This window comes from Pristiophorus japonicus, chromosome 5 (genome assembly GCF_044704955.1).
Source record: "Pristiophorus japonicus isolate sPriJap1 chromosome 5, sPriJap1.hap1, whole genome shotgun sequence".
Lineage (NCBI taxonomy): Eukaryota > Metazoa > Chordata > Chondrichthyes > Pristiophoridae > Pristiophorus > Pristiophorus japonicus.
The window spans coordinates 205373161-205661518 of record NC_091981.1 but is presented as its reverse complement, the minus strand read 5'-3'; the positions used below and the strand labels follow the sequence as shown (position 1 = coordinate 205661518).

Here is a 288358-nt window from a genome sequence, read left to right as displayed (position 1 = left end):
TAAAAACTGATGCAAAATATTTATCTTTTACCTCCATCATAACTTCATTTTCCACTTAGACTTCCTCCATCTTTCCAGAGTGGTGCTACTTTTTTTTAAAACTATTTCTTATATGCTTATTTATAATATTCCCTTTTAGCCCTCCTAATCTTCCTCTAATCTCATGACACTTTCTATATTCCTTATGATAAATGTAAACCAATGCACATTGGAACAGGGAATGTGAAACATGTACATGATGAAGGGACCTTCATGAACAAAAATGTAAAAGAAATAGAATTTGAGTGCGATTTTAGATTATTCACTGAAAGTGTGTAATTAATGTGACGAGGCAACAATGAGCTTAATAAAGTTCTTGTATGCATTTTATCAAAAATATTTATCACGTGAAGCAAATTATCTTTTATAAATCGTATTTGATGAGCCTTATTTGGAATATTACATACAAATCTGAGCACCCTACCTGCAATAGGGTGCATTAGAATGGGTTCCTACAGGAGTGACTGAAAAATAACGTAGCCATATATCAGTGATACCTAGGAGGTTGATCCCACAGGAGTGGAAAACTACAAAATTGTCTACTTTGGTTACACATCTCTAATGCTAAATCAAAATTAACACTAAGGGGGGAATTTTTCAGGGGGTCAGCGGGCATGATCGGTGGCGGGTTGGGTGGGAATTTTTTTTTCCCTCAGTGGGTTGAGACCCTACTGTATACCCGCCACCATGCGCCTTTCCCAAAAGTTGGGTCCGTCAACGCTGAGCAAACTCGTCATGCAGCGGCGGGGGAGACATTTAAGCCAATTATTGGCTTGTTTAGAAGCCCTAACAGCGATATTTTATTCACCTTTTGACTTTAACAGTTTTCCCATGGATTTCATGCTGCTCTTGGACCCGGTCTGTTCATCTGAGGCGAAGGTTGAGTGGCCATTGAAGCAGATGATTGGTAACAGCATTAAAACTTATATAAAACCTCACAATTTACACCTGCACACTTTCCAAACACATACACTCTTTGGTTTCTCCCTTGGAAGACAGATCGTGCTTTATGCAGACTGCAAGTCTTTGTAGCAAACTCTCCAACCAGGCTCATCTCATTGCAGCAACCTCTCATCTTTGACAGAGTGCTTCTGTCATCTCACCTTCAGTTGGTATCTGTTCCATCGGGATGGGAACCATTTACACTCGGTCACCTTGGCCTTCAGAATCGGACCACGATGAACCACAACATCAGCATTACCAGGCACACCAGCAGCACCAACAATACCACCGGTCACAAAAGTAATAGCCCATGGGATCCAGGGCAAAGTGGCAAGTTGGATCCAAAATTGGCTCAGAGGCAGTAAGCAAGAGGTAATGGTTGATGGGTGTTTTTGTGACTGGAAGGCTGTACCCAGTGGGGTTCCGCAGGGCTCAGTGCTGGGTCTTTTGCTTTTTGTGGTATATATCAATGACTTGGATTTGAATGTTCGGGGTACTGATTAAGAAGTTTTCAGATGACACTAAAATAGGCTGTGTGGTTGATAATGAAGAAGAAAGCTGCGGATTGCAGGAAGATGTCAATGTACTGGTCAGGTGGGTGGAACAGTGGCAAATGGAATTCAATCTGGATAAGTGTGAGGTAATGCATTAAGGGAGGTCTAACAAGGCAAGGGAATACACATTAAATGGTACGATACTGAAAAGTGTAGAGGAACAAAGGGACCTTGGAGTGCAGGTCCACAAAGCCCTAAAGGTAGCAGGCCAGGTAGATAAGGTGGTTAAGTAGGCATATGGAATACTTGCCCTTATTAGTCGAGGTATGGGATACAAGAGCAAGGAGGTTATGCTTGAACTGCATAAAACACTGGTTAGATCGCAGCTGGAGTACTATGTATAGTTCTGGTCACATTATAGGAATGATGTGATTGCACTGGAAAGGGTGCAGAGGAGATTTACAAGAATGTTATTTGGACTGAAGAATTTTGGCTATGAGGAAAGATTGGAGATGCTGGATCTGTTTTCTTTGGAACAGAGGAGGCTGAGGGGAGACCTGATTGAGGTTTATACAATTATGAGAGGCCTGGATAGTGTTGAGTATGTAGGCACCTTTAGTAATGACTCCACGAGGCAGGGTATGATACTTAAACTGTGCAGACCAGTAGTCCTTTATTTGCAGCTGCTGAGTGCCGACAACAAGCTGTGAGTTCCCTTTTATACTGGGTTACCTGCCTTGTGCAGGCAATCGCTAGGTCTCCAGCAGCAGCACCCTCTGGTGTACAGGCAAGGTGTGTACACTGTACGGGTACATTTAGTGTTGCATAACAGTGTTACAGACATCACACAGTAAACAGGCATGCATACACAACAACACTTCCCCCCTAAGCATTTTTCATATCCATAGTCATGCCAAGGGGAGGTGATCAGTGGTGGGCTATGGGAGGTTGTGGTGAGGGTTGTGTGGTTGCCAGGTGTGACCCCTGTGCTTGAGGCTGGCCTCATATGTTTCCCCTCCCTCACACACAGACCATGTGGGTGTTACTGTTGTGGGATCCCTTGGGGGGGGGGGGTAGCCACGGCAGCAGTGGGTGGTGTGTTTACACTGTGATGTGGGTAGTTGTGGGCAGGGCCACAAGACTGGGTGGGCTTCTTGTCCACCAATTGGGATGAGGGTCAGGTCATCCCAGGGAAGCTGGAAGGTATTGGCCTCATGCTCCTGGTGTTGGCCCTGGTGGCCAGGGGTTGTAAAGCTGATCAGGTGCAGGTTGCCATTGGTAGTGGCTGGGCTGCCCATTGACCACTGTCCTGTAGTGGGTCTGCTCCCACTGGCTGTGTGTGTCCTGCAAGGGGCATCACATTTGTTCCAAAGATCCAGGCTACATGCTCAGGTAGCCTGCTGGACTTGGGGGTCTCCCACAGGGGGATTCCATTGGCATCAGCATGGTCCCTGTAGAACCCAATGTCCTTTGTCGGTATACATGACACCTTGGCTCTGATCACACATAGTCGAGCCTGCATTATACATTCTAGCATTTGCATCACTTTTGGGTGTCCTGGTTTCAACAGACATGGTTACATTAGGCATTTCACATTCTTTATCATTATTGTTAAGCATAATAAACTTGTTCTTAACCTTACTGACACCTGCATTCATCTCATTAGTCACATTAGTTAAACCAACATCACAATTCATGGTTACATTGCATACATTTTCATACTTGCACCCTTTAATTGCATCTTTAGCTTTAAAGTCCATGTACTCAAATAGTTGAAACTTCCCCTTTAAATTTTTTTTGTTACCCATCTCCTTTAAGGGAGCTTTCAAATCCGATTGGCCGCTCGGTGTCATGTGATGCTCCTCCATGTTCACTTGTGGAGACCATTTTGATTACAGGTTCTGCTGCTTGTGGTGCTGCAGCTATTTTCTGGTCTTGCTGCAGGTAGGCTGTGGTGCTCTTTTCTTCCACAGGTTCGATCCTGGATGTTGGGAATCGATTTCTTTTGTTGATGTTCACCTCTTGGAGTGCTGCCCCGGCCTGGAAGGTGGAGTTTGGATCCTTGGTCTCGGAGATTTTGTGCTGGACAGTGGAACCTCTGGATGCTGCAATGGATCCATGTTCGAGGTCAATTGCCGGAGCCCGGAGGCCTGGGAGCAGCTTCACTTGGACAGGATGCCATTGTGGTCGATTGGCAGGATTCATCCAAAGTTCTTCAAAAGGTCGCTTGGCTCATCACAGACTGGCTCGCCCCTGTGTCCCTCTCCATAGAAACTGGGTATTGGTGAGGCCACACCTGGAGTACTGCGTGCAGTTTTGGTCACCTTACTTAAGGAAGGATATACTAGCTTTGGAGGGGGTACAGAGATGATTCACTAGGCTGATTCCAGAGATGAGGGGGTTACCTTATGATGATAGATTGAGTAGACTGGGTCTTTACTCGTTGGAGTTCAAAAGGATGAGAGGTGATCTTCTAGAAACATTTAAAATAATGAAAGGGATAGACAAGATAGAGGCAGAGCGATTGTTTCCACTGGTCGGGGAGACTAGAACTAGGGGGCACAGCCTCAAAATACGGGGGAGCCAATTTAAAACTGAGTTGAGAAGGAATTTCTTCTCCCAGAGGGTTGTGAATCTGTGGAATTCTCTGCCCAAGGAAGCAGCTGAGGCTAGCTCATTAAATGTATTCAAATCACAGATAGATAGATTTTTAACCAATAATGGAATTAAGGGTTATGGGGAGCGGGCAGGTAAGTGGAGCTGAGTCCACAGCCAGATCAGCCATGATCTTGTTGAATGGCGGAGCAGGCTCGAGGGGCTAGGTGGCCTACTCCTGTTCCTAATTCTTATGTTCTTATGACCCCGTTGACATCTACTTTCATCATCCACGGAGAACCTTCGGTGGAGCAGGTATGAGTTCCATACTCTTCTTCCAGGGGTTGAGCAACTTCACCTTCATCTGTGTCGGAGCCCCAGTGATCAGCCAACTCATCAGAGATGCAGTGAGTAAAGCTTTCCCTGCACATCCTTTGAAGGTGCCTTTTCTCTTTGCATGCATAGTCTTTGTAGCGGCACTGGTGGGCCCTGTGGTTTCCGCCACAGCACCAGCATGGGGCTAGCCGGTTTGCCCCATGTGGCGGACTCAGGGTTGCGGTACTCGGGGCAGCATGTCCACCCTTAGAAGTATCAATGTGGTGCACTGCTCTCGTCGGTTTAGAGTCCCTTAGTGCTTCATTTAGGTGGTCACCAAAGTCTCACGGTGCAGCCAGTCTCCTTAAGTGTTCCAATCTTTCTACAAAAGCATCCCAATCTTCCCCATCGGTAAATTGCTGAAAGTTGCTGAGATTCGACATGCTGAGCGTGTGGTTCGTGACCTCATATTCCTGTCGCCAGCTGTTGAGTATGTAGGCACCTTTAGTAATGACTCCCCGAGGCAGGTTATGATACTTAAACTATGCAGACCTGTAGTCCTTTATTTGCAGCTCCTGAGTGCCGACAACAAGCTGTGAGTTCCCTTTTACACTGGGTTATCTGCCGTGTGCAGGCAACCCCTAGGTCTCCAGCAGCAGCACCCTCTGGTGTACAGGCAAGGTGTGTATAGTATAAGGGTACATTCAGTGTTGCATAACAGTGTTACAGACATCACACAGTAAACAGGCATGCATACACAACAGATAGAATGGATAGGAAGGACCTGTTTCCCTTGGCAGAGGGGGGCCAAGGGGGCATAGATTTAAAGTAATTGGGAGGAGGTTTAGAGGGGATTTGAGGGGAAATGGCTTCACCCAGAGGTTAGTGGGGATCTGGAACTCGCTGCCTGAAAGAGTGGTAGAGGCAGAAACCCTCACCACATTTTAAAAATACTTGGATGTGCATTTAAAATGCCATAACTTACAGGGCTACGGACCAAGAGCTGGAAAGTGGGATTAGGCTGGATAGTTCTTGGTGGGCCGGCATGGACACAATGGGCTGAAATGGCCTACTTCTGTGTTGTAAATTTCCATAATTCTATGAACACTGACCTTTTCCACAATCAGCTGATGTTTCACAGGACACAGGGCATCAGCACCCGACCACATTGCTGCCCGGTACGCCAGGGTTGGCCTCACCATGGCCTGAATTACTTCACTTGACACATTGCGCACCCTGGCTGCCACATGTTGCTTCAGGTTGGCACCACCCCACACCAACACCACAAATCATCCCTACAATGCCCAAGCCATTCCTTTCACACTCATCACCATTACGGGGGGTACCGCTATGTCTCACCATTCACTGCAACTCACTAAGCCACTTCCAAAGGTGCACACAGATCTGTCCAAGAACACACAGCGTTGAAAATAAAGGTTTGAATGTTTGACAACACAAACAGAAACTTTACTTGAACATTGCAAAAACACCCAAGTGCCTAGCCTTGTGTGTTGTTCGTTGGTATGATTGGACTAGTATGAAGGCGAGTGTAAGGGGTGGCTAGTGAGATGAGGAAGTGATAATGTAGATAGAGAGGAATGGTTGGAGGTGCAAGGTAAGTTGGTGATAGTAAGGATGTGCAGGAGTAGGATAGGGTAGGCAGACTGATGGGGATGTGATGAGTGGCACTGTAGAATGAGGTTGAGCGTGGCTTTGCAGTAACGTTTCATGACCTACTGAGATCATTGAAAGGTTTGTGCCACTGCAGTCTGGTCCTCCTGATGACACCCCTGCTTGTGTTCATCAGTACAGTGTGCAACCAGGCTGCGTTGATATCCTGGGGAGGTCTCTTCTGCCCAATGGAAGGGAAGAGAACCTCCCTGTGTGCTGTGACTCCCTCCATAAACAGAAGTTGCAGGCATATAGCGGTTGGGTATGAATTGTATCAAATGTGGGGGGGAAATTAAAATCCCCAGCTTTGATCACGTTCATAGGGCTACACAAGATAATTCTTCTCATCCTAGTGATTTCAGAGTACAATTAAGTCGATTTCAAAAGAAAACTGGGAGAATGAACACTGCATATCAGTCCTAAAGAGGATGGATCCACAAACAGTTAAAAAATAAAAACTGCCCACACAACTATCTTTCAGGACACCCAAGGATTACGTTAAGGCTGGGAGCTTGGAGAGAGTTGACTTACAGGACTGTTCCCTCAACAATTCGAATGCTAGTAATATTGGAGTATGATCAAAAAAAATCAGGATCTTCTCAATGAGTTGGAGAGTGGAGTAGTAAAAGAAATAAAGTTTTGAGAGCTTTAAACTTTGAAAAGATCACAGGAGCAACATTCAATTTTGGCTCGGAGTTGCTCCATTTTTTTTGGAGTAACTTGATTTTTCTGGCATATCTTAAAAATCCTCATTTTGCACATTCAATTTGTGCCAGTGTAAGTGAGTTAGTTACGATTTTTTTTAGTTTAGTTTAGTTTTTCTCAAAAGTGGGCGTTACCAGCCACCTAAGCCAGTTTTGGCCATGTAGGCCACTTTGGCCAGCTAATAGTTACTCCAAATCTACTTAGGCCAGCGTGTGTGGCCACTTCAGAAAACCCTTGCAGAGAGTTAAGATATCAGCGCAGGTAGGTACATCGGAGGCCATTCAGGATAGGGGCGGGAAGGGAAGCGGAGAGGACTTGCATCTAAAGCACCAAGACTTACAAAGCTCTAAACAAAGCACAAAAAGTAATAAGCATTCAAGAACGAATAAAAAATAGAACTAAGTCCTATCTTCATCTGATAACTCGGCTTGGGAAGGCAGCGGGCTAGTGCAGGAGGCCACTCGGCTTGGGATAGGTGAGGGACGACAACGTACAGGGATATCAATCGGCCAGGGATAGGGGTGGAAGCAATTGAACTACCGACATCGGAGCGGACACAGACTGCAGAAAGCAAACTCACCAGACATGCAGCAAAAAGGGCAAAACACAAGCAGCTACTTCAACAGCGGGCCAGCTGATGTGGGAGGCCACTCGGCCTGGGATAGGTGCGGGACGACCTGGAGACCACTCGGCCAGGGATAGGGGCGGGAACTGCCGACATCGGAGCACACACATGCTGCAGGAAGCAAACCACAAGCAGCTACGATTCCTTTTAAAAATGGCTGATTGTAAAATTTCGGCGCTACTGCGCATGTGTGGACATCGCGACCCGACTCCAATGCACATGTGCAGATGTCCCAGCACTGTTTTCAGCGCAGGACAATGGCTCCGCCCCTGACTCCACTGGCCACGCTGCATGACGACCGAGGTGTGGCCGGACAGCGGCCAAAGTGGGGAGCGATTTTTTCGGGCACTTATGAATGGAGTGAAGCGGCGCATCTCCGGTAAGTGCACCGAAAAAAAGGATGGCCCAAAATTGAACCCATTGGCCCCATCGTGCCTGTGCTGGCTCTTCGAAAGAGCTATCCAGTTAATCTCATTTCCCTGCCCTTCAGTATCATCTGAAAACTTTGAAATTATGCCCTGTGTATCCAAGTCCAGGTCATTAATATAGTTATGTCAGAGATTGAGAAAAAAAAATTTGGCAAACCTTTGCTATGATGCCACTCCGTAGCCAAAACCTGCAACTACAAATAAAGAGTTTCTATTGCTGAATTGCACAGAATCAACAAGGGTGTTGTGGCAGGGAAAATATGACTAAGGGCTAAATGTTCTAAATGGGAAAACTGTATCATGGTACCAATTGCAGGCATCACAGGCAATTACAAATGTAACGTGCAATTAACATTGAAAAGTCCTTAGGAAGTGTTTACAGGTGACATAACATGATTTTAATACCATCGAGTGGATCTCTCGTAGGCCTGGCCATGGAAAGGCAGAACAAAGCAAATTTCTTTCAGCAGCATTAGTGATGCTGATGCTTTCAGGAGACGCAGGGGATCTGCAGCTCCTGATGCTTATGAAACTCCATCTACTGGCCAGAGTGAGCCAGATATCAGCAGGTATAGCTGCTTTGGGAGATTGAGCCTGGAGGAGAGCAGAGTGTGAACTTTGATACATACTTTACATAAACAAGAAATAAATCTAAGATGAAAAGCTTTGTCAAATGAAAGCTGGGACTAGGCCACAAGAGGTGGCAAGGGGCAGAACTATTTGTCAAGGGTTAATAAGGGAACATGGGTGGGCAGCCAACAGGCCAGGGCCCATAGCCAAACAATAAACAATAACGTTTCATGGGAAATGTATCAATCCAAAAGAGTTGGCGAAGATAAAAGGGCTAGAACTGTGTATGAAAGGATGCCAAGGGTGGCCGGCAGGCCGAAGCCCCAAAGTTACAGCAAACAATGCATTTTAGGAGGGAAATGTGGCCTATTGGTGGGAAAACAAAAGCTGAATACATTTATAAAGTTAAATTGAAAATTAAAACTAAAGAACTTGCCCGCAGGGGAGGGAGGTACTATCAAAGTGAAAAGAAACAAGAAAGAAATAACTTGCATTTATATAGCACCTTGTATGTCTTAAGGATGTTGCAAAGTGTTTCACAGCCAATGAAGCACTTTTGACGTGTAGTCACTGTTGTAATCTAGTGAAACGTGGCAGCCAATTTGCACAAAGCAAGCAGGTAAATGACCAGATAATCTGTTTTAGTGATGTTGCTTGATTGATCAATATTGCTCAGGACATGGAGAACTCACATGCTCTTCTTCAAATGGTGTCATGGAATATTTTACAGCCTTTGTTTGAACATTTCATCTGAAAGGCAACCTCTCTCAGTACTGCACTGATGTATCAGCCTATGTTATTGTTCAAGTTTCTGGAGTGTGGCTTGAACCTGCAACCTTCTGACTCAGAGGAAAAGTGCTACCACTGAGCCGAGACTGACACTGTAAATGTTTAGTGAGTTGCTGCAGTAATCCTTTGGACAGTACATATTGGAGCCAGGATGCCCCACTGAAGGTGGGGGTAGTTATCGATTCCAATGTCAGGTGTGCCAATCAAATATCTTCGATGACTCCAAGCTTCTTGAGCATTGTTGTACTCCATCCATCAAGGCGATGGTGAATGATCTATCACACTCCTGACTTGAATCTTGCAGATAATAGAGAGGCTTTGAGGGGTCTAGAGGGGGGCACTTATTTCAGAGTACCCTGCTCTGCTCTTGTAATTTGCTGCTGTTATGGCTGGTCCAGTTAAGCGTCAAGTTGATTGTGGGAGATTCAGCAATGGTGGTGCCATTGGACGGTCAGGGGAAATAGCTAGGCTTTCTCTTGCCAGAGATCGTCATTTCTTAGTATTTATGTGGCATGAATGTTACCTGTCACTTATCAGCCCAAGCCTGGATGTAATCCATCTCCTCCTGTAGGCTGATGTGGGCCGTTACATTATCCGAGGAGTTGCAAATGGAACTCAACAATGTGAAATTGTCTACAAGCAGCCCCACACCTGACCTTAAAATGAAGCTGCTGAAGACGGTTGGCACTTCTGAAGAACGACTGCAGCAGTGTCCTGGGACTGTGATGATTGGCCTCCATCAACCACAACCAATGATCCCTTTAAGCTGCGTGTCTGCACAGGGATCTGAAGCTCCTGCGCAGCTGGCTCACCAATTTTTAAATAGAATAAATGCGCATGTGTGGTATTTTGAATGGGCTGCGCAGCCGCTTAAAGGGGCCGTACCACACCAACCTCAGTTTTGCACGGGCTCCTTGGTGCTGCTCTTAGTTGAATCATGCCTTAATATTCACAGCAGCTACTCTTATTTCCCCTCTGACATTTAGGTCTTGGATCCATGTTTGGATCAAGGCTGTGATGAGTTCTGGGGCCCAGAGCTTTCACAGAACCCCGAACTGAGCATCAATGAACAGGTTATTGATTAGTAAATGTCACTCTGTGGCACGACTGATGACTCTCTTTAATGATGATTGGGAAAGATCTGATTGGTTGGTAATTGGCCAGATTAGATTTATCTTGTTTAGTTCTGGATGGAACGTATCTGGCCAAACTCCCAGTAGTTTGACACTGCAGTAGATAGAAAGGGTGAGAAATTTGGCTCAGTAATGCTTGTCTTTTGGGCGCTATGAGTGCCATTAGGGATCCAAAATGGCGTCCAAGGTGTGCGTGCAATCTTATGATGCAACGTGCGCCAGATGCCATCTTGGTAAAGGCGAGCATGTGCGCATTTAACGTCCGCACAGCAGGTAGATCATGACATCAATCTGCATGGAACGTTGGTTTGTTGCCGGCTGAATGCTCCAGCTGATGCCCTCTCAAGCTTGCACAGCTGAACACGCATTTAGCAGCAGGAAGGACCCCCCACTAGCACTATTTAAAGGGATCATCAACTACTTACAGGTTAGTTGCTGGTTGACTTCTTCTGGCTGTTGCTACGAATCTACACATTTTTGGTGCATTCCACAGTTGTTTCAAGTTTAAGAAGTCTACAGGTGGTGATGTGTCAGGTGCTGAAGTAATTTTTCCTGACTCCCACACAAACCAGTTGCTCCAAAACATGAGCGCACTAGTGGGCCTTTCTCTTGGAATCGAACATGACTGGAAGAATGAGCAGAGGCCACGCAGAGCAGGACAAGCTGCTAGAAGAGGTAGGAAGAGGACGGGGCGAGAAGGGCACTCAGTAGGAAGCCATATTCATCCAGGGTGTTCAGGCAGCAATTCTCCTACCTGAACCATAGCAACGGTTGTTTGAGATGCTACCCCAGTGACTGCAGCATGGCTGGTGGAAGGCTACTGACTTTCAGTGAAGGAAACTGCAGGTGGCCTTAGAGGATGACTGAGCAGCTCTGGGCCTAGAAGGCCTGGCTTTAAGACTGCACCATCTCGGCATGGATGGCAGCAGTCTCGGCTGGTTAGCTGACAAGCAACAGCAAGGGCACTGGCGGAGTATCCACAGCCATGATGACAGCAGTCTGAGCTTGTATGGCAGAAAGCTGACCTTACATGACTTCAGTCTGAGATTCCACTCCCACACTCAGACTTTTGGTGGCAGTTGCTTGTGCTGCAATGGAAGCTGCGACATCGGTCATCAGTTACTGCATTCATGGTTGGGCTCACAAGTGTGTTGATGGAGTTGGCCACCAGTTCCATACTGGAAAATTTGGGCTCCAAGCTCTGCGCAAAGCCATGTGTCAAGTTGTGCCAGACTCCTCCATGCTCCTTGATATTGATCACAGGTTTTCTGGCAGGTCTGCCAGTACACCAAGCATTTTGTTGTGTATGCCCATCAGCCGCCTTCTGTAGCCTGGGCCATCGAAGTCCTTATCTGAGTCTTCTGCAGCAGAACCTGTGTGCGACTTCGCCCTCCAGTGAGCTGGCACCTGTGCTATCCTTGACCCCTGTCCTGGCTGCAGTGCATGTGTGCCCAGTGTCTCATCACTTGCAAATCCTGCCTCCGTGCTATCCTCCAAGATACATGCAATGTCAGTATCTGAACTGGTGGCTGCGAGGTTGAAAATAAGCGATGGTGTGTCTTCATTGTCACTCTCTTGGTCGTCTTCCACTGCCTGGCCAGGTTGCACTTCTTGGGTATCTGAAATGAAAAAAGCACAAAGATAAGGTTGTGGTGAGGGGAGGGGGGAAAGTAAGAGGTGAATGCTTACACCATCTGCAACTTGTAAAAGAGATTATGGGATGAGGAGGAAGTGGGATTTGAGAAGGAGGATTAGGTATGAGGATACCAGCATCAATGGATTCAGCTCTACTGCTGGCCACGGCCTCAGCAATGGCCCTTCTAATAATGGCCAGCACAGTCTTCCCAATGGGGGTTAGAGGATGCAGGCGCACCCCTCTCCCTCTGGTTAATTTCTGCTGCCTCCGGTTGTGAGTCTTCTCCTTCAAGAGAGAGGTAAGTATGTCATGTCATGCAATATGTGATGTGGCTGTCATGGTTCAATAGCTGGCAGTGTGTGCAAGCTGTGAGTGTGAGGCTTGCAACAGCGTTAAGTGTGTAAGGGCAAGGTGAAGTATACACATGTTAGGTATGATTCCTGATTGATAGAGATTGTTGGTAGGTGAGTGATAGGATGTGGTGATTTGAGCAGTGGCTGAGGCCCATGGTGCAGTTGGTAGGATATGACATTTGAAGATGAATTCACTGACCTTGACTACTCATGTTAGATCATTAAACTTCTTGCAGCACTGCATCAGTTCCTTGGGGTTGCACTCCGGGCATTGACCGCCGTGGCTATCTGCTCCCACTGCCTTTTCATCGTGTGTCTGGAGGGTTTCCTGGCCCCCTGCGGATACAGGACGTCTCCTTATTTCCACCTCCTCCCCCAAAAGCTCAAGTGCAACATCGGAAAACCTGGGTGCCCACTCTCTCCCATGTTCCATTCTTCTCTCTTTACCAGGTCAGATTCAGTACATAAAGGTTTCCCCGCACCTGCTCCAGCCACAATGCACCTGCCCTTTAAGAGGTGCAGGCTAGCTTTAAGCAGTGCAGGCTAGCTTTAAGTAGTGCGAGCAAGAAATTATTTTGGGCCCCTTGCTGATGCACATAGCGAATCAACAGCACAGTTAGCACTGGCTGTACGCAGAAATCATACGAACGAGCAAGCAGAACGAACATGACGTGCTGCCTGCATTACATCAAACGGGCATGGGATAATTGCACATTGTATTACCTGTGCCCATTTTCAGGGGCTATCCAATTTAGCCCACACATTTTCTTTTGGGCTAGACTTTCCACTAGGTGGCTAAGGCCCCCAAAAATGGGCCTTGTTCCAGCAATGTGGGACGTCTCGGCCTTGCTGCTCACCGGGACAAGGCCCATTTTTTTTTTTGTGATTTTCCACTCGGCCTTACCCCGGCGATGTCAAATGGGCAATGTGATTTTTCGGCGATCTCACGATCGCCCACTGAAAACAGAAGTAAAAAAAAGCTTCCCTAGCAACGCTATTCTGCGCATGTGTGGGATTTTTTTTTTTGGTTGACTTTCTTTGCCACATTTTGAGAGGTTAGGGGTCATCATACATGCTCAGAAGGCACAGGGAGGGTCAGAGAGAGAGAGAGAGAGAGAGAGAGAGTGTGTGTGTGGAGACAGAGTGAGTGAAGGAAGGCAGAGAGGCAGAGGAGATTTGTTGGACTTGTTTGACTATCTTGAGATCAAAACTAGTTATTTTTACTTCTAAAAAATTGGTATTTTTTTTTACTTATTATTGAGGAACTGGCCGGAAAGTAAAAAAGTGATTTGTAAACTTATTAAATTATATATCAAAATGGAGGGCAAAACCGAAAGAAAAAGGGCAAAATCCTTCAGCGAGGAGGCCAACGAGGCACTTGTAAATATTGTCCATGGCAGGTGGGACGACTTGACACGGGGTGGGCATGGGAAACCTCCGCCCCATGCCTAACGAAAAATCTGGCAGGAGATTGCCGATGTCAGCAGCCAGAGTAATTTGCACGTTATATTTAAAATGTTATATATGTAATATTTTAATGATGCATGCAAATTTTCATTGGAAGCTTGAATTTTATTTCTTTATTGTATTAATTAATTAAATTATGAATTAATTTATGCATCCTAACAGTAAGTTGAATTTTATATTTATGAAATATTGTTCATATGCAATGCAGTGTAATTTTTTAATCAAACATTGCATCTCCGGCATTGAACTTAAGTCTGTCATTCTTAAATGTTTATTACCAAGTCCATTAGCTTATGCCATGCCATGTTCTCTTCTTATTTGCAGAAGGTATCTATCAACCGCTTGGAGCAGAGGAGAACGGGAGACGGCTCTGCTCAGCTCCAGCCTCTGTCAGAAATTGAGGAGCTTGCGGTCGCACTGGTGGGACATGACAGCCGTTTGGTCACGATCTATGGTGTGGCCGAACCCAGCTTTGAGTCTCGTGAGTAATGGCAACTGTGTAATGTGTCAAACATTATTAAAGACATTTTAAAAATCTCTTAGTTACACATGTAATGTCCTGTAATTATAATGCAAGGTGCAATATACTTTTGATGTACTCTTGATGTACGAATGATGTCATGGCAGCCCTGGTGAACCCTTGTGCATATGGGGTATTGAAAACTATTGTTATGTTATGGGTTATTAATAACTATTGATATGTAATGTTTCCTATTAATGATCACCGATAATGTCCTAATAAGTTGCTTAGAAATGTCATTCGTCTGTTTAAGGTCAACCTGAGAAGGTCGTCTTACTGCAACCATCCACTCCTCTTGCACCATCAGCAGCAACCACCTCAGAGGAGAAAGAGGATGAACAAATTAGTGTGGAGGAAGAGGAAGAGCAGGAGGAGGAGGAATCAAACATTTTTTTTGGGGGGGGGGGGAAGGGGAAGAACCTGCGGTCATCTCTATTGAGATGGATGAGGCACTGGGACCAAGCGGTGTGCAGGTGGCGATACCAAGATGCGACATTTTGCACACGCCGACCCCACGGAGGTCAGGTCAGCAAGGTGAGCAATCGCCTACCTCGGACGGGCAGACAGAGTGCTTGATATCACTGTGCAGGGAGACGGTCGCAACCTTATCCAGGGGTTCGAGGATTTCTCCACAAACTGGAGCCAGTTCTCCATGAACTGGAGCCTGTTCGCAACAACCTGGAGCCAGTTCAACACAAACTTCTCCAACTGGTCTTCCGTGCAAACGGAGATAGCACGGGAGATGTTGGAGTCAATCCGCAAATAGACCGCTGCAACCAATGCCCTTCAGCACGGATTGCTGGGTGGACACGTCACTGCACCCCAAGGTGTCGTGTCGGCTCGGAGCGAGACCCCTAGCACTCAAGTGAGTACCGGAGGACACAGTTCCTCCTGACTCGGAAGTGGAGCCTCAGGCTTCTGCATTCACTCCGTCACCTCCACCACGGCAGGAAGTCTTGCCGTCCCACGCTGCACACTGTGTTCGTGTCGGTCTCCGTAGACCAAAACGGGTGGGTGGGGTAAGAACACTGGGTGGGAAAGGACCTGGAGGGAAACGTAGCCGCAGGTAGGGAAGGGGGTGTGTTTTCAATTACATTGTTAAATTGTTAATGTTTTGTTCATGGTTGTTTGGAGTTTGGGGGGAGGGGGCAGGGGAGGGTGTTGTTAACTAATTTTTAAAAATTAATTTGTTGTGTTAATAAAAAATTTATTGAATTCAACAATTGTTGTACCTTCTCTTTTAGTTACATTAGTTACATTAAGGATAACATTTTCATATAACATATTTACAGTTGTTCATCATTATTTGTTCAGTCTTTTATTATAGCTGTACTTTACTGAAGTTAAGCTTTAATGCAGATGCCAGGCCGGTGCAGGCAAGACAAAAATTAAACCCCACACAAATGAAACTTTTGATTAACCCTAACTGTAAATGAAAATGTGAATATCTACAATGAAAGTTCATGCAAAGTGTTCATAAATGAACTGCTGACACAACAGCTTAGCGGCCATGTAACTGCCACTGGGTACTGGTCTTTGGGAGGGGGGTGGTGGTACCTGTGCTAGATTGCCAGGCTGATTGCGCTCCCCTAGGTCCTCGCCTGCCTCCTCTTCCACCTCTTCTTCCTCGCCGGCTGGTTCTTCCATCTCACCTCCTTCTGGAGGTGGACCTGCAGCCCGATCTGGCATTACTTGTCCTCTCCTTATAGCTAGGTTATGCAGCATGCAACACACCACAATAAACTCAGCGACCTGGTCAGGGTGGTACTGTAGGCTGCCACCAGAATGATCCAGGCATCTGAAACGCTGCTTTAGGACTCAAATTGTCTTTTCAACAATGTTGCGTGTCGCTATGTGACTTTCATGATAATGTTTCTCTGATTCAGTGATGGGATTACGCAGAGGGGTCATCAGCCAACTGGCAAGGCCATATCCTTTATCCCCCAACATCCAACCGTGACCTTCTGGCTGATTGACACACAGGTCAGGTTTAGCACTCTCACGTAGGATGTGAGCATCATGGATGCTGCCAGGAAATGTAGCATTTACTGTCATGCTTATTTGTTTGTGGTCAACAACAAACTGCACATTTAGGGAGTGGAACCCCTTTCTGTTACGAAACACCTCTGCGTTCTTAAAAGGGGCTTTCAGGGCAATGTGCATGCAGTCTATTGCTCCCTGTATCTTGGGGAAGTGTGATATTCTGTAGAAACCCAAAGCTCTCTCGGTCTGTGTCTCCCTGGTCATTGGGAAGCTTATGAAGTCCATCCTGTGAGCGTAAAGGGCTTCAGTCACCTGTCGAATGCAGCAGTGTGCGGCGCGCTGAGAGATATGGCGGAAGCCTGAAAAGATTCCGATGCGTAGAAGGCTAGGCCAGCAGTAACCTTCACCTCAACGGACAGTGTGGTTTTGATGGTGCTGGAAGGCTGCAGATCACCCTTGACGAGTTGGCATATCTCATCGATGACCTCCTTCCGGAATAGCAGCCTCCTAAGACAAGCGTTTTCAGACAATTTCAGGTAAGATTGCTTTTCCAAGTACCTTCATTGGCTGTACAGTCGTCTCCTCTGTCTACGGATTACTCTGCTACCTCTTCGATTGATCCTTTCAGTAACCAGTGTGAGAGCAGTTACAAGTAATGGCAGGGAAAGCATAGGCCCCATCACTATCAATAATTACTTTCACTAAATTAAACTAATCTCTCTGCTCTCTAATCATTCTACTCTCTCTACACTGTATACCAGTCAGTCTAATAGGCCCCAACAATATCAGTAATTATTTTCACTATCTATAAAAGCATTTTTCACCAAAAAATGCCTATACAATACCTAATATCAATATATATACCCTAATATAATATTCTGAGTTGATCTATCTATAAATAACTCTCTGAATAAAACGCTCAACTATTTAGCTCCTTTTTTTCTGTTGCCTCCACCCTTCCTCCGATCTTCAAAATGGCGTCCGTAGTGCCCATTTCCTTCTGTTAAACCCAGGAAAAGCAACTATTTCTCCGTGATCTTTTCGGCCTTGCATCAGCCCAGCGAAGTGCAGGTTACGTGCCGAAACTTGGGATGGGCCTTGTGTGGGCGATCAGTTCGCCGATCATTTCGGCGAAGTGAGCCGAAACTTGGGCGCCTGTTTTTCCAGCAATGTTTTGGGCCTAGTTTTCACTTTTTCCTCAAAATGGGCGATAGAGGTCTGTTTTGCACAATAGATGGGCCTTAGATGGGCAATGTGAAGTGGAAAGTTGAGCCCTACCTTGTGGGCTTAAGGTGGAGAACATATTCAGTATCCAGAATATGGAAATACAACAATTCTTTCCTGCGTACCTATATGAAAATATAGTAATAGCAACCCCTCACTCCCTAGTCCCCTGCGGGGCACAACGGACGTGATCAAGGCCATCTATGGGCCAAACACCCAAGGCCCCACCCCACTGCTGGCCAAGAATGGGGAAACACTCATCAAGGACACTGAGGCTTGGAAGGAGCACTTCGACGATCTCCTCAATCGAGACTCTGCCTTTGACTCGAGTGTTGTTGACTCCATCCTGCAGCATGCTACCCGCCACCATCTCAGTGAGACCCCAACACTTCACGAGGTAGAAAAAGCCATAAGACAGCTTAAAAACAACAAGGCTACGGGTGCGGACGGAATCCCTGCTGAGGCATTGAAGTATGGCGGAGAGGCACTGCTGGCGTGAATGCACAACCTCATCTCTCTCATCTGGAGGGAGGAGAGCATGCCGGGGGATCTCAGAGATGCAGTAATCGTGGCCATCTTTAAAAAAGGGGATAAGTCTGACTGCGGCAACTACAGAGGAATCTCCCTGCTATCAGCCACTGGGAAAGTCGTCGCTAGAGTCCTCCTCAACCGACTTCTTCCCATGGCCGAGGAGCTCCTCTCGGAGTCACAGTGCGGATTTCGTCCCCTGCGGGGCAGAACGGACATGAATTTTGCAGCGCGACAGCTACAGGAAAAATGCAGGAAACAGCACCAGTCCTTACACATGGCCTTCTTCGACCTTACAAAGACCTTTGACACTGTCAACCACGAAGGTTTATGGAGCGTCCTCCTCCATTTCGGATGCCTCCAAAAGTTTGCCACCATCCTCCGCCTGCTCCACAACAACATGCAGGCCATGATCTTTACCAACGGATCCATCACAGACCCAATCCACGTCCGGACCGGGGTTAAACAGGGTTGCGTCATCGCCCCAACCCTCTTCTCAATCTTTCTCGCCGCCATGCTCCACCTCGCAGTTAACAAGCTCCCCGCTGGAGTGGAACTAAACTACAGAACTAGTGGGAACCTGTTCAACCTGCACCATCTCCAGGCCAGATCCAAGACCACCCCAACCTCTGTCGTTGAGCTACAGTACGCGGACGATGCCTGCGTCTGCGCACATACAGAGGCTGCACTCCAGGACATAGTCGACGTATTTACTGAGGCGTACGAAAGCATAGGCCTTACGCTAAACATCCGTAAGGCAAAGGTCCTCCACCAGCCTGTCCTCACTGCACAGCACTGCCCCCCAGTCATCAAGATCCACGGCGCGGACCTGGACACCGTGGACCACTTCCCACATCTCGGGAGCCTCTTATCAACAAGAGCAGGCATCGATGAAGAGATCCAACAACGCCTCCAGAAGACCAGGCCCTCAAAACTGCCACCAACATAGAACATAAGAATTAGGAACAGGAGTAGGCCATCTAGCCCCTCGAGCCTGCTCCGCCATTCAAAAAGATCATGGCTGATCTGGCTGTGGACTCAGCTCCACTTACCCGCCCGCTCCCCATAACCCTTAATTCCCTTATTGGTTAAAAATCTATCTATCTGTGATTTGAATACATTCAATGAGCTAGCCTCAACTGCTTCCTTGGGCAGAGAATTCCACAGATTCACAACCCTCTGGGAGAAGAAATTCCTTCTCAACTCGGTTTTAAATTCGCTCCCGCGTATTTTGAGGCAGTGCCCCCTAGTTTTAGTCTCCCCGACCAGTGGAAACAACCTCTCTGCCTCTATCTTGTCTATCCCTTTCATTATTGTAAATGTTTCTAGAAGATCACCCCTCATCCTTCTGAACTCCAACGAGTAAAGACCCAGACTACTCAATCTATCATCATAAGGTAACCCCCTCATCTCCGGAATCAGCCTAGTGAATCGTCTCTGTACCCCCTCCAAAGCCAGTATATCCTTCCTTAAGTAAGGTGACCAAAACTGCACACAGTACTCCAGGTGCGGCCTCACCAATACCCTGTACAGTTGCAGCAGGACCTCCCTACTTTTGTACTCCATCCCTCTCGCAATGAAGGCCAACATTCCATTCACCTTCCTGATTACCTGCTGCACCTGAAAACTAACTTTTTGGGATTCATGCACAAGGACCCCCAGGTCCCTCTGCACCGCAGCATGTTGTAATTTCTCCCCATTCAAATAATATTCCCTTTTACTGTTTTTTTTTTCCCCAAGGTGGATGACCTCACATTTTCCGACATTGTATTCCATCTGCCAAACCTTAGCCCATTCGCTTAACCTATCTAAATCTCTTTGCAGCCTCTCTGTGCCCTCTACACAACCCGCTTTCCCACTAATCTTTGTGTCATCTGCAAATTTTGTTTCACTACACTCTGTCCCCTCTTCCAGGTCATCCATGTATATTGTAAACAGTTGTGGTCCCAGCACCGATCCCTGTGGCACACCACTAACCACCAATTTCCAACCCAAAAAGGACCCATTTATCCCGACTCTCTGCTTTATGTTAGCCAGCCAATTCTCGATCCATGCTAATACATTTCCTCTGACTCCGCGTACCTTTATCTTCTGCAGTAACCTTTTGTGTGGCAACTTATCGAATGCCTTTTGGAAATCTAAATACACCACATCCATCGGTACACTTCTATCCACCATGCTCATTATATCCTCAAAGAATTCCAGTAAATTAATTAAACATGATTTCCCCTTCATGAATCCATGGCTTATGGTCTATAGGGCTATAGTAATACCTGCTCTCCTGTATGGCTCAGAGGCATGGACCACGTACAGTAGACACCTCAAGTTGCTGGAGAAGTATCACCAACGATGTCTCCGCAAGATCCTACAAATCCCCTGGGAGGACAGGTGCACCAACATCAGCGTCCTCATTCAGGCTAACATCCCCAGCATTGAAGCACTGACCACTCTCGATCAGCTCCGCTGGGCAGACCACATAGTCCACATGCCAGACACGATAGTCCCAAAGCAAGTGCTCTACTCGGAGCTCCTTCACGGCAAATGAGCCAAAGGTGGGCAGTGGAAATGCTACAAAGACACCCTCAAAGCCTCCCTGATAAAGTGCAACATCCCCACTGACATCTGGGAGTCCCTGGCCCAAGACCGCCCTAAGTGGAGGAAGTGCATCCGAGAGGGCGCTGAGCACCTCGAGTCTCAACGCCGAGAGCATGCAGAAATCAAGCGCAGACAGCAGAAAGAGTGTGCGGCAAACCAGCACTTCCCTCAACGACGATCTGTCCCACCTGTGACAGAGTCTGTGGCTCTCATATTGGACTGTTCAGCCACCAAAGAACTCACTTCAGGAGTGGAAGCAAGTCTTCCTCAATTCCAAGGGACTGCCTATGATGAATAACAGCTACGTTATATTTATTGTGACTTTTAAAAATCTTCCTATTTCATGCTTCATTTTGTAGGTTGATCAGGCTATCTGCTCCTATACCTCTACCAATGCTTTTCTGGAACTGCTAGCCTAAAAATGAAAATGAGGTGTCTTGTCCAATAATTTTTTTTTTCGTTGACGGCTTCAACTGATATCAGCAATTCATTAGTATAAATTTTGTGATGGACCATGTCACAAGCACAGATTGGATAACCTCAGTTGCACTGCTTGTTATTTTTCATTCATTGATTTCAAAATCCACCCTATTGCATGAGGCACTGTGGCATTTGGCTACTCTGTTGTGGACTGCAACTGCATCATTATATTAGCATGCAATATCACCAGATTACCTTATAAATGACTTGAAAAAAATTACTCTTGGATGTTGAACACTGATTGATGTCCTCTGGATCTTCTTCTAAAGGCTGCTTTACTTAAAAGTCAAGGAAACACCTGATTAACTTTACTGCTGAATGTACTCCTGCAATCCCACCGGAAAATACTGGTATGGAGTCTTCTGGCATTGGAGAGATCCAGTTCAGCTCCTATCCTATTCCAAAATGCTCATTTGCATTACACTGAATGAAACTCCTCTCGGGCACAGATTGCCCTTTGCTCATAGAGGGGTGAGCAGGAAGGAGATCCAAATGGCACACCTCAGAGTCTAAAGAAGCCTATGTATAATATGGGATTTAAAAGAAACATAGCACTTGCATTTATATAGCGCTTTCAGAGTCTCAGGACATCCCAAAGCACTTCACAGCTGTCATGTTATCCTGTAGTGAAACGTGACAGCCAATTTGTAAATAGCAAGATCCCACAGACATCAATGAGATAAATGACCAGGTAATCTGTTTTTATTGATATTGGTTGAGGGATAAATGTTGCCGAAGACACCGGGAGAATTCATTTAGTACTGCACTGAAGTAGTAGGCTAGATTATGTGTTCAAGTCTCTGAAGCGTGGTTTGAACCCACGACTCTGACACCGAGACGAGAGTTCCAACACTCAGCCAAGGTTAGCTATGTATTATGGAGCATTGCTTAATTTATCCTCGAGATAAAACTTTTCTTCGGTAGGTTAAATGGATTGGGCAGGATTCATAATAAGACACGAGGGGAATTTTAACCCCAAAAAACGGGTGGGTTGGGAAGTTAAAAAACTGAATCCCGACCCCAACCCGCCTTCAACACTTCCAGTTTTGATGGAGGCGGGACGACGGGGATGGGGTGAACAGTCAACTTGCTCCCAAGAAGCGGGTTGCCCATTTAAATATTATAATGTGGCTGCTTGCCACATATTTAACCATCATTTCAACTTTAACGCTGGCTGGTTGGGTTTCCCAGGCCTCAGCGAAACTATCAGCTAAAGGAAGACGTGGAATGCTGGATATTGGAGGCAAGTGTCTTTACACTTACCTGCTGGATTCAGCATTCCTGCCTCACCCAACCACTGCTATTTGGCCCACCCCCCCGAGTCCTCTGATTTCCCCCCGCCTCCCCCCCGGTGAGGCCACCGATCTCCCGCAAGAGGCCTTCGATCGCTTTCCAGGACTCCCCCCTCCCCACACACACACACACACACACCTCCAGCCCTGATGCTCCTCTGGCTTCAGAGTCCCAAAAGGTTATACTTACAAATGAGAGGAACTGTAATTTCCATACTGTGATTACCATTAATATGCTGAGTCATCAACTTCTTTCCAATTAAATAATTACTAAGTCCTATTTACTTACATCATCTTTAGAATGATTGAATGCTGACTTGCATTCATATGAAACATAAAAGTTCTATTCCACCTTGGGATAAAATTATAATACTAAACTATGGAATTGTTCTTTTAAAGGACAATAAAAATAAAAGGACAGTACAATAAAATTGTCGGTTTCAAGGTTGAATCTGCAAGATCATACTTCATCACAGTGGCAGATAAATTCTGCACACAAGTGACTATGCATTTAGAAGACTTGAATTCAATTCAATCACTGGTTACCACATTTTTCCAATATGACAGCAAAAAGGAAATATTCAGTATAATAGTGTCAATATTGCTGTCAGCCTCTGTATATCAGACGCAATTCAATGTATTAAAAACAATGTCTCTATTCACTCTTCCAGCCATCACTCAATTAAATTAAATATTCAGAAAATAATCAATTGTTAAGATCCTGAATCAATCTTGAGTATGTGCACAAGGTTATATTTTTAAGAAGGATGACAAAATTCGGACATATTGGAATAATCTGCAGTCAAGTTACTTGAAAGAACCATAACATAGAAACATAGAAAATAGGTGCAGGAGTAGGCCATTCGGCCCTTCGAGCCTACACCGCCATTCAATGAGTTCATGGCTGAACATGCAACTTCAGTACCCCATTCCTGCTTTCTCGCCATACCCCTTGATTCCCCCTAGTAGTAACGACTACATCTAACTCCTTTTTTAATATATTTAGTGAATTGGCCTCAACAACTTTCTGTGGTAGAGAATTCCACAGGTTCACCATTCTCTGGGTGAAGAAGTTTCTCCTCATCTCGGTCCTAAATGGCTTACCCCTTATCCTTAGACTGTGACCCCTGGTTCTGGACTTCCCCAACATTGGGAACATTCTTCCTGCATCTAACCTGTCTAAATCCGTCGGAATTTTAAACGTTTCTATGAGATCCCCTCTCATTCTTCTAAACTCCAGTGAATACAAGCCCAGTTGATCCAGTCTTTCTTGATATGTCAATCCCGCCATCCCGGGAATCAGTCTGGTGAACCTTCGCTGCACTCCCTCAAAGCAAAAATGTCCTTCCTCAAGTTAGGAGACCATAACTGTACACAATACTCCAGGTGTGGCCTCACCAAGGCCCTGTACAACTGTAGTAACACCTCCCTGCCCCTGTACTCAAATCCCCTCGCTATGAAGGTCAACATGCCATTTGCTTTCTTAACCACCTGCTGTACCTGCATGCCAATCTTTAATGACTGATGTACCATGACACCCAGGTCTCGTTGCACCTCCCCTTTTCCTAATCTGTCACCATTCAGATAATAGTCTGTCTCTCTGTTTTTACCACCAAAGTGGATAACCTCACATTTATCCACATTATACTTCATCTGCCATGCATTTGCCTACTCACCTAACCTATCCAAGTCACTCTGCAGCCTCATAGCATCCTCCTCGCAGCTCACAATGCCACCCAACTTAGTGTCATCCGCAAATTTGGAGATACTACATTTCATCCCCTCGTCTAAATCATTAATGTACAATGTAAACAGCTGGGGCCCCAGCACAGAACCTTGCGGTACCCCACTAGTCACTGCCTGCCATTCTGAAAAGTACCCATTTACTCCGACTCTTTGCTTCCTGTCTGCCAACCAGTTCTCAATCCACGTCAGCACACTACCCCCAATCCCATGTGCTTTAACTTTGCACATTAATCTCTGTGTGGGACCTTGTCGAAAGCCTTCTGAAAATCCAAATACACCACATCAACTGGTTCTCCCTTGTCCACTCTACTGGAAACATCCTCAAAAACTTCCAGAAGATTTGTCAAGCATGATTTCCCTTTCACAAATCCATGCTGACTTGGACCTATCATGTCACCTCTTTCCAAATGCGCTGCGATGACATCCTTAATAATTGATTCCATCATTTTACCCACTACCGATGTCAGGCTGACCGGTCTATAATTCCCTGTTATCTCTCTCCCTCCTTTTTTAAAAAGTGGGGTTACATTTGCTACCCTCCACTCCATAGGAACCGATCCAGAGTCTATGGAATGTTGGAAAATGACTGTCAATGCATCCGCTATTTCCAAGGCCACCTCCTTAAGTACTCTGGGATGCAAACCATAAGGCCCTGGGGATTTATCGGCCTTCAACCCCTTCAATTTCCCCAACACAATTTCCCGACTAATAAGAATTTCCCTCAGTTCCTCCTTCTTACTAGACCCTCTGACCCCTTTTATATCCGGAAGGTTGTTTGTGTCCTCCTTAGTGAATACCGAACCAAAGTACTTGTTCAATTGGTCCGCCATTTCTTTGGTCCCCATTATGACTTCCCCTGATTCTGACTGCAGGGGACCTACATTTGTCTTTACTAACCTTTTTCTCTTTACATATCTGTAGAAGCTTTTGCAGTCCGTCTTAATGTTCCCTGCAAGCTTCCTCTCGTACTCTTATTTTCCCTGCCCTAATCAAACCCTTTGTCCTCCTCTGCTGAGTTCTAAATTTCTCCCAGTCTCCGGGTTCGCTGCCATTTCTGGCCAATTTGTATGCCACTTCCTTGGCTTTAATACTATCCCTGATTTCCCTTGATAGCCACGGTTGAGCCACCTTCCCTTTTTTATTTTTACGCCAGACAGGGATGTAGAATTGTTGTAGTTCATCCATGCGGTCTCTAAATGTCTGCCATTGCCCATCCACTGTCAACCCCTTAAGTATCATTCGCCAATCTATCCTAGCCAATTCACGCCTCATACCTTCAAAGTTACCCTTCTTTAAGTTCTGGACCATGGTCTCTTTCATTCTCCATCCTAATGTAGAATTCCACCATATTATGGTCACTCTTCCCCAAGGAGCCTCGCATAACGAGATTGCTATTAATCCTCTCTCATTACACAACACCCAGTCTAAGATGGCCTCCCCCCTAGTTGGTTCCTCGACATATTGGTCTAGAAAACCATCCCTTATGCACTCCAGGAAATCCTCCTCCACCGTATTGCTTCCAGTTTGGTTAGCCCAATCTATATGCATATTAAAGTCACCCATGATAACTGCTGCACCTTCATTGCATGCACCCCTAATTTCCAGTTTGATACCCTCCCCAACATCACTACTACTGTTTGGAGATCTGTACACAACTCCCACTAACGTTTTTTGACCTTTGGTGTTCTGCAGCTCTACCCATATAGATTCCACATCATCCAAGCTAATGTCCTTCCTAACTATTGCATTAATCTCCTCTTTAAACAGCAATGCTACTCCACCTCCTTTTCCTTTTATTCTATCCTTCCTGAATGTTGAATACCCTTGGATGTTGAGTTCCCAGCCTGATTATCCTGAAGCCACGTCTCTGTAATCCCAATCACATCATATCTGTTAACATCTATTTGCACAGTTAATTCATCCACTTTATTACGGATACTCCTTGCATTAAGACACAAAGCCTTCAGGCTTGTTTTTTTAACACCCTTTGTCCTTTTATAATTATGATGTAGTGTGGCCCTTTTTGTTTCTTGCCTTTGTTTACTCAACCTTCCACTATTGCTTTTTACCTTTCTACCATCTGTTTCTGACTCCAAATCACTTTGCCCTGTCTCGCTGGATAGGTTCCCATCCCCCTGCCATATTAGTTTAAACACTCCCAAACTGCATTAGCAAATGTTACCCCTAGGACATCAGTTCCAGTCCTGCCCAAGTGCAGACGATCCCTTTTGTACAGGTCCCACTTCCCCCATAACTGGTTCCAATGTCCCAGGAATTTGAATCCCTCCCTCTTGCACCACTGCTCAAGCCACGTATTTATTCTAACTATCCTGCTCCCTCTACTCTGATTAGCACGTGGCACTTGTAGCAATCCAGAGATTACTACCTTTGAGGTCCTACTTTTTAATTTAACTCCTAGCTCCCTAAATTCAGCTTGTAGGACCTCTTCCCGCATTTAATATGAACTTGGCTCTTTTTCTAATATAAATTCTGGCACTCCAAATATGCTTCTAATTCTCATCCATTGTTTAACTTTATGTGGTCCATTACATCCCTTCCTTTTCGGTCATTCTCTCTCCAGCTTTCGAAATAGGCTTTCCATAGATATTACAAGCTCACTGACTGCCACAACTATTTGGATTGTGTTCCTTCCCATCCAACTTCCAGTAAGTACTTAATCCCTTTCTCGAATTTTCTCCTTCTCTGTCATATATGTCCTAATAAATCTACTTTCCACACCAGAGTTCCTAAAGGCCCTCCTTTTTCCTCAGCTGAGTTTTCCCTCAGCAATGCTTAACAGGCCATTTAATTGAGTCCACCACATTTCCCATGTGCAGCAGAAAATAACTGCCAGGGACATCTGTGAAGCTTTTTTCATCTTTTAATGGTAGTGCTGGAGGTTCAAAATATGAATGTTACTTATTTTTCCACTGATCATCGAAGTGCATCGCTCCTGCTCACCCTGGTATATGTTCCTTATTCCTGGCCTGAGTCTGGAGCCAGTTCTTCATGCCCTCCTCTCTCTGCAGCCTCAATGCAAACCTGTATGTACTGCAGTGGGCGCATGATGCATGATGGCTCCCATTGACTCTCTGCTCAACTTCAGTATGTTGGCTGCTAGCCTTTCCTTGTTCAATATTGGTACATGTTGTCTACTGGCTTCTCCCCACCAACAAAAAAGACTTGCATTTATATAGCGCTTTTGATGACCTCAGGATCCCAAAGCGCTTTGCAGCTAATGAAGTACTTTTGAAGTGTAGCCACTATTGTAATGTAGGAAACATGGCATTCAATTTGCAAACAGCAAGCTCCCACAAACAGCAATGTAATAATGACCAGATAATCAGATTTTTTTTGTTATGTTGTTTGAGGGATAAATATTGGCCAGGGCAACTGGGATAGCTCCCCTGCTCTTCTTCGAAATAGTACCATGGGAACTTTTACGTCCACCTGAGAGAGCAGACTCGGCTTAATGACGCATCTGAAAGATGGCACCACTGACAGTGCGGCACTGCACTGCAGTGTCAGCCTAGATTTTTGTGCTCAAGTTTCTGGAGCGGGACTTGAATCCACAACCTTCTGACTCAGAGGTGAGAGTGCTGCCAACTGAACTGCTGACTGACACCATGGGGCTGAAATTCAACACCACTGGAAAGCTGTACTCTCCCCCACTTTTTGGGGTCATTACTGCCAAAGATTTTTCGGGAATGACTCGACCCATATTTAGTTCCAAAATTGAAAAAATGGGTTCCTGTGCTAAGGAACTCTTCCAAAGTGAATTTTTCAGCGGTGTGACTGTCTGAATTGGAGCATAATTACCATGGAGAAATTCAGCATGCAGGTAAGGGTTTCCAACAAGCCAGCTGCTCCCTGACCTTTTTAAAGGCCTGGATTTGCAGCAAGGCCCTGAGGGTGGAAGGATAGCTGGTGTAAGAGGTGCAAGGTTCACTGATCTGGAGCTGTAGACACTGATGGTGTGGAGGAGAGAAGGATAATAATGTTTCCTGACGTAGGGGGACCTGGCAGACAGGCAGTATAAAATGCATGGAGGGAAATTGCAGATGCGGTGTCAGGCACCTCCATATATGAGAGGACATCCTTGCAGTGCAGGAAGAGGTTCAGTGACATCATCCAGCTTATTAAAGTGAGTACCTCTTCCACCAACTGCTGACCTTGCATCTGCCAGACTCTCCTTCAACATGCTCTTATTTCCCATACTCACTGTTTAGTCACTCAAGCTGCATCTCATTGTTCATGTGTGTGTGTATATATATATATATATATATATATATAAATATAAATTTTTACAAATATATATATTATATATATATATTTGTATGTGTTCTTGCAATGGAGGCTCCCTTTCGTCTCACACTTAAAGCTGCATGTCACATACAAACACTTGTGCACTCATTTCTCATGCGTCACCACAGTGGTACTCACCAACCATGCTTTCTTTTGCAGGCCAAACTGGCTCACCGTAGAGTCGAGCAAATGATGACCGGGGCTGGAGAAGCAGAGACACAAGTGCTCACACCTGTAGAGCAGAGGGCTCAAGCATTGGTCGGCGGCCATGCTGCATTCCCTATGGCTGACGGTAGTGCAGGCGCCAATGTGGATAAGTGAAGGCCCTTCGTGAATGACTCTCTCCTTCAGTGTGCCAGCGCCTACTGTTCCTTACCTTCATGGAAGTCAGCTAGTTGCATCCTCCATGCCTTCATCCCCCACCTCCCCCTCCGGATCACAACATTCCTGACCCAGACCCCCCCCCCCCGACTCCGCCAGTGCCTCCACGCATGGTTCCACCTGAGCCAAGCCAGACTGCCCCCTCCCAGGAGGTTGCTGGTCAGTCTGCACCCGACCCTTCCAGGCCCAGAGGTGTTCCAGGGCATCCTAAAAGGATAGCTGTATCTCGCTGACAACAACCACAGCAGCCTTCGTGGACTGCAGGGTCAAAATTCACGGGAACCCACCCCCCCACCGCCAGGGTGTTTGGGCTCATTGGAAAGAAAATTTAATTTGTGACTATCTACCGCAAAGTTTGAAATCCTAAAGTGCTTATGGAAGAAACTACGAACTTTAATCGAATTTTGGACTTTTACAAGACAAATTCAAGTCTCATGGGCGGGCATAAGGAACTAAAGAAGTCAACTTATTGGAACTGTCTGGGTGTTGGGACTAAGGTAAATTGTCTGGAGGAATGGATACTCGAAAACCCTGTATGCAAAAACCAAGCACAAAAGGACATTGTGATTACCAAGCTAATATTTCCATCGACAAACAGATTTAGAAGGGCAACCCACCCAAGACATATTAACTTTTATCGAGCCCACCAAAATATTGCAAAGAAATGTCAAGCCTGTCAAATTTAAACAAAGAATTCTGGACTGATTTGGCATGAAGATTAGGACAATTCAAACCATATTACTGCCCCCCCCACCCCCCTGTTTTAACAGAGGGTATGCCGTACTACGCCTAGTACCATACTATGCTCATGTCATCAAGAAGAGAGAGAAACCAACGCAACAGTTGTAAATTAACTTCTCCGGCCTCGAAGTCCTGAAGGAAGAACATCACCATCGCGGCAGCAACCGATCACAGCCAACGTGGTACCAACGAAAAACCACCACGATCGACCAAACTCTAAACAAAACTCCAACAGAAAGAAACCGAAGAATCGAAAGTTTCCACTCTACAATCTAAGTCCTGACTACAAACAGGTGAAAACATTACCTGAAAAGACTTTGAACCTATTTCTAACTAAGAAAACCGGGTACGTACCCCATAGATCCAAACCGCGCCTTATCGCATCAGCGGACTCAACCCAACTGAAAATTGCGCAGTAAGAAGTCTTCTCTGACGTTCAGGGTACAGCAAGCAGAACCTACAGAATTCAACGAACCTCGAATCACGAACTACCGCTAACTGACCAGAAAGGATTGGTAAGCATAGTCCCTGCCTGCCCTGAAGTCTAACCTAGTTAGGATTAGGTATTGGGAGGTGGGAGGTGTAATTGTTACTGTAACCCCCTTTGAATGTGTAATGTATTGTTCTTTATATTGTATTTTCTTGTCTGTAATAAAATCAAAGTTCTTTTGCATCAAACCAGTTGTCCTTTGCACTTCATCACACCCCTTCCCCAAATAAACCCAGAGTCTAGAACCCAAGGGAGTGGGAGCAATTCGAACCGCTCAAGTAGGTCAGAGGTGAACCTGACCCCCGGGACCACCCCTTACAGACCCATGATGCAGCCACAGAGATGACACTTAGGTGTAGTGTTAGGGTAGCCATGCATAACAGTTGTTATAGTGAGATGCAAAAAAAAAAGATCCTGTGGCATAAAAATTCAAGGTGATGGTGACCTTGGTCTCCACGGTATGAGCGGTCCTGAGACTTGTTTGAGGCTGCAGATCTTCTCACCGGACAATACAGAGCCCCCATGAGCACTTTGTTCCGAAATTTTAGTCTTCACAGGCATTGCTAATCACTGAGCTGGAGGAAGGAGAACTGAGGTCTGTAAACCCTTTGAGGGTAGGGCCTCTTTTCTCCACCTCTGCGTTGGCCACCTCCCCTGGCAGCTGATGCTGGCCATCTCTCCCTGGTCCTCCTCATTCTCGGGTGCCGCTGGAGACTTTTGCTGCCAAGGCTCCTCTCCCAGTATTGGGGTGGGTCAGCATCCCTCATCCTCCACCTGATGCCATCTCCCTACGGGCCGCCCTCTCTAGCTGCAGGTCTGCGCACATCTGCACGCCCTTCTCTCTGTTGTGCATCCATGGCTACAGCCTCCCTTGCCCGCTGCGCCTCTAGACGGTGCTGACAGCGACGCCTTCTCCTACGTGCCACCCTGCGTCTGACCGGGAATACCAAGTGTTCCCCTGCCAACACTGATCCCATCCTCAGGGTGCACCCTGCCAAGCAGGTCTCTGGAGCCCAGAATGAGGCCGACAAACTCCACTAAAGAGTCAGACCTGAAGTCCTCCAAAGTCGCTCAAAACCTCGAATAGCAGGTTCAATGGAAGCAAAAAAATAAAAACCTATATTTGCGAAAAAATGACGGGAATAGTCAAGCGGTGTCTGATTTGTGGACCGACGCAAAAACCTCGCGGGGGCACTGCCGGAAATAAACCTTCTTTTTTATACCTGAATATGGCTGGCGTGCTGCTTTTCAGCGGCCCGCACGCTGCTGATGTCACCGCGGCCCAAATGCCTTTACCGTGGCTTCACCCCAACAATACCAACGGAAGTGCGCACCATTGGAACACCTCCACCGAGCTGAATATGGCTCGGGGGGGAATAATACTCAAATGCAGTGATTGATCAATCTTTCCGATCGGCCGCCCAAACTCCATGGTAATGGTCCCTTCAGGGACACTGAATTTCGGCCCCCATGTTTGTGTATTATTAAGGATGTCATAGCAGCGCATTTGGAAAATGGTGACATGATAGGTCCAAGTCAGCATGGATTTGTAAAAGGGAGATCATGCTTGACAAATCTTCTGGAATTTTTTGAGGATGTTTCCAATAAAGTGGACAAAGGAGTACCAGTTGATGTGGTATATTTGGACTTTCAGAAGGCTTTCGACAAGGTCCCACACAGGAGATTAATGTGCAAAGTTAAAGCACATGGGATTGGGGGTAGTGTGCTGACGTGGATTGAGAACTGGTTGTCAGACAGGAAGCAAAGAGTAGGAGTAAATGGGTACTTTTCGGAATGGCAGGCAGTGACTAGTGGGGTACCGCAGGGTTCTGTGCTGGGGCCCCAGCTGTTTACATTATACATTAATGATTTAGACGAAGGGATTAAATGTAGTATCTCCAAATTTGCGGATGACACTAAGTTGGGTGGCAGTGTGAGCTGCGAGGAGGATGCTATGAGGCTACAGAGTGACTTGGATAGGTTAGGTGAGTGGGCAAATGCGTGGCAGATGAAGTATAATGTGGATAAATGTGAGGTTATCCATTTTGGTGGTAAAAACAGAGAGACAGACTATTATCTGAATGGTGACAGATTAGGAAAAGGGAAGGTGCAACGAGACCTGGGTGTCATGGTACATCAGTCATTGAAGGTTGGCATGCAGGTACAGCAGGCGGTTAAGAAAGCAAATGGCATGTTGGCCTTCATAGCGAGGGGATTTGAGTACAGGGGCAGGGAGGTGCTGCTACAGTTGTACAGGGCCTTGGTGAGGCCACACCTGGAGTATTGTGTACAGTTTTGGTCTCCTAACTTGAGGAAGGACATACTTGCTGTTGAGGGAGTGCAGCGAAGATTCACCAGACTGATTCCCGGGATGGTGGGACTGACCTATCCAGAAAGACTGAATCAACTGGGCTTGTATTCACTGGAGTTCAGAAGAGTGAGAGGGGACCTCATAGAAACGTTTAAAATTCTGACGGGTTTGGACAGGTTGGATGCAGGAAGAATGTTCCCAATGTTGGGGAAGTCCAGAACCAGGGGTCACAGTCTAAGGATAAGGGGTAAGCCATTTAGGACCGAGATAAGGAGAAACTTCTTCACCCAGAGAGTGGTGAACCTGTGGAATTCTCTACCACAGGAAGTAGTTGAGGCCAATTCACTAAATATATTCAAAAGGGAGTTAGATGAAGTCCTTACTACTCGGGGGATCAAGGGGTATGGCGTGAAAGCAGGAAGTGGGTACTGAAGTTTCATGTTCAGCCATGAACTCGTTGAATGGCGGTGCAGGCTAGAAGGGCTGAATGGCCTGCTCCTGCACCTATTTTCTATGTTTCTATGTTTCTATGTATGCTGGTCAGTAATAAAGCTGAAGTTGCAGCATAGAGTACTTTAAAAATACAGCAAAATGTTTAACCTGCAAAGAGTAACGTACCAAAATTGTCCCCTTTTTTAAGGCCCGTTACCACTTCTAAGGCCTTACCAACCGGTGGCAGGTGGAGAGTGCGACCCATCCGCAATTGACACCGGTCCGGGGGCAACGGAAACAGGTTCCTGCCATGCCCTGACTTTACGCCCCACCAGACGCTCCGATCTTGTTGTACACGCACCGACCTCTTACCGCACAGCGGCGACCCCTTTTCTGCCCCGCGGGGGAAATTACCCCGCAGGAGCGCGACCACCGCCGGTTGGTGCTCCCGCCAGCTTCGCGGGGCGGGAAGCTGCCAGTGGCTGGGCGATGCGGCCGCCCTTAAAGAGGAGGGCAAACTGCCGCGGCCGCCATTTTGTTTTAATTGTCAGTCAACTGTGCAGTCGACCCAACAATGGCGGCCGTCTTGGGTGTCGGGCCACTGGCCCGGCTGAACCCCTCCCTAGTGGCCTACTTAGTGCCAAAGAGGCCTCACTAGGCCGCGCAGCATCCCTCCCCTTTAAGTGAAGGGGAGGGACATTGCTACGTGTTAGTGCCGCTGCGCTGATGTGCCCAGCACAGCGGTGATGGACACCGCCCCGCTCCCGGTGCAAACCCGCCCCTACACCGCCTCAAAGCGCTGGGAGGCAGTGACAAAGTTAAAGTGCTGAATTTTCCGCTTCTTCCCTCTGACTCCACCATCCAGATATCAGATCTTGAACATCTGCCTCATTGCCTCTTGCTGCAATCACCCCTCTCTTCCTCCCCGTCTGCTTCTTTCTTCTTCTATCTCACTTTCTTCTCTCCCTCTTCCCTCCTCCTGATCTCTCTCTATTCCTACCCTCCACTTTCATAGAAACACAGAAACATAGAAAATAGGTGCAGGAGTAGGCCATTCGGCCCTTCCCGCCTGCACCGCCATTCAATGAGTTCATGGCTGAACATGCAACTTCAGTACCCCATTCCTGCTTTCTCGCCATACCCCTTGATCTCCCTAGTAGTAAGGACTACATCTAACTCCTTTTTGAATATATTTAGTGAATTGGCCTCAACAACTTTCTGTGGTAGAGAATTCCACAGGTTCACCACTCTCTGGGTGAAGAAGTTTCTCCTCATCTCGGTCCTAAATGGCTTACCCCTTATCCTTAGACTGTGACCCCTGGTTCTGGACTTCCCCAACATTGGGAACATTCTTCCTGCATCTAACCTGTCTAAACCTGTCAGAATTTTAAACGTTTCTATGAGATCCCCTCTCATTCTTCTGAACTCCAGTGAATACAGCTCAGTTGGTTCAGTCTTTCTTGATATGGCAGTCCCGCCATCCCGGGAATCAGTCTGGTGAACCTTCGCTGCACTCCCTCAATAGCAAGAATGTCCTTCCTCAAGTTAGGAGACCAAAATTGTACACAATACTCCAGGTGTGGCCTCACCAAGGCCCTGTACAACTGTAGTAACACCTCCCTGCCCCTGTACTCAAATCCCCTCGCTATGAAGGCCAACGTGCCATTTGTTTTCTTAACCGCCTGCTGTACCTGCATGCCAACCTTCAATGACTGATGTACCATGACACCCAGGTCTCTTTGCACCTCCCCTTTTCCTAATCCGTCACCATCCAGATATAGTCTGTCTCTCTGTTTTTAACCACCAAAGTGGATAACCTCACATTTATCCACATTATACTTCATCTGCCATGCATTTGCCTACTCACCTAACCTATCCAAGTCACTCTGCAGCCTCATAGCATCCTCCTCGCAGCTCACACTGCCACCCAACTTAGTGTCATCTGCAAATTTGGAGATGCTACATTTCATCCCCTCGTCTAAATCATTAATGTACAATGTAAACAGCTGGGGCCCCAGCACAGAACCTTGCGGTACCCCACTAGTCACTGCCTGCCATTCTGAAAAGTACCCATTTACTCCTACTCTTTGCTTCCTATCTGCCAACCAGTTCTCAATCCACGTCAGCACACTACCCCCAATCCCATGTGCTTTAACTTTGCACATTAATCTCTTGTCGAAAGCCTCTGAAAGTCCAAATACACCACATCAACTGGTTCTCCCTTGTCCACTCTACTGGAAACATCCTCAAAAACTTCCAGAAGATTTGTCAAGCATGATTTCCCTTTCACAAATCCATGCTGACTTGGACCTATCATGTCACCTCTTTCCAAATGCACTGCTATGACATCCTTAATAATTGATTCCATCATTTTACCCACTTCCGATGTCAGGCTGACTGGTCTATAATTCCGTTTTCTCTCTCTCCCTCTTTTTTTTTTAAAAAGTGGGGTTACATTGGCTAACCTCCCAACTCCATAGGAACTGATCCAGCTCCTACTCTCCAACTCTCCCATCCTGTTAAATTAGGTCTGGGGAGAGCTAGCAAGGTGTAAAATTAGAGAGGAGATGCAAGGTGCTTAAGGTTTAAGAGGGAAAAATAGCATTAGAAAAAAAGCATAGTTCAGAAATAAGAGGGATGAGATGGGAAAAACAAGGCAATCTAAGACGGGTTTAAAGTGCATGTGCATAAGTGCCCGGAGCATGGTAAATAAGGTTGGTGAGCTGCAGGCACAAGGGATTATGATATGTTATAACACTCCTGTGAAGTGTCTTAGGGCGTTTTACTACGTTAAAGGGGCTATATAAATATAAGTTGAGCTGTTCAGAGAAGGTTCACTAGGTTGATCCCAGAGATGAGGGGGTTGACGTATGACAAGGTGGATGCAGAGAGGATATTTCCACTCATAGGGGAAACTAAAACCTTAGAATAAGGGGCTGCCCATTTAAAACTGAGATGAGGAGAAATTTCTTTTCTCAGAGGGTTGTAAATCTATGGAATTCTCTGCCCCAGAGAGCTGTGGAGGCTGGGTCATTGAATATATTTAAGGCAGAGATAGACAGATTTTTGAGCGATAAGGGAGTAAAGGGTTATGGGGAGCGGGCAGGGAAGTGGAGCTGAGTCCATGATCAGATCAGCCATGATCTTATTGAATGGCGGAGCAGGCTTGAGGGGCCGAGGGGCCAAATGGCCTACTCCTGTTCCTATTTCTTATGTTCTTATGTTCTTAAGTTGTTGTGACAATAATGGAGATCTGGCTCAAACAAGGGGAGGCATGGGAACTTAATATACTTGGCTACCATACATTCAGGAAACATAGGGAAGGAAAAAAGGGAAGGAAAAAAAGGTAGGAGGGTGGCAGTATTGATCAAAAATACTGTTACAGCACTAGAAAGGGATGATGTGCTTGAGGGTTCAAAGACAAAATCTATTTGGTTAAAATTAAGGAACAATAGAGGAGCGATTATGCTGCTGGGTGTATACTTTATGCCATTAAATAATGGGAGAGAGATAGAGGAGCGCATTTGCAGGCAAATTGCAGAAAAGTGCAAGAACTTAAGTGTAGCAATAATAGGGGACTTCAATTATCCTAAATTAGTCTGGCAAAATAACAGTGTAAAGGGCCATGAGGGGAAATAATTCCTGGTGTGTACGAAAACTTTCTTGATCAGTATGTTTCCAACCCAAAAAGAGGGAGGAAGCAGTGCTGGATCTGGTTCTGGGAAATGAAGTGGAGCATGTTTCAATGGGAGAGTATTTAGGAAACAGTGATCACAATCACATTACATTTATAGTTATGGAAAAGGACAAGGAAAAATCAAATGTGAAAATATTCAACCACATAACTGAGCAAAACAAAATGCGTCCCACCTGCTGAGCAAAGGTTGAGAACCAAGCCAATGAGTATATAGCTAAAAACAACCCCCCAATAAATGACCATCAGCCCAAATGCATTTCCAAGGCATCGGACTACAAACACAAAGCAGAAATTCCAGGATAGTACAACAAACCTTTCCCTCTCCACCACTGATCGGAAATTAGGGACAGGATTCACCCCAACCTTCCCCCATGTCAGCAATTCCTGGTTAGGACATGAAACCAACATTCATCCCCTCCAGTGAGCAATAAATTTAAGATTGCGAAAGGAAACACATTCAACTCCCTCCCCCCGACTCCCCCCCACCCCCTGCACATAAATATAGCGATTGCACCCCAACCCCTATTTAGAATTTCAAGCGCAAATTACCTCCAGTGCAAATTGAGCTTCCGTGATATTTTGCTCAATTTTTAAAAACATCGCATTGGAAGCCAGCCCCACCCATCAAACTGCTCATGCTCCGAGATCGAATTAACTACCGTGGCGAGTTTCTGTTAATTGCACCAGTTTGCAAGCCGTCGAAGCGGATTTTTTTTTCGGCGCAAGGACACTAATTGGCGCTTTTGAAAAGTATTTAAATATTTTTTTATTTTAATTTTAAATTAAATTAAATTTTAATTTTAAACTGACTACTGTACACCAATGTAACTCATAGTTTTTTAAAAGTCATTTTCAGTTATTTAAAATCGGGCTACTCACAGCTGATGGACTGGAAACTCTGATTAAAAATGCTTATTATTTGTGATAAACCCATTTTCAGCTGTATTAATAAAACTGCACCAGGTTACCACTCTTAAATATATCAAGGAATTAAAAAAATGATGTTCTAAAACGCAGCCTAATCGCGCTGGTTCATGGAAGATTTTGCAAATAGGTTTGAGTGGAAACTTAAGCAAGAAAAAAATTCTGAAAAGGAGCGCAATTTTGAGCACAATTTACGCCTGAATCGTCGATTGTGCCCATCGGAAACCCTTGGCCATGATTTAATGCCTAGAAATTTAAGAGTCCCAAGAGCATAATTATACTTTCTGCCCTACTTTAGTTTGAATAATTCTTATTCTAGAGTAGAACCTATATTTCTTTCTAAAACTCTGATATCGATCGTAAAGAACTAATAAGGAACAGAAAAACAAGGAAAAAAAGTCTTGCATTTATACTGCGCCTTTCATAACCTCAGGATGTCCCAAAGCACTTTACAGCCACTGAAATGCTTTGAAATATAGTCGCTGATGAAATATAGGAAACGCGGCAGCCAATTTTGCGCACAGCACAATCCCACAAACAACAATGTGATAATGACCAGATGATCTGTTTTAGTCATGTTGGTTGAGGGATAAACATTGCCAGGGCACTGGTGAGAAATTCCCTGCTCTTTTGTGAATAGTGCCATGGGATCTTTTTCATCCACCTAAGAGGGCACCTCATCCAAAGGACACCTCATCCAAAGGACATCACCTCAACAGTGCAGCACTCCTTCAGTACTGCACTGGAATGTCAGCCTCAGCTGTGCTCAGGTCTTTGGAGTGGGGCTTGAACCCATAACCTTCTGACTCCGAGGTGATTGTGCTACCAACTGAGCCATGGCTGACATAGGGGGATTTAGTGGGAAGAACTAGAAAAATATTATTCTTTTTAAAGATACCTTAAAAAAGGCATAACAAAACAAAGACTAAAAATAATGAAGTTAAAACTAGCCTAAAGGCCAAACAGAAATATTTTTAAATATAAAAGGATACAAAACGGCAGTAAAAAAATTAAAATAGCTTAAAATCTTGTTCATTTTTGTTTGGCATCTCAATTTGAACAGGCTAATCTCATCCAAATATTATTGGTGTTGTTTCTAGAAAAGGATGCAGCGACAAAGTTTTCATCCAGTTCATGTTTGATGAGTCCTGGAATCGACCTGTTCATAGCGATTCGTAATGAAAAAGATAGGACCAATGATCCTTTCAGACCATGCTCCATCTGACATTTCCAATCACAGGAGCTGATGGTTGAATTCACCTATTATTAGCAGATTCTCTCACCCAGTCTAATGAAAGAAATTGTGTCACCATGTGACAGAAAATGACATTTCAGTTATGTTTAGTTCCTACGAAAATAACTCTCACAATGTACATTACCTTTCTTGCTTTATATAAGAAAATAAGAACGCTTTTATGTATGCCACTGAGATTAACAGTTTGGAGATCACCCATTCTGGAAAATGTAACCATATGTTCAGTGATAGTTTAAGGAGTTAAACTGGTGAACTAGCCCGTAATCTTTAATATCATAAAGAAAATATCTGCTACTTGCAGGTGGCTTTCTTTTGTCCTTCATTACAGTCACATTTCAGATTTGAATGCTAGATATTTTAGGAACATAGAAAATAGGTGCAGGAGTAGGCCATTCAGCCCTTCTAGCCTGCACCGCCATTCAATGAGTTCATGGCTGAACATGCAACTTCAGTACCCCATTCCTGCTTTCTCGCCATACCCCTTGATCCCCCTAGTAGTAAGGACTACATCTAACTCCTTTTTGAATATATTTAGTGAATTGGCCTCAACAACTTTCTGTGGTAGAGAATTCCACAGGTTCACCACTCTCTGGGTGAAGAAGTTTCTCCTCATCTCGGTCCTAAATGGCTTACCCTTTATCCTTAGACTGTGACCCCTGGTTCTGGACTTCCCCAACATTGGGAACATTCTTCCTGCATCCAATCTGTCTGAACCCATCAGAATTTTAAACGTTTCGACGAGGTCCCCTCTCATTCTTCTGAACTCCAGTGAATACAAGCCCAGTTGATCCAGTCTTTCTTGATCGGTCAGTCCCGCCATCCCGGGAATCAGTCTGGTGAACCTTCGCTACACTCCCTCAATAGCAAGAATGTCCTTCCTCAGGTTAGGAGACAAAAACTGTACACAATACTCCAGGTGTGGCCTCACCAAGGTCCCGTACAACTGTAGCAACACCTCCCTGCTCCTGTACTCAAATCCCCTCACTATGAAGGCCAACATGCCATTTGCTTTCTTAACCGCCTGCTGTACCTGTATGCCAACCTTCAATGACTGATGTACCATGACACCCAGGTCTCGTTGCACCTTCCCTTTTCCTAATCTGTCACCATTCAGATAATAGTCTGTCTCTCTGTTTTTACCACCAAAGTGGATAACCTCACATTTATCCACATTATACTTCATCTGCCATGCATTTGCCCACTCACCTAACCTATCCAAGTCGCTCTGCAGCCTCATAGCATCCTCCTCACAGCTCACATTGCCACCCAACTTAGTGTCATCCGCAAATTTGGAGATACTACATTTAATCCCCTCGTCCAAATCATTAATGTACAATGTAAATAGCTGGGGCCCCAGCACAGAACCTTGCGGTACCCCACTAGTCACCGCCTGCCATTCTGAAAAGTACCCATTTACTCCTACTCTTTGCTTCCTGTCTGACAACCAGTTCTCAATCCTTGTCAGCACACTACCCCCAATCCCATGTGCTTTAACTTTGCACATTAATCTCTTGTGTGGGACCTTGTCGAAAGCCTTCGGAAAGTCCAAATATACCACATCAACTGGTTCTCCCTTGTCCACTCTACTGGAAACATCCTCAAAAAATTCCAGAAGATTTGTCAAGCATGATTTCCCTTTCACAAATCCATGCTGACTTGGACCTATCATGTCACCTCTTTCCAAATGCGCTGCTATGACATCCTTAATAATTGATTCCATCATTTTACCCACTACCGATGTCAGGCTGACCGGTCTATAATTCCGTTTTCTCTCTCCCTCCTTTTTTTAAAATGTGGGGTTACATTGGCTACCCTCCACTCGATAGGAACTGATCCAGAGTCAATGGAATGTTGGAAAATGACTGTCAATGCATCCGCTATTTCCAAGGCCACCTCCTTAAGTACTCTGGGATGCAGACCTTCAGGCCCTAGGGATTTATCGGCCTTCAATCCCATCAATTTCCCCAACACAATTTCCCGACTAATAAGGATTTCCCTCAGTTCCTCCTTCTTACTAGACCCTCTGACCCCTTTTATATCCGAAAGGTTGTTAGTGTCCTCCTTAGTGAATACTGAACCAAAGTACTTGTTCAATTGGTCCGCCATTTCTTTGTTCCCCGTTATGACTTCCTCTGATTCTGACTGCAGTGGACCTACATTTGTCTTTACTAACCTTTTTCTCTTTACATATCTATAGAAACTTTTGCAATCCGTCTTAATGTTCCCTGCAAGCTTCTTCTCGTACTCCATTTTCCCTGCCCTAATCAAACCCTTTGTCCTCCTCTGCTGAGTTCTAAATTTCTCCCAGTCTCCGGGTTCGCTGCTATTTCTGGCCAATTTGTATGCCACTTCCTTGGCTTTAATACTATCCCTGATTTCCCTAGATAGCCACGGTTGAGCCACCTTCCCTTTTTTATTTTTACGCCAGACAGGAATGTACAATTGTTGTAGTTCATCCATGCGGTCTCTAAATGTTTGCCATTGCCCATCCACAGTCAACCCCTTAAGTATCATTCACCAATCTATCCTAGCCAATTCACGCCTCATACCTTCAAAGTTGCCCTTCTTTAAGTTCTGGACCATGGTCTCTGAATTAACTGTTTCATTCTCCATCCTAATGCAGAATTCCACCATATTATGGTCACTCTTCCCCAAGGGACCTCGCACAACGAGATTGCTAATTAATCCTCTCTCATTACACAACACCCAGTCTAAGATGGCCTCCCCCCTAGTTGGTTCCTCGACATATTGGTCTAGAAAACCATCCCTTATGCACTCCAGGAAATCCTCCTTCACCGTATTGCTTCCAGTTTGGTTAGCCCAATCTATGTGCATATTAAAGTCACCCATTATAACTGCTGCACCTTCATGGCATGCACCCCTAATTTCCGGTTTGATGCCCTCCCCAACATCACTATTACTGTTTGGAGGTCTGTACACAACTCCCACTAATGTTTTTTGCCCTTTGGTGTTCTGCAGCTCTACCCATATAGATTCCACATCATCCAAGCTAATTTTCTTGAGTATATCTTCACCAGCCATAAGTGAATTTCACATTCCCGATGATTCAGAGTACACCTTTTCTGTCCAATATCTCGGTAAATAATAGATCTGTGGATTGTGACAGAAAACTCCTAGGGCCCGAAATTCAGACATACCGCCCGCTTACCGCCCAAAAATACAAGTTTGGTCAAAAAACAGGTACATACCGCTTGGCGGAAGATTCATCATTGACATACCGCTGAGCACACCGTCCGCCATGTAGAACCGCCCGCATATCGCCCAAAAATTGCAAGTTTCATGATATACCGCCAACATACCACCGGAGCTGCATACCGTCCTGGAGAAGCTGGTTTTATTCCATCTTAAGTGGGCGGGAATGGGTAGTAGTGCTCGGTGCCGCCATTTTGAAATTGGGAATAGTCAGCAAAAGCAGCACCTCAGTATTTCTTTACAGTGGGAAAGGTATTTTTATTGGTACCGAGTACATTATTAAGATAGAAAGCATTTGAGTTCATTTTTATTGTTGAAAAATCATGAGAGTTTATCTCAGGAACTTTGAGGAGATTCTGGAGATTTACAAAGAATGGGGCCTGTACTATTGCAGCCTGTATTGCTGACTACCTGTCTAATGCAGGATCCTGATGGGAGAAGGTTTATTGAGCGGAGTTATCAGGGTAATGGAGGAAGTCACAGACTGATAAGGAGGAGGAGGCCTTACCCCAAAGGATTTTCAGGGAGAGGCGCTCATATTTGGACCTGAGCAATCGACAGTGCGTTCGAAGGTTGCGCTTCCAAAAAGAGGTGATCAATCAGATTTGCCAGCTCATTAAGGCAGATCTGCAGCCCAGTACCACCAACATTACTGCACTCTCTGTTGAGATGAAGGTGACTACAGCACTTTCCTTTTGTGCACGTGGCTCTTTTCAGGCATCAGCTGGGGACATGCTGCATTTCTCCGCACGCTACTCATCACTGCATTCGTCAGGTAACCGAAGCACTGTATGCACGCAGGATGGAATTTATAAACTTCCCATTGATCAGGGAGGCACAGAGTGAGAGAGCTTTGGGATTTGCATGCATTGCCAGCTTCCCCAAGGTGCAGGATGCTGTTGACTGTACCCATATTGCCCTGCGAGCACCATTACAGGAGGCAGAGGTGTACCGAAACCGTAAGGGATTCCACTCCCTCAACATGCAGCTTGTCTGCAACCATACACAGTGCATAATGGCAGTGAATGCCTACTTCACAGAGAGCATCCATGACGTGCACATCTTGCGTGAGAGCACTGTGTCTGACCTGTTGAAGTCTGAGTCACAAAGTAAATGTTGAATGCTGCAGGACAAAGGGTACGGCATCGCCACCTGGCTCTTGACCCCCCTGCGGAACCCCATAAACACATGCTAAAGCTTCTTTCTCTACCATGCCGTAGGCTCTTTCCACCTTGGACAGGCTCCGAGACGTGTATGCAACTGGTTGTAGTTTGCCTGACTCATTGGCTTGTTGGAGTACGCAGCCGACCCCAGAGGACGCCGCATCACAGGTCAAAACTAGACGCTTGCATGGGTCATACAGTACCAGTAGCTTGTGGGAACACAACAGAATTTTAGCCTTCTCAAAGGCTCTGTCTTGAAGTTCACCCCACACCCAGTCATCTCCTTTCCTGAGCTGCTTGTGCAAAGGCTCTAATACCGTGCTCAATTTGGGTAAGAAGTTACCGAAGTAGTTGAGAAGACCCAGGAACGAACGGAGCTCTGTCACTCTGGGGCTTGTGCGCATTTTTGATGGCCTTTGTTTTTGGTTTTGGTTTTGTTTTTGTTAGGCCTGATTCCGTCTGCGGCAATCTTTCATCCAAGGAATTCGACCTCTGGTGCCATGAAAACGCACTTTGAACGTTTCAGCCTGAGTCCCACTTTGTCCAGACGAGGCAGAAGCTCTTCCAGATTGTGCAGGTGCTTGGCGGTGTCACGACCTGTGACTAGGCTCTCCATGTTTCTCTGAAATATGGCTGCCACTGAACGAATGCCAAAAAGGCACGTGTTGTAAATAAACAATCCTTTGTACAAGTTGATGCACGCAAGTTTCTTTGATGATTCAACCAGTTCCTGTGTCATGTAGGCCGACATTAGATCCAATTTGGTGAATGATTTTCCCCCGGCTAGCGTTGCAAACAGGTCATCTGCTTTCGGTAGCGGGTACTGATCTTGTTTCGAAACTCGGTTGATCGTGGCCTTGTAGTCTCCACAAATCCTGACCGTGCCGTCGCTCTTTAACACCGGAACAATGGAGCTGGCCCATTCATTAAATTCGATCAGTGAGGTGACCCCTTTGTGTTGTAGCCTGTCTAATTCGAGCTCGACCTTTTCTTTCATCATGTGTGGGACCTCTCTGGCTTTGTGATGGATGGGCCGTCCGTCTGGGCGAATCTGCACCTTGGCTCCCTTGAAGCTGCCAATTCCCGGTTCAAACAGTGAGGGAAATTTGCTCAGCACTTGAGCATACAAATCATTATCTGTTGATGACAAAGCTTTGATATCATACCATTTCCATTTTATTTTCTCCTGCCGAATAACGATGGACCGTTGCCCGGGATAATCCACAATGGTAGATCATGAACCGCTCCCTCGCACGACACTCTTACTGCTACACTACCGATCACTGGCATAAGCTCTTTGGTGTAGGTATGCAATTGTGCATATATCGAACTCAGCTTGGGTCTCTTTGCCTTGGGTCTTCAACAGCTTTTCGAAAGTCCTCTGGCTCATTATCGATTGACTCGCAATCGTGTCTAATTCCATGGATAACCGGCACGCCGTTTAATTTTACCTCCATCATTATCGGTTGGCTCTTTGTTAGGAACGCACGTACGCTATACACTTCCTCCTCAGAGCTCTCCAATGCCTCGGGCTGCATCGCCAGATCCATGCTGGATTGACCATCATCCACGTGGTGTGTCGCAGCTCGCTTGCCCTGCTGTGGACACGTCCGCTGAAGATGCCCCGTCTTCGCACAAATGGCATTGATGGGTTCGGTGATTGCCCCCGCAACATCAACACGTTGAGCTCGGATTTGCGCCTGATGCCGGACTTTGAGCGGCTCCTGTTCTTGCAGACGCAGTCAAGTGAGCCCTGCCATGTACAGCTCTGCCAGCCATTGATAAAATTTTGTACACAGTACTTGCCATGGAGTTCCTGTTTTGTCGCGATATCTGCTTTGTGCTTTTCTGCATGGACGTGGAAGCCTGGGCGATGGTGATGACCTTGCTGAGGTCCGGCGTCTCTGCAGCCAGCAGCTTACTTAAGATCGTCTTGTGGTTAACCCCGATCACGAAAAAGTCACACAGCATGTCTTCCAATGCAGGCTCAAATTTGCAAGGCTCTGCAAGATGTCTCAGGTCGGCAACAAATGCCGCTACGTCCTGGCCTTCTGGACGAATGTGCGTATAGAAGCGATATCTGGATATGAGGATTCCTTCTGTGGGTTTAAGGTGTTCCTGAACTAGAGCACACAGTTCTTTGTAATCCTTTTCTATAGGAAGAGTGGGTGAGAGCAGATTCTTGATGAGTGCATAGATCGTGGGGCCACAGATGGTGAGAAGAACTGCCCTGCACTTCTCTGCTTCCTCATCTTTGTTTAGGTCGTTTGCCACGAAGTACTGGTCAAGACGATCTGTGAAATCTCCTCAATCCCCTCCCTCATGGAATTCTCGAGAGATTCAAACAGTACTTAATCATGCTGCGCTCGCCATACTTTTGCGTGGGTTCGTATTCTCGTCGCCAATTGTTGTGTATGAAATGATACAATGAACTCCGTACTGTGAGGCAGTGACCAGGTGTAACCTGGTCAGTCTTTAATGGCTTCCAGAAGTGAAGATACAAAAGGAGAAGTTCAGGTTATATACCAGGCCCAGCATGAGTGTACCTATGACCTCCGACGGTGGTGCCCCCTGTTGGTGGGCAGACCTTATGTACATAAATTACACTCACCCCTCCTGCTTGCCTCTGGCAAGAGAGACACTGAAATGTATGTGTTTCTTATATACAGAGCCTCAGTGACCTCCCTTACACAGCAGTGCCTCACAAACTATGAGATGTTGCTTATATCTCCAGCAGCAGCATGCAAGGACCCAGAGGCATAAAAATTAAAAGCCATGGTCACCTTCATAGTTACAGACAATCCTATCCTTGTGCTGCTTTGAGGCTGCAGTTATGGCTGAACAGTTAGTCATAACCTCTTTTGTGAACTGAAGACGTCTCATGCACTGGCCTTCATTGAAGTTGTGGTAAGGGAATTACTCCCTGAATATCCTCTGCAGCTATGGCCTCCTGCTGAGTCCCTCCTCCCTCTTCTAGCAGCTTGTCCTGCTGTGTGTGGCCTCTCTTCATTCTCCCAGCCATATTAATTTCCCAGAGGAAACCCTACCAGGTCTTGCATGTCTAGAAACAACTTCTTTCAGCACAATATTTTAATTATGAACATACAAACAATGACAGACAGGTAAGGACCCTCTGGTCCATCTAGCCTGTCCCACACAATTGCGATACCTTAAGTATCACATAATATACACTTCCCACACAAAACCATGTCATCTCATGGGAGAGGTGAAAAATTAGATAAAAACCTAAGCCAATTGGGGGAAAATAATCTGGATAATTCCTCTCTGATCCATCTAGGTGACTGAAACTAGTCCAGATTACTCTAGCCGTGAATTCCCTGAATTTGTGTAAGAGGCGATCTCTACCCTAACCAGAATCAGGTCCAGCTCTTGCTTGAAGGAATTGTGAATCAGCATCCACCACACGAGACAGCGGCCTGTTCCAGAGGTCCACTATTCTCTGGGAAAAGAACCACTTTGTGACATCTAACCTAGATCTGGCCTTATAAAACTTAAAATTGTGACTGTTGGTCCTCCCTAACCTATTTAATTGGAACAAACTGTCAACTGGAACACGATCTATTCTCTTCAATATCTTATATACCTCAATCAGATCACCCATAAGTTTACACTTCTCGAAAGAGTAGAATCCCAACTCTTTTAGCATATCTTGATATTGAAATGTTGTTGGGAGCTTATCTTGGCTAGGTTCAAGGGATCCAAAAGAAAAAGATCAATTTTTTCTTTCAGTTTTTTTAGATTGCCTGTCAGTTATTTAACGGGGGCACTGTCAGATTAGTTTCACCTCGGCTGTAGCTGCATCGCTTTGAAACTGACACAGCTATTGATATTGATCTGCCCCTGTTGATTTCTGCTTTCTTCCATGGATGTTCAGGAGTTTCGTTTTTTTTCCTGAGAAACTTGCTTCAAAATTTTATTTCCAACTGTCCCTTTATAGAATCTTCACAGGGGCCTTACTATATTGACAGTTGGAACAACATTGATTGGAACTTCCCACTTAGTCTCGCATTTAATCATACCTTTGTAACTTAATCCCGTGTCCATCCGCGTGCGCATTTTGGCTGCCGCTCCAGTCCTGAGTCCAACACTTCTATCTCTCCCTTTATTCCTTTTCTTTTTTACCCTCCTCCGGCCTTCATTATTCTTTTCTTTCTACTCCTTCAAGTACTCTATCCTCACTAACCCTATCTTACTCTCTCCCCAACCTAAGCGTCTGCAGTGGGCTAATCTCGTCAACCTCCTCCCGGTCTGTTCCTGCTTTGCCCTTTGGGCTCTGCCAGTAAATTAGGTGTCATCGCCCCTCTCTGCATTTCCCTTCAAAATGTATGCTCACTTGTAAATAAGGGCCTTGCTTTATTGTGAGCAAATTGACATCATGGCATTGATGGAGACATGGTTGAAGCTTCCCCATCTGGCTATACTTTCCACCATTTGCCATACCCAAATTGCTGCAGTGGTGATGTAGCCCTTACCGCCAAATCACACCTTGGTCTGTCTCCCGATTCCACCAGAAACTTCTCGTCCTTCGAACATCTCACCTTGTTCCATCCTTCACATCTCTTTTTAAATCCTTATTCTGTAGCGCACAGCCAAATACCACACCAATTTTATCACAGCTATCTTCTCTGCTTTCCCCCCTCTGCACCAAGCGACTTCTCATCTTCGGTTATTTCAACCTCCACCTCAATTCTTCTTGCTCCCTCTCCTCGTAGTTCACTACCCTCTTTTCTTCCCTTAATCTCCTCCATCATGTAAACTCCTCCACCCATACTCACGGCCACCCCCCGATCTCATCATTTCATGTGGCCTCGCTATCCCCACCATAAGGCAATCTCCGACCATTTCCTTATATCACTCTCTACCTATATTTCACTTTCCCCTCCCAACCCATTTTTTTGTCCGTTCATAGAAAAACAACTCTCCCTCAAGCCGCTTACCACTGCACTTTCTAATTCTCAACTATCCAACCTTTGACCTTCAATTCATGACATTTCTGCAGCTACTGACTTACTAAACTCTCTCCATCACCCTGATGCTCTTGTCACTACTAAAGTCATTACATTCTCTCACTCTCGTCGCTCCCCCGCTATACCCTTCATCTCCACTCCCTTAAGTCTAAGGGACGCAGACTTGAACGACAACTGTCATCCAACTGTCAACAATCATCTATCACCAAATATGGCTAAATCACATAAAGCACTGCATCCTGCTCTCCATCACTAAAGCTGTCCACTATTCTATCATCCAGGCCAACAAAAATAACACCAGGCTTCTCTTCACCACTAACCATCTTCTCAAAACACTATCCTCTGCCTCCTCCTCCCTCATCTCCAACAGTAAATGTGAGGAGCTCATGGACTTGTTTGTTAAAAAAATTTACAACATTCGGGCATTACTTCCTCCCCATTTTCCACCTACCTGAACCCTAAATTTGCATATTTCTCTAGTTTGTCTCTTATCTCCGCTCTTGCCTTTTCAAAGCTCATCTTGTCAATGAGACCAACCTCCTGTGCTCTCGACCCTACTCCTACTAAATTGCTGACCACCTAACTTCCCTTTCTGGCTCCCATGTTAGCAGATATTGTTCACTGTTTTCCTCTTCAGGTATTGTCCCCCTTTCCTTCAAATTTGCCATCACAATCCCTCTCCTCAAAAAAAAAACCCTTGACCCTTTCCGTCCTTGCAAACTATTACCCCATCTCCAACCTCCCCTTTCTCTCAAGTACTTGAAGGCCTCCTAAATCCGTGCCTACCTTTCCCAGAACTCCTTGTTTGAATCCCTCCAATTAGGCATCCACCCCCACCACAGTACTAAAATGGCTCTTACCAAGGTCACAAATGACATCCTAATTGACTGTGACAAACATTACAGTCGCGCACTTCTGGACCTGTCTGCAGCCTTTGACACGGTTTACCACAAAATTCTGCTACAATGCCTCTCCGCCATCATTCAGCTGATGGGACTGCACTCGCCCGATTTCATTCCTATATTTTCAGACATAACCATAGAATCACCTGCAATGATTTCGCTTCCTGATCCCACACCGTCAACTCTGGTGTCCCCCAAGGATCTATCCTTGACCTCCTCCTATTTCTCAACTTTATGCTTCCCCTCTATGATATCATCCAGCGACTCTATGCGAGTTTTCACATGTACGCTGATGATACCCAGCTCTACCTCTCTTTCACTTCTCTCGAACCCTCCACCATCTCTATACTTTCAGGCTGCTTGTCCGACATCCAGCACCGGATGAGTAGAAATTTCCTCCAATTAAATATCGGTAAGACCAAAGCCATTGTCTTTGGTTCACCCCACAAACTTCATTCCCTTTCCACAGATTTGATCATCTCCCCGGCAACTGTTAAGATTTTTTGCAACCTTGGTATCATATTTGATCACGAATTGAGCTTCCGATCTCATATCCATTCTATCATTAAGACCCACCCATTTCCATCTTCGTGATATCACCCGAGACGCCCTTAACTCAACCTATCTGCTGCCGAAACCCACATTCGTGCCTGTATCACCTCTAGACTTGACTATTCCAATGCACCCCTGGCTGGCCTAACTAATTCAACCCTCCATAAACTTTAGGTCATCAAAACTCTGCCACCTGTGTCCTAACTCTCACCAAGTCATGCTCAGCGATCTTCCCTCTGCTTGCTAACCTACATTGGCTCCCAGTTAAATGACGCTTGATTTTAAAATTTTCATCCTTGTTTTCAAATCCCTCCATGGTCTTGCCCCTTCTTATCGCCGTCATCTCATATAATCCTCCTAATTCTCTGCACTCCGCCTATTCTGACCTTTTGAACATCCCCGATTTTAATTGCTCCATCATTGACGGTCGTGCCTTCAGCTGCCTAGGTCCTAAGCTCTGGAATTCCCTCCCTAAATTTCTCCGCCTCTCCACTTATCTTTCCTCCTTTAAGACGCTTCTTAAAACCCACCTCTTTGACCAGGTTTTTGATTATCTGCCCTAACATCTCATTATATGGCTTGGTGTCAGATGTTATTTTTTGATAATGTTACTGTGAAACACCTTTGGTTGTTTTATTATGTTAAAGGCGCCCTATAAATATAAGTTGTTGTTGATAAATAAGATGCTTTATACTGGGAATTAGTCTAGTGGCCCTCCTCTGCATCCTTTTCAAAGCCTCAATATCCCTCACCATGTGAGGAGACCAAAACTGGACACAGTATTCTAAGTGAGGCCCATTCAAGATCTTGTACAATGATAAAATAGTATGCCTCATCTTATACTCAATTGTCCTATGAATGCAACCCAACACCCTATTTGCTCTATCACCTTACAGCATTGCACATGTACCTTTTAGAGATGTATGCACTAGAATGCCAAAATCTCTTTCTAAAAAAGTGTTTATTAATGATTAAAATTGATTCTGTATGTATAAATGTTAAAACTGTAGATTAATGGAAAAGCCTGTTTGCGTTGAGATAAAATGGAAGCCCACAGATTGCCAGCATGGACTAAGTTTTGTAAGAAACAAAATGAAAGCCCCCCACAGGTTGCCACATGGGTTTTGTGTATTGGAAAGGCATTTAATCTAATCAAGAGATGGCTGAACCAGGCAGACAGCCACATGTGTGAGGAGAGCCAATGGGGAACTGCCCCAGAGCCAGGGTTCAATCGTAGGGCTTTTCTGAGGACAATGGCCTTGAGGAATATAAAAGAACACAAGCCAGGAACTTTTCCCTCTCTTCTTTACCCATCTGTAGTGGGGAAAATGCTTGAAGCTATCATTAAGGAAGAAATAGCAGGACATCTAGATAGGAATAGTGCAATCAAGCAGACGCAACATGGATTCATGAAGGGGAAATCATGTTTAACTAATTTACTGGAATTCTTTGAGGATATAACGAGCATGGTGGATAGAGGTGTACCGATGGATGTAGTGTATTTAGATTTCCAAAAGGCATTCGATAAGGTGCCACACAAAAGGTTACTGCAAAAGATAAAGGTATGCGGAGTCAGAGGAAATGTATTAGCATGGATAGAGAATTGGCTGGCTAACAGAAAGCAGAGAGTCGGGATAAATGGATCCTTTTCGGGTTGGAAATCGGTGGTTAGTGGTGTGCCACAGGGATCGGTGCTGGGTCCACAACTGTTTACAATATACATAGATGACCTGGAAGAGGGGACAGAGTGTAGTGTGCCAAAATTTGCAGAAGACACAAAGATTAGTGGGAAAGCGGGTTGTGTAGAGGACAGAGAGAGGCTGCAAAAAGATTTAGATAGGTTAAGCGAATGGACTAAGGTTTGGCAGATGGAATACAATGTCGGAAAATGTGAGGTCATCCACCTTAGAAAAAACAGTTAAAGGGAATATTATTTGAATGGGGAGAAATTACAACATGCTGCGGTGCAGAGGGACCTGGGGGCCCTTGTGCATGAAACTCTTTTGAGTTTACCTGCAAAAACATAAACATTAAAACCATGCCACCCGACCTGGGTGACACAGCAGACATTTTCAAGGCCCCTTTTTTTTTTTAATTTATTTTTTTTTTGGTTTTTTTGGGGCGCTAAAATCAAATTTTTCCAGTGCCCCCTATAAAAGGGGAGGGGGACACTAAAAGCACCGGCAATTAAAACAAATTAAACTTTAAAACGTAAAATCAAATTAAAATTTGGTTGCCGGGCGTGATGATGCACTCCAGTCCCTCCGGTGCCCACCTCTCGCGGAAGGCCGCGAGCGTACCGGTGGACACCGCGTGCTCCATCTCCAAGCACACCCTGGACCGGATGTAAGAGCGGAAGAGAGGCAGGCAGTCAGGTTGAACGACCCCCTCGACTGCCCGCTGCCTGGACCGGCTGATGGCACCCTTGGCCGTGCCCAGGAGCAGTCCTACGAGGAGGCCCTCGGACCTACCCACTCCCCTCCGCACAGGGTGCCCAAAGATCAGGAGAGTGGGACTGAAGTGCAGCCAGAATTTCAGGAGCAGCCCCTTCAAATAATGGAACAGGGGCTGCAACCTTGTGCACTCAATAAAAACATGGAACACGGACTCCTCCAGACCGCAGAAATTGCAGGCGGCCTGGGAGTCCGTGAACCGGCTTAAAAATTTGTTGCACGGCACTGCTCTGTGCACCACCCTCCAGGCCAAGTCCCCGATGAATAGTGGGAGGACCCCTGCGTAGAGTGCCCTCCATCGGGGACCCCCGCCTCCTCCGGACGGCAAGATGGTATGCCATGGCGTGTCCGGACGGCCGGCGAGGATGGCAAAGTTGAGGGTGTGCAGGAGCAGCCCGTACAGGAAACCCCTCCGCGCGGAACTGAAAGGCACGGAGGGGATTTCCCCGAGGCGGCTCAAGTTGTGAGGCGCCGGCCCCCGAGGGAGGTTCCGGGGTTTGGCGCCAATGAGGAATTCCGTCCGGATGGGGGTCAGTTCGGACGGGATCTCCCCACGTGCTTGAGCCTCCTCGATGCACCTAACGGAGTCAGGGCCCAGAGCTGTTTTTAGCGACTCGATGGCATCGGCCGCGTGGCGGACGTTGGCAGAATTTAGGCGCCGCGCCAGCGTGTCTGGCGCCATCCAGCCCGCTCCTCCGCCATTGAGCAGGTCCCTGACCCTGGTCACCTCACCAGCCACAGCCCTCTCTTCCGACCGCCACATAAAACCTCGGCCGTGGAGGTACGGATTCCCGAGCAGCGGTTCCTGCAGGACGGCCGCCACTCCAGCCAGCGGAGAGCTGCGCTTGGTGGAGACTTTGTTCCAGACCCTGATGAGTTCCCTGTAAAAGACAGGCAGCTCCCGGAGGGCGGTCCTGGCACCCCCCAAGTTCACAAACAGGAGCTGCGTGTCATAATTGAGGTCGAGCTGCTGGCGGAAGAAATACCTCGCCAGAGCACACCACCTAGGAGGGGGCTCGACGTAAAGGTATCTCTGCAGGGTCTGAAGACGGAAAGTCGCGAGCTGGGCGCTGACGCACACCAACGACTGACCGCCCTTCTCAAGCGGGAGACTCAGGACCGCGGCAGAGACCCAGTGCTTCCTGTTGTTCCAGAAGAAGTCCACCAGCTTCTTCTGTATCTTGGCGACAAACGCAGGGGGAGGGGTCAAAGTGACCAGCCGGTACCACAGCATTGCGGCCACCAGCTGGTTTATGACTAGCGCTCGACCCCTGTAGGACAGCACTCGGAGCAGTCCTGTCCAGCGCCCTCGGCGAGCGGCGACCTTGGCCTCCAGCTCCTGCCAGTTCGCCGGCCAGGCTCCCTCGTCGGGGCTAAGGTAGACTCCCAGATAGAGGAGATGGGTCGTGCTCCAGGCAAAAGGCCTGAGCTCCTCCGGCAGGGAGTCCACCCGCCACTGACCCACCAGGAGTCCGGAACATTTCTCCCAGTTGATCCTGGCGGAGGACGCGGCCGAGTAAATCTCCTGGCACTCACGCATCCTCCGCAGGTCAGCGGGATCCTCTATCGCGAGGAGCACGTCATCGGCGTAAGCCGAGAGGATGACCTCCACGCCCGGCCCTTGCAGAGCCAGTCCCGTCAACCTCGTCCGCAAGAGGCGCAGGAAAGGCTCCACACAAACGGCGTATAACTGGCCGGACATGGGGCATCCCTGGCGCACCCCTCTCCTAAAGCGAAGGGGCGCCGTCAAGGACCCGTTAACCTTAATCAGACACTCCGCGGCGGCGTACAAAAGTCGGATCCGGGCGACGAAATGCGTCCCGAACCCGAAAGCGCGCAGAGTTCCGAGCAGATAGTCGTGATCCACCCTGTCGAATGCCTTCTCTTGGTCGAGGGATAGGAAGGCGACCGACAGACCAGCCTCCTGGGAACAATGGATGAGGTCCCGGACCAGATGGATGTTATCATGGATTGTCCGGCCCGGGACCGTGTAGGACTGGTCGGGGTGGATCATGTGGTCCAGCACGGCACCAAGGCGAGCAGACATCGCCCTGGCGAAGATTTTGTAGTCCGTGCTGAGGAGGGAGACCGGGCGCCAGTTCTTAAGGAGGCGGAGATCGCCCTTCTTAGGCAGCAGGACGATGACTGCCCTGCGCCAAGAGAGGGGCATCTCCCCGGTCGCCAGACTTTCCCCCAGGACCCGCGCGTAGTCGCTCCCCAGGACGTCCCAGAACGCCCTGTGGAACTCCACGGTCAGCCCGTCCAGCCCCGGGGATTTTCCCCTCGAGAGCCGGGTGAGGGCACCGGTCAGCTCCGCCAGGCTTAGCGGAGCTTCCAGATTTTCGGCGCCCTCCGGGCTGACCTTCGGCAGGTCCTCCCACAAAACTCTACGCGCTTCCTCGCTGGACGGATCCGGAGAGAACAGAGCCCCGTAATATTCACGGGCCCTGTTGTTGACGCCCTCCGGAACCGAGATGAGAGAGCCGTCGTCGGCCAGCAGCGTCAAGAGCTGCTTACGGACACTCTGCCTTTTTTGCAGCGAGTCGAAGAAGGGGGAGCCGCGGTCCAGATCCCGCAGGAACTGGATCCGTCCTTGTGCATGAAACTCTTTTTGGAGTTCACCTGCAAAACATAAAACATTAAACGGTGCCACCCGACCTGGGTGACACTCCAGACATTTACAAGGCCCTTTTTTTTTTCCCCCCTTTTTTTTTTGTGTTTTTCTTTTTTTTGTTTGTTTTTTTTTTTGGGCACTAAAATCACAATTTTTCCCCAGTGCCCCCTATAAAAGGGAAGGGGGACACTAAAAGCACCGGCAATTAAAACAAATTAACTTTAAAACGTAAAATCAAATTAAAATTTGGTTGCCGGGCGTGATGGTGCACTCCAGTCCCTCCGGTGCCCACCTCTCGCGGAAGGCCGCGAGCGTACCAGTGGACACCGCGTGCTCCATCTCCAAGGACACCCTGGACCGGATGTAAGAGCGGAAGAGAGGCAGGCAGTCAGGTTGAACGACCCCCTCGACCGCCCGCTGCCTGGACCGGCTGATGGCACCCTTGGCCGTGCCCAGGAGCAGTCCTACGAGGAGGCCCTCGGACCTACCCGCTCCCCTCCGCACAGGGTGCCCAAAGATCAGGAGAGTGGGACTGAAGTGCAGCCAGAATTTCAGGAGCAGCCCCTTCAAATAGTGGAACAGGGGCTGCAACCTTGTGCATTCAATAAAAACATGGAACACGGACTCCTCCAGACCGCAGAAATTGCAGGCGGCCTGGGAGTCCGTGAACCGGCTTAAAAATTTGTTGCACGGCACTGCTCCGTGCACCACCCTCCAGGCCAAGTCCCCGATGAATAGTGGGAGGACCCCTGCGTAGAGTGCCCTCCATCGGGGACCCCCGCCTCCTCCGGACGGCAAGATGGTACGCCATGGCGTGTCCGGACGGCCGGCGAGGATGGCAAAGTTGAGGGTGTGCAGGAGCAGCCCGTACAGGAAACCCCTCCGCGCGGAACTGAAAGGCACGGAGGGGATTTCCCCGAGGCGGCTCAAGTTGTGAGGCGCCGGCCCCCGAGGGAGGTTCCGGGGTTTGGCGCCGATGAGGAATTCCGTCCGGACGGGGGTCAGTTCAGACGGGATCTCCCCACGTGCTTGAGCCTCCTCGATGCACCTAACGGAGTCAGGGCCCAGAGCTGTTTTTAGCGACTCGATGGCATCGGCCGCGTGGCGGACGTTGGCAGAATTTAGGCGCCGCGCCAGCGTGTCTGGCGCCATCCAGCCCGCTCCTCCGCCATTGAGCAGGTCCCTGACCCTGGTCACCTCACCAGCCACAGCCCTCTCTTCCGACCGCCACATAAAACCTCGGCCGTGGAGGTACGGATTCCCGAGCAGCGGTTCCTGCAGGACGGCCGCCACTCCAGCCGGCGGAGAGCTGCGCTTGGTGGAGACTTTGTTCCAGACCCTGATGAGTTCCCTGTAAAAGACAGGCAGCTCCCGGAGGGCGGTCCTGGCACCCCCCAAGTTCACAAACAGGAGCTGCGTGTCATAATTGAGGTCGAGCTGCTGGCGGAAGAAATACCTCGCCAGAGCGCACCACCTAGGAGGGGGCTCGACGTAAAGGTATCTCTGCAGGGTCTGAAGACGGAAAGTCGCGAGCTGGGCGCTGACGCACACCAACGACTGACCGCCCTCCTCAAGCGGGAGACTCAGGACCGCGGCAGAGACCCAGTGCTTCCTGTTGTTCCAGAAGAAGTCCACCAGCTTCTTCTGTATCTTGGCGACAAACGCAGGGGGAGGGGTCAAAGTGACCAGCCGGTACCACAACATTGCGGCCACCAGCTGGTTTATGACTAGCGCTCGACCCCTGTAGGACAGCACTCGGAGCAGTCCTGTCCAGCGCCCTAGGTGAGCGGCGACCTTGGCCTCCAGCTCCTGCCAGTTCGCCGGCCAGGCTCCCTCGTCGGGGCTAAGGTAGACTCCCAGATAGAGGAGATGGGTCGTGCTCCAGGCAAAAGGCCTGAGCTCCTCCGGCAGGGAGTCCACCCGCCACTGACCCACCAGGAGTCCGGAACATTTCTCCCAGTTGATCCTGGCGGAGGACGCGGCCGAGTAAATCTCCTGGCACTCACGCATCCTCCGCAGGTCAACGGGATCCTCTACCGCGAGGAGCACGTCATCGGCGTAAGCCGAGAGGACGACCTCCACGCCCGGCCCTTGCAGAGCCAGTCCCGTCAACCTCGTCCGCAAGAGGCGCAGGAAAGGCTCCACGCAAACGGCGTATAACTGGCCGGACATGGGGCATCCCTGGCGCACCCCTCTCCTAAAGCGAAGGGGCGCCGTCAAGGACCCGTTAACCTTAATCAGACACTCCGCGGCGGCGTACAAAAGTCGGATCCGGGCGACGAAATGCGTCCCGAACACGAAAGCGCGCAGAGTTCCGAGCAGATAGTCGTGATCCACCCTGTCTAATGCCTTCTCTTGGTCGAGGGATAGGAAGGCGACCGACAGACCAGCCTCCTGGGAACAATGGATGAGGTCCCGGACCAGATGGATGTTATCATGGATTGTCCGGCCCGGGACCGTGTAGGACTGGTCGGGGTGGATCATGTGGTCCAGCACGGCACCAAGGCGAGCAGACATCGCCCTGGCGAAGATTTTGTAGTCCGTGCTGAAGAGGGAGACCGGGCGCCAGTTCTTAAGGAGGCGGAGATCGCCCTTCTTAGGCAGCAGGACGATGACTGCCCTGCGCCAAGAGAGGGGCATCTCCCCGGTCGCCAGACTTTCCCCCAGGACCCGCGCGTAGTCGCTCCCCAGGACGTCCCAGAACGCCCTGTGGAACTCCACGGTCAGCCCGTCCAGCCCCGGGGATTTTCCCCTCGAGAGCCGGGCGAGGGCACTGGTCAGCTCCGCCAGGCTTAGCGGAGCTTCCAGATTTTCGGCGCCCTCCGGGCTGACCTTCGGCAGGTCCTCCCACAAAACTCTACGCGCTTCCTCGCTGGACGGATCCGGAGAGAACAGAGCCCCGTAATATTCACGGGCCCAGTTGTTGACGCCCTCCGGATCCGAGACGAGAGAGCCGTCGTCGGCCAGCAGCGTCAAGAGCTGCTTACGGACACTCTGCCTTTTTTGCAGCGAGTCGAAGAAGGGGGAGCCGCGGTCCAGATCCCGCAGGAACCGGATCCGTCCTTGTGCATGAAACTCTTTTTGGAGTTCACCTGCAAAACATAAAACATTAAACGATGCCACCCGACCTGGGTGACACTCCAGACATTTACAAGGCTCTTTTTTTTTCCCCCCTTTTTTTTTGTTTTTTTTTGTGTTTTTCTTTTTTGTTTGTTTTTTTTTTTGTGTTTTTCTTTTTTGGTTTTTTTTTGGGCACTAAAATCACAATTTTCCCCAGTGCCCCCTATAAAAGGGAAGGGGGACACTAAAAGCACCGGCAATTAAAACAAATTAAACTTAAAAAACGTAAATTCAAATTAAAATTTGGTTGCCGGGCGTGATGATGCACTCCAGTCCCTCCGGTGCCCACCTCTCGCGGAAGGCCGCGAGCGTACCGGTGGACACCGCGTGCTCCATCTCCAAGGACACCCTGGACCGGATGTAAGAGCGGAAGAGAGGCAGGCAGTCAGGTTGAACGACCCCCTCGACCGCCCGCTGCCTGGACCGGCTGATGGCACCTTTGGCCGTGCCCAGGAGCAGTCCTACGAGGAGGCCTTCGGACCTACCCGCTCCCCTCCGCACAGGGTGCCCAAAGATCAGGAGAGTGGGACTGAAGTGCAGCCAGAATTTCAGGAGCAGCCCCTTCAAATAGTGGAACAGGGGCTGCAACCTTGTGCATTCAATAAAAACATGGAACACGGACTCCTCCAGACCGCAGAAATTGCAGGCGGCCTGGGAGTCCGTGAACCAGCTTAAAAATTTGTTGCACGGCACTGCTCCGTGCACCACCCTCCAGGCCAAGTCCCCGATGAATAGTGGGAGGACCCCTGCGTAGAGTGCCCTCCATCGGGGACCCCCGCCTCCTCCGGACGGCAAGATGATACGCCATGGCGTGTCCGGACGGCCGGCGAGGATGGCAAAGTTGAGGGTGTGCAGGAGCAGCCCGTACAGGAAACCCCTCCGCGCGGAACTGAAAGGCACGGAGGGGATTTCCCCGAGGCGGCTCAAGTTGTGAGGCGCCGGCCCCCGAGGGAGGTTCCGGGGTTTGGCGCCGATGAGGAATTCCGTCCAGACGGGGGTCAGTTCGGACGGGATCTCCCCACGTGCTTGAGCCTCCTCGATGCATCTAACGGAGTCAGGGCCCACAGCTGTTTTTAGCGACTCGATGGCATCGGCCGCGTGGCGGACGTTGGCAGAATTTAGGCGCCGCGCCAGCGTGTCCTTGTGCATGAAACTCTTTTGAGTTAACCTGCAAAAACATAAAACATTAAAACCATGCCACCCGACCTGGGTGACACAGCAGACATTTTCAAGGCCCCCTTTTTTTTTTTTTGGCGCTAAAATCAAATTTTTCCAGTGCCCCCTATAAAAGGGAAGGGGGACACTAAAAGCACCGGCAATTAAAACAAATTAAACTTAAAAACGTAAAATCAAATTAAAATTTGGTTGCTGGGCGTGATGATGCACTCCAGTCCCTCCGGTGCCCACCTCTCGCGGAAGGCCGCGAGCGTACCGGTGGACACCGCTTGCTCCATCTCCAAGGACACCCTGGACCGGATGTAAGAGCGGAAGAGAGGCAGGCAGTCAGGTTGAACGACCCCCTCGACCGCCCGCTGCCTGGACCGGCTGATGGCACCCTTGGCCGTGCCCAGGAGCAGTCCTACGAGGAGGCCTTCGGACCTACCCGCTCCCCTCCGCACAGGGTGCCCAAAGATCAGGAGAGTGGGACTGAAGTGCAGCCAGAATTTCAGGAGCAGCCCCTTCAAATAATAAAACAGGGGCTGCAACCTTGTGCATTCCATAAAAACATGGAACACGGACTCTTCCAGACCGCAGAAATTGCAGGCGGCCTGGGAGTCCGTGAACCGGCTTAAAAATTTGTTGCACGGCACTGCTCCGTGCACCACCCTCCAGGCCAAGTCCCCGATGAATAGTGGGAGGACCCCTGCGTAGAGTGCCCTCCATCGGGGACCCCCGCCTCCTCCGGACGGCAAGATGGTACGCCATGGCGTGTCCGGACGGCCGGCGAGGATGGCAAAGTTGAGGGTGTGCAGAAGCAGCCCGTACAGGAAACCCCTCCGCGCGGAACTGAAAGGCACGGAGGGGATTTCCCCGAGGCGGCTCAAGTTGTGAGGCGCCGGCCCCCGAGGGAGGTTCCGGGGTTTGGCGCCGATGAGGAATTCCGTCCGGATGGGGGTCAGTTCGGACGGGATCTCCCCACATGCTTGAGCCTCCTCGATGCACCTAACGGAGTCAGGGCCCAGAGCTGTTTTTAGCGACTCGATGGCATCGGCCGCGTGGCGGACGTTGGCAGAATTTAGGCGCCGCGCCAGCGTGTCCTTGTGCATGAAACTCTTTTGAGTTTACCTGCAAAACATAAAACATTAAGACCATGCCACCCGACCTGGGTGACACAGCAGACATTTTCAAGGCCCCTTTTTTTTTTTAATTATTATTATTTATTTTTTTTTTGGGGCGCTAAAATCAAATTTTCCCAGTGCCCCCTATAAAAGGGGAGGGGGACACTAAAAGCACCGGCAATTAAAACAAATTAAACTTTAAAACGTAAAATCAAATTAAAATTTAGTTGCCGGGCGTGATGATGCACTCCAGTCCCTCCGGTGCCCACCTCTCGCGGAAGGCCGCGAGCGTACCGGTGGACACCGCGTGCTCCATCTCCAAGGACACCCTGGACCGGATGTAAGAGCGGAAGAGAGGCAGGCAGTCAGGTTGAACGACCCCCTCGACCGCCCGCTGCCTGGACCGGCTGATGGCACCCTTGGCCGTGCCCAGGAGCAGTCCTACGAGGAGGCCTTCGGACCTACCCGCTCCCCTCCGCACAGGGTGCCCAAAGATCAGGAGAGTGGGACTGAAGTGCAGCCAGAATTTCAGGAGCAGCCCCTTCAAATAGTGGAACAGGGGCTGCAACCTTGTGCATTCAATAAAAACATGGAACACGGACTCCTCCAGACCGCAGAAATTGCAGGCGGCCTGGGAGTCCGTGAACCGGCTTAAAAATTTGTTGCACGGCACTGCTCCGTGCACCACCCTCCAGGCCAAGTCCCCGATGAATAGTGGGAGGACCCCTGCGTAGAGTGCCCTCCATCGGGGACCCCCGCCTCCTCCGGACGGCAAGATGGTACGCCATGGCGTGTCCGGACGGCCGGCGAGGATGGCAAAGTTGAGGGTGTGCAGGAGCAGCCCGTACAGGAAACCCCTCCGCGCGGAACTGAAAGGCACGGAGGGGATTTCCCCGAGGCGGCTCAAGTTGTGAGGCGCCGGCCCCCGAGGGAGGTTCCGGGGTTTGGCGCCGATGAGGAATTCCGTCCAGACGGGGGTCAGTTCGGCGGGATCTCCCCACGTGCTTGAGCCTCCTCGATGCATCTAACGGAGTCAGGGCCCACAGCTGTTTTTAGCGACTCGATGGCATCGGCCGCGTGGCGGACGTTGGCAGAATTTAGGCGCCGCGCCAGCGTGTCCTTGTGCATGAAACTCTTTTGAGTTAACCTGCAAAAACATAAAACATTAAAACCATGCCACCCGACCTGGGTGACACAGCAGACATTTTCAAGGCCCCCTTTTTTTTTTTTTGGCGCTAAAATCAAATTTTTCCAGTGCCCCCTATAAAAGGGAAGGGGGACACTAAAAGCACCGGCAATTAAAACAAATTAAACTTAAAAACGTAAAATCAAATTAAAATTTGGTTGCTGGGCGTGATGATGCACTCCAGTCCCTCCGGTGCCCACCTCTCGCGGAAGGCCGCGAGCGTACCGGTGGACACCGCTTGCTCCATCTCCAAGGACACCCTGGACCGGATGTAAGAGCGGAAGAGAGGCAGGCAGTCAGGTTGAACGACCCCCTCGACCGCCCGCTGCCTGGACCGGCTGATGGCACCCTTGGCCGTGCCCAGGAGCAGTCCTACGAGGAGGCCTTCGGACCTACCCGCTCCCCTCCGCACAGGGTGCCCAAAGATCAGGAGAGTGGGACTGAAGTGCAGCCAGAATTTCAGGAGCAGCCCCTTCAAATAATAAAACAGGGGCTGCAACCTTGTGCATTCCATAAAAACATGGAACACGGACTCTTCCAGACCGCAGAAATTGCAGGCGGCCTGGGAGTCCGTGAACCGGCTTAAAAATTTGTTGCACGGCACTGCTCCGTGCACCACCCTCCAGGCCAAGTCCCCGATGAATAGTGGGAGGACCCCTGCGTAGAGTGCCCTCCATCGGGGACCCCCGCCTCCTCCGGACGGCAAGATGGTACGCCATGGCGTGTCCGGACGGCCGGCGAGGATGGCAAAGTTGAGGGTGTGCAGAAGCAGCCCGTACAGGAAACCCCTCCGCGCGGAACTGAAAGGCACGGAGGGGATTTCCCCGAGGCGGCTCAAGTTGTGAGGCGCCGGCCCCCGAGGGAGGTTCCGGGGTTTGGCGCCGATGAGGAATTCCGTCCGGATGGGGGTCAGTTCGGACGGGATCTCCCCACATGCTTGAGCCTCCTCGATGCACCTAACGGAGTCAGGGCCCAGAGCTGTTTTTAGCGACTCGATGGCATCGGCCGCGTGGCGGACGTTGGCAGAATTTAGGCGCCGCGCCAGCGTGTCCTTGTGCATGAAACTCTTTTGAGTTTACCTGCAAAACATAAAACATTAAGACCATGCCACCCGACCTGGGTGACACAGCAGACATTTTCAAGGCCCCTTTTTTTTTTTAATTATTATTATTTTTTTTTTTTTGGGGCGCTAAAATCAAATTTTCCCAGTGCCCCCTATAAAAGGGGAGGGGGACACTAAAAGCACCGGCAATTAAAACAAATTAAACTTTAAAACGTAAAATCAAATTAAAATTTAGTTGCCGGGCGTGATGATGCACTCCAGTCCCTCCGGTGCCCACCTCTCGCGGAAGGCCGCGAGCGTACCGGTGGACACCGCGTGCTCCATCTCCAAGGACACCCTGGACCGGATGTAAGAGCGGAAGAGAGGCAGGCAGTCAGGTTGAACGACCCCCTCGACCGCCCGCTGCCTGGACCGGCTGATGGCACCCTTGGCCGTGCCCAGGAGCAGTCCTACGAGGAGGCCTTCGGACCTACCCGCTCCCCTCCGCACAGGGTGCCCAAAGATCAGGAGAGTGGGACTGAAGTGCAGCCAGAATTTCAGGAGCAGCCCCTTCAAATAGTGGAACAGGGGCTGCAACCTTGTGCATTCAATAAAAACATGGAACACGGACTCCTCCAGACCGCAGAAATTGCAGGCGGCCTGGGAGTCCGTGAACCGGCTTAAAAATTTATTGCACGGCACTGCTCCGTGCACCACCCTCCAGGCCAAGTCCCCGATGAATAGTGGGAGGACCCCTGCATAGAGTGCCCTTCATCGGGGACCCCCGCCTCCTCCGGACGGCAAGATGGTACGCCATGGCGTGTCCGGACGGCCGGCGAGGATGGCAAAGTTGAGGGTGTGCAGGAGCAGCCCGTACAGGAAACCCCTCCGCGCGGAACTGAAAGGCACGGAGGGGATTTCCCCGAGGCGGCTCAAGTTGTGAGGCGCCGGCCCCCGAGGGAGGTTCCGGGGTTTGGCGCCGATGAGGAATTCCGTCCGGACGGGGGTCAGTTCGGACGGGATCTCCCCACGTGCCTGAGCCTCCTCGATGCACCTAACGGAGTCAGGGCCCAGAGCTGTTTTTAGCGACTCGATGGCATCGGCCGCGTGGCGGACGTTGGCAGAATTTAGGCGCCGCGCCAGCGTGTCCTTGTGCATGAATCCCAAAAAGTTAGTTTGCAGGTGCAGCAAGTAATCAGGAAGGCGAATGGAATGTTGGCCTTCATTGCGAGAGGGATGGAGTACAAAAGCAGGGAGGTCCTGCTGCAACTGTACAGGGTATTGGTGAGGCCGCACCTGGAGTACTGCTTGAAGTTTTGGTCACCTTACTTAAGGATATACTAGCTTTGGAGGGGGTACAGAGACGATTCACTAGGCTGATTCCAGAGACGAAGGGGTTACCTTATGATGATAGATTGAGTAGACTGGGTCTTTACTCGTTGGAGTTCAGAAGGATGAGGAGTGATCTTATAGAAACATTTAAAATAATGAAAGGGATAGACAAGATAGAGGCAGGGAGGTTATTTTCACAGGTCGGGGAGACTAGAACTAAGAGGCACAGCCTCAAAATTCGGGGGAGCCAATTTAAAACCGAGTTGAGAAGGAATTTCTTCTCCCAGAGGGTTGTGAATCTGTGAAATTCTCTGCCCAAGGAAGCAGTTGAGGCTAGCTAGCTCATTGAATGTATTCAAATCACAGATGGATAGATTTTGAACCAATAAGGGAATTAAGGGTTATGGGCAGCGGGTGGGTAAGTGGAGCTGAGTCCACGGCCAGATCAGCAATGATCTTGTTGAGTGGCGGAGCGGGCTCGAGGGGCTAGATGGCCTACTCCTGTTCCTAATTCTTATATTCTTATGGACACATGGCAAAAGGCCTTCTGTTGAAGACCAGCCAAATCAGCAAGCAGTGTGTTCAAACCAGCCAGCAAAAGGGGTGTAACGTATATAACGTATATGGTTTTCTAGACCAATATGTCGATGAACCAACCAGGAGGGAGGCCATCTTAGACTGGGTGTTGTGTAATGAGAGAAGATTAATTAGCAATCCCGTTGTGCGAGGCCCCTTGGGGAAGAGTGACCATAATATGGTGGAATTCTGCATTAGGATGGAGAATGAAACAGTTAATTCAGAGACCATGGTCCAGAACTTAAAGAAGGGTAACTTTGAAGGTATGAGGCATGAATTGGCTAGGATAGATTGGCGAATGATACTTAAGGGGTTGACTGTGGATGGGCAATGGCAGACATTTAGAGACCGCGTGGATGAACTACAACAATTGTATATTCCTGTCTGTCGTAAAAATAAAAAAGGGAAGGTGGCTCAACCGTGGCTATCAAGGGAAATCAGGGATAGTATTAAAGACAAGGAAGTGGCATACAAATTGGCCAGAAATAGCAGTGAACCCGGAGACTGGGAGAAATTTAGAACTCTGCAGAGGAGGACAAAGGGTTTGATTAGGGCAGGGAAAATGGAGTACGAGAAGAAGCTTGCAGGGAACATTAAGACGGATTGCAAAAGTTTCTATAGATATGTAAAGAGAAAAAGGTTAGTAAAGACAAATGTGGGTCCCCTGCAGTCAGAATCAGGGGAAGTGATAACGGGGAACAAAGAAATGGCAGACCAATTGAACAAGTACTTTGGTTCGGTATAAGAAAATAAGAACATAAGAATTAGGAACAGGAGTAGGCCATCTAGCCCCTCGAGCCTGCTCCGCCATTCAATAAGATCATGGCTGATCTGGCCGTGGACTCAGCTCCACTTACCCACCCGCTCCCCATAACCCTTAATTCCCTTATTGGTTAAAAATCTATCCATCTGTGATTTGAATACATTCAATGAGCTAGCCTCAACTGCTTCCCTGGGCAGAGAATTCCACAGATTCACAACCCTCTGGGAGAAGAAATTCTTTCTCAACTCGGTTTTAAATTGGCTCCTCCGTATTTTGAGGCAGTGCCCCCTAGTTCTAGTCTCCCCTACCAATGGAAACAACCTCTCTGCCTCTATCTTGTCTATCCCTTTCATGATTTTAAATGTTTCTATAAGATCACCCCTCATCCTTCTGAACTCCAACGAGTAAAGACCCAGTCTACTCAATCTATCATCATAAGGTAACCCCCTCATTTCTGGAATCAGCCTAGTGAATCGTCTCTGTACCCCTTCCAAAGCTAGTATATCCTTCCTTAAGTAAGGTGACCAAAACTGCACGCAGTACTCCAGGTGCGGCCTTACCAATACCTTATACAGTTGCAGCAAGACCTCCCTGCTTTTGTACTCCATCCCTCTCGCAATGAAGGTCAACATTCCATGATTCGCCTTCCTGATTACCTACTGCACCTGCAAACTAACCTTTTTTTTGGGGATTCATGCACAAGGACTTCAGACCCTGCAGAGATACCTTTACGTCGAGCCCCCTCCTAGGTGGCGTGCTCTGGCGATGTATTTCTTCCGCCAGCAGCGTGACCTCAATTACGACACGCAGCTCCTGTTTGTGAACTTGGGGGGTGTCAGGACCGCCCTCCGGGAGCTGCCTGTCTTTTACAAGGATCTCATCAGGGTCTGGAACAAAGTCTCCACCAAGCGCAGCTCTCCGCCGGCTGGAGTGGCGGCTATCTTGCAGGAGCCGCTGCTCGGGAATCCGTACCTCCACGACCGAGGTTTTATGTGGCGGTCGGAAGAGAGGGCTGTGGCTGGTGAGGTGACCAGGGTCAGGGACCTGCTCGATGGCGGAGGAGCGGGCTGGATGGCGCCAGACACGCTGGCGCGGCGCCTAAATTCAGCTGACGTCCGCTGCGCGGCCGAAGCCATCGAGTCGCTAAAAACAGCTTTGGGCCCTGACTCCGTTAGGTGCATCGAGGAGGCTCAAGCTCGTGGGGAGATCCCGTCCGAACTGACCCCCATCCGGACAGAATTCCTCATCGGCGCCAAACCCCGGAACCTCCCTCGGGGGCCGGCGCCTCACAACTTGAGCCGCCTCGGGGAAATCCCCTCCGTGCCTTTCAGTTCCGCGCGGAGGGGTTTCCTGTACGGGCTGCTCCTGCACACTCTCAACTTTGCAATCCTCGCCTGCCGTCCGGACACGCCATGGCGTACCATCTTGCCGTCCGGAGGAGGCGGGGGTCCCCGATGGAGGGCACTCTACGCAGGGGTCCTCCCACTATTTGTCGGGGACTTGGCCTGGAGGGTGGTGCACGGAGCAGTGCCGTGCAATAAATTTTTAAGCCGGTTCACGGACTCCCAGGCCGCCTGCAATTTCTGCGGTCTGGAGGAGTCCGTGTTCCATGTTTTTATTGAGTGCACGAGGTTGCAGCCCCTGTTCCATTATTTGAAGGGGCTGCTCCTGAAATTCTGGCTGCACTTCAGTCCCACTCTCCTGATCTTTGGGCACCCTGTGCGGAGGGGAGCGGGTAGGTCCGAGGGCCTCCTCGTAGAACTGCTCCTGGGCACGGCCAAGGGTGCCATCAGCCGGTCCAGGCAGCGGGCGGTCGAGGGGGTCGTTCAACCTGACTGCCTGCCTCTCTTCCGCTCTTACATCCGGTCCAGGGTGTCCTTGGAGATGGAGCACGCGGTGTCCACCGGTACGCTCGCGGCCTTCCGCGAGAGGTGGGCACCGGAGGGACTGGAGTGCATCATCACGCCCGGCAACCAAATTTTAATTTGATTTTACGTTTTAAAGTTTAATTTGTTTTAATTGCCGGTGCTTTTAGTGTCCCCCTCCCCTTTTATAGGGGGCACTGGAAAAAATGTGATTTTAGCGCCCCCCAAAAAAAAAAGAAAAACACAAAAAAAACACAAAAAAGAAAAAAAGGGCCTTGTAAATGTCTGCTGTGTCATCCAGGGCGGGTGGCACGGTTTAATGTTTTATGTTTTACAGGTAGACTCTAAAAGAGTTTCATGCACAAGGACCCCCAGGTCCCTCTGCACCACAGCATGTTATAATTTCTCCCCATTCAAATAATATTCTCTTTTACTGTTTTTTTTCCCCCAAGGTGGATGACCTCACACTTTCCGACATCGTATTCCATCTGCCAAATCTTAGCCCATTCGCTTAACCTATCCAAATCTCCTTGCAGCCTCTCTGAGTCCTCTACACAACCCGCTTTCCCACTAATCTTAGTGTCATCTGCAAATTTTGGCACACTACACTCTGTCCCCTCTTCTAGGTCATCTATGTATAGTGTAAACAGTTGTGGTCCCAGCACTGATCCCTGTGGCACACCACTAACCACTGATTTCCAACTGGAAAAGCACCCATTTATCCCGACTCTCTGCTTTCTGTTCGCCAGCCAATTCCCTATCCATGCTAATACATTTCCTCTGACTCCGCGTACCTTTATCTTCTGCAGTAACCTTTTGTATGGCACCTTATCGAATGCCTTTTGGAAATCTAAATACACCACATCCATCGGTACACCTCTATCCACCATGCTCGTTATATCCTCAAAGAATTCCAGTAAGTTAGTTAAACATGATTTCCCTTTCATGAATCCATGCTGCGTCTGCTTAATTGCACTATTCCTATCTAGATGTCCCGCTATTTCTTCCTTAATGATAGTTTCAAGCATTTTCCCCACTACAGATGTTAAATTAACCGGCCAATAGTTACCTGCCTTTTGCCTGCCCACTTTTTTAAATAGAGGCGTTACATTAGCTGCTTTCCAATCCGCTGGTACCTCCCCAGAGTATAATTTTGGTAGATTATAACGAATGCATCTGCTATAACTTCCGCCATCTCTTTTAATACCCTGGGATGCATTTCTTCAGGACCAGAGGACTTGTCTACCTTTAGTCCCATTAGCCTGTCCAGCACTACCCCCCTAGTGATAGTGATTGTCTCAAGGTCCTCCCTTCCCACATTCCTGTGGCCGCAAATTTTGGCATGGTTTTTGTGTCTTCCACTGTGAAAACCGAAGCAAAATAATTGTTTAAGGTCTCAGCCATTTCCACATTTCGCATTATTAAATCCCCCTTTTCATCTTCTAAGGGACCAACATTTACTTTAGTCACTCTTTTCCATTTTATATATCTGTAAAAGCTTTTACTATCTGTTTTTATGTTTTGCGCAAGTTTACCTTCGTAATCTATCTTCCCTTTCTTTATTGCTTTTTTAGTCATTCTTTGCTGTTGCTTAAAATTTTCCCAATCCTCCAGTTTCCCAGTAACCTTGGCCACCTTATACGCATTGTCTTTGATTTGATACTTTCCTTTATTTCCTTGGTTATCCACAGCTGGTTATCCCTTCTCTTGCCGCCCTTCTTTTTCACTGGAATATATTTTTGTTGCGCACTATGAAAGAGCTCCTTAAAAGTCCTCCACTGTTCCTCAATTGTGCCACCGTTTAGTCCTTGTTTCCAGTCTACTTTAGCCAACTCTGCCCTCATCCCACTGTAGTCCCCTTTATTTAAGCATAGTACGCTCGTTTCTGACACAACTTAGTATTCACTAAGGAGGACACTAACAACCTTCCGGATATAAGAGGGGTCAGAGGGTCTAGTAAGGAGGAGGAACTGAGGGAAATCCTTATTAGTCGGGAAATTGTGTTGGGAAAATTAATGGGATTGAAGGCCGATAAATCCCCAGGGCCTGATGGACTGCATTCCAGAGTACTTATGGAGGTGGCCTTGGAAATAGCGGATGCATTGACAGTCATTTTCCAACATTCCATTGACTCTGGATCAGTTCCTATCGAGTGGAGGGTAGCCAATGTAACCCCACTTTTTAAAAAAGGGAGAGAGAAAACAGGGAATTATAGACCGGTCAGCCTGACATCGGTAGTGGGTAAGATGATGGAATCAATTATTAAGGATGTCATAGCAGCGCATTTGGAAAGAGGTGACATGATAGGTCCAAGTCAGCATGGATTTGTGAAAGGGAAATCATGCTTGACAAATCTTCTGGAATTTTGTGAGGATATTTCCAGTAGAGTGGACAAGGGAGAACCAGTTGATGTGGTATATTTGGACTTTCAGAAGGCTTTCGACAAAGTCCCACACAAGAGATTAATATGCAAAGTTAAAGCACATGGGATTGGAGGTAGTGTGCTGACATGGATTGAGAACTGGTTGTCAGACAGGAAGCAAAGAGTAGGAGTAAATGGATATTTTTCAGAATGGCAGGCGGTGACTAGTGGGGTACCGCAAGGTTCTGTGCTGGGACTCCAGCTGCTTACACTGTACATTAATGATTTAGAAGAGGGGATTAAATGTAGTATCTCCAAATTTGCGGATGACACTAAGTTAGGTGGCAGTGTGAGCTGCGAGGAGGATGCTATGAGGCTGCAGAGCGACTTGGATAGGTTAGGTGAGTGGGCAAATGCATGGCAGATGAAGTATAATGTGGATAAATGTGAGGTTATCCACTTTGGTGGTAAAAACAGAGAGACAGACTATTATCTGAATGGTGACAGATTAGGAAAAGGGGAGGTGCAACGAGACCTGGGTGTCATGGTACATCAGTCATTGAAGGTTGGCATGCAAGTACAGCAGGCGGTTAAGAAAGCAAATGGCATGTTGGCCTTCATAGTGAGGGGATTTGAGTACAGGAGCAGGGAGGTGTTGCTACAGTTGTACGGGACCTTGGTGAGGCCACACCTGGAGTATTGTGTACAGTTTTGGTCTCCTAACCTAAGGAAGGACATTCTTGCTATTGAGGGAGTGCAGCGAAGGTTCACCAGACTGATTCCCGGGATGGCGGGACTGACCGATCAAGAAAGACTGGATCAACTGGGCTTGTATTCACTGGAGTTCAGAAGAATGAGAGGGGACCTCATTGAAACGTTTAAAATTCTGATGGGTTTAGACAGGTTAGATGCAGGAAGAATGTTCCCAATGTTGGGGAAGTCCAGAACCAGGAGTCACAGTCTAAGGATAAGGGGTAAGCCATTTAAGACCGAGAGGAGGAGGAACTTCTTCACCCAGAGAGTGGTGAACCTGTGGAATTCTCTACCACAGAAAGTTGTTGAGGCCAATTCACTAAATATATTCAAAAAGGAGTTAGATGTAGTCCTTAAGGGGATCAAGGGGTATGGTGAGAAAGCAGGAATGGGGTACTGAAGTTGCATGTTCAGCCATGAACTCATTGAATGGCGGTGCAGGCTAGAAGGGCCGAATGGCCTACTCCTGCACCTATTTTCTATGTTTCTATATCGCTTTTTATGATAACCTCATTGTCTCTCTGTTGTAACTGAGGTAGACCTATAGGATATTTGACGACTGCTGTTAAATGCATGTGTGTGTTTTTAATAAACTATGCCAATTGTTCTGAAAGAATCGTCCCACTGTCAAATGTAAGCCCAGAGAGATTCAGAAATTCTACACCTTCTTTCATATACCCTTCAGGGAATTGTGTTGATGTTGAGCGTTTTCCCTGCCCACATGTATAACATTGCACTCATCCAAGTTATACATCATTTGCCAGTCATGAGCCAAATCTCCCAACACATTAAGGTCTGTCTGAAGCAGATGAGCATTGTCCACAGCCCAAACATTTGCACAAATCTTAACATCCTCTGCTAATTTGCAGATCGTGCCCCCAACACCTACATTTAGATCATTAATAAAAATAGTAAAGAGCAAAGGTCCCAACACCGATCCCTGCAGGACACCACCGGTGACCGGTTTCCAAACCAATCCAAATTCATCTATAACTATATTTTTGCCTAAATCCAGCCAGCCAGTTCTCAAACTAGCTCAATATATTACTGCTAAGATTAGAGGCTTCAATCTTAGAGAAGCCTCTTGTGCAGTAACTTATCAAAAGCTTTTTGGAGATCTAAGTAGACAATGTGTACTGGGCTTCCCTCATCCACCAACTTTAACTTCTTCAAAAAATACAATTAGGTTTGTAAAACATGACCTTTTGTTTAATGAAACCATGTTGGGTGTCCCTAATATGTCCCCGCTATCCAAAATGACACAAAAATTACTGCAAGACCAGTCAGACCACTCATGTAGAGTACCAAAACTTTAGGCAAGTATAGGAAACCTCAAAAAACATCTCCAATTGTACCAGTAGCCAGAAGAAATAATCCAACATATCATCTTCAAGTACTTCATGATCCCTTTAAATAACACTGGTGGGGGTTCCTTCGTGTCGTTTAATGTCATGTTCAGCTGTGCAAGGTTAAAACAGGACATTGGCTGAGTGTACAGTTCTAAAATGGCATTGGTGGATTCAAGTCAGTGTTGCACACTGATTCATGTCATGAGCTCTCTGCCTTGCATGCTGCTGACGGTCAATAGGCACGCACAAATCTGTTTACCAAAATGCGTCCTGTGCACTTCCCATTGGAAGTGTGCAAGCACAACTTGAACATAATTTTGAAACCTTAGGTGGTCGCATAGTGGCGAAAAATGGGCGCTACACTGCTCAATTTAACCCCTATACTGTTTCTAACAGTATAAAATGAAAGTTTAAAAATTCAGCACAGACAAAAAGATAGATTTTTGTCAGTTACCCTGCTTCATGCTTTTGTACTGCTGCCTGATGGTAGTCTATAAAAAGGCATCTGACATAACATTCCTCCTGCAGTGAGAAATAAATGGGGATAGTACATTGTTGAAATGAGGAATGCTGCACAAAAATTCTGCTGCCAGCAAATAGTTTAAGAGCATAAAATAAATAGTAAAGATGGCTGAAAGATATTGATAGGTATACAGCAGTTTCCCTTCATAACACTTAGGCAATTCAATAAATATGCACAGAGTACTTTTTTTAAAAAGGAAAGCTTCATCCTGCTTTTCAACACACTAAGACAAAACAATTCCAATCAACCAGTTGAGGTAAATATAGGCAATATGGAGATGTCCCTACCATTAATAACTTAATACTGCTTATATAAAATATCTAATACCTTACCACTCTTAGCGCAACCCTATCTCCAGTCAGTGGAGGACTTCCCCACCCACACCCTCACCAGAATGTTTTGTTCCAAAAGCTGATTGTTTAGCTGCAACAACAAAAAAAGCACTCAGACTATCTTCTAGACAAAAATCATGGGCATTGTTGATTCTCATCTTGCCGACAAGGCTTGAAGGGATGGTGACTATATGGCAGGCACAGATTTAGACCTTTGAGCACGACAGATTAATGTACTTGTCTTGGTGTGGGTGCTACTTACTGTTATTAACAGCCCACTTACTAATTGTTACCTGTCAAAATGGGACTATAAAATTGCACCTATGTCACTTTTGAACTTGGGCTTTCAATTGAAAACTTTTTAAAGCTGTTTTTTTCAGGCAAATGTAACCTTGTCTTAATAAAACTTTCTTCACCCCAAAAAAGGGAGAGTGTGAGCAGGGGTAGGGGTGGCAGGATAAAGTTAAGAACACAACAGAAGACTGGAAAAGCCCAAATATACGAAGTTTAAATAAGACAAATGTTTATGTAAAATAAGAGTACAACTTGGAGTAAACGTAACAAGTTAAAATAAAAAATGTGGTAAAAATAACACTGGCGAAGCTTAATTTTATTTTTACATGCTATTGTGTCTCTGATGCTGATTTTAATGAAAAGGACAGCAATGAAACCATTTCCAGTACTTTATTATTGTAGTACGAGTAACTTGTAACCAAAACAGGCCATCCAGAGACAAGCATTTCCCTGAACTTCTAAGAGTTACTAGATATCTTGCCCTTCTAAAGTACAACCAAATGGCGCAATACTAGCAAGCTTAAAACTTACGTCTTTTATTTTATGACCTCTCTCATCACTACTGCTGTTCTGCATTCAACATGGTCTTTTATGCAGCTCTCTGATGTGAAACACGAAGACATAAATTTAGCCAAAGCTACATCGCCAACCTGAGACAAAGGCATCAAATCACCAAACGTTTATCCAGCACATATAGAAAGCAACAGGGTTTATAATACTCGTGGTAGAAACAAAGTTATTTTTTATAACCGTGGGTTTGAGACATACAAGGATTACAATGCGAGGACGTTTGAGTACAAAGACTCGCCAAGTGCCGAAGGTGCGAGCTGTGGTCAAACTAGCCAATGTTTAGGGTCTGTTTCAGTCCGCAGAAGCTCTGACGAATGAATACAAACTATACAAGTAAGCTCAGTTGGAGAGTTAAATATGTATAATATACAAAAAGCGGAACCGAGGGCGTCACTCCTGAAATTAGACTGAGTTGGACATGTACCACCCAGACGATAGCTAACATCTTAGCTCTGTGTATATCTAATAATTCTATATTTTTAATTGCAGCGGGGTGGTTTCACTCCTCATAAATTTCTGACTTCGAAATGAGGGTGGATTTTAATCATTAGCTCAGGGTCCCGCCGCAGGTGCCTGATCACCTCCCTCCATTTTTGAACTTTAAAATATTTTGGGGCGTTGAACGGTTCTTCATGCAACAAAATGGCGGCCTTTGGATTCTAGCTTCGGGTCACGCGCCGGAGTGGGCGGAATCTACTCGCCGCGAAAGCGGGCTGGCTTGGACTCTACCATCGCCCACCTGTACAGGATACATCGAAAATACACTCATTTCTACTGTCATCATTTTGGCTTGCTGTTATGGCGTTTCGCGTCCTAACAAATGTTGTACATATTATTAGTATAGGGACTATTTACCGGAAAGGGTGAATAATTACTAAAATACGATGACTTTGTAACTGCCCCTTAGGCTCCCCCTGCTCGATTAAATGAGCGGTGGTGACCGACCCCACATATAAATAGTGCGCGCGGCGGAGGCGCGTGTTGCGCCGAGTCTGCTGGTAGGAAGTTAGCAGATGGTGGTGAAGAAAATGGCCGAAATGGTAAAAAAAAGAAATGGATGGGGGACATAACCCACGATTAGTCTCCATGTTATGTGTTCACGAACTGGTTTCAAAAATGTGTTGGTTAATTAACTTATGATAAAGCAAAGCTAAAGCTTGAGCCACGCGCTGCGTTCCCCAGAGCCGTGAAGGGCGGTGTGCGGCTCTCGACGCCTGCGATTATACACCGAAATGGCCATTTTTCGACGCTTCCAACATTTCTTAAATTTCATGGCGATTAATTGCTGCTTGGACGAGGCAGGAAGAAGGAGGGAGTGTGTGGGGTGGGGATTACTTTTTACAACTTCATTCCCACCTCGTCGCCTTTCAGTTGAGTTTAGTGTTGAAGCCAGTTGTTCATTTTTTTTGTAACTGGTTACGTTATTTTATAGTTCGCTCAGTTGGCCGATGCCCTGCCGGCCATGAACGCAATCATTACATGCGTTTCAAGCCCCTCAAATACTTCAGGATCCCGTTATCACCAATGTGGCGATGCTTAAAGATCGACTTATGATGGCCAGGAACGGCAGGCAAAGTGGGGGTAGTGTTAGGAGACGGGGAGTCGAAGTTTGATAATGTTCACACTTGATCTGTTCCACCGTCCACATCGCTGTTTTTAAAAAGCAATTAATTAAATTGTGCTGATGAAACCTCAAGGTGGAATCACTTGGGTTCACATGATGGATTCATATGAGAAGTCATTTGTCCCATCTCAGGTCATCCATCCAGAATAGAAGATTTACATTATTATTCCATCATGTCCTGTTGAATGAACCAAAAGTTTTTGCCTCCAGTCCAAAGACCAAAGTGTGGGATTACTCTTGTGTGTGGAAAAGTTATGTTTTGGATGTTTTTTTTCACCATTTCTTATTTTACCATATATCAAGTAGTGTTGTGGATTAACCTCACCAATGCCAATTAATTCCCTTTGTGACAAACTGAACACCGTGTTGAAAGTGTTATCTAATCAAGGCACTGTTCAGTCTTAGAATAGTATCTTTTGACTTGTACTCTGACCTACCAATATAATTAAGCATTTACCTTGTTTTTGTGGTTATCACTGATGTGACATGTTAAGTGCCAAATATATTCTGCTTAGGTAGTTGTCAGTTGCTCTTTTGGTTATTTCTATATCGTCCATAGTATAATTGTGATTTTCATTTTTTCATGCCATTGCTTAGAATCTCACTATTTTGTATTGAATTTCATCTGCCACTGATTTGCCCAATTGCAGGTTTTATCTAATTTTTGTAGGTCATTGGCTACTGATTCTTAGCACAGTGAGTGGAGCTAATTGAAGGGTAGGTCAAAAGATTGTTTTGAGGAGGCCACAGAAGTAGTGGCAGAGGGGAGGGATTTAGGGATGGAGTTTCACAGCCTATGGCTGATGTGGCTAAAAATTGACATCAGTTGCTGGGCGGTGGTGTGGGATGGATGACAAGAGGCAATGTTCAGAAGAGGCCTATAGGAGGTTGTAGCAGTAGAGTGGTGCGAGGTTGTGGAGAGTTTTAATGAATAAGGCAAGAATTTTAAATTGGGTGTGCGAGGAACCAATGTAGGTCAAGGGGGTGGGGTGGCGGTGGGAGGTTGATGATTTGTTCAGCCTAAGCAAGTGGCTGGGAAGACGGATGGTATCAGTGATAGAGTTTATGCCGGGCATTGAAACAATGGTTTTGTGACTGATCCAAGACTTGATGTCAGATGAGTAATGTGGAAGTAATTGTGAGGTAGAGAGAAATAAGAAAGATACATCAAGTGTGTCATCGGTATATAAATGGAAGTTGATCCAATGCTGGAGATGATGTTGCCAAGGAGATGGAAAAGGAGTAAACCAAGGATGTATCTTTGAGGACTTGGGAGGGGAGGGCAAAGCCACTTCTGGAGATCATAGTCGTACAGCACAGAAGGAGGCCATTTGAGCTATCTTGCCTGTGTCGGCTCTTTGAAAGAGCTATCCAATTATTCCCACTCCTCTGCTCGTTTCCCACAGCCTTGTAAAATTTTCCACTTCAATTATTTATCCAATTCCAGATCATCATAACTGATTGCATTTATATTTTTAAGTGTTCTGCTATGGATGGAAACCAGAATGGAGGGATTGTGGTAGAGATGGAGCTGGGAAGTGACAATACGTCAGATGGCATTGAAGATGGTGCTATAGAGTGGATGGATAGATCCAGGATGGGTTAATATTTTTAACATTATCTGAACTTGACCAGTTTTCATTGGGTTTTCAGTAGCTGATTTGATATGTATGGAGACCTAGTTTCAGATACCACAGGCATCCTTTGTATACAGGAAAACCCACTTAAAATTTGCACAACTCATATCTCCCATCTCCTATTGTGGTAATCTGAGAAAGCATTCAGCATTGTTTGCTTACTCAGTAAGTTGCATGTCCTTGTCAGGAAGGATGCAGTTCTGTGTAACAAAGAAGGTCAGGTAAGTGACTTGAAGGTAGGCAACAATTGGAGCAATAGTAACCATAAGTTAATTAGATTCATAGTGAACACTGACGTTTTGTTTGTTGCCAGCCTCTTGTCTGCATGCAAAGAAGCCCATCACATTGTTTGAGTCTCTAAAACGACTGAGAAATTGGCATATGTAGAACCCCCCACTTGCCTAAATACTCAATCCTTAAGGGTAGGTTGGTAAGACCCCATGTATGTGCATGAGTGAATCTGGAACTTAACTGACTAAAACTACACAAGTTGCCAATATAGATTACTTGATTTTTTTTCACTTATCAGCTGGTTTCATCTGCGTTGTAATAAGTGCATTACTTCCCGTTGCCTCATTTATTTTAGTACCGCAAGACTTATTTACTGCTATTCCTACAATAGCCTTGCTTGCTTGTAGCTGTAATTTTGCTTGCCGCAAAGCATTCTAATGGTGCTCCCAAGATTTTGAGGGAGATGGGCCAAGAAAGTCAGGTGTGATTGCAACTCAGGTTTATATTAGCGCCTGTCCTTACCCCAGGACCTGAACTTACTGACCTAGGTAGCCTAACCTGGCATCTTGGATGATGCCTCTCTTCACGACCATTGCTTCACAATGGAGGCTGTTAAACTATGCCATTTCCTGGAGGCTGACCTACAAAAAAAACACATGGACAGCTCCTCCCTTGGGTGTGAAAGCCAGGACTGCATCAGTCTGTTATGCTACCGAATCCTTCCAAGCTGAAATGTCAACCGTGGCTGAGTCAGAAGGCTGTGGGTTCAAGTCCCACTCAAGAAACGAGCAAAAAAAAATCTAGGGTGACACTCTAGTGCAGTACTGAGGGAGTGCTGCACTGTTAGGTGCTGTCTTTCGAATGAGACACTGTCTGCTCTCAAAGGTGGATGTAAAGACTTCATGGCACTATTTCAAAGAAGAGCAGGGGAGTTCTCCCCAGTATCCTAGCCAATGTTAATCCCTCAATCAAATCACTATATAAAAAAAAACAGATAATCTGGTCATTATTATATTGCTGTTTGTGGGTGCTTGCTGTGTGCAAATTGGCTGCAGCATTTCCTACAATAGTGACTACACTTCAAAAATAGTTAATTGGCTTTAAATTGCTTTGTATGTCCTGAGGTTGTGAAAGGCTCTATATAGATGCAAGTCTTTCAAGCTACCACTGGCAACATATGTTCAGTTCTGTTGAGCAACTGAGCCCTTATTTCCTTGTTTTCAAGGAGAAATGCATTCATCAAGGCAAAAAGGCATCAGCTTAACATGGCCCAGAATGTTCCTCAGGTGCCAAGGTTTCCAAGAATGCAGAATATTGAAGATGGGACACAGCCATCCGAGTACTCTTTGTTCTTCCTTGCATGTGCACTCTGCTTCAATTAGTACTGGCTCCTCGAGTTCCCTAATGTATTCTGGGATATTTATAGGTATGTTGATTGAAAACTTCATAGCAGGATGAAGTGTGTGTTGTGTTGTGTAGTGCAGCCTTGCTCTCGGCCACTGACAGAGCAGCATTTCAGTACTTCCAGGCCTACAATGATCTAGGGCTCAATTTTGCCTAAGCCTGTTTTCTGGCGTACTGTCGGAGTTACGCCCATTTATCTAGGCCAGAAATACGGCAGAAATATTTTGCCAAAGTTTCCCTGATGTATAATTCAAATTTGGCGACGCGCAGCGTGTCCAGTCGCCTCGGGGAACGGAGGCTGCTGTCTGCGCCGAAAAAACTATGCTGCACCTTCCGCACATGCGCGACAACAAAAGTGCCATTTTTGACATTATTTCAATGGACGTGCATGCGCAGTACAGCTCCGAGTTGGCAATTGGCCATTTTTTAAAGAGCCAGTTGTGTGTGAGAAGGAGCGTTGTGAAAAATCGGATCTGCAGCAATACAAGATGCAACGTGGTTCAAGGACCAAGAATTTCTTACAGGATGAAGTGGAAGCACTAGTTACTGTGATTGAGACCAGATGGCAGGAGCTGGACTCCAGCAGAGGTCACACAAAAGTTCCATCCAAAGAAATGAAAAAACGCTGGAACTAAGTTGCAGAAGATTACTGCGCAATGGTGACCACCACGAGATTTGGAGGTCAGTGTAAAAAGAAATGGCAGGACCTTGGTCACGTAATTACTGTAAGTAATATTTGAATTTATTCAATGGAATTATAAATGTGACCAGCTGTATATGTCCCACCCAGCAGAAAGATACCCTCTCTTTTTAAAAAAAAAAAATTGCATTTTCATCTATTCAGAGGAAGGTGGCACATAATAAAAGGGAAAGAACTCGAATAGGAGTCGTCCTTGCAAATTTGCAGCCACTCACACCCTTGGAAGAGAAGGTTGCTGTTTTGATGGGTCCTGCCTGGAGAAAAGCAACCACCACTGCACAAGCTGGGCCCACACTCGAGGGAGAGGGTAAGTCCTGTAAATTCCACAGTCTGGCTTTGCTAAATGTTAAGTACTGCGTGGGCTAGCCATGCTTCGGTTCCTGGGGATGTCTCCCGTCAGCTACACTTCGGTTGATGCAATGTACTATCATTCATCGTGGTCCTTCAAACCAGCTTGCTGCCTGTGCTCTGTGAGCCTACTCATGCCACCCACCTTTCCCCCTCCTCTGCTGCTAACCATTTGTCTGTGTTCTGTTATATTTTGCAGAAATTGAGGCCAACCCTGACAATGCAGAAGATTCAGACGAGGACGAACCTGAAGAGCAGAACATCTTCCAATCTCACCCTCCAGACCAAGAGCATGAGAATGTGGAGATGGAGATGGATGAAGCCCCCACTGTTTTACTGACTTTGAAGGTGCAGGTGCCGCTCATTGAGGCGCCAGCCCCTTCCGTGACTAATGGTTTAAATGTTGGTGGGACATTCCAGGTTTCCTAGAGTCCGAGGTTGAGGGTCCCAGTGGTGTGATGCAGTGAGGCACACCCAGGGCCCCACCTTCTGAGGCTGTGGGTCCCAGTGGTGGGGTGCAACAAGCCACACCCAGGGTCCCACCTTCCGAGGATGTGGATCCCAGTGGTGGGGTGTGAGCCACACCGTGGGAGGAGGGGAAGGAGAGCTTGCCCGTGCTCTCCTGAAGTGCAGGATCAAACAGATGTGGTTCAGATGATGGCAATAAGTGGGGAGAGCATTGATCTTATGCGATTACTCCTGGACACAATCAGTGGGGTTGGTGATGAGATAGCGGGACTGTCGGGAGAAGTATCAGCAATCTCACGAGAAATGGGAACGATGTCCGTGACCATGAGGGAGGGAAATGTCACAGGTAGGTGATGTGCTGTCAGTGAGCATCAGGGATGGACTGTCAGAGATGGTGCAAACACTATCACTGAACATGAGGGAGGGAATGTCACAGATAGTTGACAGTTTTGTACAGGGCGCATGAGGGACGGCATGTGGGAGTTAGCTGCTGCAATAAGGGAACACGCCCAGACCCCGCGCCCATTGATAGAATCAACTGCCACTCCCACTCCAATCCCCATATCAGCCTCTGAAGATGCCCAAGTCGAGCCCTCCACATTGCTGCCTGCCACCGCCCCTCTTTCCCCCCCCCCCCCCCCATAACAGATGCACACTACCTGAGATCTTAGAAAGAATAAGCTTGGTGCCAACCCCAGAAACACTGCGCAGGGGTTGTGGAGTCACCAAGACCAAGCCTGGCGGGATGTCTTAGAATAAGGTGGAGGAGAGATTGGTGCAGCCTTTCTTTGCTGTTATTATTGTTACTGTTCTCAAATTAAAAGTTTTTTGTAAGTTATGTAAATTTACAAGTTTAAAAGTTTGTAAGTGATCGTAACTGAAAACTTAAAAGTTTGATGCAATAATTTTATTAAAGTTAAGTACAAACTGTTAAACTTTTGAATAAAATATATTTTACATTAAATCTGACTCATTTTCATTATTTGTTCCATTATTAACACAGCAGGCAGGACAGGTTCTTTGTTCTCTCCCAAGATTTGTATGGATGGACATCTGTCTTCCCCCTGCCCCCCCCCCCCCCCCAAACTCATTACAGTCTTGTGCCAAGTGCAGAAGCCTTCCGATCGGCACCTCCCTCCCCAGGCTCAATGCAGAAGCTCTCCGATCGCCACCTCTTTCACCCCCCCCGGGAGCTTGTTTTCCAGCTGAGCCCGTGTCCGGGCGTGGGGCAGATACTGATGGCCAATGCTACAACCCTCCAGCTCTGCTTGAAGACGTTCAATGGTGGCGTGTGAGTAAAAAAAAAAGTAAAACCTCAGAAATCCAAGAAACTTCCATGTACTCTGTTGAAAGGTAAAAAAAAAAAGTTGAACTTTATTATGGATATTTCAAGTGTTAGAGACTCCCTCCAAAAACTTCGATGAAAAATAATGGTGTCTTTAAGTGCCGATTTTTCAATGTGTGCTGCTTTCTGTTAACTCACCAGAAGGTTTTTCAGGAGTGGCCAGATACGCTGACCTAGGATTAAAAACATTTTGGGGCAAACTGTGAAAAATGCTGAAAACTGGCACAGACATGAGGGAATGCCCTCTATGACTTCAAAAAACCTAACCTAGAAAAATTGTAACTAAAGCAGTTATGCCAGTGCAGATTCCAGGGGAAAAACTTCGAATTAAATAATTACACCAGAAAAAAACGGTGCAAATGACCTGGGAAAATTGAGCCCTAAGAAAGGGACAAATGTTAGAAAGCTAGCTCTCCTGATGCATCTTCAAATAGAGCTTGCATTTCAAGATACTTTTTTTGTGATCTTTCTGGTTATGTATGTTTGAGTGTGCAAGAAGGAGGAACAATACACTAGCACGTTGGTACTAGGCCTGAGGTTGAGTTGGGCTGCTGCTTCACCTTTTCCTTGGCGTCTGATTTATGAGCCTTTCTCCATCTGGGACCTGTTCACTTGAATTTTGTGCTATCTTGTATAAGCAGAAACCTGAGATGTCAAAGGAACATATGAGCAAGTAACCTGTGTGTTGGTGAACAAACAGCTAAGTCGTGTTAGTGATTTGATGTGTAAAGCTCTTGGAAGATATGTGGCATGCTGTAAATTGTATGTTGCATCTTGAATGTGTCTCCTCATGCTTGCATCGGGCTTGCCATGAATGAACAGTACATGTGAAACAAATTGGCAACATTTTTTGTGGTGCAATCTTGTGCTTTTGACCTGGTAAATGGTACGGTTGTGTAGTCTTTGCCACATTCCTTAAAGTGTGCCGTCTTCTTGGAGAGAAAGCAGGAAAGGGGTACTGAGGTGAATGATCAGCCATGATCTTATTGAATGGTGGTGCAGGCTCGAAAGGCCGAATGGCCTACTGCACCTATTTTCTATGTTCTATATTTCTGCTATTCCTAGCCTTGCTGGTCTTTATATATTGCCAGTAATGCCATCGCAAGATTTAAAAAAAAAGAAAAATCAGCCCTACTCGTGATCCCACTCTGATCATGATTTTTTTCGGGCTATGTTAATCTTTGTCACCGCCTCCTTATTGGCTGCTGAGGACACGTGGGTTGGGGCGGGGGATCTACGACCCCCTATAGGTCCACAAGAGAGTTTCAAGGGGACGCTCTGCACTGCTTTGTCATGTGCTGTAAATGGGTCGAACTGCACTTTCTGAAATATGGAAAACGAGCTCGAAGGTTTACGACATCATTCTTGCGCAGTAAGCAGGTGCACAGAAACAGAACAACCAGAAACTGCGACAATTGTTTCCTCAGCAGATAGATCTGTACAATCTCAATTTCAATTAAGCCGTTTGATTTTTAATTGATCACTTGTCAATTTCCGACCACATCAACACTGCATTCTCTTTGAAATTAAACTTGATATTAATTTGAAAAACTCTCTTCCACTTGCAAAATCCCCATCCCCTCTCTCTCTAGAATCTTGCAAACCTTGTAAGATGTAGTTTCCCTGAAAACTTTTAAATGCCCCAATATAATTCGCATTCTAGGGTAATTTGCTGCCCGTTAGCAGCCATGCCGATGAAGGGTCGGTTCCCGGCATTCTGGCCGCTCAAGTTCCTACGGAGCTGTGCTTTGGTGCTCAGTGACTCTGAAGATCCTGACACTGAATTACAACATGCACTGGGAGCGCAGTGATCCATCAAGAAAGTTTGTTTTCGTCAACGTGCCTCGGATCCAGTACCAGAATCCCTGGGTTCAGACTAGGGCAGTAAACAGGGCTTTAAACTAATGAAACCCTTGCCACTGGATAAAGGCCTAGCTCTGTCAAAGGCATGTGGTGGCTGATGTGCAACGGTAACCACACGTTTTTAAAAAAAAAAAAATCCATGCGCAGGCATCTTCCACCCCTGGAGTTCAAGACTGGAACACTGGGTCCTCCATTGAAACATCTATGAACTCATCCCTCCTTGTGTAGAAGCAAGTCATCCTTGTTCGAGGGACTACCTATGAGATGAAACTAATGAAGGAGGGAGGGAGGATTCAGGAAATAGTAAATTTAAAAGCAGCAAGAGAAATGTCAAGGCTCTAGAGCGGCACAGAATTTCGGGTAAAAATAAGCAGAGTGGGTCAGGAAGGGACAGAGAGTAACAAAGGTAATAGGGCATCACTGACTAAAGTGACATCAGGGAAAAATAGAAAAAAGTCAAAGCTAAAAGCACTATATCTGTGCAAAGCATTCACAGCAAAATAGATGAATAGCGCAGGTAGAAATTAATAGGTTTGATCTAATAGCCATTACGGAGACGTGGTTTCAAAGTGACCGTGGTTGGAAACTAAATATTCCAGGATACTTAACTTTTAGAAGAGATAGTCAAAATGGAAAAGGAAGATGGATAGCTCTGATAAAGGATGGGATAAAGACAGTCGAGTGAAAGAATCTTGGCTTGGAAAATCAAGAAGTAGAATTAGTTTGGTAAGAGCTTCGAAACAGCAAGTGGCACAAAACATTGGTGGGAGTTGTTTATAGGCCCCCAAACAGTAGTGGTAATTTAGGGCACAGTATAAATCAGGAAATTAGAGGTGCATGTAACAAGGGTAATACAGTAATCATGGTGTCCCTGCCGAGGAGCTGTTCAAGCTGGCCCCGTCAAGGAGGTGGTGTTCGGGCAGGACCCCGCCGAGAAGCCGTTCGGGCTGGCGAGGAGGCCCCAAGATAAGGGCAGCGGCAGGGCCCCGAGGTCGGTGGGATTCCGGAATATTTTACGTATTCCGGACGACCCTTCCACCGATTAGTCCAAATTCTGGAACTCCGGATTCTCGACATTACATCTGTGTATCTAAGTTTGCTGATGATAAAGCTAGGTGGGAATGTAAGTTGCGAGGAAGATGCAAAGTGGCTTCAAGCGGATATAGACAGGCTGAGTGGGCAAGAAAGTGGCAAATGGAATATGATGTGGAGAAATGTGAAGTTATCCATTTTGGTAGGAATAATAGAAAAGCAGAATATTTTTTAAATGGTGAGAGAATGGGAAATATTGCTATTCAGAGGGACATGGGTGTACTTGTACATGAATCACTAAGTTAACATGCATGTACAACAAGCAATTAAGAAAGCAAATGGTAAGTTGGCCTTTATTGTAAGAGGATTTGAGTACAAGAGTAAAGACGTCTTACTGCAATTATATAGGGCCCTGGCGAGACCACACCTGGAGTATTGTGTACAGTTTTGGTCGTCTCAACCAAGGAAGGATATACAGGTACAACGTCTGAAATCCGGCAACCTCCGGAATGAATCCATGCTGGTTTTTGTGTTTTGCCAGATTTTGGACCTCGGCGTTCGTCGCAGCTCGCAGATCCACTGATCCTCATTGCCGGCCGATTCTCGCCGCCCGCAGCCCCCCTCCCCCCCCCCCCCCCCCCCCCGGCGCTGTTTTTTTTACCGGTTTCCTCGTCCTTCGCCGCCCGATGTCTCCATCTAGGCCATCTCAAAAATGTTTGTTTTTCAGCCAATTCCACTCCAGATTCGAGACGTTGTACCTGTACTTGCCATAGAGGGAGTGCAATGCAGGTTTACCAGACTGATTCCTGGGATGGGAGGATTGTCCTATGAGGTGAGATTGAGTAGACTTGGCCTACATTCTCTAGAGTTTAGAAGAATAAGAGCTGATCTCATTGAAACATACAAAATTCTGACTGGGCTTGAGGGTAGATGCATGGATGATATTTCCTCTGGCCAAGGACTTTCAAACCAGGGGTTAGTCTCAGAATAAGGGGTCGGCCATTTAAGACTGGTGAGAAATTTCTTCACTGAGGGAAGTGAATCTTTGGAATTCCAGCCCAGAGGCCTGTGGAAACTCAGTCGTTGAGTATATTCAAGATAGAGGTCGATAATTTTATTGAATATTGAGGGAATCAAGGGGCATGGGGATAATGCAGGAAATTGTCGGAGGTAGATCAGCCATGGGCCTACTCCTGCTCCTAATTTTTATGTTCGAAAACCTGGCACCATCACCATTTCTAAGATTTTATTTGGGTGATGGTGAACAAGTCTTGGTTGATGTAGAAGGAAAGAACTACAAAGAAATCGTTTGTACGTGTGAAGGAAATCCTAGGAAAGAGCCGAGAGTTACTGCAGGCGAATGAGCAAGCGCAGAAGGAGCATTCACGCCCTGTACACTTTGGGCCCAAGAAGTACTGTCTGCAGAAAAGCATGTGTGAAGTGGAAGGAAAGGTTCCCTGCCCAGGTTTGGTACATTTACCTGAGGAAATGACTGGGAAGTATTGGGTGGCCCAGTTAGTCGGGACTGCTGTGTAAATAAAGCATTTAGCCAGAAAAAAAACACTGGATTCTGTAACAACAAGAATTTAACAAATCAGGAGCCATTTACATTGAAAAACTATTACCCACTGGATTTATATAAGTTCAAATTAAATATAATCTATAAAATCACCGAGGCAAAACAAGAAGCTAATTAATTAAATCTGCGGTGACACCTTATCAAGCTGAGCGCAGCTGAGTAGAAAATATATTGTTTCCTAAATTAATTTTCGATAGCATTAAAAATTCTCTCCAACCCTTGAGATTTTGCACTAACTGTAATTAGTGTCATTCTGGGGGGGCATTTATGTTTAATGAATTTGCATTGATACTAATATTCTCAATTAATATTCATGTTAGCTGATACACTATTAAGAATTTGTCAATTCTTGACAGAATTGTTGATCACCAGCAGTAACAAATTTCACTAAGTAAAATAAATAATATGTTCAATTATATAAATTTTTTATACAAAAATTTTAATGTTTAAACCTTTTTTCATCTCAACCTGAGTGGAATCATTAAAATTTGGCAGTATAACCCTCCACCATCTAGTTGTGCAAAGTACAGGAAGGTGTTCTGCTCCTGAAATTTAAAGCATCTTTGCCTACATTCCGGCCATGTAATAATCCTTGCAATTTAATCTAAAATATATCCAGCGTTTGCCACATATTTTTCAGATGCAATAATATAGTTTTTGTAAAGAGTTGTGACCTGTTGGAGATTAAATAAAGCAATTAATGAGGTTCATAAATGAACTGTCAATTTATATTGGTTCATGTTCAAAAAAAAAATAGCAACTCATGATTTACCAAATCTCATGATTTTTAAGAGTTTGTCTCATGATTTATGAGACGGTATGTTGCTGTTACTGTATTGCTAAGCCTGGCTGCCATGACCTAATTGGCATAATAAATTGCTTTCCTCTAGTGATGGTGATCCTCAATGCAACCATCTTGTACAATAGTATGTCCATTTTGCTGACCGTAATACAGGGTCGGATGCTGTACTCATGTCACTTGCACACAATTTATGTTGTGTATCTCTCCCCAATGGGTTTACTTTTACTTCATTTTTGTTTGGCAATTCTTTCCCCAAAAGATTGGCAAATGTTTAAGAACCTTTTTGAAAGCTTGGAACAATTATTTGATTGAAACATCTGTGAACTAACTCATCCATTTTTGGTGTGGAAGCAAGTCATCCTCGTTTCTAGGGACTGCCTATGATGATGATTGGGTGACGACATGGATCAGATCTGTGAGGGCCAGGTGATTGCCTGTAGACCTTCTGTGGCCAGAAGTTTCCAGTGTGGACAAGTCTGGGATTGTGGGTGCCAAGGTCACCAGTTTGTCTCTAGCCAGCAGAGGGCAGGGGTATTTCAACTCCATAGCAGTGTTGCAGTCTTCAGATTCCTGCTGTGTTGTATAGTGGTTATGTTACTAGACTAGTAATCCAGAGGTGTGAACTAATGATCTGGAGACATGAGCTCAAATATCACCATGGCAGCTGGGGAATTTAAATTCAGTTAATTAAATAAATCTGGAATAAAAAGCTCATCAGTAATTGTGACCATAAAACTACTAGATTGTCTTAAAAATCCATCTGGTTTAGGGAAGGAAATCTGCTGTCCTTACCTGGTCTGGCTTATATGTGACTCCAGACCGGCAATACAATTGACTCTTAACTGCCCTCTGAAATGGTCTAACAAGTCAATTAGTTGTATTCAAGAAGGCGGCTGACCATCACCTCGAGCAATTGACAATGGGCAATAAATGCTGTCCCAGCCAGTGACCCCCACATCCCAGGAACTAAAAAAAAGGAAAAAACCCTCTGGTCCATCCAACCTGTCCTGCTAAATTCTGGTGGTGGCAAAAATAGCATCCATTCAGAATACATCCAATATGTGAAATGAACATCTTGAATTTATACAAATGAACTTTTTCTCAGTTCTTCAAGTAGAGAATTGTGGTGGCTGGGGTAAGGAGGTGGCAGTGTTTGTGTCTCATTGAAAAGTCTCATTAGTTTATTAAATGCCAGTGTTTATATTTTTCTTCACAAAATTGTAACTAATGAAACCTGTTGAAAGGGCTGGTATATTGTTACAACAAAATTCTAACAAAGTATCAAGTTAAAAGGGTTAAATTATGACGACAGTTTGTATAGGCGAGGCTTATAATTCCTCGAATATAGAACATTAAGGGGGGATCTAACTCCGGTATTCTAAGATGATTAAAGGATTAGATAGGGTAGATAGAAATTATTTTCTTTGGGAGAGGGCAGAACAAGGGGGCATAAAAATAAAATTTGAATTTTTTTGTTTCCCGCCTGTTTTCTGGCCAATTGTCAGATGGGAAGGCCTGCGGTTGTAGGCCCCAGCCGAGGACCGGAGAGATTGGTGGGGGTGGCGCGAGAAAGATAGTTTGCGGAGGGTACAGGGGAAGAGATCGCCTGGGGGGGGGTTGCGAGGAGGGAGGGATTGCGAATCGATGGCGGATCGCGGGAGGGCTGAAGTTCAGATCACGGGGTGATCGACTGATCATGGGGAGGGAGGCAGGGAAACTTTGGGGAGCTCCTCCTGGCACAAGAGCAGTCCTGGAAAAGCATGAATCTGCTGGATTCAGCAGCACCTGCCTCCTTTCAGCAGCCTGGCTTCCTCGAGACCTAGGAATCCTGCTCCACAGCTATTAAATCTGCATGGCTGTTGAAATCTGAGGCACGTAGCCTCAATAAATATTATAATTCCTGACCCCTTCTAGTGCAGGTTACTTGCTGAGCTCCCAACCTGTTCCGGTTAAACCGAATTTTTTTTTAAACCCTTTTTCCCTCCTGCTCATCCTGCAGGGGGGTGGGGGGGAGGTTAAAATTCCTCCCAATGTATTTGAACTTTTTTATGATACATTTATGTCAGATGTATTCAAAACTGCTTTCTTGTCATAAACTTCCTTTAGGACTATGATGATTGCTGTTCAGTTTGTTACTGGGCCATGCACAGCCTTGTTCCAAAAATAGTTTGTTCAGAAACTTTACATTCTGTATAGAAGAATGAGGGGTATTTGCCAATTGATGCAGATTGGTATACCTAATAATAAAACCATTTCTAAACATTTAGCAAACTTGGTAGCAGAATGTATTGCATTATGTTAGATCTTCAGCATATTGTGATCCATAAGGAAAGAAGTAAAGTTTATTATTCTTGTGTTATTTATGTGTGTATATGGGCTCAAGTTTCGGACACCCACTAGAACGGCGCACATCGGAGAGGCCCATCTAATTTGTAGAATAAAAATTGCGCCGAATACTTACCTCGCGATTCTCAGATAGCTGTAGGCCCATTTCTAGCTCGACGCGGCACAGCAGCAGCTTCTGGGGGCGGGGCTACAGCCCTGCGCCAAAAACGGTGCCGGCAGCTGCGCGCATGCGCAGTGGAGGCTACCTGCATGCGCAATGGCTCCCGCCCCTCCCAGCGCATCTCGTCTCCCGGGCGACGACCCTATCCCAGGCCGAAGGGACGTCTCCCCTATCCCGGGCTGAGTGGCCTGACACATCTTACTTCGTCTTTGGCGGGGCCCGCCCAGCCTCTTGCTGGGGGCAGGCCCCGCCCGAAGAGTCGTCGTCGGTGGCTGGCGTCTTCTGTGTGCGGGCCCAGCCCGAAGTCCTCGGCGGGGCCCGGCTTCGTTGGCGGCAGCAGGGCCCGCCTGCATGGCCTCTCGCTGGGGGCGGTCCCCGCCTGAAGAGTCGGTGGCAGCCTGGCATTGGCAGCATGCGGACCCTAGCTCTAAGATCTCGGCGGGGCCTGTTCAGCTTCTTTTCTCTTTTTTTTCTCCCCCCCTCCCCCTGTTCATCCTCTCCCTCCCCGTTCATCTCCCTTTCAGCCCCACCCTTCTCCCCAGTGCTGCAGTAGGTGAGTAGAAATAATTTTTTATTCATTGAGTGATTTAAAAAAAAAACATTTTTTTAAAATTTATTTATCATTTATTAGTGATGGCTCTTTATATGTAAAAGTGAAGTGTTTAATGTTTGGACCCTCTTTTCCCCCCCCCCCCCCCCCCCCCCCCCAATCTCTCGATCCCTACGCCTGATTTCTAAGTGTAGAGCATACAAAAATCTACACTTACTCCGTTCTAAGTTAGTTTGGAGTAAGTTTTCGCTGCCTAAACTTGCAAAACCGGTGTAAGTGGCTGTACATGCCCCCTTTTGGTAAAAAAAAATCTGCTCTAAAAAGAAACTATTCTAACTCACTAGAACTGGAGCAAACTTACTGCCGAGAATTGCAATTTCTAAGATACTCCATTCTAAACTAGTTGCTCCAAAAAATAGGAGCAACTCGGGCTGAAACTTGAGCCTTATATGTACAAAGGGACTCTTACAGATATCTAGAGAATGACTTGAATGCTTTTACAATGCATTACCTACATAATTTGTCAACTGAATCTGACTGGTGATCGGAAGAATGTTGGGTTTCCTACCATAACTGTTCCTTATTCTTTGAAATCTGAGTCTCCAAATACAAAGCTCCCTGCTCTTTGGTTCTCTGTTTGGTGCCCTTAAATGTCTGTTTTAATTCCTTGTGTGAACTCTGTCTTTCTTTTCAAACTGGGGATGCAGAATAGAAATGGAGACTGATTGATGAAGGTGACTGCTCTGTGTTCCCATATTCGTAAATGAGTGTACAGGTTGAATCTCCCTTATCCAGAAAGCCCTTATCTGGAACCACCCTTCGTCCAGCCACCGGATGGCACATGCGCAGAACTCCGACATGAACACATTGAAGCCCTTCCTTGCTGCTGACTCCCGCAATCACTGACCTGACCCCGCGATCTACCCCGCCCCTCCCCCCCCCCCCCCCCCCCCCCAATCATGATCTCTCTGCCGCACTCCCAGCCCCAAGATCCCCTTGCTCAGTACCTGTACCATCCAATTTAATGTGATCACCCCTAGTCTGGAAAAATCCCTTATCCAGAACAGGCCAGGTTCCGGATAAGGAAGGTTCAACCTGTACCATTATGACAATCCAACCGTGTGTATGGAGAGATTGAACTGCAGTCGCAGAATGTGGAAGATGACCATATCTGTATAGGTAATTGACATGATCTACTTTGTATATTTTTATTCAAATAGAATCAATTACCTCCAACCATTCTGTAGTTCCTGCTCTTTTACCCTTCTGGCAATGCAAATTTTGTCATTGGTAGGGGAATCCAAGATCTCAGAGGTCCAACCTGAATAAGAAACTTATTTGTATGGAAAAAGTGGCATGAGCTTTATGCTCAATGTGACAAATGTTAATGCTAGGGCATGGAAACTTTTCTGCTATTAGTACCCAGTGTTAATGTTTAGAATTCCTACGTTTTGCATATCTCTGGTTGAATTCATAGTACAAAACGACCTTTTGTGTCTTAAGAATTCTTCTTTAAAGTGTTGGGGAAGTAATTTTAATGTAAAATACCAGTAAATCTATATCATTTTAATAGTCTAGCAGGAGATGCTACTGGTTCACTTCATGGAGACCAGCCATTTTTGGTTCTGTCATTAACACCGATGTATCGGGCAACAGCTTCATATGGAAACCTGTAAATTGCCATTTTGCACAGTCTTGAATATTGATCTGAATGCATCTAAGGTGGTAAGAGTGAAAAGTTACCAATTCTTTTGTGAATTCCTAAACATTTCTCTTCTTTTCAGTCCGGAAGAATCATTGAAGCACAAGATAGTGATGTCAGTCAGGAACTGGAGAGTCAGTCTTTAGCAGCACCCACAGTGAATCGAAGATATGTCTTGCCAAGTGGAAGAATCATGCCGAACACAATTTTTGTTGGTGGAATTGATTTTGAGGTATGCTGTGATATGCTAATTTTTGTTTTTTAATTGGAATTTTAATTTGTGACAGTTGTAAACCTGTTTGGCTAGCTATATGAAACAACCTGCATTTCCTCTTTTATCCACAGTATAGCATCATGTACAGTAGATGAGAAAGTTTGCTGCCTGTTCAATCCACCCATATCTAAAATGGCAGAATAGCAGAAGTGCTACTTTACTGGTAAAGCAATTGAGAAATAATAGAACACTGAAAAATATATTAGCATCTTAAAATGTGTTTTGTGTAAATAAGTGTAGCATAAAAATAGCAGATGCAAAAAGCTATGGCAATAACTGAACAGTACTGTTTATTCATGTAAAAAAAAATACACTGATCAAACTTTATTCTAGGGCATTCATTCCATTTGATTTTAAGAGTTTTTCATTGGATAAAAAAGTTACGCTAAAAATTAACCTTTCAGTTTTGCATCTCCATGGCCAAGAGGCCAATGGTACCTAATTTTTGTTTTCCTCTCCACTGCTGGAAGAAGCCACAGCCTTAATTTAGCAATAACCCAAACAACAAGGCTCAAATTAGGAACTGAACAGACCTGCACTTTCCTTTTTTCCATGGCATTGAACATTATTGTGCTAATTATGTTGCATGTATATTAGTATGCTGATGGCCAGGGACTTGCCCCGTTGAAACATTCCAATTTAAGACCTGGCAGTATAATTTAAAAAGAAACTGAATTGGGAGATGATTTTCAATTCGCATGTCTGTTTTACCATCATAGGTGAGTGTCATGACCCCAAAAATCTGATCACCATCTCACATGCCTGTTCTGTGCTGAAAATATGCCTGTTGGCATTTGGGTCGGGCCACCTTTTAGATCTCCAGCACACCTGGTTGAAATTGGCAATGCCTATTTAAGCATATACGCTTATGCAGTTTTAATTAGCTATGCTGTCCAATTTGTACATTCTAAAAGAGTCATAGAAATCATGAGCAGGAACTGCAAGAGAGCTCCATTTTTGGCAGAATTTAAATGATCATCAGCTGCCCTCAACCAAATTACTGGTTAGTTTATTTTGACTGCGAGTGTGCTGCTTTTGTGTTTTGGGGAGTTTTAGCTTAAGGAACTGTTTCAGAAAGTAATTTGGTAAGTCTGCAGAGTACTTTTGACCAGGAGCATCTAGCAAAGTTCTGTTGGGATTTAGTGAGTGTGGTGCCTGGAATGTCTTTTTTGGCAGAAGGAGTAGAAACAAGGTAGCGTTCAGGGACATGTAGCTCCAAATGGACGAGGCAGGAGGGAAGCTCACAGGAGGCATTTTCCCACTAGAGTGTACAGGCTAAGAACTTCATACCTGCAGTTCATTGAGGAGCAGTGTGTGAGGAGGCTCCACTTGGCCCATTCTAGATCACAACTACTCGTTGTGTGAACATTTGCTTCCTCATGCCGCCTCTGGTTCTTTTGCCAATCACCTTAAATCTGTGCCCTCTGTTCACTGACCCTTCTGCTACTGGAACGAGCTTCTCCTTATTTACTCCTAGCAAAACCATTAATCTTCTATGCTCCAAGGAGAACAACCTCTTTAACTTAACAACTTCTCCAGTTTCTCCACATAATGGAAGTCCCTCATCCTTGGTACTATTCTAGTAAATCCCTTCTGCACCCTCTCTAAGGCCTTCCTGAAGCATACATAGAATTCTGTAAAAATGTTATTTACAATGAACTTTAAAACTTCCATAAACTACTGATCACCCTGGTGCAACCCCCTAGTTGTCTGTCTTGTGTTCTTCTACCTACTTTAGTACTCCTAAGAGGTTTCCAATGGCTTAAGTTTGGGAGGCAGAACGCTGCTATGCCTCCAATTTGGGCACTTGAGATGGCTGTGGTTGGCGTCTCGAGGTGCTCGGGCTTGAGATCTCACTGCAGACTAGCATCTCGGCTGCTACCGGGACAGTCTGGCCCAGCTGACTTTACAGGACAAGAGGGTGGCAAAGGAGAAGGCATGCTGCCTCCTCAGAAGACCGCATGCGCTTCTCGCGAGGTACCACTGGCAATCTCTGTCTGTATGCAAATGATGACAAGCTCCATGGTCGACTGCAGTAACTTGATGCCATACATGAGCACTACACACAAGTTGGAAGTAGACTCTTCCACATTGCCCAACATGGTGCACCCCCCTCCCCTGACAAGCACTTCAGTGCACCTTACAATTCTTGGTGTGCAGCTACAATTTTTCTGAGCCCTAAAAGTCAACGTCTGTGCCATTTACAGCAGGACCAAGATGCTAGCTCATCCTCTGGTGAACTATGTCCTGCACCGTCCTCCTTTTGCTCCTGCATGCTTGTGCTTCATCCAATGTGGACCCCTTTTGCTCACTAAGGGTCAGAGTGCCAATTTCTGAGCTAGTGCTTTTAAATGTGAGTGATGGTGCATCTTCAATTGGAATTTTCTCCTGGTCCTTATTGTTAATAGGCCAAGAACATCTGCAGGACCTGGAAAGAGGGGGATAGAAGGCAATAATATATTCTTGTAAAAGAATGTTTGGCCAATGTAGCACCAGGGTGTGATGCAGATTGAGTAAGGGGCATAGTTAGAATGGCTCTAGGACCAAGTACCCTGTGGTTCATTTCCTCCCGCCTCAACATCTAGAACTGCTTTAGCTCTCCCTCTGCCTAGGATATTAATGACTCTCTTCTGTAGATGTGAGGACTTGAAAGGATGGTGTCCCTCCTATGGCGCGTGTCTTCTCCCTGGCATTGTATGCAAGTTTGTCCTGCAAGTGAAAGGGAAGTGTAAAGTGGCGTGCTGAAAAAGTTGTGAACATCTGGGTATGAGGGTACAATAGTTGGCTGTTGTGGAGAAGCATTAGGTGTGTGCAAAAGTAGTAAAGGACAGTGCTGACAACTGTGAATAGCCGTCTTGCCATAGCAGCTCTGGTCAGGTCTTTGAACATTTTTCTGCACTGCTTCTATGTCCGAGGATCTAAACTTCTTGCATTGATAAACTTCTTGCATTGATGCACTTCACTACCTCCAACCATCCTTGCCTGTTAATGTGGCAGTGCACCCTTCTATTCGATGGGAAGGACATGTTCTTCTCCTGTACTAAAGCTTCCAGGGCACTAACAAATGGACGTTATTGAACCTGGATGGTTCGTACATCATGCTTATGTCCTCGGGCGAGCGACTTGGTTGCCTTGATTACTTTGTTTTTTGGGAGTAACCTGTAAATCTTCCCCGACATCTTTTAACAAATTTATTTTCTACTGTGGGGGTGGTTGGGGGGTGGGGGCGGGGGAAGGGTTCTGTTACATGATCATTGACACCAGCATCACTTTTTAAAATCTGAAGAATGAGCAAAAAGGAATCTACTAACATTCTTTCGCAATGTGGAATAGCATTCATGCTGCTCAGTTCTAAATAGCACACTTTGGGCCAAGTACTGTACCTACATTTCTCTCTGCATTGCAAAATAATATTCCTAATGTCCCTTTTACCTTCCCTCAAAATGTCAATGATCAGAATTAACCAGTACATAGCTTACTACCTAATCACTTGAAAGTGAACTCTTCCTCCTTCTCCTCCGCCTTCCCGCACCCCACTCCACAATCGTAGGAAACTGGGCTATTTTAATTCAGTTTTATGTCCCGACTGGACCCGATCCTGCTCCCGCTCCCCCCCCCCGCCCCGACTGGCCCCGATCCGCGCTCCTGCTCCCGCTCCCCCGCCTCCCCCCCCCCCCCCCCGACTGGCCCCGACCCGCGCTCCTGCTCCGCTTCCCCCCCCCCCCCCCCCCGGACTGGATCCGACCTGACCTCTCCCTCCCCCACCTGACCTTCCCCCTCTCCCTCCCCCACCTGACCTTCCCCCTCTCCCTCCCTCCCCCACCTGACCTTCCCCCTCTCTCTCCCTCCCCCACCTGACCTTCCCCCTCTCTCTCCCTCCCCCACCTGACCTTCCCCCTCTCTCTCCCTCCCCCACCTGACCTTCCCCCTCTCTCTCCCTCCCCCACCTCTCTCCCTCCCCCACCTCTCTCCCTCCCCCACCTGACCTTCCCCCACCTCTCTCCCTCCCCCACCTGACCTTCCCCCACCTCTCTCCCTCCCCCACCTGACCTTCCCCCTCTCTCTCCCTCCCCCACCTGACCTTCCCCCTCTCTCTCCCTCCCCCCTCTCTCTCCCTCCCCCCTCTCTCTCCCTCCCCCACCTGACCTTCCCCCTCTCTCTCCCTCCCCCACCTGACCTTCCCCCTCTCTCTCCCTCCCCCACCTGACCTTCCCCCTCTCTCTCCCTCCCCCACCTGACCTTCCCCCTCTCTCTCCCTCCCCCACCTGACCTTCCCCCTCTCTCTCCCTCCCCCACCTGACCTTCCCCCTCTCTCTCCCTCCCCCACCTGACCTTCCCCCTCTCTCTCCCTCCCCCACCTGACCTTCCCCCTCTCTCTCCCTCCCCCACCTGACCTTCCCCCTCTCTCTCCCTCCCCCACCTGACCTTCCCCCTCTCTCTCCCTCCCCCACCTGACCTTCCCCCTCTCTCTCCCTCCCCCACCTGACCTTCCCCCTCTCTCTCCCTCCCCCACCTGACCTTCCCCCTCTCTCTCCCTCCCCCACCTGACCTCCCCCCTCTCTCTCCCTCCCCCACCTGACCTCCCCCCTCTCTCTCCCTCCCCCACCTGACCTTCCCCCTCTCTCTCCCTCCCCCACCTGACCTTCCCCCTCTCTCTCCCTCCCCCACCTGACCTTCCCCCTCTCTCTCCCTCCCCCACCTGACCTTCCCCCTCTCTCTCCCTCCCCCACCTGACCTTCCCCCTCTCTCTCCCTCCCCCACCTGACCTTCCCCCTCTCTCTCCCTCCCCCACCTGACCTTCCCCCTCTCTCTCCCTCCCCCACCTGACCTTCCCCCTCTCTCTCCCTCCCCCACCTGACCTTCCCCCTCTCTCTCCCTCCCCCACCTGACCTTCCCCCTCTCTCTCCCTCCCCCACCTGACCTTCCCCCTCTCTCTCCCTCCCCCACCTGACCTTCCCCCTCTCTCTCCCTCCCCCACCTGACCTCCCCCCTCTCTCTCCCTCCCCCACCTGACCTCCCCCCTCTCTCTCCCTCCCCCACCTGACCTTCCCCCTCTCTCTCCCTCCCCCACCTGACCTTCCCCCTCTCTCTCCCTCCCCCACCTGACCTTCCCCCTCTCTCTCCCTCCCCCACCTGACCTTCCCCCTCTCTCTCCCTCCCCCACCTGACCTTCCCCCTCTCTCTCCCTCCCCCACCTGACCTTCCCCCTCTCTCTCCCTCCCCCACCTGACCTTCCCCCTCTCTCTCCCTCCCCCACCTGACCTTCCCCCTCTCTCTCCCTCCCCCACCTGACCTTCCCCCTCTCTCTCCCTCCCCCACCTGACCTTCCCCCTCTCTCTCCCTCCCCCACCTGACCTTCCCCCTCTCTCTCCCTCCCCCACCTGACCTTCCCCCTCTCTCTCCCTCCCCCACCTGACCTTCCCCCTCTCTCTCCCTCCCCCACCTGACCTTCCCCCTCTCTCTCCCTCCCCCACCTGACCTTCCCCCTCTCTCTCCCTCCCCCACCTGACCTTCCCCCTCTCTCTCCCTCCCCCACCTGACCTTCCCCCTCTCTCTCCCTCCCCCACCTGACCTTCCCCCTCTCTCTCCCTCCCCCACCTGACCCGACGCCACCTACCTGTAAATCTGGTGCTGGGGACAGGCCCTGCCCGAAGTCTTGGGCCGGCCCGTTCAGCCTTCGGTCCCGAAAGGCCTGCCTGAAGCACTTTCACACAGGTAGGAAGATGGTTTATTTAATCTTTTCTTTGCTTATAAATGTTTATTCAGGTTGGATTTATTTGTATAATATTTGTAGAAGTATAAATAAGGATTTATTATAGAATTTAATGACTTCCCTTCCCCCCCCCCCCCCCTCGTTCTGGACGCCTAATTTGTAACCTGCGCCTGATTTTTTAATGTGTAGAACAGGTTTTTTCAGTTCTACAAAAATCTTCACTTGCTCCATTCTAAGTTAGTTTGGAGTACGTTTTCACTGTGGAAACTTTGAAATCAGGCGTCAGTGGCCGGACACGCCCCCTTTTTAAGAAAAAAATTCTGTTCCAAAGTAGAACTGTTCTACCTGACTAGAACTGCAGAAAAAAAATGGGGAGAATTGCGATTTCTAAGATAGTACGTTCTCCACCAGTTGCTCCAAAAAAAAAAAAAAATCAGGCGCAAATCATGTGGAAACTTGGGCCCATTATCTTGTAAACCTCAATCATAAGCAAATCCAAATCCATCAATAACTACTCTTTGCCTGCGTCTTGCCAGCCAGTTCTGTGTCCAGCTCAATATATTTCCACGAATACCAGAGGCTCTGATCTTATAGAGAAGCATCTTTTGTGGTACCTTGTCACAAGATTATTGGAAATCTAAGTAGACAATGTCTACTGTGCTTCCCTCATCCACCAACTTTGTAACTTCAAAAAATACAATTAGATTTGTGAGACGTGACTTTTTTTTTTATGAAGCCATGTTTGGTGTCTCTAATATCTCCCTTCCTATCCAAGTATTCATATATTGCATCCCTTATGATGCTTTCACGCATCTTGCTTATTACTGATGTTAAACTGATGGGCCTATGGTTACCCAGGACTACCTTGTCACCTTTTTTAAAAATGGGGACTACATTAGCCCCCTTCCAATCTGTAGGAACTATTCCAGAGTGCTATGAGCTAGTAAAAATACAGGTCAGGAGTTCACACAGCAAATGTCCCATTTCCCTGTGGACCCTCGGGTGGATATCATCCAGCCCAGCTGCTCTATCTATTTTTAAGTTCTTAATTCTTTCTAAAACACTATGCTTATCTGTTAATGTTACTGATAAACTAGTATTAAATTCTAATATTTGAGCATATTCTTCAAAGGCGAATACTGATGCAAAGTACTCATTTAATATTTCCATCATACAATGAGTCATTTTATAATCTGTACTTGAACACCCTTCTGTGGCCCGTTTTTTTTCGAGCTCCTGGCCCGTATTTTTATCGGTGTGTTTGTCTTTCTATCTGTCATCTGGTATGATAGCAAGAAGTAATACATTTTTGCATCAGGTCAAGCTTTCCCTCCATTCGATAGACTGCCTTACTAAGGCTAGCATACAATTTCTGAGCACAATGTAAATGTTTCACTGAAATTCAGACCATTTAGTAAGTTACTGTATTATTGGAACTACTGGATGGCTAGAATTTTTTTTTTTGCACAAAAACAACCAAGTAGCAAGTTGTACTTTATTTGAGAGGGGAGGAAGAGAATAAATCATACCATGCTATCCTGATACACAGGAAGGAGGGAAAATCAAAGGGATGGTTGCTCACTACAGCTTTAACATTTACAATATCATTTTGAGTGTCGGCCGTGGGTAGCGCACTTGTCTCTTGAGTCAGAAGATTGTGGGTTCATGTCCCACTCCAGAGACTTATCCACAAGATCTAGGCTGACACTCTAATACAGTGCTGAGGGTGTGCTGCACTGCCAGAGGTGCCTACTTTTGGCTGAGATGTTGAACCGAGGCCCCGTCTGCGTGCTCAGGCGGGTGTAAAGGATCCCAGGGCACAAGAGCTGGGAAGTTATCCCTGGTGCCGTGACCAGTATTTATCCCTCAAGCAGCATCACTAAAAATAGATTGCTGTTTGAGAGCTTGCTGTGCGCAGTTGGCTGCCACGTTTCCTACATTACAACAGTGACTACATGTCAAAAGTACTTAATTGGCTGTAAAGCGCTTTGGCATGTCCTGAAGTCGTGAAAGATGCTATAAAAATTCAAGTCTTTTTTTGTCTGTGAGCACTTGTTTGGAGGAAATGGTGACTTGGACCTAAAGAGTGGGATGAGGAAAGGGTACAAACTGCACTAAACTAATGCATCATAATAATTATTTTGGTCTTGCAAGCAGAGCAGACTCAAAGTAAATGTTGAGATTGTCTAAATATTTTGTCAGTGAAGCCACAAGTATTTGTTCTATATTTTTAACAAATATTGATTGTCTTCCAGTCAAAAAATGCTGCTGAACTTTTTCTATTATAGATGGGTGAAGATGAAATGAGAGGCTTCTTTACAAGGTATGGTGCTGTGAAGCAAGTTAAAATAATCAGTGATGGAGGTGGTGTTTCCAGAGGGTAAGAAGTCTATCATCTATTGAAGTGGACTTGTGTACAATACTATGCTGTCTATGCTTTGAAATATAATTCTGTAATTAGTTTGGACAAAAGTAGTAATTTGCTAAATTTTGGACTTTTAGTAAAATGTATAATTCGAACAATGAGGTAGATTTTCTTCTTATGGTTCTGTTTCGACAAGTAAAAGTCGGGCATGAAGGCCTTGGCACTGTATTTCACCTGATATTTAAGATACGTAATTTCCTGGCGAGAAAGATAAATAAGGGCAGGCATGCGCTGTATAGAGCCTGCTAGCATTTCATTAAAGCCCCAGATATGGAGATTTATTTATTTTAATTATTGATTTGCCATGCTTTTTTGTGGAGTATGCATCTGGTGCATACATATCCATGTAAAATGTTTGCTGGATGGCAGGGATATTCTGGCCATTGACAGTTGATTTCTTAAATGTATTCCATGTAGAGTGTGAAGTTTGTTAACTCTTTCCAGATTCCCTTTGCCTTCTTACTGTGACATTATTTTCCACTATTGGCCATCTTTTGTAGTTTCTTTTTTACTTGTTTTTCTGCAAGCTGCAGTTTTAGTTTGCAGCAACCAAATATCTAAGGATAGAATTTCTTTTGCACTCCTGGAGGAAGAAGAGGCATTTCTGAGGATGGATTGGAGACACATACAACTACACCAGAGGTGTTCTGTCCATACTGTTCATTGCATCAGGTGCAGGGTCTAAAAGCCCTAGTTAGAGCTACCTCGGTATGTTAGGGTATTTGCCTATGTTTCCTAAATTAAGCAGTGACCGAGTTATGTCATCTCAATCTGCACCTTCAGGCATCCACCATCACGGGACAGCTCTGCCAGTGGCTCTGAAAGTGACAATGGCTTTGAACTTATGTGCCACCAATCATTCCAAGCTATTAACCAATGATCTCTCTCAAATAAGCTAATGTGCTGTATGCTGAGTTATCAAGCAAGTGACACGAAACCTTATTTGTCAGGGGTAACTCTAATCAGCCTATTCCTAACCACATTGGAGAGCACAATACTTTTACCAGATGTCAGGTTTTCCTAAAGTGCAGAGCATTTTTTTATTCGTCCTGGGATGTGGGTGTCGCTGGTAAGGCCAGCATTTATTGCCCATGGCCAATTGGCCTTGAGAAGGTGGTGTTGAGCTGCCTTCCTGAACTGCTGCACTCCTTGTGGTGAAGGTACTCCCACAGTGCTATTAGGGACTTTGACCCAGTGATGATGAAGGAACAGAGATATATTTCCAGGTCAGGAAGATGTGTAACTTGCAGGTGATGGTGCTCCCATGCCTGCTGCCCTTGACTTTCTAGGTGGTAGAGGTCAGGGGGTTGGGAGGTGCTGCCGAAGGAGCTGTAGCGAGTTGCTGCAGTGCATTTTATAGAAGGTACACACTACAGCCATGGTGCACCGGTGGTGGAGGGAGTGAATTTTGAAGGTGGTGGATGGGGTGCCAATCAAGCGGGCTGCTTTGTCCTGGATGGTGTCGAACTTCTTGAGACTTGTTGGAGCTGCACTCATCCAGGCAAGTTGAGAGTATTCCATCTCACTCGTGACTTGTGCCTTGTAGATTGTGGAAAGGCTTTGGGGAGTCGGGAGTTGAGATACTCGCCGCAGAATACCCAGCCTCTGATCTGCTCTAGTAGCTACGATATTTATGTAGCTGTTCCAGTTAAGTTTCTGGTCAATGGTGACCCCCAGGATGTTGATGGTGGGAGATTCGATGATGGTAATGCCGTTGAATATCAAGGGGAATTGGTTAGATTCTCGCTTGTTGGAGATGGTCATTGCCTGGCATGAATGTTACTTGCCACTTATCAGCCCAAGCCTGAATGTTGACCAGGTCTTGCTGCATGCAGGCATAGACTTTCATTTTCTGAGGAGTTGTGAATGGAACTGAACACTGCAATCATCAGCAAACATCGCTCCTTCTGACATGATGGAGGGAAGATCATTGTTCAAGCAGCTGAAGATGGCTGGGCCTAGGACACTGCTATGAGGAATTCCTGCAGTGATGCCTTGTGGCTGGAATGATTGACCTCCAACAACCACAACCATCTTCCTTTGTGCTAGGTATGACTCCAGCCAGTGGAGAGTTTTCCCCTGATTCCCATTGACTTCAATTTTACTAGGGCTCCTTGATGCTATACTCGGTCAAATGCTGCCTTGATGTCAAGGGCAGTCACTCGCTTCACCTCTGGAATTCAGCTCTTTTGACCATGTTTGGACAAGGCTGTAATGAGATCCAGAGCCGAGTGGTCCTAACTGAACCCAAACTGAGCATTAGTGAACAGGTTATTGGTGAATAAGTGCTGCATGATAGCAATATCAATGACACCTTCCATCACTTTGCTGCTGATTGAGAGCAGACTGATTGGGGGGAGGGGTGGGGGCACATAGCTGGGCAGTTTTCCACATTGTCGGGTACATTGCCAGTGTTATAGCTGTACTGGGACAGCTTGGCTAGAGGCACGGCTAGTTCTGGAGTACAAGTCTTCGGCACGACAGCCGGGATGTTGTTGGGGCCCATAGCCTTTGCTGTATCCAGTGCGTTCAGCCGCTTCTTGGTATCGTGGAGAGAATCAAATTGGCTGAAGACTGGCTTCTGTGATAGTGGGGACCTCAGGAGGAGGCTGACGTGGATCATCCACTCGGCACTTCTGGCTGAAGATGGTTGCAAATGCTTTCAGCCTTGCGTGCTGGGCTCCACCATCGTTGAGGATGAGGATTTTCATGGAGCCTCCTCCTCCCCCCGTTAGTTGTTTAATTGTCCACCACCATTCATGATTTGATGTGGCAGCACTGCAGAGCTTTGATCTGATCTGTTGATTGTGGGATCGCTTAGCTCTATATAGCATGCTGCTTAGCATGCATATATGTACTGCAGCTTCCCCAGGTTGGTACCTCATTTTTAGATACGCCTGGTGCTGTTCCTGACATGCTCTTCTACACTTCTCATTGAACCAGGGTTGGTCCCCTGGCTTGCTGATAATGGTAGCGTGAGGGATATGCCGGACCATGAAGTTACAAATTGTGGTGGAATACAATTCTGCTGCAGCTAATGGCCCACAGCGCATCGTGGATGCCCCATTTTGAGCTGCTAGTTCCATTCTGAATCTCTTCCATTTAGCACGGTGATATTGCCACACTACACGATGTCTGATGTCTTTAGTGTGAAGACAAGACTTTGTCTCCACAATGACTGCGGTGATCGCTGCTACCAATACTGTCATGGACAGATGCACCTCCATCAGATAGATTGGTGAGGACGAGGTCAAGTAGGTTTTCCCTCGTGCTGGTTCTCTCTCCACTGCTGCAGGCCCAGTCTGGCAGCTATGAAGTCGGCCAGTAGTGGTGCTACTGAGCCACTCTTGGTGATGGAGTGCCTCATAAATGACTCGCAGGTGCTCATCCAGGCTCTCACTGCCAAACCCTGAATATGAACAAAGGGGATTGAATCAATTGAAGTTGGACTGCATTATGCCTTCTCCACCTTTGCGAGGCATTTGTTATGGTTGCCCATTCCATCCTTCTCCAGCACCTCTACTCCAGTTCTACCTCTCTGGAACTGTCCTGGTGCAGTTCCATTCCCACCTGAGCAAATATTCCCAAGACATCTGCAGTAACTGCTTCTCTTCCCTATTCCACATCACCATCTCCTGGATCTATCCTTGGCCCCCTTCCACTTATCTACATGTTGCCCCTTGGTGGTGGCATCTGCAGGTATGAGTCACATTTGATATGTTTGTCGATAATGCCCAGCTCTTATCACTCCATTACTTCTTGCAACCTTTCCTTGCTGTCAAACTGCTGGATGAATCACAATTTCCTGCACCTTCATAAAGCTGCCATCTTCACCCCCAACCTCGCCACAAATTCTGCTTGCTTGCCACTACTTTCTCTGTCTTGGCCTAAACTGAAAGTCTGCCCTTTAAACTCCACATCCTATTCATCACCAGGACCACTTACTACTCATCTCTGAAACATTGACTGCTTCCATGGTTACTGTTATGTATGTAAACATTACCAATGTGTAAGACTTGCCACCAGGGAGCACACCTGTAGGAGACCCAAGGGTCACCTGCACACCCTGGGCAAGCAGGTATAAAAGGCAGTCTAACATGCTTCCTCATTCTGGAGTTACATTAAAGAGACCAAGGTCACAGCAGTTTGAGCTTACAATATACAGTCTTGAGTTATTCTGAACATAACAATTGGCGACGAGTAACAGATCACGAACTTTCATGCGGTTATGGCTGCCGTTGGCATTCTTGAGAGATTTGTTGAGGGTGATGATTGGGAAGCCTACGTTGAGCATCTTGACCAGTACTTTGTGGCCAACGAGCTGGATAAGGAAGAAACCGCGGTCAAGTGCAGGACAATTCTCCTCACTTTTTGCGGGTCCGTGATATATGGCCTCATCAAAAATCTGCTAGCGCCGACTAAACCAACGGAGAAGACATATGAAGAGCTGTGCACGCTGGTTCGGGAACACCAAGCCAAAGCAGAGCATCTTGATGGCCTGATAATCGCTTTTCTACGCACCACCGCTCCGAGGGCCAGGACGTGGCGAACTGTGTCGCCGACCTAAGGTGCCTTGCGGGCCTGTGCGTATTTGCTGGATATTTGGGGGCAGTGTTGTGGAACTTTTTCATGCTTGGAATCGGCCACGAGGTCATTCTTCGCAAACTGCTGTTTGCCGAATCTCTAGATCTGAGCAAACCATCACGATAGCCCAGGCTTTCATGTCCACTAACGATAACACTAAACCGATATCATTGCAGCATCGAAGTTCACTGACAAGTACTGTGCATAAAATAACGCCTTCAGCAGGCAGAACTGTACATGGCAGGGCCTACACACCCGCAGAGGCCAGACTTAGGATGACTGAATCTGCCGTGGGGCGTGAATGCGAATCCATTAACACCACATTGGTGCTGCGGGGATAATCATCGAGCCCATCAATGTCGATTCAAGCACTACGTGTGCAAGGACTGTGGAACAATGGGAGCACCTCAAGCGACTGTGCAGACGTGCTGCGACTCACCATGTGGCAGAGTCGGCGGAAGATGACCGATTCGGCGCAGATCACGCTGAACGAGTAAGAGGGGCAACTCAACCCAAGGCTGAAGGGGAAGTGTATGGGGCACACACCTTCACCACCAAATGTTCTCCGATAATGTTAAAAGTCAAATTAAACTGCATTCCAGTTTCCATGGAATTGGACATGGGGGCGAGTCAGTCAATTGTGAGCCAGAAGGCTTTTGAGAAACTATGGGGCAACAATACACAAAGGCCAAAAACTAAGCCCGATCCACACCAAGCTGCGCATTTACACCAAAGAGCTCATACCAGTCATTGAGTCATTGGCAATGTGGCAGTGAAGGTATCGTACGATGGAGCTGTGCATGATTTACCACTATGGATTGTACCAGGCGATGTTCGGCAGAAGCTGGCTAGGAAAGATCCGATGGAACTGGGACGACATCAAAACACTGTCTTCGGTGGATGACGCCTCATGCCCCCAAGTACAAAACAAATTCCTGTCGTTATTTGGACCAGGCATCGGCAACTTCACAGGCGCCAAAGTGCAGATCCATCTAGTCCCTGATTCATCACAAGGCCCGAGCGGTTCCATACATGATGCATGTGAAAGTTGAGATCGAGCTGGACAGACTTCAACAAGAGGGGGATCATATCGCCAGTCAAGTTCAACGAGTGGGACAGTCCAATTGTCCCGGTGTTGAAAAGCGATGGGATGGTCAGAATCTGCGGGGACTACAAGGTAACGATCAACCGCGTCTCGTTACAGGACCAGTACCCACTACCCAAAGCGGATGACTTCGCAACACTAGCAGGGGGGAAGTCGTTGACCAAGCTGGATCTAACCTCTGCTTATATGACATGAGCTGGCTGAACTTTCGAAAAAATTGATGTGCATCAACACGCTCAAAGGACTGTTCATATACCACAGATGCCCTTTTGGGATTCACTCGGCTGCGGCCATCTTCCAAAGGAACATGGAAAGTCTGCTGAAATCGGCTCCGCGCATCGTGGTGTTTCAAGACGACATCTTGATCACTGGCTGCAACACTACCGAACACTTGCACAACCTGGAAGAGGTTCTTAAGCGACTGGACAAAGTGGGACTCTGGCTGAAATGCTCCAAGTGTGTTTTCCTGGTGCCAGAGGTCAAATTTCTGGAGAGAAAGATTGCGGTGGAGTGGACAGCATCAGACCCATGAACTCCAAGATGGAGGCTATCAAGAATGCACCCAGACCACAGAATGTGACTGAGCTGCGTTCGTTCCTAGGACTCCCAACTATTTTGGTAACTTTCTACCAGGGTTGAGCACTTTGCTGGAGCTTTTGCATCTATTGCTACGCAAGGGTGACGACTGGGTTTGGGGTAAATCTCAAGAGACAGCCTTTAACAAGGCTAGAAACCTGCTATGTTCTAACAAGTTACTTGTATGACCCGTGTAAACATTTAGTACGAGCTTGTGATGCATCTTCGTACAGGGTTGGTTGTGTGTAACAGCAAGCCAATGTGTCAGCCAAACTGCAACCAGTTGCATATGTGTTCAGAAGCTTATCTAAGGCTAAAAGAGCCTACATTATAGTTGAGAAAGAAGCATTAGCATGCATTTACGGGATTGAGAAAATGCACCCATACCTATTTGGATTCCGATTCGAGCTCGAAACCGACCACAAGCCGCTCATTTCGTTGTTCTCACAAAGCAAAGGTCTTTAACACCAATGCTTTGTCCCGCATCCAAAGATGGGCACTAATGTTATCTGCGTATGACTTTGTAATCCGCCACAGACCAGGTACTGAGAACTGTGCTGATGCCCTCAATCGGCTACCATTGTCCACCACCGGGGTGGAAATGGCGCAACCCGCAGACTTGCTTCTTGTAATGGATGCTTTTGAAGGCGAGCGCTCACCCGTCACGGACTTGGACTCGCCTGGACCCTGTGCTATCACTCGTAAAAAGCTGTGACCTCAATGGGAGCTGGTTGGCGGTTCCCCGGGGAAATGCAAGACGCAATTAAGCCGTCCCACCGACGCAAGGATGAAATATCCATCCATTCGGACTGTCTCCTATGGGGAAATCGTGTCGTTTTGCCCCAAAAAAGGCAGGGAGACGTTTATACACGACCTTCACAGTACCCACCCTGGCATAATCATGATGGCTATCGCCAGATCGCACGATTGGTGGCCCGGCATTGACTCGGAATTGGAGTCATGCGTACACCGATGTAACACTTGCTCACAGTTGAGCAATGCACCAAGGGAGGCCCCACTGAGTCTGTGGTCATGGCCCTCCAAACTGTGGTCTAGGGTCCATGTAGATTTCGCTGGCTGCTTTCTAGGAAAGATGCAGTGGACGCTTACTTTAAATGGATTGAATGTATAATAACGTTGTCCTGTACGTTCACTGCCACCATTGAAAGCCTCCGGGCCATGTTCGTCGCCCATAGTTTGCCCGACGTCCTTGTTAGTGATAATGGACCATGTTTCCTCAGCTCGGAATTCAACGAGTTCATGACCCGCAATGGCATCAAGCATGTCAGGTCTGTGCCGTTTAAGCCCGCATCCAATGGTCAAGTGGATCGGGCAGTCCAAACCATCAAGCAGAGCTTGAAACGCGTGACTGACGGTTCCTTGCAGACCCGGTTATCTCGGATCCTGCTTAGCTACCGCACGTGACCCCACTCGCTTACCGGGGTTCCCCCTGCAGAATTGCTAATGAAGAGAGCACTCAAAACCAGGCTCTCCTTAATCCACCCGGATCTCAATGATCATGTAGAAATCCGGCGACACCAGCATAACGTGTACCACAATCGCGCTGCTGTATCACGTGACATTGAGGTTACTGACCGTGTTCTTAATTATGGTCATGGTCCCAAATGGGTTGCTGGCACTGTTAGCCAAGGAGGGGAATAGTGTCTGTTGTCAAACTTTTGAATGGACAATCGTGCAGAAAGCATTGGATCAGATCAAACTGCGGTTCACTGACAACCAAGAACAGTTTGAAGAGGACATTACTATCACTGATCCACCCCCACACACCCAACCAGCAATCGACCTCGTGGTCAACCACGAGAATGAACCCACCATGCCTGACCTTCCGATCAGACCAGCCACACCACAGTGCAGCAATGATCCGACCGACTCGGATGCCTGGACTTCAACTCAGACGATCAACCCGGGAATGTAGAGCCCCGGATTGCCTCAACTTGTAAATAACTTGTATCTAAGACTTTGGTAATGTTTATATACATAACATCATTCCCCCCCCCCCCCCCCCCAATGTGTAAGACTTGCCACCAGGGGGTGCACCTGTGGGAGACCTAAGGGTCACCTGCACACCCTGGGCAAGCAGTTATAAAAGGCAGTCTACCATGCTGCTTCCTCACTCTGGAGTTACATTAGAGAGACCACGTTCACAGCAGTTTGAGCTTACAACATACGGTCTTGTGGAGATATTCTGAATAGAAGTTACCTCAACGCTCTGCCACTGAAATCCTTGTGTATGGCTATCACATCTAGACTTGACCGCTATGCCACGTTAAAGACATTATTTAAATGCAAATTGTTGTACTCACTGTCTTTGCTGACTTCCCATTATCCACTCTTAAGCTAACTTGTCCAACACTCTGCTGCATTTATTCCATCCCACTCTTATCGGCCCCATCCTCACTGACTTACACTGCCTACTTGCTCAAAATTCAGAACTCTCAAGGCTTCAAGAGGAGCCAGGTGCTGCAACTGTGCCACTGGTACTTTGCACAGTTTGTTAAATGCATTCATTTTGAAATTCGTGTTCTCCAGAGATACCTGCTTCACTTGGCTTATGTCAGTTCAGGAAAAAAACAGTTTTTTATATATATTTGAAGTAAGTGCAGTTTTTCTTTGGGAAGGTGGGGTGGGGGCTGAAAATGGCAATGTGGAAAACTTGACCATCGAATGTTTCAAAGGTTGTTGTCATCCTGATTCTCCCAGTTGGTAACTTGGGTTTAATCCTAATGGCATATGGATGCTTCTACTTCCAAGAATAAAGCCTGCACAAGAGAAAATTCACATTTTTGTCAGGTGCATCTGCCTTGGCTCAGTGGTAGCATTCTTGCCTCTGAGTCAGAAGGTCCCATAAGCCCTACTCCAGAGACTTGAACACATAATCCAGGCTAACAGGTCACTGGAGTGCTGTACTGTTGGAGACCCCATTTGCCGCCTCGTAAGGATTAAAACAACTCGCAAGGCACATTTTGAGGAAGAGCAGGGGAATTCTTGCTGGGACCTGTCCAATATTTATCAGAAGTTTTAAAAAAAAAACATGATTTGGTCATTGCTGTTTGTGGGGCCTTGCGGTGTGCAAATTGGGTATCATGTTTCCTACATTACAACAGTGACTATGCTTCAAAGTACTTCATTGGCTGTGAAGTGCGTTAGGATGTCATGAGTTTGTGAACTGCACCATATAAATGCCAGTCCTTTCCTTTTTACGTAGTACTACTATTTGTTATGCATGAATTTAAAATAACTTTTTTTCCTGTTCAGATATGGCTTTGTCTCATTTCACAATGATGTGGATATACAGAAGATTATTTCTGAAGTAAGTGAAGTTTGTCCACTTAAAGATAACCAGGATATTAATGTTTAACTGGTTTTAAAAAGTCTACAATCTTTTTTTCCAGCAAATTATTATAACATTGTTTAACCAAAAGTAAGTTAGCATTGCAATTAATTTCCCAGTAAGATTCTATCCTTGTCTAGATAAGGTTTAACAACTGGTTTTGAAGATGCTTAAAACTTTGCGATCATTTCCCCTTGCTACGAATGCTTGCTAATACAGCTCAAGATTCTATTGTTTCCTGAAATTGGATGCCAAAAATGGGCAGCATGGTATTGGGCAAATAAAATCAATCATTTGTCTTTTATATTAAAAAAAGTAACTCTTTTATGTGCCCTCCACTTACTGACACTTCTGCCACTAGAAACACTTGCCCTGAAATTCACGGTCCCGGGAAGAACCGTTACTGCCCGTTTGCGGCGGTCATTTGTCAAAACCAACCGGCCACCCCAACGTAAATTCAGCCCGGGAGGTCTTGCAGCGTTGTGGGCCACCCCCGATCCTCGTGGCGGTGTGGGACTTGCGGCAGTAGTGACGTGCTAAAAGTGTGCACTGCTGCCGCTCCAACCCCAGATCCATTTTCAGCGTGAAGAAGCCGGCCCTTCAGCTGACGGTGCCCCCGCCAGCTTTTAGGGCTGGTGGAGATCTTGTCTGTGGGAGCAAATAGAGACAAGAAGGCAAGATCCAAACCTGAGTGGGTCAGAAGCTCCCCAGAGTCCTCTTAAGTAATAGCAACTGAGTCGGTCTCATAAGTCTGGTAAGAGATCATCTGGGAGAGATCAGCTGGTTCTGGACAGGGCGAGATCCTGAAGCCAGCTCTGTATTGCTCAGCAAGAAGTCCAGGAGCCTCTTCAATGGACCGGAGGAGTTCAGCACAGAATCTGCACTTGAAGGAGGGGTGGCGGGAGAGAGAAAATTTGATTGGGAGAGAGAGAAATAGGAATTAGCGAAAGAGAAGAGAGGGGAAAAAAAAACTATAGAGATTCACAGAGAAACCGGAAATCTTAATCCAGGGGCTCAGACTGGAAACGTTGCCCCAGCTCAGCATTCTACGCGGTAACAAATGGGAATCTGTTCAACCTCTGCCGCCTCCAGTCATCCCATCCTCTGTCATCGAACTACAGTATGTAGACGACGCTTGCGTCTGCGCACACTCGGAGGCCAAACTTCAAGCCATCATCAACACCTTCACCGAGGCGTATGAAAGCATGGGCCTTGCACTAAACATCCGTAAGACTAAGGTCCTCCACCAGTCTGACCCCGCCACACAGCACTGCCCCTCGGTTATCAAAATCCATGGTGAAGCCTTGAACAACGTGGACCATTTTCTATACCACAGGAGCCTAATGTCAGCAAGGGCAGGCATCGATGACCAGGTCCAATACCGCCTTCAGTGTGCCAGCGCAGCCTTCGATCACCTGAGGAAGAGTGTGTTTGAAGATCAGGACCTCAAATCTGGCACCAAGCTTATGGTCTACAAGGCAGTAGTAATACCCACCCTCCTATATGGTTCAGAGACGTGGACTATATACAGCAGACACCTCAAAGCACTGGAGAAGTACCACCACGCTGCCTCCGCAAGATCCTGCAAATCCATTGGGAGGACAGACGTACCAACGACCGTGTTCTCGCCCAGGCCAACATCTCCAGCATCGAAGCACTGACCACGCTCGATCAGCTCCGCTGGGCGGGCCACATCGTCCGCATGCCCGACACGAGACTCCCAAAGCAAGTGCTTTTCTCGAAGCCTCAACATGACAAGCGAGCCCCAGGTGGGCAGAGGAAACGTTTCAAGGACACCCTTAAAGCCTCCTTGATAAAGTGCAATATCCTCACCAGCACCTGGGAATTCCTGGCCCAAGACCGCCCAAAGTGGAGGAAGAGCATCCGGAGGGCGCTTAGCACCTTGAGATTCATCGCCGAGAGCAACCAGAAACCAAGCGCAGACAGCCGAAGGAGCGTGCGTCAACCCAGGCTCCCCACCCACCCTGTCCTTCAACAACTGTTTGCCCTACCTGTGACAGAGACAGGGTCCTGCATTGGACTGTTCAGTCACCTGAGAACTCACTAGAGTGGAAACAAGTCATCCTCGACTCTGAGGGACTGACGATGATGATGATGCTCACCTCACATTATACAGCAGCCCAGATATAGGTGCAAAAAATAAAGATTTAATACATAATCAATATAGCTACAAACAACGACCAGAACAATAAACAGTGCAGAAAAATAACACATTATTTACCATCCTTTACGCATTACCTTTATAACCCCTCTTACACATGCCTCCCATGTGGCTAATCCAGAGGTCTGGGAAGGCTGCTGTCTTCCTTGTGTGGAAGCTGCAGATGTCCTTCTCAGACACGCTCAAACAGCTTTGGGCCTGGATGGGCAGGCTGGAGACAGGTCAACACCCTCCTGGGATGGTTCAGTCTGGCTTGGCTCGGGCGAGGCACTGGCGGAGTGACCGGTCTGGGGCTAGGAATGCTGCGAGCTGGAGGGAGCGCATCATCCATATCCTGGCCCAAGGAGCCTGAGTAACTCATCAGGGGTGGCACAATACCACCACCACCACCAATCTGAGGGAGCTCTGGTCGGTGCTGTGGCGCCACACCAGAAGGTCCCTCATGGCCCATGGTGGACCCAGTCGCGAAAGCAACACAGAGCAGGCACAGTCTGAAAGCCACCAGATATGACCGCACATAGACGCTCTGTCGACTCTTGCAGAGCCGCGGCCATCCTCTCCAAAGCAGCACCGCTACGCTCATTCCCTCGCGTCTGTGCTGCAATGGCAGCTGCCACATCACCCTACGGGTGAATTAAGACTGCAAATTTCAGTTTTGCTGGGCTAACAAGACTGGAACACTTTTTTTTTTGTGGTCAAAATGCTGAATTTGGATCCAATGGCCACTGCAAACTTTGCGGCGCTAATCGGGGGGGAAAAAAGGCCTTAATATCACCAGCTTTCTGGCTGTACTGAATTTCGGCTCTACCGTCTCATTTACTTTCTCAAAACTTTAAATTTTGAACACCTGTATCGAATTTCCCTTTTAATCTTCGCTGCTCTAGGGAGAACCAACCCTAGCTTCTGTAGTCTTTCATTCCTGGTATTCTGCACCTTCTCGAGGACCTGACAAGTGTGGTGCCCAGAATTAGAGACGCTATTCTAGCTGGGGTCTAACCAGTGTTTTATACAGGTTTAGCATAACTTCTTTGCTTTTGTATTCTGGGGGAAATTTGTACGTGGAGCAGCTCATGAGTTTAGGTACAGATTGTGGGGGGTAGCGGATTAAATTGGCTAAAAAAGTTAAGCGCATCAGAAAGCTGGCCTCAACATGCCAACTTCCGTCTTAACTTGAGCTGGTTGTACAAAATGCCCTCGGGTGAGGCAGGTTAGCAATTTAAATATGGTAATCGCTCAACTGCTGCGATATTTCAAACTTAACTGTGTTTCTCACCATTTAAAAAAAAAAAAATATATATCCTGTAGTAGGAAGAATAGAAAAAGAGAATATTTTTTAAATGGTGAGAAACTTTTAAATGTTGGTGTTCAGAGAGATTTGGGTGTTCTGGTGCAAGAAACGCAGAAAGCTAGCATGCAGGTACAGCAAGCAATTAGGAAGGCAAATGGCGTGTTGGCTTTTATTGCAAGGGGGTTGGAGTACAGGTTGAGCATCTGAAATCCGGAGTTCCGAAATTCGGAATGTCTGGTATCCGGACACCGGGCCAATCAGGAAAATGTACTGAAATCCGGACATTATTTTTAAAAACCGATTAACGCTGTGAGAGGGAAAAACAACCCCAAAAATTCCAAAAAACATCAAAAAAAAATTTGCAAAATCTTTACCTACTAAATCGCTGAAAAAGAATTTTTAAAAAAACTTTAATTTACTTTTTTTGCAGGTCTTCAAAGCATGTTTTTCCCCGCTCCGTCGACCCCCTTACCTCGGCCCAGGTGTTTCCGGATTAGAGACGTTCCGAAATCCGGAAGTACCCGAAATTCGGAACAGCCTCTGTCCCGAGATTTCCGGATTTCGGACGCTCTACCTGTATAAGAGTAAAGAAGTCTTGCAACAATTGTATAGGGCCTTCGTGAGACCACACGTGGAGTAATGTGCACAGTTTTGGTCTCCTTATCTAAGGAAGGATATACTTGCCTTGGAGGTGGTGCAACGAAGGTTCACTAGATTGATTCCTGGGATGAGAGGGTTGTCCCATGATGACAGATTGTGTAGAAAGGGCCTATACTCTCTGGAGTTTAGAAGAATGAGAGGTGATCTCATTGAAACATACAAGATTCTGAAGGGGATTGACTGTGTAAATGCTGAGAGATTGTTTCCCCTGGATGGAGTGTCTAGAATTAGGGGGCATAGTCTCAGGACACGGGGTTGGCCTTTTAAGACTGAGATAAGGAGGAATTTCTTCACTGAGGGTTGTGAATCTTTGGAATTCTCTGCCCCAGAAGGCTGTAGATGCTGAGTTTTGAGTATATTCAAGGCTGAGATAAAATAGATATTTGAACTTTGGGCGAATCAAGGGACATAGAGACTGGTGGGAAAGTGGAGTTGAGGTCGATGATCAACCACAATCTTATTGAATGGCGGAGCAGGCGAGGGGCCATATGGCCTACTTGAGGCTGCCTTGAAACTCGCCATTAAAACCAAGGCGAGAACACGAAGGCAATTCACAGGGCTCATTAAAAGTTAGATACTCTTAATGATCACAGCTGCTTTCTTGCCACCAGTGAGATGGTTTGTTCATAGAACTTTTACTGAGAGTTTACTTTCTACATTTGAGGTTTTCAGAATCAGATTAGGCTGAGCTTCCTTGACATGTCGGAACAGCAATGCTTTAGGAGGCTCCGGTGGTGCCAGACATCTGCAGCCTCCTAGAAGATGACCTGCTCCCTGCTGGACTTGGTAGCCACATGTTGCTAGTGGCTGTCGAAGTGACCACCGCCCTCCACTCTCTTATTGTCTCCCGATCTTTCCAGGGCTCTGACTGAGACAAAGCCAGGAACTCCTAATCGACAGCGCACCAGTGCATAAGGCTGATGCTGCGTTGTTTGCCAGGAGTGGTAATTATATAAACGTCATCCGTGAGGATGCCGGTCAAAATGAGTGGGTGCTTGGGTTTGTGTCTCTGGCTGTCTTCCCACAGGTGCAGGATGTCATCAACTGCATACGCGTGGTAATCCAAGAGTACTCTTGAACAGCAAGGGATTCCGCTCTGTCATTGTGAAGCTGGAGTGATCTCCACAGTACCCACCCAGGCATTGTAATGATGAAAGCGATAGCCAGATCCCATGTGTGGTGGCCCGGTATCGATGCAGACTTCGAGTCCTGTGTGCACAAATGTAATACATGTTCCCAGTTAAGTAATGCACCCAGGGAGGCGCTATTAAGTTTATGGTCTTGGCCCTCCAAACCGTGGTCCAGGGTTAATGTTGGCTATGCAGGCCCATTCTTGGGAAAAATGTTTTTAGTGGTTGTAGATGCGTACTCCAAGTGGATTGAATGTGTGATAATGTCGGCAAGTACGTCCGCTGCCACATTGAAAGCCTACGGGCCATGTTTGCCACGCACGGCCTGCCAGATGTCCTTGTAAGTGACAATGGACCGTTCTTTACCAGTGCCGAATTCAAGGAATTCATGAACTGCAAAGGGGTCAAACATGTCACGTCTGCCCCGTTTAAGCCAGCGTCCAACGGTCAGGCAGAACGAGCAGTTCAAACAATCAAGCAGAGCTCGAAAAGGGTAACTGAAGGCTTATTGCAGACTCGTTTATCCCGAATCCTGCTGAGTTACCGCACAAGACCCCACTTGCTCACTGGGATCCCTCCGGCTGAACTGCTCATGAAAAGGGCACTTAAGACAAGGCTCTCGTTAGTCCTGATCTACATGAACATGTAGAGAGCAGGCGACTTCAACAGAATACATATGATCACGCAAATGTGTCAGCGAAATTGAGGTAAATGATCTTGTATTTGTGTTGAACTATGGACAAGGTCCCAAGTGGATTGCTGGCACTGTTTTGGCTAAAGAGGGGAGTAGGGTGTTTGTGATCAAACTTGCAAATGGACTCCTCTGTAAAAAACACTTGGACCAAACCAAACTCCGATTTACGGACTATCCAAAACAACCCACAATGGGCTCCACCTTTTTCGACCCTCCAACACACAAAGTGGCAACTGACCCAGCGGTTGACCACGAAGCAAACCCTATCACCCACAGCAGCCCAGCGAAGGCCCAACAAACGACTCACCAACACCAGCATTTGCACTGAGACGATCAACCAGGGAAAGGAAGGCCCCAGATCGACTCTCATTGTAAATAGTTACAATATTGACTTTGTGGGGGGGGGGGCGCGCAAGTGTTCTGTATGTAAATCTGTAATTACCATGTCTAGCCACCAGAGGGCTTAACTCCTGGAGTCCCAAGGGATTCCACAATCCCTTGGGAGCACCTGTATATAAGGAGGCCTCACAGGCTGGAGAGGCATTCTGAGATCTAATAAAGGCCTACAGTCACACTTTGAGCTTCCAGTATCTAGTCTGACTCCTTATCCAAGACACAACAGTAACAATGTTGCAACTCATCATTATGATGATCATATTTCATTCGTTATCAAGTCAACGTGATGTGAGTGTTATATGACATGTTTGGATTATATTTGATCCTGTTATCAGGTAGCTGGGAAATCCCTATCTCCGATGGTCAGGGACAGCGAGATGCCACTGATCTCCAACGGTTCCTTCTTGCCAGTTGAGAGTTGAAATCTGGATGACCACCTCTGGTGTTCTCCCTCTCCCTTGTGTTTTGCGCTTTCTTCAGTAACAGAAAGGGCAGGCCTATGTGTGAGTGCGGAGAGGCATGAAATTGCATAAGGGTGAGGGCAGTGGTGGATATATAGATGGGAATGTGAGGAAGTGTATAGAGAAAGAATAGGTACGCTTGCAAGGCAAGTGGGTGTGAGGAGTGATGTGATGGCGTAGATTTGACAAGCAGAGTGGGATAAGGAGTGGTGATGCACACAGCAGGATGTAGGTTAATGTGAAACTGTACTCCCTTTCCTGAGCTGGTTAGGTCATTGAAATGCTTTCTGTAGTGAAGCCAGAAGTATGACACACTGCTCCTGCTCCAGTCATGCTTTATTTGTAGCAGCAGCAGGTTTCTTCCTCCCATTGCTTGTGAAGAGTATCTTTCTGCACCTCTTCACAGTCCCCAGCAGTATTTCAAGGGAGACATCATTAAAGCAGAACACTGCCGTTCACTATCCTGAATCCATTCTGAAAGTGCTTCATCTCTTGCTTCCAGCTCCATCCTCCTTCAAATTCCAACTTTGAATTGGCCCTTTAAAGACTGGAGTTGAGATTGCGTCATGTGGGTTCGCACCACGCCAGCTGCGGCACATTTGACACCAAGCCCGGAAGTAAATTTATAATGCATTAAAATACCACAGACAGACTCACTGAATTTACTTCCAGGTTTCCCATGTAATAATCGACCGCACCCCATTCCCAACGTGCCTTGCAGTTAATATCTGCACCTGTGCCTCTATTTGTAAAGTCAACGATCCCGTAAATTTTTTTTTTAACATCGTCATCGATTTTCTGCATGCCTTTTTAACATTGTCATCAACTTGCACTGCCACTTTTGAAGACTGGTATACATACACCTACAGGTGTTTGTTCCTGCACCTCCTTCAAAATTGTGCCATTTACTTTATATTGCGTCTACTCATTCTTCCTACCAAAATGAAACACTTCATACTTCTGTGTTAAATTGCATCTGCCATATGTCTGCCCATTTCACCAGTCTTGTTCTAAAGTCTAATACTATCCTCCTCACTGTTTACTACATTTCCGAGTTTCATGTCAACTGCAAACTTTGAAATTGTGTCCGGTAATGTTCCCTTTCATTTTCTTTAAGTGCACGGCCCCTTTAAGGGGCTGCCCGGCCCATTCGAAATACTGCTCATGCTTGAGCTGGCTGCGCGGGAGCGCCAGAGCGCTGTGCAGCTTAAAGGGAACATTGGTGTCCGGCATACCCAAGTCCAGGTCATTAATACACACACACTGAGAAGATGGCTATTTTAGCATTAATGCTGTTGTACATATTGTAAATGTATGGAAACTTGGATTATGAGCGTGAATAGTTCTCAATGCTTTCCTCTTGATGTCTGTGCCTTGACAGTAAGCTGACTTCGATTTGATTTGCAGAATTTATGCCCAGTTTTATTACATTAGGCCATATCTTATCTTTTTTCTCTTCCTGCTGTTTTAGTTTTGTATTATGGGATGCAACAGTGTTTTACAGGTTGTACCTCTCCAGTCTGGGACTCTTTAATCTGGAAACATCCCTGTTCCGGCATCATTCCCGGCATGGGTAGCACCCGCGCTGTTCATGGAGGTAAGTGGGCTGGGCAACAAAAGGGAAGGGAAGGGCAAGCGACTGACTGAGGCACCGAGGATTGAAAAATGGAGAAAGTCAGAGCGCAGAAATGCTGCACAGCAGGTTTCCGCGCAGCACATGCGCAGACCGTGGCCGGGTAGTTGTCAGCAGCATTGTCAGCAGTTGCCTCCAGAAAGAGTGCCAAACCAGCACTGCGAGAGAGGGAGGCCCGAGATTTTAGCATGGTGTTTTCCTGTGCTTCCTGGCTCTCTGCAGAGCTGCTGTTTTGTGTGGGTGGTGTCCTGGGGTCGGGACTCGATCTTGTCTGGAAAAGATCAGCAAACCAGCACGGAGAGGGTGTGAGGCTGGAGTTTTGCAGCCGGAGTGTGGCAGTATTCAGGGACCCGAGCGCTGTCATTAGGAGCTGGTAAGTCTAGGATCAACGTGACCACCTGTGGTCTGGAAAATTCTCTGGTCAGGTCCCAATGGTGCTGGACCAGAGAGGTGCCATTATTTAGTTTTGAGTTGAGTAACTCAATAATAATGTGTAATCCAGATTTTTGATTGTCTATAAAGTTTTGCACTGCAGCATATGTTTTTTCTGTTTCCATTTTGTTACTCCTGAGAATTTGCACGTACTTGATGTTTACATTATATAATATGAAAATGATAAATTGACAACTGCTCCAGTAAGACCTGAGGTTTATTGATTATAACTACACTGACAGCTAATAAATATTACTCAATTGCGTGCTATGCTGCTGATTGCAGAAGGGAATTTGGATCCATTAATTGTTTGGACGGTTTTGAATGTGGATGCTTGTGGAATACGTTAGAAGATTGCCAAGCTAAATTTGAAAGATGGAAAGTCGAGGTACTAGCTATGTAAGGTTCTTAAAACTTAAACCTCATCTACATCAGGACAGTTGGTGCATAATTAATCAAATTCAGAGATTAAAAAGAAAAACAAGAAATCCAGGAAACCGGAAAGTAAAACCAACTGCTGAAAATGCAACGCAAGTTAGTCAGTATCTGCAAACAAAAGGGTAAATGTTTTGGATGCAGTTTCTTTGCCATAAATTTGTTAATCTATCTTTTCTCTTTACAAGTACTGACCGACCTGTTTTATATTTCCAGCATTTTCTGAAAATCACATTTTTAATGAAGTCACTCTTTAGGAATATTATCTAATTTACTGTTTTATAAGTCCTGTTAAGTCAGTGTGGCTTTTCTGCCACACTATCTGATGCAAAATGTGTCAGGTCTCAGTGGTGTTTTTCTCTCTCTCTCCTGCTTGTTGTCAAATGTTTCCCTTTGTTCTGCTGTGTCTAATGTTTGTTTGATAGCTATCTCTTTAAACCCAGTCATAATGTATGTGAAGTTTAGCAGCCAGATGAAACCAGAAATTCTGTGCTGGGACTGTTCTGATAGTGTTGCAAGTTACAAGAGTGGGAACCCAAATAAGCTATAGCAAAAAAAACCCCACTCAAATATCATCATCAGCATCATCATCGGCAGTCCCTCGGAATCGAGGAAGACTTGCTTCCACTCCTGAAGTGAGTTCTTTGGTGGCTGAACAGTCCAATACGAGAGCCACAGACTCTGTTACAGGTGGGACAGATAGTCGTTGAGGGAAGGGATGGGTGGGACTGGTTTGCTGCACGCTCTTTCCGCTGCCTGCGCTTGATTTCTGCACGATCTCGGTGTTGAGACTCGAGGTGCTCAGCGCCCTTCTGGATGCACTTTCTCCACTTAGGGCGGTCTTTGGCCAGGGGCTCCCAGGTGTCAGTGGGGGATGTTGCACTTTATCAGGGAGGCTTTGAGGGTGTCCTTGTAACGTTTCCGCTATCCACCTTTGGCTCGTTTGCCGTGAAGGAGCTCCGTGTAAAGCACTTGCTTTGGGAGTCTCGTGTCTGGCATGCGGACTATGTGGCCTGCCCAGCAGAGCTGATCGAGTCTGGTCAGTGCTTCAATGCTGGGGATGTTAGCCTGGACGAGGACGCTGATGTTGGTGCGCCCCCTGTCCTCCCAGGGGATTTGTAGGATCTTGCGGAGACATCGTTGGTGATATTTCTCCAGCGACTTGAGGTGTCTACTGTACATGTCTCTGAGCCATACATGAGAGCGGGTATTACCACAGCCCTGTAGACCATGAGCTTGGTGGCAGTTTTAAGGGCCTGGCATTTATCCTCAGGCAGCCAAAGGCTGCACTGGCGCACTGGAGGCGGTGTTGGATCTCGTTGATGCCTGGTCTTGTTGATAGGAGGCTCCCGAGATATGGGAAGTGGTCCACGGTGTCCAGGGCCGCGCCGTGGATATTGATGACTAGGGGGCAGTGCTGTGTGGCGAGGACAGGCTGGTGGAGGACCTTTGTCTTGTGGATGTTTAGTGTAAGGCATATGCTTTCGTATGCCTCAGTAAATACATTGACTATGTCCTGGAGTTCAGCCTCTGCAGGCGCAGGCATCGTCTGCATACTGTAGCTCGACGACAGAGGTTGGGGTGGTCTTGGACCTGGCCTGGAGACGACACAGTTTGAACTGGTTCTGTAGTTTAGTTCCACTCCAGCGGGGAGCTTGTTGACTGTGAAGTGCAGCATGGCGCGAGAAAGATTGAGTAGAGGGTTGGGGCGATGACGCAGCCCTGTTTGACCCGGTCATCGCCCCAACCCTCTTCTCAAAAATGTAATGGTTGTTTTTCTATACCAAGGAGTTGACTTCCCACAATAATTCCTGTTATCGGAAGGAAGATCCTCAGCACACAAATGGGTTTTAATCCAACATGAATAAATCTTCAAAATCTTGAATTATCTCTGTCTATTATATAAAAAAAATCAAAGGATTGTGAATCCCTCGAATTCCCTACCCCAGAGAGCTGTGGATGCTCATTCGTCGACCGAGGTAGATACATTTTTGGGAGCTAAGGGATATGGGGATAGTGTGGGAAGGTGGAGTTGAAGTAGAAGATCAGCCATGATTTTGTTGAATGGCGGAACAGCCTCGCAAGCCCAAATGGCCTACTCCAACTCCTATTTCTTATGTTGACTGTACAAGTTCTATTATGTTAGTGCTGTCTGCACAATTAATTTTCTGCTAGAGGTCAAAACGGAGAAGACTAACCCAGGTAAAATGAGCAGAAGTTGTTAACATATTACATGGAGGAATGGAGTTCCAACTGTAAGGTGTGGCAGATGTTACAGTAAAACTGTTCATCACAGCTGTTTTAGAAGCTGCAATGACCTGCAAATAACATGCTCCAATGTGCTGTATAGATCCTATGAAATTTTAGTAATTAAAAGTGCATTAAGAATATAAAGGATATATTTACTTAAAAGCTAATAAAATTGCTAGTCATCTGAAGTAGTAATTTACAAGAATACAAGCCTGAAATGTTGCAAGCCCTTGTGACCTTTTAAAAATGGGTCTTCTACATAGACCGCTGATTGCAAGTAATTTGTGAGAACAACAATGCCTTGTACTATTTCAGAAGTTTGGACTATTGACTTAAGTTTGGTTTTTGAATCTGTAGAATTGTGTACATCTCTTTAAAAGGGAGACGATTTAAAACGACTGTATACTACATCAAATTGAAGGTAAAATAAGTATGATTTAAAAACCGAATTGATTATCCACTCCTATTGAAATGCCATGTTTCATGCTGCAAGTGGGTATTTTGAGTGTAAAATTACACTAGATTCTTTAGTAATGATGCCACTGAGATAAACCTAAAGGCATCTTTTCTATCCTATCCATCACAAATGATATCAAACCACTTCAGTCACATTACCCTGTTATGCATGGTGGAAATGGAATGCCTTTCCTAATTTATATTATTGCACAACAGGTTTAGGCCATGGTGAAGTTAATGAACAGCAGTTGGATAAAGCATATTGATTGGTTTCCCTTAATTATAGTCACAGATCAACTTCAAAGGGAAGAAATTGAAGATAGGACCTGCAATCAGGAAGCAACAGGATTCATGTAAGTGGATTTTTAGTTTATAAAGGTGTCCCAAGTTATCTAAATTGTCGGCTTTATTTTAAATAATCGAAGACTGACACTTGAGTTCTTTATTGAGGTGAGGCACTTCAGTCAGAATGGTAGTTTTGCTTGACAGCTCAGTGCCCAAATCCCCACCTCTCACTCTCACTCTAGCTCTTTTGTAATGGAACATACTGACCCCAAGCAAACCGATAACAAAGTTATGGCATGTTCACTTCGAAGTAGATATCATGAAAGTGGGCTTCCGCCTATAGCATCAGTAAGGTTGTGTCTTATTTTTCTTAAAACGAGGTGTGCCAAATAGTATTTTTTTCTTTTGGTATTTTATGTAAAAATAAACAGTGTACCTGATTTCAGTTTTGTCTCGTCTCAGAAGAGTGCTTTTCAATCCTCCTTCGGTAATGACCAGAGAATGCACAATGGGGCATGCATGATATTATGGTAGCCAGTGAAAGAGAATTCTTCCATGGTTACTGTTGCAACAAAGGGTTGTTAATCCTTCAACAATAACTTCCGTGTGATTTGGGCACAAGTGGTTTATTCAACAAGTTTAATATAAAGGCATATAGGCTCAATAGTATTATAATAAGTGTCTTCAGATTATATGAAATGACAAGCAAGTCATACAACCTGGTTCCCAGGCCCCATGGTGATCAGTCCTGATTCTCTTGGCTGCCTGCTTGGCTGTGGACTTCTGACTGTCCTGAGAATTCCAACTTTTGGAAGGAGGATGCTCTGTCTTTATACTATTCAGCTGTCTTGGGTTGCATGTATGCATCTCATTCTCTGTCATTAATTATCTCACCATGCTGGCTTTGGATGGGTTGTGCCATGTATTACCATGTACTTCCAGACCTCATCTCTGATCTTGGCTGAAGAAGCAACATGTCCCTCTCAGGAATGCGCAAGACCTTGTTCTCTGAGTACCAACTTACTTATGGCCTTGCAGAGTGCCCTCAAGTCTACTTCTAAAGCCATTTCCCATGTTTAGGGGTCTTTAGGTGTGTGGGTCTCTTTGCAAACAGCTCCCTTATCTAGGTACAGGTTTTCTCTTGACTTGGGTGCTATCATAGTTTTGAAGACATCAGCATTCTCTGTCCTTGGCTTCCAAACTGAGTCTTTGTTCACAAGCAGAGGCAAAACTCGACCCCCTTTTCCACATTGTTCTAGCATTTTAGCTAGAGAGCGAAAGAGAGATGGGATACCTTGACTTTTTTTGATTTAAACCATTTTCTTAAAATATTCTAATAGCTGGTATACACAGCAAGGGTTCTGCATTACTCATTTAAATCAAGTGGGTATTAAAAGGTGGACTCTGAATTGTAGGGAATGCAATGCCTTTTTAAGGGATTGGCTGATGGTGCTAAATCTTTAAAATATCTAGTTCAAAACATGAAAATTGTGAGCCTGTTACAAAGAGAAGCTTTCCCACACCTTGTTGATCTTGGGTTGCAGTGGGGTGTACCAGACGTTTTAATCCAGCTGTGTTCCGGTTGCTTGACAAGTGATCAAATAAAATAAATCAAACTACACAACAATAATTTCTGAGAGCCTGAGATTATTTGGAGTTGCCAAAATTAAATGATTGAGATGATTGGACTGGATCAATTTCTGCTCCAATCCATCACCAGGAGTATTCATACCTAATCCAGCTCTGTTGCCATTGCTTCTAACTCCTCTGATTCCTCACTCTTGAGCATCGAAGAACTTCCATATGGCACAAAGAGGACCACTGACTCAATTGGGAGCGAAATCAACAAAGCTAATAGGATCTTGAACTACATAGTCAAAACAGTGGAATACAAGTTACAGGAGGTATTGATCAAACTACATCCAGGTTAGATGTCAGGAGGTGGTTCTTTTCACAGAGAATAGTATTAGGCAGTCCCTTGTATTTTGGATGACCCGCTTCCACACCAAAAAGGGATGAGTTCATAAGTGTTTCAATGAGGGACCTGACATTCTAGGTCCCGAACTACATACTGAAGGGTGGAAGATGCCTGTGCATGGATTCTTTTAATGTGGGGTGGCCGTTGCACACCAGCCACCACACGGGCTTGACAGAGCTAGGTCTTGATCCAGTGGTGAGGGTTAACCAAGATGACTGGAGACCAAGCTCTGTTGCATGGACCTAGTGTGCACATATGCTCCTACTATCCATAGATTGCAGTATGGGCTGTGCTGCCCCTGGGCCCCGACCATGACGCTTCTGGACCCCGATCTCTTACCGCTCCTCCGCCCCGATCAAAAAATGGAGCAGTCAGTAACAGGACATCAATTAGTCTCCTTATCTTGGAGACATCAAATACCAACCAGCGAGTTCACACTCTGGAGAGGGTGTTCACCTGCTCCATGTGTGGGAAGAGATTTACTCACTCATCCAGCCTGCTGACACACCAGTGAGTTCACACTGGGGCGAAGCCGTTCACCTGCTCTACGTGTGGGAAGGGATTCACTCACACTTCCAGCCTGTTGACACAGAATATTAGACCTCTGGAACAAGCTGCCCTTTTGTGTAGTGAATGCAGACTCACTGAATTCCTTCAAGCAAAGGCTGGATTTGTTTCTGGTTGCAGCGGAGATTACCTCTTACAGAAGATAGGTACTGCAGGGAATTTAATGGCCAGAGTGATCGCCTGGGCTAGTTTCGATTACTTGGATTGGTCGGAGAGGAATTTCCAAATTGACCTGGGTTCTTTGTTTTTTGCCTCCCAGGAGATCACATGATTTTGGGTGGGGTGGAGTCTATATGTTGTAATACACAAGGTTTCGCAATTGTGTGGGACAAGCTTGATGGACCAGATGGTCTTTACCTGTCTCTCCTCTGGTCAAACTGCACGTTGAATGCTGCATTCAGTTCTGGTCGCTAAGAAATGAGAGATATATTTAAGCGTAGAGACAGTGTTGAGAAGAGCCACAAGGCTGATCCTCAGTGTCTGGGGTCTGAGTTATAAAGAAAGACTGGAGGCAGTTGCATTTTTTTTGACCTACAAAGGAAGCATGTGAGAGTGCAGATGGAGTACTGGGTGACTAGGTTCAAACTAGTAAATTACAATTTTTGGAATGATAGGAAATTGTTCATACAAATATTGATCAATGTAGGGAGGCCAAAATCCTGGAATCATTCAAGAGAAAAATAATGCTACAACAGGGAGAGGTTAAGATCCATCTAAATGGATGAACTAAGATGGTTGACTTCATTTGAAATTCTCTGATCTGAAGGGAACATTTGCATGTTAAGGCTATCCATGATTGGTAGTGATCAATTGACCAGTGAATTTTCCTTTAGTCCACCTATTTCTAATTTTAGCTGATTTCATTGCATTCTTCTTTCTCCTACCAAGTTGTCCCAGATGAAGAGGAAATGGAGGGAGATTAAAGTTTTTACAAAGATGAGGGTGTGCTCAAGAATAATCAAAAATTACTACTAGGTCACATGGAGCTCGGATGATGATGCTCAGAGTTCTGGGAGCCCATCTTCAAACACCATACAGGGCTCAGCCTGTTGCGTCGAAGAGATTTCCTATGCCCTCGTCCCTTTGAAAAACATACAGCAGTGTGGCTTATGTAACAGAGTTTCTGGGTTTCACCCTTGGACTAGAATGGTTGTGTAGGATGCATTCTGGCTCAACAGACCTGTGAGCCCAGTACTTGCACTTGTTCGAGTTAGTCTCCAAGCCCTCCATCTTTATGGAAATTAAGTTGCTTAGGAGGCTTAACCTGAAGCATCTGCATGAGATTAAGAATTAATGGACATTCTAGGATGCAGAATGTATGTGCTGGGGACCCTCCAAGTGCTTAAAATTGAGGGTCTCTTTTAGAGAGCAATTCCTAATGACCAGATGCAATCTGTTCAGTAACAGCCAATGGTACAAGTGCTTGTCTTGTAGTCTAATTTCATATTTCATGGTTGTGCCTTTCTACTCTTGTTTGGAAGTTGCATCATTAACTAATTTGAGGGAAAAAATGTTTTCTGACCAAGTGAAAGCATTATTGGAAATCTCTAACTAGAAATACTGGAGCTGATTTTGCAATTGGGCATGCCCACTATTTTAATGGGCAAAAATAAATCACAGTTTGCAAGCCTGTGATTTCCTAACCTGCTTTTCCTCTGATTAAACATTGAATTTTCAGTTACTGAAGAAAAATGGCAATTTTTTTTCAAAAGTACTTGTAAGTGATCAATTAGTTTTTTTATTTGTGGATTCTAGATTTTTTTCATAAATCTTTTTTAGTTTCTCATTGGCAGTTTTCTCACCACTTTCCTTGTTTTTGATGTGCACATTTCTCACCTCATTCTGATTTGCTGATTTGAGCAAATAACAAAGTGTGATACAACAGCAAATTACTGCAGATGCTAGAAATCTGAAATTAAAAACAGAAAATGCTGGAAACACTCAGCAGGTCAGTCAGTGTCTGGAGAGAGAAACTCAACATTTCAGGTGGTTAACCTTTTCATCAGACCTGTGATAAGCAGGAACAGTGCACTTGATAGAAGACTTTTAAATATATTCGTAGCTCTATGGTCAGGGAATATGTCTTCATCGCGTTTCCTATTTCATGTTTTCACTACCTTCCTACCCATCACTCATTGTAGACCCTACATCTTCTCTTTTAAATTACTAACTGAACCCTTTTGTCCTCCACCTCCTGCTTGGTCCACTGTCGATCGCTTCACCCTTCAATCCTTCACTCCCCCACCCCTCAGTGCTACTTGTTGCCCCCACCAGTAGGTGGCCAGAGGCTAACCTGGACCTCAGGGAAATGATATATATTGTCTGGTCACAGTCATTTTTCTTTTGGGTGCTTCTAAGAAGAGATAATATTTCCTTGAGCTGGATACAGTCGCATCGTGGTTATATTATTATAGTTCATGGGATGTAGGCTTAGCTGCCAGCATTATTGCCCTTGAGAAGGTGGCAGCGAGCAGTCTTCCTGTATTGCTGGAGTCTGTGGTGAAGGTACTCCATTAGTCCTGTTGGGGAGTTCCAGGATTTTGAATCAGCGACAATGAAGGAATGGTGATATATTTCCAAGTCGGGATGCTGTGTGACTTGGAGGAATGGTGTTCCCATGCGCCTATTGCCCTTGTCTTCTAGATGGTAGAGATCGTCGCTGATTCAAAATCCTGGAACTTCCCAACAGGATTGTGGGAGTACCTTCACTACATGGACTGCAGCGGTTCAACAAGGCGGCTCACCACCACCACCTTGAGGGCAATTAGAGATGGGCAATAAATGCTGGCATTCCCTCTGTTTGAACTTCTTTCCACAAGTCATATGCATATACAACATAAAACTAGTTGTGCCATAATTCTCCATTTTTGGTTTGAATGTGTCTGGGCAAGTAGTTTTAACTAAAAAATATTTTAAATTCTTTTGTGGACTGAAAGGCATGTATGTACTTTTAGGATCACTAGCCACTAGATTGGCGCCACTGTTGGAGGCCACTGGGCTGCATGCACGTGTGTGCTGTCCAAGTATAAAAGGCCAGCCATTTTGTATATTACCTCTTGGAGTTAAACAGTACTCAGTCTAACAGTTATTGCATACCCGACACTTTATTTATGGCGTCATGAATCTATTTATAGAGAATCAACTTAACATTTTGCTACACTTGGGTGAGGATTCCTTTGTGCAATTTTATGTTTGGTACTTTAACCACCTTTGTGTTCTGTTATCAAGATCCAATTCATTTGGTTCAGGCAAGACCAGCTCCCCTAATTACATCACCAACTCCTTGTGTGTGCCAAAATGCAGACACCTACTTTCAAACACCTGGATTTCCTGGGTCAGCTCTTCAGTATGTACAAGTAAGTTAAACTGAGCCATTTTTATTTGTGTACAAATTTTATCTCCGTTTTAAAGACTTACTCCTTGAGAAGTTTTGGTTTTGGGCAAAGTATTTTTTAAGGGAAGAATTTTTGTTATGCGCTGGTGATGGGGAGGGGTGGAAAATTCAGGATAGACTCTGTCCCACAAATGTGTCAAAAGAATGCTTTGTGATGTTTTATGATTGCGTTGCACTGGTAATTTGGGAGCATTATAAATGGGGTAAATTTTATCCATTGCTGACCTGTGGATTCATCCTTTCCTAATGCAACATCAGTATTTGAGTAGGTTATTAACAGTAACTTGTGTTTTTAAAGTCTGGGGTAAGTTTGAGCATCTAAATTATAGGCACAAAAAAATGGTTTTGCGTAGTCTTGGAGTAATAATTAATGTACTTCACACCATGTCAATGTAGAATTATACATACCTTTTTTAGTTGTTTGGGGCCATTAATTACATGTGAAGGCATTTATTCCAGCAAAAATTACTTTCAATATTAACGGCGACAAAACTCCATTCTTACTCATTTGATGACAATATTACATGAATTTCTGTAATTGATGCAAATTATTTCACATAATTAATTAAATTTTTGGAACTGTATTGATTTGTGTAAGCAAATATATCGGTTATTCTACACCAATGCAAACAGTAGTGAGACAAGTAACCGTTGACTTGCCTTCGGGGTTATTTCTCAAGAGGTTTGACCAGATCAAAACTGGAAAGGAAACCTGACCTCCAGAATATCCAAGCTCGATTTTATTTTGTTGCAGAGAATGTAGAAAGCAGGGGGTAGAAATTGCCCCCCACCCGAAACTGGGCACATGCACCCTGTTTCAATGATTTTTACCGCAGCTGTGGTTGAGGGTCGCCTCTTGAGTGAAATTCCGCTCTGTTTTTTAAAATTCTGATCTGGAAGTCACTTTTAATGGGGGCAGTGACTACTTGAGAGGGGCGGATACGCGGCAGTGGCAACACCTGAGGGGCGGAAGTTGGGGGCGGTGCGGTGTGACCACCATGACTTCATCGCAGCGCCATGTCACCACGGCTCACCCCTTCACTTAAGGGCCGTCACGATTTTAAAACTTCGGGTCACTAGCAAGGGTTTTGGCCAGGGGAGGTGGGGGGCGGTGGCGGAGATCGAGGCACCGCAGCGAAAACTTGGAAGGGCAATTGGGCTATCAGCGGCCATTCCACAAAGTCGGCAGCCACTCCGCTCCGCAGCGTGGCCACCGATTTGCGGTGGTAACAGGCCTTGAAGAGTGGGGCAATTTTGGCCCCCCAAGTCTTGGGGATCACTCCCAGGTATTGGAGTTTAATAAAGCGACCGAAAATGTATGTTCCTTTTTTTTTGATTCTCCATTCCTCTCAACATAAAACCTAAATCTGGCTTTGAATAAATTGATAAACTGTTAGTTTACTGACCTTTGTGTCACAGCAAGAGATCAGTGAACTTCTTTCATTGGTGGTAGACTCATTGTACAGCAAAGGATGACTAAAAAATGACTAAGAAAGGGAAGATAGACTGAAAGTAAACTAGCACGAAATATAAAAACAGATGGCAAGAGTTTCTACAGGTATATAAAAAGGAAAAGATTGGCTGGCTAAAGTAAATGTTGGTCCCTTAGAAGATAAGACCGGGGAATTAGTGATGTGGAACATGGAGATGGCAGAAACTTTGAACAAGTACATTGTATCCGTCTTTATGGTAGAGGGCACTCAAAATATCCCAACAGTGGATAGTCGAGTTCCTTCCCCCCCCCCCCCCCCCACCCCTATAGACCCTTAATACAATCGCAATCACTAAGGAGGTGGTACTCACTAAGATAATGGGACGAAAGGCGGATAAATCCCCAGGACCTGATGGCTTGCATCCTAGGGTCTTGAGAAGTAGCATTGTGCAGGGATAGTGAATGCATTGGTGTAATTTACCAAAATTCCCTGGATTCTGGAGAGGTCCCAACAGATTGGAAAACTGCAAATGTAACACCGCTATTTATATAAAAAAAAAAGAGGCAGACAAAAGGCAGGAAACTATAGACCAGTTAGCCTAACATCTGTGGTTGGGAAAATGTTGGTGTCCATATTAAAGAAGCAGTAGCAGGACATTTGGAAAAACATAATTCAGTCAGGCAGAATCAGCATGGATTTATGAAGGGGAAGTCATGTTTGACAAATTTGCTGGAATTCTTTGAGGATGTAACTAACAGGGTGGATAAAGGGGAACCAGTGGGTGTGGTGTATTTGGACTTCCAGAAGGCATTTGACAAGGTGCCACATAAAAGGTTACTGCGCAAGATAAAAGTTTACGGGGTTGGGGGTAATATACCAGCATGGATCGAGGATTGGCTAACTAACAAAGCAGAAAGTCAGAATAAATGGTTCATTCTCGGGTTGGCAATCAGTGACTAGTGGGGTGCTGCAGAAATCAGTGCTAGGATCCCAACTATTTACAATCTATATTAACGACTTGGAAGAAGGGACCGAGTGTAACGTAGCCAAGTTTGTTGACGTTACAAAGATGGGAGGAAAAGCAGTGTGAGGAGGACATAAACAGGTTAAGTGAGTGGGCAAAAATTTGGCAGATGGAGTATAATGTTGGAAAGTGAGGTTATGTACTTTGGCAGGAAAAAAAATCGAAGAGCAAGTTATTATTTAAATGGAGAAAGATTGCAAAGTGCTGCAGTACAGCGGGACGTGGGGGTCCTGGTGCATGAAACACAAAAGGTTAGAATGCAGGTACAGCATGTGATCAGGAAGGCCAATGGAATCTTGGCCTTTATTGCAAAGGGATGGAGTATAAAAGCAGGGAAGTCTTGCTACAGTTATACAGGGTATTGGTGAGGCCACACCTGGAATACTGCGTACAGTTTTAGTTTCCATATTTAGAAAGGATATACTTGCTTTGGAAACAGTTCAGAGAAGGTTCACAAGTATGATTCCGGAGATGAGGTGGTTGACTTATGAGGAAAGGTTGAGGAGTTTGGGCCTCTACTCATTGGAGTTCAGAAGAATGAGAGGTGATCTTATCGAAACGTGTAAGATTGAGTGGGCTTGACAAGGTGTTTCCACTGATGGGCGAGACTAGAACTAGGGGGCACAATCTTAGAATAAGGGGCCGCCCATTTGAAACTGAGATGAGGAGGAATTTCTTAGTTATAAATCTGTGGAATTTGCTGCCTCAGAGCTGTGGAAGCTGGGTCATTGAATAAATTTAAGTCAGAGATAGACAGTTTCTTAACTGATAGGGGAATAAGGGGTTATGGGGAGCGGGCAGGGAAGTGGACCTGAGTCCATGATTGGATCAGTCATGATCATATTAAATGGCGGAGCAGGCTCAAGGGGCCAAAAGGCCTACTCCTGTTCCTATTATGTTCTAATGGACTTTTGGCATGAAGTTAGGTTAGTGTCTTTTAGTAGTGTTGAGAGAAATGTTGGCCAGGATGCCAGAAACACTTACTGCTCCTTTTCAAATAGTGCTGTGGGATCTTTTAAGTCTAGCTTGACAGGAAGATGGGGGGGGCTCAGTTTAACATCTCACTGAGAGACTACAAATCATGCTCGCTGGGATAGGACTGGCTAAGGAAAGTTGGAACTAATTGGCACTGTGGTGTCGTTGGGGCCAAGTTTCAGCCTGAGTTGCTCCTGTTTTTTTTGGAGCAACTGGTTTAGAATGGAGTATCTTAGAAATTGCAATTCTCGGCATTTAGTTTGCTCCAGTTCTAGTCAGTTAGAACTGTTTCACTTTGGAACAGAATTTTTTTTTCAAAAGGGGGCGTGTCCGGCCACTTGCGCCTGTTTTGAAAGTTTAGGCAGTGAAAATTTACTTAGAATGGAGTAAGTGAAGATTTTTGTACGCTCAGAAAAACCTTGCCTACACTTTACAAATCAGGCATAGGTTACAAATTAGGTGTAGGGAGCAGGGCGGGGTGGTGAAGGGAAGTAATTAAATTCTACAATCATTCAACAGTCATACTTATACAAATAAAGATCCAACCTGAATAAAAATTTATAAACAAAGCAAAGATTAAATATTCCATGTTCCTACCTGTGTGAAGCAGCAGCAGCCTTCGAGCTGCGGTGCTTCAGGCAGGCCTTCCTTCCATCAGTGGCTGGACAGCAGCCGAAGAAACAGCAAGCAGCCTTCGAGCTGCGAAGGAGACCGAGGCCATTTGGCCACTTTTCCTCTAGTCCCTTTAAAAATGGCTGAGTGCCACTGCGCGTGTGCGCGCGTTCCAACGTGCACGCGCAGGGTTGCCGGCACGACGTTGCCTTATTTAAATTAGCCCCGCCCCCCACTACTTGTAGAATCGGCGCGAGTCTTGCTCCCCCCCCGCCCCCTCCCTGCTATTCTGTGCGCGCCGCGCCAAGCTGCCGAAGACCTGCAGGGAGCCGGAGAATATACAAGTATTTTTTTGGCGCACTTTCGAGCGCGAAAAACAGGCGTCCAGATCGGGGCTGTGCCGTTCTAGGCGCGGCCCAAAACTTGGGCCCGTTGTGTGCAAGGTTCCTATCGAGACTATCTACAAGAAAACTAAATTAGAGCAATCTACAAGTGGTTATAACCTATTACCACCTTCTGTCTGTTCGAGATGATTGATCACTTCAGCACTGCTATGCTACAAGTTGATACAATTTCTTGTCATGTAGGATTTTTTGACCATTTTCCGCAGAAACTATGTGGAAAAATAATTAATTTTAATGCTGTGTTTTTTTAAGTAATCTGTATTCTTACGAATAACACAAAAACGCACATGGAGAGTTTAATGTGCAAAATGGAAGTTCTTCCCAGAGACTAAATAATAATTGTAATTGGAAAACAAGTCCAAATTAAAACGCAGAACCTCAGATAATATCAGGATTGTTACCTGAGTCGCAAACAAATTGACAAAGAAACAAACCGATCAGAGAGTTAATTGCATGACTCAGTGGTGTGGGAGGGGTTTTGATTCATGGGGCACTGGCACCAGTACTGGGGAAAGAGGGAGCTGTTCTGTTGGGACAGGCCCCACTTAAACTGAGCTGGGAACAGTGTCCTGGGCGACCTCCTCAAGGACGACCAGGTCGGCGACTGGCACCCCTCCTCCTTCAGCGACGACTGGAGCTCTCCTTCCCCACTGGCGACCTGGCCTCTTTTCTTCTCCTCCTTCAACACGTGGTGAGTACCATGGCTGTGACACCCCACCCCCCACCCCTACCCTCCCACCCTGAACCCCGGTGGGCCACTAACCCTCCCAGTGCCTCTCCCCAACTAGGCCTCAGATCACCTATCATCAAGGGCGATACGCAGCGCCGAGCCTGCGGACAACATCTCGCCGCAGGCAACTAGGCCCATATAGCAGTGCCTGGTCTCCAGTCATCTTGGTCCCCCTTGCCACTGGATCACAGGCACCTTCCATTCCGTTGGCATGAAGTTCGGGACCTGGAACGTCAGGACTCTCTGACAACCCAACAGCGACAGGCCGGAACACCGCACTACCATAGTTGCCCGGGAACTTAGACACTTTGATAGCGACATCGCCGCCCGAAGCAAGACCCAGCAGGCAGGGGAAGGCCAGCTCAAGGAACAAGATGGAGGTTACACTTTTTTCTGGAAAGGGAAACCAGAAGAAGAACACCGCCTCCACTGTCAGCTTCACCATCAAAAACGAGCTGGTTGACCACCTCAGACTCCACCTGCGGGGCTAACAAACGCCTCATGACTCTTCAATTCCCCTATCCTGGAACCAGTGCGCCGCAGTCATCAGTGCCCCAACACTCGATGCAACTGATGAGGCCAAAGAGGGTTTTTTTTTTACACCAACCTCAAAAAATCCCTGTCCTGCGTCCCCGCGGGCGACAAACTGATCCTCCTCTGACTTCAATGCCAGGGTTGGCAAGGTCACAGACCTCTGTGGGGGCATGATTGGAAGAGAAGGGGTAGGGAAAGCCAACTCCAGTGGTACCCTACTCCTGACAAAATGTCTAGAGCACGAACTTGTCATCACCAACACCTTCCGCCAGAGGGACAAATACAAGGCATTGTGACACCACTCTCGCTCCAAGCACTAACACCTGCTTGATTATGTCATCGTTCGAACCAGGGATCGCAAGGATGTGCACATCACCTGCGCCATGACGGGAGCTGACGACTGCTGGATGGACTACCGCCTAATCCGATCCATCATCGACATCAACATAGCCCCAAAGCGGAAGGGGCAGCAGAAGCAGTGCCGCAAAAAAGTCAATGCCAGAGCACTTGAGGACCCAGCTAAGAGAGCCCTATACAGACAGCGCCTCACAGCTAACCTGGTGTGCCTTGACAACCCTGAGATGCAGATTGCCCACAGCGCTTGGTCTGCCCTCCAGGCCTCCATAACCAGTGCCTGCAAAGAGATACTCGGTTACACAACCAGGAAGCACCAGGACTGGTTTGATGAGAATGATCCCCAGGAGATTCAAGAACTAATCGATTGCAAGCGCAGGGCATTTCTGAGCCTTAAACAGCAACCCAATGCGGGAGCAGCAAAATAGCATTACAGAGGGCTAAAGGCGAAGGTCCAACAAAAAACCTGGGACCTAAACAGGTGGTGGATGAAGACACAGCGACTGGCCGACAACCATGATGTGTGAGGATTCTTCATCGCAGTCAAGGCCACCTACGGGCCCAACACCCAAGGCCCCACCCCACTACTGGCCAAGAACGGAGAAACACTCATCAAGGACACCGAGGCAGTAAGGCCCCGCTGGAAGGAGCACTTCGAAGATCTCCTCAATCGAGACTCGGCCTTTGACTCGAGTGCTCGCGACTCCATCCTGCAGCATGCTACCTGCCACCACCTCAGTGAGACCCCAACACTGCACGAGGTAGGAAAAGTCATAAGATAGCTCAAAAACAACAAGGCTACGGGTGCGGACAGAATCCCTGCTGAGGCAAAGTAGTATGGCGGAGAAGCACTGCTGGCGTGAATACATGATCTCATCTCCCTCATCTGGAGGGAGGAGAGCATGCCAGGGGATCTGAGATGCAGTAATCGTGACCATCTTTAAAATAGGGAACAAGTCTGCGGCAACAACCTGAGGAATCTCCCTATCAGCCACTGGGAAAGTCGTCGCTAGAGTCCTCCTCAACTGTCTTCTTCCCGTGGCCGAGGATCTCCTCCCGGAGTCACAGTGCGGATTTCGTCCCCTACGGGGCACAACGGACATGATTTTTGCAGCGCGACAGCTACAGGATAAATGCAAGGAACAGCGCCAGCCCTTGTACATGGCGGCCTTCAACCTTACAAAGGCCTTTGACACTGTCAACCATGAGGGTGTATGGAGTGTCCTCCGTTTCAGATGCCTCCAAAAGTTTGTCACCATCCTCCGCCTGCTCTACGACGACATGCAGGCCGTGGTCCTTCCAAAGGTCCCATCACAGACCCAATCCACGTCCGGACCGGGGTCAAACAAGGCTGCGTCATTGCCCAACCCTTTTTCTCAATCTTTCTCGCCGCCATGCTCCACCTCAGTCAACAAGCTCCCTGCTAGAGTGGAAATAAACTACAGAACCAGTGGGAACCTGTTCAACCGGCGCCATCTCCAGGCCAGATCCAAGACCATCCCAACCTCTCGTCGAGCTACAGTACGCGGACGACGCCTGCATCTGCGCGCATACAGAGACTGCACTACAGGACATAGTCGTCGTATTTACTGAGGCATACAAAAGCATGGGCCTTACGCTAAACATCCGTAAAACACAGGTTCTCCACCAGCCTGTCCTCGCTGCACAGCACTGCCCCCCCCCCCCCCCCCCTCCAGTCATCAAGATCCACACCGTGGACCACTTCCCATATCTTGGGAGCCTCCTATCAACACGAGCAGGCATCGCCGATGAGATCCAACACCGCCTCCAGTGCAGCCTTTGGTCGCCTGAGGAAAAAAATGTTTGAAGACCAGGCCCTCAAAACTGCCACCAAGCTCATGGTCTACAGGGCTGTAGTAATACCCGCCCTCCTGTATGGCTCAGTGACATGGACCATGTACAGTAGATATCTCAAGTTGCTGGAGAAATATCACCAACGATGTCTCCGCAAGATCCTACAAATCCCCTGGGAGGACAGGCAAGCCAACATCAACGTCCTCATTCAGGCTAACATCCCCAGCATTGAAGCACTGACCACACTTGATCAGCTCTGCTGGGCAGGCCACATAGTCCGCATGCCAGACACGAGACTCCCAAAGCAAGTGCTCTACTGAGCTCCTTCATAGCAATCGAGCCAAAGGTGGGCAGCGGAAACACTACAAGGACACCCTCAAAGCCTCCCTGATAAAGTGCAACATCCCCACTGACACCTGGGAGTCCCTGGCCCAAGACTGCCCTAAGTGAAGGAAGTGCATCCAAGAGGGCGCTGAGCACCTCGAGTCTCAACGCCGAGAGCATGCAGAAATCAAGTGCAGACAGCGGAAAGAGCATGTGGAAAACCAGTCCCACCCACCCCTTCCCTCAACGACTATCTGTCCCACCTGTGACAGACTGTGGCTCTCGTATTGGACTGTTCAGCCACCAAAGAACTCACTTCAGGAGAGGAAGCAAGTCTTCCTCGATTCCGAGGGACTGCCTATGATGTTGATGAATTCGAATAACTAGGGTTTTAACCTAAAAAGGTGGGGCGGAGGGGGGTGGGTGTAAGGTGAGTGGAAATTTAGAAATCTAAAGAGAAATCAAGCTAATGGAGCGGTGTAGTGATTTGGATAAAGATAAGCAGAGTGCAATATGAAGGGACAGAGGGTTTAATGGTAATAATGCATCAGTGAATAAGGTAAAAGTAGGAAATAATAAGTTCAAATTAAAGGCTCTTTATCTGAATGCAAGAAGCATTCGTAAAGGGATCTACAAGAAATGAAACCTGCCTAAATATAAACGAAACAGGAAAGGCGAGCAAAGGAAAGACTAAACTAAGGGAGTACATAGATGGTCAGGGAATAAATAGTTATAGTACAGGTGTATAAAAAGATGTTTAAAAATAAAGTGAGGAACTGCTATTAAAAATAAGTTAAACTGTACAGCAATGCACACAGTGACAGTAATAAAATAGGTGAACTAGAGGCAATAATATGTTGACGAACCAGACATAGGGATTACTGAGACATGGCCACAGAAAAATAAGGACTGGGAATTAAATGTTGTAGGGTACAACATATTTAGAAAGAGAGAGTGGGGAGAAAAGGGGAGGTGGAGTAGCTGTAGTAATTAGAGGTAGCATAATGGCAGTAGAAAAAAGTGACTCTGCTATCAGTAAGACAGAAATAGAATCCATGTGGATAGAGATAAATGATGAAGGATCAATCACACTAATGGGGCTAGTCGACAGACCACCTAATAGTGGAAGGGAGGTGAAGGAAGAAATATGCAAATATTTGGGGAAATGTGTTCAAACATAGAATAATAATCATGGGGAATGTCACCTACCCTGAATTTAATTAGCCAGAAGAGGTCGGTAAAGGGATAAGGAAATGGAGTTCCTACAATGTGTACAGGAGTCCTTTCTAACCCAATATGTAAGAAGCCCGATAAGGGAGGATTCGCTACTGAATCTAGTAATGGGGAATGAAGCAGAGCAGATAAGAGGTAAAACTAAGAGAACATCTTGGTGATAGTGACCATAATCTAATACCATTTAAGATAATTTTGACAAAGATCAAGACCAGGGTAATAGATTGGAGAAAAGCCGATTTTTGAGCAGCTGAGAATCAAACTTGAGAAAATAAAATGGACGACAATATTGGCAAACAATAATATACATAAGAAATAGGAGCAGGAGTAGGTCAAATGGCCCCTTGAACTTGCTCTGCCATTCAATAAGATCTCAACTTCACTTTCCTGCCGTATCACCATATCCTTTGATTCCTCAAGTCCAAAAATCTATCTATCTCAGCCTTGAATATGCTCAACGACTGAGCATCCACAGTACTTTGGGGCAGAGAATTCCAAACATTCACAACCCTGAGTGAAGAAATTCCTCCTTATCTCAGTCTTAAATGGCCAGCCCCTTATCCTGAGACAATGCCCCCGAGTTCTATACTCTCCAGCCAGGGGAAACAATCTCTCAGCACCTGCCCGGTCAATCCCCCTCAGAATCTTGTATGTTTCAATGAGATCACTTCATCTCTCATTCTTCTAAACTCCAGAGAGTATTGGCCCAATCTACTTGATCTCTCCTCATAGGATGACTCTCTCATCCCATGGATCAATCTAGTTGAACCTTTGTTGCACTGCCTCTAATTCAGGTGTATCCTTCCTTAAATAAGAAGACCCAAACTTTGCACAGTACTCCAGGTGTGGTCTCAATTGCAGTAAGACTTCCTTACTCTTGTGTTCCAACCCCCTTGCAATAAAGGCCAACATGCCATTTGTCTTCCTAATTTCTTGCTGTAACTGCGTGCTAACTCTGTTTCTTGTACTAGGGCACCCAAATCTCTTGATATAGAACAGCAATGCAAAACATTTAAAATGGCATTCAGCACAGTCCAGGAAAGATGTATTCTTCCAAAAAACAAGCTTAAAAACTAATGGATGAATAAGGACATAAGGGAAAAATTGAGAGCAAGAGAAGAGGCATAGACTAGGCTCATGGACAGCAGGGGCGAGCATGACGAGGGAGAATACGAAGAATATAAGAAATAGGAGCAGGAGTAGATCATATGGCCCCTCGAGCCTGCTCCGCCATTTAATATGATCATGGCTGATCCGATCCTGGACTTTGGTCCACTTCCCTGCCTGCTCCCCATAACCCCTTATTCCCTTATCTGTTAAGAAACTGTGTCTCTGTCTTAAATCCATTCAATTTCCCAGCTTCCACATCTAGTGAACATTTCATGGCACTGCCTCTAAGACAAGTATATCCTTCCTTAAATAAGGAGACCCAAACTGTGCACAGTACTCCAGGTGTGGTCTCAATTGTAGTAAGACTTCCTTACTCTTGTATTCCAATCCTCTTGCAATAAAGGCCAACATGCTATTTGCCTCTGATGCAGCAAATTCCACAGATTTACAACGCTCTGAAGAAATTCCTCCTCATTTCAGTTTTAAATGGGCGGCCCCTAATTCTAAGATTATACCCTCTAGTTCTAGTCTCCCCTATCAGTAGAAACATCCACTCTGCATTCACCTTGTCTAGCCCCCTCATAATCTTATACGTTTCGATAAGATCATCTCTCATTCTTCTGAATTCCGATGAGTAGAGGCCCAACCTACTCAACCTTTCCTCATAAATCAACCCCCTCATCTCCAGAATCAACTTAGTGAACCTTCTCTGAACTGCCTCCAAAGCAAGTATATCCTTTCGTAAATATGGAAATCAAAACTGCACGCAGTATTTCAGGTGTGGCCTCACCAATACCCTGTATAACTGTAGCCACACTTCACTGCTTTTATACTCCATCCCCTTTGCAATAAAGGCCAAGATTCCATTGGCCTTCCTGATCACTTGCTGTACCTGCATACTAACCTTTTGTGTTTCATGGAAAAGTACCCCTAGATCCCGCTGCACTTTGCAAACTTTCTCCATTTAAATAATAACTTGCTCTTTGATTTTTTTTTCTGCCAAAGTGCATAACCTCACACTTTCCATCATTATACTCCATCTGCCAATTTTTTTCCCACTCATTCAGCCTGTCTCTGTCCTTTTGCAGATTTTTTTAATGTCCTCCTCACACATTGCTTTTCCTCCCATCTTTGTATCGTCAGCACACTTGGCTACGTTACACTCAGTCCCTTCTCCCAAGTCGTTAATATAGATTGTAAATAGTTGGGGTCCCAGCACTGATCCCTGCAGCACTCCACTAGTTACTGATTGCCAACCCGAGAATGAACCATTCATCCTGACTCTGTTTTCTGTTAGCCAATCCTCTATCCATGCTAGTATATTACCTCCAATCCCATGAACTTTTATGTGGCAAGAGATTGGAAGAGTGAAAAACATTAGGACGGCAAAGGGGAACAATGAAACTATCGAGGAACATAAAACAAAATAGCAAAATATTCTACAGGCAGATAAATTTAAAAAAAAAAGGAAAGTCGGTTTGGAAATATGGCCACCAAGGGACAGTCAGGATAAAATCACAGGCAGTGACAGAGAAATTGCAGAAATATTTAATTACTTCGCTTCAGTATTTACATGGGGAATATCATGTGGATATGACATCGGAAGATGAGATTAGAAATGATATAACCACAATTAAAATAAAGAGGAGAAAAATTAAATAAACTAACCAAACTCCAAGGATAAAACTCCTGGTCTGGACGGATTAAATCCACGCATTTTAAAAGAATCTAAAGAAATAGCAGAGGCACTATTACATGTACTTAATAATTTGTTAGAAAAAGGTGTAGTGCCAGAGGACTAGAGAACTGGCGGATAGCTAACGTAATACCTATATTTAAGAAGGGGGATAGAACATGTCAGGGAACTATAGACTAGACAGCTTAACATTGATGATGGGAAAAATAATGGAATCCCTACTAAAGGAAAAACTAGAAGATAAATGAGAAATCAAAAATATAATGATGAATAGTCAGCGTGGATTTGAAAACTGAATGTTTTGCTTGACCAACCTCATTGAATTCTTTGAAGAGGTAACAGAGAGTAGACAAGGGTAATGCAGTAGATGTAATTTATCTAGATTTCCAAAAGGACTTCTAAGGTACCACATAATAGATTAGTGAATAAGGTCTGACAATGCAGAGTCGGGGACAAGTAGCAGAATGGATAGCTAGCTGGCGTCAAGGCAGAAAGCAGAGAGTAGGGGTAAAGGGTAGCTATTTGGAATGGCAGAAGGTGGAAAGTAGTGTCCCACAAGGATCAGTGCTGAGACCAATGTTGCTCACAATTTATATTAATGATTTAGACTTTGGAATCAAAAACTCAATTTATAAATTTGCAGATGACACCAAATTGGGGTGGATAGTCAATACTGACGACTACAACAAATTGCAAGAAGACATTAATAAACTTAGAGAATGGGCATATAATTGGCAAATGATTGTCAGCACAGGTAAATGTGAGGTATTACATTTTGGTAAGAAAAATAAGGAGGTCACATTATTTGGAAAACAAATAGTCTAAATGGTGTAGAAGAGCTACTGGATCTCTGAGCACAAATACACACATTGCTAAAAGTAGTGACTCGGGTTAATAAGGCCATTAATAAAAGCAAACCAAGCACTTGGCTTTATTTCTAGAGGGATAGAAGTGAAAAGTAGAGAAGTTATGCTAAACTTGTATTGAACCATAGTTGGACCATACTTTGAGTATGGAGAGGGCGCAAAACAGATTTACAAAGATGATGCCAGAAATGCAAGGTTATACCTGTCTGGAAAGGATGAACAGGCTTGATCTCTTTTCTCAGAGAAGGCTGAGGGTGACCTAATAGAAGGTTTTGATAGAGTTGATATAGAAAGAGTGTTTTCACTTGTGGGGAAGAGCAAAACTAGAGGCCATCAATACAAGATAGTCACCAAGAAATCAAAGTGGTTGAAGCGAATAGTATAGATGCATTTAAAGGGAGGCTAGATAAGCATATGAGGGAGAAGGGAATAGAGGGTTATGCTGATAGTAAGATGAGGAAAGACTGGAGGAGGCTCGAGTGGAGCATAAATGCCGGCATGGATTTGTTGGGTCAAATGGCCTGTTTCTACGCTGCATATCCTATGTAATCCTCATCTGTGAGACTGAAGAAATAAATGTGAGAAAGACAGTGATACAAAGGACTGCTATTGTTATGCCCCCAGGTCTTCCTATCATGTAGATAGTGGGCAATGTGAGTTATCTCCTATGAAAGCAAGGTCCTCAGACCACTTGATTGATACCATTGAACCCGAGCATATGTCTGTGGCAGATAAGAACTTGTCCATTAGTCTTCAAATCCACCTTCACTTTTTTGTACCATGGTGTACTTGCAGAAGTTGAAAATTCCCTCAATGCTATTCTTTCAGTGTCGTACAATTTTTCTGGAAATGAAAAGCATGTCCTTACTATACAGTATAAATGCACACGAGACCCATACTTGAGAGAAGGTCACTCTGTGACCAGTTACCTTTATTACTGAGACCTCAAATGATGAAGGTGGGTGGAGCTACCCCTTTTATACCTGAAAAGGCCAGGTTAGGAGTGTGTCCCACAAGTGCACCCCTTGTGGTCAACGTTCTCAAGGTGTACAACTTGGGTCAACTTATACACGGGTTACAATGGTAGTTGAATCCATGACATCACCTCCCCCTCAATGTCTTATTGGGATCACAGGTTAAGTCTCTGGTGGTTTACGCTCCCTTGTAGAGCACCTGAATTGGGACTCCGGTTGTTGGGCGCTGGCCTGAGTGTCTGCTGTTTGTGGTGCCTCAGGCCTCTCCGGACTGCCCATAGTGACTGGGCTCTTCTCCACTTGGTTCTGGTGTTCGGTCACCTGTGGTGGAGTAAACTCAACATCGTGTTCTTCCTCTGCTTCTTCTTTGGGGTTGCTGAACCTCCTTTTAGTTTGATCCACGTGTTTGCGGCAGATTTGTCCATTGATAAGTTTAACTACCAAAACCCTATTCCTCTCTTTGGCAATCATAGTGCCTGCAAGCCATGTGGGCCCTGCAGCGTAATTATGGACAAAAACAGGGTTATTGACATCAATACATCGCGCCCTCGCATTCCTGTCATGGTAGTCACATTGTGACTGACGCCTGCTCAACGATTTCTTTCAGAGTAGGGTGTATAAGGGATAACCTGGTGTTGAGCGTCCTTTTCATTAGCAGCCCTGCGGGTGGAACCCCTGTGAGCAAGTGTGGTCGGGATCTATTGGCTAACAGGAGGCGTGATAAGCGGCTTTGTAGGGAACCCCCTTGGATTCTGAGCGTCCCCTGTTTGATTATCTGCACTGCTTGTTCCGCCTGGCCATTTGAGGCCGGCTTGAACTGTGCCGTTCTGACATAGTTGATTCCATTGCCTGCCATGAAGTCCTGGAATTCAGTGCTTGTGAAGCACTGGCCATTGTCGCTGACCAAGACATTCGGTAGACCATGGACGGCGAACATTGCCCGTAGACTTTCTACCGTGGCAGAGGATGTGCTTGAATTTAAAATGGCACACTCAATCCATTTGGAGTAGGCGTCTACTACAACCAAAAATATTTTTCCTTTCACATGGATGCGTGACCATAGCTTGGTGGGCCAGGACCAGGGGCTAAGGGCGGCTTCCCTGGGTGCATTGCCCAGCTGAGGACGTGTTGCACCTGCGAACACAAAGTTCCAGGTCTGCATCTATCCCTGGCCACCAAACATGTGACCTGGCAATTGCCCTCATCATGACAATGCCCGGATGTTCATTGTGAAGTTCTCTCATAAACACCTCTCTGCCCATCTGGGGCATGACTACTCGGTTTCCCCACACAGTAAGCAATCGGCCTGAATCGAGAGTTCATCCTTGCGCCTATGAAACGGTTTAAATTCCTCAGGGCATGCCCCGTACGTGGCTGCCCAGTCCCCATTCAGGACACATTTCTTAACTGAAGACAGTAGCGGGTCTATTTGTCCAAACTTTAATCTGACGGGCTGTCACAGGTGAGCCTTCGCTTTCGAAAACTTCAACAGCCATTACCATCATGCTCAGTTGCCCCCTCAGTGGTGGCTCGTGGGAGCTTGCTGAGTGCATCGGCGCAGTTTTCACTGCCTGGTCTGTGCCGAAATGTGTAGTCACAGGCGGCTAACGCAAGTGCCCACCTTGTATGTGGGCCGATGCATTCGCATTTATGGCCTTGTCAGCCAAAAGGGACGTTAGGGGTTTGTGATCTGTCTTCAGCTCAAATTTCCTGCCAAACAGGTACTGGTGCATTTTGTTTACTGCATATACACGTTCTAGCGCTTCCTTTTCTACCATCCCGTAGCCCCTTTCTTCCTGGGACAGACTTCTGAAGGCATAAGCTACCGGCTGTAACTGACCATTGGCATTCACATGCTGCAACGCACACCCGACCCCATAGGACGACGCATCGCACGGGAACACAAGTTTCTTACACTGGTCATATCACGTTAACAGTTTGTTAGAGCACGCAATTTGTTATGCTCCATCAAAAGCCCTTTCCTGGCTGTCACCTCAGACCCAATCGCGACCTTTGCGTAGGAGCACGTGTAGCGGCTCTTAACAGCGTGCTCAATTTGGGAAGAAAGTTACCAAAATAGTTCAGGAGCCCCAGGAACGAGCGCAGCTCTGTCGTGTTACGGGGTCTGGGTGCTCTCTGGATCACTTCCATTTTGGACGCAGTAGGTCTGATCCCGTCTGCTGCTATCTTCCTCCCCAGGAACTCTACCTCTGGAGCTAAGAAGATGCACTTCGCCTTTTTCAGTCGCAGCCCTATCCGGTCCAGTCTGCGTAGCACTTCCTCCAGGTTGTGGAGGTGTTCTTCAGTATTGCGACCCGTGATGAGGATGTCGTCTTGAAAAACCACCGTGCTTGGAATCGACTTGAGAAGGCTTTCCATATTTCGCTGAAAGATCGCGGCGGCCGAATGAATCCCGAACGGACATCTGTTATACTCAACCCCTTGTGTGTCGTGATGGTGGTCAGCTTCTTCAACTCACTCGCCAGCTCCTGGGTCATGTAAGCTGAGGTCAGGTCCAATTTTGAAAAAAGTTTGCCACCGGATAGCGTCGCAAAGAGGTCCTCCGCTCTCGGTAGCGGGTACTGGTCTTGGAGTGACACCCGATTGATGGCGGCCTTCTAATCGCCAGATATCCTGACCGACCCATCCGCCTTGAGCACAATCGGGCTCACCCAGTCACTGAATTCGACTGGCGAGATGATGCCTTCCCTCAGCAGGCGGTCCAATTTGCATTCTATCTTTTCCCACATCACGTACGGCACCGCTCTGTCCTTGAGGTTTGCTGGCCTGGCGTGCGGGTTTATGTGAATCACTACCTTGGCCCCAATGAAAGTGTCGATGTCAGGTTGAAATGAGTCAAATTTGTCCAGGACCTGTGAGCATGATACTCGCTCCACAGAAGAAATTGCATTGACATCGCCCCATTTCCAGTTCATGACAGCAAGCCAACTCCTCCCCAGTAGTGCGGGACCGTCCCCCAGGACAATCCAGAGTGGCAACCTGTTCTCCGAATCTTTGTGGGTCACGACTACCGTGGCGTTGCCTAGCACCGGAATGATCTTCTTTGTATATGTCTATAGCTGTGCGTCAATCGGCAATAATTTTGGCCTCCTCGCCTTGGGCACGCACAACCTTTCGAACTGTTTGATACTCATCAGGGACTAGCTGGCCCCCGTGTCTAGCTCCATTAATACTGGGATGCCATTGAGGAGCACTTTCATCATTATCGGTGATGTCCTGGTATATGAACTGTATATATGCTCCACATGAACTCGCTGAATTTCAGCTTCTAGCGATTTCCCCCAGTTTTCATTTGGCCTCATAGGGCTTACATCGGGCCCGTCCTCCTCGTACATCAACCTGGCTGCAGGCTTCCTGCACATAATGCGCCAAGTGACCGTAGACGTTGCAGTTTCTGCAGGTATATTGCTGATACCTGCAAGCTCTGGCTGGGTGTTCGCCTCCACACCTCCAGCATAAGCTGGAGGCCCCATTGTTGGAGACAAAAGGTCCATCCATTACCAGTCGATCGTCTCTGTAACTGTCCTTAAGCACACCATTAACAGGTGTTGATGGCCCCATTACTGACCGCCTTGTCCATTGCGATGGCATGAATTGCCGTTCAACTAGCCATTGTCTCTGTTGAATTCCCCCTTTCGGTTCGACTACGTGCTGGGGCATGTCCGATTGCCCTTGTCTGCCGAGAGAACTGTGTGCCGTGTTAACAGTGTTGACTCTCTGGTCGTTTGCTGCTTTTGAGCCAAGATTTTTGTCATACATCATTCTGGTCTCTTCCTCCCGTGAGATAAATGTCTAGGCTGTCAGAGCCGCCGTTTCCAAGGTCAAATCTTTGGTCTCAATCAGTTTTTGAAAACCCCAGCGTGCCTGATGCCCTCAATAAAACAAGTCTCACAGCAACTCCGCTCTGCATGCATCTGGGAACTTACATAGGCTCGCCAGTCGCTGGAGATCTGCCACGAAGTCTGGAACGCTTTGCCTTTCTCGCCGCCGGTGCGTGTAAAACCGGTGTCCCGCCATGTGCATGCTGCTCGCTGGTTTAAGGTGTTCCCTGATCAACTTACTGAGCTCTTCGAATGTTCTTGTCCGCCGGCTTCTCTGGTGCTCGAAGGTCCTTCATCAGGGAGTAGGTTCTGGATCCACGAACCGTCAGGAGATGAGCCCTGCGTTTGTTGGCAGAGTCCTGTCCCAACCATTCTTTAGTGACAAAACTTTGCTGTAGTCTCTCAATAAAGTCATCCCAATCATCACCAACACAGTACCTCTCTCCTGTGCTGCTAGTGGCCGTGCTCGCGTGGTTTAAATCCCAGTTTATCGTCGCCAATGATATGTCCTTACTATACAGTATAAATGCACACGAGGCCCATACTTGAGAGAAGGTCGCTCTGTGACCAGTTACCATTATTACCAAGACCTCAAGTGATGAAGGTGGGTGGAGCTTCCCCTTTTATACGTGAAAAGCCCAGGTTAGGAGTGTCTCCCACAAGTGCACCCCTTGTGGTCAGTATTCTCAAGGTGTACAATTTAGGTCAGCTTATACATGGGTTACAATAATAGTTGAATACATGACAAAAAACAATTTTTTTTTTTTTACTGTGTTAAAGCAACTATTGCCTCTTATTTTTGCCTTACCCGCCCAGAGCATATAGTTTTATTCATTCTTTGAAGGTCCACCTTTACATAAAATATACTTCACATAAAGTTCACAAAGTCCAACACCGCCTTCAGTATGCGAGTGCAACATTCTGCCACCTGAGGAAGAGAGCATTTGAAGACCAGGATCTCAAACCCAACACCAAGCTCATGGTCTGAACAGTAGTGATACCCGCCCTCCTATATGCTTCAGAGACATGGACTATGTACAGCAGGCACCTCAAAGCACTGGAGAAGTGCCACCAACGCTGCCTCCGCACAATTCTGCAAATCCATTGACTGCAGAGGTGCACCAATGTCAGTGTTCTCGTTCGGGCCAACATCCCCAGCATTGACCACGCTCGATCAACTCTTGATGGATGGGCCACATCATCCACATGCCCGATACTAAACTCCAAAAACAAGTGCTCTACTCAGCTCCGACATGGCAGACAAGTCCCAGGTGGGTAGAGGAAATGCTTCAAGGACCCCCTTGAAAAAATGCAACGTCCCCACTAACACTGGGAATCTCTGGCCCAAGACCGGTCAAAGTAGAGGAGAAACATCCGGGAAGGCGCCAGACACCTCTAGTCTCTTCGCCGGGTGCACGCAGTAGCCAAGCACAAACAGCCGAAGGAATGTACAACAACCGATGGACCCCACCCAACCGTCCCTTCAACCCTCACCTGTGACAGAGACTGTAGGGTCCTGCATTGGTCTCATCAGTCACCTGAGAACTCATGTTAGGGTAGAACGTAACATAAGAAATAGGAGCAGGAGTATGCCATTTGGCGCCTTGAACCTGCTCCGCCGTTCAATAAGATCATGGCAGATCTGATAACGACTCAGCTCCACTTCCCTGTCCGCTCCCCATAACCCCTTACTCCCTTATCGCTCAAAAATCTGTATCTCCGCCTTAAATATATTCAATGAACCAGCCTCCACAGCTCTCTGGGGTAGACAATTCCATAGATTTCCAGCTCTCCTTAGAAGAAATTTCTCCTCATCTCACTTTTAAATGACTATGTTCTTTAGTTTTAGTTTCCCCTATGAGTGGAAATAGCCTCTCTGCATCCACCTTGTTGAAGCCCCATTATTATCTTATGTTTCGATAAGATCACCTCTCATTCATCTGAACTCCAATGTGTATAGGCTCAACCTATCTTCATAAGTCAACCCGCTCTTCTCCGGAATCCACCGAGTGAACCTTCTCTGAACAGCCTCCAATGCAAGTATATCCTTCCTTAAATACGGAGACCAAAACTGTACACAGTACTCCAGGTGTGACCTCATCAATACCCTGTACAGTTGTAGCAGGACTATTCTGCTTTTATACTCTTCCCCCTTGCAATAAAGGCCAACATTCCATTTGCCTTCCTGATTACTTGCTGTACCTGCATACTAACTTTTTGTGTTTCATGCACAAGGACCCCCAAATGTCTCAACTTAAATGGAGAAAAATTGCAAAGTAAATATTTGCTTTTCTATTTCTGCCAAAGTGGATAACCTTACATTTTCCCACATTATGCTCCAACTGTCAAATTTTTGCCCACTCATTTAGCCTGTCTCTATCCCTTTGCAGATTTTTTGTCTTCTCACAATTTGCTTTCCCACCCATCTTTGTATCATCAGCAAACTTGGCTACATTACACTCGGTCCCTTCATCCAAGTCATTAATATAGATTGTAAATAGTTGAGGACCCAGCACCGATCCCTGCAGCACCCCACTAGTCACTGTTTGCCAACCAGAAAATGACCCATTTATCCCGACTCTGTTTTCTGTTAGTTAGCCAATCCTCTATCCACGCTAATATATTACCCCGAACCCAGTGAGCTTTTATCTTGTGCAGTAACCTCTTATGTGGCACCTTTTCGAATGCCTTCTGGAAATCCAAATACACCACATCCACTGGCTCCCCTCTTAGCCATCCAGCTCGTTACATCCTCAAAGAACTCCAGCACATTTGTCAAACATGATTTCCCTTTCATAAAACCATGCTGACTCTACTTAATTCATGCTTTTCTAATTTGTCCCGCTCTGCTTCATAATGGTCTCTAGCAATTTTCCAACGGCAGATGTTAGGCTAACTGGTCTATAGTTTCCTGCTTTTTGACTGCCTCCTTTTTTAAATAGGGGCGTTACATTTGCGGTTTTCCAATCTGCTGGGACTGCCCCAGAATCCAGGCAATTGTGGTAGATTACAACCAATGCATGCACTATCTGCAGCCACTTCTCTTAAGATTCCAGAATGTAAGGCATCAGGCCCAGGGGACTTGTCTGCCTTTAGTCCCATTATTCTACCTAGTACTATTTCATTTGTGATTGTATTAAGTTCTTCCCTACCTATAGCCCCTTGATTATCCACTATTGGGATGTTTTTAGTGTCTTCTACCGTGAAGACCGATGCAAAATATTTGTTCGACGTCTCTGCCATTTTCCTGTTCTCCATTATTAATTCCCCAGTCTCATCCTCCAGGGGAGCAACATTTACTTTATCCACTCTTCCTTTTTATGTACCTGTACCTCTTACTATCTGTTTTTATATTTCGTGCTAGTTTACTTCTATAATCTCTCTTTTCCACCCCCCCCCCACAATTTTTTTTTTAGTTGTTCTCTGCTGGCTTTTAAAAATGTCCCAATTCTCTGGCCTCCCATTAGTCTTGGCCACATTGTATGTCTTTGTTTTCAATTTGATACCCTCCCTTATTTCCTTAGTTAGCCATGAATGGTTATCCCCTCTCTTATAGTCTTTCCTTCTCATTGGGATATATTTTTGTTGCGAGTTATGAAATATCTCCTTAAAATGTCTGCCACTGTTCATCAACCGTCCCATTTCCCCAGTCCACTTTAGCCAACTTTGCCCTCATACCTTTGCAGTCTCCTTTATTTAAGCTTAGGACTCTGGTTTGAAACCAACTTTCTCACCCTCCAACTGAATTTGAAATTCAACCATATTATGGTCATTCATTCCTAGAGGATCTTTTACTATGAGTTCATTTATTAATCCTGCCTCATTACACAATACTAGATCTAAGATAGCCTGCTCCCTGGTTGGTTCCGCAACGTACTGTTCAAGGAAACTATCCCGGATACACTCTATGAACTCCTCCTCAAGGCTACCCTTGTATTAGGGTGGAAACAAGTCATCCTTGACTCTGAGGGACTGCCTAAGACTACTCCTGGTCAACCCCTTATTATTTCTTCAATTTAGAACTATGTCTCATTGTGACATTTTATGTTTTCCACTTAGTGGTACTTATTTTTGTCTTTTATTGGAACTTATTTTGCAGCAAATTTTATTCTTACTGGCATATTCTCAAATGTCTCATTGCTGTTTCATACAATCATGGAATAGTACAGCACAGAAGGCAGTCATTCGGCCCATTGGGTTTGCGCCGGCTCTTTTGAGGAGCAATCCAGTTAGTCCCCCTCCTCTGCTCTTTCGCTATATCCATGCAATTTTTTTCCTTCAGGTATTTATCCTATTTCCTTTTTGAAGGTTACTATTGAATCTGTGTCCACGACCCTACCCCATCAGGCCGTGCATTCCAAATTCTAACCACTCCTTGCGTAAAAACATTTTTTTCTCAGTCCTCTTGTTCTTTTGCCAATCACAAATCTCTGCCCTCTTGTTATTAGCCCTTCAGCCATTGGAAACAGGAGGAGGAGACTGGAAAATTAATAATGGGAAACAGGGAAATGGTAGAGACTTTGAACAAATATTTTGTATCGATCTTCATGGTAGAAGACACTAAAAGCACCCCAATAATTGATTATCAAGGAACTATGGCGGGGAGCGGGAAACTTAAAACTATCACTAGAGATAAAGTACTCAGCAAACTAATGGGTCTAAAGGTGGACAAATCCCCTGGATCTGATGCCCTGCATCCTAGGGTCTTAAAAGAAGTGGCTGCAGAGATGGTGGATGCATTGGTTGTGATCTACCAAAATTCGCTGAATTCTGCAAAAAGGTCCCAGCGGACTGGAAAACCGCAAATGTAACACTCCTATTTAGGAAAGGAGGGAGGACAGAAAGCAGGAAACTATAGACTAGTTAGCCCAACATTGGGAAAATGCTAGCGTCCATCATTAAGGAAGTAGCAGGACATTTAGAAAATCATAATGCAGTCAAGCATAGTCAGCATGGTTTTATGAAGGGGATATCATGTTTGACAAATTTGCTGGCGTCTTTGAGGATGTAACAAGCAGACTGGATAAAGAGGAAGCAGTAGATGTCATGTATTTGGATTTCCAGAAAGTATTCAATAAGGTGCCACACAAGGTTACTGCATAAGATAAGAGCTCATGTGGTTGGGGGTAATATATTAGCGTGGATAGAGGATTGGTTAACAGAAAACTCAGGAAAACAGGTTGGCAAACTATAACTAGTGGGGTGCCACAGGGATTGGTGCTGGGGCCTCAACTATTTACAATTTATATTAATGACTTGGATGAAGGGACCGAGTGTAATGTAGCCAAATTTGCTGATAGGTGGGAAAGCAAGTTGTGAGGAGGATGTAAAGAATCTACAAAGGGACATAGAGAGGCTCAGTGAGTGGGCAAAAATTTGGCAGATGAACTATAATGTGGGAAAATGAGATTATCCATTTTGGTAGGAAAAATAAAAAAACAAATTACTTAAATGGGGGGCGATTGCAAAATGCTGCATTAAAGGGATCTGGGGATCCTTGTACATAAACGCCAAAGGTTAGCATGCAGGTACAGCAAATAATCAGGAAGGCAAATGGAATGTTGGCCTTTATTGCAAGAGGAATGGAGTATAAAAGTAGAAGTCCTGCCAGAACTGTACAGGGCGTTGCTAAGACCACACCTGGAGTACTGTGTACAGTATTGGTCTCCTTATTTAAGGAAGGGTATACTTGCATTGGAGGCAGTTCAGAGAAGATTCACGAGGTTGATTCCTGAGATGAAGGGGTTGTCATATGAAGAAAGGTTGAGCAGGTTGGGCTTATACTCATTGGAGTTTAGAAGAATGAGAGGTGATCTTATTGAAACACAAGATTCTGAGGAGGCTTGACAGGGTAGATGCAGAGAGAATGGGCCCAAGTTTCCACAAGAAAAAAAACGGGCGCCCTTCCGAGCTGGGCGCCCGTTTTTCGCGCCTAAAACGGCGCCTAAAAAAAATCCTCGGTATTCTCCACCTACTTACAGGTCCTGTGGCCCTCGGCGCAGCCAGCACGAGCTGTGGGGGGGCGGAGCCAGGTCCCTGCGCTGAAAACAGTGCCGGGACCTCTGCACATGCGCGCTACAGTCGGCAGGCAAGTGCAGTAGCTCCAGGCGCCGAACTGTGTGGGAGGGGCCCGAAGCACGCAGTCCCTAGCCCTGGCTGAATGGCCTCACTGGGGCTGCGTGAATGAGGCTCCTCCCATGGCCAGCTCCTGCTCCCCACCCGACCAGACTCGATACTCGCTCCCCCCGCCTGCCGACCAGACCCCACCCGACACCCGCTCCCCCCCCGACCCGACCCGAGACCCGCTCCCCCCCCGACTGACCCGACCCGACCCGCGCTCCTGTTCCCCGACCCCCCCGCTCCTGTTCCCCGACCTCTCTCTCTCTCTCTCTCTCTTTCTCTCTCTCTCTTTTCTCTCTCTCTCTTTTCTCTCTCCCTCCCTCCCTCCCTCCCGCTCAGCGGCACGAACGGCTGCAGAATTCTCCCTGGCTGAAGCACTTTCACACAGGTAGGAAGATGGTTTATTTAATCTTTTCTTGGCTTATAAATGTTTATTCAGGTTGGATTTATTTGTATAATATTTGTAGAAGTATAAATAAGGATTTATTGTCGAATTTAATGAGTTCCCCTCCCCCCCCCACCTCGTTCTGGGCGCCTAATTTGTAACCTGCGCCTGATTTTTTAATGTGTAGAACAGATTTTTTCAGTTCTACAAAAATCTTCACTGGCTCCATTCTACTTTAGTTTGGAGTACATTTTCACTGTGGAAACTTTGAAATCAGGCGTCAGTGGCTGGACACGCCCCCTTTTGAAGAAAAACTTCTGTTCTAAAGTAGAACTGTTCTACCTGACTAGAACTGCAGAAAAAAAAATGTGGAGAATTGCGATTTCTAAAATAGTCCGTTCTCCACCAGTTGCTCCTAAAAATCAGGCACGAATCATGTGGAAACTTGGGCGCAATGTTTCCCCTCATGGGGAAATCTAGAACTATGGGGCATAGTTTCAGAATAAGGGGTCGCCCATTTAAAACCGAAATGACGAGGAACTTCTTCTGAGGGTTGTGAATCTGTGGAATTCTCTACCCCAGAGAGCTGTGGAGGCTGAGTCTTTGAATATATTTAAGGTGGAGATACAGATTTTTGAATGATAAGGGAGTCCAGGCTTATGGGGAATGGGCGGCGAAGTGGTGTTGAGACCATGATCAGATCAGCCATGATCTTATTGAATGGTGGAGCAGGCTTGAGGGGCCAAATGGCCGACTCCTGCTCCTATTATGTTCTTATGTTCTCTCCAATTACTCTCTCTAAATCCTTCCATGATTTTAGACCTCTATCAATTCACCTCTTGGCCTTCTCTGCCCCACGGAAAACAACCCCTCCACATAACTATTCCCTTATTCCTAGAACCATTCTGGTAAATCTCTTCTGTACTCTCTACAAACCCTTCACGTCTTTCTGAAAGTGTGATGCCCAGAATTTGACAATACTCCAGCTAGGCCGAACTAGTGTCTTTTATAGGTTTGCCATAACTTCCTGGCTTTTGTACTGTATGCCTCTATTTATAAAGACCAGGATCCCATATGCTTTATTAACTGCATTGTTAACCTATCCTGATATCTTGAAAGATTTGTGCCCAAGTTCTTGCACTCCATATAAAATTGTACCATTTACTGTCTATGGTCTCTCCTCATTCATTCTAGCAAATGCATCACCTCACACTGATGAGATGACTTTCATCTGCCATGTGTCTGCCCATTCCACCAGCCTATCTATGTCTTCATGAAGTCTATCACGATCTTCCTCAATGTTGACACGAAACTTGGAATCTGCAAATTTTGAAATTGTGCCCTGTACCCCCAAGTCCAAGCCATTAATATATATTTAAAAAGCAGTGGTCCCAGTACTGAACCTTGGGGGAACGCCACTGTATAGACCCCCTCCAATCTGACAGACAACCATCCACCACAACTCTGTTTTCAATTCCTTAGCCAATTTTGTATCCATGCTGCTACTGCACCTTTTATGCTTTGGCAACAACCTCTTCCTTGGTAAACAGCAATGCAAATTACTCATTTAGTACCTCAGCCATGCCTTCTGTCTCCAATAGTTCTCCATTTTGGGATTACGGAGACGTGGCTCCAGGATGATCAGGGCTGGGAACTCAACATTCAGGGGTATTCAACATTCAGGAAGGATAGAATAAAAGGAAAAGGAGGTGGGGTAGCATTGCTGGTTAAAGAGGAGATTAATGCAATAGTTAGGAAAGACATTAGCTTGGATGATGTGGAATCTATATGGGTAGAGCTGCAGAACACTAAAGGGCAAAAAACGTTAGTAGGAGTTGTGTACGGACCTCCAAACAGTAATAGGGATGTTGGGGAGGGCATCAAACAGGAAATTAGGGGTGCATGCAATAAAGGTGTAGCAGTTATAATGGGTGACTTTAATATGCACATAGATTGGGCTAGCCAAACTGGAAGTAATACGGTGGAGAAGGATTTCCTGGAGTGCATAAGGGATGGTTTTCTAGACCAATATGTCGAGGAACCAACTAGGGGGGAGGCCATCTTAGACTGGGTGTTGTGTAATGAGAGAGGATTAATTAGCAATCTCATTGTGCGAGGCCCCTTGGGGAAGAGTGACCATAATATGGTGGAATTCTGCATTAGGATGGAGAATGAAACAGTAAATTCAGAGACCATGGTCCAGAACTTAAAGAAGGGTAACTTTGAAGGTATGAGGGGTGAATTGGCTAGGATAGATTGGCGAATGATAGGGGGTTGACTGGATGGGCAATGGCAGACATTTTGAGACCTCATGGATGAATTACAACAATTGTACATTCCTGTCTGGCGTAAAAATAAAAAAGGGAAGGTGGCTCAACCGTGGCTATCTAGGGAAATCAGGGATAGTATTAAAGCCAAGGAAGTGGCATACAAATTGGCCAGAAATAGCAGCGAACCTGGGGTCTGGGAGAAATTTAGAACTCAGCAGAGGAGGACAAAGGGTTTGATTAGGGCAGGGAAAATGGAGTACGAGAAGAAGCTTGCAGGGAACATTAAGGTGGATTGCAAAAGTTTCTATAGGTATGTAAAGAGAAAAAGGTTAGTAAAGACAAACGTAGGTCCCCTGCAGTCAGAATCAGGGGAAGTCATAACTGGGAACAAAGAAATGGCAGACCAATTGAACAAGTACTTTGGTTCGGTATTCACGAAGGAGGATACAAACAACCTTCCGGATATAAAAGGGGTCAGAGGGTCTAGTAAGGAGGGGGAACTGAGGGAAATCTTTATTAGTCGGGAAATTGTGTTGGGGAAATTGATGGAATTGAAGGCCGATAAATCCCCAGGGCCTGATGGACTGCATCCCAGAGTACTTAAGGAGGTGGCCTTGGAAATAGCGGATGCATTGACAGTCATTTTCCAACATTCCATTGACTCTGGATCAGTTCCTATGGAGTGGAGGGTAGCCAATGTAACCCCACTTTTTAAAAAAGGAGGGAGAGAGAAAACGGAATTATAGACCGGTCAGCCTGACCTCAGTAGTGGGTAAAATGATGGAATCAATTATTAAGGATGTCATAGCAGTGCATCTGGAAAATGGTGACATGATAGGTCCAAGTCAGCATGGATTTGTGAAAGGGAAATCATGCTTGACAAATCTTCTGGAATTTTGTGAGGATGTTTCCAGTAAAGTGGACAAAGGAGAACCAGTTGATGTGGTATATTTGGACTTTCAGAAGGCTTTCGACAAGGTCCCACACAAGAGATTAATGTGCAAAGTTAAAGCACATGGGATTGGGGGTAGTGTGCTGACGTGGATTGAGAACTGGTTGTCAGACAGGAAGCAAAGACTAGGAGTAAACGGGTACTTTTCAGAATGGCAGGCAGTGACTAGTGGGGTGCCGCAAGGTTCTGTGCTGGGGCCCCAGCTGTTTACATTGTACATTAATGATTTAGACGAGGGGATTAAATGCAGTATCTCCAAATTTGCGGATGACACTAAGTTGGGTGGCAGTGTGAGCTGCGAGGAGGATGCTATGAGGCTGCAGAGTGACTTGGATAGGTTAGGTGAGTGGGCAAATGCGTAGCAGATGAAGTATAATGTGGATAAATGTGAGGTTATCCACTTTGGTGGTAAAAACAGAGAGACAGACTATTATCTGAATGGTGACAGATTAGGAAAAGGGAAGGTGCAACGCGACCTGGGTGTCATGGTACATCAGTCATTGAAGGTTAGCATGCAGGTACAGCAGGCGGTTAAGAAAGCAAATGGAATGTTGGCCTTCATAGCGAGGGGATTTGAATACAGGGGCAGGGAGGTGTTACTGCAGTTGTACAGGGCCTTGGTGAGGCCACACCTGGAGTATTGTGTACAGTTTTGGTCTCCTAACTTGAGGAAGGACATTCTTGCTATTGAGGGAGTGCAGCGAAGATTCACCAGACTGATTCCCGGGATGGCGGGACTGACCTATCAAGAAAGACTGGATCAACTGGGCTTGTATTCACTGGAGTTCAGAAGAATGAGAGGGGACATCATGGAAACGTTTAAAATTCTGATGGGTTTAGACAGGTTAGATGCAGGAAGAATGTTCCCAATGTTGGGGAAGTCCAGAACCAGGGGTCACAGTCTGAGGATAAGGGGTAAGCCATTTAGGACCGAGATGAGGAGAAACTTCTTCACCCAGAGAGTGGTGAACCTATGGAATTCTCTACCACAGAAAGTAGTTGAGGCCAATTCACTAAATATATTCAAAAGGGAGTTAGATGAAGTCCTTACTACTTGGGGGATCAAGGGTTATGGCGAGAAAGCAGGAAGGGGGTACTGAAGTTTCATGTTCAGCCATGAACTCATTGAATGGCGATGCAGGCTAGAAGGGCTGAATGGCCTGTTCCTGCACCTATTTTCTATGTTTCTATTTTGGTCCCTGATTGGCTCCACTGCTCCTCTTGACGATCCTTTTTATTAATATGCCTATCGAAGACCTTTGGATTTCCCCTTTGTTTGCCGTCAATCTATTCTCTTACTGTCTCTTTGCCCCTCTTATTTCCTTTTTTTCATTTCTCCTCTACCTTTTTATATTTAGCCTGATTCTCCCTTATATTATCAAGCTGACGTCTGTCGTATGCCCCCTTTTTCTGCTTCATCCTACTCTTAACTCCATCATCCAGGGAGCGATGGCTTTGGGTTGCCCTCCCTTTTCCCCCTTGTAAGAATATACCTGGACTGTACCCCAACCACCTCCTCTTTAAAGGCCGCCTATTGCTCCATTACATTTTTGCTTGTCAGTCATTGGCTCCAAATTACCACAGCCAGATCCTTTCTCAATTCGCTGAAATTAGCCGACCTGCAATTAAAGTATTTTTAATTTAGCTTGATCCTTGTCCTTCCCCATCGCCAATCTAAACCTGGCGATACTATGATCACTATTCCCGAGATGTTCTCCAACTGTGACATTCTCCACTTGACCCACTTCATTCCCTTAGATCCAGCAATGCCTCCTTCCTTGTTGGGCAGGAAATATGCTGATCAAGGAAATTTTCCTGTACACATTTTAGAGATTCCTCCCCATTTCTGTTCTCAACACAATTAGTGCCCCATTTAATATTGGAGTAGTAAAAATCTCCTATTATCACTACTCTATAGTTATTGCACTGCTCAGTAATTTCTTTGCAAATCTGCTCCTCTCCTTCCCACTGTTTGGTGGCCTATAAAATGCACCAAGTAATGTGATCGCTTCTTATTGTTTCTCAACTCCAACCAAATAGATTTTGTCTTTAATCCATCAAGGAAATTCTCTCTTTCCAACACTGTGATATTTTCCTTAATCAAAATTGTTACCCCCTCTTCCTTTCTCCCCCCCACCCTCCACTTTCTATCTTTCCTGATTACCTTGTACCCAGGAATATTACGCATTTAATCCTCTCCTTGTTTGAACCAGGTCTCAGTTATTGTCATTACATCAGATTCCCAAGTGACTATTTGTGCCTGCAGCTTACCAACCTTATCAACCACACTTTGTGGATTTGCACACATGCACTCTAAACCTAACTTAGATCTTTTTGTATTTTCTATGATCCCACCTAATTCTGTATTCTAACTATAACTGTCTCTTCCAGTCCTCTGTGTTGACTTTTTAATACTAATCCTGGTGCCCAATCCGCTGGCAAATTAGTTTATGCATCTTGGTCCCAGCTTTGTTCACTTGCAACCTGTCCATCTTGAACAGGTCCCTCCTGCCTCAGAACTGGTCCCAATGTCCCAGGAATCTGAAGCCCTCCCTCCTGCACCATGTCTCTAGCCACACATTAACCTGCCATATCTTCCCATTTCTACTCTCTCTAATGCGTGGCACTGGGAGTAATCCAGAGATTACTACCTTTTTGAGGTCCTACTTTTTAACTTCCTATCTCCTTTAAACTTTGACTGCAAGACCTCAACCCTCTTCCTCCCTATGTCGTTGATTCTGACATGGACCACGACTTCCAGCTTTCTCCCCCACACCCTTCCCAGTCCTGCACCCTCTCCATGATGTCCCTTATTCTGGCACCAGGGATGCAACATACCAAGCGGGTCTCACGTTGACGGTATCAGAGCTGCCTGTCTGTCCCCCTGACTATTCAATGCTGAATATCAGTTTGAGAGTGCCACGCTCCCGGATTCCTGCACTACCTGCCTCTTCCTTCCCTTCCAGTGGTCACCCACTTGCTATTCTGAACTCTATCTGGCTATGGGATAACCACCTCCTGGGACCTGGGATCCAGGACACACTCGGCCATCCATATGCCGTGCAGTGAATCCAGCTGTCCCTTAAGCTCAGAAAACCCTAAGCTTGAGTTTGAGCTGCTGGAGTCATTTCCTGCAAACATGGACTTCCGAGACATGTGAAGGTCCTGCAGTTCCCTCATAGCGTAGGAATTGCAGGCTATGGATCGTAGCTGTCCCTCCATTCAAATTAGAAACTTATATAAATCACTTTGTAGTTTATTTTAATTGTTAATTTGGTTTAAACTGCACTGCAATATATCTATTCATTCCTCAAAGCAAACTACCCAAAGACTAAATTAAATGATTTACTCAAGTCTAAGAACCACTGAGAAACTAGAAACTTAACTTCGAATCCTCCGGTTCAGTGGCTCCACTCTTCCTTTTGAGTTGGACATGAGAAACCGCCTTCCTCCTCTCCACCGAATTTCTACTGTCACCAAATTCCCAGCTTCCACTCTGTTTGCGGCACACTGTGATTGCAATTTACCAAGCTCTGTGCTTAAGCTTGTCTGGAACTAGTCTTGTTTTTGACTACCTGCTGAGAAATATAGTTCATTGAGAAAATGGAGATGTAGTTATCTTGTACACAAGTTTTTCTTTACCGCTACATTCTTGGTATGAAAAGCTAGATTCGTGCACTAAATCAGATTTCCCACTCTGGAATTGCCACATCAGCCACTGCTGCTCCACAGAGACTTGAAATTTGCTATTAATGTACATGTCGAATTTAAATGTTTCTGATTATTTGCACCAAGACAAGGTGAGATTGAGCGATCAGAAACAATAACTTCCAATTGGATAGCAACTTTTAACATAGAAAATTTCTCAAGGCGTTTCACAGGCGTTTCTGGTAAAATGGATGCCAAGCTAAAGAAGGAGATATTAAGTGGGGTGACTAAAAGCTTGAAAGAGGTGGGCTTTAATGGGGCGAAGGAGGTGGAGCCACCAATAGTGGGGCTCAGAGAGGGAGATTTACAAGTGACTGGAGGTGGAGGTACGCAGAGTTCTCAGAGTGGTGGGGGTGAGCAATGAGGTGAGAGGGGATGTTTTGGGACAAGAGAGAGCTAAAATAAGAGAAAGAGGAGGGTAGCCCAGGATCCAGAAAGAAATGACTGAGTACTACAGAGCTAGAGAGAGAAAGGGCGTCTGACTACAAGGAACGTGGGAGCCAGAGAGAGCAAAGAACCAAAGAACTAGAGAGAGAAAATGGTGGAAGACAGAAAGATGGGCAGCAATATTATGATCTGGATAGAAGAGAATTTAATGTTGCAATGACAACTTTAACAAAAAATTCAAAAGGTAGAAAAGTAAATACCATCGTTCTCTGTGAATGATGGAACCTTTATAAAATACTGGTTAAGCCCCAGCTGGAATCTGGTGGCCTATTTTGGGCCCCGCACTTTAGGAAGGATCTCAAGGCCTTGCACAGTGTGCAGAGGTGATTGGTACCAGGGATGTGGGACTTCAGTAATGTGGAGAGGCTAGAGAAGCTGGATTTGTTCTCCTTCGAACAGAGAAGTTTAAGGGGAAATTTGATCGCGGTGTTAAAAGTCATTAAGGGTTTTGATAGTGAATAAGGAGAAACTGTTTCCAGTGGCAGAAGGGTTGGTAACCAGAGGGCACAGATTTATGGTAATTGGCAAAAGAACCAGAGGTGATGTGAGGAAAAGGTTTTTTTAATGCACTGAGTTATGATGATCTGGAATGCAGTGCCTGAAATGGTGGTGGAAGCAGATGCAGTCGAAACTTTCAAAAGGGAATTGGATTAATACTTCAAGGGGGAAAAATTTGCAGGGCTATAGGTAAGGAGCAGGGGTGTGGGACTAATTCAACTGGGACCTAACCAATGTTTTATAAAGGTTCCATCATTCAAAGATGGCAATGGTATTTGCTTTTTTACTTTCAGAAGAGCTGACACAGGTGCGATGGGCTGAATGGCCTCCTAAGCTGTATCATTCTATGATTTTCCCAGTTTGATTCATGGGCATTCCCTTGTGTGCCTTTCTTTGTAGTTGATGCATAATTTCTTTCTAACTTGTTCATATTTACGTTTTTAACTTTTTTTATACTTTGTTTTGCCTTAGGGTCATGTGACTCTTTTACTTAATAGTGTAATGACTGATTTTGATATCACTAGTTGATAACATGCACTATAATTGAACTGGTGAAATGTATGTACAGATTTAGTCCTTCAGGGTCTTCTGATGTACTGCATACTTGTTAAGTGAATAATGGACCGAAAATTCCAGCCTGGCCAGGTTCGTAAGAAGTGCACGTGAACCCGGCGAGGTCTTGCAAAAGCCGGTTTTCGGGGTGCAATGCTCATGCGCCGAAAGCCGGCTTTTCCGATTCTCTGCATCTCTGAGAAAAGGGCATCTGTGCAGGAGAGATTGAGCTATTTACCCAGCAAATGTCCTTCAAACTTTTACTCTTGGTAAAAGCAGGCACATAGCTTACTTTTACCAGCATAAGAGTTTTAAAACATATAAAAATTAAATTTAAACACTCATTTTTATATTTAGAAACCCTGTTCATTAAGGTAAGTTTTTTTTTTAACACTATTAAAGCAAATTTTTAAAAAATTCCTTAAATGTTTTTTTCTAAAACATTTAATTACATTTAATTTAAATTAATTTTAAATATGTGAGGTGTTTTATTTATTATGCCATATATGTTTTAGGGGTTTATTCTCATTGTACAAGTTCGACCTCCACAAATCCAGAAACCTCAGCACCGATGCTGTTCCGGATTTCGGAACATATTTCCGATGTCTCTAATCCGGAAACGCCCGGGCCAAGGTTCGGGTATTTCAGGATTTCGGAGCCCTTCGGCTGGCCGTATTCTGGGCGAGAAAAACCTGGTTCCGGGCTGCAACGCAATGTCCTAGGGGGAGTGTTTGCCAGTGCTATTAGGGAGGGGTTAAACTAATATGGCAGGGGGATGGGAACCTATGCAGGGAGACAGAAGGAAATACAATGGGGGCAGAAGCAAAAGATAGAAAGAAGAAAACTAAAAGTGGAGGGCAGAGAAACCCAAGGCAAAAATCAAAAAGGGCCACATTACAGCAAAATTCCAAAAGGGCAAAGTGTGTTAAAAAGACAAGCCTGAAGGCTGTGCCTCAATGTGAGGAGTATTCGTAATAAGGAGGACGAATTAACTGCACAGGCAGCAATAAATGAATGATATAATTGGCATCACGGAGACATGGCTCCAGGGTGACCAAGGCTGGGAACTCAACATCCAGGGGTATTCAACATTCAAGAATGATAGATAGAAAGGAAAAGGAGGTGGGGTAGCATTGCTGGTTAAAGAGGAAATTAACGCAATAGTAAGGAAGGACATTAGCTTGGATGATGTGGAATTTGTATGGGTGGAGCTACGGAATACCAAAGGGCAGAAAACGCGAGTGGGTGTACAGACCACCACAGTAGTAGTAAGGTTAGGGACAGCATCAAACAAGAAATTAGGGATGCAATGCGTGCAGTAAAGGTATCATGGGCGACTTTAATCTACATGTAGATTGGGCTAACCAAACTGGTAGCAATACGGTGGAGGAGGATTTCCTGGAGTGTATTAGGGATGGTTTTCTAAACCAATATGTCGAGGAACCAACGAGAGGGCTAGCCATCCTAGATTGGGTGATGTGTAATGAGAAAGGACTAATTAGCAATCTTGTGCGAGACCCCTTGGGGAAGAGTGACCATAATATGGTAGAATTCTTTATGAAGATGGAGAGTAACACAGTTCATTCAGAGACTAAGGGCCCAAGTTTCCACACGCGCCTAGAACGGCGCAGTCCCGACCTGGACGCCTGTTTTTCGTGCCACAAAGTGGGCCTAAAAAAATCCTCCGTATTCTCCACCTACCTGCAGGTCCTCTGGCCCTCGGCGCAGCCAGCACGAGCTGTGGGGGGGCGGAGCCAGGTCCTTGCGCTGAAAACAGTGCCGGGACCTCTGCACATGGAGTGGGCGGCACGCAAGTGCAGTAGCTCCAGGCACCCGAAGCACGCAACCCCTAGCCCTGGCCGAATGGCCTCACTGGGGCTGCGTGAATAAGGCTTCTCCCACGGCCAGATCCTGCTCCCCCCCCCGCCTCCGGACTGGACCCAACACCCGCTCCCCCCTGCCTCCGGACCCGACCCAACCCCCCCCTCCCCGACTGGACCCGACCCGCGCTCCTGCTCCCGCCCCCCCGACTGGACCCGACCCGACTCCTGCTCCCGCACCCCGCCGCCCCCCCCCCCCCCCCCGGACTGGACCCGACCCGACCCGCGCTCCTGCTCCCGCCCCCCCGACTGGCCCCGACCCGCGCTCCTGCTTATACTCCCCCCACCCCCCCCCCCCCCCCCCCCCGGACTGGATCCGACCTGACCTCCCCTTCCCCCTCTCTCTCCCCCACCTGACCTTCCCCTCTCTCTCCCCCACCTGACCCTTCCCCCTCTCTCTCCCCCACCTGACCCGACGCCACCTACCTGTAAATCTGGTGCTGGGGACAGGCCCTGCCCAAAGTCTTGGGCCGGCCCGTTCAGCCTTCGGTCCCGAAAGGCCTGCCTGAAGCACTTTCACACAGGTAGGAAGATGGTTTATTTAATCTTTTCTTTGCATATAAATGTTTATTCAGGTTGGATTTATTTGTATAATATTTGTAGAAGTATAAATAAGGATTTATTATAGAATTTAATGACTTCCCTTCCCCCCCCCCCTCGTTCTGGACGCCTAATTTGTAACCTGCGCCTGATTTTTTAATGTGTAGAACAGGTTTTTTCAGTTCTACAAAAATCTTCTCTTGCTCCATTCTAAGTTAGTTTGGAGTACGTTTTCACTGTGGAAACTTTGAAATCAGGCGTCAGTGGCCGGACACGCCCCCTTTTAAAGAAAAAATTCTGTTCCAAAGTGGAACTGTTCTACCTGACGAGAACTGCAGAAAAAAAAATGTGGAGAATTGCGATTTCTAAGATAGTCCGTTCTCCACCAGTTGCTCCTAAAAATCAGGCGCAAATCATGTGGAAACTTGGGCCCTAAGGTCCTGAACTTAAGGAAAGGTAACTTTGATGGTATGAGACGTGAATTGGCTAGAATAGACTGGCAAATGATACTTAACGGGTTGATGGTGGATAGGCAATGGCAAACATTTAAAGATCACATGGATGAACTTCAACAATTGTACATCCCTGTCTGGAATAAAAATAAAACAGGGAAGGTGGCTCAACCGTAGCTAACAAGGGAAATTAAGGATAGTGTTAAATCCAAGGAAGAAGCATATAAATTGGCCAGAAAAAATAGCAAACCTGAGGACTGGGAGAAATTTAGAATTCAGCAGAGGAGGACAAAGGGTTTAATTCGGAGGGGGAAAATAGAGTATGAGAATAAACTTGCTGGGAAAATAAAACCTGACTGCAAAAGCTTCTATAGATATGTGAAGAGAAAAAGATTAGTGAACACAAACATTGCAGTCAGATTCAGGTGAATTTATAATGGGGAACAAAGAAATGGCAGACCAGTTGAACAAATACTTTGGTTCTGAAGACACAAATAACCTTCCGGAGGTACTAGGGGACCGAGGGTCTAGTGAGGAGGAGGAACTGAAGGATATCCTTATTAGGCGGGAAATTGATGGGGATTGAAGGTCGATAAATCCCCGGGGCCTGATAGTCTGCATCCCAGAGTACTTGAGGAAATGGCCTTAGAAATAGTGGATGCATTGGTGATCATTTTCCAACAGTCTATCGACTCTGGATCAGTTCCTATGGACTGGAGGGTAGCTAACGTAACACCACTTTTTAAAAAAGGAGGGAAGAGAGAAAACGGGTAATTATAGACCGGTTAGCCTGACATCGGTAGTGGAGACAATGTTGGAATCAATTATTAAAGATGAAATAGCAGCGCATTTGGAAAGCAGTGACAGGATTGGTCCTAGTCGGCATGGATTTATGAAAGGGAAATCATGCTTGACAAATCTTCTGGAATTTTTTGAGGATGTAACTAGTAGAATGGACAAGGGAGAACCAGTGGATATGGTGTATTTGGACTTTCAAAAGGCTTTTTGACAAGGTCCCACATGAGATTGGTGTGCAAAATCAAAGCGCATGGTATTGGGGGTAATGTACTGACATGGATAGAAAACTGGTTGGCAGACAGGAAGCAGAGAGTCGGCATAAACGGATCCTTTTCAGAATGGCAGGCAGTGACTAGTGGGGTGCCGCATGGCTCAGTGCTGGGACCCCAGCTCTTTACAATATACATTAATGGTTTGGATGAAGGAATTGAGTGTAATATCTCCCAAGTTTGCAGATGACTAGGTGGTGGTGTGAGCTGTGAGGAGGACGCTAAGAGGCTGCAGGGTGACTTGGACAGGTTAGGTGAGTGAGCAAATGCATGGCAGATACAGTATAACGTGGATAAATGTGAGGTTATCCACTTTGGGGGCAAAAACATGAAGGCAGAATATTATCTGAATGGCGGCAGATTAGGAAAAGAGGAGGTGCAACGAGACCTGGGTGTCATGGTACATCAGTCATTGAAAGTTGGCATGCAGGTACAGCAGGCGGTGAAGGCGGCAAATGGCATGTTGGCCTTCCTAGCTAGGGGACTTGAGTATAGGAGTAGGGAGGTCTTACTGCAGCTGTGTACAGGGCCTTGGTGAGGCCTCACCTGGAATATTGTGTTCAGTTTTGGTCTCCTAATCTGAGGAAGGACGTTCTTGCTATTGAGGGAGTGCAGCATAGGTTCACCAGACTGATTCCTAGGATGGTTGGACTGACATATGAGGAGAGACTGGATCAACTGGGCCTTTATGCACTGGAGTTTAGAAGGATGAGAGGGGATCTCATAGAAACATAAGATTCTGATGGGATTGGACAGGTTAGATGCGGGAAGAATGTTCCCGATGTTGGGGAAGTCCAGAACCAGGGGACATAGTCTGAGGATAAGGAGTAGGCCATTTAGGACTGAGATGAGGAGAAACTTTTTCACTGAGTTGTTAACCTATAGAATTCTCTACCGCAGAGAGTTGTTGATGCCAGTTCATTGGATATATTGAAGAGAGAGTTAGATATGGCCCTTACAGCTAAAGGGATCAAGGGGTATGGAGAGAAAGCAGGAAAGGGGTACTAAGGGAATGATCAGCCATGATATTGAATGGTGGTGCAGGCTCGAAGGGCCTACTCCACCTATTTTTCATGTTTCTAAGGACAGCGGTAGGTAGGAAGATCTGCAAAAAAGTTAAGTCTTTTACAACGATTCAATAGTGAAGTGTCTTAAGATTTTTTTTGTCTTTTGCAATTTTTTTGTTTTCCCCGCTCCCAAGGCCCAACTTTCAACGGTATCGCCCTCTGAGTAAAGTTGGCAAGGACGGGACTGCCATTTCCGCTGATTTTTACCGCTGAGCTTTTTTTGAAAAAAAAATAGCTGAGTGATTAACAGTATTTTTGGCGCAAAATTCCCCCCAAAATACGGTTATTGTCGTTTTTTAAAAAATATATATATATGTCCGGATTTCGGAACATTTTCCAAATTTCAGACTACCCCTCCACGGATCACGAGATATCCAGATTTTGGAACATTCCGGAGTTTGGAACTTTGGATTTGGGAGGTCGAACCTGCAATGAGAACTCGTACAAACGGAGTTCCAATTTTTAGCAATGAGAATACTGCATAGTTGATTGTTGGTCCAGGCCAACGTGACTCCAGCATGTATGTACCTGAAAGACATCTTCCCATGTGCTGCGCAGTGAATCTAGGCCTCCGACTAGAATCCTACGTTCCTCCTTGACCACGAGATACTTTTGTAGGTTTTTTTCGGGTCGGAGGCATTCGTCCAAAGGAAGCCTCCGACTGCAATTTCCCCCCCATTATTTAGATTGTAAAACAATCTTGAGGTGGGGCACAGTTAACTTATCTTGTTGCATAGGGCTAACTACGGCTTTTTCATCTTTCGGTGATCTGTGAGGCAAATCTGTGCAACTCTCTTGCGAAGAGATCAAAGATCCAAGTTGAAGAAATCATGGGAGTTTTTGAAGCATCTGAACCATCCCAAGCATTGTCACTGAGGGGAGGCCAATACCAAAATCCATTTTGCGGAGCAATCTAATATGCATGGTTAATGTTAAAGAATAAGGAAAACTATAATGAAATGCAGGTAAAGTATCCATATGTCCTAATGTTGTAATCTTTCCGTGTGTTTTTAGGGTACAGGGAAGAGATATTGATGGATGCATTGACTTAGTAGAATCCTGTACTTTTTGTTTGTTGCATTCTCGTACCTAACCTTTCATTAGAGTCAAACGAGATTGTATGCTTTTCTCAGTATTTACATTTTTTGGTAATCTTGATCTCATTTAGCTCTTAATTACAATATTGTGATTACTACTCATTTAAATTGTTCACTTTTACATGTAGAAGATCGGATTCAAAGTGTGGTTTTGTTTCCATTTTGCAGACATATTCATATCCCAGTCCCCCTGCTGTGGCATTACCACAAGTCCAGATGGGTTATCCGCATCCTGCATATAATTATCAGGTAAGTTTCATCTTGTACAGTTTGACTTATTTTCTGTCTAGCTTAAATACAAATAATATTTAGTGCATGGAGTTACTAATAATGTTAAACCTCAAACAAGGAACCAAAGACATTTTGAAAACTTACCAATTTGACACAAAATCAACTTTTTAATACTGATTTAGTGGAGGATTTACTTGGATTGAAATTGAGTGGGAGAGGAGGAAGACTAGATATAATATTTTCAATGATTCAACCACAGTTACTGGGAATGTGAGCAGATTTGCATTAATGCCAAATGGATTACAATGTACTAAAATTCCAAATAGAACAGTTGTATAGTAATGAAATTCGTTTATGCTATGTAGTTACAGATAAGCTGGAACACATATTTCCCTTTTTTTTTCTGTTGAGATAGTGGGCCAGAGTTTGCGGTTGGTATGACGGCATACTCCCAAGTACGCTGTCATGCTGCCTTTGAAATAGACAGAAATATCAAACTTGTGATCTGACACCGCACCAACGGGGAAATCCTAATTGCTCGCGCAGAGTTGGGCTAATTGCCCACCAAACTGCCCGACAATTACGTATGAAAATTTTACAGCTGGCGCAACAGGCGCAGGGCCTCCTGACAATTACAAAATCCTAGTTGTTTGTTCATAGATGTTAATTCACAGAAGGAGGCCATTTGATCCATTGTGTCTGCTGATTCTTTGGTAGAGCAATTCAGAGTTAACTCCACTGCCCTGCTCCTTCTCCATAGCTTTGTACCTTTCTCTGCTTCAATATTTACTAATTTTTCACAGAATCTTGTATTTGAAACCCTAGTTCTCTGTTCATTCACACTTTTCATTAAGTATGCGGTCCCTTGTTTTTGTTCCCAAAATGTATAACATCAAATTTATCCATATAGCAGATGCAATTTTATGTGTCTGCCCATTCTGCTAACGTGTGCTTTCCTGCTGTGTTTAATAGGTTCTCATTGTTTGCAAAATCTTCTATTTTTGTGTTGCACGCAAACTTTCTAGTGTTTATATTTTATAACTAATAATGACTAATTACTACCACTGTTGCGTACTTGTATACTTTGAACAAAATCATTTTATATAAATATCGTTTCACAGTTGTTAACTGCAGGATACCAAACCGGCTGGACTCTTGTATTTGTAAATGCAATCAATGAGGAGGATCCATTGGGATTGTAATGGCATGTGTAAAGGAGCTATGTTCTTGCTATTTTCAATTATATTCCCCTTTACTCCCCTCTCCCAATAATGTATGTGGATTGCTCAAATTAGTGTGGAGGATCTCATTAAGGAAAGAGTATTCTATCTGAAAATCTGCAGAATAACCGCTTATAAGCTTCGGTTGTTTACCAATATTTAGGAAAATTGCACAGTATTGTACCTGACTAAATATAAAAGATGGTATCTAGTGCTTTTTCAGAAAAGTAAGAAACTTGAAAATCTATTGTTTTGTGTGATAATTACAGGCAGCAACACAGTGGTCACCAGGAGGTCAGTGGAGATGGATGATGCCTCAGGTGATAACAGCTACACGTGTTGAATCTCTAATAAAGTTGTTCTTGTTCACTTTAGGAGGGTAGCATAATACAGATTTTCTTTCCTGTATGTATAACCGAAGTATTGTTTGTATGTACATGATATACACAACAAACCAAAGGAAACTGATTTTTGAAGGGGTATTTGGATCAAAACTGGCAAGCAACACTCATTAGTGAAGGATGCACAGAATGTATATCAACTGGAAGAGAAGTTTTGTAAGATATTGACCTATTCAAAGTGTTGTGCTTAAGTTGCATTTAAATTAAATTGTTACACCACACCTTTTAGGTGATGAATGTTAGTTAAATTAGTGCAGGACTGTTGCTGACTTTTTAGATTTTTTTTCATTAATCACAAGATTTCATATTTAGTTGCAAAGTCAAATTAGTTGTCAGAGAAAACTGTCCAGTAGGCACATTGTTATGGAACAGGAATGCTAGCTTTAACAGGTATGGATTTAAGAAATGTTTAAGGTCTCTTCAAAGTTTATACGGTTCCAGTTATTTAGTATAGAAAATAAAATTGCCTTCAAAATTGTCATGTTGCCACTGGACAAATTTTGGATCAGTCTGATTTTTTTTTTTGGTTGCCTGGAAATTTCTCAGATGTAACCTAAAATAAAGTCTTGTGTCTCGCATTGTGGAGACATTGTGGCTGAAATTTGGGGTCCCGGGAAGGACTGTTACCGTGGGTGTTCGGCGGCCATTTGGCAAAATCGATTGGCTGCCGTGTTCCGGTCACTTGGCCCCTGCGACGCATTTTCAGCGTGGGAGCTTTTTCAGCGATGTGGACTTCCGCAGCAAGTCAACGACTTCTCCTGCAGTATGGGGCTTGCGGCCGTAGTGACGTCATCAGAGTGCACTACGCGGTTACACCACCCATATTCAGGTTTAAAAAGTGACCTTTTTGTTGGACAGTACCCCTGCTGGCTTTTTGGGTCAGTTCACTTGGCTTGTAGGCCTAATTCTGTGCTCCACAGAGGCCTGCTTGTCAGGGTTCAGCCTTCACACAGAATGGGCTCTGTTGGCAGGGGAACGCCTTGTCCACTTTGTCAGATGCAGGGTGGCACGCAGGAGAAGGTGGCGGGCAAGGGAGGCAGCAGCCATTGCTGCCCAACATCCAGAAGGGCCTGCAGATGGGCGCAGACCTGCACATAGACAGGGTGGCCAGGAGATGGATGGTGTGGGGAGGGGGGTCAGGTACGCTTAACCCCCGCACCACATACTGGGCCAAGAGTCTTGTCCGCAACAGCCTGCAGAGGCTCCCGAACATGAGGAGAAACAGGGAGAAGGCAATCGGTCAACTGCCATGGGAGGTGACCAGCACAGACTTGGGGGAAGGAGGCCCTACGTCAAAGGGTCCACCGACATCCGTTCTCCTTCCTGGAGCTCGGTGATTATCAATGCTTGCGAAGGCTCCGATTTAGGACGAACTGAGGGAGCTTGGCAATGTCCTGCACCAAGATCTGGAGCCTCATACAAGGCTCAGGACCGCTCTGACCGTTGAGACCAAGGTCACCATAACTCTGAATTTTTATGCTGCGGAGTCTTTACAATCTGCAACTGCAGACATAGCCAACGTCTTTCAATTCTCTGCCCATCGCTCCTTCAGGCAGGTGACCGATCCTCTATATAGGAGAAGGGTGGACTATGTCTCCTTTCCGATGACCAGGGAGAAGCAGGTGGAGCGGCAGGCCCGATATGTCCGGACTGCAGGGTTCCCCAGGGTGCAGCGTGCCATTGACTGCACGCACGTTGGCCTGAGGGTGCCACAACACCATCCTGAAGTCTTCAATAGGAAGGAATTCCACTCCCTCAATGTGCAGATGGTGTGTGACCTGGCAGTTGATGCCAGGTGTCCAGGCAGCAGCCATGATTCATTCATTCTGCGGCAGACCAGTGTGTCCACCCTCTTCGTCGGGCCAAATCAGGATTGTGGATGGCTGCTTGGCAACAAGGGATATCCCCTGTCCACCATGCTGCTGACAGCACTTCGGGACCCCAGGACAACGGCTGAGCATGCCTATTCTGGCACCAGGTGCATAATCAAGCACTGCATTGGGATCCTCAAGCAGAGGTTCCATTGCCTGACTCTCCTGGATGGACCTCCATATTCATGGTGGTCTGCTGCATGCTGCACAACCTGGCCTTCATGAGGTCGAGCCAACAGTACCACCTGAGGAGGAGGAAGCGTAGGAGGATCCCCGTCACACCCAGCCAGGAGCTGTCGTCTCCATCGCAACCCTGCAAGGGAGGTGCAGACGTCTCATTGCTGCTCGTTTCACATAATCTTATCCCCACATGACCCTTCAGCTCCTATTTTTCATGGTCATCCCAATGAGTGTCTTGACGCAGAATTGCACACACTCAAATGAAACACCCACCCAGATATATGTCCAAAAAAGAAAGATTTATGACATGATGCAAGTCAGTGCAAAAAGACAACAGAACAAAAATCAGTACCAGAAACTAACACAAACACACAATTTTTTACCCTTGTGCATCTCCTTATAACACCTCTTACGCATGTCTCCCGTGTGGCCTGCCTCATGGGTCTAGGAAAGTGCTGTGGTTCTTGTGTCGGAGCTACAGATGTCCTTGTCGGACGCCCTCGACCACCTTTGGGCCTGGAAGGGCAGGGTGCAGATTGAGCAGCACCTTCCTGAGAGGTTTCAGTCTGGCTTGGCTCGGGCGAGGCCATGCATGGAAGCACTTGCAGAGTGGCAGGTCTGGGGCCTGGAATGTTGAGATCCTGATGGAGCACATCATCAGGATCCTGGTCCGAGGTGCCTGAGTCACTCACCGGAGGCGGCACATTACCACCACCACCAAGTTGGGAAAGATCAGGTCGGTGCTGTGGCGCGACACTGGAAGATGGCCCGTGTTGGACCCAGCTGCGAACGCAACAATGAGATGTTGGATGGCATCGAGCTGAGACTGCATGAGAACAGCCAGAGTCTCAAAGCCAGCAGACATGGCAACAGTTTGATGCTCCATGGCAGCAGTAAGACACTCTGTGGCCTGTTGCCCAGAATACATAAGAGCATTCTAAGCTTCCAGGGCCACAGCCATCCTCTCCAATCCAACACCAATGCACTCGTTCCCTCGCGCCTGTGCTGAAATAGCAGCTGCCTCATCACAGCTGGATCCGCACGGTCACTCTGGGAGTCCACCATCGCCTGCACACTGCCAATGATGGGCTCTGTGGTGTGGGCAGAACTGTTGACTATACAGGAGGCGGACTCCTCCACACTTACCACTTCCGACAGCCTCTCTGGCACCCTTGTTAGTGCCCCCAACACATTTGCGAATACATGGCCTCCATCCTTCTTTCGTAAGCCGCAACATCGATGGCATAATCTGAGTCCTCCTCAGCAGAACTCTGGTGCGGTCTCGTCCCACTGGAGAGATGGAACCTGAGGTTGCGTAGCCCCGTTGCCATGCTGCAGCCCGTTCGGCCCCAGTGCAACACCTAGTGCAGACCCCTGTACCACGTCAACTATATCAGACCACGCACTCCCAATATCCGAGCTGGCGTGTGTGGGTGGAAGCAGTGACGCGTTGGTGCCATCGGTGTCCTCCTCTTCGTCTTCAGTCGCATCCCCAAACGATGGAGTACTCTCGATACTGTCAGCAGGGCTTAACTCAATGTCCTCACTGCTGCAACTTGAGATGTCTGCTGTGATGTGGAGAAGGGTCTCATGACGGCCTCTAGCTGGTCTGCACGGTCTCTCTCCACTCCCCACTGTGCTGGGTATGCTGCCACTCAGTCTGTCATCTGCAAGCATAAATGGGAGAAAGGCTGCCGTGAGGGGGAGGTGGGGGATTGAAGCATGGAGCCTGCAAATAGCATAATTCCCGAAGGAAGGTCACGGTAGGTGTTTATGTATGTAAACCTCACCAGTATGCAAGACTTGCCACCAGGGGGCACACTTGTGGGAGACCTTAAGGGTCACCTGTGCACCCTAGGCAAGCAGGTATAAAAGGTATTCTACCATGCTGCTTCCTCACTCTGGAGTCACATTAAAGAGACCAAGGTCACAACAGTTTGAGCTTACAATACAGCCTTGTGGAGTTACTCTGAAAATAACAATGGGTGCCGAGTAACGGATCACGAACTTTCATGCGGTAATGGCTGCTGTTGGTATTGAGATTTGTTGAGGGTGATGATTGGGAAGCCTTCGTTGAGTGTCTCAACCAGTACTTCGTGGCTAACGAACTGGACATGGCTGAGACGGCGGTCAAGCGCAGGGCGATTCTCCTCACCGTATGTGGGTCTTCGATATATGGTGGTCTCAAAAATCTGCTGGCACCAGACAAATCAACGGACAAGACTTAAACAGAGCTGTGCACGCTGGTTCGGGAACAGCTTAAGCCGAAGGAGAGCATCATAATGGCCAGGTGTCGCTTTTACATGCACCATCGCTCCGAGGGCCAGAACGTGGCAAGCTTTGTTGCCGACCAAAGACGCCTTGCGGGATAGTGTAAATTTGCCGGATCTTTGGGGGACTTTTTTGTGCTTGGAATCGGCCACGAGGTCATTCTTCGCAAAATGCTGTCTGCTGAATCCCTAGATCTGAGCAAGGCCATCACGATAGCCCAGGCTTTCACATCTACGAGCAACAACACAAAACCGATATCTTCACAATCTAAGCTCACCGGCAAGTACTGTGCTTAAAATAATGCTTTTTCATAAGGCCGAACTGTACATGGCAGGCCTACACGACCGCAGAGGCCAGACCTAGGGTGACTCAGAGTCCATCGTGGGGCATGAATGCGTGTCCATTAACACCATGTTGGCGCTGCAAGGGCTGTCATAGTCAATCAATGTCGATTCAAGCACGATGTGTGCAAGGGCTGTGCAACAATGGGGCACCTCCAGCGAATGTGCAAACTGTTACATTCATAATAAAGCAATGTAACTGAGTACTGTAGACATGAGTAAGTGTGACCTTAGCTCCTTTATTCAAACTCGAGTGCTGGTACAGCTTGGGAGGCCTGCTTATTTATATATAGTGCTCCCAAGGGATGCTGGGATCCCTTGGGATTCCCAACAGGTATGCCCTCTGGTGGCGGTTTGATACAGGTTGCATACATAACACAAACGACCTGTGACTCACCACATGGCTGAATCAGGAGAGGATGACCGATACAGCAAGGATCACGCTGAACGAACAGGAGAGGCAACTCAACCTGAGGATGAAGAGGAAGTATATGGGATACACCAAGAGCCCTCCGATAATGTTAAAAGTTAAACTCAACAGCACTCCAGTCTCCATGGAATTTGACTCGCCCCCGTGTCCATCAGTAACGAGCCAGAAGGCATTCGAGAGGCTGTGGGGCAACAGAGTGGGGCGACAGAGCACAACGACCCAAGCTGATCCCGATTCGGGCAAAGCTGCGCACCTACACCAAGGAACTGATGCCAGTTATTGGTAGTGCGGACATCTAGGCTGACACTCCATGAGGGAGCGGTGCACGATTTACCACTGTGGATTGTTTCAGGTGATGGGCCAACGCTGCTTGGTCGAAGGTGAATGGGGAAGATTCGATGGAACCGGGAAGACCTCTGCGTACCTTCTCCGGCGAACGACGTCTCCCCTTGCTCAAAGGCTGAGCAAGCCCCCAATTTCAGCTGAACCAGGCATCGAAGGGCAGATCCCCGAGGCACAGGCCGCTCATCACGACCACGAGGAGGTAAAGATCAACTGAGCAACGGTACAGGTGCAGTACCCACCACCTAAAGCCGACGACCTCTTCACGACGATGGGAGAGGCTCCAGGTCGACCAAGCAGAGTGGGACTCCGGCCGAAATATCCGAAAGAGTCTTCCTGACGCCAGACACCAAGTCCCTGGGGAGGAAGATCGCGGCAGTCGGCATCACTGACACGGACGAGAGTGCGTCCAGACCACAGGATGTCACCGCAACGAAACAGGCATGTATTGCCCAGCAAGGAAGATGACTGGGTATGGAGCAAAGGTAAAGGGACGACTGCTGAGAAGGCCAAGAACCCACTACGTTCCAATAAGTTTGCACTGTGTCGACCATGTGTGCACTCTTTCTCGGCTAGTGATGAATTATCATATGGGGTCGGGGGTACCTTACAACAAGCCAAAGTAGCGGGCAAACACCAACCGGTCATATATATATCTGACAAAGTACTTGTAGCAAGTGATGTGTTATCACACGGGGTCGGGCGTGTTGTACAGCAAGCCAAAGTAGCAGGCGAGCCCCAACCGATTGTACATGTATCCAATAAGTTAACCAAGGCAGTAGCCTGCATTCACCGGACAAAAGAGACGTACCAAAGAGTGTCCTAATATTTGCTCGAGTCAGACAAACTGCCAATCTCAGTTTCTGGAGAGCAGAGGCACTATTATCAATGCTTTGTTTCGAATATGTCTAACACTGTGCACTGTAACATGATCCGCACTGAGAATGGCACTGATGCCCTCAGTTGGCTACCGTTGCCCACCACCGGGGTGGAAACGGCGCAGCCCGCCGACTGCTCGTTGTTACGGAAGCGCTAGAAAGTGAGGGGTCAGCCCTAACGGCTCCCCAGTTTAGGACCTGGATCAGCCAGGATCCCACGTTACCGCCTGCTAATGGCGAACTGCTGGACGGGATGTTGCAGCTTATCCGTTGCAAAGACGAAATGCTCATCCCATCAGATGGGGAAACCTGCAACTTTGCAAAGGAAGGCTACACACAGTCGGTGGTCCGGGGCCTCCATACCATGGCCCAGGCTCCATGGGGACCACGCAGCCTCCCGCCACTATTGAAAGTCTCAAGGCCATATCGGCCACCCTTGGCTTGCCAGACCTTAGGGTCAGCGACAATAATCCAGAGCGGGCAGCCCAAATCATAAAGCCAAGCACCACACGTGTCACGGTAGACTCCCTACAGACCCGACTATCCCGGGTGCTACGCAGTCACCGAACAGAATCACTCAGAACCGAGCCTTCCGTATGCTATCAGCAGAGCATGTACCATGATCGCACAGCCCCTCCACACGACATCAGAATAAACGATGTAGACCATGTTCATGGCACCAGATGGGCTGCTAGCACTGTATTAGCCAAAGAGGGGAATGGAGTGTTTGTTGTGAAGCCATGTAATGGGAAAACGCAGAAAGCATTTGGACCAGACCAAACTGCGAAGTACAGATAACCAGGAACCACTGTGAAAGGACCTGGCTCCCAGCGACCCACTAACACAATCGACCTCGCTGCCAACCACGAGGATGAACATCATGCCTGAGTTCGATCAGACCAGCTGCGCGGCTGTGCAGCAATGATCTGACCAATTCACCCATGTCAGGACTTCAACTCAGGCGATCAACCCGGGAACGCAAAGCGCCAGATCACCTCAACTTGTAAATAAAAACAAAACAAAAGACTTTGGGGGTTGGGGGCGGGGGAGAGTGATTGTATGTATGTATGTATGTATGCATGTAAACTGTACCAATATGTAAGACTTGCCACCAGGGGGTGCACCTGTGGGAGACCTAAGGGTCATCTGTGCACTCTGGGCAAGCAGGTATAAAAGATAATCTACCATGCTGCTTTCTCACTCTGGAGTCACATTAAAGAGACCAAGGTTACAACAGCTTGAGCTTACAATACAGTCTTGTGGAGTTATTCTGAACATAACAATTGGCGCTGGCGTATTCCGGAAAAGAGCGCATTAAAGGACGGTCTCACTTCCATGTTGCCCTCATCGGCGTCGCTAGTGCCACGGGCCGTCTCATCTGCAAGCATAACTGGGAGAAGGGCTGCCGTGAGGGAGAGGTGGGGGATTAACGCATGGAGGCTGCAACTAGCAGACTTCCAGAAGGAAAGGAACAGTAGACGTTGGAGCATTCAAGGAGAGAGTGCTTTAAAGGAGGGCCCTCACTTACCCACATCAGTGTCAGCAGTACCCTGGCCTGCAGGGAAGGCACCATGTCTGCCCACGAGCACCTCAACTCTCTCCTCCAAAGGTCTGAGGACCTGGATGTCTGCCTCGCCACCACCAGTCCTCCTTTGCTCCATTCTATTGTGAGCCAGTTTGTCCTGTAAAACTAAGAATGGTTGGTGAGTACCACTGTGATGATGCATCAGAAATGATTGCATAAGTGTTTTTTCTTCCAAGGTCAGCAATTGGTGGAACAGGTACTCACTTTAATAAGACGGATGATATAATTGAAGCGTTTTCTGCACTACGTGGGAGTCCCGTCATGAATGGAGGTGCCTGAAACCTCCCCTGCAATCTCCCTCCATGTATTGCGTAATGCCTCACGATTTGGTCTCCCCACGTCGGGATAAATCAGTCTCTTGCCCTCGACACCCTGCATGAGGGTCTCCAGCTCGGCGTCAGTGAAGCGGCTTGCCCTCCTTGGTCCACAAGCACCAGCCATCCTGCAACTCAACTCCTTCACTCCTCAGGACCTAGCTGCAAACCCTGACCTTTAAGAAGGCTCGTTATATCCACATTAGCAACATGCTGAATTTATTTGTGGTGATCCTGCTTAAATCAAGACATCTACACCGCTAAACTACTGTTTGCAGCCGCTCCTTAGCGCACGACGGGATTTTTTTTTTCTGTTGAATTTGGATCGGGGGCCCGCTGCAACGCCAGCTTTCTTGCGAACCTGAATTTTGGCCCAATTGTTTTTATTTGTTTTTAATAAATTTTCATTAGCAGCAAAGAAACATCAGCACCCAAACCACAGTTCCAACTTTTTCTCCTCTACGTTCCTGTCCAGTTTTGGGCTTGGCAATGGGGACAACCCTAATAAAGCAACTTAGGAGTATGAAGTCATTTCTTAAATTAACTGTGCAAAATAACCTATATTTAGATGATCTTGTTGAACCTAACTTACTGTACAACTTAACTCCTCAATTTTTCCGTAGATATATTTTAAGCTTTAGTGCAAAGAACTAATATTTATTTACTTTCCACCCCCCCCTCCATATTTAGCCTGCCACAGGGACATACATAAACTCCCCATACCCTGAAATGATTAATCCAGGAACTGTGTTTGTGCAGAGGGAATGTGATGCACAGCAAACTCCATCTTCACCTCTAGATTCTGTGGAAAAGGTAATCAACTAATCTGCAAAGACTGTTTTGTGAAATTGTCTCAGTCGTCCTTCTGTGTAAAAATAATACCAGAATTATGTGATGAAAGTTGTTGCAAAATTTATAATCCTGTAGATTGGAGGGAGGGTCATTGTGTTCTCAAAATTTCCCTGCTCTTTTAAATCACAATCTATATAGTCTCACACAAGGAAAAATGTTAGGATTAGTTTTAAGTAAATTTGTTTATTTTCTCCTTGTGCTGTTTGAAACCCAAGTATCAATTTACTTGGATTTTTTTTTTCTGGCAATATGGTCTCTGGGTCATGCCAATTCTTGCTTTTAAATTTTTTTAATTTGATTTGTTCTTGCCCTGTGGGTGCCACTGACAAAGCTGCCTTGATTGCCCATCCCTAGTTCCTCTCAGGTTGGGTTGGTGGGCCTTGTTGAATGGTTGCAGTTTTTGTGGTAATGATGCTCCCATGCTGGTAATGGGTAGGGAGTTCCAGGATTATAACTCCCTGATAATGAATAAACAATGATATACATTCAAGCCATGATTATGTATATGACATGGAAATGATTATGCCTAGGATATTGTTGCTCTTGGATCTTTTCAGTGATGGAGGTTGTTGGGAAAGGAGGTGCTGTCGAATTAAGCTTGGTGAGTTGCACCTTTTTTCCATTTGTTTTCAGGATGTGGGCGAGACTAAAGAAACCGAATTTATTACCCATCCTAGTTATCCAGAAAAGGTAATGATGGGCCTTCTCTTTGAACCACTGAAGTCCTTGAGACGATGGTGCTCCCACATTGTTGTGGGATAGCGTATTCCAGTATATTGACCCAATGACTATGAAGGGAAAAGCAATATATGTCCGAGTCAGGATGGTGGGGAACTTGGAAGGTGATAAGTTTTCACACCACTTTGCTGCACTTGTTCTTCTTGGGGAAGGGACATGCTGTTGAGTTGCTGCAGCGCATCCTGTAGATTTTACACATTGCAGCTCCAATGAGCCAATTGTGGAGGGTGTGGATATTGAGTCCAGTGGCAGGATCACTGTTTTGGACGTTGTCTAACTTCTTGAGTGTTGCTATGGCTGCGTCCATCCAGTAGAGTGTTCCATCACACTCCTGACTAAAGCCATGTTGATGGTAGTGAGGCTTTGAAGGGTCAGGAGGTGAGCCACTCCTTGTAGGGTACCCAGCCTTTTCCCTGCTCGTAGCCATGGTTTTGACATGGCTTCTCCAGTACAACTTCTAGTTCAAGATGTTTAGGTATGGGACTCAGCAGTGGTAGTGCCATTGAAGGTCAAGGGGAAATGGCTAGCGTTTCCCTTATTCAAGGTAGTTATTACCTGGCGCATGTAGTGCAAATAATACCAGCCGCTTGTCAATCCAAATTTGGATTCAACTGTTGCGACCAAGTCTGCATCAAGGTTGTGATGAAGTCTGGAGTGAGAAGGTTATTGGCGAGTAGGTGTAACCTGATGGCATTATTGACGACTTCCATCATTGCTGATTGGGAGGAAGCTGTTGGGGCTCTTTATTGCGGATAATATTCCACATTACTAGGTAGATGCCAGTGACAAGGATGTGCATAGGAACAGGAGTGAACCATTTAGTCCCTTGAGCCTGTTCCGTCATGATCTGTGACCTAACTCTGTATATCTGCCTTTGCCCCATATCCTTTAATACCTTTGTTTAACACTAATTTATCAATATCAGATATTAAATCAATAATTGACCTAGCATCTATTGCTGTTTGCGAAAGCGAGTTTCAAACTTCTACCACCCTTTGTGTGTGGTGTTTCCTAACTTCGTTCCTGAAAGGCCTGTCTTAATTGTTAAACTATGTCCCCTAGTCCTATTCTCCCAAGCCAGTAGAAATAGTTTTTATCTTTCCTATCTGTTCCCCTTAATATCTTGACAACTTCGATCACATCACCCCTTAAGCATTTAAATTTCAGGGAATACAATCCTAGTTTGTGTAATCTCTCCTCATAATTTAACCTTTGAGTCCAGGTATCATTCTGGTAAATCTACCCTGCTCTCCCTCCAAGGCCAATATATCCTTTCTAAGTGTAGTGCTCACAGTACTCCATGTGTGGTCTAACCAGGGCTTTGTACAGCAGTAGCATAACCTCTACCCCTGGTATTCGAGTCCTCTAGATATAAAGGCCAGCATTCCATTAGCCTTTTGGATTATTTTCTGTACCTTTCCACGATGATTTATGTACATGGACCGCTACTGTTCCTAGCTTTTTACCATTTAGAAAGCACTCTCTTCTATCTTTTTTAGGTCCAAAGTGGATGACCTCACATTTGCCCACATTGGTCAGTATTGGTATAACCAAGCCACTTTTTGTCATGGACATTCAGATCCTCTATCCAAAGTATGTTCTGTGCCAGTGCCGCCTCCAAGTGATGCTCAACATGGAGGAGTACTGATTATTCAGTTGAGAGCATGTGATAGGTGGTAATTAGCGCACATTTTCCTTGACCTTGTTTAATGTGAAAACATATGACTTCATGTGGTCTGGAGTCAATGTTGAGGACTGCCAAGGCCATTCCCAAACTGTGATGGGTCTGTTTTGCTGGTACGAAATGACTACCTGGAGATGGTGAGGGAGATGTCTAGGATGTTCACTGATGGATATAACTTTACGAGTACGACTATGTTAGGCAGTTGGTTGACTACTAAGTTGGGACAATTCTACAACCTTCGGCACCAGTCCCCTCACACTAGAGAGGAGCACTTTGCATGATTGGCTGTGCTGAGATTGCCCATAGCCTAGTGGTTATGGTATTGGACTAGCAGCCCAGAGGTTGAGAGTTCAAATGTCGTCATGGCAAGTTGTGAACTTAAATTGAATAAATTTGTTGGCTAGCACCAAAACAATACTCATGAAAGCTTTCGGATTGCAGTTTTAAAAATCCAACTGGTTCACTAATGCAATGTTTCTTCAACTGGGGTCCGCCGAGCCCTGGGGGTCTGCCGATTCCTGGGGGTCCGTAGAGACTTTTGCGACCAGAGGCAGCCGAAGGTCATTTCAAGCCCGCTCCTCTTTATAAAACCAACACTTACTCAGTTCTTGCAAATTATTCTCAATGGCTGGCCCACCTCCTCCGAGATCCACAGCTCTCACTCACTTTGCAATGAGAGCTCCCTGCCGGTTGAGCCGATTTCTCTCCCTGGCGCCGGGACCCTGTGCCATCCTCCCAATCAGAGTGCCTGCGGGGCCCTTCAAACACGAACCTGAATGTATTCATGCAAGCACATACAATCCTGTAGTGCAGCTGTTACAGAACATGTCAGTGGGACAGTATGGTGGTGAGTCATACTTCCGGCAACATCTCAGCATGTGTATGGGTGCTCGTGCCCTCACTTACCTTAGCCAGCCTGCTGACGGCTTTTAAAATTGTCCACCGCTAATAGTGACCATCTATTGTTGTACACAGAATTGGTGAGAGCAGCAGGCACACCCATCTTTCTGATATCTAAGTAAATACCTGTTTTCTTAAAAGCATTGTTGAAACACTCTTTGCATGCAGCACTTTCACATTATGAATATTGTATAGTATAATTTAGATGGAGTGTCCATGATTATTAATCGATTTGAAAAGTGGTCCTTCAGGGGTCCGTGATTACTAATCGATTTGAAAAAGGGTCCTTCAACCAAAATATTTGGAGGACCACTGCCCCTAATGTCCTTCAGGACAGGTACCTGCCTGGTCTGACCTACATGGGTCCAGTCCTGCACTGTGGTTGACTCTCTCCTTTTAAGTGGTCTAGCAAAGCACCTAGTTGCAAAGATGCACCACATACAAATTCCAATAATAAGATCCTGTAGATTGTACATATTGCAGCCAAAATGCGACTGTTGTGGAGAAGTTGGATACCGAGTCCAGGTACAATTCAAATAAACTGATCATTTTCTGAATGATGAGCTTCTCGAGTAGTGTTGTGGTAGCACCCATCCAGGCAAGTAGCGAGTATTCCATCATACTCCCATCTTGAGCATTGTAGATAGAGGTTTTAGGAAGTGACCCACTTATTGCAGAGTACTGAGTCTCTACCTTGTTCTTTGAGCCATGTTAATGATATGGCTAGTCCAATTGAGCTTCTGATCACTGGTGACCCCCAAGATGTTGATGGCAGGGGACTTGGTGGCCATGGTGCCAATGAAGGTCAGGAGTGGTGTTTGAGTTTTTTTGTGGGGGGCAATGGTCAGTGCCTGGCATTTATGTGCTGTGAATGTTGACTGTCACTTGTCAACCCAAGGCTGGATTTTGCCCAGGTCTTGTCTTGGGCGAACATGGACTCAGTAGTTGTGAATAGAGGTGAAGAGACCCTTCATGATAAAGCTGCTGATGGTTGGGCCAAGGATGCTGTCCCGAGGACCTCCTGCAGCTATGTCCTGGGCTATGATGATTGGCCTCTGACAGCCATGCCATTTTTGACCGGTATGACTTTAGCTGCTAGAGGACCAGAATCTTCCCAGCCCTGCGAGTGTGGGTTTGGAAGTGGGCCCATTGTCAAAATGGCTTTGATTGACAGCGGGTCGGGACCCCCACTGAACCCGCCTCCGTGTGAGTTTCTCAACTGGCAGGTTGGTGTTCGAATAGCTGACCTGCCAGCAAACGGTGGGACAGGTAAATAATGTAATTAAAAAGTACTTAGAATTTTACCAAACTTTTGACGGCTTTGCCATCCCTCAGGAACATGTCGGGTAAGTCAGGTCAGGTTCTAAGTGACTCTCTATTGCTTTGGCTAGTTGATAGCTACAGAAAGGTATAAATGCTACCATCTCACCGTTTTGGAAAAGATTTGTGAACTGTATGCACTTTGGAAGTGTTTGCAGTGAATTCTCCATTCACTGTCCCCCTCTTGGAGCAACCTCTCTCACCATTGACTGGGTGCTTCTGTCATCTCAACCTCACCTGCCATCTATTCCAGCAGCATCGGTGCCCTTGCAAAAGTCTTTACCTTGGTCCTCAGCATCCCATCATGATCAGCCCCAACACCAGCATAACTAAACACCCCAGCATCACCACCAGCACCAACCTTCTCTGCAATCGCCTGATGCTGCACAGTACACAGGACATCAACACCCAACCACAATACTGCCCGGGAGGCCAGTGATGGCCTCTCCCTGACCACTTTTACTTCACCATGCTGCACACCTTGACTACCACATTGGCACCAGCTCCATAAAGCATTCTTGCAATGTCCAACCCATTCCTTTCACACACCTTACCATTGTGGGGTACCCTTATGTCTCACCATTCACTACAACTCACTAAGCCACTTCCAAATGTGCTCACAAATCTGTCCAAGAATGCAACGTTCTGAAAATAAAGATTTCAATGTTTGACAATACATGAATATTGGCTAAAGGGCCGAATGGCCTACTCCTGCACCTATTTTCTATGTTTCTATTTTCTAGAACCCAAGTGCCTACCCTTGTATGTTAGTTGGTATGATTGGACAAGGATGAGTGTGAGGGGTGGCTAGTGAAATGGGGAACTGATAATGTAGATAGAGAAAGAGGGATGGAGGTGCAAGGTAAGTTGGTGTGAGAAAGGATGTGCAGGGGTAGAGTAGGGAAGGCAGAGTGATGGGGATGTGATGAGTGGCACAGCAGGATGAGGTTCAGTGTGGCTTTGCAGTAACGTTTCGTGATCTGCTGAGATCATTGATAGGTTTGAGCCACTGCAGCCTGGTCCTCCTGACGACATCCCTGCTTGTACCCTCCTGTGCAATGTGCAACAAGACTGCGTTAGTGTCCTGGGGAGGTCCCTTCCGCCCATGGGAAGGGAAGAGGACCCCACTGTGTGCCGTGACTCCCTCCATTAGCATCAGGAGGGAGTCATGGGAGAGCCTGGGTGCAGCCGTGCACTTTTGTGCAGTGCTTCTCAGTGTTTGCAGCTCCTCAATGCTACAGGACACAAAGAACTGTTAAAGTCATTGTGGGCATGGTCCCTTTAAGGAAATCAGCTGATGACGTGTCATCAAACCGGCTTCCTCTTAATTGGCCAGGAAGCTCACAGGGTGGGTTTAACGACCCTAATCATGGGAAGATTCCAGAGAGAGAGAGCAGGTTCAAGTCAGGAGCGGGCTTTCCATCACCAGTAACCCCGGCCATATCGATCCCGCCGCATGTGGAGAAATTGTGGCCATGGGTTTTCCTTTTGAGCTTCATTGGCTTCAATTTTTCTGGGACTCCTTGTTGTCCTACTTATTCAAATGCTGCATTTGATGTAGGGGTTATTTGGACAGGCTAGATTAATCTTTTTGTATGGATAGGCCATACCGTGGCAATTTTGCACATTATCAGGAGATGTCGATGTCATTGCTGTGTTGAAACAACTTAATGGGGGTGGGTGGTGGGGAAGTGGAGGGCAGCTAATTCTGGTCCACAGATCTTCACCACTACCAGCTGGGATGTTATTGGGACTTTAAGAATGCTGGGTTTTGGTATCTTGACATATGCCAAGTGTCATGTATCGCACACTGTACATAACTATCTTACTATGCTATACATGACTAACTAGAGATGACCTGTAACCACAAGCTTACCTTACCACCAGGGGTGCACTTGCAGGAGACACTGGATACCTGTCCCAGACAGGTATATAAGGACAGGTCTCAGGCAAGTGTGGCATTCGAGAGCTGTGTAATAAAGGTACAGGTCCTGAGTGACTTTGACTTCAGTATGTGCCTCGTGTGAATCTGTACCGCAGGGACAGGACTTTACAGTGGCGACGAGGATGGGATTACAGAATCCACAGAATGGTGACCAACTGCTCAGATGAAAAATACAATTCTGGAGATAATTGGGATGACTTTATAGAAAGGCTCCAGCAAAGCTTTGTAACCAAAGACTGGTTAGCCGACGATAAGGCAGACAAGAGAAGAGCCCATCTCTTGAACAGCTGTGCCTCGAAAACATAGGCCTTAATGAAGGACCTGCTGGCACCCGAGAAACCAGCAAGCAAGTCGTTTGAAGAGTTGAGCACACTGGTAAGAGACCACTTGCAGCCAGCAAACAGCCTACACATGGCCAGACACAGGTTCTACAACTACAGATGCTGTGTGGGCCAGAGCATAACCGACTTCGTGGCGAAACTTCGGAGGTTGGCTAGCTTATGTGAGTTCTCCGATAAACTAAGGAGAGAAGTACTGAGACTTTTTTATTGAAGGAATAGGCCACGCAGGCATATTCCGAAAGCTCATAGAGACCAAGAACTTGACCGTAGAGGCAGCAGCACTGGTTGCACGGACATTCTTGGCAGGAGAAGAAGAGACGAGGTTGATCTACATTGCAGGTACGACAACTAACGAAACATTGGAACAAGGGGTTCGCAGCGTGACACAAGCCACTACCCCCACACACAGACAAAGGCAGGAGCGCAGGCCCTCAACAGCAGGCAGTGGTGCCAGAAGCCATCAAGGGCCACATGAATGAACGTTCACACCTCATCAACCCACAATGCGAGCAATCAACTACAAACTGAGAGAAGCTCAAGAGAGATCAGCCAGACGCAGCTCATCCGTCGGAAACAATGGAAGTGGTCTGTGCTGGAGATGTGGGGGAAGGCACTCATCAGAAACTGCGACTATACAGGGCATCTGGCCCGCATGTGCAGAAAAACGGCAGCTCGGCTGGCATACGAATCGGAAGGGTCGGAAAGCGAACCAGAAGACGTTGGGGATGTACAGCGGGTCAACACGATCAATGGCCACCGCTCCAACAACAAGACTCCTCCAGTAATGATGAGGGTCCTACTCAACGGGATACCCGTCAACATGGAGCTGGATATGGGAGCGAGTCAATCTCTCACGAGCATTCAACAATTTGAACAGCTGTGGCTGCACAAAAGAGACAAACCAAAAATCACAAGGGTCGACACCAAACTAAGGACCTATACCAAAGAAATTGTCCGAGTCCTCGACAGTGTCATGCTCTCAGTCACACACAAAGGGACAGTGAACTGACTTCCCCTGCGGATTGTCCCCGGAGATCTCCCACCACTGCTGGGAAGAAGCTGGCTGGCAAAACTAAACTGGAAATGGGATGATGTTCACGCTCAATAGTTCTAAGTCGATTTGAATATCTCTTTCAGCCAGGTGTGGGCACCTTCAAAGGGGCTAAAGTCAAAATCTACATCACACAGGATGCTAGACCAATCCATCACAAGGCTAGAGCTGTGCCCTATGCGATGAGAGAAAAGATTGAATATGAACTGGATAGGCTTCTGCGGGAAGGCATTATCTCACCCGTGGAATTTAGCGACTGGGCAAGTCCCATCGTCCCAGTCATGAAGCCTGATGGATCCGTACGAATCTGTGGGGACTACAAATCTACCATAAACAGAGTCTCCCTGCAGGACCAGTACCCGCTGCCCAGAGCGGAGGACTTATTTGCCACATTGGTTGGAGGAAAACTTTTCTCAAAACTAGATCTCACATCTGCGTATATGATGCAAGAATTGACCGACGAGTCCATGCTCCTCACCACCATCAACACACACATCGAGGCCTTTTCATGTACAATCAATGCCCATTCGGCACCAGGTCGGCAGCTGCTATATTCCAGCGCAACATAGAGAGTCTGCTCAAGTCCATCCCGGGTACGGTTGTATTTCAAGACACCATACTTATCACGGGCAGGGACACCGACCCCCATCTTCGCAATTTGGAGGAAATACTAAAGTGGTTAGATCGGGTAGGCCGAAGAGTTAAGAAATCCAAGTGCCTGTTTCTCGCGCCCGAGGTTGAATTTTTAGGCAGAAGGCTTGCTGCTGATGGAATCTGCCCAACAGAATCCAAAACAGAAGCAATTCGCCTGGCACCCAGGTGCCGGAATGTCTCAGAACTGCGCGCCTTTCTCAGGCTACTCAATTACTTTGGGAACTTTATGCAGAACTTAAGCACGCTGCTGGAGCCTCTCCACGTGCTACTCAAAGGGGTGCGATGGGTTTTGGGGGGACGCCCAGGAACGCGCCTTCAATAAGGCACGCAACCTTCTGTGTTCCAACAATGTTTTGGATTTCTTTGATCCAGGTAAAAAGCTAGTTCTGACATGTGATGCGTCAGCGTACGGGGTTGGGTGTGTTTTACAGCATGTCAGTGATGTGGGTAAATTACAACCCATAGCTTATGCCTCCAGATCACTTTCGCGGGCGGAACGCGGGTACGGAATGGTGGAGAAGGAGGCGCTCGTGTGCGTGTTCAGTGTCAAAAAGATGCACCAATACCTTTTCGGGGCCAAGTTCGCTTTAGAAACCGACCACAAGCCCCTCACGTCCCTGCTATCCAAGAGCAAGGCAATAAACGGCAACGCCTTGGCGCGCATTCAACGGTGGGCACTCATGCTGGCATCTTACGATTACACCATAAGGCACAGACAACTGTGCTGACGCACTTAGGCTACCCCTGGCGACCACAGAAGGGTCTGACGAACAGGACTGTGAGATGGTCATGACTATTAATGCCTTTTGAGTCCACAGGTTCGCCCATGACAGCTCGCCAAATCAGAGCCTGGACGACCAGCGACCCCACGTTATCCCGAGTAAAAAGATGTCTTAACTGGTGACTGGGCAGAGGCTCGCGATGCCTGCCCCGAGATCATCAAATCTTTCCATAGGCGCATGCATGAGCTATCACTACAAGCAGACTGCCTGATGTGGGGCAGCCGAGTAGTTATGCCTCTGCGAGGCAGAGTGGCATTTGTCCGGGAGCTCCACTGCGAGCACCCGGGGATAATTCTCATGAAGGTCATAGCCAGATCCCACGTCTGGTGGCCTGGCATTGACGCGGACTTGGAGCTCTGCGTCCGATGGTGCACCATTTGTGCCCAACTCAGTAATGCCTCCAGGGAGGCCCCCCAGGCCCTGGCCCACCAAACCGTGGTCGCGGGTTAGACTATGCGGGCTCATTCATGGGCAAAATGTTCCTCGTAGTTGTAGATGCATTTTCTAAGTGGATCGAATGCACTATTTTAAACTCGAGCAACACCTCCACCATTGTGGAGAGCCTTGGAACCATGTTTGCAACGCACGGCATTCCTGACATATTGGTCAGTGATAATGGTCCGTGCGTCACCAGTGCAGAATTCCAAGATTTTATCAGTAACCACGGCATAAATAACATCAAGACGACACCATTCAAGCCGGCCTCCAACAGCCAGGCGGAGCGAGCAGTGCAGATCATTAAACAAGGCATGCTCAAAATCCAATGTCTCTCGCTGCAGGACCGCCTGTCACGACTGCTGCTGGCATACAGATCTTGTCCGCATTCATTGACTGGAGTTCCCCCGGCAACTATTAATGAAATGGACCTTAAAGACAAGGCTCTCATTAATGCTCCCAGACATGCATGAAATCGTTGAGGCAAAGCGCCGTAAGCTAACCGAGTACCATGACCGAAATTCGAGGGGGAGGTGGATTGAGATAGGGGACAAAGTGTTTGTGCTAAACTATGGCAGGGGTCCCAAATGGCTTGCAGGGACAGTAACAGGCAAGGAAGGAAACAGGCTACTGGTGGGACAAATGGACAATGGCCAAACCTGCTGGAGGCAAGTAGACCAAGTCAAAAGTAGATTTACCAACAACACTGCTGAACCAGAAGCAGACTACAATGTGGAACTCGCACCACACCTGGTGGACAGACCGAGGGAACAACCTGAGGAAAGGGCAATCCCAACAAAGCCCAGGCGAGACACCAACAATCATATTGAATGAAACAGACAGCGCAGGCGAGATACCAGCAATCACACCGAAAGAAAAACAGGCACCAAGGCAAACAACTGAACCACAACTCAGACGCTCCACGCGAGAGCATAGACCACCTGAGAGACTGAACCTATAAAGACAATAAGACCTTGGGGGAGGGTGATGTCATGTATCTCACACTACTGTAGATAACTGTATCTTCCCATGCTATACATGACTATAACTAGAGATGACCTGTAACCACAAGCTTACCTTACCACCAGGGGTGCACTTGCAGAAGACACTGGATACCTGTCCCAGACAGGTATATAAGGACAAGTCTCAGGCAAGTGTGGCATTCGAGAGCTGTGTAATAAAGGTGCAGGTCCTGAGTGACTTTGACTTCAGTATGTGCCCCGTGTGATTCTGTACCGCAGGGACAGGACTTTACACCAAGAAATAAAACAAATCCTTAAATCCCTCCTTTAACTCCTCACCAATGGATCATCTGTGATTTTACCTCCCAGCATAGGTCTAGGGACGAGCCTGACTTGGCTCCTGAACTGTGTCTTGCATTTAACTTTGTTTGGATCAAAATTAATTTAATTTACTTGACCCTTGGTTAGGTTACCCTCAAGCTGCTGAGTGAGTGAATTAACTCTTGTCAAAACATGAAGGAAGAAGCAATATCAGAAGTCATACTGGTCACAAATCACAGCATATAGTTTAAGTTGGGTACATGACCATTTAATAGATGTGCAAAAGTGCAACCAGAATTATCTGGCAGTTGAGCGGGAAATCATTAATGGAGAGAGTTAATAAAAGGTGAAGCAAAAGTTGCACAGGCAATTCAATATTACTGTAAATCAACACTGATGGATGTAGAGCATTAACTATCGCAGCAATCTGAGCTTGAGGTTTTAAATTTGTGAGATTACTTTTAAGTAATTATGTAGATAGCTGGTACGTTAACAGCTTTGAATAGCCAATCTATTAAATAGCTCAAATCTGTGTGTGATAATGTTCAGAGCTTGCACAGCCCCATTCTCAGTTGTCGCGTGGTTAAGTCAACCTAATTTCTTCCCTGGGGCGCTGGCATTGGCTTCTGGAGTGTTTAATCGATGAGCCCCATTTCAGCATTTCTATTTGGATCTTAGGTTCTAACTGAACCTACGTTGCACACGAGTGACTACCTACACTGGCTTCACTGGTGGGGTAACGGTTCTTAAAGAACAAAGAGAACCTAAGTGAACTAAGAAAGAAACTAAAGTTTACTCGTACGCGGACAAATGGAGACAGCTTGCTCTCTCGCTCAAAAAAAATACTACAGACTGTCTATTACTGTTACTACTACTGATTGTCTAATAATCAATCTGAGGAATGCAGAGTCCTCTTTTTTTTTTATATCTTAGGTCACCAATCAAGATGGAATTGGTGCCAGAAGGTCTCTTTCCTCCTGCCCCCTCTGCCAATCAAACCTGTTAAGTGTGGAGTCCTGTTGTCTAGAAGATGGCTTTTTCTCCAGCTTTGTCTTAACTTTGTGAGGTAACATCTTTATTGGGTGTTATCTAAGTAGTTTGAATAGGGAATAATGGCTTCAAGTCCTAGTATGGAATGGCAGTAGTATAAACTAGTATCCTCCTGGTACAGTTAACCCCTAGCGATGTTATGGCTTTAATTAGTTTATGGCCGATTATCTGGAAAGCTCGATGGTCAAAAGCCTGGATCATGGTTTGAACGAACTGAGAACCTTGTGTTGGCTAAAAGCCTTTTCTCAGCATTCAGTTCAACAACTGAACTCTATTTTGTGTGGCCTGCTTTCAAGTTAAACCTCCATTTTAGGGCAAATCCCCCACAAGCCTTCATGGCAATTTGTGGCACTGTTCTTACAGCCCTTGCTGTATCCAGTACATTCATTTGCTTCTCGATGTTACTTGAGGTGAACCAATTTATAGATGGACTTGCATCAAGGATGGCGCATTTCTTAAGAGGAGGCCCCTCTATATTTTTTGCTGAACATATTTCAGTCTTGTCTCCTGTACTTGCTCTGCACAATGTGGTTGAGGTGGGGATGTTGATGGAGCCTCCTTCTGCTGTTGGTTGCCTGATTATCCACCACCATTTTTGACAGGATGTGGTAAGGCTCTAGAGCTTTGTCTGATTTGTTGATTGGGGGACCACTTTGCTCTGCCTATAGCATGCTGCATTTAGTGATTAGCATGCAGGTCGTTCTGTATTGTTTTAATATCTCATTGTCTGATATGCCTGGTGCTGTGTCTCAATACTCCAAAACATTTTTGGTATTTTGGACACCTATGACTGCTGTTTCAAACAGCTCCATTCTAAGTCACAATATCAGCACATCTGAACTATTTTAAAAACTAGACTTGGGTCTGCAAGTACTGCAAAGATGGTTGAAAAGGATTCCTGGCTTCAGTTGTCTACAATGCGTCAAACTGGCACAAGGAAACTACTGGATTCAGTTCAGCAAGACCCATTTACGCCCCAACATCAGAGAATTTTGTGCTGAGCAGTCTTGATACAGAGCTCAACCAAGACCTATTCCGTGGGAGATAGAATGGTCAGAGACCAGGTGGTAGGAATTGAAGGCCTTGCTGATACTTCTCCAATATTAGTTAACCTCTGAGCTGATAATGGCCCTGGTGGCCAGGCACTGACCAATAACAAGGCAATTTCTTTGGCATTACGAGTGCAACCCTTGTTGCTGATCAAACATGTGCCTCTGTACTGGCCGCCTAACCAGCACCTGTCCAGGTTACAAGCAGAGAAATGTTTGTATGGCAAGGAAATGTCTGTCTCTGGATCATGGCTGTTGGTCAAGAGTACAGCTTAGTCTGCCCTATACTGTCCTTTCCCAGTTTTTGATGATTACGATGTCAGCAACAATCAGTGGTTTTTAACTTTTTTTTAAAGGCACTGGACAGTGCACTGGCCAAAGTCTAGCACACTCCTGTATAAGATGATTGACAGGCTTTTCATTTTCTCAGGAAAAGAAATAAATGAGGAAGTGGGGGGGGTGGTGGAGGGAGGGAGGGAGAGAGAAAGATGTGTTTCCCATAAGGTCCTTGAACCTTGGAAGTTGACTTTGGGTATGACACCCACAGTCTACAGCCAAGCATTCAACAAATGTTGGCCTTTATTCTCCACTTGGGTGGTGGAAACAAAAGGAGGGGCTTTGCCTTAAATTTTCAGGGCCCTCTCTTCAGTGGGATGGATTTCTTCACAATCCAATATTAGTCTGCAAGAGGGAAAGGAGGGGGAAGAATTCCTGAGATGTGTACATGAGAACTTTCTTGATGAGTTTGTTTCCATCCAATGATGAAGGAAGCAGTGCTGGATCGAGTTCTGGGCAATGAAGTGGAGCATGTTTCAGTGGGAGAGCATTTAAGAAACAGTTATCACTATCATTAGGTTAAGAATATTTGTTCCTTGTCCTTTTCCATAATCAAAGGTTAATTTCAATGAGTTGAAAAGGGATATGACACAGGTGGAATGGAACCACAGATTATCAGTAAATGGGAGGCTTTCAAGGAGGACATAGAAACATAGAAAATAGTTGCAGCAGTAGGCCATTCAGCCCTTCGAGCCTGCACCGCCATTCAATAAGGTAATGGCTGCTCATTCCCTCAGTACCCCTTTCCTGCTTTCTCTCCATACCCCTTGATCCCCTTAGCCGTAAGGGCCATAGCTGACTCCCTCTTGAATATATCCAATGAACTGGCATCAACAACTTTCTGCGGCAGGGAATTCCACAGGTTAATAACGCTTAGTGAATAAGTTTCTCCTCATCTCAGTCCTAAATGGCCTATCCCTTATCCTAAGACTATGTCCCCTGGTTCTGGACCACCCCAACATTGGGAACATTCTATCCGCATCTAACCTGTCCAGTCCCTTCAGAATCTTATACGTTTCTATGAGATCCCCCCTCATCCTTCTAAACTCCAGTATATAAAGGCCCAGTTGATCCAGTCTCCTCACATTACAGCCCAGCCATCCCTGGAATTAGTCTGGTGAACCTTCGCTGCACTCCCTCAATAGCAAGAACGTTCTTCCTCAGATTAGGAGACCAAAACTGAACACAATATTCCAGGTGAGGCCTCACTTAAGGCCTTGTACAACTGCAGTAAGACCTCCATGCTCCTATACTCAAATCCTCTAGCTATGAAGGCCAACATACCATTTGCCTTCTGCATCGCCTGTTGTACCTGCATGCCAACCTTCAATGTCTGATGAACCATGACACCCAGGTCTCGTTGCACCTCCCCTTTTCCTAATCTGCCGCCATTCAGATGATCTGCCTTCATGTTTTTGCCTCCAAAATGGATAACCTCACATTTATCCACATTATACTACATCTGCTATGCATTTGCCCACTCACCTAACCTGTCCAAGTCACCCTGCAGCCACTTAGCATCCTCCTCACAGCTCACACCACCACCCAGTTTAGTGTCATCTGCAAACTTGGAGATATTACACTCAATTCCTTCATCCAAATTGTTAATGTATATTGTAAAGAGCTGGTGTCCCAGCACTGAGTCCTGCAGCACCCCACTAGTCACTGCCTGCCATTCTGAAAAGGACCCGTTTATCCTGACTCTGCTTCCTGTCTACCAACCAGTTCTCTATCCACATCAGTACATTACCCCCGATACCATACACTTTGACTTTGCACACCAATCTCTTGAGATTGAGACCTTGTCAAAAGCCTTTTGAAAGTCCAAATACACCACATCCACTGGTTCTCCCTTGTCCAGTCTGCTAGTTACATCATCCAAAAATTCCAGAAGATTCGTCAAGCATGATTTCCCTTTCATAAATCCATCTGACTTGGACCGATCCTGTCCCTGCTTTCCAAATGCATTGCTATTTCATCCTTAATGATTGATTCCAACACTTTCCCCACTACTGATGTCAGGCTAACCGGTCTATAATACCCATTTTCTCTCCCTCCTTTTTTAAAAGTGCTACCCTCCAGTCCATAGGAACTGATCCAGGGTCGATAGACTATTGGAAAATGATCACCAATGCATCCACTATTTCTAGGGCCACTTCCTTAAGTACTCTAGGATGCAAACTATTAGGCCCCGGGGATTTATCAGCCTTCAATCCCATCAATTTCCTTAACACAATTTCCTGCCTAATAAGGATATCCCTCAGTTCCTCCTTCTCAGACCCACTGTCCCCTAGTACATTCGGAAGGTTATTCGTGTCTTCCTTCGTGAAGACTGAACTTGAAGTATTTGTTCGATTGGTCTGCCATTTCTTTGTTCCCCATTATAAATTCACCTGAATCTGACTGTAAGGGACCTACGTTTGTCTTCACTAATCTCTTTCTCTTTCACATATTTATAGAAACTTTTGCAGTCAGTTTTTATGTTCACTGCAAGCTTCCTCTCGTACTCTATTTTCCCCCTCTTAATTAAACCCTTAGTCCTCCTCTATTGAATTCTAAATTTCTCCCAGTCCTCAGGTTTGTTACTTTTTCTAGGCAATTTATATGCCTCTTCCTTGGTTTTAACACTATCTTTAATTTCTCTTAGCCACGGTTGAGCCACCTTCCCCGTTTTATTTTTACTCCAGACAGGGATGTACAATTGCTGAAGTTCATCCATGTGATCTTTAAATGTTTGCCATTGCTTATCCACCGTCAACTCTTTAAGTGTCCTTTGCCAGTCTATTCCAGCCAATTCACGCCTCATACTGTCAGTTATCTTTCCTTAAGTTCAGGACCCTAGTTTCCGAATTAACTGTGTCACTCTCCATCTTAATAAAGAATTCTACCATATTATGTTCATAGTTCAGGTACGGACCAGACACATTGTTATGAGTGGGAATGGACAGGTATCCAATGCTGGAGCTCCCTGGATGACTAAAGCAATTGGGATTAAAATGAACTGAAAAAAGGAGGCTTATGATAAATGACTGAATATATTCAAGGCTGAGATGGATAGATTTTTGGAGTCTGGAGAAATCAAGGGATAGGGAGATCAGGCTGGAAAGTGAAGTTGAGGTCGATGATCAGCCATGATCTTATTGAATGGCGGCGTAGGCTCGAGGGGCCGTTGGGCCTACTCCTGCTTCTATTTCTTATATTCTTATGTCAGGTTCACAATACAGTAGAGAATTGAGCAGAATACAGAGTGCAGAGGAGAACCAAGAAAGGAAATAAGAGGGTGTATAAGAAAAGCTTAGTGGGTTTCCATGAAAGGGAACATTAAAGTATTTTATAAGCTTATAAAGAGTAAATGGATTCAGTTAATAACCAGGAAGATTATAGAAGACCAGGAGGGAATTGAAAAGGTTAATAAGGGAAACAAAGAGAAGTTATGAGAAGATCAGCAGGCAACATTAAACCCTTAAACATTATGTAAACATGTAAAATGTAAGATATTAGCTGAGGAAATGTTTGGGCCTAATAAGGATTCAAAGGGAATCATGTAGAGGCAGAAGACATGGCTAAAGTATTAAATGAGAACTTTGCAAAGGAAACAGATGATGTGAAAGTTACACTAAAAGAGGAGAGGGAAATTATGGACAGAATAGTAATAGATAGAGAAGACTTGCTAAAAAGATGAGTATTACTGAAAGTTGGTAATTCACCTGGTCCAGATGGCATGCATCCGAGAAAAAAGCAACGGTAGAAATAGCAACGGCATTGGTTACAATTCTTACTGGATTCTGGAGTAGTGCTGGAGGATTACTAATGTTTTACCATTATTCAACAAAGTGTAACAGGCTAAACCAGGAAACTACAGGCCAGTCAGCCTTCTATCAATGGTGGGGAAGTTATTGGAAACCATTATCAGGGACCAAATTTGGAAAGGCTTGAGTTAATCAGAAAACCAGCATGAATTTGTTAAAGGCAAATCGTGTCCGACTAACTTGATTGAATTTTTTGAGAAGGTTGACCAAGGTAGTGCAGGACTTTGAGGGCATTTGACAAAGTGGCACACAGGAGGCTTGTTAAGGAATTAAAGGGAAAGTGGCAGTATGGATACAAAACTGGCTCAGTGACAGGAAGCAGAGGGTGATTGTGGATGGATGTTTTTCAGACTGGGAGGTGGTTTGCAGTGATGATTCCCACGGGTCGATTTTGAGTCCCATTACCCTTGGAATATTTTGTAAACGACCTAGACTTTGCTGTAAGGAGTTTGCAGATCATACGAAACTTGCCAATGCAGTAGATCATGATGAGGATGGTTCTAGACTTAGGATGACATACAGATTGGTGAAAATGGGAAAAGGCATGGGGTATTCAACATTTAGGAAGGATAGACAGAAAGGAAAAGGAAGCTGGGTGGCATTGCTGGTTAAAGAGGAAATTAATGCAACAGTAAGAAAGGATATTAGCTTGCATTAGCTGTGGAATCAGAATGAATACATAATACCAAGGAGCAGAAAACGCTAGTGGGAGTTGTGTACAGACCATTAAACAGTAGTAGTAAGGTTAGGGACAGCATCAAACAAGAAATTAGGGATGCAATGCATGCAATAAAGGTATAGCAGTTATCATGGATGACTTTAATCTACATATTGATTAGTCTAACCAAATTGATAGCAATGCAGTGGAGGAGGATTTCCTGGAGTGTATTAGGGATGGTTTTCTGGACCAATATGTCGAAGAACCAACTATGGAGCTGTCCAGCCTAGACTGGGTGATTTGTAATGAGAAAGGACTAATTAGCAATCTTGTGCGAGGCCCCTTGGGGAAGAGTGACCATAACATGGTAGAATTCTTAAGATGGAGAGTGACACAGTTAATTCAGAAACTAGGGTCCTGAACTTAAGGAAAGGTAACTTTGATGGTTTGAAGCATGAATTGGCTAGAATAGACAGGCAAATAATATTTAAAGGGTTGACGGTGGATAGGCAATGGCAAACATTTAAAGATCACATGATGAACTTCAGCAATTGTACATCCCCCATCTGGAGTAAAAATAAAACAGGGAAGGTGGCTCAACCGTGGCTAACGAGGGAAATTAGGGATAGTGTTAAATGCAAGGAAGAGACATACTTTTTCTGGCCAATTTATATCAAACCTGATGACTGGGAGAAATTTAGAATTCGGCAGAGGAGGACAAGGGGTTTAATTAAGAGGGGGAAAAATAGAGTACGAGAAGAAGCTTGCTGGGAACATAAAAAATGACTGCAAAAGCTTCTATAGATATGTGAAGAGAAAAAGATCATTGAAGACAAATGTAGGTCCCTTGCAGTCGGATTCAGGTGAATTCATAATGGGGAACAAAGAAATGGCAGACCAATTGAACAAATACTTTGGTTCTGTCTTCATGAAGGAATACACACAACCTTCCAGAAGTACTAGGGGACCGAGGAACTGAAGGATATTCCTATTAGGTGGGAAATTGTGTTAGGGAAATTGATGGGATTGAAGGCTGATAAATCCCTGGGGCCTGATAGTGTGCATCCCAGAGTACTTAAGGAAGTGGCCCTAGAAATAGTGGATGCATTGGTGATCATTTTCCAACAGTCTGTCGACTCTGGATCAGTTCCTATGGACTGGAGGGTAGCTAATGTAACACCACTTTTTAAAAAGGGATGGAGAGAGAAAGCGGTAACTATAGCCTGACATCAGTAGTGGGGAAAATGTTGGAATCAATTTTTAAGGATGAAATAGCAGTGCATTTGGAAAGCAGTGACAGGATCAGTCCAAGTCAGCATGGATTTATGAAAGGGAAATCATGCTTGACAAATCTTCTGGAATTTTTTGAGGATGTAACTAGTAGAGCGGACAAGGGAGAACCAGCGGATGTGGTGCATTTGGACTTTCAAAAGGCTTTTGACAAGGTCCCACACGAGATTGGTGTGCAAAATCAAAGCACATTGGGGGTAATATACTGACGTGGATAGAGAACTGGTTGACAGATAGGAAGCGCAGTGTCGGGATAAACGGGTCCTTTTCAGAAAGGCAGACAATGACTAGTGGGGTGCCGCAGGGCTCAGTGCTGGCACCCCAGCTATTTACAATATACATTAATGATTTAGATGAAGGAATTGAGTGTAATATCTCCAAGTTTGCAGATGACACTAAACTGGGTGGCAGTCGGAGTTGTGAGGGGGATGCTAGGAGGTTGCAAGGTGACTTGGACAGGTTAGGTGAGTGGGCAGATGCAGTATAATGTGGATAAATGTGAGGTTATCCACTTTGGTGGCAAAAACATGAAGGCAGAATATTATCTGAATGGTATCAGATTAGGCAAAGGGGAGGTGCAACGAGACCTGGGTGTCATGGTACATCAGTCATTGAAAGTTGGCATACAGGTACAGCAGGCAGTGAAGAAGGCAAATGGTATGTTGGCCTTCATAGCTAGGGGTTTTGCGTATAGGAGCTGGGAGGTCTTACTGCAGTTATACAGGGCCTTAGTGAGGCCTCACCTGGAATATTGTGTTCAGTTTTGGTCTCCTAATCTGAGGAAGGATGTTCTTGCTATTGAGGGAGTGCAGCAAAGGTTCACTAGACTGATTCTCGGGATTATTCACTGGAGCTTAGAAGAATGTGAGGGGATCTCGTAGAAATCTATAACATTCTGACGGAACTGGACAGGTTAGATGCAGGAAGAATTTTCCTGATGTTGGGGAAGTCCAGAACCAGGGGACATAGTCTAAGGATAAGGGGTAAGCCATTTAGGACTGAGATGAGGAGAAACTTCTTCACTGAGTTGTTAACCTGTGGAATTCCTTACCACAGAGAGTTGTTGATGCCAGTTCGTTGGATATATTCAAGAGGGAGTTAGATATGGCCCTGATGGCTAAAGGGATATGGAGAGAAAGCAGGAAAGGGATTCTGAGGTGAATGATCAGCCATGGTCTTATTGAATGGTGGTGCAAGCTCGAAAGGCTGAATGGCCTACTCCTGTTCCTATTTTCTATGTTTACAGGTTAAACCTCCCTTATCTGGCACCCTTAGGACCTGGCCTTTGCTGGATGAGGGGAGATTATCGGCCAGGGGGGGGAGGGGAGGAGGTCGTCGCCCGGGGATGGGGGGAGAGAGAAAAAGGAGGTCGGCGGGACCCAAGAAGTATCTGTGCATGCACCACCCGGCGGCCGGGAATGGTGCCGGACGAGGGGTTGGTCCCGGATAAGAGAGGTTCGACCTGTACTTTGCATCTGTATTCACTAAATAAAAGAAGATGCTGCCAATGTACTGTGAAGAAGGAGGAGTTGGAGAAATTAAATAAGATAAAAATAGTTAGAAATACTTTAAAGGTTGGCAGGGCTCAAAGTAGAAAGTCACCTGGTCCAGGAGAGAGAGTGGAGAGCACCAGTTCAAACTATCACAGGAGCATCCAGTCGTGCCCTGGTAACTGCCCCCAAAGGAAGTGGAGTGTGGGAAATTGCACTCCGCTTCCATTGAGGGGTGGTAAGGTCAATTCTGCGGCGGGAGCAGGACTTCCACGCTGGGGGCTAAAATTCCCGGCCCCAGAAGGTTACCGCCCCCAAGACGGGAGCCTGTGCGGGGAGGTGGAGGGGAGACGGGGGCGGGGGATGGAGGGGAGAGTGGTGAAGGTGGGGGGGCGGAGAAATCCAGGGCGGGGGACCCGGGAGGGGCCACATTGCAGCGGAGGTCTGGGGGGGGGGGCGAAGTATGTTGGAGGGGTGGGCCTGGGGGCTCTGCCTCGGTGCAGGGAGTGTTCGGAGTGGGGTTGGATGGGTTGACTGCGCAGATGGTGGTTGGTGGATGTGGTGTGGTTGGCGTCGCGGGGGCGTGGCTCCAGGGTGGCTGGGGGTTCGGCATTTGGGAAGGATTCTGACGGGTTGGGTGCGGGGGGGTGTGCTCCCAGTGTTGGGTGGGTGCGGGGGGGGGGGCACAAAGAGAGTGCTGGGGTGGGTGATCAGCCATGATCTTATTGAATGGCGGTGCAGGCTCGAAAGGCCGAATGGCCTACTCCTGCACCTATTTTCTATGTTTCTAGGAGGAAGGGTGGAAATAGCAGAGGCTTTGGCCACGATCTTTCAATCCTCCTTGAATATGGGAGTGGAGCCAGAGAACTGGAGATTGGAAATGTTATATCCTTGTGTTTATATTTTTTTTAAATGGAGAGAGAGATAAACCAGGTAACCGACATCAATGGTAGGGAAACTTCTAGAGACCATAAACCGTGACACAATTAATTGTCACTTGGAAGAACATTGATTAATAAATGACAGTCAACATGAATTTATTAAAGGCAAATCATGTCTGACATTTAATTGAATTCTTCAATGAAATATTGGAAAGGGTTGATAGTGCAGTTGATGTATATACAGACTTTCAGAAGGCATTTGTTAAAGTGCAACATAATTGAAGCTCATGGGATTAAAGTGGTAGCGTGGATAGGAAATTGGCAAAAAGACAGAAAGTTTGTGACTAGTTGTTTATCAGACTGGAGAAGAGAAGTATACGGTGGTGTGTGCTCCCCCTAGGAGTCTGTATTGGGACCTATGCTCTTTTTGATGTATATTAATAACCTGGATGGATATGGGGGCATAATTTCAAAGTTTGCAGATGTCGAAGCTTGGAAATATAATTAAGTGAGGAGGATAATGGCAGACTTCAGGGTGAAATAGGCAGTCACATGGTGGATGAAATTTAATGACGAGAAGTGTGATGATGCAATTTGGAGGAATAATGAGAGGCAATATAAATGTTTTATATATATATATATATATATATTATATAATTTTAAAAGGGGTGTAGGAACACAGAGACCTGGGTGTTCACATACACACATGTTTGAAAGTGGCAGCCCTAGTTGTTATGGCTGTTAAAGCATATGGGATGCACAGCTTTATAAATAGAGGCGCAAGTACAAAAACAAGGAAATTATGGTGTATATCTTTATAATGGTTGAGACCTCTGGTTGTCACAATTTAGGAAGGATGCCAAGGAAGGTAAATGGAATGTTGGCCTTTATTGCAAGGGGGATAGTGTATAAAAGCAAAGAAGTCCTGCTACAACTGTACAGGGTATTGGTGAGGCCACACCTGGAGTACTGCGTACAGTTTTGGTCTCTGTATTTAAGGCAGGATATACTTGCATTGGAGGCTGTTCAGAGAAGGTTCACTAGGTTGATTCCGGAGATGAGGGGTTTGACTTATGAAGGTAGATTGGTCTATATTCATTGGAGTTCAGAAGAATGAGAGATGATCTTATCGGGACATAAGATAATGAGGGGGCTCGACAAGGTGGATGCAGAGAGGATATTTCCACTCATAGGGGAAACTAAAACTCGGGGACATAGTCTTAGAATAAGGAGCCGCCCATTTAAACTGAGATGAGGAGGAATTTCTTCTGAGGGTTGTAAATCTATGGAATTCTCTGCCCCAGAGAGCTGTGGAGGCTGGGTCATTGAATATATTTAAGGCAGAGATACAGATTTTTGAGTGTTATGGGGAGCGGGCAGGGAAGTGGAGCTGAGTCCATGATCAGATCAGCCATGGTCATATTGAATGGCGGAGCAGGCTCAAGGGGCCAGGTGGCCTACTCCTGCTCCTATTATGTTTTTATGTTCTTTGGAGAGGTTGCGGAGGAGATTTACTGGAATGGTACCAAGGACAAGGGACTTCAGTTATGTGGAAACACGATCGAAGTTGGGATTGTTTTTCTTGGATCAGAGAAGCTTAAAGGGATATTGAATAAAAGGTATTCAAAATCATCAAGGGTTTTGATAAGAGTAAATAAGGAGAAACCTTTTCCACTCACAGGAGGGTTGGTAACCAGAGGACACAGTTTTAAGGTAATTGGCAAAAGAACCAAAGGTGGGAGGAAGAGAAATATTTTTATACAGCGAATTGCTATGAAAAAATCTTGCAGCACAGAAGGAGGCCATTCGGCCACTCGTGCCTATGCTGGCACTTCGAAAGAGCTGACCAATTTTTTCTCTAACCCTGTAAATTAGTCCTCTTCAAGTACATTTACAGGGCTATGGGGTAAGAGCAGGGCAGTGGGAATAATTGGATAGCAAAAAGAACTGACACTCACACTGGATCAAATGGTTTCCTTCTGTGCTGTTTGATTCTATGCAAGAAAATAAAGTTTTATACTTTCTACTGACCTGGTGTGAAAACATAAGTGGCATGTGTCCCAGGGGGACAATTGTGTATTAGCGTTGACTTTTTTTTTTAAAAGAATGAAGCAAGTTCCACCTACAATAAGTAATCTATCATTGTTTCTGTTTGCTTGGAATATATTTTGTTCAGTATTTGTCCGTTCTCTACAAAAACAGACACCTGCTGCTGTCCCATCAAGGATCAAATGCTCCTTGATGGAATCAGTATTTGTACTTGTTACTTCAATACCAGAAAGATGCTCTTTGTCTTTACACTCCACCCAAAAATAAGTGCTTTGCTCTAAACATTTATTTTTCAGAACTATGTTGATCGTGGGGTGCAAACGCAGTCATGGACATATTTGCCAATGAATAGACACAGAACCCATCGTCGAGCTTCAGATGATTATGTAAAGGCATGTTGTATTTACAATGTGATGTATAGACATTTTTTTAATCTGCATTCGTGGAGAATCTTAATTTTCTTATCATACCTTTTGTGTAACTTCAGAAGTTACATAAGACTGTTTACATAGAATGACATAGAAATTACAGCACAGAATCCGGCCATTTAGTCGAACTGGTGTTTATGCTTTACACGAGCTGCCTCACAATCTTAATTCATCTATCGGTAACCGCATATCCTCTGTTCCTTTCTCCCTCGTATTTAGCCAGCTTCCCCTTAAATGCATTCATGCTATTTGCCTGAACTATGCTATGTGATCGCAATTTCCACATTCTAACTACTCTCTGGGTAAAGCAATTTCTCCTGAATTCCTTATTGGATTTATTGGTGGCTATCTTCTATTTATGACGCCTAGTTTTGGATTACCCACAAGTGGAAACATCTCTCTCTCTATCCTATCAAACCCCTTCATAATTTTAAAGACATCTATTACATCACCACTCCCTTTTCTAGAGAAAAGAGTCTCAGCCTGTTCAGTCTTTCTTGATGGTTAAAATCTTAATTCTGGTATCATAGAAACATAGAAATTAGATGCAGGAGCAAGCCATTCGAGCCTGCACCGCTATTCAATAAAATCATGACTTATCATTCGACCTCGGTACCCCTTTCCTGCTTTCTCTTCATACCCCTTGATCCCTTTGGCCGTAAGGGCCATATCGAACTCCCTTTTGAATATATCTAACGAACTGGCGTCAACAACTTTCTACAGTAGAGAGTTCCACAGGTTAACCACTCTCTGAGTGAAGAAGTTTCTCCTCATCTAAATGGCTTACATCTTGTGACCCCTGGTTTTAGAACTCCCCAGCAATGGGAACATTCTTCCTGCCTCTAATCTGTCCAGTCCCGTCAGAATTTTATGTTTCTATGAGATCCCCCCTCATTCTTCTAAACTCCAGTTGATCTAGTCTCTCATATGTCAGTCCTGCCATCCCGGGAATCAATCTGGTGAACCTTCGCTGTACTTTCAGGTCTCCCACCACAGCGCCCTCTGTGGCGCACCATTGTACTTGTGTATTGTCCAGGTACATTAAATGTATAACAGAAAGGAAGACTCGAGAGACTGAGAAACAAGAAGTCAGCCAAGGTAGGTAAGATTAAGATCATATCCCTGACTTTCTGTTTGCAATGCCAGGGAGATCAACTGAAAGAAAGGAAGAACATGTGTTTGTATAGTGCCTTTCCCAGCCTCAGGATGTCTCAAAGCCAATAAATTGCTTTTGAAATCATTGTCATAATGTACAGAAACACAGCAGCCAATTTGTGCAAAGCTTGGGCCACACACAGCAATGAGAAAAATGACCAGATAATTTCTTTGTTGGTAAGGTTGGTTGAAGGATAAGTGTTGGCTAAGATACCAGGAGAACTCCCCTGCTCCTCTTCAATTAGTGCCAAAGGATCATTTATGTGCACCTGAGAGAGCAGACAGTTTAATATCTCATCCAAAAGATGACACTTCACAGTAGAAGACACTAAAAACATCCCAATAGTGGATAATCAAAGGGCTATAGGTAGGGAGGAACTTAATACAATCCCTATCATTAATGAAGTAGTACTAGGAAAAATAATGGGACTAAAGGCGGCCAAGTCCCCTGGACCTGATGCCTTGCATTCTAGGATCTTAAGAGAAGTAGCTGCAGAGATAGTGGATCTACCAAAATTCCCTGGATTCTGGGGCGGTCCCAGCAGATTGGAAAACCGCAAATGTAATGCCCCTATTTTAAAAAAAAAAAGGAGGCAGACAAAAAGCAGGAAACTATAGACCAGTTAGCCTATCATCTGTTGGGAAAATACTGGAGTCCATTATTAAGGGAGCACTACCAGGACATTTGGTAAAGCATGATTCCATCAAGCAGAGTCAGCATGGTTTTATGAAAGGGAAATCATGTTTGACACATTTGCTGGAGTTTTTTGAGGATGTAACGAGCAGGGTGGATAAGGGGGAATCAGTGGATGTGGTGTATTTGGATTTCCAGAAGGCATTCGATAAGGTGACACAAAAGGTTACTGCACAAGATAAAAACTCACTGGGTTGGGGGTAATATATTAGCATGGATAGAGGATTGTTTTCTATTGGCTAGCCAGAGAGTCGGGATAAATGGGTAATTTTCCAGTTGGCAAACAGTAACCAGTGGGGTGTCGCAGGGATCAGTGTTGGTCCTCAACTATTTACAATCTCTACACTCAGCCCCTTTATCCAAGTCATTAATATAATGTAGCCAAGTTTGCTGATGATGCAAAGATGGGTGGGAAAGCAAATTGTGAGGAGGGCACACACAATCTGCAAAAGGTTATAAACAGGCTAAGTGGTCAAAAATTTGGCAGATGGAGAAAAATGTGGGAAAATGTGAGGTTATTGGCAGAAATAATAGAAAAGCAAATTACAATTTAAATGGTGAAAAATTGCAAAGTGCTGCAGTACAGAGAGACCTGGGGGGTCCTTGTGCATGAAAGGTTAGTATACAGGTACAGCAAGTAATCAGGAAGGCAAATGGAATGTTGGCCTTTTATTGCAAAGAGGATAGATTATAAAAGCAGAAGTCCTGCTACAACTCTACAGGCTAGGCTACTGGTGAGGCCACATCTGGAGTACTGCGTGCAGTTTTGGTCTCTATTTAAGGAAAGACATATTTGCATTGGAGGCTGTTCAGGGAAGGTTCACTAGGTTGATTCCGGAGATGAGGGGGTTGACTTATGAGGGTAGCTTGAGTAGGTTGGGCCTATACACATTGGAGTTCAGAAGAATGAGAGGTGATCTTATTGAAACTTGGCAGATAATGAGAGGGCTCGACAAAGTGGATGCAGAGAGGATATTTACATTCATAGGGGAAACTAAAACTAGGGGACATAAACTTAGAATAAGGGCCGCCCATTTAAAACTGATGAGAAATTTCTTCTGAGGGTTGTAAATCTATGGAATTCTCTACCCGAGAGAGCTGTGGAGGCTGTGTCATTGAATATATTTAAGGTGGAGAGAGACAGATTTTTGAGTGAGAAGGGAGTATACGGTTATGGGGAGCGGGCAGGGAAGTGGAGCTGAGTCCATGATCAGATCAGCCATGATAATGAATGGTGGAGCAAGCTCGAGGGACCAAATGGCCTACTCCTCTTATTTCTTACATTCTTGGGCTCAGTGGTAAAGGACACTACTGAGTATATATATTTTTTTAAATCTTGCATTGGTTTACACAAATTTCAACTTCCTGTGTCATGCTTTTGAAACCTGGTTTATATGTCAACATTTGACTTTTTTAAAAAAAAAGAATCATTATGTACATGGGGCTAATGAGAAGCTATAAACTTTTGCGGCTAGACTTTCCACTTCACATCGCCCATCTATGGCCCATATATCGCCCAAAAAGGACCTCTATTGCCCATTTTGAAGAAAAAGTGGAAACTAAGCCAGAAAGATCGCCGTAAAAATAAGCCCCTGAGTTTCGGCTCACTTCGTCGAGCTGATCGCCCACACAAGGTCCATCTCAACTTTCGGCATTTCGCCGGGCTGATGGAAGGCCGAAAACATTGCTGAGAAATAGTTGCTTTTCCTGGGCTTTACAGAAGGAAATGGGCACTATGGGCACCGTTTTGAAGATTGGAGGAAGGGGCAGACGGCCAAAAAATCTTGATTTAGATGGTTGCAATTTATGGGTCCTGCATAGATACATCTCAAGATTTTTAATTATATTTAATCTTACTAATAGTATTCTAGTGGATAAGGCATTTTTTAGTGAAAAGTTCATTTATACCTAGTGAAACTAATTATAGTTAGACTGGGGCTGGAATAGATAGAGTAGTTGAATAGATTCATGTTCTTTAGTTCATTTATAGCATTTGAAAATAATTATTGACAGTGATGGGGCCTATGCTTTCTGCGCCATTAATCGTAACTGCTCACAAGCTAGTTTCTAAAAGGATCAAGCGAAGAGGTGGCAGAAAAATGCGTAGACAGACAGAGGAGGCGAGCGAACAGCCAACGAAAGTACAAAGAAATGCAATCTTACCTCAAGTCTGAAAACGTGTGCCTAGGGAGGATGTGTTTCTGAAAGGAGGTCATCGATGAAATTTGCCAGCTCATCAAGGGGGATCTTCAACCTTCCAGCACTATCAGAACCGCACTGTCCATTGAGGTGAAGGTTACTACAGCCCTAGCCTTCTACGCTTCGGGATCTTTACTGGCCTCAGCTGGAAACATCTGTCATATATCTCAGCATGCCACACACTGCTGTATTCGGCAGGTGACTGAAGCCCTTTATGCTCGCAGGCTGGACTTTATAAGCTTCCCTATGACCAGGGAGGCACAGACCAGGAAGGCTTTGGGTTTCTCCAGAATAGCAGACTTTCCCAAGGTGCAGGGAGCAATAGATTGCACGCACATTGCCCTGAAAGCCCCCTTAAAGAACGCGGAGATGTTTTCGTAACAGAAAGAGATTCCACTCCCTAAATGTGCAACTTGTTGTCGACCAGAAACAAATGATTATGACAGTAAATGCTACAATTTCTGGCAGCATCCCTGATGCGTACATCCTATGTGAGAGTGCTATCCCTGACCTGTTTCTCAGTCAGCCAGAAGGTCACGGTTGGATGCTGGGGGATAAGGGATATGGCCTTGCCAGTTAGCTGATGACCCCTCTGCGTAATCCCGTCACTGAAGTAGAAAAACGTTACAATGAAAGCCACATAGCGATACACAACATCATCGAAAAGACAATTGGAGTCCTAAAGCAACGCTTCAGATGCCTGGACCATTCTGGTGGCAGCCTATTGTAGTGTATGTGGGCACCTTTAGTAATGACTCGATGAGGCAGGGTATGATACTTAAACTGTGTAGACCTGTAGTCCCTTATTTGCAGCTCCTGAGTCCCGACAACAAGCTGAGAGTTCCCTTTTATACTGGGTTATCTGCCGTGTGAATGCAACCCCTAGGTCTCTAGCAGCAGCACCCTCTGGTGTACTGGTAAGGTGTCTGCAGTATAAGGGTCCATTCAGTGTGGCATAAGAGTGTTACAGACATCACAGTAAACAGGCGTGAATATACAGCACCTACAGTACCACATTGTGGTGTGTTGCATGCTTCATAAGCCAGCTATAAGGAGAGGACGACTAATGCCAGATGGGGCTGCAGGTCCACTTCCAGAAGGAGGAGAGCAAGAGGCGGAATAGGAGGCTGCTGAGGACCATGGGGAGGGCAATCAGCCTGGCGATCTAGCCCTGGTTCCCCCCCGCCCTCCCCGAAGACCAGTCCCCAGTGCGAGTTACCTGGATGCTAAGCTATTGCGCCAGCAGCTCATTTACGAACGCTTTTCATGACCTTTCATTGTGGATAATCACATTTATATTTATAGTTAAGCAAAAGTCGCATGTGCATAGTTACGTTTCTGCCTTGCCTGCAGTGGCCTGACATTTGCATTAATGCTTAACTTAAGTAAACTTTCTTGTAACAAAATAATACAATGTTCAACTAATGCAGAACAATTTGTTAAAATGTTATGCTTAACCTAACAGAGAAGGCACAACAATTGTTAAACTCAATAAAAAATTTTATTTAACACAAGTTATTGAAAATATTTTATCAACGCCCTCTTTCCCCCTCCCACCCACCCCAAACAACCATGAAGGAACGAAACGAACTTTAAAAAAAATTAACAAATAATTTGAAAAACAAACCCACCCCCTCACCTGCGGCCATGTTTCCCTCCAGGTCCTTTCCCACCACATGTTTTAACCCCATCCGCCCGTTTTGGTCCCGGCAGACCAAAACAAAGCTGGTGTGCAGACTTCCTGCTGTGGTGGTGACGACGGAGTGGAAGCCGAATCCTGAGGCTCCTCTTCCGAGTCAGGAGGAACTGTGTCCTCCATACACACCTTGGGCTGCAGCGCCGTGTCTAGCCAGGAACACATGCCGAAGGGCATTGGTTGCGGCAATCTGCTCCCGAATCGCCTCCAAGGTCTGCTGTGCTAACTCCATGGGGTCGGCGTGTGCAAAATGTCATGCCTTGGCGTCACCAGCTGCACACCGCTTGGTCCCGGTGCCTCATCACGCTCAATTGAGATGACTGCAGGTTCATTCTCTTTCTTCCCTTTCCCCCCCCCCCCCCCCCCACATCAACGGCTTCCTCGTGCTGGAGCTCCAACTCCTCCTCATCCTCCCGATCCTGCTCCTGCTCTTGCTCCTCGAAATACATCTTGGGAAACACACCTCTTTCTGGCTCCTCATCAGGTTCTTCATCCAGCACAACAGATGGGGTTGGGGTTGATAACGGTCCTGGTGCCGACTGCACCACTACCAGTGTATCAGATTTACCTTAAAAACACACGATCTTTTTACATATCTCATTAGAACCTAACAATGAACATTATCAAGAGACTATCAACTACCCCAGAAAGCTGTAATTGCTGCAATCCCTGCAAGGTCGGGGCGAGAGATTGTAAAGGGACGTGATTGGGGCCCAGAAGAGGCGAGGGGCCCAGGGGCAGAATGGACTAGCCCACACTGCAGTATGTGTGCGCACTAGGGTCCATGCAGCAGAGCTGGTCTCTCGTCATCTTGGTTAATCCACTGGACCAAGACCTAGCTCTGTCAAGCCCGTGTGGTGGCTGGTGTGCAACGGCCGCCACCACGTTTTTTTTTAAATCCATGCACCGGCATTCTTACACCCTTCAAGATTTATGTTCGGGACCTGGAATTTTAGGTCCTTCATTGAAACACATGAGCTTTTTGACATGGAAGCAAGTCATCCTTGATTTGAGGGACTGCGCCATGCTTCTTATGGATGCATGCATGCATAATGACATCCTTAGTTCATCATAAGCACATTAGAAGTAGAGCATTTTACTTACAGGACATTAGATCAGTAACATCAAGCTTTTAATGTTTTTAATGGTGTATTTTAATTACAGGACATTAGATCAGTTACATAAGTTTTTAGTATTGTTTTTAACACAGTGCGACAAATTACAAATTACTCATGAGATGCATGGCTGGGTTCAACCAGCACGGCCACACGCTCCTCAATTGCAGTCCAGGGCTGCAGCTGAGTAATGCTGTGTCGTCCCCCCCCCGTAGTCAGCCTTTGCTCGGCCTTATTGATAGACATCTGCAAACGAGAATAGAGCATGGCATGACTTGGCATAAGCTACTGGACTAGGTAATATTTGACGTTTCAAATGTTTATGCTGCTGGTTCACGTAACACATTTAAGAATGACAAATAATTTCGGTCAAGGATTGTTATTTAATACAATAGAATGTCCAAGTTTAATTAAACGCAGGACACTCATTGCTATAAAAATAATTTACACACAAAAGTCAAACATTACATTAATTTTTTAATTATTTGCAATTTACTGTTAACATGATTTAAGTAAAACATTAAAGAATTACATACAATGCAGGCGATTCATTGTTCTAATAAAAATCTGCATGCATCTGTAAAATATAAAATATAAGCAGTAAAACCAAACTATTCCAGCGCTTACGGTACTGGTCAGATCCCCTCGATTCATGGGACGCCAAGGACGCCACCACAGCGATCTCTACCCATATTTTACGATATACATGGGGTGGGGACTTGCCATGTACACCGTGAGTCAAATCGTCCACCGTGACTCGACCGCATTTACTAAGGCCTCATTGGCCTCGTCATTGAAAGGCTTCGCCCTTTTCCTCTCAGAATCCGGCATCATTTCAGACATTTATAATAATCACACTATTAATCAATTACTCAAACTGTTAATTAAACTATAAACTGTAAACTTTCAATATCAACAATAAACTCTCAAACTCTTTTTTAAAAAAAAACAACTCTCTCAACACTGCCTTCCTCTCTCTCTCTAGCCCCTCCCCCTGCCTTCTGAGCATGTGTGAAGACCCCTGACCTCCCGAAATGCGGTTTTAAAAAAAATCGGCCGAAAGAAAAACTCATGCGCACAAGGCCATTGCTAAGCAAGCTTTTTTGGGGGGGGACTTCCGTTTTCGGTGGGCGAACGTGACATCGCCGAAAATGAGGTAGTCTATTCCACATCGCCAGGCTAAGGCCAAGTGGAAAATAGCCCCAAAAAATGGGCCATCTACCAGCAATCAGTAAGGCTGAGATGTCCTACACCGCTGGACCAAGGCCCATTTTTTTTGAACGATGGTCCCCTAGTGGAAAATCTAGCCCCTGATGTAAACAGGAGTTGCCTATCATTGTAATTGTAAATTACAACAACTGGTGGCACAGTGGGGATAACTTATGAACTCTTGCCATCGCCCCCACAACCCAGATCTTTGTTGTTTATCAGAGGTTTAAAACCCAATGTTACATTTTTTCACTTGAAGGGATCCCAGTTGCCTCAGTTGTAGACCTTTATAAACTTTCTGGCTGCCCGATGTCAGGCTGGGGGCTATTTCTAGAAACATAGAAAATAGGTGCAGGAGAAGGCCATTCGGCCCTTCGAGCCTGCACCATCATTCAATAAGATCATGGCTGATTATTCACCTCAGTATCCCTTTCCTGCTTTCTCTCCATACCCCTTGATCCCTTTAGCCATAAGGGCCATATCTAATTCGTTCTTGAATATATCCAACGAACTGGCATCAACAGCTCTCTGCGGTAGAGAATTCCACAAGTTCACAATTCTGAGTGAAGAAGTTTCTCAGCTCGGTCCTAAATGGCTTACCCCTTATCCTTAGACTGTGACCCCTGGTTCTGGTCTTCCCCAACATCGGGAACATTCCTCCTGCATCTAACCTGTCCAGTCCCATCAGAATTTTATGTTTCTGAGATCCCCTCTCATCCTTCTAAACTCCAGTGAATACAGGCCCAGTCCATCCAGTCTCTCCTCATATGTCAGTCCTGCCATCTTGGGAATCGGTCTGGTGAACCTTCGCTGCACTCCCTCAATAGCAAGAACGTCCTTCCTCAGATTAGGAGACCAAAACTGAACACAATATTCCAGGTGAGGCCTCACCAAGCCCCTGTACAACTGCATCAAGACCTCCCTGCTCCTATACTCATCCTCTAGCTATGAAGGCCAACATACCATTTGCCGCCTTCACCGCCTGCTGTACCTGCATGCCAACTTTCAATGACTGATGTACCATAATACCCAGGTCTCGTTGCACCAGTTGAACAAATACTTTGGTTCTGTCTTCACTAAGGAAAACACGAAGACATGAATAACCTTCTGGAAATACTAGGGGACCGAGGATCTAACGGGAAGCAGTAACTGAAGGAAATCCTTATTAGTCAGGAAATTGTGTTAGGGAAATTGATGGGATTGAAGGCAGATAAATCCCCAAGGCCTGATAGCCTATGAATAGCTGGGACCCAAGCACCGATCCTTGCAGCACCCTACTAGTTACAGCCAGTCAACCCGTAAATGACCCTTTTATTCCTACTCTCTTTTCAGTCCGTTAACCAATCCTCAATCCACGCTAGCATATTACCCCCAATCCCATGAGTCCTAATTTTGTTTAATAACCTCTTGTGTGGCACCTTATCGAATGCCTTCTGAAAATCCAAATACACCACATCAATTTCTTGGCCCTCCTTTGCTAAATTCTAAAATCCTTCCGATCCTTGGGCTTTTTACTGCCCTTTTTGGCAACATTATTAGCCTCTTTTGATCTAAAACTATGTTTAACTTCGCTTGTTGGCCATGGTTGGACCACTTTTCCCGTGGAGTTTTCGTGCCTTAAAGGAATATATATTTGTTGTAAATTATGTATTAATTCTTTAAATGCTAGCCTCGAGCCTGCTCCGCCATTCAACAAGGTCATGGCTGATCTGATCTTGGCCTCAACTCCACTTCCCTGCCCGCTCCCCATAATCCTTGACTCCCTTATCGTTCAAAAATCTGTCTTATCTCCACCTTCAATATATTCAATGACCCAGCCTCCATAGCTCTCTGGGGTAGAGATTTTCCAAAGATTCACAACCCTCTGAGAGAAGAAATTCCTCCTCATTTCTGTTTTAAATGGGCCACCCGTTATTCTGAAACTATACCCCCTAGTTCTAGATTCCCCTGTGAAGGGGAAACATCCTCTCTGCTTCTACCCTGTCAAGTCCCCTCAGAATCTTCTATGTTTCAATAAGATCACCCCTCATTCTTCTAAACTCCAATGAGTATAGACCCAACATGCTCAACCTTTCTTCATAAGACAAACCCCTCTTCTCTGAACTGCCTCCAATGCAAGTATATCCTTCCTTAAATAAGGAGGCCAAAACTGTACGCAGTATTCCAGGTGTCGGTCTCGCCAATGCCCTGTGCAGTTGCAGCAGGACTTCCCTACTTTTATACTCCATCCCCCCCTTGCAATAAAGGCCAACATTTCATTTGCCTTCCTAATTACTTGCTGTACCTGCATGCTAACTTTTTGTGTTTCATGTACACAGATCCCACTGTACTGTAGCATTTTGTAATCTCTCCATTTAAATAATAATTAGCTTTTTTATTTTTCCTACCATAGTGGGTAACCTCACATTTTCCCACATTATACTCCATCTGCCAAATTTTTGCCCATTCACTTAGCCTATCTCTATCCCTTTGCGTCTTCACAACTTGCTTTCCCACCAATCTTTGTCATCAGCAAATTTGGCCGCATTACATTCGGCCCCTTCATCCAAGTCATTAATATAGATTGTAAATAGTTGAGGCCCCAGCACTGATCCCTCTGGCACCTCACTAGTTAGTTTGCCAACTTGAAAATGACCCATTTATCCCGACTTTGTTTTCTGTTAGTTAGCCAATCCTCTATCCATGCTACTGTATTACCCTCAACCCTTGAGCTCTTATCTTGTGCAGTAACTTTTATGTGGCACCTTACCGAATGCCTTCTGGAAATCCAAGTGCACAACATCTACTGGTTCCCCTTTATCTACCCTGCTCGTTGCATCCTCAAAAAAAAAACTCCAGCAAATTTGTTAAACATGATTTCACTTTCATAAAACCATGCTCACTCTGCTTGACTATTATGATTTTCTAAATGTCCTGCTACTACTTCCTTAATAATGCACTCCAGCATTTTCCCAATGACAGATGCTAGGCTAACTGGTCTAGTTTCCTGTTTTCTGTCGTCTCCTTTTCTTGAATGGGGCGTTACATTTGCAGCTTTCCAATCTGCTGGGACGTGTCCAGAAGCCAGGGAAATTTTGGAAGCTAGCAACCAATGCATCCACTATCTCTGCAGCCACTTCTTTTAAGACCCTACGATGCGGGCCATCAGGTCCAAGAGACTTGTCCACCTTTAATCCCATAATTTTACTGAGTATTTTTTCTCTAGTGATTGTTTTAAGTTCCCTCTCCCCATAACCGCTAGATTATCTATTATTGGGATGCTTTTAGTGTCTTCTTCCATGAAGACTGATACAAAATATTTGTTCAGTCTCTGCTATCTCCCTGTTTCCCATTATTAATTCCCCAGTCTCATCCTCTAAGGGACCAATGTTTACTTTAACTACTCTCTTCCTTTTTATATACCTGTAGAAGCTCTTACTGTCTTTTTTTAATATTTCTTGCTAGTTTACTCTCAATCTTTTTTTTAGTCGTCTTTTGCTGTTTTCTAACATTTTCCAATCCTCTGGCTTACCACTAATCTTCAACATTCTATGTGCCAACAATTCATTACCTTTGTTTTCAATTTGATACCATCCTTTACTTCCTTAGTTAGCCATGGATGGTTCATCCTTCTCTTAGAGTCTTTCTTTCTCAGTGGAATATATTTTTGCTGAGTGTTATGAAATAGCTGCTTATCTACTGTCCTACATCTAATCTATTTTTCCAGTCCACTTTAGCCAACTCTGCCTTCATACCTTTTGTAATTGCCTTTATTTAGGTTCAGAACACTGGTTTGAGACCCAACTTTCTCACCCCCAAATTGAAATTCTACCATGCTATGATCATTCTTTCCTAGAGGATCCTTTACTAAGAGATCATTAATTAATCTGATCTTATTACACAGTTCTAAGATAGCCTGCTCTCTGGTTGGTTCCACAATGTATTGTTCTCCGAAACCATCCTGAATATACTCTATGAACTCGTCCTCAAGGCTACCTTGGCCAATTTGATTTGTCCAATCAATATGATGATTAAAATCGCCCATGATTATTGCAGTACCCTTCTTACAAGCCTCCATTATTTCTTGATTTATACTCTGTCCTACAGTGTAGCTACTGTTAAGAGGCCTATAGGCTACACCCACCAGTGACTTCTTCCCATTATTTCTTATCTCTGCCCAAACTATTGCACTGATCTCATCCTTTATTAACAGAACTACCCATCTCCTTTTCCTTTCTGTCTATCCTTGTGAAATACCCCTGAATATTCAATTCCCCGCCTTGGTTACCTTGCAACCACATCTCAGTAATGGCTATCCGATCATACCCATTTATTTCTATTTGTGCCAACAACTCATTATCTTGTTACGAATGCTGCGTGCATTCAGATAAAGAGCTTTTCATTTTGTCTTTTTACCATTTTTCCCTATTCTGATCCCACTTTCTGATGCAAATGTTTATACGCTCTGTCCCTTCCTGTCACACCCTGGTTATTATTGTCCCTATTGGTACCTGCCTTCTACTTTCTCTTTGACTTTAAATTACCGCTTGCCTGAATCCTCTCCTCTATTTAGTTTAAAATCCTAACCTTTAACCCATCATTCCATCCTATGTTTGTTTCCTGAATGGCTGACTCCCTGTTGCTTTAGATTTGTGCCACCTCTCCTAGGAACAGGAATGGTTCGAGCCCCTTAGCCCCTCGAACCTGTTCCATTATTCAGTTAGATCATGGCTATTTACCTGTCTTTGATCTGTATTCTTACCGAACAAAAATCAAGCCACCTCAGTCTTGAAAGTTTCACTTCAAACAGCATTCACAGCAATTTGGGGAGATTTTTACTACCCTTTGTGTGAAGAAGTAATTCCTGATTTCATTCCTAAATACCTGGCTCTAATTTTAAGATTGTTGCCCCTTGTTCTAGATCCCCACCAGAGGAAATAGTTTCTCTTTACTCTGCCTGAACCCCCTCGATAATCACACAGCTCAATCTTCTATACTCGAGGGAATACAAGCCAAGTTTATATAACCTGTCCTCATAATTTAACCTGATGAATCTTCGCAACAGCCCCCTCTTAAGGTCAAATGTATCCTTCCTGAGGTGTTGTGCCCAGAAATGAATGCAGTACTCGAGATGGGGTCTGACCATGGCTCTAGAACTGAAGCATAACTTCCACTTCTTTGATTCCAGACCGCCGGATAAAGGTCAACACTCCATTAGCCCTTTGATTTCTTTTTGTACCTGTCTACTAGCTTTTAGTGATTTGTGTACATGTACAGCCAAATCTCTCTGCTCCTCTACAGTTCCTATTTCTCAACATGTAGAAAATACTCCAGGTGTATCTTTCTGAAGTTCAAAGTGGATAACCTCACACTTCTTCACATTGAACTCCATTTGCCACAGTTTTGCCCATTTACTTAATCTGTCTATTGTCCACACTTGTTTACCTTGATGAGGATTTCACCCGCCCCCCTCCCTTCTTTTTTGGGTTATTGTTGATCAACATTAGTGTTTTTACTGTGCATTGTCTGTTGATTGCTTGCTTGCAATCACATTTTTTTTCTGTTGGCATTGAAATATGCTCCTACTAGCAGTGCAGTTGCATATTCCTTTTCCTTTCTTTAATTTTTTTCTGTTACCACTATAGAACTCGAGAGTAACTTTATTTGTCCACACTTTTTGGGCATGTCATATATAATGCTAAGTAATAGTTGGCTAGATCTTCACAACAATGTGGCTGGAGGTCACAGCAAAGGGTCTTCAGAAGAAGCCAGAACAGCAGCACCAGGCCTCTACAAGCCCTGAGCTAGCCAGGCTACTTTCCTTCACACTTGGAGGCAGCAGCTAGCCAGACGAGAGAAGTATGAAGAAAAGAACAGCAGGACTGCAAATAAAGGTCAGAGTGGGTAATGTGCACAGTGAAACCAGATGAACAGCAGTAGCAAGTGGAGTTGGATGCTCCACATCTTCCTTGGGTCCTGATCCAGCTGGCCCTGTTCTCTGCCTTGCTTCGGGGCAGCCAACCAGACAGGGAGAAGCAAGGACACATTTTAAAAAGTTATTTGAGTTGTAGGGAGGTGGAGGGGGCGAGGAAGAAATAAAGATAAGGAAGGATGTTCAAACCACTAATTCAAGGCTCAACGTCCCAATAACCATCTCCCTTTCCTTTTCCCCAAAGCAGCAGCAGTGTTGGACCTACCAGAGTTTGTTTCACAAGACTCATGGCCTTTCTCACTATTTTGTTAATAGTTTGATTTCACAGGCTGTTAGCCAGTTCATGTTGAATACAGTTTTAGGAAGTTTAGCCAGCAGCTTCCACTCTCTGAACACCATTGTGCACAGTTACTATCCTCTTTGGCATTGATGATGGAAAGTCTAGATTTTAATCCTTGTCAAAGGCTATGACACTTTTGTTTGCATTAACTTCACAGATGCAGAAAGTGACGTCATCCTTTACATCAGCATCCTCAACATGGACTTCTATAGCATTGAGCACTTGGAGACTACTCAATGCAAATGTCACACCAGACATTTTTTTTTAAATCAGGACTTTAAAAGAGTGTTGAATTTGGGGGAGAAAAATCAACTAACAGGAACTGGGTCATGTATAAGAGCCAGACAGTATTAAAAAAAACTAACAGCAGGAACCAGAGGTTGATAGAAAGAATTCTGTTTAATTATTTTTAGCAGAAATTGTAATTTATAGCAGCAGATGGAGCTAAAGGGATGCTTAGCACAGGGTTAATGGGCTCCAGAGCACTCTGACTTGATATACAAGTCACAATTTAACATTGAAATTCCTATTACAGCGCCACCTGATGATGTCATGGAAACTTAATGGGTGAGCTTGGACAACTTAACATAGGAATCCTCATAGAAAATGTTTTCGATGGAGCACATGACCCACGTACCAATTTTATATATATATATTCTTGGGAACATTGAGAAAACTTTTTCCAATGCTGTACAGATTGACTTCTCCTGTGCAACATCATTAGAGATACAAGATTTCTACCCAGGTGACAGGAACGATGTTTGAGAGCCAGCGAGCAGATGGTGCAGCTGGTGAAGTTGCCGATCTCAACGGCAGGGCCTCATTTAAATAAAACTGGTCAGCAGGTGGAAGTGGAAATTTTGGCAGCAATAGGCTACAACCAGGGACCTGTTGGAATAGTCCCTGGCAGTCAGTGCGCGGAACGTTCAAGGGCCTTGGGGGAGAAATCTTGCTTCTTCTGGCCCACAAACTTACCTTGGCATCTTTGTCTCCTCCTGCCGAGGTTCTGCTGACAGGCAGCAGTCAGTACAGAATTACCTGGGTTGACGTTAATGTTGTGTTGGACTCTGACTTTTTCATGTTAAGTAAGGCCCCGTCTGCTTTTAGCAGGCCTGAATAGATGTTTAATATTATAGTGGCCGGTGGGTTAGAAGCAGGATTTCAGTTTTCAAGATTTTAACCTGACCCTTTCCTGTCCGTTGTGGAGAAGGGACTTTAAAATCAAGGCCAAAATTTGTAAATCTCCCATGTCAATGTTCAGTGACTTGGAGAAAATACTATATATGTTACTTGTGTTTTTTGTATTATTGCCATATTATTATTCTGTCCTCTGTTTTCCTTGTCCTTTCCTGTTTTTCTCGTCTGCGGTATTGTTTTGGTTCTTCTGATTATTCTGTGTGTCATTTTTGTTTTTTCATTTCGGGTAAGTAGTGTGGAGGAAAAAGATTGCTGGTTCCCAATTTAGTGCTGGAACTGGCAGAGTGTGTGCTTGGGGCTGAGATGAATGGAAACATTGTAAAAAGCAGGAGTAGGAGACCGGAGGGAGTGGTGTAGGTTTGACGTGGGTTTGGAGTTGTGCCTTGTGTGGCAAGCAGCAGCTGGAGTGGGTGGGCTGCTGTTGAGAAGGTGTTGGTGGATGGAGAACACCTGTGAATGCAAGGCCCAGACAAGGCATTGGAACTGGGTTGGAAACAGGATTGGGAACATGTGAGTGAGGTTGAACAAGAGCATGAGAAACTCCCATGCATAGTCCACTCACTCCCTGCATGTCCTTGGTGCCAGTGCTACTCATGCCCAAACAATAATGTAACAAAAAGTTGGCAATTAAGAATTTGTCTCTTAAACCGCATATAGTGCTATTAGTGAATGATGGTGCATGTGCATTTAAAAATATTTTTTTTGTTTTGAATGCTGGTGGTAGAAACCAGTAATCATTTTTTAAAGTCATATGAACTGCAAAATACATCTTTCCAAACACCAAGTTGAAAAGCAGTAATTTATTTTTAATGCATTTAGAAATGTTAACAATAAATTGCTGGTTTCTAGTCTAGCGCCATGACCTGGCAAAAAGACAAGGCGACAAAAGAAGAGAAGTTGGGGATAAAGCAGAATATCCTCACTTCTAATCTCTGCCATGCCTATGTAATCATATTTGTCTCTGTGCCCATTGGAGTGTGCATTTCACCTATCCCTTTGGACCTGAGCCCTTTTACTTCTATCTCATTTTTTCCTCTTGGCCTCTCGGACCTTTCACTCCTGTCACCTTGCCTTCCCTTCCCGTCACCCAGTCAGTCAACTTTCATTTCTCCCCTCCTAGATACTTTATCTGCTCCCCTTCCTACTTCCCACCATCATGATTTATCTGCCTTCCTACTCTGCTGCCACCGTTCCAGGCTTGAATCCCTTTTGGGTATTCTCCAAAGGGCCCATCACAGCATTCATTTTATGAGAAACAATTCCAAATGCCCTATCCTTTACTCTCCCCATCCTTCCCGCCCAGCACACCTGTTTGGGTTAACCTCACCAACCTCACTCCCATCCCAATCACCCTACTGACCACTGACATCTTTGACTCAAGTCAGCAGACTTAACATAGAAAATATAGAAACATAGAAAATAGGTGCAGGAGTAGGCCATTCGGCCCTTCTAGCCTGCACCGCCATTCAATGAGTTCATGGCTGAACATGCAACTTCAGTACCCCATTCTTGCTTTCTCGCCATACCCCTTGATCCCCCTAGTAGTAAGGATTTCATCTAACTCCTTTTTGAATATATTTAGTGAATTGGCCTCAACAACTTTCTGTGGTAGAGAATTCCACAGGTTCACCACTCTCTTGGTGAAGAAGTTTCTCCTCATCTCGGTCCTAAATGGCTTACGCCTTATCCTTAGACTGTGTCCCCTGGTTCTGGACTTCCCCAACATTGGGAACATTCTTCCTGCATCTAACCTGTCTAAACGCGTCAGAATTTTAAACGTTTCCATGAGGTCCCCCCTCATTCTTCTGAACCCCAGTGAATATAAGCTCAGTTGATCCAGTCTTTCTTGATAGGTCAGTCCCGCCGTCCCGGGAATCAGTCTGGTGAACCTTCGCTGCACTCCCTCAATAGCAAGAATGTCCTTCAAGTTAGTTGACCAAAACTGTACACAATACTCAAGGTGTGGCCTCATCAATGCCCTGTACAACTGTAGCAACACCTCCCTGCCCCTGTACTCAAATCCCCTCGCTACGAAGGCCAACATGCCATTTGCTTTCTTAACTGCCTGCAGTACCTACATGCCAACCTTCAATGACTGATGTACCATGACACCCAGGTCTCGTTGCACCTCCTTTTCCTAATCTGTCACCATTCAGATAATAGTCTGTCTCTCTGTTTTTACCACCAAAGTGGATAACCTCACATTTATCCACATTATACTTCATCTGCCATGCATTTGCCCACTCACCTAAAATATCCAAATCACTCTGCAGCCTCATAGCATCCTCCTCGCAGTTCACACTGCCACCCAACTTAGTGTCATCGGCAAATTTGGAGATACTACATTTAATCCCCTCGTCTAAATCATTAATGTACAGTGTAAACAGCTGGGGCCCCAGCACAGAACCTTGCGGTACCCCACTAGTCACTGCCTGCCATTCTGAAAAGTACCCATTTACTCTTCCTCTTTGCTTCCTGTCTGACAACCAGTTCTCAATCCATGTCAGCACACTGCCCCCAATCCCATGTGCTTTAACTTTGCACATTAATCTCTTGTGTGGGACCTTGTCGAAAGCCTTCTGAAAGTCCAAATATACCACATCAACTGGTTCTCCCTTGTCCACTCTACTGGAAACATCCTCAAAAAATTCTAGAAGATTTGTCAAGCTTGATTTCCCTTTCACAAATCCATGCTGACTTGGACCTATCATGTCACCTCTTTCCAAATGCACTGCTATGACATCCTTAATAATTGATTCCATCATTTTACCCACTACTGAGGTTAGGCTGACCGGTCTGTAATTCCCTGCTTTCTCGCTCCCTCCTTTTTTTAAAAAGTGGGGTTACATTGGCTACCCTCCACTCCATAGGAACTGATCCAGAGTCAATGGAATGCTGGAAAATGACTGTCAATGTATCCGCTATTTCCAAGGCCACCTCCTTAAGTACTCTGGGATGCAGTCCATCAGGCCCTGGGGATTTATCGGCCTTCAATCCCATCAATTTCCCCAACACAATTTCCCGACTAATAAGGATTTCCCTCAGTTCCTCCTCCTTACTAGACCATCTGACCCCTTTTATATCCGGAAGGTTGTTTGTGTCCTCCTTAGTGAATACCGAACCAAAGTACTTGTTCAATTGGTCTGCCATTTCTTTGTTCCCTGTTATGACTTCCCATGATTCTGACTGCAGGGGACCTACGTTTGTCTTTACTAACCTTTTTCTCTTTACATATCTATAGAAACTTTTGCAATCCGTCTTAATGTACCCTGCAAGCTTCTTCTCGTACTCCATTTTCCCTGCCCTAATCAAACCCTTTGTCCTCCTCTGCTAAGTTCTAAATTTCTCCCAGTCCCCGGGTTCGCTGCTATTTCTGGCCAATTTGTATGCCACTTCCTTGGCTTTAATACTATCCCTGATTTCCCTTGATAGCCACGGTTGAGCCACCTTCCCTTTTTTATTTTTATGTCGGACAGGAATGTACAATTGTAGTTCATCCATGCGGTCTCTAAATGTCTGCCATTGCCCATCCACAGTCAACCCCTTAAGTATCATTTGCCAATCTATCCTAGCCAATTCACGCCTCATACCTTCAAAGTTAGCCTTCTTTAAGTTCTGGACCATGGTCTCTGAATTAACTGTTTCATTCTCCATCCTAATGCAGAATTCCACCATATTATGGTCACTCTTCCCCAAGGGGCCTCGCACAACGAGATTGCTAATTAATCCTCTCTCATTACACAACACCCAGTCTAAGATGGCCTCCCCCCTAGTTGGCTCCTCGACATATTGGTCCAGAAAACCATCCCTTATGCACGCCAGGAAATTCTCCTCCACCGTATTGCTTCCAGTTTGGTTAGCCCAATCTATGTGCATATTAAAGTCACCCATTATAACTGCTGCACCTTTATTGCATGCACCCCTAATTTCCTGTTTGATGCCCTCCCCAACGTCACTACTACTGTTTGGAGGTCTGTACACAACTCCCACTAACATTTTTTGCCCTTTGGTGTTCTGCAGCTCTACCCATTTCGATTCCACATCATCCAAGCTAATGTCCTTCCTAACTATTGCATTCATCTCCTCCTTAACCAGCAATGCTACCCCACCTCCTTTTCCTTTTATTCTATCCTTCCTGAATGTTGAATACCCCTGGATGTTGAGTTCCCAGCCCTGATCATCCTGGAGCCACGTCTCTGTAATCCCAATCACATCATATTTGTTCACACCTATTTGCACAGTTAATTCACTTTATTACGGATACTCCTTGCATTAAGACACAAAGCCTTCAGGTTTGTTTTTTTAACACCCTTTGTCCTTTTAGAATTTTGCTGTACAGTGACCCTTTTTGTTCTTTGCCTTGGGTTTCTCTGCCCTCCACTTTTACTCATCTCCTTTCTGTCTTTTGCTTTTGTCTCCTTTTTGTTTCCCTCTGTCTCACTGCATTGGTTCCCATCCCCCTGCCATATTAGTTTAACTCCTCCCCAACAGCACTAGCAAACACTCCCCCTAGGACATTGGTTCCTGTCCTGCCCAGGTGCAGACCGTCTGGTTTGTACTGGTCCCACCTCCCCCAGAACCGTTTCCAATGCCCCAGGAATTTGAATCCCTCCCTGCTGCACCACTGCTCAAGCCACGTATTCATCTCCGCTATCCTGCGATTCCTACTCTGACTAGCACGTGGCACTGGTAGCAATCCTGAGATTACTACTTTTGAGGTCCTACTTTTTAATTTAGCTCCTAGCTCCTTAAATTCGTTTCGTAGGACCTCATCCCTTTTTTTACCTATGTCGTTGGTACCAATGTGCACCATGACAACTGGCTGTTCTCCCTCCCTTTTTAGAATGTCCTGCACACGCTCAGAGACATCCTTGACCCTTGCACCAGGGAGACAATATACCATCCTGAAGTCTCGGTTGCGGCTGCAGAAACGCCTATCTATTCCCCTTACAATTGAATCCCCTATCATTATCGTTCTCCCACTCTTTTTCCTGCCCTCCTATGCAACAGAGCCAGCCACGGTGCCTTGAACTTGGTTGCTGCTGCCCTCCCCTGATGAGTCATCCCCCTCAACAGTACTCAAAGCAGTGTATCTGTTTTGCAGGGGGATGACCACAGGGGACCCCTGCACTACCTTCCTTGCACTACTCTTCCTGCTGGTCTTCCATTCCCTAGCTGGCTGTGGACCCTTCTCCTGCAGTAAGACCAACTCGCTACACGTGCTACTCACGTCATTCTCAGCATCGTGGATGCTCCAGACTGAATCCACCCTCAGCTCCAATTCCGCAACGCGGTCAGTCAGGAGCTGGAGGCGTATACACTTCCCGCAGATGTCGTCGTCACACCAGAAGTGTCCCTGAGTTCCCACATGGTACAGGAGGAGCATATCATGTGACCGAGTTCCCCTGCCATGACTTAACCCTTAGATACACTTAAATTGGCAACAACAATGTTAAAAGTTACTGACTGATGTGAAAAAGAAAAGCTACTCACCAATCACCAGCCAATTACTTACCCCCTTGGCTGTGACGTCACCTTTTGATTTCTTTCTACTTCTCACAACTCTAACTTCTAACAATCACAACTCCACGCGTTCCCTCCAGTTATGGGGACGGGTGACATAGTGGTTATGTTACAGGACTAGTAATCGAGGCCTGGAGTAATGATCCAGAGTTTAAATTTAGTTATTAAAAGCTAGTAATTTCATGGTCACCATGACTGATATCAGATGTGGTTCACTAATGTCCTTTAGGGAAGGAAATGTGCTATAATTGCATGGTCTAGCCTATATGTGATTCCAGACCCACAGCAATGTGGTTGACTCTTTCCTCTGAAATGGCCTAGCAAGCCACTCTGTTGTACCAAACCGGAAATAAGTATACAGCGATTCACCACCACCATTTCTAGGGCAATTAGGAATGGGCAAAAAATGCTGGCCTTGAGAGCGATGCCCACATTGTGGGAACACTTTATAAAAAAAAAAATGCCTGTTTAACATGAATGGCAAGTTCCTTGTTCATGAGTAATGTGCTGATTGCATTGGTATCCTGATTTTGACAAACCTTGCTCACATGTGGCATCACCTTGGCTTTTACTGAAGCCTTCCTGTCTGACTATTTTCCACCACTTTCCCCATCCAAATTACGCGGCGGTGTGTGGCTCTTAACACTAAATCTCCCCCTAACACCTCTGGTACTTTCTCCTTCTTCAAGCACCGGCCCATTAAAATCCTTATTCTCTATGCCACGTCCAAACTCCACCCTGGTTTCACACCTAGATATCCTCCCTCTTTTTTGTTCTCTGCCTGTGCACTCAGCGACAACTCGTCATCTGTGATGTCAATCTTCATCTCTACTTCCCTTGCCCCCTCTCCCCTGAATGTATTACCCTCCTGTCCTCCCATTAACCTCTCCCTCCATATAAATTCTCCCATGATCAAGGGCACCCCCTTGACTTTGCCACCTCCTGTGGCGCCTCTATTGCCATGGTCTCTATCACAGACAAGGTCATCTCTGACCACTTTTCTTTATCCCTCACCACCCGCATCCTCTTACTTCCTTCTGTATCCTTACCCTGGGGCAAAAGAAACTCCTACATTTGCACTTTTTAAACCCCAACTGCCTAACCTTTGGTCCTCCATTACCCCTCCCTCTGCAGTCATCAATATGCTTAACCTCGTGTCCATCTTTGATGCCTGTGTCTCCAACAAAACCTTTTCTCTATCCCATCTCTTTGGCCTCCGCCGAAACCATTCATACAGTAGCACAAATATAACCCTTGCCGTCTTTCCTCCACTACCAAACACCTCATTAAAACTCCTTTCATGGATTTCTTTGTTACTAAGATTGAAACTATCCGTTCAGCTGTCTTTGCTGCTTCCTTCCTTCCCCTTGCCCACCAAGCCAAATATCCACTTGGTTTCCTCTGTACTAATACTAAACCTACATCTTTCACTGGTTTCTCTCATCTTGCCCCATTCCCTCTCCAAGGTCATTACATAGTATCACAAAATATTTATAGCACAGAAACCAGCCATTCAGCCGAACAAGTTCATGCCGATGTTTATGCTCTACACGAGCCTCCTCCCGCCCTTCATCTAACCCCATCAACATATCCTTCTATTCTTTTCTCCCTTTTGTTTAACTAGTATCCCCTTAAGAAATAGGAGCAGAAGCAGGAGTAGGCCATTCTGCCCCCGCAAGCCTGCTCCGCCATTCAATACGATCATGGCTGATCTACCTCAACTCTACTTTCCTGCACTATCCCCATATCCCTTGATTCCCTTAATATCCAAAAATCTATCAATCTCTGTCTTGAATATACTCAATGACTGAGCCTCTACAGCCCCCCTGGGATAGAAAATTCTAAAGATTCACCAATCTATGAGTGAAGAAATTTCTCCTCATCTCAGTCCTAAATGGCCAACCCCTTGTATTCTGAGACTGTGACCCCTGGTTCTAGACTCCCTAACCAGTGAAAACATCCTCCCTGCATCTAACCTGTCAAGCCTTGTAAGAATTTTGTATGTTTCAATGTGATCCCCTCTAATTCTTCTTAACTCTAGAGTATATAGGCCTAGTCTACTCAATCTCTCCTCATCGGACAATCCCCCATTCCAGGAATCAGTCTGGTGAACCTTTGTTACACTCCTTACGTAAGGAGACCAAAATTGTCCAAGTGTGGTCTCACCAAGGCCCTAAAACATGGTGGAGAAGCACTATTGGCACGAATACATGAACTAATTTCTCTTATTTGGAAGGAGGAGAGCGTGCCAGGGGATTTCAGAAACACCGTAATTGTGACCATCTTCAAGGAAGGGGATAAGTCTGCGGTAACTACAGAGCAATTTCCCTGCTGTTTACCACAGGGAAAGTTATCACAAGAATCGTCCTCAACCACCACCTCCCTGTGGCAGAAGAGCTCCTCCCAGAGTCGCAATGTGGATTCTGCCCACTAAGGGGCACAATGGACATGATCTTCACCATGCGACAAATTCAAGAGAAATGCAGGGAACACCACCAACCTCTCTCTGTACATGGCCTCCTTTGATCTAACAAAGGCCTTTAACTCTGTCAACCGTGGGGGGATTATGGAGGGTCCTCTTCAAATTTGGCTGTCCTCACATGTTTGTTGCCATCCTCCGTTTGCTTCATGATGACATGCAAGTCATGATCCTGACCAACAGATCCACCACAGACCCAATTCATGTATGAACCGGGGTGAAGCAAGGCTGTCATATTACACCAACGCGCTTCTCGATCTTCCTTGCTGCAATGCTACATCTCACTGTCAGTAAGCTTCCCGCTGGAGTGGAGATAATCTATAGAACAAACGGGAAACTTTTCAACCTCTGTTGCCTTCAGACCAGATCCAAGGTCGTGCCATCCTCTGTCATCGAATTACAATATGCAGATGATGCTTGCATCTGCGCTTACTTGGTGGACGAACAAACCATCGTCAATACGTTCAAAGTAGCGTACGAGAGCATGGGCCTTACACTAAACATCTGTAAAACAAAGGTCCTCTATCAACCTGCCTCCATCACATAGCACTGACTCCCGATTATCAAAATCCATGATGAGATCTTGGATAATGTGGACCATTTTCCATACCTCGAGAGCCTACTGTCAACAAGGGCAGACGTCGATGACGAGGTCCAACACCGCCTTCAGTGTGCCAGCGCAGCCTTTGATCGCCTAAGGAAGAGAGGGTTTGAAGACCAGAACCTTAAAACTGGCACAAAACTCATGGCCTACAGAGCAATAGTGATACCTGCCCTCCTATATGCTTCTGAGCCTGCACCACCATTCAATATGATCATGGCTGATCATGTGACTTCAGTATCCCATTCCTGCTTTCTCTCCATACCCCCGATCCGTTTAGCCGTAAGGGCCACATCTAACTTTCTTTTGAATATATCTAACTAACTGGCCTCAACAACTTTCTGTGGTAGAGAATTCCACAGGTTCACAATTCTCTGAGTGAAGAAGTTTCTCCTCATCTCGGTCCTAAATGGCTTACCCCTTATCCTTAGACTGTGACCCCTGGTTCTGGACTTCCCCAACATCGGGAACATTCTTCCTGCATCTAACCTGTCCAGTCCTGTCAGAATTATATATGTTTCTGAGATCCCCTCTCATTCTTCTAAATGGGGAGGGGAAGATGTGTTCGCTGGTGGGATCACCTTGGTGATGGTGGAGGCTGATTGGGTGAAAGGTGAGGACAAGGGGAACCCCATCGTGGTTCCCTTCCCTTCCTCGTCTTCTCTATCTCCATTTCTGGGGATAGGTTATCGACAGGCATCGACTCTAAGCCCGCTGACTCCCACAGCTACCTGGACTACATTTCTTCACAACCCCCACTTCCTGTAAGGTCTCAGTTTCTTCGTCGCATCTGTTCTGACGATGCCATATTCCATACTAGTGCTTCTGATATGTCTTCCATTTTTCCCCAACCAAGGATTCCCCTCGACCGTGTCCATTCAATTTCCCACACTTACGCTCTCCTCCCTTCCCCTCCCTCCTAGAACTACAATAGGGTTTCCCTTGTCCTCGCCTTTCACCCACCAGCCTCCACATTCAACGGATCATTTTCTGCCACCTCCAGCGTGATTCCACCACCAGACACATCTTCCTCTCCCCTTTCTTCATTCTGAAGGGACCATTCCGCAACATCCTGGTCCACTCCTCTGGCACGATTCCCTTTCCTGCTGAATTTTTATAGTGTCTCTGCTGTTTCTCCCGAACTTTTAACATGTGAAATGCAATCTATCTGGGCAAGGGGTTTTATCCTGTCTTAACAGAAAATGCTGGAAATCTCAGCAAGTCAGGCAGCATCCTGTCTAAGTTTGATTAGTCTCCTTGGTAAATAAAGGAGGTAAAGCAATTATTTAATATTTCTGCAATTCCACTGTGATTACCTGTGAGTTTATCGTATGTATCCCTTCGTGGCCTTATCCCTATCCTGATTTTTCTTTTGTTATTTATGTATCTGTCGAATACTTTGTTTTTTAAATTTAATTTATAACAGTTTCTCGTTACCGCCTTAATTATGGTTTTGATTTCTTTCCTGACCATTTTGTATCCTCTCCTTTGTACTTGGTGTATGCCTTTTTCTTTAGTTTCAATTTTTCTCTTATTCTTTATTCATCCATGGTGTGTCATTACTGGCTAGTTTGTTCTTTTTAGTAGAATATATTTCTCCTAGACTCTCTTGATAACTGTTTTAAATATTTCCCACTGCTGTTCAATTTCTTTGTCAGTAATCTTTTTCAGTCTATTTTCCCCTTGTTCCATTCTCATCCCTTTAAAATCAGCTTTTTCCCATTTATTACTTTGGTCTTTGTCTTACCGATGCCCTTCTCAATCTTTCTCTTAAACCTTAGTATGTTTTGCTCGTTATTGCCCAGATATTCCCCTATGCTTCTCATTTGTTCAAGTTTATTTCCCGCACTAGATCCAGCAACCCCCTCTTGGGCTTTTTACATACTGGATAAGAAAGGAGTCCTGCTCATGTTGTTAAAAACTCCATGCTCTACTCCTTTCACTACCTCTTCTTGCCAGTTGTTTTTTGGGGGGTGGGCAGAGTTAAAATCACCCATGATTATTATTCTATCTCCTTTACTCATTTTACACATTTGCTTGCATATTTCTTCCTCCATCTCCTTTCCACTCTGAAGTGATCTGTAGTATAGCCCTTTTAGTGTGATTGATCCCTTATCTTTTATTTCAATCTATATGGATTCTGTTTCTAACTTTCTTAATTATGTCACTTTTTTTTTCTACTGCCATTGTTATCTCTAATTAGTGCAGCTACCCTACCTCCCTATCCTTTGATTTTTATAATGTGCAATATTTAGTTGCTAGTATTGTTCTTTATATAGCTGTGTTATTCCTACTACATCTGGTTCCTCACTATACATTATTGCCTCCCATTCCCTCATTTTATTTTGGATGTTGTGTATAGTGCTGTATAGACATTTAATTTGTCTTTAATAGTTCATTTTACTTAACAGCAATGTTCCCTCTAAGCAGCAATCGAGAAGGTAACGGGCAGGCCTATCAAAAGCTCTATTTTGACGTTAGCAGTGGATCAGCCATCACCGACCCTCCGCATCTTCCACCAGAATGTCCAATCACTTGCAAACAAGGTCCTTGCCATCCATGAGCTTAACGTGGATGATTGCATTGACATCATGCCCTTGACGGTAACTTGGCTGAAGGGTGATGAAGCCTCACTACCTGGCTATATCTTCCACCACTTGCCCTGCTGTGCTGGTGGTGTGGCTATCTTCACCAAATCATACCTTGGTCTGCCCCCCTACTCCTCTGGCAATTTCTTCTCCTTTGTGCATCTCATCTTCCACCCCTCTCGCACCTCATTTAAAATTTTTGTTCTATACCGTTCACCCAAGTACCATTTTTAAAAAAAATTAGCCCGAGATATCTTTCCTCCCTCAGTCTCTGCACCATGACTTCTCATCCTTGGTGATTTCAACTTCCATCTCAATTCATCATGCTCTCCTTTGAGTTTACTATCCTCCCCTAATCTCTCACTCTATGTAAATTCCCCAACCCCATATTCATGGCCACCCCCTCGATGTTGCTATCTCTTGTGGCCTCTCTACTCCCATCGTGTCAATTGCAGATAAGGCTATCTCTGACCATTTTCTTGTATCGCTCTCCTTTCCTCGCAACCCTACTTCCTTCTGTGTTCGCCCGGGAAAAAAATTATCACAACCCTTAGTACCACCCCATCTCAACCTCCCTTTTCTTTCCAAAGTCCTTGAACATATTGTCACCTCCCATTCCCAACTCTCCCATTCTTATCTATCTAATTGTAACCAGACACTCATCTGCAATGGTTTCTCTTCCCACATTGGTACCTCTGGTGTCCCCCAAGGATTTTTAAAAATTCATTTATGGGATGTGGGTGCTGCCAGCAAGGCAGGCATTTCTTGCCCATCCCTATTTGCCCTTGAGAAGGTGGTTAAGAGTCAACCACAATATTGTGGGTCTACAGTTACATATAGGCCAGCCCGGGTAAGGATGGCAGGTTTTCTTTCCAAAGGACATTAGTGACCCAGATAGGTTTTTAACAACAATTTGGTAGTTTCATGGTCACCATTACTGATACTAGCTTTATTTTTAATTCGGATTTTATTTAATTAACTGAATTTAAATTCCACAGCTGCCATGGTGGGATTTAAACTCGTATCTTCAGATCATTAGTCCAGGCCTCTGGATTACTAGTTCAGTAACATAACCACTATGCTACCATTCCTGTATAGTCTATGCTTGCCCCCCTCCCCCTTATTTCTCATCTACATGCTGCTCCTTGGCGACATCATCCGAAAATAGTCAGTTTTCACATGTATGCTGACAACACCCAGCTCTGCCTCACCACCACTTGTCTCAGTAAGGGATGTGTGCAATAAAGGTACAGCAGTTATTATGGGCGACTTTAATCTACATATTTATTGGGCTAACCAAACTGGTAGCAAAGCGGTGGAGGAGGATTTCCTGGAGTGTATTAGGGATGGTTTTCTGGACCAATATGTCGAGGAACCAACTAGAGAGCTGGCTATGCTAGACTGGGTGATGTGTAATGAGAAGGGACTAATTAGCAATCTTGTTGTGCGAGGCCCCTTGGGGAAGAGTGACCATAATATGGTAGAATTCTTTATTAAGATGGAGAGTGACGCAGTTAATTCGGAAACTAGGGTCCTGAACTTAAGGAAAGATAACTTCGATGGTATGAGGCGTCAATTGGCTAGAATAGACTGGCAAAGGATACTTAAAGGGTTGACAGTAGATAAACAATGGCAAACATTTAAAGATCACATGGATGAACTTCAGCAATTGTACATCCCTGTCTGGAGTAAAAAATAAAACAGGGAAGGTGGCTCAACCGTGGCTAACAAGGGAAATTAAGGATAGTGTTAAAACCAAGGAAGAGGCATATATAAATTGGCTAGAAAAAGCAACAAACCTGAGGACTGGGAGAAATTTAGAATTCAACAGAGGAGGACTAAGGGTTTAATTAAGAGGGGGAAAATAGAGTATGAGAGGAAGCTTGCAGGGAACATAAAAACTGACTGCAAAAGCTTCTATAAATATGTGAAGAGAAAAAGATTAGTGAAGACAAACGTAGGTTCCTTGCAGTCGGATTCAGGTGAATTTATAATGGGGAACAAAGAAATGGCAGACCAATTGAACAAATACTTAGGTTCTGTCTTCACGAGGGAAGACCCACATAACCTGGAAATACTAGGGGACAGTGGGTCTAATGACAAGCAGGAACTAAAGGATATCATTATTAGGCGGGAAATTGTGTTAAGGAAATTGATGGGATTGAAGGCTGATAAATCCCCGGGGCCTGATAGTCTGCATCCCAGAGTACTTAAGGAAGTGGCCCTAGAAATAGTGGATGCATTGGTGATCATTTTCCAACAATCTATCGACTCTGGATCAGTTCCTATGGACTGGAGGGTAGCTAATGTAACACCACTTTTTTAAAAAGGAGGGAGAGAGAAAACGGGTAATTATAGACCAGTTAGCCTGACATCAGTAGTGGGGAAAATGTTGGAATCAATCATTAAGGATTAAATAGCAGCGCATTTGGAAAGCAGTGACAGGATCGGGCCAAGTCAGCATGGATTTATGAAAGGGAAATCATGCTTGACGAATTTTTTGAGGCTGTAACTAGCAGAGTGGACAAGGGAGAACCAGTGTATTTGGACTTTCAAAAGGCTTTTGACAAGGTCCCGCACATGAGATTCGTGTGCAAAATCAAAGCGTGTGGTATTGGGGGTAATGTACTGACGTGGATAGAGAACTGGTTGGCAGACAGGATGTAGTGAGTCGGGATAAACGGGTCCTTTTCAGAATGGCAGGCAGTGACTAGTGGAGTGCCGCAGGGCTCAGTGCTGGGACCCCAGTTCTTTACAATATACATTAACGATTTAGATGAAGGAATTGAGTGTAATATCTCCAAGTTTGCAGATGACACTAAACTGGGTGGCGGTGTGAGCTGTGAGGAGGACGCTAAGAGGCTGTAGGGTGACTTGGACAGATTAGGTGAGTGGGCAAATGCATGACAGATGCAGTATAATGTGGATAAATGTTAGGTTATCCATTTTGGGGGCAAAAACAAGAAGGCAGAATATTATCTGGATGGTGGCAGATTAGGAAAAGGGAAGGTGCAACGAGACCTGGGTGTCATAGTGCATCAGTCATTGAAAGTTGGCATGCAGGTACAGCAGGCGGTGAAGAAGGCAAATTGTTGGTCTTCATAGCTAGGGGATTTGAGTATAAGAGGTCTTACTGCAGTTGTACAGGGCCTTAGTGAGGCCTCAGCTGGAATATTGTGTTCAGTTTTGGTCTCCTAATCTGAGGAAGGACGTTCGCTGCACTCCCTCAATAGCAAGAAGGTTCACCAGACTGATTCCAGGGATGGCTGGACTGTGATATGAGTAGAGACTGGATCAATTGGGCCTTTATTCACTGGAATTTAGAAGGTTGAGCGGGAATCTCGTAGAAACGTATAAGATTCTGACAGGACTGGACAGGTTAGATGTGAGAAGAACGTTCCCAATGTTGGGGAAGTCCAGAACCAGGGGACATAGTCTTAGGATAAGGGGTAGGCCATTTAGGACTGAAATGAGGAGAAACTTCTTCACTTAGAGAGTTGTTAACCTGTGGAATTCCCTGCTGCAGAGTGTTGTTGATGCAAGTTCATTGGATAGATTCAAGAGGGAGTTAGATATGGCCCTTATGGCTCAGGGGATCAAGGGGTATGGAGAGAAAGCAGGAAAGGGGTACTGAGGAGTGATCAGCCATGATCTTCTTGAATGGCGGTGCAGGCTCGAAGGGCCGAATGGCCTACGCCTGCACCTATTTTCTATGTTTCTTCCTTCGGTAAGGAGACCAAAACTGCGCACACTACTTCAGGTGTGGTCTCACCGGGGTCCTATATAATTGCAGTAAGACCACTTTACTCTTCTACTCAAATCCTCTTGTAATAAAGGCCAACATACCATTTGCTTTCTTAATTGTTTGCTGTTACCTGCATGTTAACTTTCGGTGATTTGTGTACAAGAACACCTTGGTTCCTCTGAACACCAACATTTCCCAATCTCTCACCATTTAACAAATACTCTGCTTTTCTATTTTTCCTACCAAAGTGGATAACCACAATTCTCCACATTATATTCCATTTGGCATGTTCTTACCCACTCACTTAGCCTGCCGATATCCCCTTGAAGTCTCTTTGCATCCTCCTCACAACTTGCATTCCCACCTAGCCTTGTATTATTAGCAAACTTGGATATATTACATTTGGTCCCCTCGTCCAAATCATTGATATATATATATTGTGAATAGCTGAGGCCCAAACACTGATTCTTGTGGTACCCCACTAGTTACAGCCTGCCAACCCAAAAATGACCTGTTTATTCCTACTCTCTGTTTTCTGTCCATTAACCAATCCTCAATCCATGCTCGTATAGTACCCCAATCCCATGAATCTTAATTTTGTTTAATAACCTCTTGTGACGCACCTTCTGAAAATTCAAATACACCACATCCATTGGTTTCCCCCTTCTCTATTCTGCTAGTTACAACCTCAAAAAACTCAGATTTGTCAAACATGATTTTCCTTTCATAAAGCCATGTTGACTCTGCCCAATCTTCTTCTCTAAGTGCCCTGTTACCACGTCCTTAATAATAGATTCTAGCATTTTCCCTACTACTGATGTCAGGCTAACAGATCTGTAGATCTCTGTTTTCTCTCTCCTTTCTTAAATAGTGGGGTTACATTTGCTATCTTCCAATCCGCGGGAACCGTTGTAGAATCAATGAAATTTTGGAAGATGACAACCAATGCATCCACTAATGCTGTAGTCACCTCCTTCAAAACCCTAAGATGTAGGCCATCAGGTCCAGGGGATTTATCGGCTTTCAGTCCCATTAATTTCAATGTTCAATTGTATTTGCTATCTTTCTGCAACAATTTATGATACTTTAAATTTGCGCATTTTTGCTGTTTTTTTTTTCAGGAGAAAAGAGTACACAGATTTACAGTTTAGAAGAAGTAGTCCAGCAGCATCTGAAGTGAAGTAACTGGTCCTGTTGAGAGGGTGGATGAAACTAACTGATCTTCAAATCTGATCTTTGCTAATATCAATACTGTTGATCCTTAAGACTGGGCTACATTATTACTGTTGGTCTTGTCATACAGCACTTTTGATCATGTAAAACTAAAATCCATTTTCCTACTGGAAGCACTAATAAGTGTGTTCCTGGTCACATTCCAGTTGAATCACTCTTATATCTACGTGATTGATAGAAGACCCACTTTATATTTCTTTGATGTATCTCAATTTCTGATGTACAGACTTGGGATGAGTGTGTCCTAAGATTGTAATTTATCTTGTCGGTTCTGATGATACTAGCTATAATAGCAAAGCTCAATTGGTTTGTGGATATCATATGAACCACAAGATTAAATTACTTCCTTATTACTGTCTGCCTTTTTATGACATACATGCAGTCTGAATTAAATGAGAATGCTAATGTCAGTTAAAAGTAATGATAAAATTGCCTTGATTGTGATGTCTTCAGATTGTCATGATTCCCAGAAGAATATTTTTCAGCCCCAGAGATAAATTATAAGAAAATGTAAAATCCTGATACACATTTGTTTCTTTCAAGTAAACTTTTAACAAATTGCAGAAAATACTGGAAACACACAGCATGTCAGTCAGCATCTGTGGAGGGAACAGCCATTTATTTCACATTTTCTGTTTCAGATTTTCAGTATTTTTCTTTTTATTCACCTTACAAATTGCTTTTTGTATGGTTTCCAAAGAGAAATCTAGTGGTGTCTACTTGCTGATGAGCAGTACTCTTATTTAAAAATTCATGTCTTTAAGCAGCTACAGAACAGTTTAAATGATGCTTTACCATAACTGTAGGAAATAAGATTTTATCATCGTAGTAGATGATGTCACATAATATTGTAGTAGAATTTCATTATTTGTTAAACAAGAAAGATGTGGATCAAAATACTTGGGGAGGTTCTCTTGACCAAATACTGAGATTTCACTACAGATCATGTGATTCTGATCCTGTATTTTATATCCATGCCATTTTATATGGATGAGCTGACTTTTGCTATTGTAGGGCTAAGTACTGGAAAAATCACTTACAAGCCCTTATTTAAAACTCAGTTCAATCCAACAAACATTTTTAACATTCTCCTCTTTTACAGTGTCTTATAGTTTCTCACAAAAAAGCAATTGAACTGTGACCCACAGTAATTTAATGGGTCTATTTTTAATATTTTGAAATTACATATTTTTAATTTAGCCACTGTAAACGAATAACGGCTTTACTCACAAATGAAACTCAAGGCTACAAGCAACTTGTATTTTACAGAGTACGTATCCAATATTTGGTTGCTAGCACCATTGGTTTTGATTTGAAATTATTTAATCTACATTTTTTCTACTTATCCTAACCATTAACTGTTATGTAGATTCTGGGCAGCCTTTTGTCTGTAAATCGTGTTTGACTGCTTTGTGCTGCCTGAAATGTAGGGCGATTTAATGGGTTTTTTCGGTGGAAAGCCATCCTGCACAGGTTTTAATTAAAATCTATCCTGAAAGTTCCTAATTTTAAATAAAACTCTATGCTTCTGACTTGCCCATCTAGTTCAAATAATGTTTAATTAGTTTTAATGCTTACAATTGATGATTCTTTAAACCAACCGTTCAAGGGTAAATACTCCTTTTGAAGATTATTTTTGGATAAAATGGTGAATCTGCTGCAAACTAAATATTGGAGTTATCTGACTCTTAAAATATAGGTTAATTGGAGCTTTTCTTTAAAGTGTGTTTTAACCATGCTGGACCTTGTTTGGTAATCTGGCACCAACTTGGGCTTGTGATTTATACTGTGACACCAAAACCAAAATCATTTTTGTGTATAGAAAATATTAAATGACAATTCCAATTTTAACTTTGAATTAGGGATCACATTTTCCAGAGCTTAGCAGGGTCAGTACTTCCTTCATGTTATCTAGTATAAAATCAATGAAAAATATAAACTCTTGTATAAGATTTAAAAAAATGTCTTAAACTTTGTTAGTAGTGAAACTTAGTAAAACAATTCGTAGAACTGTAAAACAAGCCGCTTTCCATATTGATAAAAGCAAGTTGTCGTGAAGGCAACAAATTTTGTTGGTTTAAGATAATATATGTATGAAGTTTTATTTTTAAATTTGAGTTTCTTTCCCTAGTTAAAATGTGGAATGAATGTCATCATTTGCGAGTTTTTGATACTTCGTAAATGTTGTGTAACTTTGCCTTTTTATACTATAAACATGTTTAGCACGGTCATTGTGTTTTGCTTAAATTTGTATGTGCTTCATTGTGCATTTCTGTCCTATTTAGATTTTTGACCCATTGTAATTATTTGGAGTAGTCTGTAGTAAGAGTTGACTATCATATCTAAATATATTGGCTTGAAGGCAATTCTATGTTTTTTTTCAACTATGAAAATTTATTTCTGAATAAAGTACTGCATTAAAGTTTTGGATCAAATATTTTAGAAATGCTTTAATAAACTGAAGGGATGCCTACCCGTTGCAAATCGAGGGATGCTTCCCTCTTGAGCTTTCAAAGAGTACCAATTTAATTGCTGTACACGTTTTTTTAACCTGTCACCCTCAGCGTGATCTGTGAACTGTTTGAGGGAAGCAAGGGTGACTTTGTTATAAACACAAAATCCAAAATTACTTGAGGCATGGTCACTCTCTTGTAAAACCCCTGCACATATGCAACAAGCATTTGGTGTTTTTGCTGTTTCTGTTATTCATTCTCATTTATTTAGCTGTTACTGAAGGAAATGATTGTAATTCCATGTGGGAAATCACTAGAGGTACTATACCTTTGTAAAAAAAATTGTGCTTTAGATGTTGGGTAACCATCCCCTCTTCGAGGAAAGGAAGCGAAAGAAGACTTATTTAGATAAAAATATGATCGATTTCCAGGCAAAGAGCTGAATTATCCTTCAGATTGTCCTGTAGCTGAGTGTGTAGCCCACCTTGGGATGTGTAGCCGATCTTAAATTTAATAGCTAAAGTCACCAGCTAGAGTTTTAGAGGGTTTTTCTATCGCCCTTATTGTAGCATGCTACTGATTGGAAATTTACTGCAGACTTCTGTGGTAGCCCCTCATGGCATAAGTTATATCTTGTTCACTAGGTTACTGAAGAGGTTCTGTTTAACAACTCATATATCAAGTCAGGAGAATTTACCTTCACTCTGCTAAATTATAGCCTCATTTAGAGGCCAGTCTTCATTTCATTTTCCTCCACTTACCTGGCACTGATGCATATGGGACCTGAAAATCCACAGCCCTTCTTGCATTATGTTGCCATAACCTTTAAGTAGGAACAGACCGAAAAGGCTGTATTTAGATCATGCTCTGGGTACCTCAGGTCAAGGCTAAACATTGGAGTACCCATAATGACCTGATGGAGGTGAAGCCTCTAATCACCTCAAATATTGCCATTGTTATAGGTGGCCGTAGGGACTCTTATGTTGGAGATCCTGCAACCTTGGCCTCTGTAGGACCCTAGGTAGGATTGGTGCAGATATGGCATGTACAAGCAGGCGAACCAGCTGACTTAGTAATGGTTGTGGGATCCACCTTGGGGTCCAGGCCGGGACAGGTATAGAAGCCAGAAGAGGAGGCAAGTTGCATTTACTTGTGTATAGTGTAGTCCTATGGCAAAGGAGCTACAGGGGACACTTCAAGAAGTTTCCAGGGGAGCCAAATGCAGACCCCTTTGCTGTACATGTGCCTGTTGATGGCTTCCAAATTAAGGGGCATAATTCCAGCTGAGAGCCAGAATTGCAGGCCATGGATTTTATCTTCTGTCTTCCATACTTGCAATCTCAATATAGAATCATAGAATTTTACAGCATAGGAAGCCATTTGGCCCAATACATCTTTGTTTGCTCACGTAATCCTATTTTACTGCCCTTTATGCACACCCTTTAAAAAGTTTTCTTTTTCAAATATTTTACAAGTCACTTAAAAAGCTATTCTGGTTTCTGCTTCCATCACTGGTAGCTGGTAGGGCATTTCTGTAAAGGAAATCAAAGTCAGATTAGAAAGATGAGTAGGAATAACTAAATTATTGGTATGGGGAATTTTAATTAACCATTTATTGATGGGACCAGAGGGAGTCATTGGAGAAAATAGAATGGAATTTCTAAACTAGGAAGGGAAAAGGTTAGTACAAAAACTAGAAAACCAGATTGAATTAGCAATTCAAAATAAGAATTGTCAAAATAAGATTGTAGAGCAACAGTGGGATTTTTTTTAAAAAAGATTCCAAGTATATTCTGCTTTTTAAAAAGAAAAAGGGAAATACTTGTTTTAGGATGCCATGGATAAATATTTGAAGAGGGCCCTTGAGGACTAGAATGAAAAATACTAAGATAAGAAAAGAGGTCAAGAGTAGGATAAGGAAAGCTAAGAGAGTATGAAGTCAAAAAACCAATAAAACATCAAAAGGAACATTAAAGTATTAAAAAAAGTGAAGTGGGATCCCTGATCGTCAATTTGTAAATAATCAAAATGGCAGGCATTTAACAAGTAGTTTGCATTGGTCTTTACTAAATAAGGATATTGGAGATGAGGTACACCCTGAAACCTTGTTCATTGGATATATTCAAGAGGAAGTTAGATGTGGCCCTTACGGCTAAAGGGATCAAGGGGTATGGAGAGAAAGCGGGAAAGGGGTACTGAGGTGAATGATCAGCCATGATCATATTGAATGATGGTGCAGGCTCGAAGGGCCAAATGGCCTACTGCTGCACCTATTTTCTATGGTTGAGCGAGAGATGAGTGCTATGGATAAAAGGAAAATTTTAGAGAGTTATGCTAAAGGAAGATGAAGCACCAGAGCCTGATGGGATTCATCCTAGGATGATGAGGGAGGACATTGCAAAGGCCCAGGAAATTATATTTCAGAGCTCAAGTGAGTGCGGTTGTATGCTGGAAAGTGGCCAATTGTAAGATTTCTAAATCTCTGGTATTAAATTTGACAGTGAGACAATTCTAAAACTGAACAGTTTATTTAAAAAAAACACATGCACATCCACCTTAGTTACAACAGATACAATGAGGTTATAAAGAATGATATACGTTACCTCCCGTTGGCTGGCTGGTTCAGGAGAGAGAAAAGTATTTTGCTGAGTTCTTTATATCTTCTGAAATTTTTTGAGGATGTTTCCAGTAGTGTGAACAAGGGAGAACCAGTTGATGTGTATTTGGACTTTCAGAAGGCTTTCGACAAGGTCGCACACAAGAGATTAATGTGCAAAGTTAAAGCACATGGGATTGGGGGTAGTATGCTGACATGGATTGAGAACTGGTTGTCAGACAGGAAGCAAAGAGGAGGAGTAAATGGGCACTTTTCAGAATGGCAGGCAGTGACTAGTGGGGTACCGCAAGGTTCTGTGCTGGGGCCCCAGCTGTTTACATTGTATATTAATGATTTAGAAGAGGGGATTAAATGTAGTATCTCCAAATTTGCAGATGACACTAAGTTGGGTGGCAGTGAGCTGCGAGGAGGATGCTATGAGGTTGCAGAGTGACTTGGATAGGTTAGGTGAGTGGGCAAATGCATGGCAGATGAAGTATAATGTGGATAAATGTGAGGTTATCCACTTTGGTGGTAAAATCAGAGAGACAGACTATTATCTGAATGGTGACAGATTAGGAAAAGGGGAGGTGCAACGAGACCTGGGTGTCACGGTACATCAGTCATTGAAGGTTGGCATGCAGGTACAGCAGGCGGTTAAGAAAGCAAATGGCATGTTGGCCTTCATAGCGAGGGGATTTAAGTACAGGGGCAGGGAGGTGTCACTACAGTTGTACAGGGCCTTGGTGAGGCCACACCTGGAGTATTGTGTACAGTTTTGGTCTCCTAACTTGAAGGACATTCTTGCTATTGAGGGAGTGCAGCGAAGGTTCACCAGACTGATTCCAGAGATGTTTGGATTGACATATCAAGAAACACTGGATCAACTGGGCTTGTATTCACTGGTGTTCAGAAGAATGAGAGGGGATCTCAGAAACATTTAAAATTCTGATGGGTTCAGACAGGTTAGATGCAGGAAGAATGTTCCCAATGTTGGGGCAGTCCAGAACCAGGGGTCACAGTCTAAGGATTAGGGGTAAGCCATTTAGGACCGAGATGAGGAGAAACTTCTTCACCCAGAGAGTGGTGAACCTGTGGAATTCTCTACCACAGAAAGTTGTTGAGGCCAATTCACTAAATATATTCAAAAAGGAGTTGGATGTAGTCCTTACTACTGGGGGGATCAAGGGGTATGGCGAGAAAGCAGGAATGGAGTACTGAAGTTGCATGTTCAGCCATGAACTCATTGAATGGCGGTGCAGGCTCGAAGGGCCAAATGGCCTACTCCTGCACCTATTTTCTATGTTTCTATCTCATTATCCCTCCGAAAGCCTCACAATTGGACCTTGTTTCAGGGCAGCTCCTTATTGGCTCTCCTCACAGATGTGGCTATCTGGCCTGGCTCAGCCATCTCTTGATTAATTTAAATGGCTTTCCCATACACAAAACCCATGTGGCAGCTCTGTGGACTTGCATGTTTTTTTCAAAACTTAGCCCAGGCTGTTGGTTGAGGAAAGGGTCTGCCTTCATGTCAGGCGCTTACAACAGCATATGACAAGTATTGCTGCTGCAGGGATTTTAAATCTCTGATTTGTTGGGGAGGCCTTGCTAACAGCATTGCAGGGCTCAACAACTATATCCTCTATCTCCCCATCAATCGCAGTGTCCTTGGCTGCTCTGCTCTGGAATTTCCCTCACTATGTGGACCCCCTTTTCTATGGGCTGCTACCTTTCCTATGAAGCAGGGCTGGGATCGCTGATTAAGGTATGACCAGAGCAGGCGTGACCAGGGCCTTGCCGTCTATCGTACAATAGTCATTTTTGTGGTATGGGGCAGGGAGAGCATGGTGTTTATAGCATAGGCACTATCGGATCAAATATTCACAGGTCTATCTGAGGTCTCCTTTACAGCAGTTAGAAGTGCGGCGATTTCTGCATATTGTGAAGACTGTTGCATCTTCGCTGGATGATTCTTTCTGGCAATACCACAGCATAACCAGTGTGAGGGGATCCTTCAATGGGATATGAGGACCCATCGATGTCGACATCTGGGGAACCCTGTATGGGTTCTTTCTGCACAGGATGGGTCTCAAAGTTAATCAGGGTTAACAGACATTCATGGGAGTCCCCCTCATAGATCAGAAATTGTGGCAGCAATGTGGTGGGTTTGGAAATGGTATCAATGTCCCTTTCCATAAATTCCAATGTCCATTTGCTGAGGCGCTGCGAGGAAACTAGCGAATCTGCAGGTTTCATCAGTAGTTTCAGAGGTGTGTGTCCGCTGTGCAGGATTGTAGCCCGTAACCCAGTAATAAAGGTAAAATGATGTACTGACCAGAAGATGGGCAGTAGGTGGCGCTCGCATGCGGTATATGTCTTTTCTGCCCCCTGCAGGATTCGAAACGCATATGCAATGGGCTGTAGTCGATCAGCTCACATTTGGCACAGAACTGCAGTGAGGCTTTGCTCTGTGGCCCCGACCTCCAAATGGAAGGGCTGTGTGGGATCAGGAGGGATCAGACATTCGCCCTGTATCACTGCAGTTTTTAAGTTAGCCACGGACTGGGTGTGGGCATCAGTCCATGCCGGGCATATGTCATCACCCTGCAGTTTTATTAAATCATACAGGGGCTTTGCACATGCTGGAAAACCTGGGATAAAGTTCCTTTGGTACCCCACCAAACCCAAGAATGACCGTTGGGCTGTTTTCGAAGTGGGTAATGGTAGTCGCTTTATTATCATCATCTTGTGAGAGTTGGGGGATGACCCCTCTGGAGAAATGGACACTCCTAGAAAGGTGACCCCTTCTTTTACTAATTGAGCCTTACGGGGATTTACCTTTAGTCCCGCCTGAGCCAACAATGTCAAAAGTTCGTGCAAAAGGGACAGATGCTCCTCCATGCTATCGGTTGTCAACAGTAGGTCATCTACGTACTGCAGCAAGCAGGTAGGGCGGGAAAAGTCTTTTAAAATTGCAGCCATTCTTTTGTGGAATATCATAAGGGCATTGTGGAACCCCTGAGACAAGCATGTCCAGGTGTAACTCTGGTCCTCAAATGTGAACGCATATTTGTATTGGTCTTCCCCTTTAACAGGGATAGTCCAGAATCCACTGGAGATGTTGAGCCTCGAGAAGTACTTGGAACCAGAAAGAATTTGAGATAATAAGGTAGGAGTTTCTCTTACTACCGGTGAGCAGGCTGGTGTTACAGAATTTAACTTTCTGTAATCAATAGTCAGTCACCAGCTGCTATTCAGCCATGCGGATGAATTGGTCGTAAAAGTGCCTGTCCTAAGTACACCCTGCTCGACTAGGGATTTTATGGTGCCTCCGATGTAAGGGTGACTCTCCCTTGGGATGGGATACTGATTAGTGAATAAGTGCGGGGGTCCCTCAATAGATTCCTCGCCTGACATTTTTCCAGTCAGGCTTGTATGTGGCAAACACCTCTAGGTGTTTCTGAATTATTTTTGCCACATCTTCATTTTCGCTCCCTGGAGCGGTCATACTCAGATGGCTTTTTAATCGTAAAAACTGAGTGAGCATCTGAAATTTCTATCACTCCTGTCTTATCTCTCAATCCCATCCAAACACAGTCCTGATTATAATCTATCACCGCGCCATACTGATCCAACACATTAGTCCCTAAAATTCCCCTTCCGTCGGGGATGGTCATCAGCATAGGTGCTGGGACCCTACAGATGAGGCTTCCCAACTGACATTCAGTGGCCTTCCCTGTATACACGGTGGTTGTGTCACCGTTAAACCCTTTAAGGGTCATATAACACTTGCATGCCGCTGCATGGAGTTCAGGGTATGGGGTGTGGATGATAACGGCTGAGCCAGTATCGATAAGCATAATCTGCTGTCTGCCCCCTTTTAAGACAACAAGGACGACTAGTCTCCCGCTACCATCACATCGGAGCCCCATTTCCGACCAATCTTTGGAGGCTGAACCTTGTCACAGGGTCAGTCCTTGAATGGGTCTCTCTAATGAGTGTGCATCAGTGATTGCGTGCAACGGTAAATGATTTTGCATCCTCCCTGTGGTCATTTGGGTTTGTATGAGGGTTATCAATTGATCCAAACTTTGAACTGTCCCAGAGGGCTTGGATTCATCCCTCGGGAGGTATCAATGCAACATGGTTCGGTGCTGGTCTGGGTCTGCTACAGTCTTTTGGTTGGTGGTTGACCTTCTTACAATTAAAGCACTGTCCCTTAAAGGGGTTGTTTCGAGATCCCTCCACCATTGACACTGGTGTATTTGCAGTGGGTGGTGACTTCACTTTTAACTGGTCTTTGACCATCTCCCAGGCTCTTTGAGCGTTGTTCTCTATATCTGTCCTCTGATTGATGGGCCTCATGGCTATTTCCAGGGTGGTTTTAACTAAAGGGTGGAGTTGGGTCAGGAACATCGATTTAAATTGTTCCAGATTCTTTCCTACTGTAGCATTTGCGGGTGCCTGGTTCTGCATACGTTGATGGATATCGTACAGGCGATTACTGAAGGCTCTAGGGGTCTCTTCTGGGCGCTGCTTGGTCTGATTAAACAGAGCCACTAAGTTCAAGTTTTGGATTCCTAATTGGTTTAGGATCCCGGTAATGAGTACATCGGCCGCTACGCCAGGCTGAAGGACTGCATCTGACATATTATCTTTTCGGGAAGTGGAACAGGCCAAGAAGAGAACTCGTGTTAAGTCTCTCTCTTCCAACTCGGGGTGACCCCTCCTGAAATTTGCCCACCTCCTATTAACTTCCAGTGGGTCGTCCCCATCATTAATGGGCCCCAACTCGTGGCTACACGCCGTAGCGTCAGCACTAGATATGAGCCGTGAGTCGGTATGGTTACTGATGATGTGGTCGTGCGCATGACGTCATGAAGAAGTGGTTACTATGGCAACGATTGGCTCTTGTGTCTCCAAGGTATCCCATTCTACACCATTTTACTGACTTCCTTCCTCTTCCCGATCTGTCTCCCCCTCGTCCCTTTCTGCTGTCTCTGTTATGGCTCCCTGTGTTGCCGCGCATATCGGGGTCTGATGCTCCCCTGACTTAGCCTTTTTTAGCCTTGCTATTTCTAGTTGGCACTGGATGTGATCTGCCTCCCTATGTGGCTTCTTAATTACTTCCCTTAATGCTCCCCTAGCATCTTCTATCTCTTGCTGTAGACTCAAGTTTTCCAATTTATATTTTTTTAACTCTAATTTGCTTTAATTTGCTTCAACAATGGCTGCTGTGGCATTTAAGTTTGAGAGACTTCGCTGTTGTAGCAATGAAGCTGCCTGTTCGGCCCCTCTTTCTAATTGTGGTTTAATTGGTCAATTTCTTGTCTTAAATGCTGTGGGCTAGACTTTCCACTAGGTGGCCAAGGCCCAAAAAATGGGCCTTGTTCCGGCGATGTGGGACGTCTCAGCCTTGCTGATCACTAGTACAGGGCCCATTTTTTTTTTGTTGCGATTTTCCACTCAGCCTTAGCCCGGCGATGTCGAATGGGCGATGTGATTTTTCGGTGATTTCACGATCGCCCACCGAAAACGGAAGTCAAAGAAAAAAAAGCTTCCCTAGCAACACTATTCTGTGCATGTGTGGGATTTTTTTTTCGGCTGACTGTCTTTCCCGCGTTTTGGGAGGTCAGTGGTCATCACAAGTGCTCAGAAGGTACAGGGTGGAGAAGAGATAGAGAGAGAGGTGGAAGCCAGAGAATCGAACCCGAAGCCAGTGCAAGTAGAGAATCGAATAACAGAGCTTATACATCATTTAATTCATACAAATCATATCAATTTAAATTAAAATGTAATATAATATAATATATAAAAAATATCTATGGAACTAGAAGGAGAGAGGAATAGGGCAAAGCCTTTCTCTGACGAGGCCAATGAGGCCCTGGTAAACGTGGTCCATTCCCGGTGGGGTGAATTGACTCGGGGTGTGCACAGGAAACCCCCACCCCATCTTTATCGGAAAATCTGGGCGCTAATCGCTGCAGTGGTGACCTCGGCATCCCAGAGACTAGGGAATCTGACCAGGGTAGAAAACGCTGGAATAGTTTGGTAGCGGCAGCAAGAGAAAGTTGCATTTTCTATATTACTGATGCAAATTTTTATCATAACAATGAATCTCCGGTATTGAATTTAAGTTTGTCATTCATAAATATATTACGTAAATCATGTTAAGATACGGAAAGTGCTCTGAAACAGCAGCATGTAATATTTTAAACTGTTGTGACCATGATTCTACCTAGTCAGTTACCTTATGCGATTCTATGCTTTTTTTTCGTTTGCAGAAGAAGATATCGATCAACCGGGCAGAGCAAAGGCAGACGGGGGGGCGGCTCTGCTCATCTTCAGCCCCTAACAGAAATTGAGAAGCGTGCGGCCGCGCTGATTGGCCCTGAGCGCCGTTCGGTCACCACCCGTGGTCTGGTGGAGCCCAGCCATGCGTCTTGTGAGTAATGTGTAATGTGTCAAACAGTATTAAAAACGGTATTAAAAACTTAACTAAGTAACTAATGTAATGTCCTGTAATTATAATGCAATATACTTGTAATGTACTTATGATATACTAATGATATACTAATGAAGTCATTTCATGACATTCATGCATGTATGTATGCAGCCCTTGTGCATAAGAAGCAGGGGATGCAGCCGCTACAGCTTTCTGGGGTAGTGAAAACTTTGATATTTAACGTATCTCGTTAATGTTTACCATTATGTTCTAACAAGCTCTGTAAAAAGGTCATATGTGTTTTTAAGGTCAACCTGAGACACTCATGCAGGTACAAACGACACCAACACCAACACCAGCAACATCATCCTCTATGGAGGAAGAGAAGGAGGAGGAAGAGGAGCTCTTTCCTCACCGCGAGGAGGAGGAGGAGGAGGATGACAAGCTCGGGCTCCAACAAGAGTCGTCAATTGCACATTGGGGGGGGATAAACCTGTGGTCATCTCTATAGAGACGGAGGATGCACCGGGACTAAGCGTTGTGCAGCCGGCAACGCTAAGGCGCAATCTATTGCATACGCCGACCCAACGGAGGCTGGGTCAGTGAGGCCAACAAACGCCTCCCCAGGATGCTCAGTTGGTGGGCCTGATGTCCCTGTGTTCAGAGACGGTGGCTGTTATGTATGAATAAAGAGTCTGACTGGATACTATGAGCTCAAAGTAAAGTGTGACCGTAGTCTTTTATTGCAGGTCTCCAGAGTGCCTCTGCAGCTTGTGAGGCCTCCTTAAGTACCTATGCTCCCAAGGGATTGTGGGAACCCTTGGGACTCCAGGGGATGAGCCCTCTGGTGGCTATACAAGGTATATACAGGTTTACATATATAACAACACTCGCCCCCCGCCCAAAGTCAACAGTGTAACTATTTACAAGGTGAGTCGATCTGGGGCCTTCCTTTCCCTGGTTGATCATCTCAGTGCAAATGCTGGTTTGGTGAATCGTTTGTTGGGCCCTCACTGGGCTGCTGTGCCACTGGCTTTGCTGGGCTGCCTGGTGTGGTGAGTCCTGCTGGGCTGCTGCAGGTAATAGGTTTTGCTTCGTGGCCAACCATGGTGTCGATTGCCACTGGTGTGTATGTTGGGGGGGTCAAAGAAGGTAGGGTCCAAAGTGGGTTGCTCTGGATAGTCCGTGAATCTGATTTTGATTTGGTCCAAATGTTTCCGATGAATGAGTCCATTTGAAAGTTTGACCCGAAACACCCTGCTCCCCTCTTTGGGAAGCCACTTGGGACCTTGTCCATTGTTCAACACAAATACAGGATCATTAATCTCAATTTTGCCCTATCATGATATGTACTTTGTTGAAGCCGCCTGCTCTCTACCTGTTCATGTAGATCAGGGTGAACTAACGAGAGCCTTGTCTTAAGTGCCCTTTTCATGAGCAGTTCAGCAGGTGGAATCCCAGTGAGCGAGTGGGGTCTCGTGCAGTAGCTAAGCAGGATTCGGGATAGGCGAGTCTGCAGTGAGCCTTCAGTTACCCTCTTCGAGCCCTGCTTGATAGTTTGCACTGCTCTCTCTGCCTAACCATTGGATGCTGGTTTGAACGGGGCAGATGTAACATGTTTGATCCCATTATGGGTCATGAACTCTTTGAACTCGGCACTGGTGAAACATGGCCCGTTGTCACTCACAAGGACATCAGGCAGTCCGTGCATGGCAAACATGGCCCGCAGGCTTTTTGTGGTGGCAGCGGACGTGCTTGCCGACATTATCTCACATTCAATCCATTTGCAGTATGCATCTACAACCACAAGAAACATTTTACCCAAAAACGGGCCTGCATAGTCGACATGGACTCTGGACCATGGTTTGGAGGGCCAAGACCATAAAATTAGTGGCGCCTCCCTGGGTGCATTGCTAACTGCGAGCATGTGTTACATCTGTGCACGCAGGACTCTAAGTCCGCATCGATACCGGGCCACCACACGTGGGATCTGGCTATGGCTTTCATCATTACAATGCCTGGGTGAGTACTGTGGAGGTCACTGATGAAAGTGTCCCTGCCCTTCTTAGGGACCACTACTCGATTACCCCACAAAAGGCAGTGTGCCTGTATAGACATTTCATCTTTGCGCCGCTGGAACGGCTTTATCTCGTCCTACATTTCCACTGGGACACTGGACCAGCTCCTGTGAAGCACACAATTTTTTACAAGGGACAGTAAGGGGTCCTGGCTCATCCACATTCTAATCTGTCGGGCTATAACGGGTGATTGCTCACTCTCAAATGCTTCCATAAGCATGACTAAGTCTGCGGGCTGTGCCATTTCAAGCCCCATGGTGGGCAATGGCAGCCTACTGAGAGCATTGGCACAGTTTTCTGTGCCTGGCCTGTGGCGGATGGCGTAGTTGTATGCGGACAATGTGAGTGCCCATCTCTGGATGCGGGCCGATGCATTCGTATATATCCCCTTACTTTCGGAAAAAAGGGATATCAGTGGCTTATGGTCAATTTCCAATTCAAATTTGAGCCCAAGCAGATATTGATGCATTTTCTTTACCCCATAAACACACGCTAACGCTTCTTTTTCAATCATGCTGTAACCAAAACGAAGTATTGGTTGAGTCGCTCCACGAAGCTTTCCCAATCATCTCCCTCTGAGAATTTCTCCAGGATGCCCACTGTTCTCTCCATCGTTGGGTTCGTCATCTGTATCTCGTCGCCAGTTGTTATGTATGCTTAAAGAGTCTGACTGGATACTGTGAGCTCAAAGTAAAGTGTGACCTTAGTATTTTATTGCAGGTCTCCAGAGTGCCTCTGCGGCTTGTGAGGCCTCCTTAAGTACCTGTGCTCGCAAGAGATTGTGGGAACCCTTGGGACTCCAGGGGATGAGCCCTCTGGTGGCTATACAAGTTATATACAGGTTTACATATATAACAGTTGCGACTATCGCGAGCTAATCCAGGGATTCACTCGATTCACGCAAGACTTCTCCAAGGTGTCTGCAATGCAAGTCGAGCTACTGGAGGTAGCACGGCAGACTCTCGATGTAGCATGGCAGACTCTTGAAGGGGTGCAGGAACAGACCGCCGCAACAAATGCCCTTAGGTATGTGCTGCTGGCGAAACACGGTGCAACACCCCAAGGTGTTGTGTTGTCAACGAGTCAAACCCCGAGCACTCAAGCGAGTATGGAGGATACAGTTCCTCTTGACTTGGAAGATGAGCAGCCTGCTTCGTCTCCCACGCCAACACCTCCACCATGGCAGGAAGTCTTTCCGTCACCTGCTGCATGCCAGCTTTGTCCTGGGTTGCGGGGACCAAGACGGCGGGCGGTGCGCATACACGGTGGGAGGGGGTAAACGACCTGGAGGGAAACGTGGCCGCAGGTAGGTGGGGGGTGGGGGGCATGTTTAAAATTCTTATATAGTTGTGGGAGGGGGGGGGGGCGGGGTGAGTTGTTGGTGGTTGGGTAGGTGGGAGGGTGGGGATTGTTGAATTAAAATCATTCTGTCAAAATTAAAACTTTTATTTGAATCTAACAAGTGTGCATTGTTTTACAATAACAAAAATATAACTTTAGGTCATTTAAGCATTAATGAAAATGTTGGACAAAAATGGACAGGCAAGGCCAGTGCAGGTGAAGCTAAAATGAAACTCAACGTAACTCTAGACAAATGCAACTTTTGTTTAACCATAACTTAAATGTAAATTTCACTGTCCCCAATGCAAGTTCAGGCAAAGCCTTCATTTATGAACTGCTGACACAACAGCTATGCAGCCGCATAACTCCCACGGGGTAATGGTCTTCCGGGTCTTCTGGGGGGAGGGGGCCATGGGACCATGGTTACAATGCCAGACTGATTGGCCTCCCCGAGGTCCTCACCAGCCTCCTCCTCCTCCTCCTCCTCTTGCTCCTCACCAACTGTCTCTTCCATCTTCCCTCCTTCTGGAGGTTGTCCTGCAGCCCCATCTGGCATTAGCTGTCCTCTTCTTAGAACTAGGTTATGCAACATGCAATACACCACACTAAACTCAGCGACCTGGTCAGGGTGGTATTGTAGGCTACCACCAGAATGGTCCAGGCATCTGAAGTGCTGCTTTAGGACTCCAATTGTCTTTTCGATGATGTTGTGTGTCGCTATGTGGCTTTCATTGTAACGTTTCTCTGCTTCAGTGACGGGATTACGCATTGGGGTCATCAGCCAACTGGCAAGGCCATATCCCTTATCCCCCAGCATCCAACCGTGACCTTCTGGCTGATTGAGAAACAGGTCAGGCATAGCACTCTCATGTAGGATGTGCGCATCATGGATGCTGCCAGGAAATGTAGCATTTACTGTCACGATTATTTGGTTGTGGTCGACAACAAGCTGCACATTTCGGGAGTGGAATCCTTTTCTGTTATGAAACACCTCCGTGTTCTTTAAAAGGGCTTTCAAGGCAATGTGCATGCAGTCTTTTGCTCCCTGCACCTTGGGGAAGTCTGCTATTCTGGAGAAACCCAAAGCCCTCCCGGTCTATGCCTCGCTGGTCATAGAGAAGCTTATAAAGTCCATCCTGTGAGCGTAAAGGGCTTCAGTCACCTGCCGAATGCAGCAGTGTGTGGCATGCTGAGAGAATGACAGATGTCACCAGCTGAAGCCTGAAAAGATCCTGATGCATAGAAGGCTAGGGCTGTAGTAACCTTCACCTCAATGGACAGTGAGGTTCTGATGGTGCTGGAAGGCAGCAGATCACCCTTGATGAGCTGGCAAATCTCATCGATGACCTCCTTTCGGAAGCGCAGCCTGCTAAGGCACGCATTTTCAGACAAGTTGAGGTAATATTTGCTTTTTCAAGTAACTTCGTTGGTTGTATGCTCGCCTCCTCTATCTCCTCTGTCTCTGCCTACGCATTACTCTCCCACCTCTTCGATTGATCCTTTCAGAAACCAGCGTGTGAGCAGTTACGAGTAATGGCACAGAAAGCATAGGCCCCATCACTATCAATAATTACTTTCACTTAACTAAACTGCTCTCTCTCTCTACTACTACTATTCTCTATTCTCTACTACTACTACTCTCTCTACTACTCTCTCTACTACTACTACTCTCTCTACTACTCTCTCTACTCTCTCTACTACTACTACTCTCTCTACTACTCTCTCTACTCTCTCTACTACTACTACTCTCTATTCTCTACTCTCTCTACACCAATCCCAGTCTAACACTCTATACCAGTCAGTCTAATAGGCCCCAAGAATATCAATAAATGCACTTTTCACAAAAAAATGCCCATCCACTAAGCTACTATCAATAAATTTATATATAATTTAATATTCGGAGTTGATCTATCTGTAAATAACTCTATAAATAACTCACAACTATCTAGCTAATTTTTTTCAGTTGCCTGCACCCTTCCTCCAATCTTAAAAATGGCATCCGTAGTGCCCATTTGCTTCTGTAAAGCCCGGGAAAAGCAACAATTTCTCAGCAATGTTTTCGGCCTTCCATCAGCCCGGTGAAGTACCGACGATGTGCCGAATATTGGGATGGGCCTTGTGTGGGCGATCAGCTCGACGATCAGTTCGGCGAAGTGAGCCGAAACTTGGAGGTTTATTTTTCCGGCAATGTTTTGGGCCTAGTTTCCACTTTTTACTCAAAATGGGTGGTAGAGGTCCGTTTTGGGTGATAGATGGGCCTTAGATGGGCGATGTGAAGTGGAAAGTCTAGCCCTGTATTTCTCCCTCTATTAACTGCTTCACAAGTTGGAGGCTGCCTTCCTTTTGTTGTTTTATATCTTCGCTCTCTCTTTCTTTTAGTTGAATCTCTTTTACTTGCAATTCTTTCAAATCTTGTATCACTTTGGCATCCTGTCTCATACACATGCATATCCAACTTAGTTACAACAGATACAATGAGGTTGTAATAAAGAGTGATATACGTTACTTCTCTTTGGCTGGCTGGTTCAGGAGAGAGAGAGAAAAGTATTTTGCTGAGTTCTTTATATGTCTCAAAAGCCATTGTCCCTCCAAAAGCCTCACAATTGGACCTTGGTTCCAGGGCAGTTCCTTATTGGCTCTCCTCATACATGTGGCTGTCTGCTCTGGCTCAGCCATCTCTTGATTAATTTAAATGGCTTTCCCATACACAAAACCCATGCAGCAGCTCTGTGGGCTTCCATTTTGTTTTTTTCAAAACTCAGCCCATGCTGTCAAACTGTGGGCTTTCATTTTGTTTCAACACAAACAGGCCTTTCCATATAACCTACACTTTTAACATTTATACATATACAGATTCAATTTTAATCATTAATAAACACTTTTATTCTTACACAATGTCGTACCCGTTTTTAGAAAGGGCGACAGAGCTAAACTGGGTAATTACTGGCCAGTTAGCTTAACATCTATGGGATACTTTTAAGAGTCCTTAAACACAGCTGACCATCCTAGACTGGGTGTTGTGTAATGAGAGAAGATTAATTAGCAATCTTGTTGTGCGAGGCCCCTTGGGGAAGAGTGACCATAATATGGTAGAATTCTTCATTAAGATGAAGAGTGACACAGTTAATTCAGAGACGTCATTTCGATGGTATGAGATGTGAATTGGCTAGGATAGACTGGCGAATGATACTTAAAGGGTTGACAGTGGATAGGCAATGGCAGACATTTAAAGATCACATGGATGAATTTCAACAATTGTACATCCCTGTCTGGCGTAAAAATAAAACGGGGAAGGTGGCTCAACTGTGTCTAACAAGGGAAATTAGGGATAGTGTTAAATCCAAGGAAGAGGCATATAAATTGGTCAGAAAAAGCAGCAAACCTGAAGACTGGGAGAAATTTAAAATTCAGCAGAAGAGGACAAAGTGTTTAATTAGAAGGGGGAAAATAGAGTATGAGAGTAAGCTTGCAGGGAACATAAAAACTGACTGCAAAAGCTTCTATAGATATGTGAAGAGAAAAAGATTAGTGAAGACAAATAAAGGTCCCTTGCAGTCAGAATCAGATGAATTTTTAATGGGGAATAAAGAAATGGCAGCCCAATTGAACAAATACTTTGGTTCTGTCTTCACTAAGGAAGAAACAAATAACCTTCCGGAAATACTAGGGGACCGAGGGTCTAGCGAGAAGGAGGAACTGAAGGAAATCCTTATTAGTCAGGAAATTGTGTTAGGGAAATTGATGGGATTCAAGGCTGATAAATCCCCAGGGCCTGACAGTCTGCATCCCAGAGTACTTAAGGAAGGGGCCCTAGAAATAGTGGATGCATTGGGTGGTCATTTTCCAATATTCTATAGACTCTGGATCAGTTCCTATGGACTGGAGGGTAGCTAATGTAAACAGGAGGGAGAGAGAAAACAGGCAATTATAGCCTGACAATGGTAGTGGGGAAATGTTAGAAACACTTATTAAAGATGAAATAGCAGCGCATTTGGAAAGCAGTGACAGGATCGATCCAAGTCAGCATGGATTTATGAAAGGGAAATCATGCTTGACAAATCTTCTAGAATTTTTTTGAGGATGTAACTAGTACAGTGGACAAGGGAGAACCAGTGGATGTGGTGTATTTGGACTTTCAAAAGGCTTTTGACAAGGTCCCACACAAGAGAATAGTGTGCAAAATTAAAGCACATGGTATTGGGGGTAATGTATTGACATGGATAGAGAACTGATTGGCAGACAGGAAGCAAAGAGTAAGAATAAATGGGTCCTTTTCAGAATGACAGGCAATGACGAGTGGGGTAACACAAGGTTCGGTGCTGGGACCCCAGCTATTTAAAATATATATTAATGATTTGGACGAAGGCATTGAATGTAATATCTCCAGGTTTGCAGATGACACTAAGCTGGATGGCAGTGTGAGCTGTGAGGAGGATAGTAAGAGACTGCAGGGTGACTTGAACAGGTTAGGTGAATGGGCAAATGCATGGCAGATGTAGTATAATGTAATAAATGTGAGGTTATTCACTTTGGTGGCAAAAACAGGAAGGCAGAATATTATCTGAATGGTGACAGATTAGGAAAAGGGGAGGTCCAACGTGACCTGGGTGTCATAGTACATCAGTCATTGAAAGTTGGCATGCAGGTACAGCAGGTAGTGAAGAAGGCAAATGGCATGTTGGCCTTCATAGTGAGAGGATTTGAGTATAGGAGCAGGGAGGTCTTATTGCCGTTGTACAGGGCCTTAGTGAGGCCACACCTGGAATATTGTGTTCAGTTTTGGTCTCCTAATCTGAGGAAGGACATTCTTGCTATTGAGGGATTGCAGCGAAGGTTCACCAGACTGATTCCCAGGATGGCAGGACTGACATATGAAGAAAGACTGGATCGACTAGGCTTATATTCACTGGAGTTTAGAAGAATGAGAGGGGATGTCAGAGAAACATATAAAATTCTGACGGGATTGGACAGGAGGTTGGATGCAGGAAGAATGTTCCCGATGTTGGGGAAGTCCAGAACCAGGGGTCACAGTCTAAGGAGAAGGGGTAAGCCATTTAGCACCGAGATGAGGAGAAACTTCTTCACTCAGAGAAGTGTGAACCTGTGGAATACTCTACCACAGAAAGTTGTTGAGCCCAATTCGTTAGATATATTCAAAGGAGTTAGATGTGGCCCTTACGGCTAAAGGGATGAAGGGGTGTGGCGAGAAAGCAGGAAGGGGTACTGAAGTTGCATGATCAGCCATGCTCATATTGAATGGTGGTGCAGGCTCGAAGGACCAAATGGCCTACTCCTGCACCGATTTTCTATGTTTCTATGAAATTACCATGTATCTAAATAAAAAGAAAATGGAAGGAGCCAGCATCGATTTCAAAAGTGAACATGCTTGTCAAATCTCATATAATTCTTTGAGGGGATAACAGAGATGGTGGATGGGAGAAATGCAATGGATGTAGTGTACATAGACTTTAGGAAAGCCTTTGACAAGGTACCACACAGAAGATTATTGGAAAAAATTAAGGGGTATGGAATTGCAGGGAGCATAGTAACCTGGATTTAAAAATTAGTTAGAAGGGAGAAAACAAGGGAATCAAAGCCCATTTTCAGGGTCCAACATCCTGGGCCACAAGGACACCTGAAAAATGTTGAATCTGAAATTGTGTTGGCCACTTTTCAGTTGGCCAGGGCAGCCACCTAATGCCATTCATTAGCATGCAGAAGGAGCTGAACACCTGTTTGAGGACCTGTCTGCCAAATTGGGAATACCCTGAGCAAAGCAATTGACAGACATGCTCAGCTCGGGTTTAGTGGATGTGGCCTAGCCAAGTGAGTTTAATTAACTTTGTAAAAAATGATGTGAAGCCAGCAGGGGTGCTCTTTCCCACTCCACTGCACTCTTGTTACCAGCCACAATCAATGTCCCTCCTTCCTGCTGTCCTGTTCACCACTGCTCCCTTTCTGGGACGTACCTGAGGGCAACTGCCACAAAATTAAATTCTTCGTCGAACAGGCTGCTTGTGGAAGCGTGACAGATATTGGCAGCTCTCCACAATTAATTCGATGAAGCACAAGGACTCATTTGTCTAAATCCTCGTACCTTTGTCATAGACAGCACAAATCGTTCCATGCACCTATTTGGTGCTTCAAAACTGGCCTGATTTAATTTCTAGGCCAGAGAGTATAAGGTAAGAGGGATCGGAAGTGGGTAATGGTGTCCCATAGGGTAGAGTTCTGGGACCACCTCTGTTCACTGAATGACTTGGATATAGGCGCAGAGGGAGTGGTGATGAAAGTTGCAGATAACAAAATAAGAGGTATAGTTAAATCAAAAGAATCTGCAAAGGGATATTGAGAAAATGGGCCAAAAAGTGGGTCCTGGAGTTCAATTTCAGGAAGTGTGAGGTGCTGCATTTTAGTTAAAAAATGAGTAATTATACTCTAAATTGGGCTCGGTGCTGTGGAAAATAGGGAATTTGGAGGTACAGGTTCACGTGACATTAAAGGCAGCACCTCAGATTGACATGGCTGTAAAAAGAGCTAATGGAATGGTACATTTTAGCTCGAGAGTCAACGATAAACCTAGACCCCAGAATACTGTGTGCGGTGTTGGGCTCCACACTATAGGAAGGATATTGAGGCTTTAGGTACAACGCAGATTCATGAGGTGTTGCCTAATACAAGGAAATATAATGAAAGACAAAAATATATACTTTTTCTTTGGAACAACCTGATTAAGGGGCAACTTGATCAAAGTATTTAAAATTGAGAAAGGATGGAACAGGGTAGATTGAATTAAACTTATCCAGTAGTTCAAGGGTCAGGAATGAGCTATAGATACAAGATTAAATGCAAGACATTTGTAAATGAGTGAAGGAGAATCCTCTTTACACAGATAATTTTAAGGCTGTGGAATTCACTTCCAAGGTTAAGAACATTATGAACGGTAGTAGGCCATTCAGTCCCTCGCATCTGCTCCTTCATTCAATCAGATCATTGCTGATATGCACCTCAACTCCATTTATGCATGTTTGCTCCATATTGCTTGATATCCTTACCTAACCACAGCCTTTTGGGGGAGAGATTTTCACAGCCCTTTGTGTGAAAATGTGCTGCCTGATTTCGCTCCTGAATGGCCTTTCTCTAGTGTTAAGATTAAGCCCCCATTTCTGGATTCATCCATCAGAGGAAATTGTTTCTCCATATCTAACCTACTGAATCCTTTTTATCAATTAAACACCTTGATTAGATGACCCTTCAATCTTCTATAATTAAGAGAATACAAGTTTATGCAATCTGTCCTCATAAATTAACCCTTTAAGCCCCAGTATCATTCTGGTGAATCTGCACTGTAACCACTCCAAGCCCAATATATCCTTCCTGAGGTGCAGTGTCCAGAACTGAACGCACTACTCCAGATTTGGTCTGACCAAGGCTCATGTATAACTGGTGCATAACTTCCTTCTCTTTGTATTCCAGACCCCTTGAGATAAAGGCCAACATTCCATTAGCCTTTTTGATCGCACTTTACACCTGTCTACTAGCTTTTGAAAACTTTGTCATAACATTTATCGTAATCAGCTTGCCCACATTATTATTTTGTCCATCACTATGTTAAACCTGTGTTGGTAGTTATGAACTGGTATCAATACCATCAAAAGTAACCTTGGCATCAACACTTATTTGACATATGGCATTAAGTTGATATAAAAATTCATCACTCTTGACAGTAAATACTTGTCCCAGAAACAAATATTCTTTGAGAGTTACAACCTGATTGATTAGAAGAACTCTTTGGGTTTGTCCTTCTTCATGTAATCACTGTCCTAACCTCTGAAAAACGTAATCTATACATAAACTATGCAGTATTTTCAACATCCGCCTGACAGTGGGAGGATATTAAACTCAGTTCCATCAGACTGCAAAGGTTGGCTATTTCTGCTTCTCTTGTTATATTGGCTGGAGTGGAACTAAACTACAGAACCAGTGAGAAGCTGCTTAATCTACGCCGCTTCCAGGCCAGGTCTAAGATCACCCAAACCTCTGTCGTTGAACTGCAGTACACGGACAACGCCTGCGTCTGCGCACATTCTGAGGTTGAACTCTAGGATATAGTCAATGTATTCACTGAGGCATATGAAAGCATGGACCTCACGCTTATCATCCATAAGACAAAGGTCCTCCACCAGCCTGTCCTCGCCGCACAGCACTGCCCCCCAGTCATCAAGACTCACGGCGCGGCCCTCGACAATGTGGACCACTTCCCATACCTCGAGAGCCTCTTGTCAACAAAGACAGACATTGATGCGGAGATTCGACACCGCCTCCAGTGTGCCAGTGCAGCCTTCGGCCGCCTGAGGAAAAGAGTGTTCGAAAACCAGGCCCTCAAACCTACCACCAAGCTCATGGTCTACAGGGCTGTAGTAATACCCGCTCTCCTGTATGGATCAGAGGCATGGACGATGTACAGAGGACACATCAAGTCGCTGGAGATATATCACCAACGATGTCTCCGCAAGATCCTGCAAATCCCCTGAGAGGACAGACGCACCAACATCAGTGACCTAGCCCAAGCTAACATCTTCAGCATTGAAGCACTAACCACTCTCAATCAGCTTTGCTGGGAAGGCCATTTAGTTCGCATGCCAGACACGAGACTCCCTAAGCAATTGCTTTACGCGGAGCTCCTTCATGGCAAACGAGCCAAAGGTGGGCAGCGGAAATGTTACAAGAACACCCTCAAAGCCTCCCTGCTGAAATGCGACATTACCACTGACACCTCGGAGACCCTGGCCGAAGACCGCCCTAGGTGGAGAAAGTACATCTGGGAGGGCGTTGAGCTCCTCGAATCTCAAACGCTGCGAGTGTGAAGAGGTCAGGCGCAGGCAGCGGAAGGAGCGTGCGGCAAATCAGTCCTATTCCCCACCCTTGCCCCGACGAATATCTATCCCACCTGTGACTGGATCTGTGGCTCTTGTATTGGGCTGTTCAGCCACCAAAGAACTAATTTTAGGAGTGAAAGCAAGTCTTTCTTGATTCCGAGGGACTGCCTATGATAATGATGGTTATATTGGTGTGCCTTGGGGAGAGGTTTCTCAATTTATTAAAGTAATGCAAAAAATCTGACAATGTTTCAAAGAATCTGTGGACTGAGACATGATAAGGATCTTAGCTTGGAAATTCAAGATGTAGAATCAATTTGGGTGGAGCTAAGAAACAACAAGGGACAGAAAACACTGGCAGGAGTAGTTGAAAGGCCCCCTAACAGTTGTTGTAGTGTCGGGCAGAGTATAAATCAGGAAATTGGAGGTGCATTTAACAAGGGTAATATAGTAATCATGGGGGACTTTAATCTTCAAATTTGCAGTAATTGTGTAGAGGACAAGTTTATGGAATGTATTCAAAATAGTTTTCTAGATCAGTCGATGAACCAGATCCCAAACTTGTTTTAGATCTAATATTGTACAGTGAGAAATGGCTAATTAATAACTCTAGTAAAGGAGTCTGGGGAAGAGTGATCATAATATAATAAAATGTTATATTGAGTTGAGAGTGATTTAGTTAAGTCTGAAACTAGGGTCTTAAATCTGAACAAAGCAAACTATGTCGATATGAGGGGTAAATTAGCTAAAGTAGATTAGGACACTAGATTAAAAGCTGTGATGGTAGATAAGCAATGGCAAATATTTAAAGAATGATTTCATAACTCACAACAAATATACATTCCCTTAAGGAATAAAAACCCCACGAGAAAAGTGGACCAACTGTGGCTAACAAAAGAAGTTAAAGATAGTATTAGATTAAAGGAAGGGGCTAATAATGTTGCCAAAAAGTGTAGTAAGCCTGAGGATTGGGATTATTTTAGAATTAAGCAAAGGATGACCAAGAAATTGATAAAGGGAAAAGAGAATTTGAGAGTAAAATAGCAAGAGTCATAAAAACAGATTGTAAAATCTTCTACAGAGATATAAAAAGGAAGAGATTAGCGAAAGTAAACATGGGTCCCATAGAGGCAGAGACAGGAGAAATTATAATGGGGAATAAGGAAACGCCAGAGACATTTAATAAATACTTTGCATCTGTCTTTATGGTAGAAGACACAAGTAGCATCAATAAATAAAAGTGGGTAACCTAGGGTCTAGCAAAAATGAGGAACTTAACTAAATTAGTATTAGTAAAGAAATTGTACTGGAGAAATGAATGGGACTAAAAATCAACATATCCCCTGGACCTAAAGGAGGTAGCTACAGAGATAGTGGATGCATTGGTTTTGATCTTCCAGAATTCCCTTGATTCTAGAATGGTCCCCATGGACTAGAAGATAGCAAATGAAACCGCTATTCAAGAAAGGAGGGAGCGAGAAAACAGGACTATAGACCAGTTAGCCTGGCATCAGTAGCATGGAAAATGCTGGAATCTATTATTAGTAATGTGGTAACAGGGCATTAGAAAATCATAATATGATTGGACACAGATTTATGAAAGGGAAATCGTATTTGAAAAATCTAATGAGTTTTTTGAGGTTGTAACTAGCAGGGTAAATAAGTGGGGAACCAGTGGATATAGTGTATTTGGATTTTCAAAAAACGTTCGATAAGGTGCCACACAAGAGGTTATTACACTAGATTAGGGCTCATGGGTTGTGGGTCATATATTAGCATTGATTGAGGATTGGTTAATGGATAGAAAACATAGAGTAGGAATAAACAGGTCATTTTTGGATTGGCAGGCTGTAACTAGAGGGGTGCCTCAGCTATTTATAATCTATATCAATGATTTAGATGAAAAGACTGAGTGTAATGTATCCAAGTTTGCTAATGATACAAAGTTGGGTGGGAAAGTAAGCTGTGAGGAGAACGCAAAGAGTCCGCAAAGGGATATAGATAGATTAAGTGAGTGGACAAGAACATTGCAGAAAGAATATAATGTGGAGAAGTATGAAGTTAATCCACTTTGGTAGGAAAAATAGAAAAGCAGAGTGACTGGGAAATGTTGGTATTCAGAAGGACCTGGGTGTCTATGTACACGAATCACAGAACGTTAACATGCAGAAATAGCAAGCAATTAGGAAAGCAAACCATGTTAGCTTTTATTACAAAGGGATTAGAGTATAAGACTAAAGAAGTCTCACTACAATGATATCTTCTTAGGCAGTCCCCGGAGTCAAAGATGACTTGCTTCCACACTAATTTGAGTTCTAAGGTGACTAATGAGTGCTATGCGGGATCTAAAGGCTCTGTCACAGATGGGGTAGGTGGATGGGGTGCTTGGTTTGTCGTACGCTCCTTCCGTTGTTTGTACTTGGCTTCTGCGTGCACCCAACGAAGAAACTCAGTGTTTGGCACCTTCTCAAAGGCTTCTCCTCCACTTTGAGTGGTCTCAGGCCAGGGATTCCCAAGAGTCGGTGCGGATGTTACATTTTTTCAAGGAGGCTTTGAGGGTGCCCTTGAACCGTTTTCTCTGCCCTCCTGAGACTCGCTTGCTATAACGGATCTCGGAGTGGTGTGCTTGTTTTGGGAGCCTTGTATCAGGCATGCGGACAATGTGGCCCATCCATCGGAGCTGATTGAGCGTGATCAATGCCTCGATACAGGGGATGTTGGCCTGAGAGAGAATGCTGACATTGGTACGCCTGTCCTGCCAATGGATTTGCAGGACTTTGTGGCGGCAGCATTGGTGGTACTTCTCCAGTGCTTTGAGGTGTATACTGTAAGTTGTCCATGTCTCTCTGAAGCATATAGGAGGGCAGGTATCACTACTGCTCTTTAGACCATGAGCTTGGTGTCGGGTTTGAGAACTTGGTCATCAAACACTCTTTTCCTCAAGCAACCGAAGGCTGCACTGGCACACTGAAGGTGGTGTTGGATTTCGTCATCGATATCTGCCCTTGCTGACAGTAGACTCCCAAGGTATGGGAAGTGGTCCATGCTGTTCAAGGTCTTGTCATGGATCTTGATAATCGGGGGACAGTACTGTGCAGCGGCGGCAGGTTGGTAGAGAACCTTTGTCTTATGGATGTTTAATGTAAGGCCCAGTCTTTCATATGCTTCAGTGAAGGTGTCAACAATGGTTTGGAGTTCGGCCTCCGAGTGTACACAACTGGATACTGTAATTCAATGATAGGTTCGAACAACTTAGATTCTGGACTGGAGGTGATGAAGATTGAATAATTTCTCGTTCGTCCTGTTGATTAGCTCCACTCCAGCGGGGAGCTTGTTAAGGGTGAGATGAAGCATTGCAGTGAGAAAGATTGAGAAGAGCATTGGTGCAATGACATAGCCTTGCTTGACCCTGGTCTGCACTTGTATTGGGTCTGTGTTGGATCCGCTGGTAAAGATCACGGCTTATATGTCATCATGAAGCAGACAGAGGATGGTGACAAATTTAAGAAGGACACTCCATAATCCCTCTCGGTTGACAAAAGGCCTTTGTGGGGTCAAAGCAGGCCATGTACAGAGGTTGATGCCACACCCTACATTTTTCTTGAATTTGTAGCGTGGTGAAAATCATGTCCGTTGTGCCTCTTAGTGGCGGAATCCACATTACGACTCTGGGAGGAGCTCTTCAGCCACTGGGAGGAGATGATTGAGGAGGATTCTTGCGCTAATTTTCCCTGTGGCAGACAGCAGGGAAGCTCCGCTGTAATTATCGCAATCGGACTTGTCTCCTTTCTTGAAGATGGTTGCGAATACGGCATTTCTGAAATCCCCTGGCATGTTCTCTTTCCAGATAAGAGAAATTAGGTCATGGATTAGCGGCAAGCGTACTTCTCCGACATGCTTCAGCACTTCAGTGGGGATTTCATCTGCTCCCGAAGCCTTGTTGTTTTTCAGCTGTCGGATAGCTTTTTCAGCCTCATGCTGGGCTAGGATTGTGCTGAGATAGTGGCGCATAGCATGCTGTGGGATGGAGTCGAGGACACTCACGTCAAAGACAGAGCCGTGACCTAAAGAGCAGATGGTGGGTGGAAAGACCGCAGGAGATCGTGCAACTAGCCGACAATCATGATATGCATGGATTTTTTAGCGCAGTCAAGACCATCAACGGCCCAAGGACCTATCTCACGAGCAAAGAAAGGAGAGGTGCTCATCAAGGACAGAGAGACAGTCAGTGCCTGCAGGAAGGAGCAGTTCGAAGATCTGCTTAACCACTACAATGATACAAGGCCTTGGTGAGACCACACCTGGAGAACTGTGTACAGTTCTGGTCTCCTTATCTAAAGAACATAAGAAATAGAAGCAGGAGTAGGCCATTTGGCCTCTCAAGCCTGCTCCGCCGTTCAATAAGATCATGGCTGATCTGATCATGGACTCAGCTCCACTTCCCTGCCCACTCCCCATAACCCTTTACTCCCTTATCGTTCAAAAATCTGTCTATCTCCGCCTTAAATATATTCAATGACCCAGCCTCCACAGCTCTCTGGGGCAGAGAATTCCATAGATTTACAACCCTCTGAGAGAAGAAATTTCTCCTCATCTCAGTTTTAAATGGGTGGCTCCTTATTCTGAGACTATGTTCCCTAGTTTTAGTTTCCCCTATGTGGAAATATCCTCTCTGCATCCACCTTGTTGAGCCCCCTCATTATCTTATAAGTTTCAATAAGATCACCTCTTATTCTTCTGAACTCCAATGTGTATAGGCTCAACCTATCTTCATAAGATAATCCCCCCATCTCCTGGTGAACCTAGTGAAGAAGGTTACACTTGCCTTAGAGGAAGTGCAACGAAGACTAATTCCTGTGATGGGGAGATTGTCCTATGAGGAGAAATAGAGTAGACTAGTCCTATATTTCCTAGAGTTTCGAAAAATGAGAGGTGATCTCATTGAAACATATACCATTTTGTATAGGGGTTGCCCGGGTAGATGCTGGGAGGAAAAGCTAAAAATAGTGGAGGTCTAAAGAAACTTGGAGGTCCAGATACATAGAGCCCGAAATTCAGTACCGCTGGAAAGCTGGTAGCTCCCCCCACCTTTTTGTGGCCATTAGCACCAAAATCTTTTCATGGCTGGGCTCCAAAAGTGAACAAATGGGTTCCAGCGCTAATGAATCCTTCCAAAGTGGATTTTTCAGTGGTGTGGCTGTCTTAATTTGAGCGTTATCACCACTGAGAAATTCAGCGTGCAGGTAAGGGTTTCTAACGAGCCAGCTGCTCCCTGGCCTTTTTAAAGCCCAGAGTTTGCAGCAAGGCCCAGAGGGGGAAGTAGATTGGAAGGATGGCTGGTGTCATAGGTGCAAGGAGAGCCCCACTGTTTCCTGACGTGGGGAGACCTGGCAGACAGATAGTACACAAGGCATGGAAAGAGATTGCAGGGGAGGTGTCAGGCATCTCCATATATGTGAGGACGCACCCTCTGGCCAGTCTGCACCCGGCCCTTCCAGGGTGGCGATGGGTTGATGCCTTCTAGCCCTGAGGCAATGAGGATCTTCTTCTTCCTCCTCCTACGCCACTTCCTCCTCCTCCTCGGGTGGTGCTGCTGGCTCGACCTCCAGCGGCTGTCCCGGTTGGTCCGGTTGTGCAGCATGCAGCAGATCATGATAATTATGGAGACCCGTTGAGGAGAGTACTGCAAGGTATCACCAGAATGGTCCAGGCATCGGAATCTCTGCTTAAGGATGCCTATGCACTGCTCGATGATGCACCTGGTGACACAATGAGCATCATTGTATGAATGCTCTGGCGCTGTCCTGGGGTTCACCAGAGGAGTGAGCAGCCAAGCAGACAGGGGATATCCTTGTCCCCAAGCAGCCAACCACAATCCTGATTTGGGCCGGTGAAGACGGCTGGCACACTGGTCTGGCACTGAATGAACGAATCATGCCTGATGCCTCCCTTGCCTGCTGCCTGTCTGCACGGTGCTGACGGCGACGCCTTCTCCTGCGTGCCGCCCTGCTTCTGACCAGGTGTACCAGGTGTCACCCTCCCAACTCACCTCCCATCCTCAGGGTGAACCCTGCCAAGCAGGTCTCTGCAGCCCACAGGCCTCCACTAAAGAGTCAGACCTGAAAGTTGTACAAAAGTACAGGGGTATGTGCAAACCTCTGAGCAGCACTAAGCAGGTTTAATGGAGCCAAAACAATTAATAAAATTATATGAAAAGATAAATACTGCGCATGCATGCTGGAAAATGAAACAAAAACAATAATAAGTAATAAAACTTTTTACCTATCAAAGGGTCCCAGCGGTATTGCATTCGAGCACCGCATTGAAAACCTCGCCAGGGCACTGCCGGGAAAAGTCCTACCTTTTCCTCGGTGAATTTCCCTCTGGTAGTCCCTTTCCAGTGGCCCGCATACTGCTTCCCTCTCCGCTCGAAACCTTCCTTTACAGTGGATTCACCGTGCCATTTCCGGTGGAAGTGAACACCGTTGAAATCCTCCCCGAGCTGAATATGGCTCGGGGAGGGAAAAGTACCCAATGATTTTTTCAATCAACCACCCAAACTCCGCGGTAGCCGTCCCTTCAGGGACGGTGAATTTTGGGCCCATAGATCATTAAAATATCATTAACAGGTACAGAAAATAATCAAAAAGGCTAATGGAATGCTGGCCTTTATATTTAGAGGACTACAAAGAAGAGTGTAGAAGTTATGCTACAGCTATACAAAGCCCTGGTTAGACTACACCTGGAGTGCTGTGAGCAGTTCTGGGCACCACACCTTAGGAAGGATATATTGACCTTGGAGGGAGTGCAATGTAGGTTTACCAGAATGATACCTGGACTCCAGGGATTAAATTACGAGGAGAGATTACACAAACTGATAAGTCCTTACTATACAGTATAAATGCACACGAGGCCCATGCTTGAGAGAAGGTCAGTCTGTGACCTGTCCTTTATTCCTTAGCACTCAAGTGATGGAAGTGGGTGGAGCTTCCCCTTTTATACCTGAAGGTCCAGGTTAGGAGTGTCTCCCACAAGTTCACCACCTCGTGGTCATTGTTCTCACAGTGTACAACTTAGGTCAGGTTATACGTGGGTTACAATGCTGGTTGAATAAATGACATCACCTCCCCCCCAAAGTCTTATTGGGATCAAAGGTTGAGTCTCTCTGGTGGTTTACGCTCTCTTGTAGAGCGCCTGAGTTGGGGCTCTGGTTGTTGGGCGCTGGCCTGAATGTCTGCTGTTTGCGGTGCCTCAGGCCTGTCCGGACTGCCCACAGTGACTGGGCTCTCCTCCCTTTGGTTCCGGTGTTCGGTCACCTGTGGTGGAGTGAACTCTATATCGTGTTCTTCCTCTGCTTCTTCTATGGGGTTGCTGAACCTCTTTTTTGTTTGATCCACATGTTTGCGGCAGATTTGTCCATTGGTAAGTTTAACTACCAGAATCTTATTTCCCTCTTTGGCAATCACAGTGCCTGCGAGCCATTTGGGCCCTGCAGCGTAGATGAGGACAAAAAGAGGGTCATTTACATCAATACATCGCGCCCTCGCATTCCTGTCATGGTAGTCATATTGTGACTGGCGCCTGCTTTCGACAATTTCTTTCATGGTGAGGTGTATAAGGGATAACCGGGTTTTGAGCGTCCTTTTCATTAGCAGCTCTGCGGGTGGAACCCCTGTGAGTCAGTGTGGTCGGGATCTGAAGGCCAACAGGAAGCGTGATAAGCGGCTTTGTAGGGAACCACCTTGGATTCTGAGCACCCCCTGTTTGATTATCTGCACTGCTCGTTCTGCCTGGCCATTTGAGGCCGGCTTGAACGGTGCCGTTCTGACATGGTTAATTCCATTGCCTGCCATGAAGTCCTGGAATTCAGTGCTTGTGAAGCACGGGCCATTGTCGCTGACCAAGATGTCTGGTAGACCGTGGGCGGCGAACATTGCCCGTAGACTTTCTACCATGGCGGAGGATGTGCTTGAATTTAAAATGTCACACTCGATCCATTTGGAGTAGGCGTCTACTACAACCAAAAACATTTTTCCCATGAAAGGACCTGCGTAGTCCACATGGATGCGTGACCAAGGTTTGGCGGGCCATGGCCAGGGGCTAAGGGGGCTTCCCTGGGCACATTGCCGAGCTGGGCACACATGTTGCACCTGCGAACACAAAGTTCCAGATCTGCGTCTATCCCTGGCCACCAAACGTGTGACCTGGCAATTGCCTTCATCATGACAATGCCCGGGTGCTCATTGTGGAGTTCTCTGATGAACACCTCTCTGCCAATCTGGAACATGACTACGCGGTTTCCCCACAGTAGGCAATCGACCTAAATTGAGAGTTCATCCCTGCGACTGTGAAATGGTTTAAATTCCTCAGGGCATGCCCTGTACGTGGCTGCCCAGTCCCCATTCAGGACATTTTTCTTGACTAGAGACAATAGCGGGTCTCTATTTGTCCAGACTTTAATCTGACGGGTTGTCACGGGTGAGCCTTCGCTTCCGAAAGCTTCAACAGCCATGACCATCTCAGCAGCATGCTCGGTAGCCCCCTCAGTGATGGCTAGTGGGAGCCTGCTGAGTGCATTGGCGCAGTTTTCGGTACCTGGTCTGTGCCGAATTTTATAGTCATAGGTGGCTAACGTGAGTGTCCACCTCTATATGCAAGCGGATGCATTTGCATTTATGGCCTTGTTGTCGGCCAAAAGTGACATTAGGAGTTTGTGATCTGTCTCCCGCTCAAATTTCCTGCCAAACAGGTACTGGTGCATTTTCTTTACCGCATATACAATGCGAGCAGCTCCTTTTCTACCATCCCATAGCCCCTTTCTGCCTGGGACAGACTTCTGGAGGCATAAGCTACCGGCTATAACTGACCCTTGGCATTAACATGCTGCAACACACACCCGACACCATAGGATGACGCATCGCACGTTAATACAAGTTTCTTACATGGGTCATATAGCGTTAACAGATTGTTGGAACATAACAAATTGCATGCTCTATTAAAAGCCCTTTCCTGGCTGACCCCCACACCCATTCGCGACCTTTGTGTAGGAGCACATGTAGCCGCTCTAACAGCGTGCTCAATTTGGGAAGAAAGTTACCAAAATAGTTCAGGAGCCCCAGGAACGAACGCAGCTCCGTCGTTTTATGAGGTCTGGGTGCTCTCTGGATCGCTTCCGTCTTGGACGCAGTAGGGCTGATCCCGTCTGCTGCTACCCTCATCCCCAGGAATTCTACCTCTGGAGCTAGGAAGACGCACTTCGCCTTTTTCAGTCGCGGCCCTACCCGGTCCAGTCTGCGTAGCACCTCCTCCAGGTTGTGGAGGTGTTCTTCAGTATCGTAACCCGTGATGAGGATGTCGTCCTGAAAAACCACCGTCCCTGGAATCGACTTGAGGAGGCTTTCCATATTTCGTTGGAAGATCACGGCAGCCGAGCAAATCCCGAACGGACATCTGTTGTACTCAAACAACCCCTTGTGTGTCGTGATGGTGGTCAGCTTCTTCGACTCACTCTCCAGCTCCTGGGTCATGTAAGCTGAGGTCAGGTCCAATTTTGAAAAAAGTTTGCCACCGGATAGCGTCGCAAAGAGGTCCTCCGCTCTCGGTAGCGGGTACTGGTCTTGGAGTGACACCCGATTGATGGTGGCCTTGTAATCACCACATATCCTGACCGACCCATCCACCTTGAGCCGGCACAATCGGGCTCACCCAGTCACTGAATTCGACTGGCGAGATGATGCCTTCCCTCAGCAGGCGGTCCAATTCGCCTTCTATCTTTTCCCGCATCACGTACGGCACCGCTCTGGCCTTGTGGCGTACTGGCCTGGCGTCCGGGTTTATGTGAATCACTACCTTGGCCCCCATGAAAGTGCCGATGCCAGGTTGAAATAATGAGTCAAATTTGTCGAGGATCTGTGAGCATGATACTCGCTCCACAGAGGAAATTGCATTGACATCGTCCCATTTCCAGTTCATGACAGCAAGCCAACTCCTCCCCAGTAGTGCGGGACCGTCCCCCGGGACAACCCAGAGTGGCAACCTGTTCTCTGAATCTTTGTGGATCACGACTACCGTAGTGCTGCCTAGCACCAGAATGATCTCCTTTGTGTATGTCCGTAGCTGTGCGTCAATCGGCGATAATCCTGGCCTTGGATGCCCACAACTTTTCGAACTGTTTGATACCCATCAGGGACTGGCTGGCCCCCTTGTCTAGCTGCAGTGATACTGGGATGCCATTGAGGAGCACTTTCATCATTATCGGTGGCGTCCTGGTGTATGAACTGTATACGTGCTCCACATGAACTCGCTGAACTTCAGCTTCCAGCGATTTCCCCCAGCGTTCATTTCTGCAATTTCTGCAGGTATTTTGCTCATCTCTGCAAACTCCGGCTGAGTGTGTGCCTCCACGTCTCCAACATGAGCTGTTGTTGGAAACAAAAGGTCCCTTGCCAGTCGATCGTCCCTGACTGCCCCTGTGACTGTCTTTGAGTGCACCATTAACAGGTGTTGATGGCCCCATTACTGGCCGCATTGTCCCTTCAGCTTGCCATTGTCTCTGTCGAACTCCCTCTCTGGGTTCGACTACATGTTGGGGCATGCCTGATTGCCCTTGTCTGCCTGGAGAACTGTATGCTGCTTTAACAATGTTGAATCTCTGTCCCAACCATTCCTTAACACAGTACCTCTCATCTGTTCTGCTAGTGGCCATGCTCGCGTGGTTTAAATCCCAGTTTCTTGTCGCCATTGATATGTCCTTACTATACAGTCTAAATGCACACGAGGCCAATGCTTGAGAGAAGGTCAGTCTGTGACAATGTAAATGTGGATTCTTTTCTCTCAATCTGGTTCAGTAAAATTACTGAAATGAATACCTCTTGTGCTTTGAACAAAGCAGTCTTTATTACCGGCCAGTAAGACCTATCAGACAGAAGATATACTCTCTGGATAGAGCGTACACACTCCCTACGGATAGGTGAAGTTACATCGTAAAGCGTTAACAGTTATACAGTTTTGAAATCAGATAACAAAATACAAATGGAGTGACAGTCTAACTCAGCCACTCATTAGTCAATCTATATGAGATGTTCTTCTTGAAAGCTCAAGTATTGCCTCTAAATGTTTCAATCTAATGGTGTGACTATTTACTGAGACCTTGCAATTCTGCAGATGTATTTCATGTTACAATTATATATTATTGGCAGGATTAGTGACTTGAAACCTTGAGACAGACTGTTAGCTATGCTGATGTTGCACTATTTGCAATCTGACATTCTCCCAGCTATTCTTCCATGGCTTATACATTTTCATATATCCCGTTTACTTTACTGTCCTTAATTCCATATATTCCGTTCAGATATCCACATCCCCTCTTTTATCATTCTATGATAACATTTAGGATCATTCTATGAGTATTGCATTGTTGAGTAGTTCTCTAGTTTGTTGGATCATAACCCGGGAACCCTTGACCACAAGAGGGTCTGCTAACCTTGTCATTGCTTTACAGCAGAGGTTAAGGCAACCAACAATCAAACAGCAGGTAATTATTATGATGAGAACAATTGCCCCATGTATTAGATAGGATCTCCAAGATCCACCCAGAAACCAATCAAACCTGCTAAGTTCTTTTGCTGGTGTGGATAACATTTTCACCTCCCTCCTTATGTGATCGGCAAGGTGGGTTATGTTTTCTGAACTATCAGGAATGTAAGTGCAACATTCAGATCCTATCAGGGTACACGTTCCCCCTTTCTCAGCTAACAGGTAATCGAGGGCCATTCGGTTTTGTAATGCTACGGTTCTTATCGCTACCATTTCAGCTGTGATGCCCTCCAGAGCCTCAGCAGTGCGGTTAGCTACCTGTTCCAATATCGTTTCTTTGAATCCATCTAACAGTCTCAGTTAGGGTCAGGGGAACGGTGCGCAAAGGAATTCCCCCTTTGGAATGTATAGGGATATGTGAACACACCCAGCATCTAGTGAAGTGCCCTTTTTCCGCATAAACGTAAGACATATACAAAAAGGTATTTACATGGAGCTCTCACCTTTGTCTTCCTTCCCGTGCACCAAAACTGTCATATATCAACACTATTATGCAGACAGTAGCATACAGACACAGTCTCATCTTATAAATAGTCCAATTATTTAGCTGATAAAAAGAGTTCTGTTTTCACATTTCCCTTCAGGTCTCCGTCAGTGTATTTGGCTGTCTGACAGGTAAGAGTTCAAACTGATCCTCCTTCAACTGCCTTGTTCAGCTATAGGGAGGAGGAGATCTGGAACAGAAACAGGAATTAGACTAACCAGCAAAATTTGTTTAAATGGTGATGAGCTTGCAGTGGTGCAGGTGAACCCAGGCACTTTTCCCCTCAACCTTGGCTGCAGTGGGGGTAGTGAGTGACACCTAAAAAGGCCCCTCCTATTGTGGCTCTAATCCCTTCCGAATCCATACTTCCCTGGTGCCACGAGGGACAATTCGGGTAAAACTGGGAGGTCGAGGTGAGCATCTTGAACCTGGTTGTGAACTAGTCGCAGAGCCTGAGTCAGAGAAAGAACATAGGTGGTCATCAGTCTAGCTGAGATCTCATATCTAGGAACAATTTCTTATTGTCCAGGTTAGGGTAGGCTTCAATCCATCTGCTAAACACATCTACTATTACTAACACATATCTGTAACACTGAACTTTTTGCAACTCAATGTAGTCCAACTGAAATGTCTCAAAGGGACCTTCGGGTAGGGGCGTTTTACCCCAATCACAGGGGACTCCCTTCCCTGGATTATGTTGCTGGCCAACCAGGCAACGACTACTGATGTTCTGGGTGATCGCCTGGAGTCTAGGGTGCCACCAAGTAGCCAAAAGTATGTCACTCGTGGTCCTTGCTCCACAATGAGTAGCAAAATGCAGACATTCTATAACCCATGAGGCCAACTCGTCAGACATGCAAGTCTGTTCCGCGGGAGTGGTCAAGAGTTTAGAAACATTGTCATAAGTACATGCATAATATTTCCACAACAGTTTATCTTTTTCAGGAGCGTCCCCCTGTGCTTTTATAACATCTTGGATGGTTGGCATTGGTTTTTCCGAGGCTAACTTATCCTTCGCAGGATTTTTAATCTGACTCATAATTTTGGGCACTACCATCTGTTGGTCACGAGAGGCCTGTTTGGCCTCTTGGTACAATGGCAATGCGTTTGGGGAACATGAGGGCTTGCAACAAATCAGATACTAGCTGTTTCTGAGATATCTCATTCCCCTGTGAGGTTAGGAATCCCCTATTTTTCCATAATTGTCCGAAATCATGCGCCACCCCAAAGGCATACCTAGAGTCGGTATAGATATTGACTTTGAGATCTTTGGCCAAGATACAGGCTTGGGTGAGGGCGAATTGTTGAGCAGAATTCCAAGACCTGATTCTCCTGGTTTACTATGGCGTATCCTGAGATTCGTGTATCTTCTGGATTAATAGAAGTACTTCCGTCAACATACATAAACAATCATGACTGGGTTCTTCCTCATCTTGGGGTGGCTCAGTAAGAATACAGTCTGGATCTTCCATCAACTAAATCTTCCCTGACTGATGTGGCCTCTTAAATTAAAGATAAGCAATCATGACTGGGTTGTTCCTCATCTTGGGGTGGCTCAGTAAGAAAACAGGCCAGATTAATTGCAGTACAGTGCCGAAAGGTCAGTTTAGGATTGCCTGTGATTTCAGTGGGTTCTGTCGGATAGAGGGCCAGTCCACATTGCCCTGCACTGGGATCTCAATCGGATCAATGGGAGTATAACCCACTTGGGAGGGGTCCTCTGCCCACACATGAGGATCCACATAGTCAGGTATGCCGGAGCCAGTATGATGCTGTAGTGTCCTTAAGACCTTCTCGGGGTCCCCATGAAATTGGACTGTTCGGCCATGTTTTACGATTTGCACATCCCGGCTGGTAGGGTCAGCCTCATCTATGGCCTTGCGTACCATAACTCCAAAATCTTTAGCATGGTGAGGGGCTAATACTTCACGAGCAATATGCGGTGCCATTGTTAGGGGCTGTTTCCACAGATTCTTATCCACTTCCACAAAATCTGCCTCTCTTTCCAGTCCAGTCACTCTAGCCCTTAATAGAATTCCCTTCACTTCCCCTTCGTGATCCTGATAAAAGTTCTGCAGGTCCTGATTCTTTCCACTGGGATCGTATGCTAGGGTCACGTGATAGGGTGCCTGCGGCAGGTCCAGAGACCACCACTGAGGGGTTCTAGTGGTATAATACTGCCGCTTAAGGGTTTCCTGTTTTACAATAATCCCATCATCTCCACACTCCAAATGCAACTGGAATTTGCAAAGGAGGTCTCTAGCCATCAAGTTACAGTCCAGATTGGTTGTGATAACAACTCGATGTTCCACCGATTCTTCCTGGTAACCCATTTTAACCCCTTCTGACACTGGGAATGTCGAGATTTGTCCCAAGAATCCTGAAAGTTCCTGTGTTTCAGTAGAGGCAGGGAGTTTAAGCTTTGATTGTACAGAAGACATGAAGGCTCCCGTATCTATCAAAAAGGGTTGCCACTCATTCAGAATGGGTTCGTCGTCCGGGGAGGATCCCTGCACAATCAAGCTGTGTAGTCAATTGGGGGACAATTGACCAAAGGGGTTGTTTCTGGGAGAAGTTAGTGTAAGATCCTCCTCTCCCCCCTTGCCTTCCTCCTCTTCCTTTTCCATGCTGACGGTAGGGGCAATTTTTATTCCAATGTCCTTCCTGCCCACAATTAAAACAGTCAATTCCTCTTACCCAGTCCCGGCCTCTTCCCATACCATGCCGGGGACAATAGGGAGGTTTATTAGCAGGGCTCGGGCCGTTTGGTTGTTTAGTATAACCGTATCCTTGCTTATCCATCCAATCCTGTATGCAACACTGCGGTTCTATTGATCCTTCCTCCCGAGATGGCTCTTCCTTTCTAGTCACGTATTCAGTCTTGACCCGGGTTGGGGGCGCACCTCCCCCCTCCCCTTTCTTTTTCTGCCAATAATATCTAACTGCCCTTTCCATCTGTCCGGATAGCGTGAGCAATCAAATAGTTGTTTGAAGATCACAGACATCTATAGAGAGGTGGTCTGCAGCTTGTTGTGCATCAGGGTTTGGCATTGGTCTGACAGGGAATTGGTGTCGGGACTTTGGGATCTTGGAAATCATTTCTAGGCCGGAGGATGTTTCAGAGCTCTCTGACTGCTTGACAGTTCTGCGTCTCGATCGGCGGGGGTGTTTGCTATGTCTTTCACAACTTGGACTGGTAGGTTGACTAGAAGATTTACGGGACTGTTTGTGATGTCGAGATATAGTTCTGCCCTTTCGAGTGTGAGATCTGGTCCTTTCGGCTATATTGCTTGTAAACTGGGGATCCGAATCGCTATCAGAGGATGAGGAGTCAGTTTGGGTTTGTTACTTTGGTGATATGTGGTTGTTCCTAACTCTTTTTACCGGAGTGTTAGGTGGAGGGTGTTGGGAAGAGGACTGGAGCAAGAGGCCAAGGGGTGCGGGAGGCGCCGTTGGGCGCTGAGTCAGTGGCCACTCATCAATTTCATCATCAGCCTCGGTTAACACAAAGCCAGCCATTTTAACTTGTAGTTGATCAATACCTTTCTCAGAGGTCCCAGAGGATCTCTTAGCAAGTTTCTCGTGCGCACATTCATTCTTCTTTTTTTTTTTAAAGACGTCTACAGTTTTAACATGTGTTCCCTCTGTCAATGCAAGTCCTAATTTAATAGCATTTGTTTGCCAACTCGATAGAAGTGATGCATCTTTTAATTTCTGACAATAATGTCGCCAGGTTGCAATTAAATTTTTTTATCCCCTTTTCCTCGTCCCCTTCTCCAAATTAATCCCTGTGCTTTTTTTTTTACCTCTACGCTTCTAGTGTCACTTAGAGGCCACTGGTCATCCCCTAATAATTTGTTCAGGACTCCTGATAATTTTCTAAAGTCTTCAGCTCTTTCAGGGAATTCCTCACATAGCTTTTGTAGCGGATTATCCGCATCCGTGGTTTTATCTAACTGATTACCCATTTTCACACTGCCCCTCGTATTACTGTGTCGCTACGCGTTCGTGTCGTCATGCAATTTAAACAAACTTAAAAATAGACACAGACTTTACAGAACTAACACGGACTTTAACTAACTCCAAATAACCAAACTTTACTAATGCTAACACTGACCCGTGTTGCCGCGCGATTTAGGATACTAAAACTCCCACGTCGCCTCGCAGTTCACGTCGCCGCGCAATCCGCATTGCCTCGCAGTTCACGTCGCCGCGCAATCCGCGTCGACCCGTGGCTCGCGTCGCCGCGCGAGTTAAGATACTTAAAACTTTAAAAGATAAACAAGGACTTCTAACACTTACCCGCGTCGCCACGCGGTTCACGTCGCTGCGCGATTTCAATACAAGATAGACAAAGACTTCTAACATTTACCCGCGTCGCCGCGCGGTTTGCGTCGCCGCGCGATTTCAATACAAGATAGACAAAGACTTCTAACACTTACCCGCGTCGCCGCGCGATTTCAATACTTAAAACTTTACTTAAAACTCTAAACACTTAAGACTTACAAAGACTTACTGACATTAGCACTGACTTTCGCGATTCGCGTTGCTGCGCCTTTACGTCACTGCGCGTCTACGTCACTGCGCGTTCGCTTTACTGCGCGTTCGCTTTGGCCCTTCTCCTCTCGGCCGCACGCTCGCGCCACTGCACGTCTCGCGTTGTTTGTGCGTCTGCGCCGCTGCGCGTTCGCGTCGGCCCTACCTTCCGAGTTGCTGCGGGGGTTTTTTTAAAAATTCAATCAGAGCCTAGACGGGCCAAGTGATATACAAGGTCGACGTCGTACCTGAGTTGAACACCTATCCTCTATTTAAATCCCCATTTTATTCCCTGTGAGCCTAATTTTCTAATTTTCTAAAGTCTTATGAGCCTTAATTAATTTCTTTTAGTCTCCAAATTTCCCTATCCTTTCGCGTTACTGCGCAGTTTAAATCCAATCAGTCAATGAAAGCCCTAATTTAATGGAGTTTTTCTGCCAACTGAACAGGAGTGATTTTTTTTTTACTGCAGTGAAATTTTTTCATAATTTAAAATCTCAGAACATTTTTTTCTTTCAGCACCTATTTAGTACGTTACATTTTTTTATGACTAGAGAGAAGTCTGGCACGTAGGCTGTGGACTGCTTTTCGTTATCTCAATTGTTCCAGCCTCAAGGTCGTGTTATTTAATATAATTTTTTTTTTAAATCCTTTTGAATCCATCTCAGTTCTTTTGCTGTGCCTTCTCTGAATGTTTTCTTTCAACAAGTTTTTTTTTCTTTTTTTTTTAACCACCGGGACCATGTAATTTTTTTCTTTTTTTTTAACAAACCTATCCTTTGTGCATTTCCTGGCTCCGTAACTTATCATCCGAATATACGTAATTCAATAAGGTTCACACTCTTAAACTTCCCACATACAGGACAACACTACGAAGGGTTAAAACAAACTTTCATTCTGTTTGAGATAAAACAAACCACAACTCCCCGGCTTTTTTTTCAGTAAAAATCACAGAAGCATTTCTCATTTAAACAGACATTCACAAGAGTCTCTTTTCTTTCCTATTAATTTTTGGATCCATGATTGATCATCCATCCCTATCTAGCTCTAACTATAACCTATCTTTCCAAGTTGCCGCTTGGTTTGCGTCATCGCGCAATTTCCCTATCTCTATCCCTATTCGAAGTTTGAAAGGTATTTACCAGATTGTCCTGGATCTCGTTCAGACACTACCTGAGAACCAGCGAGTGGCTAAACTTTCCTCAGACTTTTGAAACCGGGGGAAACTGGAGCAGTATTGAAATCATACTCACTCCAGTGGCCACTTTCCCCTCGTCTCGTCCAAGGCTAGTCTGGCTCTTAATTCGCAAGTTTTCGGCAGTCGTCCGTTGAGATCCCACTTCTGACACCAAATGTTAATTCCTGGATTCTTTTACTTCAATCTGGTTCAGTAAAATTACTGAAATGAATACCTCTTGTGCTTTGAACAAAGCAGTCTTTATTACCGGCCAGTAAGACCTATCAGACAGAAGATATACTCTCTGGATAGAGCGTACACACTCCCTACGGATAGGTGAAGTTACATCGTAAAGCGTTAACAGTTATACAGTTTTGAAATCAGATAACAAAATACAAATGGAGTGACAGTCTAACTCAGCCACTCATTAGTCAATCTATATGAGATGTTCTTCTTGAAAGCTCAAGTATTGCCTCTAAATGTTTCAATCTAATGGTGTGACTATTTACTGAGACCTTGCAATTCTGCAGATGTATTTCATGTTACAATTATATATTATTGGCAGGATTAGTGACTTGAAACCTTGAGACAGACTGTTAGCTATGCTGATGTTGCACTATTTGCAATCTGACATTCTCCCAGCTATTCTTCCATGGCTTATACATTTTCATATATCCCGTTTACTTTACTGTCCTTAATTCCATATATTCCGTTCAGATATCCACAACCTGTCCTTTATTCCTTAGCACTCAAGTGATGAAAGTGGGTGGAGCTTCCCCTGTTATACCTGAAGGTCCAGGTTAGAAGTGTCTCCCACAAGTTCACCACCTAGTGGTCATTGTTCTCACAGTGTACAACTTAGGTCAGATTATGCATGGGTTACAATGCTGGTTGAATACATGACACAAACTAGGGTTGTATTCCCTGGAATCTTATAGGTTAAGGGGTAATTGATCGAAGTTTTCAAGCTATTAAGCGGAACAGATTGGGTAGATAGAGAGAAACTATTTCCGCTGGCTGGGGATTCGAGGACTAGGGCGCATAATCTAAAAATTAGAGCCAGACCTTTCAGGAGTGAAATTAGGAAACACTTCTACACACAAAGGGTAGTAGAAGTTTGGAACTTTCTTCTGCAAATGGCAATTGATGCTAAATCAATTGTTAATTTTAAATCTGAAATTGATAGATTTTTGATAACCAAAGGTATTTGGGATATGGGCCAAAGGCGGGTATGTGGAAGTAGGTTACAGATCAACCATGATCTAAATGTTTGGCGGAACAGATTCGAGGGGCTGAATGGCCTACTCCTGTTCCTATGATCCTAATGTCACAACTTATGCAATGAGATTTAATTGTCTCATCTCAGGATGGCCCCCATTCATTTTGAGAACAATAGGATCTGCTGGTGAGGATGGGAGGATGTCCACGTCACAGTTGTCTTCTGTCTCGAAACACATAGAGGAATGGGACATAGGGTCAAATGGTCAGTTATGTTTGAACAACTTGTAGGTCTGGGGCCTGCAGCTGAAAGCTTAAATGCAGAAGTTCTGCTGTTAAAATTGGGCTAGTAGGAAAGGTGACTCCAGAAAAATAAGTATGTGAACCATTAAAGGGACAGGGCATGTGGTTTATTATTCCCCCTCCCTTCCCCCATTTTGTTGGTGAGAGAGGCAAGATTGATTGGAAGGAAAGTGGAGTTTGCTTTGTCTGTCGCACTGTATTTTCACTTGCTCGCTCTGAAAGTTTAGATGATTTAGATGAGGAAAGATGGGAGGAGGCTCGAGTGGAGCATAAACGCTGGCATGGACTGGTTGGGCCAAATGGCCTGTTTTTGTTCTGTATGTCCTGTGTAATACTATGAAATAAAGCAGCTCAAAATTTGTAACAGGCCTCAACTCACTAATTGTTTATGTCATGTATCCCACATGGTTACTGCTTGTACTATTACAAGGTATGCCACCAGGGGGCAGCTCAGTGGGAGACTTGTAGGTTACCTGTACAGGTGTGCCAGGCCTAGTATAAAAGGCAGGCCACCAGGTGTGATCCTCACTCTGGAGTTATCAATAAAGGACTAAGGTTCAAGTACAACACATTGCCTCGTGGAGTCATTATCAGAGCATCTAAAGACATAACAATTGGCGATGAGATTACAGACCGTCACACGAAAATGGCTACCCATGGTATGTTGCAGCAGTTCACCGATGGTGATGATTGGATGCCTTTGTGGAGAGGCTCGACCATTTCTTCACAGCAAATGACCTGGCAGGAGACAATCCGGCCACACTGGATGATAAGCACAGAGCTATCCTGCTAACCAGTTGTGGGCCCACTGTCTATGACCTCGTCAGGGACTTGTTGGCACCAGTGAAGACAATGACCAAGACGTATGAGGAGCTTGTAATGCTGATCCAAGAACAACTTAAGCCCAAATAGAGCATCCTCACAGCCAGACACCGGCTTTACACCCACTGAAGGCCAGGAAATCACGAAATATGCTGCAGACCTCAGGGGGCTGGTGGCACCATGTGATTTCGGCAATCACCTCACCGAAGCACTGCGGGATATCTTTGTCATTGGAATCGGCCATGAGGGCCTTCTTCATAAGCTACTGTCTGCAGATACCACAGTCACACTGCAGAAGGCTATCTCCGTGAGCTCAACCTGAGGCAGATGGCTCATCCTCAGGACTCAAACCAGGCAAGTACTGTGCACAGAGTTTCGCCTTTTAGAGGCTGGACTGTAGAATATGAACCTTCTCAGGGAAGAGAGAACAGGCCCCCGAGTCCCTTAACTCAGAGTCCGCCGAGGGGGGCTAACAGAGTAGCTCCATGCTGGCGTTGTGGATGGAATCACAGGGCTCACCAGTGTGTAAAGACTATGTGTGTAAAGGCTGCAGCACAAAGGGCCACCTCTGCGTTGATGAAAACGTGTAAAAGAAATATGACTCACTGTGTTGATGAAAAGTCTGCAGATGGCCATGAATCCAGCGCAGATTATGAAACGATAGTCAGAGAGGCAGCTCAGCCCCACGGTGAGGTATGTGGCATGTTTACCTGCACCACCGAGTGTTCCCCATTGAGGAGAGAAGTCGAGATAAATGGCATTCCAGTCTTCATGGAAGTGGACACGAGGGCGAGCCAGTCTGTAATGAATCAAGAAGCCTTTGAGAGGCTATGGGACAATCAAGCTGAATGTCCCAAGTTGGTCCTGGTTCAGGCAAAGCCCTACACCAATGAACTTATCCCAGTCGTTGGTAGTGCAGATGTAAAGGTACTCCATGATGGCGCAGTGCACAGGTTACCTCTGTGGACTGTTGCAGGTGATGGACCAACGCTACTTGGGAGAAGGTGGATGGAGAAGATCCGTTGGAGCTGGGAAGACTTCACCTCTCCAGCGATCGACGTCCTCCGTGCTCAGAGGCAAAACAAGCCCTCGCCTGAGAATGGACCCAGCACCAGAGGGCAGACCAGCACAGCACCTGAGGCACAGACCGCTCAGCATGACTGTGTGGATATGATCCGCTGAGACGACCCAAATGCATCTTCCAGGCTCCAGTGGCAGGACTCCGGATGAAGAAAATCGGATCGAAAGGCGACTTCCCAGCTTCGGTGGCAGAACCCAGGGAGAAGAGTATCATCGCAGTCGACATCGTGGATGGAGGAAAGATGGCGCCCAAACCACGAGGTGATGCGCTGAAGAAAAAGATGGCGGTGGCCAGACCACGAGGTGCAGCACTGATGGAGCAACACGTGGCACCAAACGGAGAAGAGGATTGGGGTAAAGTTAGCAAGGTTCTCTTAAAGAAGGCCTGCAACTCACCACATTTAAAGGGACAGTTCCACACTCTCAATCAATATAAGAGCAACTGTGAGTTAGATGTAAAATGTGCAATTGATGATCAGAGTTGTCTACATGCAATAAGCAAAGAAAAGTCTCAATGTAATAGCAAATTTGAGTTAGATGTAAAATGTGTAATTGATGATCAGAGCTGTGTACATGCAATAAGCAAATAAAAGTTGCGCGATTGCGATCGGAGCTACAGGTTATTTACTATGAGTAATGAAATGTTGTGCGATGTAGGATTTCAACTGCAGTCAATGCAGTGGGCAGACATCCATCGGGAGCACACAGGTCCAGCGAGCTACCCAATGTAGTAGCTTGCATCCCTGGGAACAGATTTATGCACCATGGAGTGTGGCCACAAGCAGCCAACACATTCAAGCCGCAGAGCAAGCGATCTCAGGAGGGCAACGGCTCCGGTATCGATACCCTGCCCCTGATTGGCTCCACCTCTCAGGCACCCGATGACACCAACCGCCGGGAGCCTGAAAGAGCAAACCGCGCTAAGGCGCAGCCCCCAGATCCCATTGCCACCAAGGCTACACCCGGGAACAAAGGGTCACCCGCAACAGTTCTCCCAAATGGGACCGGGACCAGCCAGGATCCCAAACCAAATAATGTCCAGGCAAGCGAGTCAGCAGTTCCCTGTGCACTGCCAAATGACTGCTCCTCAGGGAGCAGCAGCGACCTGGGGCACAAGAAAAGGACAGGGAGGTCACAGGCATCTGTGAACCTGCCCAACGCTAGGAGCAACGGCAAAGGTCCTGAGAGCAGGCAACTTGAGCCAACCGGGTTCCCACTGCCAGCACTGGGCACCGCGCCGCCACCAGACTACCTGGACACCATCCAGCAGTTCGGGTACTAGTTTGTCCTCATACACCAGTACTGATTCCAAGCATATATCATGTATGTACCTTACCAGTCAAATGTACTTGTCTTACAACTGTACCACAAATGTAATGATGTAAATGCAAATATTTTTTTTCTGGACTTGAATGTATATGAATGTAATGAGCCACGGGCATAATCTATATATGGGAGGGGGAGTGGGGGTGGTGGGGGGGGGGGGGGGCGCAGAGAGAATGGAATGGTCATGGACGCACAAACCACCTACTCACCCAAGATGGAAACGACCCTCCAAGGGTCAACCAGATAGAGCTAAGCCCAGAGCACAGCAATGCATGAAGGTGATTTGCACTAAAGGATTGGGGGAGAGTGATCTCATGTATCCTATATGGTTACTGCTTGTTCTATTACAAGGTGTGCCACCAGGGGGCACTTCAGTGGGAGACTTGTAGGTTACCTATACAGGTGTGCCAGGCCTAGTATAAAAGGCAGGCCACCAGGTGTGATCCTCACTCTGGAGTTATCAATATAGGACTAAGGTCACTACAGTTCAAGTACAACACATTGCCTCATGGAGTCATTATCAGAGCATCTAAAGACATAACAGTTTAGTTCCACCTTCAAGAAGATTAAGGAATGGACATAGAAACATAGAAAATAGGTGCAGGAGCAGGCCATTCAGCCCTTCTAGCCTGCACCGCCATTCAATGAGTTCATGGCTGAACATGAAACTTCAGTACCCCCTTCCTGCTTTCTCGCCATAACCCTTGATCCCCCGAGTAGTAAGGACTTCATCTAACTCCCTTTTGAATATATTTAGTGAATTGGCCTCAACTACTTTCTGTGGTAGAGAATTCCACAGGTTCACCACTCTCTGGGTGAAGAAGTTTCTCCTCATCTCGGTCCTAAATGGCTTACCCCTTATCCTCAGACTGTGACCCCTGGTTCTGGACTTCCCCAACATTGGGAACATTCTTTCTGCATCTAACCTGTCTAAACCCGTCAGAATTTTAAACGTTTCTATGAGGTCCCCTCTCATTCTTCTGAACTCCAATGAATACAAGCCCAGTTGATCCAATCTTTCTTGATAGGTCAGTCCCGCCATCCCGGGAATCAGTCTGGTGAACCTTCGCTGCACTCCCTCAATAGCAAGAATGTCCTTCCTCAAGTTAGGAGACCAAAACTGTACACAATACTCCAGGTGTGGCCTCACCAAGGCCCTGTACAACTGTAGCAACACCTCCCTGCCCCTGTATTCAAATCCCCTCGCTATGAAGGCCAACATGCCATTTGCTTTCTTAACCGCCTGCTGTACCTGCATGCTAACCTTCAGTGACTGATGTACCATGACACCCAGGTCTCGTTGCACCTTCCCTTTTCCTAATCTGTCACCATTCAGATAATAGTCTGTCTCTCTGTTTTTACCACCAAAGTGGATAACCTCACATTTATCCACATTATACTTCATCTGCCATGCATTTGCCCACTCACCTAACCTATCCAAGTCACTCTGCAGCCTAATAGCATCCTCCTCGCAGCTCACACTGCCACCCAACTTAGTATCATCCGCAAATTTGGAGATACTGCATTTAATCCCCTCGTCTAAATCATTAATGTACAATGTAAACAGCTGGGGCCCCAGCACAGAACCTTGCGGCACTCCACTAGTCACTGCCTGCCATTCTGAAAAGTACCCGTTTACTCCTACTCTTTGCTTCCTGTCTGACAACCAGTTCTCAATCCACGTCAGCACACTACCCCCAATCCCATGTGCTTTAACTTTGCACATTAATCTCTTGTGTGGGACCTTGTCGAAAGCCTTCTGAAAGTCCAAATATACCACATCAACTGGTTCTCCTTTGTCCACTTTACTGGAAACATCCTCAAAAAATTCCAGAAGATTTGTCAAGCATGATTTCCCTTTCACAAATCCATGCTGACTTGGACCTATCATGTCACCATTTTCCAGATGCACTGCTATGACATCCTTAATAATTGATTCCATCATTTTACCCACTACGGAGGTCAGGCTGACCGGTCTATAATTCCCTGTTTTCTCTCTCCCTCCTTTTTTAAAAAGTGGGGTTACATTGGCTACCCTCCACTCCATAGGAACTGATCCAGAGTCAATGGAATGTTGGAAAATGACTGTCAATGCATCCGCTATTTCCAAGGCCACCTCCTTAAGTACTCTAGGATGCAGTCCATCAGGCCCTGGGGATTTATCGGCCTTCAATCCCATCAATTTCCCCAACACAATTTCCCGACTAATAAAGATTTCCCTCAGTTCCCCCTCCTTACTAGACCCTCTGACCCCTTTTATATCCGGAAGGTTGTTTGTATCCTCCTTAGTGAATACCGAACCAAAGTACTTGTTCAATTGGTCTGCCATTTCTTTGTTCCCCGTTATGACTTCCCCTGATTCTGACTGCAGGGGACCTACGTTTGTCTTCACCAACCTTTTTCTCTTTACATACCTATAGAAACTTTTGCAATCCGCCTTAATATTCCCTGCAAGCTTCTTCTCGTACTCCATTTTCCCTGCCCTAATCAAACCCTTTGTCCTCCTCTGCTGAGTTCTAAATTTCTCCCAGTCCCCAGGTTCGCTGCTATTTCTGGCCAATTTGTATGCCACTTCCTTGGCTTTAATACTATCCCTGATTTCCCTAGATAGCCACGGTTGAGCCACCTTCCCTTTTCTATTTTTACGCCAGACAGGAATGTACAATTGTTGTAATTCATCCATGCGGTCTCTAAATGTCTGCCATTGCCCATCCACAGTCAACCCCCTAAGTATCATTCGCCAATCTATCCTAGCCAATTCATGCCTCATACCTTCAAAGTTACCCTTCTTTAAGTTCTGGACCATGGTCTCTGAATTAACTGTTTCATTCTCCATCCTAATGCAGAATTCCACCATATTATGGTCACTCTTCCCCAAGGGGCCTCGCACAATGAGATTGCTAATTAATCCTCTCTCATTACACAACACCCAGTCTAAGATGGCCTCCCCCCTAGTTGGTTCCTCAACATATTGGTCTAGAAAATCATCCCTTATGCACTCCAGGAAATCCTCCTCCACCGTATTGCTTCCAGTTTGGCTAGCCCAATCTATGTGCATATTGAAGTCACCCATTATAACTGCTACACCTTTATTGCATGCACCCCTAATTTCCTGTTTGATGCTCTCCCCAACATCCCTATTACTGTTTGGAGGTCTGTACACAACTCCTACTAACGTTTTTTGCCCTTTGGTGTTCTGCAGCTCTACCCATATAGATTTCACATCATCCAAGCTAATGTCTTTCCTAACTATTGCATTAATCTCCTCTTTAACCAGCAATGCTACCCCACCTCCTTTTCCTTTTATTCTATCCTTCCTGAATGTTGAATACCCCTGAATGTTGAGTTCCCAGCCCTGATCATCCTGGAGCCACGTCTCCGTAATCCCAATCACATCATATTTGTTAACATCTATTTGCACAATTAATTCATCCACCTTATTGCGGATACTCCTTGCATTAAGACACAAAGCCTTCAGGCTTGTTTTATTAACACCCTTTGTCCTTTTAGAATTTTGCTGTACAGTGGCCCTTTTTGTTCTTTGCCTTGGATTTCTCTGCCCTCCACTTTTCCTCATCTCCTTTCTGTCTTTTGCTTTTGTCTCCTTTTTGTTTCCCTCTGTCTCCCTGCATTGGTTCCCATCCCCCTGCCATATTAGTTTAAATCCTCCCCAACAGCACTAGCAAACACTCCCCCTAGGACATTGGTTCCGGTCCTGCCCAGGTGCAGACCGTTCGGTTTGTACTGGTCCCACCTCCCCCAGAACCGGTTCCAATGCCCCAGGAATTTGAATCCCTCCCTGCTGCACCACTGCTCAAGCCACGTATTCATCTGCGCTATCCTGCGATTCCTACTCTGACTATCACGTGGCACTGGTAGCAATCCCGAGATTACTACTTTTGAGGTCCTACTTTTTAATTTAGCTCCTAGCTCCTTAAATTCGTTTCGTAGGACCTCATCCCTTTTTTTACCTATGTCGTTGGTACCAATGTGCACCACGACATGAGGCTTTCTAGCATTTTCTGTTTTTATCCAATGATATCTAGTTCAGATCATGATGTGAGTGAGGGGTCTTATTGTTACACTGTTGGGTTACGGTATCCCATAATTAAATTGGTAGTACATAAGAGTGGAACAGTTCATGCCTCTTATACTCAGACATCTCAATGCAAAAACGAGAGTTCCTTGACTTAAACACTTATTTCCTCTCTAATTCTTTCTCCTCATCGCCATTTTCTTTATTTCCCACATTACACAGTGTCTACACGCCAAAAGTACATCATTGACTGTAAAGCGCTTTGGGGCATCCAGTGGTCATGAAAGGCGCTATATAAATGAAAATCTTTCTTTTCTTTTACATCTAGTTCAGCTGAAAATATAATTTGTCCAGATACCCTTGGACAAATCATAATGAACATTTCTGATTATATGCAGAAATGTGTAATTAAAAGAATAACATCTTTATGAAAACTTGTTTGGCAAACCTTTGTTTTATTGACAAACAAATGAAACATCCTCAATTTCTCTCCCGGGGCAGGTACAGGCTGAAGGTGTGTCGGTGACATATTTTGTTGGGTCTCACCCTTTTTAGCTTCCTCCAAATTTTCCATCGGAAGTAACATTAGAGGTATACAAGATGGGGTATATAAGTATACATAAGGATTAGCAAATTTCATGCTTGAGCACCTAATGTTCTATTACTATATTTCTGTTGCTCTATGCTATTTATATGCCATTTAAAATAAGCATGTTATTGTCTGTGTGAAATCACACACACAGGAATACATTAATACATTAAATGTTCCCACAGGAACTTCACCAATCGGAATATCTATCCTATTAAACACCACAGAAAAGGTAAATGCAGAGCACTTCTGTAAGGTAATCCATGAAAGTGGGACAAGTGAACACAGCTTTATACCGGTGAAAGGCAAATTAAGGACAGTGTCATAGCTGATCACGCCATGATCGGGGGAAACTCTCCACTGGCTGGTGCCATAGCTAGCACAAAGGAAAATGGTTTTAGTTGTTGGAGGTCAATTATCTCCATCCCAGGACATCACTGCAGGAGTTCCTCAGGGCAGTGTCCTAGGCCCAACCAACTTCAGCTGCTTCATCAATGACCTTCCCTCCATCATAAGGTCAGAAGTAGAGATGTTCGCTGATCACTGCTCAGTGTTCAGTGCCATTCGCAATTCTTCAGATAATGAAGCAGTCTGTGCCTGCATGCAGCAACACCTGGATGACATTCAGGCTTGGACTGATAAGTGACAAATAACATTCGCGACACACAAATACCAGGCAATATCTATCTCCACCAAGCGAGAGTCTAACCACCTCCCTTTGACATTCAACAGCATTACCATCGCCAAATGCCCCACCATCAACATACTGAGGGTCACCATTGACCAGAAACTTAACTGGACCAGCCATATAAATATTGTGGCTACAAGAGCAGGTCAGAGGCTGGGTATTCTGTGGCGAGTGTCTCACCTCCTGACTCTCCAAAGCCTTTCCATCATCTACAAGGCATAATGTGATGGAATACTCTCCACTTGCTTGGATGAGTGCAGCTGCAATAAAATCAAGAAGTTTGACACCATCCAGGACAAAGCATCCCATCCACCACCTTAAACATTCACTCCCTGCACCAAAGGAACACCGTGGCTGCAGTGTGTACCATCTACAAGATGCACTGCGGCAACTAGCCAAGGTTTCTTTGGCAGCACCTCCCAAACCCACGACCTCTACCACCTAGGACAAGGGCAGTAGGCGCATGAGAACACCATCACCTGCACTTTCCCCTCCAAGTTACAAACCATCCTGACTTGGAAATTTATCGCCGTTCCTTCATTGTAGCTGGGTCAAAATCCTGGAACTCCCTCCCTAACAGCACTGTGGGAGTACCTTCACCACACGGTCTGCAGTGGTTTAAGAAAGTGGCTCACCACCACCTTCTCAAGGGAAATTAGGGATGGGCAATAAATGCTGGCCTTGCCAGCGATGCCCACATCCCAGGAATAAATTTTTAAAAAGTGATTTGCATTAGGATAATGAAGGCAAAAGCTTTAGAATCATTTAGGAGACAATTTGATACTGTGATGGGATGCACTGCACAGCATGGATATCTACTATTATAATGGAGGCATTAACCCATTCATCTTAAATAGGTTTGTGTTTCCATTGAAATATTGGTCAGTAGAATCTGATGTGAATGAGTTAAATATTTGCACGATAGTACTACACAATGTATTATCTCAGTTTAGGTTTTTGTGGATGGATAGGTTAAGATGGGCTGCATGACCTTCTTTATCTATATTTTCCTCGTGATCCTAGGACATAAATCGTTTGAACATAATCACCACTTCTTGAATTTGATGTCATTGTGATGAAAGTAACTCATGGCTTCTCTCCCCTACCCCTAAAAAATAAAGTTTTGCGAAGAAAATGTCATGCTGACACTGCTCTGTTGCAGGAATGTGAAGTTCACATCTATCCCTCCCCCTTAGCTGCTTATTCTCTCTTGGGGGATGGTTATCTAAAGAATGCTTTAAATTATTTATGTTATCACAATGTGACATACTGTTGTATTATGTATCATTGATAATCCTACTTTTTCAACTTACAGAAAGATATGTGATCTTCCTTGATCTGTACTTCACAAATCAAAATCATATTTCACTGACACTTCTTTTCGAGCTGTTTCTTACCAGTATTAATAAATGTAATATACCTATAAATGCAGCTAATTCAATTTCTCTAGTATATTTAATGGATTTTCCTCAATGTGGATTAGAAATAAATGGATTAATGACTATTTGGTTAAAGCTAACATTTGAGATGTCATTTTTAATTGGGTGGCATTGTTTTTTACCCACCTTGCCTAACAGAAACGATTTATGTCATAGGATCATTATGTCTGTTAAAATTGATCAATTTCACTTACCGCCCTGTTCCCACTGTAATTGTGCTGGCCATCATTTAATGTCAGATGGCTGAGGCAGGCGGGTACCTCGTGAATGCATACAAATCGGAATCCTATGATGTAATGAGGACTTCAACTCAATTTTAACTGGCAGATCAGAAGTCCCATCCAGCATCCAACCTGCTGACCAGAACCTAGTGGTGTCAGGCACTGACTGACACACGGACTACAAGCTCTTTTTAGAGGGACACTCAGCTTCAGGCACTGTGATCATAGGGATATGTGTACTGTTGTGATTAGTGGATTTGCAAGGTATTTTTCAGCTTGGAGATTGCTTCTTTGTGTTATTTGTTTGCTTTACTCATCCTAATTACAGCTTATCATGGGCATCATTTTTCCACCATTTCAAAGGAGGAGCAGGTGGAGGAAGAGGAGTAACAGCAACCTCAATAACCAAGATGAGCAGCAGGGGGCCTGTTAGGAGACAACAGGTGAAAAGGGCTTCTCATACAAGACCTTACCCAGCCCACAGGGCTTGTAGACCAAGTTCATATTCCAGGATATGACTGAGCATTGCATCAGGAGATTGGGCTTCACCAGGCAGGCTATCGCTGATCTATGCAGACCCCTGCAACAGCACCTGGTGCCCACTGGCCTAAGCATCCATGTTTTGCCAGTGGCTGTCTAAATCACTATCACCTTTGACTTCTTTGCTTCAGGTTCCTTCTAGCTGTTACAGGGGATATCAGCTGCACCTCCCAATCGACGGTGCATAGCTGCATCAAGCATGTCACCTTTCTCACGGATATCAGCATTCAAAATGAAAGAGGTCTTTGATTTGCAGTAATGGCTGGCTTCCTTTGTGTCCAGGGTATTATAAACTATACTCAGGTAGCCATCAAGGCACCAGAAGACATCCTAGCATCTTATATGAACAGGAAGAGCGATCATACAATTAATGTTCAGTTGGTTTATGATTGTCACAGAAAGATCAAGCAAGTATGCGCCAGTTTCTCAGGCAGCTGTCACAATGCCTCTATCCTGCAACATTCATCCATTCCCCCACCATTTCACCCTTCCAGGAACTTAACACAATCACTTCTTAGGGTCAAGGGCCATCCCCTCCACACAGGGCTGATGACACTCCTCTGCAACCCGCCATGCCTAAACAGTTCAAGTACAACTACAGCCATGGCACTATCAAGAACACCACTGAACACACTATTGAACTATTCATCATCATAGGCAGTCCCTTGAAGCGAGGATGACTTCCTTCCATGCCAAAAAGGAATGAGTTCACAGGTGTTTCAATGAAGGACCTAATATTCCAGATCCCGAACTACATCTTGGAGGGTGGAAGATGCCTGCGCGTAGATTTTTTTTAACGTGTGGTGGCCATTGCACACCAGCCACCACACGGGCTTGACAGAGCTAGGTCTTGGTCCAGTGGCAAGGATTACCCAAGACCAGCTCTGCTGCACAGACCGAGTGCGCACACATATCACAGTGTGGGCTGGTCCATGTTGCCCAGGGCCCTTGCCTCTTCTGAGCCCCAAACTCACGTCTCACCTGGGCCCCGGTCACTTCCCTCTCCAAACTCTTGCCGTTCCTTCGCCCCTCCTGCTGTGCTGCCTGCACGGCAATCGGCGACCTGGCTTCACAGCCGCCGCCCTCCTGCAGCAGCATGCGCTGTTTCCTGAAGTGGTATACCACCGCACACTGCTGCCTGTAATGGCCCAGGCCTGCTGATGGTCTTGTAGGCCAGGACCGCGCCGATTTCCGAGCCAGGCCGCCGCACACTGCTCCTTAATATATAGCAATTACCCCTCTGGCTTACTCGCTGCTTCTCCCGATGAGGCGTATCTTCTAGTGCACTATTGAAGCAAAGGTACAGATGCTGACTTGGTCTAGGGACTCCCTACAATATGCCCCACAAAAAGTTTGTTGCACCATTGTAGTGTCTTTATTACCCTCTTCACTATTCCCTTAATCCTGTATTAAAGAACATTAAAAGAATTCAGCCAACTTCTAAATCAATCTAGACTCATGAGTTGCAATGAAAAATCACCTGACCAAAGTGCCAAATGTGATACAGGTGATTAATTTAATGCAAACACAATAATTGCCTTGATTTAATTCCTCACCCAAGTGTCAACCCATGGTGCCTTTCTTATCAGAAAGTTTTCTAACTCTGCTACTCCTACAAGGTGCTCCCCCAGTAGCTGCAGCAAAGCTGGTAGAAAGCTACTGTTGCTCAGGTTGGGACCCTTGAGACGCTGATGGTCAGTGACTTTCTGGTGTTCGAGCCTGTGTGGGCCCGACTGCACCTTGGCTGCTGCCGAGGCAGTCTGGCCCAGCTGGCACCATGGTGGGTTGAGGAGGTGGCAAGGAAGAAGTCGTGCTGCTC

At 45.7% G+C, this 288358-nt stretch overlaps 1 protein-coding gene and 1 pseudogene across 8 annotated transcripts; both read left to right on the top strand.

Moving 5' to 3' along the window:
• Nucleotides 1-73867: 73867 nt before the first annotated feature.
• On the top strand, nucleotides 73868-233918 carry dazl (deleted in azoospermia-like). 8 transcript variants are annotated; one of them, XM_070881245.1, is made up of 13 exons: nucleotides 73868-73937; nucleotides 84277-84381; nucleotides 90771-90920; nucleotides 98964-99055; nucleotides 108642-108696; nucleotides 121021-121087; nucleotides 126793-126920; nucleotides 166088-166168; nucleotides 167640-167690; nucleotides 176674-176796; nucleotides 177469-177525; nucleotides 200877-200966; nucleotides 232582-233918. In XM_070881245.1, exons 1-13 carry the CDS (start codon nucleotides 73911-73913, stop codon nucleotides 232609-232611), a joined length of 1056 nt encoding a protein of 351 aa, XP_070737346.1. In that variant the 5' UTR covers nucleotides 73868-73910; the 3' UTR covers nucleotides 232612-233918. The 8 variants fall into 8 exon arrangements, with proteins under 8 accessions (XP_070737346.1, XP_070737345.1, XP_070737347.1 ...); XM_070881244.1 differs by having other exon boundaries at nucleotides 200877-200972; XM_070881246.1 differs by lacking the exon at nucleotides 177469-177525 and having other exon boundaries at nucleotides 200877-200972.
• On the top strand, nucleotides 82343-85085 carry LOC139264572 (small ribosomal subunit protein mS25-like; annotated as a pseudogene).
• Nucleotides 233919-288358: the final 54440 nt, after the last annotated feature.

Coding starts and splice junctions, on each gene's coding strand:
- dazl (XM_070881244.1), top strand. CDS start 73,911: ATGGTGGTGAAGAAAATGGCCGAAATG. Junction 108,697..121,020: donor TACAGAAGATTATTTCTGAA/GTAAGTGAAGTT, acceptor CCTTAATTATAG/TCACAGATCAACTTCAAAGG. Junction 167,691..176,673: donor GGAGATGGATGATGCCTCAG/GTGATAACAGCT, acceptor CTCCATATTTAG/CCTGCCACAGGGACATACAT.